This window comes from Ctenopharyngodon idella, chromosome 1 (assembly GCF_019924925.1).
Source record: "Ctenopharyngodon idella isolate HZGC_01 chromosome 1, HZGC01, whole genome shotgun sequence".
Lineage (NCBI taxonomy): Eukaryota > Metazoa > Chordata > Actinopteri > Cypriniformes > Xenocyprididae > Ctenopharyngodon > Ctenopharyngodon idella.
In genome coordinates, this window is record NC_067220.1 from 38,564,775 (window position 1) to 38,851,039 (window position 286,265).

General features: G+C 36.8%; 7 protein-coding genes across 23 annotated transcripts in view; 4 read left to right on the forward strand and 3 right to left on the reverse strand.

Annotated features, from left to right (window-relative positions):
- The window catches only part of cracdlb (cracd like b), an 18,719-nt gene extending 15,273 nt beyond the window's left edge, over positions 1–3,446 (forward strand). For all 5 annotated transcript variants that reach the window (XM_051906661.1, XM_051906654.1, XM_051906670.1 and 2 more), the window contains 3 exons: positions 471–793; positions 2,739–2,841; positions 2,956–3,446. In XM_051906661.1, the coding sequence (XP_051762621.1) occupies positions 471–793; positions 2,739–2,841; positions 2,956–3,095 (566 nt within the window). In that variant the 3' untranslated portion in view covers positions 3,096–3,446. The remainder of the gene's footprint in view (positions 1–470; positions 794–2,738; positions 2,842–2,955) is intronic.
- A 73,985-nt stretch (positions 3,447–77,431) lies between these two features.
- On the forward strand, positions 77,432–128,791 carry lef1 (lymphoid enhancer-binding factor 1). 4 transcript variants are annotated; one of them, XM_051901444.1, is made up of 11 exons: positions 77,436–78,177; positions 79,887–79,953; positions 80,778–80,905; positions 104,517–104,649; positions 107,081–107,174; positions 107,392–107,511; positions 109,732–109,894; positions 110,525–110,632; positions 113,167–113,215; positions 114,243–114,283; positions 127,474–127,599. In XM_051901444.1, the coding sequence occupies exons 1-10, from the start codon at positions 77,971–77,973 to the stop codon at positions 114,275–114,277; spliced, it is 1,104 nt and encodes a 367-aa protein (XP_051757404.1). In that variant the 5' UTR covers positions 77,436–77,970; the 3' UTR covers positions 114,278–114,283; positions 127,474–127,599. The 4 variants fall into 4 exon arrangements, with proteins under 4 accessions (XP_051757386.1, XP_051757395.1, XP_051757404.1 ...); XM_051901455.1 differs by having other exon boundaries at positions 77,438–78,177; positions 107,084–107,174; XM_051901426.1 differs by lacking the exon at positions 114,243–114,283 and having other exon boundaries at positions 77,432–78,177; positions 127,474–128,791.
- Positions 128,792–131,744: 2,953 nt separating this feature from the next.
- On the reverse strand, positions 131,745–138,594 carry hadh (hydroxyacyl-CoA dehydrogenase). The gene is made up of 8 exons (XM_051899518.1): positions 138,418–138,594; positions 135,398–135,526; positions 135,133–135,290; positions 134,013–134,139; positions 133,811–133,900; positions 132,440–132,512; positions 132,242–132,358; positions 131,745–132,163 (listed from the first exon to the last, which is right to left on the reverse strand). Exons 1-8 carry the CDS (start codon positions 138,532–138,534, stop codon positions 132,045–132,047), a joined length of 930 nt encoding a protein of 309 aa, XP_051755478.1. The 5' UTR covers positions 138,535–138,594; the 3' UTR covers positions 131,745–132,044.
- A 930-nt stretch (positions 138,595–139,524) lies between these two features.
- On the reverse strand, positions 139,525–146,528 carry LOC127515627 (cytochrome P450 2U1). Its single transcript, XM_051899507.1, has 5 exons — positions 145,937–146,528; positions 143,718–144,371; positions 143,453–143,614; positions 141,396–141,563; positions 139,525–140,469 (listed from the first exon to the last, which is right to left on the reverse strand). The coding sequence occupies exons 1-5, from the start codon at positions 146,373–146,375 to the stop codon at positions 140,291–140,293; spliced, it is 1,602 nt and encodes a 533-aa protein (XP_051755467.1). The 5' UTR covers positions 146,376–146,528; the 3' UTR covers positions 139,525–140,290.
- A 347-nt stretch (positions 146,529–146,875) lies between these two features.
- On the reverse strand, positions 146,876–156,271 carry sgms2a (sphingomyelin synthase 2a). Of its 3 annotated transcripts, XM_051898964.1 has the most exons (8): positions 155,739–156,271; positions 155,128–155,198; positions 153,610–153,651; positions 151,836–152,401; positions 150,701–150,818; positions 150,263–150,416; positions 149,890–150,056; positions 146,876–147,688 (listed from the first exon to the last, which is right to left on the reverse strand). In XM_051898964.1, the coding sequence occupies exons 4-8, from the start codon at positions 152,270–152,272 to the stop codon at positions 147,503–147,505; spliced, it is 1,062 nt and encodes a 353-aa protein (XP_051754924.1). In that variant the 5' UTR covers positions 152,273–152,401; positions 153,610–153,651; positions 155,128–155,198; positions 155,739–156,271; the 3' UTR covers positions 146,876–147,502. The 3 variants fall into 3 exon arrangements, with proteins under 3 accessions (XP_051754924.1, XP_051754914.1, XP_051754932.1); XM_051898954.1 differs by lacking the exon at positions 153,610–153,651; XM_051898972.1 differs by lacking the exons at positions 153,610–153,651; positions 155,128–155,198.
- Positions 155,273–217,198, forward strand: gstcd (glutathione S-transferase, C-terminal domain containing). Of its 3 annotated transcripts, none has more exons than XM_051898941.1 (12): positions 155,273–155,290; positions 156,885–157,345; positions 161,417–161,857; positions 169,109–169,366; positions 174,777–174,870; positions 197,271–197,386; positions 197,682–197,726; positions 198,146–198,274; positions 207,983–208,116; positions 209,001–209,031; positions 212,260–212,329; positions 216,334–217,198. In XM_051898941.1, exons 2-12 carry the CDS (start codon positions 156,929–156,931, stop codon positions 216,471–216,473), a joined length of 1,875 nt encoding a protein of 624 aa, XP_051754901.1. In that variant the 5' UTR covers positions 155,273–155,290; positions 156,885–156,928; the 3' UTR covers positions 216,474–217,198. The 3 variants fall into 3 exon arrangements, with proteins under 3 accessions (XP_051754901.1, XP_051754883.1, XP_051754891.1); XM_051898923.1 differs by lacking the exon at positions 155,273–155,290 and adding an exon at positions 156,422–156,546; XM_051898931.1 differs by lacking the exon at positions 155,273–155,290 and adding an exon at positions 156,499–156,550.
- Positions 217,199–224,206: 7,008 nt separating this feature from the next.
- npnta (nephronectin a) lies at positions 224,207–283,852 on the forward strand. 6 transcript variants are annotated; one of them, XM_051890417.1, is made up of 14 exons: positions 224,207–224,501; positions 237,997–238,097; positions 246,528–246,578; positions 253,582–253,674; positions 260,219–260,311; positions 266,158–266,277; positions 268,961–269,080; positions 271,651–271,785; positions 273,877–273,999; positions 276,382–276,834; positions 278,829–278,918; positions 280,412–280,510; positions 281,092–281,351; positions 281,436–283,852. In XM_051890417.1, exons 1-14 carry the CDS (start codon positions 224,434–224,436, stop codon positions 281,544–281,546), a joined length of 1,917 nt encoding a protein of 638 aa, XP_051746377.1. In that variant the 5' UTR covers positions 224,207–224,433; the 3' UTR covers positions 281,547–283,852. The 6 variants fall into 6 exon arrangements, with proteins under 6 accessions (XP_051746377.1, XP_051746415.1, XP_051746396.1 ...); XM_051890425.1 differs by having other exon boundaries at positions 224,211–224,501; positions 260,222–260,311; XM_051890455.1 differs by lacking the exon at positions 260,219–260,311 and having other exon boundaries at positions 224,209–224,501.
- Positions 283,853–286,265: the final 2,413 nt, after the last annotated feature.

A 286,265-nucleotide genomic window follows, 5' to 3' on the forward strand; every position in this document is an offset into this window, starting at 1 on the left:
TTCATGTAGTGTGTAGTACAGCTGTTTGTGAATGTAATATGTCTATAAAGTTTGAAAGATCAAAGTGCAAGCAAATAAAGTTAGTCTCCTAAAAACTGCTGAAACGAGAAACGAAACATCAGCAATTCCAGTCTCACTTCCTGTTACATACCTATGTAACAATGTAACAAATTCGGATCATTCGTGTGACTGAGTATCAAGTGCTGAGGAAGTCTCCGGAGCTAAAATTCAGATATGGTAATAGGCGTTTCATTTCCAACACGGGCTGTAAGCGATAGACTAAGCAACGTATATAATTCAATCGTCAATCAACGAAAACAGCTGTTATCAGAATTTGTCATCCAAAAGTAGTAATAAGTTACTGATTATTGCGTTATAACACAGAAAACAAAGTGAAATGTACAATTCTTTCTAGTTGACATGTGTCTTAATAAAAGTGTTTTTTTGTTTTGTTTTGTTTTTTTACACAGATGGAAAACCATCTATCCAAAATACAATAGGAGCAACTAAAGAGGCTGTGTCTGAGCCAGGCTGGATGAGTCTAGCCAGAGAGAAGACCAGGGCTTACCACCCATTATTGAGCAGATTGGCCACAAATCACTCACCAGTCCACCCTTCACCTTTAACAGCACCTCCTGCACAGCCTCCCAAACCAGCCTTACAGCCTAAAACACAGCCGCTGACCACTGCGCTTCATCCTCTGAAAACACAGCACACACTGAACACACCAATCCAGCCGGCCTCACAGAGACTTCCTACTAAACCAGCACCTAGTGGAACAAAAGACAAGCAGGTAACACGGCTGGATAGCACAGAACACACTTCATATTTAATATATATACACAAGAAAAAATCCATGGAAAAAAATCAGAAAAAAAAAAAAAAAAAAAAAAAAAAAAAAAAGGTACTGGTAATATTCTGCCAGGACATTTTCCGTTGAGTTTACGTACATTTCCTTCAAACCTAAAACACAACACAATGCAATGCGCAATTCAAAATATGTGGGAAAAAAAAAAAAAAAAAAAAAAAAAAATTATATATATATATATATATATACACACACACACACACACACTGAACAAAATTAAAAACAACACTTGTTTTTGCCCCCATTGTTTATGAGCTGAACTCAAAGATCTAAGACTTTTTCTATGTACACAAGGCCTATTTCTCTCAAATATTGTTCACAAATCTGTCTAAATCTGTGTTAGTGAGCACGTCTCCTTTGCTGAGATAATCCATCCACCTCACAGGTGTGGCATATCAAGATGCTGATTAGACAGCATGATTATTGCACAGGTGTGCCTTAGGCTAGCCACAATAAAAGGCCACTCTAAAATGTGTAGTTTTACTGTATTGGCGGGGTCCGGGAGGGTCCGAAAACCAGTCAGTATCTGCTGTGACCACCATTTGCCTCACGCAGTGCAACACATCTCCTTCGCATAGAGTTGATCAGGTTGTTGATTGTGGCCTGTGGAATGTTGGTCCACTCCTCTTCAATGGCTGTGCGAAGTTGCTGGATATTGGCAGGAACTTCAACACGCTGTCGTATACACCAATCCAAAGCATCCCAAATATGCTCAATGGGTGACATGTCCGGTGAGTATGCTGGCCATGCAAGAACTGGGATGTTTTCAGCTTCCAGGAATTGTGTACAGATCCTTGCAACATGGGGCCGTGCATTATCATGCTGCAACACGAGGTGATGGTCGTGGATGAATGGCACAACAATGGGCCTCAGGATCTCATCACGGTATCTCTGTGCATTCAAAATGCCATCAATAAAATGCACCTGTGTTCGTTGTCCATAACATACGCCTCCCCATACCATAACCCCACCGCCACCATGGGCCACTCGATCCACAACGTTGACATCAGAAAACCGCTCACCCACACGACGCCATACACGCCTGCTATCTGCCCTGTACAGTGAAAACCGGGATTCATCCGTGAAGAGAACACCTCTCCAAAGTGCCAGACGCCATCGAATGTGAGCATTTGCCCACTCAGGTCAGGTCGAGACAATATTTTGGTAACACTTACAATAACTCTGGTGGACATTCCTGCAGTCAGCATGCCAATTGCACGCTCCCTCAAAACTTGCAACATCTCTGGCATTGTGCTGTGTGATAAAACTGCACATTTTAGAGTGACCTTTTATTGTGGCCAGCCTAAGGCACACCTGTGCAATAATCATGCTGTCTAATCAGCATCTTGATATGCCACACCTGTGAGGTAGATGGATAGTGAGAAGTGCTCACGAACACAGATTTAGACAGATTTGTGAACAATATTTGAGAGAAATAGGCCTTTTGTGTACATAGAAAAAGTCTTAGATCTTTGAGTTCAGCTCATTAAAAATGGGGGCAAAAACAAAAGTGTTGCGTTTATAATTTTGTTCAGTGTATATTAATCAAAAGACTACATGGAATATTTAGTGTTCTATATTTTATTTTTCATATATATATATATATATATATATATATATATATATATATATATATATATACACTTAAGTTTCTTAGAGTGTAGATATATTTAACATTTAATATATATCTACACCTCTATATATATTATAAATGTTAACTGAAATAAAATGTATAATATTTAATTATATATATATATATATATATATATATATATATATATATATATATATTGTCATTAAGATGATGTAAAGTAAAGATCTAATATAATAGAAGACATTTTTTAAAAGATTATTCTTTTGTTCTTTGCAGGACAATGGTAGGAACTGTACAGCAGAAGATGACACAATAAAGAAAGCAGGAGCCTCCAACAAGATGGATGGAAATGCAAAATCCATCACACCTAACACAGAAAGTAAAGCACTGATTTGACTGTCATTTTTAAAATGTTTGCAATTTTTTACTGTTCATCAAAGCTTTGTCATTTGATATAGACATTGATGTGTACGTTTGTGTTCCTCTGCGATAGCACTTACCGCCACATCTGAGATTCCAGCAACATCACCGCCGGACGTCTCTCAGCAGCCACGGTCAGATGGAGCTCAGCCGTCCTGGATGGAGCTTGCCAAGAGGAAGTCTTTAGCTTGGAGTGACAAAACTTTAGAATGAAGATGAGACAATCAACCAGAGACATTCAGTGATGGACTGATGAAGTGGTGCAATATCTAATGTTACAAGGAATGAATGTAATACTGTGTGTGAGATTGAGTGAGTAATTGATAAATTGTTATATCTTGTATGCTAATATATTGTATAATTATAATTCATTCGCATCATTAGAAAGATGTTACTCTACAGATTTACACAAATGTTTATAATTGATCAAGCATTGTTATTTACATAATTATGAATGAAGAACATGTATATCTATAGTTTGTCAGCATCTTTATACTATGTTACTTCAAAACAGCTGATAATACAGTGATAATAAACTTAAACAGTGACTACTTATGCTTAGTAGATACAGTGGGTCAGTGTTATTGCATTATATACAATATATCAAAGTGGTATTTATAAAATGCAATCAATACAAACTTGCCTTACTCCATGAGAACATGATGGTTACACTGCCCTCTGGTGGACACATCATATCTTGACTACAAGAGTATCAAACACATAGGTCAAACATAATAAATCCATGTTTATATTCCATTCAAGTTGGGATGACACGTGGCAATTAGTTATAGTGATTATGGATAATCAGTGATTCTCAACATTTATTTTATGAATGTCTACATCTTACCAACTCTTACTCCGACCTTTTCTTAAAACATCCACCTTATTTTTCAGGTAAGAGCGCAGCGGTCAATTTGTAAATTAATGGTCTGACTTCCGGTGTCATTCGCTTCCAGTTATTTTATTTTTACCTGTACATAACAGCTGGTTATGCTGCTTGATATCGCAAACTGGTATTTCTTACCCTATTAATTTAATGTATTGTCTTAATTAGGCCTATAAACACGCTGGTTTGTAGCGCAAACAGTTTTACAGTTTACTGCTCTTTGATATAGAGGGTATGCTTAGACGTCACTTTCCCGCCAGAACGCGCTCCCTCAGCTGGACTGAGTGGCAAAAGAACCTGCTGCATACTGGATTTAATAGGGAAAACTGCGAAAACGCGAGTAAAACAAACAATTACACTAAAGGTTGGGCTCGAAAGTGTTCCTTATAACATGTCAAAGAAACCTAATCCATGGATATTGGCATGCAGCCTGACATTTCCTGACATTTATATGTGCCTGATTTCGACGCCGGGGAAATACATAATGCAAATCTGCCTGTGAACGCTTTATATAAATACAATATAGGTAGGTCTAAATCGGAGCGATCACTTCATATCGTCCAGCCCTAAAACTTGGATAGTTTTTGTCAGTGTTTATTTAAAAACACCCAATTATGCAGAATATAAGATGGTAAATATTTAATTGATGAGTTGTCAACACAATATATAACAATACAATATATAGGGTATGATTTTACCCCAAAATCCAACATTTTGACACAAAATGATAACTGCAAAACATGTTTCTTTGCCTGGAGTCCAGCTGTTTCTGTGAATTGCAGCGACCTATTTGCTTCTTTTTTCTGTAGCTTTCAGCAGTCTGTAAAAATATAACTCAGATTTTGTGTCAAAGCTATTTGTACAGTCAGTCGCAAAGCTCTTTCCTGTTGGATGTGTTTTGTGTGTTTTTCGCGGCATTCACGCTGAAAACCAATGCTGCCACAGTCGTTTGCCACTCAGTGGGCGCAACCGCAGTCGTAACGGTCGTACCCGATCATACCCTCTATTCTTCTCGTTCTTTCTCTATGGAGCGCACATTCACAGAAAACAGCTTCCGCGTTGAAAAATAAGGTAGATAGCTAGCGGCTAATAAATAGGAAGTCTCGCACATTCACAGAAAACGCCTTATTTTTCAGGTAAGAGCGGGCACGGCCATTTGTAAATTAATGTGTCTGGCTTCCGGTGTCGTTCGCTTCCATTTACTTTATTTTTTAGATAAAACAGCTCGTTATGCTGCTTGATATTGCACACTGGTATTTCTTACCCTTTTAATTTAATGTATTGTCTTAATTATGCCTATTATAGTGCAAAGTTTCACAGTTTATTGCACTTCTTCTCGTTATTTCCCTATAGCGGCTAATAAACCGGAAGTCTTGTACATTCGCAGAAAAGGAGAGGATTTTTGAATGGCAGTGAAGCCATGCAACTAACGCCGGGTCCTAATAGAGACCAATTTTGTCACCACACCGGATTACATTCATAGCCTATACACACACTCACACTATATAGAACATATATTTTTAGCAGTCGTGAAGTAATTACTTTTTCGAAATAAGTACTCTAGAAAGTAGGCTATGTGATTTCGGTGCAGTCCTAGAGTTAAAAGAGCCAATTGGTGTTCTCACAGAAGCCTCACATGTGCTCTCCAACGCGCATGCTCATAGGGCCTGTTTACACCTGGTCACTTCATGCATTTTCTCTGATCGGATAGATATCCGATCGTGAAAAGACCAGGTCTAAATGCCCTCCGAAACGCATTTGAGATGGATTTAAATCCGATCGCTCAAACCACTTCAGGAGGTGGTCTGGGATGCATTCCAGTCAAAACTGAACAGGTCTAAATGCATCTGGTTGTTGAAACCACATATGTAAATTTAACTCCTCCCAAAAATACTAAAAAATAAACGTGTGAGAGCATGTTATAGGCTAAATAACATGTTATAGCTAGATATGACAGCGCCACTGCAGCACGCATCGCTGCATTAGAGTAGCTGAGTATCTCTTCAGCAACACAACGTGCAAACTGCCGCAAATCAAACTGAAAGTAAGTCTCAGGTGCTCAAAACACAATAATCTTCATTAAAAGTAATGAGCTAAAAAGTAAAGCTGATTATCAATAAAATACAGCTCATATTTGTTGCTTTCGGTGACGTGAACTCCATGAAATCTGCATATAGTGCGGGAATTGAAGATCGGATCTATGTCCGTTTTGCGGAGACACATTTATGTGGCCAAGTGTAAATGCAATCGTTTTTATAAATCAGATAGCTATCCGATCAGAGAAAATGCATGAAGTGACCAGGTGTAAACAGGCCCATGGATATACCGATTTTAGCGTGATTTGGGCCAAATAAGTAGGCCTACAATTTATTATATATAATCCTACAAATGTCTAAAATAGTGCTAATGACCAAACACTAGGTGTGCCACATCTGTTATACCCATACACCTTTATAACAACACAAAACATGACGGCATAGATACTGTGTACATCCATTTATCGAGCGATCAATCTATTATCCATACTTTTATTCAAGTATGTTTCAAGCACTTCGACAGAAATGTATAATCAAACTAATGATGAACACTAAAGAAAGCTCTCGAACAGGGAGCCGACTTGAAAGAGAAAAAAAACCTAGGCGTAAAAACAGCGAAAATTAGGAATATACAAAAGGGACGCAAAAGAAGAAGGTAAGTTGAAAATGAGGAGTGGATACGTCAGGCTGTTTGAAGTTGGGCATTGTATTGAGGCGCTATTGTGTCTGACGCCGAGCAATATAATGAAGATGAAGAAAGTGAGAGATAGGGCTGATGTTAATAATGCGTCGACCCCCCGTTGCTCCGACTCACCCTCTTCATCGCCTAATTGACCGGGCAGGGTCCCCTGAGTCCTCTGTTATTATTTATTAACAATTCAAAGATAAATAATTCACAACTTGGAAAAGAAGCTAGCGGACAGAAGCTCTTAATTGAGCTTTGGAAAGGAATGGCGAACCCCCTGTCCTAAATTTACGCCTTCCTTTATCTTTATTTCTTTCTTATTGTCTTAACTTTGTATCACACTAAATGCAAATCAGGCAATATAGCCTACTTGTAGGGTGAATTCAGGTTGATTGGGACACTTTTTTTCCATCTCAATAGCAAAAAGTGTCCCAATCGCTATCTTGCTTAAGGTGCAGTCACATTTAATGCTGTTTGGCGACCAACAGAAAGTTGCTTGGTTTGGAAGTGACTTCCGTGTGAGCTGCTAAGATCTGTTTCACTGACATTCTTCCAAATATCTTTCTTTGTGTACAGTAGAACAAAGAAATTCATACAGGTTTGGAACTACTTGAGGGTGAGTAAATGATGACAGAATTTTCATTTTTGGGTGAACTATCCCTTTAAGCTTTTCTTTCAAAGCTTTGAGATCATGTTTCTTTCTGCAGTCATTACAAGTAAGATAATAAAATGCAGGATTGCACTTGCCACACTGTAAAAAAATAATAGTTGGTTTAACTTAAGTTACCTGGTTGCTTAAACATTTTGAGTTCATTGAAATTAAAAATTTGATTTAATACAATGAAGGTGATTGATTTAATCAACAGAAACTCAAAATATTATGTTATCTGAACCACATTATCTAAGTTGATTTGACAAAAGAAACATGTTGTGATAAATCATGAAAATAATTTTTACAGTGCACTAGGTGGTCCCAGCTTTATAGCATTGTGGCACCACTAACTTTGTTCCAGAAAATGTAGAAATCTATTTATGTTATCAACTTTTAAAACATTTTTGCACTTTACTTTGTTTTTTGTTGTTGTTCTTGATAAATTCAACATAGTCAATGTAGACACTGAAAACTGTAAATTGTTCATTTTAAGTTATTTATGGCGCAATGTCATTTACAGTAAACAGGGATCCAGAGGGATTAACCCTCCTCTTTTACTGACAGAACAAGAAAAGCTGAAAAATTCTGCCACAGGATTTTGAAATGATCTTATTTTTAAAAAAAAAAATGTCTCATGCTTATAGAGAGCATGCTAAGTTTGATCAACACAGTTCTTTAGGGCTTTAGATCATTAATAAACCAATCTTGATTCAAAGCAGCTAATGCTTAAAGTTTGCTTTTCACTGAAGTACAGTTTCTGCTGGGATATAATAAGTCAGAGAAATATCCCTCTGAAGGTCTTCTTTAGCTTGCTTCTCATCGGGGAATGGTTCATCAGAAGTTTTCAACAAGGTCCATACAAATCTCCAGTTGCCACAGTACTACATACGGAGCCTTTAATGATCGCTGCTTTGGGGGAGAGTGCAGATGGGAAGATAGTTTAACTTTGCTCCCTTTATATTTGTATTTTTGAAGACATCACTGTAGACTTCGCTTAATCTAAAAGTACATCAAAGCTTCTAATGCAGCTTGTGCTAAACATTTGTCTGGTCCTTATTACCAATGTGTGTTATGCCCGTGGGACACTGAAGAGTCTAAAAGGAAAAACAAACATGCGCCTTTAGCTCACAAATAACTGTTTATGCTGGTACAAATGAGCATTCTGGGTAAACAAATACTCTTGAATGCTAAAATTAAAATTTTTGGTGCCTTGTGACTTTGTGTAAATGATCAATAGCAATGGTTTATCCCAGATCAAAAGATTTTAGTCAGGTGTAACGATGAACTTTATATCAATAAATAAATGGCACCAGTTTCCAACTTATTAATGACACTCTGCTTTTATGAGCACAGAACTGCACTGCTTCGCAAGTGGGTCCCGGTCCAAGGTGGAAACACCTCTTCAGAGACACTGCATTTTGCTTGCTTGATCTATCCGAGTATATTCCGACCCATCTCTCGTATGCTGTAAAAGCAGATCTCCAAACCCGCTGAGAACCGGGTGAGTTCTGAAGCCCGGGCTGGTGAATAATAGAACAAAGAGAGAATGAGCCTTCTGAGGTTCCACTGCTCTTCAGTACCCCTCTGTTGCGCGCAGGGGGGAAGAGGGTGGAAAGAGATCTGCCTTTTCATAATAGAATGTGCTGATGGGTAGAAAACAAATGCAAAAAAGACATATTATTGTATTATGTTTGGGTTAGATAACAGATGCCCACACATACACTACGGGGGTTGATGGGTAAAACTTCATCTGAATGTTTTGCTGTTGATGGTGTGCTTTTTATTCAGGTTTCCAAAAGAGGTATTATTAGTTTTGGTGACTTAAGGCTACATTCGCACTGCAAGCCTTCATGCTCAAATCCGATTTAATGCTGAGATTAGATTTTTTTTTTTAATAGCTGTTCACATTGTTGTTTTAAATGTGGCCAATATCAGATTCCAGTGTGAACAGATCATGGTCCTGAACTGACCCGCAAAAGAACAATAAAAGAAGTCATGCAGCATGCTGTCATACAGAAGTAAACACAGAGGACATTAAACTAAGCGATTGTTGTGTGATCTGCTGCAGAACCCAGCGAATTTATGTGCAGGCAATTTTAAAAACAAAGACAAGGATGTGAAAAAAGAGCAAAGTTTTCAAACATTTATGATGTTTTGCTTTAGATCCGTCACTGTAATACAGTACTTATGAGTTCTGACACATCACTGTCCTTCACTGACTACCTTTTGCAACTGTCTTGGTCGGGTAGTGACTCCCGTGAGCACAGAATTGTGACGAATGGCGAACTATAGTGGTGTAAAAGTCAAATGAATTCCGATATGCCGGTTCAGACTGAGGTCACATTGCAAAGCATCAGACCTGTATCAGATTTAGGACCACATATAAAAGTGGCCCAAATCAGAATCGAAAAGCTCAGATTCCATGTGGTTTGTGCCGTTCACACTAGGGTTGTCAAAAGTACCGGTACTTCGGTACCAAAATAATATACTGAAATGTTATAAATTAATGTTTCCAACATTTCCCTTAGCATTTTGAGCGCTGTTGAGCGGATTCTGCAAACTTAAACACCTCTGATTGGCCACTGTGTTCACGCGCTCAACAGATATGTCTGTGATTGGCTACAATGATCAACGCTTCAAAAACATTGTAAATAGATATCTGTGATACTCTCTTTACAGAGCACTTACACAGATATACACCCGCTCCCGCTTTTAAAAGGCTTTCAAATGGCTTTCAAATGCTCCCGTGCATTGATCATTTTAGCCAATCACACATATCTGTTGAGCGCATGAACGGCCAATCAGAGGTGTTTAGTTTGTCAGAATCCGCTCAACAGCGCTCGAAATGCTGGTATCGTCACGTTTTTAAAATTACAGTACCCACTTGGTACCGAAGTACTGGTACTTTTGACAACCCTAGTTTACACTGTCTTGAAAAAAAAAAAACATTTATGAGTCACATGAGCAAACAAATCGGATTTGGGCCACCTGCAGTCTGAACATAGTGTTAGACATAAATGCTTTTGTAGCATCTCTAATTTCAACCTCAAAATTGTGTTAGGGTTGATAAGTTCAATTTGTTTCTGTAAATCTGTTCAAACCTTTTTACATTACAATGAATTGATTAAAAAATCAGTTTTGTTTCTTTTTTAATGTTACCATTCAAAAGATTGGATTTGGTTAGAAGTTGTTTTTCAATGTTTTTGAAAGAAGTCTCTTCTGCTTACCAAGGCTGCATTTATTTGATCAAAAATACAGCAAAAATAGTAATATTTTGAAATATTATTACAATTTAAAATAACTGGTTTCTGTATTAAGATATATTAAAATATAATGTATTCCTGTGATGCAAAGCTGAATTTTCAGCATCATTACTCCAGTCTTCAGTGTCACATGATCCTTCAGAAATCATTCTAATATGATGATTTTCTGCTCAGGAAACATTTCTGATTATTATCAATGTTGAAAAGGGTTCTGCTGCTTAATATTTTCGTGAAAATCACAACACATTGCGGTAAATATTGAAATTGATATACGTAAATGAAAATGATTAAATTTAATTCTTCCTTGTGTTCATTTAGTGTTTATTTTAACTAACTTTTAACTGTATTTTACTTCTTGCTTTAAACTTTTTGAATCCAATTGACGACAGTGGTTGTTTGGTTGAAACGATCATTCCTCTGATTGAAAAGAATCACAATTTTGGACAAATACATTAATATTGAGATATATTTTGTGACAAGGTTGGAAAAAAAAATCAAGATATAAGTTTTTTAAAAGCTATATCACTCAGTCCTACTGCCATCTGATCACAGGGTTTGCACCAAACGGCCGCATGAATAATGTTCCAAGATGGGACAGAGTCATGTGGTCCCGCGGGGCACCCACTTACTTTTGAGCAGAGGAGCGAACAGACTCTTTGGTCATCACGTAGAGCGATTGAAGTCTTGGCAGCTTTGACGCTTTTGCCCCGATGATTATACACTTCATTAGAGCTGTCAGTCATTTGGCTCCTGTGACGGAGCAGCACTACAGGGCCCCCTCAGGGCCTAATCAATGTAGCGTCCCAAGGAACATGCCACTGAACAGATAACAGGGAGAGACACACGCTGTACACCCTACCCAAATGTGCCCAGATGGCTGTCATTGATCACAACACTTCTCTATCTTTGTATATTTTATAGCAAGCTATTGCTTAGTTTGGTTTAATTCAAAAACAACAATTCAACTCCAGGGCCTTTAAAGGGACAATTTGTCCAAACATTAAAAATCTGTCATTTACTCACCCTCATGTCATTCCAAACCTGTTTGAGGTTCTAGCTACTGTGGGACGTTTTTTGTCTATACAATGAAAGTCAGTGGGGTCCAAAACAATATTGGACCCCATTGACTTTAATTTTATGGACAAAAAGAGTTGTTCAGAATGTCTACTTTTGTGTTTCACTTTCACAGAAGAAAAGTCCATAAAGGGTGAATAAATAATGACAGAATGTTCATTTTGGGGTGAACTGTCCCTTTAAGTAGCAAACCTTCATGTTAAGAAGTAACAAATGCTTTGTTTTATGTTATTATTCACCTAACCTATAACCTAATCTTCTCTTTTTTTGTCTCCGCATGTACAAATCACGAGAAGCATGAAAAATAAATGGACAGATGGCCGGCAATCTCCAACCTGAGTCCCTGGAACAATGAGATATCCTCCATATTGTGTTTCGCAATGCAAATACATCAGGAAAAAAAAGGCTAAATATAACAAAACAAAATAGACTTTGAAGAAAAGTTCTGCAGACAGAGTTCCTTTCAACAATATACAGAGCGAGTGTTTCTCAGTACTTTGTGTTATTCAGAGCATTCCTCTAAATATTTTGAGAGAGTGAGTCGAGATGAAAAGAGCAGAAAACAATGAGGCCGCACCGTTGTTGTGGCGTCGGTAAGCCCTGGCTCGTCTTGCCTTTGTGTCTGCTCCAGGGGTCCCGAAGACACCCGCACTGGATCCAGCACAGACCACAGACGTGTTCCCAAGTATTTCTCTGGGTGGGTCCTAGTCAAATGTTTTGACGCAACCTTAGGTGGCATTTTTCATATTAACAACGTACACTACCATTCAGAAGTTTGGGTCAGTAAGGTATTTTAATGTTTTTGAAGCAAAGTCACTTCTGCTCACCAAGGATCCATTTATTTGACATAAAACACAGTAATACTGTAAAATATGATTAGAATTTAAAATGAATGTATTCTTTAAAATGAATGTATTCTTTAAAATGAATGTATTCTTTAAAACTGCTGTAATCAAAGCTGAATTTTCAGCATCATTACTCCAGTTTTTAGTGTCACATGATTCTTCAGAAATCATTCTAATATGAAGATTTGTTGAAAACAATATTTTTATGGAAACCTTTTTTTTTATTATTCTTTAATTAATAGAAAGTTCAAAAGAACAGCATTTATTTAAAATAGAAATCTTTTGTAACATTATAAATGTCTTTACTGTCACTTCTGATAAGTTTATTCTGAATAAAAGTATTAAATTATTTCAAAAATAAAAAATAAAAACATTAATTAAAAACTGACCCCAAACTTTTGACAGTAGTGTATGTAGGTAAATATTGCTGCTTTTGAAATGAAAATCAGTAAACATCATTCTTCTTTGTGTTTATTTAGTGTTTGAAAACTTGCCTTGATTATTTTTATTTATTGCTCTTTAACTTTTTGCTCCAAACATTTTGAATGTTGAAATGGTGGTTATTCTGATTGGAACAAAAGACGTCATTTGAAGCTATTTTAAAAGCAAATACATAAATATAAGTTGTTTACAGATCACAACAGTGTTTCCTGTTTCTCCAAGTCAAACATTTTGACTAGGTTTTTATGACCCATCTTTCCTTTTGAATATTTTTTCACATAAGGCTTCTTAAAGGGTTAGTTCACCCAAAAATGAAATTTCTGTCATTAAATACCCTCATGTCTTTCCAAACCCGTAAGACCTTCGTTCATCCTCGAAAGACAAATTTAGATATTTTTGATGAAATCTGAGGGTTTCTGAACCACACATCCAGGAAGCAGCAACGTCACTGCACCTTTTGAGGTTCAGAAAGGTAGTAAAGACATAGTTAAAGTAGTCCATGTGACTCCAGTGGTTCAACAATAATGTTATGAAGTGACGAGAATACTTTTTGTGTGCAAAAACAAAACAAAAATAACGACTTCATTCAACAGTTTGAACTGTTGTCATACGCAATTGACGTGGTGAACGCAGTTCAGCGCTTGCGTGTTTACGTCCTTTCTGGACCTCAAAAAGTGCAATGACGTTGCTGCCCATGTGTGGTTCAGAAACCCTCGGATTTCATCAAAAATATCTTAATCTGTGTTCCGAAGATGAATGAAGGTCTTACAGGTTTGGGACAACATGAGGGTGTATAATTCATGACAGAAATTTCATTTTTGGGTGAACTAACCCTTTCTTATAATATTGTTCCAAAGCAGCTAAACAATGAATAGAACACACCAGTAAGCAAACTAGTGACCCTGGCTCAGGAAAAACTCCTTAAGATGTTTGAACCTTTGACCCGATATCTATACTCACAGATACAGGCTGAAAGTAATGCATCATCCCCTGGTTCCAGCTCAGTTATGTTTGAAGCTGATGCCACAGTAGCTTCAGAGAGGGAGGTGGGGATCTGATAAGAGTTCACGGCTCTACCTGTGGGATGATATTCCATTCATCTCTTATTCATAGATGATAGATCATAGGCATCATTGAGAGTGAAATAGTCAGCCATGGGAGGAAAGAAATATCACTTATGTGCCAAGTCGTTTGGCCAAATATTTTGATCATGCTGAAAACCATTCAGTGAATATCGTATCAAATATGACTTGTAATATTGATGACATGGACTTTTCTGTTGCATTTATAAGGATAGTTCACCCAATACTGAGTGAAAAATCCTGTCATCAGTTACAAACCCTCATGTATTTCCAAACCTTTATGACTTTCTTTCTTTTGTGGAACATAAAAGCAGATATTTTGAAGAATGTTGGTAACCAAACAGTTTTGGTTCCCATTGACTTCCTTGTAATTGAAGTCAATGGGAACCAAACATACCAACATGCTTTTGTGTTTCACAGAAGAACGAAAGAAAGAGATGCAGATTTGGAACGCCATGAGGGTGAGTAAATGATGACAGGATTTTCATTCTATCCCTTTAAAGCTATAAAACGCATTATTAAATATGTTGTGAGGTCAACAAGTCATTTTATTTCATTAATTTGACTAAAACCTCTCAGTCAGAGCTTGAATTTATTTTTATTTTTTTCAGGGAGATGCTTGTATGTGATGAATTCAAGCTTGGTGGAGACTGCAAGCATGATATATGTATGTTCATTTAAGTACAGTAGTTGTCATTTGCTCAGTTTATACAGGTAAACAGGGCATTCAAATGGCTCAGAAGACAGAAACAAGTGTGGTACAATAACAGTGCAGGAAAATTAAGCATATTACAGACTTTTTCAAAAAAGCAGATTCATTATAACATGATTAATTTGATCCGTTTTAGGTGCTACTCCACAGTTTTCCACTTGAGGGCGCTGGGCATTGAGATGGAACAGGGAACAAAGAACGGTGAGTCAGACGCCTCTTGGTTTTTATTGTATTTCAGGTTATATTTCCCTCAGACAATCATTTCTTATAAGCTCTATAGATTTATAAAAGATCTTATTTGACAAAAAATAAGTTACAGTGTCAAGTTTAGATGACAAAAAGCCTAAAACAACACAGAATATGACTTCCCAAACATCACATGCTCACATCTCCAGGCCTGGATTAGGAGGTAAAGACCTTAGTGAATGTTCACTGTGTGGCCGAGATTATACTCCCTCATAATGGAGTTAAATACTGCAGTCAGCAGATGACACCGCGTAGGGCTCAGTATGTTGTACACAGTGGCTTTGGAGCGGCAAGTGTGAATAGAGGGACAGATTTAATGCCCCAGCTCGGGGTGGATTAGCCCGTTAAACTGCAGCCTTCGTCCTGTAGTCTCAGCAAACTCTTGGGGGGTGATAACCGCGGACGGCGCAGACGGTGAAAAAGGGTCTTGCGTACATCCCATACGAAATAGGATTATCTCCCTTCTTCCACCACCAACCCTTCGCTCGGTCTCATTCTATATTCCACATGCCCCTTGCCTTTCTTTTGTCCTGTAGTTTGATGCAAGGGAGGACGCATCACTGTTTGCCTGTTAAAAAACTGCATACGTGTGCCGGATAGATGGAAATGTCGGCCTGGTTCATGGTCAGTGTTGGGGGCTTGATGTGGTGGAGGTAATCCAGGGTGATCTGGTCTAATCTGTCACAGATACACAACTGAAAGATGGTGACCACCGAGTTGGAGTCTGAAAAAGGCAGAGGAGCTGAAAACTGGATTATGGCGGTACATAGGCGTAAACCAGCCTGGCTTATCTCTTAAATGCTTCAAAAAGCCCAGTTTGGCTTCTGTGCAGGCAGGACCGTCTGTGTGTATGTGGAGGAAAAGGCACTGGGGAGCGAAATGGAAAGTTTCAGGCATCCAAGATAATCTTTGAGGCCAATGCAACAACATTTCACTTCAATTTGTGCTGTAAAAACTAATTATGGTATCATTCAGGAGGGATCATTCTCCATGGATAGTTTCCACTCGAGCAGTGACTGACTACTAGAGTGTGGCTAGTAATGCGCTTTCACCGCACTTGCTGCCTAAACCCAATTATGGTGATTTTATACATGATTAGTGAATAGTGAGCTAGACATGAAAATATGACTAATTGACGGTTATTTCGAGAATATGAATGTCTGTCTCTGGCTAATCTGAGCACAGTCATGAACGTGTAGCCACAGGCCTTCACATCTGCATGCCTGTACACACAATGAACTGCACGTGCACTGCAAAAATAATATTCTTTGTGAGTATTTTTGCCTAATTGTCCAGTTAAAATATCTAAAAATCCTTAAAATGAGTTACATTTATTTGAGAAGCAACACTGCAGAAGATATTAAGACTTGTGTTCAGAGAATGTCTTTAATATGGATGTCACTATACCATTCAAAAGTTTTGAGTAAGATTGCTTAATGGTTTTAAAAGAAGTTTCTAATGCTCACCAAGGCTGCATTTATTTGATCAAAAATACAGTAAAATTGTGAAATATTTTTACAATTTAAAATAACTGTTTTCTAATTTAATATCTTTTAAAATGTAATTTATTCCTGTGATCAAAGCTGAATTTTCAGCATCATTACTCCAGTCTTCAGTGTCACATGATCCTTCAGAAATCATTCTAATATGCTTTGCTGCTCAAGAAACATTTATTATTATTATCAATGTTTAAAACAGTTGTGCTGCTTATTTTATTTTTTATTTTATTTTATTTGTGGAAACCGTCATACATTATTTTTTTCCAGAATTCTTTGGTGAATAGAAAGTTCAAAAAAAAAAATTTGTAATGTTATAAAATGTTAAAAAAAAAAGTTAAAAAAATATTCTGCTGCTAAGGAACCATTTCTTATTAATATCGATGTTGAAAACAGTTGTGCTGCTTAATATTTTTGTGGAAACCTTTTTTCATGATTATTTGATAATTAGAAATTTAAAAAAAAAAAAGCATTTATTTGAAATCGAAATCTTTTGCAACACTGTAAATGTCTTTACTGTCACTTCTGGTCAGTTTATTGCATCAATTCTGAATAAAAGTATTAAATTCTTTCACAAATTAAAAAAAAGAAATAAAAAACTATTTAAAGTATTTGTTTCATTGAAGAAAAAAATTTACTGACGCCAAACTTTTGAATAGTATTGTATATTCAATATGCATTCTATGAAACAAGTCTTGAAATCTTAAGCAGTGTTGCTTGTCGTGTTGATTTCTTCTCTTTTTAAGGATTTTTGGATGTTTTTTGGAAAACAAGTTAAGAAAGATTGATTATAAACTTTTTTTTTTTGCAGTATAAGTTCACATTTAAAACCACGCATGGGCATATACACATACAAACCCATAGAAAAGAAGAGTCACCAACAAGATCTCATTAATGTCTCAATAGTTTCTCCCACACAACAGTTAGATTTATTGAAACCTCATGATTCTCCTGAGGAAAAAGTGCCCAATAACCTCATGTTCCCCTAGTGTTTCGAATCTCAATAATCACTTAAACTGTGCTCAAAATTGCCAAGATATCAAAGTCTGTGCTCAAAAGAGACTTCACTGTGAATTTAAAATTCATATTAAAATCGCAGTTGTCTCATTTGTGCCTATTTTTATTTTACCTAAATAATTTTAGATGTTGGTGCCAATAGCCTCGTGGGCAGCATGCGATATATAGCGCCATTGCGCTTTGGGCGACCCGAGTTCGAGTCCCGGCTCACGGATCTTTCTTCCTCTCTCTCTCCCACTTCGCTTCCTGTCTGCTTACTGTTCTATCATAGTAAAGGCAAAAACAACAAAATATATCTTAATTTTTTTATTTTTTTTTATTTTAGGCAACAAAATTCATACCTAAAGGGTAAAGCGTGTAACTTCTGCGCCATTAGCAGCACCAAATGGATTTGTTTGGCAGAGGCAGTGTTTGTTGGTGTGCCTAGATGGCCATGACAACATTGACTCAGCCAATAGTTTGAGTTTGTGGCATCGCTATCTGTTTAACTGACCAATGGCAGACGAGGGAGCACTCTAAAAAAAACATAAAAATAGGGACCCAGTGTACTATGTGTTAATATGAAGGAATTTTCCATGTTGTTTTTTACATATGTGTTACCCATATTTTGAATTGTGTATTGGATTATATTGTGTTTTAGAGTTAAAGGAATTCCATAACTTAATGGATAATAACTGTTAATGGTGTTGACAGTGGCAAATCAGAGGCATTTAAATTAGTCTGTAAGTCTATCAATAACGAGAATCATTCTTAAGAACTGAAGTTTAACCAGCCTAATCCTTTTCTGTTTTTCTACTGATTTATCTTCTTACAGTCTTTAGAAACAATCATTATTTTTGCCATTTTGTGCTGCCAATGGCATGTCATTTACTTGATTATTTCGCCTCATTCCAATTCTGAGCAGTGAAATGTTCTTCTGAGAACACAAACACAAAGAACCACATTTAAAAACATTCAGTGACAACAAGCGTTCTTGCACAGCCGTGCACTTTGTGTTCCACGACTCCCAAACTCCTGACAATTACTCGCGTCTCCTCCAATCTGGCCTCGAGACCTTGCGGATTTCGATCTGTGCACTTACAATGACTCTGGCAAGCATAAACAAACAGTCAGAGCTACTCACGCACACTTACAAGCACGGGCTCCCACATCCCTAACCACAATCCACAGGGTGGAGGACCCGAAACACACAGAGAAAGATTCACAGACTGTGTGGATGCTCTAATGTTTATGTTTTGCAGATTAGCAATGATGAAAGAATTCCTTTTCATGTCTGGACTCGAAGAACCCTTGTACACACACCCCGCCCGAGCGCCACACACACACACACACACTCACTCCCAACTGCCTTCGCCAAGCGAGACCTCCCCGATGAACGCGGATCTCCTCTCCTGCCATGATGGACTATCGGTTCTGGTGGTCATGGTCTTTGATATGTCACCCTCATCCTTTGTGACATCTTCCCATCAATGCTTATACTAGTTCATGTGAATGACTTCTATTGTTCCCCAGCAGCGTGACTGTGGTCTCTCTTGCTCTCTTTCTCTCTCTTTGAGCCATATGTTTGGCCTGATTTTCCCTTTCCCCATTTTTTTTTTCTTTGTGGTGACTGGGATTATGATGTGATTTATTCATGTTGGGGTTCCCATGCCAGGAGCCTCCTCTATCTCTCCTGATTCCCTTATAAAAAAACCAGCACCTGCATATGTTGTGTTTCGGATGCTGGTGTGCCCACCAAGCTTTTTAACTATAGCTTGACCAGCAAAACTTCCTCGGTCAACCAACTTCACCACAAACACCATGCTGGTCAACCATCCGAAAGTCTCTTTGATGAATAGCATGGCTATGACCAGCTAAGCCAGCACTAAGTATTAGATCTGCACAATTCATCTGAAAAATAATCGCTGCCGCAATGAAATTAATTGTTGATGGCGTTGACAGTGGCAAGTGTGAGGCATTTAAATTAGTCTATAATTCTATCAATAATGATAATCATTCTTAAGAACTGAGATTTAACAAGCCTAATCCACAGATGTGTGTTTTATGAGTCATGGTGAGAATTGAAAAGTTCACCTTAAAATGAAAAATCTGTCATTATTTACTCACCCTCATGTTGTTCCGGAGCATTTCTTTCTTCTGTGGAACACAAAGGAAGATATTTAAAAGAATGTTTTTGTCCATATAATGAAAGTGAGTGGGGTCCAAAAGAACATTATTATTATTTATATACTATTAGTATTTATTATTAAATAATAATTCGATTTTATTTTTAATTTTAATTTACATTTTAGTTTAAGTAATTTTATGACATGCAATTGTCATTTGTTTTTTATTTTTTTTAAATATTTCTATTTAGGTTTAATTTAATTTACTTCAACTTCAAATTATTTATTTCAGTACTTGTCAAGGCAACATTTCTAATTTTTGTTTAGGTTTTTTAAGTTTAAGATTTCATATAATTTTTATATTTCACTTTTATTTCAGTTGCTGAAAAGAGACTTTTTTTTTAACATCTGTAACACTACAATAAGGTCTCATTAACATTAGTTAATGCATTAACTAACATTAGGGTTGCCAGGTTTTCACAACAAAACCCACCCAATTGCTACTTAAAACTAGCCCAAAACTAGCCCAATCCAACGTGATCTCATGAGAATACGTGTGTATTTTTACATAAAGCGTGGTTTTCATACACACAAAAACGTACAATATTGAGTATTTATAGCAATAAAACATAAAAATACTTACGTATTTACAGCAATAAAATGTAAATCATTTACGTATCCAAGTGTGAATGTGTATGAATTCCCATGTATTCATATTAAAATCATGGCATTAATGTTTTAAATCTGTTGTATTCAATTATCATATCAATACATGTTTTTAGTCGAATTTATTGAATGCAGTTTACTCATCTACTTAATATGAAATAACATTTCTGTTTAAGGTGTTTTCTCCTATGCAGCGACTGACAATACAACCTTGAGATAATGTTACACCAAAACACAACATAAATTCACAAATCACATCAATTTTATTTTTTCGCTGTACTCCAAATCTTTAGAATCCATATGTTTGTAATGAACAGATCCAAATGTAGCCCTTTATCTGGATATCTTCAGTCAGTGACCGTCACAGTTCATATTTTCATGGATTAATAAGTTAAATTCTGCTCTGTACCCTATAAAAAACTATTACCACTAGAGAGGACTGCGACTGCAACTCATCATCATTTGAACTACTTTGGTACCACTTTTTACATTTTCGCAATAAATAAATTATTGTGATTACGCTTGTTTGCCTGTTATTCTTTTATTTATAACAGTATAGTTTTAAGAAATGGTTATGGGTAGGTTTAGGGGTAGGTGTAGGATTAGCGGCCGATACCGATAGCCGATTATTCAGAATGATATTGGCCAATACTTTCCCAAATAATGTTGCAAACCATACAGGGAACCCTCTCATTTGGTACACAACAATATTAGAGGTTACAATTAACAACAGGGGTATTATATTCAGCTGCTGTTTATTTTCAGATATAATAATTATACTCAAACAAAAACTGAAATGTTTGAATAAAACGTAGTATCACATAAGTTTTCATAAGCACTCGTTGTCTTCATAAATTTACACAAACATATAATTAACAGTAAGCTCCTCTCTAGTGTTTTTTATATATAGATAGCTAAGGAACTGTGAACATTGGAAAACATTCCTGAGGTAAATGTGACGTGATGTGACATATTGTTCACAAGCTGTTTTATTGACATCTTTCCGTGGTTGAAACACAAATAAAGTGATTACATGATACATTCTGGTAAGTTGTACTATATCTTTCAACATACCTTTGATGTTCATGCATGTTTTTTGAGATATAACTATTAAAGAGGAAGAAAAGACTCCTGAGTCCTGAGTGCCGCCTGAGCTGAGGCATTACAGCGATCTGACACGTCACATTTAAGAGCGTCAAAACGCCATTTATTGTTTGAATTTCATGATAAAATGGACAGAATTTGAAAACTGAAACTTTTATTCTTATCAGAAGTAACAAAGCACAAAGCCTTTTGCGATTATTGTATGGGAGGCGCTACAAATAATATTTGATGTAAGAAAAAAAACACAGACCTGGCAACCCTGGCTTGAACTACGAGTGATTCATAGGGTCGAAAAGAGCCTGCTTTAACGTCACTATTTTTAAACTTAATGCGTTAAAATTCAACACAAGTGTTTTTAGCAGTTTTTAAACAATCGGCCGATGTCTAAAATAGTGAAATAGTGCATCTCTAGTTTTAATGTTATATTTTTACTAAAATTGTCATTTTCCGACACATTTCTGTCTATTATGTTTTATTATTTTAACATTCTGTATAAAATGGGTATGTTCAGGTTCGAGATGGGGTTTAGGGACCTTACATTTATCCACAAAACGATATTAAATATTTTAAGTTTCTTCGCTGTAAAAACGTAAGTATTTTTATATTTTAGTGCTATAAATACATCAATATTGTATGTTTTAGCACCTTTCTAAACGTACAAAAATGTACGTTTTGTCTTTGAAAGTTACATATTAATACCTACGTACAGTGTTAACAATGAGACCAGGCTGCCCAATCGCATTTCAGGGGGGTCCCCCTGGTAAAATTTGCATTCGGGATAAATATCATGTTATTTGGGGTCACTTCAACCCAGTTCAAGTATTGTTCAACCTTAGTTTATGTTAACTTATGTTAACAAATAAAACCTTATTGTAAAGTGATACCATATCTTCTTTTGTGGTCCACAGAAGAAATAAAGTCATATGGGTTTGGAACGACATTAGGGTGAGTGAATAATGACAGATTTTTATTTAATATTTTTGGTTAAACTATCCCTTTAAGAAACCTCACCTGATATCTTTGGAACCAAAGCAAAAGGAACTGGCTGTAATTCAGAATTATGTTAGAATCGATAGATGTGGCGCCAATAATTTGCAATGCAGACCGCGAAACACCCATAAACACTGCAAAACTAGAACAAGGTGTTGACGCAGTGTAAATAAAAGATTTATTGTGCAGCGCAGACCGCGTTGTTTATTAAAATTGGATGGAAGTGTTTTAGTATTGTCGCATTGCTCGATTTCTGTGTGTAATTTATTAAAAAGTTGAATAACAGTTTTGTTTTTCATGCTGCCAAGAGGACTAATGTGAGCTTTGTCAGTGTCTTGATTTACTGCACAAAACAGTGATAAATAAATTCAGCAACAAAGTTCCCAGCTTGTTTAGGGTGTGTAGCCTATACATATGGCATGGAGTTTTCCCACACAAAATAAGAATTTTAGCTCCCATTTTCATAAATAAAAATGGAGAATATTAATTATTAATTGTTTTCTAAATATTATAATATTAATGGTAACACTTTACAATAAGGTTCATTAGTTAATATTAGTTAACTACATTAGTTAACATGAACTAATAATGAACTGCACTTATACAGCATTTATTAATCTTTGTTAATGTTAATTTCAACATTTAATACATTATTAAAATCTTTTTAACATTAGTTAAACAATGAACAACTGTATTTTCTTTAACTAACGTTAACGAAGATTAGTAAATACAGTAACAAATGTATTGCTCATGGGTAGTTCGTGTTAGTTATTACATTAACTAATGTTTAACTAATGAACCTTATTGTAAAGTGTTATCATATTAATAATAATGAATTAAATGTGCAATATCAAGGAAAATATTTGCTCTAATAGATTGAGATCTGGTGACTGTGGAGGCCATTTGAATATATTGAACCCATTGTAGAAACGCCATGTCACAAAGTTCAAATCATCTCAAGCTGGTTTCTTGAACATGACAGTGAGTTCACTATACTCAAATATCCTCTACAGTTAGCATATCTCAATCCAACAGAGCACTTTTGGGATGTGGTGGAACGGGAGATTCACATCACTGATGTACAGCCAACTAATCTGCAGCAACTGCATGATGTGATCATGTCAATATGGACCAAAATCTCTGAGGAATGTTTCCAGCACCCTGTTGAATCTATGCCACGAATAATTAAGGCAGTTCTGAAGGCAAAAAGGGGTCCAACTCGATGCTAGCAAAGTAGACCTAATAAACTGGCCAGTGAACTTTTCAATACCGAGTTGAGGTTCTGTATTGCTTAATGGAGACTGAAGTCAGCTCACCATGTGATTCAGTTTTTCCCTCCTTCTCTCCATGATGGTGGATTTGGATTAGGGAATCCCGTGGTTGAAGGAAGGACATGCTCAGGCAATTTGTTTCTCATTATTTTAATATAAGGGTGACTTCTTCCAAACAAAGCAGGATTGCTGGCAGCTCAGCAGGCCTCTGGTTGGTGCCTGCAAAGTGAAGATCTGAAGACTCCTCTCTCAAACTCTGAGTCATATTTAAATGGTAATATAAGTTGCGAAAGACACTGAACATTAATCATTAAAACGTTAGATCCTTAGGGCATCTATAAATCACTCAGCCCTTTCACCTTCCATTAGCATGTGGATCTAGCCAAGTCGTAAATTTCTATATTGATCAGTTGTTATCGTTTTCTTTAATGCAGTGTAATGAGGCAATAACAAAATGACACAAAGATGCATAAGTTTGTTCCTCTGGATATGTGTTATTGAATGAGCCATTTCTTTCTCTTTTTCTTATTGAGAAAGTGTTAATATTCTGAATTTTTAAGTAAGGTTTGTATTCTGAGCCAGAGCAACTTCCTGAAGACAGTTGGGCTGCATAACCAAACTGCCCAACTAAAACACTGATCACCATAATAGTGACCAGATATTTTCAATAAAATATTGACACCTAAACCTCTGTTAATTCTCAAAAAGAACTATAGACAAATGACAGAAATAAAGTCAGTCTGGTTTGTAATAAGAGAGATTTAATCTTAGTCTCTTCAGTTGATTTCCTCTAAGGCGGTGGCTGGAAGTCAGTTATAGTTCTTGTTTCTCTTTCCTTCAGTGATTCTGCTTGTTATCATCAGGTGTCTTCGATAACTAAACAATCATCATTCAATTGATCATGTAAGTATCTAATTAACTCTAACATTGCTTCATTGTTACTCTTAACACCCTGCTGTTGGTTCCCACGTAAACACTGAGTGGTGTTATTTAACGGCGGGGATTTTGCTGTGATTAATGTATATTTTTGAATAATCCATCGAATTAAATATTTAACAAATTAAAAGTACTCAATCTCGTTATTATTGTCTTTTTATTTAGAATTTTGATGCAAACCAATAGGCACATTCTGTTCATCAAAGAATCCTGAAAGAAATGTGATAGGATTACATGAAAATAAATATGAAGCAGTACAACTGTTTTCAACATTGCTAATAATAATAAATGTTTCTTGAGTATCAAATCAGCATATTAGAGTGATTTCTGAAGGATCATGTGACACTGAAGACTGGAGTAATGATGCGGAAAATTCAGCCTTGATCATATAAATTACAATACATTCAAATAGAAACCAGTTATTTTAAATTGTAATATTTAAAATTGTACTGTTTTTACTGTATTTTTGATGAAATAAAAGCAGTCGGTGAGCATAAGAGACTACTTTTTAACTTTTAAATCTTATTGACTTATATTTTTTATTAAATATGTATTATGACAACTAAACTTCTCCTTGTGCTACACCCCTGAATATCAAGTTTTTCCTCATGACTCATCATGAACAAAATCTCTATCGTCACATGGTATATGCGGTCATACTGCCCAGCCCAGGGGTCATATGTCGGAGACTGTTTCAGCCAGACTCCATGTCATTTTCTTGAGTATTATCTGTCTGGGTTCATCTTTGTAGTAGGCGCTTCGTGTCTTTGTCAGTAGGTGTATTGGGGCTTGTTTGCAGAGAAAATCATCTCACCATTTGCGCTTAGACTCTACCTGCCAGAAGCTTTCCAAGCAGGATGAGAAGCCCACCTCCCTCCGGCATGTATTGGGAGTTCTTATCTCTTGGATAGGCTGTGATTGAAGCCTTACTCCAGCCAACGTAGGAGGGATGATCTCCATACTCCAGGCCTAGAGGGTTGCGACCGTTCGGCTGCGGTCTGTGATATATGAGCTCTAACAGGTGCTGATACTTAGCCTGAAGCAGAAGTGTAGGGGTTATTTACATGTAGCGCAACTTTACCATGAGCGCAGTGATTCACACCCCTGGAATCTATCTATCTATCTATCTTAACCTCTTCATACCCAACTGTAAATAGAAGAAAGGCATCAGAAAGTCTATCTTTCTATCATAGGTTTCACAAATAATCTTAAATTAACGGCACAATATGTACGATTTTTGGACTAAAATATCCAAAGACCACTAGAACAATGTTATATATTTTGTTGACTTGTGCACTTACATTATCCCAATGCTTCCAAGAATGTTTAAATCCAGAGAAATAATCAATTTTAACCAGGACATGGACCGTGTCCATGCGTCTCCTATCAATGACATCATACCCGCGTTACCCTCGGTTTCCGGTTTTACACCTCCCGTGATTCCGTGAAATCAAGGCGTCAAAAAGATACGCCATTTTAAATAAACGCCCTCCATGATGAAAAACTACATATTGTGCCTTTAATACATTTTTTTGGTAAAATGTAAAAGTATTTAATTTAATAATTTACTTTAAAATTTCCTTAAAGCCTCTTTATGCCCAGTTGTGAATTCTTAGCATGAAAAACATTTATGACAAGATTTAGGTGATGGAACTATTTATTTCTATAAACTCCTAAAACGTTATACTGCAAATTTCTGCAAAGCCTTATAAGCTAAATTTCCTCAAGCATCATTTTTGATTCAATAAATTATTTATAATTAAACAGAATTTGTATCCATTTTTTAAAATAGAAAATGACAAAAAGTCAGCTTTGGGATCAGCAAAAAAAATTGTGTATCTTGTGTCATTTAGTCTAGAAAAGGTGTGATCTTTCTGCTCCCATCTGCAATTTCAGTTATTTGAATCATATGTATGCCATACACTCAACATATATTATGCACTTTGTCTTTCAGACAAAGCGGAAAAAATGAATTCCACACGACGGCAGCTGTGGCTTGGATCAGTAGAAAGAGACCCAGACTGCTCCAACATAGGCAAGCGAATCTGTTTTCCTTACAGTGTCGTCCCTGATGTCTTTCTGTGCATAAGAGCCCTCATGGTCCTGCCGTTGACCCCTCCGTGTGTTCCTGTCCAGGAGCTGAACCGTGGCCTGAGTGCCCTTATCTGGTCAAACTGGGCGGCGGGGGAGTCTTTGAAGCCACACTTATGTAGCGATGTAATCAGCTAGCTAGCTGTAGGGTCTCTGCCCCATCATCCACAGCAGCATCCTCTCCGAAGCCCTTTCTGACGGCCTCGCTGAACATGCTTTACTGCAGAAGAGGCCGGGGAATCGCACCGGACGATCGTGACAAGGTCACGTAGCGCTTTTCTACCTCTAGTTTTTCGAGAAATGTTTTGTTAATCTTTTCCTGATAACCTGGTCAACCAAACTCCAGGGATCCAATCATGAATTTTCTAGCTTGACCGAAAAATAAATAAATAGCATAATCTAACAAGCAATACGATATCAAAATAACTGCCTTGAGAATTTTTGGACTGGTTTTGCAGAAGTGAGAATAGAGTATGAGAATGATAATGTACAGTCAGACGGTCATTAAAATGAACTCCAACAGGTTGATGAAGGTCGATGCGAAGCGGAGGGGTCTTGTATCACACTGAAGGGTGTGATCAGCTCAATGTACATTATCCCGCCTATTATACGACTACAAAATAAATAAATGAACTAAATAAATACTTGAAAATGAAATATTGATTTGAGTTGCAATGAAAGAAAGACACAGCGTTGTGATAGGAGAGAGATGATACCAACAGTTAAACATTAGTGTGATTTTAAAAAAGTGTAATTTACCGGCTTGGAAAGTTTTGGAAATTAAAATATCATTGGAATTATTATAGTATTTCTATTGTCAAAATAAGTTTTTCTAGTTATGCTCCATTCTAGAGTGTTTTTTTAACTTACACTATCGTTCAAATTTTTGGGCTCAGTAAGATTTTTTTTTTTTTTTTTTTTGACAAATTAAATATTCTGTACGGAGCCCCGCACATGACATGCAAGAAAAAAAATTAAATTGTGCGCACGATTTACTATTTCGTTCCCTCGATTTACTAAAACGTGCACACGATTTACTATTTTGTTCCTTCGATTTACTAAATCATGCGCACGATTTACTGATTCGTTCCCTTGATTTACTAAAACGTGCACACGATTTACTATTTCGTTCCCTCGATTTACTAAAACGTGCGCACGATTTACTAATTCGTTCCCTCGATTTACTAAAACTTGCGCACGATTTACTATTTCGTTCCCTCGATTTATAAATCATGCGCACGATTTACTAATTCGTTCCCTCGATTTACTAAAATGTGCGCACGATTTACTATTTCGTTCCCTCGATTTACTAAATCGTGCGCATGATTTACTAATTCATTCCCTCGATTTACTAAAACGTGCGCATGATTTACTATTTTGTTCTGAATGAATGAAATAGTAAATCGTGCACACATTTTAGTAAATCGAGAGAACGAATTAGTAAATCGTGCACACGATTTAGCCTACTATTTTCTTCCTGCATGTCATGTCCGGGGCTCCGTAATTCTTCGATTTATTCAGCAAAGATGCATTTAATTGATCAACCCTGTCAGTAAAGACATTTATATTGTTATAAAGTTTTTCAAAGAATCAATTATCACAAAAATATGAAGCAGCACAACTGTTTTCAACATTGATAATGATAATAAAAGTTTCTTGAGCATTAAATCAGCATATTAGAATGATTTCTGAAGGATCATGTGACACTGAAGCTTGGAGTAATGATGCTGACAATTTTTGTCAGTTATTTTCACTTGTATAATTTTTCACAATATTACTGTTTTTACTGTATTTTCAATCAAATAAATGCAGCCTTGATGAACATAAGAGACGTCTTTAATACCACAAAATTTGCATATTAAACACTTTTGAACAGTAGTGTAAATGACTGTAAACAACATGGAAAAATATGAATTTTAGTTTAGAATGTTTGTGAAGTTTAGAACTCTGTGATTGAACATTCAGAATCAAGCATTCTAGAGACCTGTGTAATAAATTATTAAATATTTCTTATAAATAACCAATTTTAAACCTGCAAACAAGACTGTACATGACTGACAGTCCAAGAAATTCATGTTAAACCAGCCTTGATTAATGAATTTGATGACAGTATGTTTTGAATGTCTTTTGGATCATTTATAATTTATATAATTTTGATAATTATTAAATGTAGTAACAATAAAGAAAAGTCGATGCACTTTTGTGTTCCGAATTGGGCTTCACACCATCTCTTTGCAAAAATGAGTTTTTTTTCCTCAGTCGCAGTGCCTTCGTTCTTCATTTTCTCTGTCTGTGCTCTTTGAAGTGCCTGTTTTAATTTGGAATCTAATGGAATCTGTGGTAGGATGTCTATCAGCTGTGTGATCAGAGATCCCATGGTGCAGTGCGGCATGCCCCCGCACTCTAGTGAGTGGGAGCGCAGATAGCCGTGAAACAATAGCAGTGCCCACAGGGCCTTCTATACATTCATTTCCAATGCAGATTGCGCCAGCATCAGCGCCATCAGGTTGTTTTAATATTAGCCGTACAAAAGCAGTTAACCTTTTCATTCTCCTCCACAGCATTACAAGAGGAGCTGTTACCATTACAGAATCATTTGAAATGTCCACTGGGAGGTCAGTTATCCCTCTTATTCGACCGCAACATGCATTAGTGTCACAAGTAGCCTAACTCATTCTGGCTGAGTGTTGAGATGTTTGGAAAGATCAGACTTGATGGCCTGTTTCTGCTGTCAGTAAATCAAAGCAGGTGGTTTCCTTTCCTCTGAGACGTCTGCACCTAGAGGTGCGCTCGGGGCCGAACAGGTTATGAAGGAGTGATGATAAAAGTCAGGTTGTAAATCAATTCTCCATCTCTATCAAAGGCATATTTCATGCATGCGTCTAGCATTTAACAAGCAGTGAGGTCATAAAAAAGATTTCCATCTGTATGGAAACTACACAGGATATGCGGTGTGCGCTCTTAGCCATATATTAATACAGTATTCACAGACATAGGAAGTCATGTTCAGACAGAGAAGGGTGGAGGGGAAACCCCATCGCTTTAAGTGCCGGCCCTTTTCAAAAAGAGCTAACTAATTGTTTTTAGCAACTTATTTGCATTGAACAACTTTAGATATTGTTATATTTGCATATTTCATCACTAGAAAAAAAGAGTAAGATGCATTTACTTGAGAAGCTAAATGATTTAAGATATTAAGTCCTGTTTTATGATAATGTATCAAAATTAGTTTTGCTTAAAACAGGAAAAAATAGCTGCTAACAGGGTAAGAAAATAATCTTGCTTTTATGGAAGCTTTTTTCCACCACAGAATTAAAAAAAGTAATTTTGACTTTTTATCAAAGTAAACAATTTCTCTGGATTGTGAGATGTAAACTTGTAATTAAGAGAAAAAAGTCAGAATTGTAAGATATAGGGCCGCAGTTATTGTTTTCACGTCCTGCGCCACGTTGTTTAAATAGCAAATGCATTTGCGCCCATTTGTGTGCTGGTCTGAAAACAAGGTGTATTCAGGTGCATTGTTGGCGCATTGCTATTTTGAGGCAACTGAAATAGACTGCACCATTGACCAACTGAAACCAGCTCTAAAGTCAATGGCGCAGTATTTTATTTTATTTTTTGTTATTTAAGGAGCACGTTAGTAATATGCGCCTATAGGCGGGTGCACAACGCACGTACACTCTGCTTATTACGCACACAAACATGCCAAATATTAAAAATAAAAGGATTACAATGTAAAAGATTATTATTGTGTACATAAAGATCAAATGCTTTGGCGTAATCCGGCTTTTCCCGTAGATGGTCTGCTTGAGTGATTTAACTTCGCAGTCAAACAGATCCATTTCCTCACTCGAATTTGCCCTGGCACGACCACAACTGGCTTTTAAAGGAAATGGGAAATGAGACTCTGATTGGTTTATTGCACATTATGCCCAAAACACACCCATTACTCAATAAGAGAATAGGGACAACCCTTTTAGACCATGCACCAGGCGCGCTGACCATTTTTCCCATCGTTAAACTAGCAAAAGTGCACTTGCGCAGTGCGCTTTAGACCATGTGCTTAGATCATTAAAATAGGGAATGTAAACTTGCAATTAAAAAGGTAATTGTGGCTTTTTATCTCGCAATTCAGACTTTTTTCTTGCATTTGCGAATTTGTCACATATTTTTTCTTGTTTTAAGCATTCTTTTTAAATGTTTGTACTGGAAAACAAGACAAAAGTAAAATAATTTATTTTGCAGTGATGCAATGGTATTCAAATTGACTGGCAATAATTTGATTATATGTCAATCAGAAAAGTGTAAAATCTTTTTTTTTTTTTTTACACAAACAGCTAGTTATTAGGCTTAGTAATTATAGGGTTGGGAACAGAGAATCAGTTCATATTCAGTTCATAGAAAAGATACCGGAAGAAAAAATACCAGAAGTGTTCAGCTCTATCACAGCCATTTTTCCGAAGGTGTGCACGGAATAGTGTTTTCCCATCGTTAAACTAGCAAAAGTGGATTTGGACACGCCCTAAGTGCACTTGCGCAGTGCGCTTTAGACCATGTGCTTAGATCATTAAAATAGGGCCAATAAACTTGCAATTAAAAAGGTAATTGTGGCTTTTTATCTCGCAATTCAGACTTTTTTTCTTGCATTTGCAAATTTACATATCATAATTCTGACTTTTTTCTCAGAATTGTCAGCTATAAACTTGAAATTCAGACTTTATTTTCGCAATTGCAAGTTTAAAGCTCAAAATTCTGACTTAATCTCTCACATTTCTGATTTATAACTGACAAGTCTGAGAAAAGTCCGAATTGTGAGATTTAAACTTGCAACTGTGAGAAAAAAGTCAAAATTGTATAATAAAAAGTCACAATTACTTTTTCTATTTTTTATTCCTTGGCGGAAACAAGCTTCCATATGTTTTCCCTTTGAATTTAGCTTATTTTTCTTACCTCTGTCAGATATTTTTTCTTGTTTTAAGCATACTTTTTAAATGTTTGTACTGGAAAACAAGACAAAAGTAAAATCATTTATTTTGCAGTGATGCAATGGTATTCAAATTGACTGGCAATTCACAAGTTTGCCTGCCCATTCAGTCTGAATGGTTAATGGTAAAACAAACTTGGCTTGTTGTCCTCGAAGGAGGCTCGAACCCGAGGCTCGGCTCAAACTCCGAGTTAAACCCCCCTATAACAGTACTGCATAGAGGGAGAATAAGAGAAATAGAGGAGGAGAAGGGGAGGAGGAGGGATGCTGGAAGAATTGTCGCTGGGATGACGCAGTGATGACTGCTTATATACGCTCGTAATGATGATTGACAGGACTGAATGTTTAGGCTCCTCCCGAACCTACATTTGGAACTACATTCATTTTATTATACATCAATCAGAAAAGTGTACTTTTTTTTTTTTTTTTTTTTTACACAAATAGCTAGTTATTAGGCTTAGTAGTTATAGGGTTGGGAACAGAGAATCAGTTCATATTCAGTTCATAGAAAAGATACCGGAAGAAAAAATACCAGAAGCGTTCAGCTCTATCACAGCCATTTTTCCAAAGGTGTGCACGGAACAGTGTACTAAAATACTGACAGAGTATCCTACTCCTTGAGCAGCACCACAACACTGCTATTAAATCTACAGCACGAAATAGACAGCATGATCAGTGTAGTCCGATTGCAGAACAAATGACTCTTATGAATCGGTTCTTTTTAGTGAATCAGAAACACACTGCAAACAGGCTTGTTCAGTTCCCAAATGAATGATTCTTATGAGCCAGTGTTATTCCAAATTCTGTGACCTATGGAATTCTGTGACCATCAATGAAATTGCATTTATTTTTTTCCACGTTTATTCCTATTAAAAGAATCATCAATGAAACTGTTAAGGGTTTGTTAAGAGGAAACCATTCAATAGTAGAAAATCAGAACAATAAAAGTGTGAAATGAATGCAAAATTAAAATTAATTAAAAATTTAAATTAACACCAGGTGGAAAAACTGCTAATTATTAGATGTTATGTTTTGTGTTTTCACTCAAATACCACATCAAAATTTGACAGAGTTCAATCCCAGTCTAGAAAATTATTTTTAGAGCGATAAATCCATTGCAGGCAAAAACCAGGGCAGATTCAAAAGACATGCCCAGATTTGGCGGTAACGATTTTTTTTAAAGGCCGCTCCTCTGTGACTCAGAGGAGAAGGGTTAGAGCGAAGCTTAAAACCCATGAAGATAAATAACATGGAGTTAGACTGGGATCTTTAATAACGAAGAGTAGTTTACCGGCCTTATCCGACGGCAAGACCAGGCTTCACCGCCGCTTTGATGTGTGCACAAGCCTTTCTCTCCATCACAAACACAAGCGCATACACATAAGTGTGCGAACATTGATCTTGATAGGAATTGATATACCGAGATGTGCCTCGTATGTGCAGACGAATTGTTTTGAGCAAAGTAAACACGTGTGCAGCATTTTAATTGCATCACAGCAATTATGATCCGGTTTACAGTGAAAGTTTATTTGTCGAAGGAAATTTGCCCTCGCTCCCGTTGCCGTAAAAGTGTGGAGACGTGTTTGTTACTTTTCTCTTAATAGGCTTGCCTTTCAAGGTTGTCGACCTTGGCTCTGATGTAAGACCCAGACACCCTCACATCAAAGCACATAGACTTTCTTTAGATAGATTTCTATCTCCGAGGAGGCTAGTGACTAGGCAGCAATCAATGAAGCATTTCTCTTTGATCTTTCTGCAATGATGCCAAATTTCATTGAGGCCAGTTACTTGCTAGATTTCATTATGTACCATTACATTCATCTACTTTTATGATTGCAAAAATTTAGAGGCCATATGCAATAAAGCAATATGGTGTATCTGATAAGAGCTTTTTTTTCCTTTGAGGGCACTTGAGAAGTACACCTGTGTGGCCAGCCGAGCACTTTCAGACACACACACAATCTGCTTTAATATGAAGCCGAAGACACACGGACATGTTTGTGGTGGATGTACCTCATATAATGCAGGTGCACCCGGGGAGAATGGGGGTGTTTTTCCCCCAACCAAGACATCAACAACCCAGAGCAGTTTGTTTGCGCTATAGGGGCCACCTGTGGCCCTTGACTTGCCTATTTTACCCCAGACCACACATACCTGCGATGCTGATGGAAGCATGGTGGAGCTCGCAGGTGTAGATCCGTCTGATTGGATCTTTATGGTTTATGGTAAACCTGTGAAAAGCCCAGCCACCATGCCAAAAAAAAAAAAAGTTTAATATGCTTGCCACATCAACCCCAAATAAATGTCTGCATATTTAAGGTATGTTTACATGACAACGATGTACTAAAAACGGAACAGTTTTTCCTTTGCGTTTTTCTCGTACATACCACAACGTTGTGAAAACGATCCCTGTTCCGCTAAAACGACTAAAAATGCTGTATTCTGCTGTTAGGCCAGTAGTTGGCGATGTCACTTTGTAAACACCACACGGCTATCCGCTTGTTAAGTCGTGACGTAAGGAACGCCGTTTCTGGGTCCAAGCCTCGACTCGTTTCACTTGAGAATGGCCGTTCACATCTCCACGGCCGTTTATGAGCGCTATTTATTCATATTAAACATTTAACATTTTAAAGTTAAACATTTAAAATACTTACAGTCTACACAACAGTCTCCGTGCTCACAGCATCACAGACATTAATATTTTAACGATTTATCACTGTCTGGCCATCTGGGATTTTGGTATGGAGATAAAGGTTTTGATTATAATTTTTTGGAAGTATTACACCACATCGAGTGTGTATAATAGCACCATTTGTTGTTTTCTTGTGGTATGAGATAGAGCGCTTGGACCCGGAAGCACTGCAGCGTGACGTCAGACTTAACACCCGAATAGACTGAACATGTAATATGCATGCGCATGACGTCACCGTTTTTGTAGTTTACACAGAGACAATAATGGTATCATTTTCAAAAACATGCACTTTGAAACCCGTTTTCAAAAGTTTGCATTTTCAGCCTCCCAAATTTTTCCGTTTTTAGTTGAAAATGGTGTTGTGTAAACGCCTTCTTTTTGGTTTTCATGAAATTTAAAGGCACAATATGTAATTTTTCACCACTAGAGGTCGCCTATTCAAAACAAAGGTGTAGCTTGATGACGTGGAGATTGAGCGCGGAATCATGGGAAATGTCGTCTTCACCTCACAGCCGGTGGAAAAGAATCCAATGGGACTCAGGCAGAAATCATGTTCATGGATGAGATTATTAACGTTACTGTAGTATGAAGCAGGGTTGAGTGCTGTGTGAACAGAAACGAGGCCGCTGGAGCGATTGCTAATGAGAGACGAGCGTGACACGCCTCGAGAGCAGCAGAACTTTTATTATGCCGCAGTCGCCGCTTCCACTTCCTCCAGTCATGAGAGTATGTGAGGTAACGCAGCGCTGTTTATCATATTAGATACATTTGAGTGTGTTGAAAATGATGTTATAATGCTATTCTGTGCGTTCGCTCGGCAGCTGCTATGAGACACTTGTTGACACTGCAGTAAGCTAGATCGATATTAGAATATCATATTAATATAATCAAGAAACCAGATTAAAACAATAAGACTAAATGTGTTGAGCTATATAACAATGATTAGTTGTCTTTCTATAAATGTATCTAAACAGTTGTTCCCTTGTCTAATAAAACATAATATATTAAAGCGTCTTTGATGTTTCCATGGTGTCTACAAAATAAAAAAAAATCGAGGGTAACACAGGTATGATGTCACTGATAGGCGACGCACGGACATGGGTCCATGTCCTGGTTAAAATTGTTTATTTCTCTGGATTTAAACATTCTTGAAACATCTGGGATAATGTAAGTACACAAGTCAACAAAATATATAACATTGTTCTAGTGGTTTTTGGATATTTCAATAATTGTGATTTATCTCTTTTATGTGATCAGACATTAGAATTTCATCCACAAGATGATAAATGAGTTAAAAAATGACTGGAAATCTTATATATATATATATATATATATATATATATGTTCTTTTGAACTTTCTATTCATCAAAGAATCATGAAAAAAATGTATCATGGTTTCCACAAAAATATTAAGCAGCACAACTGCTTTTAACATTGATAGTAGTAGTAGTAGTAGTAATAATAATACATGTTTTTCCATTTTGGAATAAGGCTGTAATATAAAATGTGGAAAAAGTGAAGCACTGTGAATACTTTCTGGATACACTGTATGTATATGTATGTGTGTATATGTGTGTGTGTATATATATATATATATATATATATATATATATATATATACAGTGCCACTTGAAAGTTTGTGAACCCCTTGCAGAATTTTCACAGATTCTGCAAGGGGTTCACAAACTTTCAAGTGGCACTGTATATATATATATATATATATATATATATATATATACACCCAGGTGAAAAAAAAGTACACTTCTATAATGTACTTAAAGTGCTCTATTGTTGCGCACTAATTCTGAATTTAATATACTAAAAAATCTTCTTTAATACTTATCTTAAGAACATCTAAGTGTACTCAACTGTGCAATTTTGAGACACCATGAAAGATGAACTAAAATGTGCTTTTAACATACTATCTCTGTATTTAAAAAATATATTTAGTTACCACTTGTAGTACACTATGGGTTCAAATGTACTATAAGTAGTATCTAAATACATTTTTAAATACAGAGATAGTATATTAAAATATATATATTAGTTTTTTGACATTTGTAACTTTCATTTGTTTTAAAAAAAAAAATCACTCTCTCCTCCTCCTCCTCAAAAAAAAAAAAAAAATCAAACACACAAACAAAACATTCACAGCAACAGTAATTAAAGGCAGGTTGTTATTCCCCACTTTTCCACACGTTGTGTGAAAGAGCTCCTCTTAATCTTCTGTCCCCTGCAGGCTCCTGGCCTCACTCTGCCCCGCCGTTTCAGATGCTTCTGGAGCTGATGTACCAGACACACACACACACAAAGCACACAGGTGGCTGGCCCGCTTCCAGAGCACCGATATGGAAGCTACCTCTGAATGAGTCAGTCGTACACACACATATAAAGGGAGATAATTCCCCTCGCCCACATGAAAGAGGCAGGCTATGGGCCACTTGCCAGGTCTCGGCTACCTGGAGACAAAGAGCAGCACCTCCGGGTGGGTGTAGATGCTCATCTGGGAGCAAGCATGCTGACGGATGGTATCTACAACGTGTATGTGTGGCCATGCGTGCGTGCGTGAGTGTACAGACATTTGCATGTTACGGGGTGTGCTGGCGTTAAGCTGTGCGTGTGTGTGTATGTGTGTGTTCCCAGAGCACTGTTCAATCACAACCTGCAATTAATCTGGCCAATATTCAGCTTTCCCTGTGGGCAAGACCTCACTCCCCTCGGCCTGCTATTGATCCCTGCGGTAGGGGGGTGGAGAGGGTGGAGGTGTTCGGGGGAGGGTGGGTTTACCAGACTGTGCCATTCAAGTGAATTGAATGAACAGAGAGAAATTTCAACCCGCTTTCACTGAAATTTGTACGTATTTTATGAGGTGGCTAATTTGTACAATCTCACTTGTACGTTTTTTGCTAAATCGTACGTATATTGAAATAATGCATAATTGATTGCTTACTCTAAGGATAAGAAATACTGTTTTTTCAGTGCTATGCTTTATGAAGAATGGCCTTTTATTCATAAATACTACGCTTTAATTGGATGCTCCTTTGTTTTTTCTCGCAGGAAGTGACATCATACACAGCATTCTCTAATGATCCATCGTGATGTCAGGTGAAAGCTGTATTATTAGCAGAGCAGGTTGTATGTGATTAGTGCTCTGCAGTGTAAACCTACAGTGAGTTTCTAATGATGTGTGTTTAAGGAGAGATGGAGAGGAGGAGAATACGGGGAGGCTTATCTGTGCTTCAATGTTACATTCCTCTTAATTAAAAGCTCTATCAGTGGCTTTGAAGTTAATGAGTCAGTTTGGTTAGGGGGAGAAAAAGAAAAAAGAAAAACAGGGCCAGAGATATTTCAAATCGAGGATTGCCCATCTTTGATTTAACTCTTATCTCATGTCATGTTCTTCAAGACATGTGTTACATGTTGGTAACTTTCACGCTTGTTCTCTTTACTTTAGATCAGTTTAAAGATTTTTACATTTTAAATGTGTACAAACCAAATGCTTGCAAAATTCACTGCAGTTTCCATCTGAAATTACCACTAGTGGCAATAAAACACCAACAACTTTTAATTCCTTTTCACATAATTTATAATTACAGGGCCAGATTATCGATTAATAAAGAATTATTTTATGATGTTATGACCTCAAAACGCTCTTACTCGTGCGTGATTTGTAAACGAATACATTTTGACGTCTGCTTCACATAAGCGGCTTCATATGTATGACTTTTCTGATGTAGTAAACTTGCTCTGTATCTCACCTGGTACAGTATTGCACTTGCGATGTGGAGTGATCAGGTACGAATCTCATGAAACGCAAGTCATTGACTTGCAGAATCAAGCTAAAATGTCATGGTTGCTTTAGCAAATGCGTTTTAACTCACGTTTGCTTTTGTTAACACTATCGGTTCGGTGTAGGGTCAGGATTAGTGTAGGTTTTTTTCAAACCCGATAGACCATTTTTAGCACCACTCGCCATTCCTGAACTGCCACGATACGTACAACAACCTATGTAATAAAACATTGCCAGTTTCACGCTAATTTGTTTGTTGAACGTGCTTTTAGTTCCCCTCACTGGACATTTCACTTTGAAAGTGTCATAAAACTTAGATTAGTTAAAGGATTAGTTCACTTTCAAATGAAAATTAGCCCAAGCTTTACTCACCCTCAAGCCATCCTAGGTGTGACTTTCTTCTTTCTGATGAACACAATCTGAGATATATTAATAAATATTCTGACGCATCCGAGCTTTATAATGGCAGTGAACAGGGGTCACTAGTATGAAGCTGAAGAAAGTGCTTCCATCTACATCCATCCATCATAAACATGTGAAACATTACTCCACACAGCTCTGGGGGGTTAATAAAGGCCTTCTGAAGCGAAGCGATGCGTTTGTGTAAAGAAATATCCATATTTAATAAGTTATGAAGTAAAATATCTAGCTTCCGCAAGACCGCCTTCCGTATTAAAGTTACAAAGAAAGTGTAAACTGGCGTCTCATAAGTTACACTTTCTTCATAAGTAGAATACGAAAGGCGGTCTGGCGCAAGGTTTTGGTTTGGTCTGGTTTTGGTCGTTCATTTACACAACAGCAGCGTTTTGGCGGCCTGAAAATGCAAACTTTTGAAAACGGGTCTCAAAATTTTTGAAAGCGATACCGTTATTATTAGAGATGCACTGATATATTGGCCAATAATCAGTACTGGCCAATAAAAGCACATTTTCACACTAAAAACAGCCAATAGTCAGGGCCGATATATCCTGTCAATCAAAAGAGGGCAGGAAAATGCACTGAATTTGTGCTTTGTGTAAAGAAAAAAAAATGCTAAAAAAAAAAAGAAAACAGTTTGATGTTCAATATTAATAGTAATTATATGAATGAATACCATTCAGAAAGTTTAGAAATATTCATTTAATCTTCAGAATTTAGTTAATGTGTGTTAATATTAATTTGAGTAATGTGTTTGTTTATAACTGATTCCAGTTACTCTGAAACAAGTTGATGAAATAGAGAGAATAAAGTTTTTATTTGCATTTCTTTCAAAATAATGATTAATTATTAATTATAATGAAATTATTCATTTAAAAGAAGGTATAAAAGGCAGAACCCCAATCTATCGGTATCAGCAGATATCACTCTGAATAATATGTATCGGTGGAGAAATTTAGTATCGGTGCATCTCTAGTTATTATCTCTGTGTAAACTACAAAAACGTGAATTTGTGAAAACAGAGACGTATTACGTGTTCAGTCTATATGCGTGTAGTGTTTCTTTACAAAGTGACATCGCCAACTACTGGCCTGGCATGAATAATACAGAGTTTTTTTGTTGTTTTTGCAGATCTTTTCCATTTTTAGTACACTGCTGTCGTGTAAACGTACCCTGAGATTTATAGTGCCATTATTCATATGATTTTATACTACCTCAGGTTTAGCAGTTAATATGCCAAATAAAAACTTGAATAAATTAATATAACTGTAATTTCTACATTATAGATGTCGGGGGTTACAGAAATCAGGGGGTTTTGCTATACATCAAAAATCATTTAATGCAAGTCATTTAATTGGGATTAAAAGCGAATTTTTAATGCTGGTTAGACACACATATAATGATGTTCAGACAATTTGCACTCTTGCAAATTGGCTCTTTTAATTGTAAGGCTAAATTTCCTTTCGTAAAGCCGCCATATTGAGCAGTGCAATTTCTCTCTTTATTTTTCTCCCAGTGGTCTCCTCCTCCTTATATTGTCTCTGTATACATCTAACCTCAACTTTATAGGTTGACCATGGTTCAACCTGTGCTTGCTGCATGTTAAAGCAGTTAAGCAGTATTTTATTAATAAGCAAAAAAATGACCTTGAAATCACAAAATGAAATTGCGACTCAATTATTGTCCATATTTTTGTGTCTGTTCGCCGTGTGTGACGATCTATAACATTTCATTCTGATGCAAATAAATAGTCCCCTGTGCCCATATGCTGCCAGTCTTTTAAATGCTAATGAAAAAGTGTTTAGAGACCATGGTTTTATTCATTTCACACACAATATGAGAGCTCGTTTGAGAAGAGCTTTCAATAATCAGACGCACTCGGCGAGCGCCGTGCCACAAACACAATCAGATGTTTGGTTGCCACAACTGGCATCATAAAGCGAGGCCTTCTGCAGTCTCTAAATTTAACCGCACTGTCTTTCTATCTGCCTGTCTTTATAGACAGAATGAAAGCTTGCTTTTATTCCTTTGGTTTTCCGTTAACTTCCTTTTACTGTTTCCTGCTTTCAAAGCCCTCCACTTCACCTCTGAAACTGCAGACACCTCACCTAGATTTCCAAAAGCTGGATGGTGTTTTATTGTGCTGTGTTGATTTCTTTATTCCCTCAAGTTGAGTGAACTTCAAAAGGTGCACACAAAGGCGCAAGACACCTTGATGTCACCAGTGATCGGTAGCGCTTCTCTCTATGGGACTGTCTGCGTGGAGTGATGAAACTTTCATGATTTGGATGAAGAAAAAATGACATGAAATGAAATATGAAATGGTCCAACTAAAAGTTCTGGAACAGGAGTTGGTCTGTTGTCTTGTATTTTTGAAGACGGTGAATTTTTATGTGTTGTTCAAGGCCAAAACGAGTTGTTGTTGTTGTTGTGCACCTAAACAAACTGTGATATGCAGACAGCCGTCCTCGGAAATGCTCCCCTTTTCATTTGCAAAATGCCAAGCACTCAGCAAAAAAAGATTTGAAATGAGCACAAATGAAAATGAAGTCGGAATGACGGGCTTTTGAACACTCGCTATTGTGGGAACTCTTCAAAGACACTGGCCTTCGCCAGCATTCATGCCCAAGTCGCTCTCTCCGTCTTGGAGCACTCTATAACGTGGGGTTTCGTAAAATTGCTTCTTTGTGTCTAGAGGTGTAATTCTCCGCAGCATCTTGAGAGACATCCATATCTGAGGACGTGGAGGTTCTTCTCGCTCTCAAGGCTTTGTTCTGGATCCACTTCCCTCATCGCCCTCCCCGCCTCTACGACATCTCCCTACGGGTCCAACATCAGCGTAATTGAAGATCATTACACAGCCACAATGCATCTTGACAGAGCTTGGGCTTCATAATGGAGTTGAATAGTAGGGCGCACTTCAGCGCGTGCCGCTCGGGAAAATGAAGGGCAGCAGCTGAGGAATATTCCGACTCGAAATGAAGACGCGATTTCCCCGTGCATAACGCCATTGGTGGACCAAGGAGGCGAAATAGCTACTGATTATTGGCTTACGTACAGCCACTCTGGTTGCTTTATTTATTTATTTTTTGGGGGGCTTGTTTTGTTTTGTTTTGGCTGAAGTGGGGTTGGTGATGGGGGGTTGCCTCCACACTTCAAAAGAATTTGTAACAAACCTAATTCATCTGAAGCGTAGGATGAGCTGGTAAGGAAGATGAAAGATGAAAGTCTGTTGGCATGGAAACTGAAAGCACATCAGTGCCTTGTGGTGAACAAAAGGCTGCCTGTGTTGTGTTGCACTCGTGAGAGCATCCAGAAAGATTTTAAGTAGTAACATAGAATTGCTAAGAAAATTACCCACTTATGATTATTTTATCAAGTTCGGTTTGGACTTGTTTTGTACATTACAATCCGCCCTCTCGCAATGGGATTTAATTTTCCTCGCCGCACACATTGCTTATGCTGAATCATCTGTTCCGCACTTGAATGTAATTTGTGCCATATTAAAACTGATGCTTTTGCTTCTGAATTACAATTAATAGGTATGACATCAACAAATCAACAAATGTCAATCAATAAGTCAAAATAGATCTGCATTTTGACTTATTGTTTGACATTTTTCTTACTTTGATAAATACTATCTGTCTGTCTGTCAATCTATCCTGCTTAAAAAACATGGTAATCCAGCCTAAGATGGTTTGCTGGTCTTAGACTAGGTTTTCAAGGGGTTTGGAGAACTTTTAAGTGGTCAGACTGGGAGACTATCTTAAAACAACTAAGAACAATAAACCAGTTTAGGCTGGTTCAAGGTTTTTTCCTTTTTTCAAGTGGGTGACTATCCTAAACCAACTAAGATCATCAAACCAGCTTAGGCCATCTAAAAAGCATCTTATTCCAGCATAAGATGGTCTGTTGGACTATCTATCTATCTATCTACACTGTAAAACTGAACATTGAAATTAATTAAATGAAATGAGTTTGTTTCACTCAAATAATAATGAAAGTTCATTGTACTTAATAGAAAAAGTTGCGTGAACTCAAAATTTGATTGTAGTAAGCTGAACTTAATATGATTGAGTTACAGCAGATTTCTAATTCCCAGAATGCTTTGCGTCAGACTGTATAAGGAAAATAAATGTTTAAATTAAGTGTTATTTTCTGTGTTTTTTGCACAAGATTAACATAGGGGGACATGTTTAACATAGGGGGACATCTAGAACATCATTGTGGTGAAGAGGTTGAGGATGGGCTGGAAAACTTTTAAGACCACATATGTTGTTTAAGACCACATATGTGACCCTGGACCACAAAACCAGTCATAAGTCGCACGGGTATATAGCAATAGCCAACAATACATTGTTATATAATACTATAGATTTTTTTTTAATGCCAAAAATCATTAGGATATTAAGTAAAGATCATGTTCCATGAAGATATTTTGTAAATTTCCTACCGTAAATATATCAAAAAATTATTTTTGTGAGTGAATATTCATTGCGAAGGACTTCATTTGGACAACTTTAAAGGCGATTTTCTCAATATTTTGATTTTTTTGCACCCTCAGATTCCAGATTTTCATATAGTTTTATCTTGGCCAAATATTGTCCTATCCTAACAAACCGTACATCAATGGAAAGCTTATTCATTCAGCTTTCTGATGATGTATAAATCTCAATTTCAAAAACCCTTATGACTGGTTTTGTGGTCCAAGTTCACATATACTATATGTTGTAAAATTTTTACATTTTACACTTGTCAAAAAAATTAAGTTTTACTAACTTATAAAAATTAGTTTACTTAAATGTTTTGAGAATTGAGTCATTGCTTTGTACCACTGTTAGTTTTTGCTTAGTCATATGTAACCTTATTAGTTGATGAACTTAAACCATTTAAGGCAATCGGTTTCCTCAAACCATTTAAGCAGCTATATAGTTGTTAAGACTTAGTTAGATTTGTTACCAAAATTCAAACTGAATGAGTGAAATAAACTTAAAATCTTTAAGTTGAGTTTACTCTAATAATTGACTAAACCAACACTAAAGTATTAGTGAATATAACTTAATGTATATGAGTTTACAGTACAATGAGTCTAGTCCTCAAGGTTATGATTATCGACACAATGCCCGTCAGAAAGGCAAAGGGGGAGGTGTTGCTGTAATCTATAGTAATATTTACAGTATTAGTCAGAAGTCTTTCAAATATAATTCCTTCGAAACTATGGTACTTTACGTAACATTATGTAAGTTGACATTTGTGCTGGCTACTGTATACAGGCCACCAGGACACAATACAGACTTTATCAAAGAATTTGCTGACTTTCTATCATAGTTAGTACTAGCTGCAGATAAAGTCCTTGTTGTTGGTGATTTCAATATTCATGTAGATAATAAAAAAGACGCATTAGGATTGGCATTTGCAGATATTCTAAACTCTATTGGTGTTAGACAACATGTGTCAGGACCCACTCATTGTCGTAATCATACTTTAGATCTAATATTGTCACATGGAATCGATATTGATGCTGTTGAAATTCTGCAGCAGAGTGACGACATCTCAGATCATTATCTAGTCTCGTGTATACTACATTTAGTCAAGGCAGGCTAAACTGCCTCCATGCCATAAATATGGTAGAACCATCACTTCTACCACTAAAGATTGCTTTATAAATAATCTTCCTGATCATTTTCATCGCCTTAGCATACCAGACAGCTTAGAAGACCTCGATGTTGCAACAGAAACTATTGTCTCTGTCTTTTCCAGCACATTAGACTCAGTTGCTCCTTTGCGTTTAAAAAAGATTAAGGAAATTAATCCAATGCCATGGTACAATGAGCACACTCAGGCCCTAAAGTTAGCAGCCAGAAAAATGGAGCGCAGCTGGAAGAAATCAAAACTAGAAGTATTTCGTATTTCGTGGAGAGAGAGAATGATTGAGTACAGAAAGGCCTTAAAATCTGCTAGATCTGCCTATTTTTCAAAACTCTTAGAAGAAAATAAACACAACCCTAGGTATTTATTTGATACAGTGGCTAAATTAACAAGAAATAAAGCTTCAACTTCTGATGTTTCCAAAGAGCACAGCAGTAATGACTTTATGAACTTCTTTACTTGCAAGATTGATAATATTAGAGAAAAAATAATAACCATGCAACCGTCTACTACAGTATCGTGTCAGATAGTGCATTGTAGTGTCCCTGAGGAAGAATTCAATTCATTTACTGCTTTAGGAGAGAAAGAATTGTCTAAACTTGTTAAATCATCAAAATCAACAACATGTATGTTAGACCCTATACCGACTAAGCTATTGAAAGAAATGCTTCCAGAGGTCATAGACCCTCTTCTCAATATCGTCAATTCATCTTTATCATTAGGATACGTACCAAAAACTTTTAAGCTGGCTATTATTAAACCTCTTATTAAAAAACCACAACTTGATCCTAGAGAATTAGTCAATTACAGGCCGATCTCAAATCTCACTTTTCTGTCAAAAATACTAGAAAAGGCAGTATCATCACAGCTATGTTCCTTTTTTTAGAAAGAAATAGTATCTGTGAGGATTTCCAGTCAGGATTTAGACCGTACCATAGTACTGAGACTGCTCTCATTAGAGTTACTAATGATTTGCTCTTATCATCAGATCGTGGTTGTATCTCTCTATTAGTGTTACTGGATCTTAGTGCTGCATTTGACACTACTGATCACAATATTCTTTTAAATAGACTCGAAAATTATGTTGGCATTAGTGGAATTGCATTGTCATGGTCCAAATCATACTTATCTGACCGTTATCAGTTTGTAGTAGTAAACGAAGACGTCATATCGATCACAAGTTCAATATGGAGTACCACAAGGCTCAGTACTAGGACCGTTGCTGTTCACTCTGTACATGCTACCCTTGGGAGATATCATTAGGAAGCATGGCGTTAGTTTTCACTGTTACGCTGATGATACTCAGCTCTATATTTCTTCGCGCCCTGACGAAACTTACCAATTCACAAAATTAACGGAATGCATAGCTGATATAAAAAATTGGATGACCAGTAATTTCCTACTACTAAATTCAGAAAAAACAGAGATTCTAATTTTTGGACCAAAAACTTCTTCACGTAATAACCTAGAATATTGTCTAACACTTGATGGCTGCTCTGTTAAGTCTTCGTCGTCAGTTAGGAACCTGGGTGTGCTCTTTGATACCAATCTTTCATTTGAAGGCCATGTTACTAGCATCTGTAAAACCGCATTCTTCCATCTTTAAAATATATCTAAACTACGACATATGCTCTCAATGAAAAATGCAGAGCAGTTAGTTCATGCGTTCATGACCTCAAGGCTAGATTACTGTAACGCTCTACTGGGTGGTTGTTCTGCTCGCCTGATAAATAAACTACAGCTCGTACAAAACGCAGCACCTAGAGTTCTTACTAGAACCAGGAAGTATGACCATATTAGCCCAGTTCTGTCAACACTGCATTGGCTTCCTGTTAAACATCGTATAGATTTTAAAATCTTGCTAATTACTTACAAAGCACTAAATGGTTTAGCTCCCCAGTACCTGAGCGAGCTCCTAATTCATTATAGTCCTTCATGTCTATTGCGATCTCAGAATTCAGGCCAGCTGATAATACCTAGAATATCAAAATCAACTGCAGGTGGTAGATCCTTCTCCTATTTGGCACCTAAACTCTGGAACAATCTTCCTAGCATTGTTCGGGAATCAGACACACTCTGTCAGTTTAAATCTAGACTAAAAACGTATCTCTTTAACCTGGCATACACATAACACATTACCAATTTATATTTTCAAATCCGTTAAAGGATTATTAGGCTGCATAAATTAGATCAGCCGGAACCGGGAACACTTCCTATAACACGAGAATGGCATCTACGCTAATATTAGTCTTTCTGTTTATCCCGAGGTTCACCGTAGTCAACCGGATCCGGGCCGTATCCAGGTGAGACCAAGGACCTGCACCTTGACACGACCACAACGCAGCCCTGAAGTATCAGCAGAGATTGAGTCAACTAGATCATCCACTGTGAGGGCCTCATCGACACGACAGCCACGACACAGTTCCTCAACAACCGTCCATACCGCCGTGATGAATACGATCCTCAATTGGATGGAACTGAAATAAATACTTTTAATGTTGCGATCCTGTCGGACTTATGATAGCAACCTGAATTGTAACAAAGCACTGTTGGCCAGAGGAGAACTGGCACCCCGACTAAGCCTGGTTTCTCCCAAGGTTTTCTCCATTTTAACACCAATTTGCCACTTGTCTGCCACCTGATGTCACCTGATGGAGTTTGGGTTCCTTGCCGCTGTCGCCTCTGGCTTGCTTAGTTGGGGACACTTGACTTGACATTTGATATTCAACAGTGCTTTGATCTGCCTGCATTGACACTATTCTTTAAGAGCTGCTGTGCAGCCAAACAATGTACCAGTTATCAATGTAAAGCTGCTTTGACACAATCTACATTGTAAAAAGCGCTATATAAATAAACGTGACTTGACTTGACTTGACAGTACTCATACTTAATGGTTTTAAAACTTAAATAGTTTAAGGCAATCGGTTTCCTCAAATGTTTTGAGTTACCGTAACTTATCGGGTTTTACAGTCTGTCTATCTATCTGTCTGTCTGTCTGTCTATCTGTCTATCTATCTATCAATCATCTCAGTCTGATGTCACAGGTGTTGGCAGTAAGAGTTAATTGGAGAGTGAATGATCTGTAGAGGGGGATTTCCACACCTTAGGGCTCTTCTGCTGTTCTCTATGCACTGAACTTGTTCTGGAGCTATATCTCATTCACACACGCAATCTGTGATTTACAGAGCACACACACATATTCACATAAAACATCTTTGGTTATATCACCCACAGACTTGCACAGTTGTCCTTTAGTGAACTCACAAAACTAAGTTTTACATTTTGTCATTTGCTGTCCCTAATATTTCTAAGTCTTTTAATGACAAAAATGATTTTAGTTATAGCACTGAAAAAGATAAAGAGATTGTTGTGTGTGAGAGAAAGACTGTCCAATTTCTAGATTCTTTCTAAAAACAACCACAGATGAAACGGCTATTTTAAGAAGCTCCTAAATTACAACTGCTGCTTGAATATGTCACCCTTCACTTTTTTTTTTCTAACAATAAGCTGCCCAAACACATTTACTAGCCCTGCATTCATACCTTTTCATGTTTTCTAACCAGAGGAGGAGTTTGATCTCTCCACAGATCCTGCGATGTCACAAATATGCATGAGAAGACAGCAGCTTCAAAGACTATCACTGGGATTTTTTTTTTTTTTTAAAGAATAATGAAATATTCATTTTAAAAGTGGGATAAAAATACAAATGAAATCAGTACTGAAAGGGAAAAGAAGTCTGTGACATAGCTGTCAGATTTGCACCAAATGTAAAAAACCTTTAAGCACCTCATGTTGTTTGTTGATGTGTTTTTTTGTACTGCAATGAAGCTAAGCTGTGAATAGTCATTTTTTTCTATGTTCACTATACTGTTTTGTCATTATAGAGAGTGTGATTGTTGTAAGTTTTCGGCAATGCTTGACAAAGTCAAAAGGTACATAGGCATAGACATGCATATGTACAAGTATGCAACCAAATCTCTATCCTGCAGTTATTCAGATACGCACAAGCACATTTTTCCTCATCATTAAGCTTCTGCTTAACTTTGCAGTCACTTTGAATTGCCCAATTCACTCAAGATGATGGGGAAGATGCTTTCTTTTTCTCCAATTAAAACTTTCTCTGAATCCGTAGTTCGTTATTGCACAGCAATCTTTCAGTTAACTGGCAGCAATGTGCCTTCTTACTGTGAGTAATAAAAAACCTAAGAATCAGCCTCTAAAAATGATGATCAATTAAATGGCCCTTTTTGGTGGTGAAATACAGTCAGTCTTAACTGGTCGTAGCACCAGCTGCATTCTTGATTGCAACAAAATAAATTACTTGATGCATTTTCCTGCTTTCTTTAACACGATAATCTGCTGTCAAGTGCGGCTGATTCTCTTCGCCAAATTTGACAGCTAATTTTGAATGAATTTTCACAAGCTTGCGAGGGATAAAAGCCGCTGACAAAGGAAAAGGCAACCCTTCTTTTTCCCTGTCGTGTTTCCAACCAAACCTTTTAATCTGGCTCTTGTGCGAGGGCTCAGTAGCTAAGCTCAGCAGAGGGCTGGGATCTGTTGGGGATTCGACAGGCATCCTCAAACAACAACACCAGCAGTGGACGAGATGACACTGGTGCACCAACACTGCAAAAGAAAAAAAAAAAAGAGGTCTTCGTAGAACTAAAAAATGATTTGCATGGGCTGAATTCATGTACTTTATTTTAAATAGATGTTTTGACTTATTTGAACTTAAAATATCAGTTGCTGTGAACTGTAAAACATAATTGTAAGACAGTTTCCTGTTTAGATGTAGAAGTATTTCTATGAAAATTGTTCCCTTTGTTTTGAATAATTTGAGAGCACGTTTTAGGAGAAATTAACATGTAATTTAGAGCAGCTCATTGTCTTTAACTATTGACATCAGATGAAATATTAATGTGTAAACCCTGCATAAACCAGCATGAATTGCATGTTGGTCCAGACTGGTTTATGCTAGTTATAGCTGTTATAGTGCTGGTCTTGCTGGTGGTCCACCAGCACTCCCGATCCCCATGCTGTTGACCAGCAAACCAGCATCCCATGCTGGTCCCAGCATGCAAAACATATGCTCTTGCTAATGCCGACGACCAGAAATGCAGGATTTTTTAGCAGAGAATATATATATATATATATATATAGCCTAAAGACTTGACACATGAAACAAAACAAGGGTAGCAATTTACAAATAAAGAAGGAACATCTATTCTGACATCAGAAATGTGCCTAAATATAACAAAAATCATCATAACCAAAAAAAAAAAAAAAAAAACTATATACATATTGATTATAGGCTATATGCCCAAATCATGCTGGATAAACGGAATATGGTTCATAACCACAGCCAAATATTTTTTTTTTTCCACTCTGAACATGAAAAAACACACTAGTTTGCCATTTTTAAACACATATTTGTTGTACTGGTTAAACCTATCTTCACCTCCTGATGATAGCAATCAATAATAGAAGTGGTCTAAATATTAAAACGTACATACATCTTCTGTGGAAGTCTCAAGACCAAATATTTTTCATCCAATAATTGCTTTTGGTCCAATGCAATGATAAGATGTCCTACCTGCCTAGTGTCAACATATGTATTTCCATACCTCCGTGCCCCCTGCTGGTGAGTCACAGAGACATCCAGTGTTGCCAAGATTTGGGCTACTTTAACAGTGTTCCCGCAGGTTGTTTTTCATGTCCGCGGGTTGAAGCGACCTCAATAACGTGATATTTTTTACTGGGGGACCCCCCTGAATTGCAGTTAGGTTAGTTTTGAGTATCAGTTGGGCGGGTTTTGTTGTGAAAACCTGGCAACTCTGCACGTCATTAGCGTGTTCCGGGAAATGTTGTAGACAGATAATCACCGTTCGCCACAAACAAACACTGAGTTTCTCCTGAACTAAAACAACAAGCTTATGCTGAGTTCACGCCATAACTAGGCTTCAGTAATTAAGAGATGACAAACCGTGACATTCTACCCGGAGCTGTTCACGTCCTCCGACTCGGATGCGTTTCTCTGGCAACACTATCAATGCTGAAAGGAATCTGCAGCAGTCAGGTGGTACAAGTCCGAGCTATGTAAGTTATTTACGTTCATTATTATTGTAATGTTATGTGCTTTGAGACATGAGGTAATTTAACGCCGTCTCTCGTCACGCTTTGCAAACTCGCTGAGGCGAGTTTTTAGAGAGAGCTCTGAAGGGAGGATGGGATCTCTCAAAGCTAACTCGCTATTGCTAGCCTCTCTGCAATTGACTACCCAAGCTTTATTTCGATTTAGAAGCTGCTTCAAGATGCTGTGTCGGATAAATTTTTTATCTGTGTGCGAACAGAGCTCTGTCATTATTTTGAGTAAGTCGCAATAAGCCGTTTGTGGAGAAACATGATTATAAGCAAAAATAATAGGCTATGTTTTTTACGTTATTTTTTGAATAATCAAAGCCTCAGCTTTCCAATTATTTCAACTTTATGTCGAAATTCAAACAGTAAATACCTTGACTCTGTTTAATGCTGTGACAGAAATGGCAGAAGAATGGAGCTTGTGTGAACGCAAATTATGAATGAACATCAAAAGGTATGATGAAAGGTTTTTTTCTTTCTTTTTTAAAAGAAATAATTACTTTTATTTAACAAGGAAGGGCACATCAAATGTGACAGTTAAGACTTTTATAATGACTTTTTTACTTTCTATTCATCAGAAAATCATGAAAAAATGTATCAAAAATATTAAGCATCAAAAACATTGATTATAATAAGAAATGTTTCTTCAGCAGCAAATCACCATATTAGAATGATTTCTGAAAGATCATGTGACAATGAAGACTGAAGTAATGATGCTGAAAATCCAAATAACTTTGCATCACAGAAGTAAATTACATTTTAAAATATAAAACATTTATTTTAAATTATAATAATATTTCACAATATTAATGTTTTTCCTGCTATATTTGATACAGCCTTCTTTCAAAACATTTAAAAAATCTTAAAGATTCCAAACTTTTGAAAGGTAGTGTACATATATATATATATATATATATATATATATATACTGCTTTTACCGTTTATTTTATATATAAAATAAATGGTTGGATTTTAGCACTTCTCTTGCACAGAGGCTCCAAAGACTCCTTCCCAAACATAGATCATGCATTGGGGATTCAGGGTCTCAACAGAGTGCTTTGAAATATCAACGCCTGCCATTGGCATCCTTGTCCCGAAAAGTGGGATCTCCCATCATTTTTTTTCTTGGCAGTTTCCTTGGAAATTCCGACCGGGGTGTTTGTTGGAGATTGTACTTCGGGAGGGGTTTGAGCAAACACTCTTTTCGATTGTTTTGGTGGTATCGGCCCTTACATAGATAAGCTCTGCGCTGTCAGCACAGGCCAAAGCTAATCCATAACCCTTCAACGAAGCTGATCGCATTCTTGTGAAGCGAGACACACCTTGAGACCCCCCAGAAAACAAAAGGGAGTTTCCCACTTGCGATATATGCCTCATCTACCAGCGAGACTGTCTGGCGTACATTTAAGCATTTTTCTATGCTGTCAATATCATCTTTTCCCACATATTTTTCTCTCTCAGGACCAGCAGTTACACGTTGAAGACGCGACTCTCTTTAATGTTGCTCCAAGTGTTTGAGGCCTCACTGAGGGAATGACTGTGATGACCGACAGAGAAGCGGTCATACAACCTGTCCCATGATTCCCTGCTCTCTGACTCATGTCCATTGCTCTATTTTCTAAACGAATTACTCTGGTCTGTGTTCTGTTTGGAGGTGGTTCAGGCGCTGTCAATGTTTGAAAGGCTTACTGGGAAAAAAAAAAAAGCCTTACATGACACTCAAAGACTAAAGGCCCCCTTCATTCATTTCATTCTTATTTGCAGTCAATGTTTTTATTATTAATCAGCTGGAAAAAAATCATTCTGAAAGTGATTCCAATGATATCGTTCCTCTGTGTCATAATGATAGTTGTGGTGTGGACTTCCCTAGCTCATAAAATTTTAATGTGTTTTTAAAACTTTATAGTTATAGTCATCATTATAGTTACCTCCCTTGATGTGAACAGGCCTTAACACTGACAAAAAGTACCAGGGTGGATATGCACCATGGTATCTTTTCAATACCTTAAATAGCATAGTACATGAATGTAGTATTGATTTAGTTGCACTGTATATATCAAAGTACCGAGATTTTGTAGCTACTGTACCATGGTATTACCACAGTAAGGGTATACAATGTAAAAATAATCTGACGGAACGTTCATCCGTTCATTTGTTCGAAGGGATCAACAAACAATTAAACAAATAAACGAGAAAGAAAGAATGAATGATAAGTACTTTTGGGAGCTGGATTTCTTTGTTGTTATTTCAACCTTCAGTTTTAGTTTATTTGAAAATCATGAGATCTCCTTTGCAAAATATGAATTTCCTTTACTCCTGAAACCAGATTCCCACTGAGGGCTAAGACATTAGCATTTGGGGCTTTAGCTCTTCCTCTGTTGTCCCTCTAGCCTTTTAGACTCGACAAGCCCATAACACCTCTGAGTGAGCTGTAGGAACTGCGGCCCATGCTGAGTAGAATCGTGTTAAGCTTCACTGATAGTATGCCAAAGTGACGCTGATCAGTCTCTTAAAAAGACACTCACAGCGGGAATGCAAGCATACGTGTGGGTGTGCGTGTGTGTGTGCCCAGCAATTGCTCAACACTAATCCCTCCATCATTAAAGAGAAGACATAAGTTGACACTAAATGAGGCCCTGATGTCAAATTCAGGTGTGGAGATGGGTGAACAGGGGACCAGCGGAGAACAGGTTAGAAAGAAAATAGTGAGGCAGTGAAAAAATAGTGATCAGATGAGTGAATAAGTCTCCAACTGTGAGTGTTGAAGAGGTAAAATGAGTGGATGAATTCATTAAAAGGGATCCCAGAGGAAAATGTTTTTTTCTAAGAAGTTGCTCTTTTATAGCTCACAGTTGTGTAAGTAAAAGCTGTTTCTCCTAAAAGTCCTCAAGAGAAAAAATAACAAAGATTATAAAGCTATAAAAGTCTTTTTCTTCATTTATTTATTTCAAAATTAATGTGAATAGCAGTTCAGATCATTTGATCTTTGTGAAATATTTGATGGTAAATTAGTTTGAATTTAAAATTTGCCATAATTAATCCAAAGCTCTGGCCTTTCTTTCTTATTTTTGGCCAAAAATGGTTGGTTGATATAAATTCTTTATCCGAAGGTATGACGTGATACTACCAAAAAGAGGCATATTTATAACTTTATAGACTATAATCACTAGTTTCCGGTAACATCCATCTGCATGTTCACAAGAGAGTCGAGTTCTGGCGTATGATGTAGGAGTATTGTGAGCTTAGACGCCTCTCGCGGTTCAAACAAATAGGGCTGGGCAACAAACTCAAGCTCCTCTGACATTTCTCTGTAAAAATTCTCATTTTAGACTTCTAATTCATGACCGGAGTTCTGTTTTGTTCTATTCTCTGCGCTTCCGTGTTTGTCAATACGTCATACGTCAGGTCAGAGGTTACTCTTCCGCCAGAATCGACTCGTGTACGGAAGCCAGTGATTATAGTTTATATAGTTTTAATATGGATATTTTACTTAAAAAAAACCATCGCTTCACTTCAGAAAGCATTTATTAACCCCCTGGAGTCGTTTTATGATGGATGAATGTACTTTTTTGGGCTTAAATATCGGTTACTATTCACTCCCATTATAAAGCTGGGAAGAGCAGAATATTTTTTAATATAACTTTGATGTATTTGACTGAAAGAAGAAAGTCATATACACCTAGGATGGTTTGAGGGTGAGTGAATTATGGGCTAATTTTCATTTTTGGGTGAACTAACCATTTAAAATGGGATTTTTGCAAGGGTAAACATGCCAATTTTCAGTTCTGTTTACAACCTGCTTATTCATTGTGCTTTTATATAAAGATTATAGAGCTATAAAATCCAAAGTTTAATTAAATTTTTTAAATTTTATATTACCAATGTGTGAATAGCTTGTAACATAACTTAAATGAGACCTTCCCCAACTTTGTCTATGAAAGCATGTAGACTTATTTTTATGTGAAGCACTCGGTTTCCCCTAGAAAATCTAAAGGATGTGACTATACGCCCACTCCCTTTCGCTCTTCAGTTACAACGACACATGAAACAAATGCTTATACAATGTTCAGGGTAATGCTGAAAGAGCCGTTCTGTACTGTAATGTCAATAAGTCATGCAAGAAAAAGGGATTCATTCAAAATGTATTCTCACATAGCCAGATCTATATAGTCTATATAGTCTCAAATATACTTTATAATCAAGCTATCATGACATTGTCATTTTAATTACCTCATCTGTCAACATGATGCCGGTTAACTGCAGAGCTGGTTCAAAATTAAAGTGCATAGTATTAGATTATTTGATCATTGTGAAATATTTGATGGTAACTTAGTTTGTATTTAAAGTTTGACTGCAAACTTGTGCATGCTTGCAAATCTGAGCACAGATTGAGGCATATTTTCTTAAAAAAATGTGAGGAGAAACAACTGAGAAAGTTAAGCAAAAGTTTCTCTCCATTTAATGTCACTGCTATCTGGGAGACTGAGAAAGAAATCTCATTTGTGAATTTCCTTTCCTGAAGCATGCAGACCCTGCTAAGCAAGAGGTGGTTATACAAGGCAGATAAGCCGTCTTTAATAATCTTTAAGACATCCCACATTGATTTTATATAACAGTTTGGACACTTGAAAAATGCAGACGGCTTTCAGCACACTAGTACAACCCAATTTGACCACTTCTCATTCAAATAAACCATGACACCTTTTGCACTGGGTTTATCATGAGCAAGCAAATAATGAGAGATGGAAATCCTGTATCTCGCTCTGTCTGTCTCCCTCTCTCTGTCTCGCACCTCTCTCAGTCTCCAGGGATGCAAATCCGAGTTGGCACATCTCCCACCCTCACCGTAGCAGTTCACCTCCTCCCCTCTCCGCTGCTCCATGCCTTTGATCTGAGTCCAGTGCTCACACAACCCATGGGGGTCAACCGCACTCAACCCTTTCACAGGCTGGCACACTCCTCCCTGTTGGCACCGCCATGGCCTGGCTGCCAGAGTGCCTAGTGAGTTTCACAAGAAACGAAGATGATCAACGCAGCCATTGCATTGTGGGGTAATTAACCCAAAGCTGTGGGTTTCCTTCTTAATGGGGGCGATGTATGTTTGGCCTATGCTGTTTGATCAAAAACAATGTTGATATACGTTCTTCAAGCAAAGGGATGACGTGATACTATCACAAAGAGGGACGTGGCTTAAAATGTGGATATTTGCAAGGCTAAACATGCCATTTTCAGTTCTGTTTACGACCTGCGTATTCATTGTGCTGTCGCAGATGGGTTTCCTTTTCCAATGGCGTTCTGTTTTTCACCCAATAGTTTACACAAATTTTTTTGTCTTCATTTTTTCACCTTCATATCGTTCTAAACCCATATGTCACTGTTTTTTTGCCTATGGAACACATAATGACAATGTATGTTTCTAATCAAGGAGAGTTCATATTGAACATGTCTGTGAAACCCTAAAAAGTAACAGTGATTTCTTATCAATGAAGTTAAACCTTGCACAACATGTATAAAGGTTTCATTGAATCTTAATGCAATTGTAAATGGTATTTTAAGAGATTTAAGAGAACATGACGAGTAAATAGCGACCTAAATTTTTGTCTGTTCCTCACAAAGGACTTCAGAAGACTCTAAAGAGTGCTTTAGTGCCCGTCGACATTTTCAGGGGCACCTGTTCCAGAAGTTTTTTTTTTTTTTTTTCATTCATTTTTCCCATAGGGATTTTAAAATCGACTTTGTTAAATTGTTATAAGCCATGAACCAAGACAATCAGCTACGAGGTGAATCATAAACATTACAAACATTGATTTGAAGCAAAAAAGTTTTTGAAAATCTGGTTTTTGAAAAAAGTTTTGAAAAAAAGGAAAAGGTACAACATTGCATATTTAACGGCTTTAGTGAGGGAAAGAACTACAATCCCATGAAGCATTGTGAACAGCATAATCAAATTAAAAACAATGGAGAAATATAAAACTACTCATTAACAAATGTTGATTATATACTGTTTAAGTTTATTGCAAAATATGCACATATATATATATATATATACATACAAATATTTCAGTATTTTGAGAGCATAGCGAGATCGACTCGATTACGTCATTCGCAGTGCTTTATTGGAGTGGGTGGAGCTAAAGAGCTATTTTGGAGCGTGTAGCTTTTTTGACTCTGATTGGTGTAATTTTCTGTACAGCATCATGGGTAATGTAGTCTTTCACCAGGAATTCCACTGTGAAACACGATTATTTTAAAAATAAGCTGAAATAATGCAGGCTGACAGCTTCAGCAAAAGCAAATACCATCAATTAACAACCTTGTCGTAGCTCAAAGTAGGTATGTTTATAAGTTATCATTTAAAATCAGTTTCCTTATGGAGAAAATGAATGGAGTTTTTACTTCCGGAACCTGGCTGTTGCACTGTATCGAATATTGAAGAATATTTTCAGAAAAAAATAGTGCTCATATTGTTTTGTATGTTGTTGTTTTTTACAGCTTTACAGATTATTATGATCTCATTAATTAAAATGAATTCAAATTTAATCAAATTACTAGGTTTCATTTTTTGTTTTTAATGAGCAAAGTTTGTCAAGAGAAATCTTGAATGATAGCTTGAACTTTAATTTTTTTGGACCAGTGTGGCAAAACACTTAATTTCCCAGAATGCATTACCGGTGTTGAATTACTTTGAATAAATGTGCCCTTCAAGTGCAGTCAGAAATATCATTATTACAAGTTATGAGCACATGAATGACCGAGCAAATCATACTTACGAGTGGGAAACTAGGAATTCTAGATGATACACGAGTTGTGACGCTGTAAGAGATGTGTCGATTTGAAACATTGTGGAAACCCTGATCTATAATATAGATGATACCATATAATGTGTACAACAGATCAGTGAGAGAAAAGTAAGGGGCCATTTACACAACACTGTTTTAAACTAAAAACTGAAAACTTTTTTATATTTACACGACAACGGCATTTTGGGGACCTGAAAACGCAGACTTTTGAAAATGGGTTTTAAAGTGCAGGTTTTTGAAAACAATAACATTATCATCCCTACGTAAACTACAAAAACATGAATTTGTGAAAATGATGACATCATGCGCATACGTATTACTTGTTCAATCTGTAGGCACGTAGTGTTTCTTTACAAAGTAACATCGCCAACTACTGGCCTGGCATGAATAATACAGCATTTTTAATTGTTTTCGCAGATCTGTGTGAATGGGGATCGTTTTGACAACATTGTCCTTTACGCGAAAAACGTTTCAGTTTTTAGTACATTATTGTCGTGTAAATGTACCCTAAATCTGTAGTAAATTATAATAAATTATTTTGCAGGTTTTAATTTTACATGCTGTATTTCAATCATTTTAAAGCTGTAAGGTACTGAACAGCTCATAAACAACAAATTAATTGCTTGACTTTCACGGTTTGCTTTTTGTAACACAAACATTTAGTTTTGATAGCCTGCAATATATAAATAAGCAATAAATATAAATCATTTTCAAATTGTGGAATTCAGAAGTAGTTATTTGGGTTGTTTACAATTTTATTTTTTTGTTTTGTTTACTCTTACCATGTTGTTTCCGACTTGAATGTACGTCATAATAACGAATGTCCGACGGTAAGAGTTTCCCAGGTGCTCCTGAAGGCGGCATTAAATTTAATAAATTACTTTTTAAGTCATTAATTTTATTTCAATGTGGGGTCAATTAAATTCGAATTTCAACTCATGAATGCAAAGGGAACAATTCCTCAGCTCTGAATTTTCCCCAACCCTCTTCAGAATTTCTCCTTTTGTGTTCCACAGAAGCAGAATGCAGGAAATGACGTGAGAGTGAGTAAATAAAGACAGAATTTTCCTTTAATGAACACCGGTTGGAATGATGTATGAGCTCTGTTGTCTCACACACCTCCTCTTCAGCGCTATACATGTTCTTGTCTTCTCCGCTAGAGCCTTTTCTCTCTGATATTGCTCATCGGCAATTACTCCGAGCTTCTGCCGGCGTCTGTTCTTCAGCGACGGCGTATTCAAGCGAGCTCCATTCACATGCAGATGTTTCCAAATCCCTGTCTTGTTTTTGTTTCCCGTGACCCATCAATCAGCACTCCTCCCATCTGTTTGTTACTCGACGCTTACTGGCACCCTTTTAGCGTACAAACAAATGAAAACATCATAATATCCCTCTCTTTAGCTCTTATTCTCTCACTTTCACACCCTCAGGCTTTTTGTATCTATACGACTTTTAGGGGTTAAAAAGGATACTGATCCTACTATAAATCCAACACAACTACATTTTTTTTTTTCTGGACATACTGTAATTGATCACATCATAACGCTTTTTCCCCATGGTTAATGTAGGCCTGCTTTAAAAAAAAAAGGGAAAAAGTTGTGGTAACTTAGTGATCTCTAATTATGTCATGCCCCTCAGTTCTGCGGTACAGACAGAGTTGGTGGGAGATGAAAAAAGGGAACGCTGGATGATTGACAGCACCCCTTCCCTCAGGAACTCATTAGGCTACGGACTAAAAGCTAGTGGGCACACACAAGCTGGTCTCGCTTCCTCTAGTCCTCTTTTAGTCTTACACTCAATCAGATGGAAAAAAGAAATGCCTTATTTCAGTAAGCTGCAAGAAAAGGGAAAGGAAAGGGTGGGGGGAAACAGTCAAGCGCTTGTGCGCTTATTTCATCTGATCAGACGCTGCTTTAAAACCCAGAGTTTTTGGCCTTTTCTTTCAATTATAGTTTCTTAGAGATTCTTTTGCTCTTCCAGATCTTGCTTTTTTTCTTTCCTCTCTCTTTCTCCTTCTATTTTCTGTGTGCGCTCTCTAAGGCTGGTTTGGGTCTGTTACAAGGCTTCTGAGGAGAGTTTTGAAGTGCTCGGCCCTTGGAGAGAGACTCGCAGAGATGTTGTACAGTTCACATAGAATTCGAGAAGTTTTCCTCCCTTGGAAAAAAAAGTTTGGTTGCTACGTTTTATATAAGTTGTACTGCTAGGACTGTTTAAAAGGGAACATCAGCTGGAATATCGCAGATTTCTCCATGATCATGCTGGCCTTTGATTTGTCGAATCAGTACCATATTTTAAGACGCCATCCATAACCAATGGTCCAGACCGACTTGTGACAGTTGTACTTCAAAGAATACTGATGTAAATAAACTTTGAGAGCTCATTTTGAAATTTTTATGATCCCTTTTCATTTGCTCTCACTGTTGTTTATTAAACATTTTTTTTGGTTTATAGTCTGGGAAGTAATCAAAACTAAGTTGATGAATCAAAAAATAAACAGATTTTAAAAATGTACGTCTTAGAATTGAATTGTAATATAATAATAAATTTTACCTTCTGGAAATATGTTATGTCACCATAACTAGTTTGACTTGTTTTTGGCAGCCAGTAGTCAGCATAAGTGAACGTGACTAAAGTAAGAAAAAAGTAATTTGACAAATTTTTTTTTTTTTTTTTTTTTTTTTAGATATTTTTTAGATATTTACATATTCTATTTATTTATTTATTTTTATTTAAATAAAAAATATATTAAATTAAATGTAAAAATACATATACTTTAATTATTTTATGTCATTTTTATTTTAACTTTATGTATTTTTATATTATTCAAATAAATAAACATTTAAATTAAAAATACATATTTTCTCATTTTTTTATTACATTTATTATTTATATTACGTTTATTTTACTTTTAATTTTATCTTTTTAGTTTAGTTGCTCTCTGCCGTTTTAACATCAACAAAAAAAATAAATAAATAAATAAGATTGCTTGAAAAACTAAGCACTAAAATAGTTTTCTTTAAATATTAGTTTATTTCAGTAATCATTAATATTTAAATTGAAATATGTTGTGCCATAAAGCATGGAGTTTCATTTGGTGGGTCACAATAAAAAAAAATGTGTTAAAGGCACAATATGTAAGATTTTTATATTAAAATATCCAAAAACCACTTGCACAGTGTTATATATTTCATTCAGCTGTGTACTTACATTATCCTAAATGTTTCCAAGAATTTGTAAATTCAGAGAAATTCACAATTTTAAATAGTGCCCGTCCCTCCCTTGTCACTTGTCGCCTGTCAATGACGTAATATTTACGTTATCCCTGGTTTCTTCTTGTGCTGCATAGTAACCATGGCAACAGACGCGGACAGCTGTGTAATGTCTAGCAGCACGCTGTTGTTGTTTTGTTCAAACATTATGGACCATGGCAAACAAACTTTGGGACAAAAGGAGAAATAAAACGAGGATCAATATCGGCGTGGCGTTTCCGAGATGGCGAGAGCTTTGCAACAGACTTGACAGAAACGCTGCTCTTAATAGACAAGGTAAGCAAGCCGAATCAATGTTATATAGCTCAACACGATGAAATGTTAGAATATCATCAGTATGATATTCTAATGTTGATCTGGCTTACTGTTAGTCTCATACAGCCAACAAACTAATACACAGAATAACATTACAACTTTCAATACTCTTAGATGCAGTTTAGTATGATAGTGTAACGTTAGACCAAGTGAAACAGCGCTGCGTTACCTCACAATTTTAATTCCTCAAATAAACTGACCTGTATGAGTTGTATTTCAGCACTTGCGAGTAGTTCGGTAGAATGAAATGTCCTCATTCCTTTATATCCCCTGGGACTCACGTGTGCCACTGATATCTGTCTCTCATTAGCAGTCGCGCCCGCGATTCTCGGCCGCGCCCTGCTTTATACCACAGTCATGTTAAAAACATGAATGCATTCACTCATCCATAAACATTATTTCTCCATAAACATTATTAGATCCATCGACATGACAAGTTCCATGATTCCACGCTTATTCACTGCGTCATCAATCTACGCCTTAGTTATTGTTTTGAAGAGTTTAGCGACACCTAGCGGTGAAAAAAAAAATACATATTGTGCCCTTAAATGAAGCAGATGCCTAAATGGACAGGTTGCGTGAATTGGCCTCATCTTCAAAACCATGAAAAAAAACCAAAAAAAAAAAAAAAACACCAAAATGTATAAGACAATATGACAATATTACATTAAATACAGGTTCTTGCATGGTTTAAAGTGACCAATATGTTTTATGCTGTAAAACAAAGGTAGCTAATAATATTTGGGGGCATTTTTATAAAAGTATAAAAGTTAAATTCAGCTCCTGAAACAGACCAGTTGAGAATCGCTGCCATAAAGCCAATTATGATGTGTGCTGGTGACATCACAGTGGCCCCATCGCGTCTTTGACATCATCACGAGTCAATGTGCATTCAAACCAATTCAGTGAGAAGCTACGCCGGGTGCTTAAGAGCTCAGCCAGCGAAATCATGTGTGATGCTCAGATGGATATATTGTAATTCTTTCTATGTTTTAAGTCCGTTTCAGGTTGGGAAGATAAAAGGCTCAGTTTTCAAGGAGTCCAGCTATTAGCCGTCTCCAATTAGAGAGGGAGGGTGTAGTGTTCTTCCACAAGCCTAATCCCCTCTTAAATTAAGAGAGCCTGAGCCAGAGCCACTCAGGGCAAAGGATATGGTCCACTCACTAACTGCTTTTCATTATACATGTGCAAAACACACACATACGCACACAGAGAAGAATGAGTCTCATTTCAAAGCTACTGTTGCCCCTTCAGTGGGATTTGTACACTCAAGCAAGACATCTCTCAACCCTTATTTTCTTTCTCTCTGGCCAATTTATTCAACAGGCAATAGATTCATACCCCAAAACAGCTATTCATGACTCGGACGGTCTGTTGCGGCACACACAATATGCAGATTCTTTCTGATTTGGCGAGATTATGTTAAAACGCATGGATGTGTTGACGTTTTGTACACATTTTTGATGAAAAAGTGAGTATTAGCGTTCATTTTGAGCTTCTTTGTTTGTGTGTTTGATTCTAAATATATAATCGTTCCCATCTGCCATTTGAGCAAACGATTAGCTCGCTCGTGTAGCTAAATGTTTTGGAAAATTATGTTTGAATTGAAGGGATTCCGCGCGCATTCAATAGCATTCGGCACAGGAACTGGATTTACCGAGCTGGAATTAATGACTGTTTTGAAGGCTTTCGAAAAGTTTTTTGGTGCTAATCCAACAGTTTCGTCAAAAATTAAGAAGAAAGCTAAAAGATCAATGGAGTTTGTTTCGCATCAAATCCCTTTGCTTAATGTCTCATTTGAAGTTTGGAGTGAGGAGGCTCATTCACTGGAAATCAAAGAGCTTCCATCTACATTTTGGTTTCAGGGGATCATAATATGTTTTAGGAGTTTTAGGGGTTTCAGTTGCAGTCTAAATATGAACATCAAGATAGATTGCTTGCCATGCACAAACAATGGTGATCCCAAATATTCCTCAGATCTAATGGCGCCCAAAACCGCCAACAGAATGCGCAATTGCCGTTGCGTCACTGCCGAAGAGTCATCTTTGACATTTTCGAGCTGTAACTGCACAGACTGCTGGGAAGGAACCACATCACATGGCCAAGCCAAACACAATTGGAGGGAATCCATGTCAACTGAACTAAAAGAGAACAACTCTTATATAACTCTTGTAAAACACACTTGTATATCATTCTGAGGCCTGCAGCGTAAATAAATAAAGTGTGTTGGATGGTCTGAGTTACCGCAGGTTTACTAAAGAGCGCTTCTCTGAGCTAAGCCCACAAAGAGACACGCTCCAATCAAAGGGCTCTCTGGCACGCTTCGGGCCGGCCGCACTGACTATGCCACTGCCGTAACCCGACCAAAGACTTCGAGCGCCGCACCACTCGAAAACCAAACCTAAGATAAGCTAAATGTGGTCTGGCCTGAAGGCTTTTGTGTGGCTTTGAATACTTTCTGTCGCTCGCTCGCTCTGTGATTCCATCTGGCTGGTCTGAAGCGATGGGGCACACTCGTAGAGCCCCTCAGAGGGTACAAAGGGAGGATTATTCCAGCTGCCAGTCACACTAAGACCCTCAACCGCCCGCTCCCTTACCACGGGCAACGTCTTCAGCCCTCATCCCCGTCTCTCACAAAGGGACATCATTAACACGGGACAATGGAGCCTTCCAACAAATCACCACCATCAGCCAGACACTCATCCTCCCAGAATACACACTGTACCCTCGTTAAAAATGGGGGAAAGAAAGTCCTGGAATATTCAGATTAGAGGAAGATTCCCCGTAATGTGATTTCTGATTCTATCACTTACCGTGAAAAATGCTTTTCAGACTTAGCTTAGCTGTGTGCTGTTTTTGACAGGGTCGTGAGGTGTAAAGCACTTGGGTAGAGGTGAGCTGAGCACACTGAGTATGTTTACATGCACCGATTATACCATTTAATAACCATTTAGGGTCATGTAAACATCTTAAACTGTGTTTACTTATCTGGTAAAGATCATAAACTCTTTGAGCAAAACCAGATTGGCCGAAGTTTTTTTCCATTACTCCAGTTTTGCTTTGCATGTAAGCACCTTTACCTACCTTCTGGCGGCTTAAGCCGTGATCTACAGACACTGCAACGGTTTTAATGTGACGTCACATTTTGCGGCATCTTTTTTAAAAACATAACTCAACATTAACACCCACCAAATGCAGGTGGATTTCAGCAGTGGTGTGTAACGCAGTCACTCCTACTAGCCACTTTAGTAGGTTGAATTTTAAATATAATATACATATACATTTTCAGTTGTAGTCTTTTAAAACATAATCTGAAATAATAAACTAAGTTTAATGCAGTGTTGTCAGAAATATAGATTTTTCGATACATATTGATACTGAAAGATATGAAACGCTTCTGATAATCATTTAACGCAGAATAAATACACAATACCAGCTGCTCTTTCTCGCTCTCTCATCTCTCTGACAGCGAGTTGACACACAAACCCGCCTCCCCTCACTCACTTGTTTCATTTGCTCCGGGTGAATATTGTTGGTGTTACAGTGCTTGAATTTCATCATAGGATTGCACGTACTGCGCTTAATTTTACTAATTTACTCAGATTCTGTGCTCACACCCAAAGTGTGTGCACATAAAGCTGCCTCTCAGTACTAAATGGAGTTATTTTTTGCTGCTTACTGTGCTTAAGCAGTCAATTACATACAAAATAATGTCAAAATGCCGGTCTTGGCAAGTATTCATGTAAACACAGTTATGTTTAAAGTGAATGTAAACACTTGAGAAAGAAAACACATGTGTAACAGTATACTGGATCCGTGCGTCAGGTCTTAAAGTGACAGCAGCCTAATATACCTGCTGCCAAATAATGAGATTATATTAAAAATATCTATATGTCAGTTTTCCCCATGGTATCGATGTCAAAATTGTGGCCAGTGAAAATGCTGAGTGGCTAGTAACTTTGGAAAACCACTAGCCACAGTGGCTGGTGAGCAAAAAAGTTAATGTCAAGCCCTGATTCAACATATATTTAAAATGTTAAAATATGCAATCTAGTCATTCTTTTATAGGGTTAGATTACCCAAAAAATTTAATGAAAATGCACTTTGGAGATTAATATTTTAGAAAAAAAAGTGGTAAATTATGTTTTGTTTTGTTTTTTGCACAAACAAAATACTCGTGTTGCTTGATAGAACTGAGGTTAAACCACTGGATTACTTTAATAATGTTTTTACCACCTTTCTGGGGCTTGAAAGTGGTAGTGGAGTTACGGAAAGCTCTCAGATTTCATCAAAAATATCTTAATTTGTGTTCTGAAGATGAACAAAGGTCTTATGGGTGTGGAATGACATGAGGGGGAGTAAATAATGACAGAATTTTCATTTTTGGGTGAACTAACCCTTTAATTCATGTAAGAAGTCACTCCGTGATGTATCAATCTTCTATTGGTCACACGTCTTTACGTGATACAAATTCGCAGGAAAGAGTTCACCAACTTGAACTTTGGAACCCGGTGAAATTGACATGATCTTGCGTTTCCTGTCTCCCATGTTCGCATTCGTATGAATGGAAGTCAATGGAACGAAAAAAGTGTAGTGTGACTGACAGCTGGAGAAGGATGGGTTGACACTGACCACAAGGCTATGGCTATTATCAAGATACCTGTAAAGTATTAATTTACTAATCCACAAAGAATTTGCTTGCTTTTCAGCACTTCCAATGCCCACCTTATTTATTCTGTCCAGGCTTTTGCTTCTTTTTAATTAATTACAATCATCTCTTTATTACAGTAGTTTTTCTTTTGTTAGACACTCAGCTTTTTGAACTAATACCAAAGACATTGTATGTGATATAAAATTTATAGAAAAAAATTCTCTTTCAATCATAGATGATCTTCTGCTTCATAAGGAAAAGAAAGGGAGCTTTTGTCCATTTCAAAAACAGCACAGTGGAGCCGAATAGATAGCAAAATTGCACTGCGTGTGGATGGGGTTGGATTAGGGGTTCATTTTGGTCACCCCTGGGATCCAATCCACTAGCTCTCCACGATCCCCTCAGAGGCCCAGCATATCAGAGGCGATGATCCTGTGTCAGATGGCGATGGAGTCTGATGTGCACAGGGGTATAGAGTCTCCTCCGATGGGTCTATTGGTTTCGCCAGTGGTCTGTTAGCAATGGGGCCCCGAAGTCTTTTGTTAAGACTTTGAATTAGAATTCAGGTGAATTGACATCACATTTTAAACACCCAAATATAGCTAAATATTAGCTTTGATACTGACCTAAATTTCAACAGTCTGCAATTATTCATCTGAAACTTAAGATTAAAAATGTAAGTTATATTTAGAGCTATGTTGGTTATCATATATTGAAGACAATCATGCAGACAGATTTTAGACCACACTCTTTTCTTTATTTATATTTTTTATAAATGTATTCCGTTCATTTATTCATTAAACATTTATTATTATTATTATTATTATTATTATTAATATAATTTAACACAGAAAAGAAACGTGTGTTTCAGGTGTTTCTTTTGGCCACAACATATGATACTTTTCAATTTCGGATGAACATTGTCAACAAACACCAATACTAAATCAGTATCTTGGGATAAACTGAATGTTCGTGTTTGTTAAATATATATTTTTAACATAGTTTAAATGAGTAAACACATAGAAAAGAAATATCTGTGTATTTCAGGTGTTTCTTTTGGGCAAAACATATGATACTTCCATGTCGGATGAACATCGTCAACAAACACCAATGCTAAATCGGTATCTTGGGATAAACCGAATGTTTGCGTAAGGGTGCAAATATTTTCCAACCCAGCGCTGTCTGAGCTTGAATCAGTTCTCTCCAGACACGCTTTATCAAAGTCATGCCGTTTACTAAATGCTCAAAAGATGAAGAAATTGAAGGAGACCACTGGGGAGGAATGTTTATGGCAGTGAGGCGAGAAATCAAAGGAAGGACACGGCACATGGGAGATCCGAGAGGTAGTGAGATGGGATGGGAGGAAGGACGATGGGTCGATGAGGAGGAGATAGAGAAAGAGGAAGGCCGAACGATGAGATAGAACAGAGGCCCATGGGAAACAGGAAGGACATCGGAGTGCATGAACGGCAGCAGAAACACTGTAAACAAACTCATCGGGGCCACGGGGTCCTCCAGAAATGCTCACTGTTTACCCACGAATCCTCTTGTTGAAGGAACGATTCATCGTCAAATGAAAGGCAGCAAATATTTACAGAACCCCGCTCAGCCGATGCTGTGGTGTTGTGTGAAATCATGAAAGGACCCTTTGATTTCTGTATTCCCTTGGCCATTGATGATAGGGATTAAACAGACAGATGGTTAGGTAAGTAATGACTAGACAGGGAGTGTAAAGGGGAGGGGCCTAATCTAAGAGGTGGGGCTGGGCATTTGGAGGGTGGGGTCAAACACTAGCAAGCAGACTGTACATTTGCACAGAATTTCACCATGACAAACAAGATTATAATTTCACAGTTATGAAAAATGGTAATTTGGCACAGCATATAGGACATGCAGCTTTAAGAAACATTTGCACTTTCTGGTACATGCTGAGGTCCAGGGGTTTTGATCATTAGTCCAGTAACTGGCTTCTTTGCTTTTTAGAAATGTGGCATTGGGTTTTTAAAAATAACTAAAGTAAATATAAACTCCAACTATTCCAACTACATTTTAGTTGTACTACCATTCAAAGGATTGTGGTCTGTAAGATTTTTTTTTTTATGTTTTTTTTAAAAAGAAGTCTCTTATGCTCACCAAGACTGTATTTATTTGAAATAAAAACTACAGTAATATATGACCCTGGACCACAAACCCAGTCATAAGCCGCACGGGTATATTTGTAGCAATAGCCAACAATACATTGTATGGGTCAAAATTATCAATTTTTCTTTTATGCCAAAAATCATTAGGATATTAAGTAAAGATCATGTTCCATGAAGAAATTTTGTAAATTTCCTACCGTAAATATATCAAAAATTTATTTTTGTGAGTGGATATGCGTTGCTAAGGTCTTCATTTGGACAACTTTTTTCTCAAGCGATTTTCTCAATATTTTGAATTTTTGCACCCTCAGATTCCAGATTTTCAAATAGTTGTAATATTGTCCTATCCTAACAAACCATACATCAATGGAAAGCTTATTTATTCAGCTTTCAGATGATGTATAAATCTCAATTTCAAAAAATTGACCCTTATGACTGGTTTTGTGGTCCAGGGTCACATATTGTGAACTATCATTACATATAAATAAACAAATATAAAATAATTTTTCTATTTGAATATATTTTAAAATATAATGTATTCCTGTGATCAAAGCTGAATTTTCAGCATCATTACTCCAGTCTTCAGTGTCACATGATCCTTCAGAAATCATTCTAATATGATGATTTGATGCTCAAGAAACTGTTGAAAACAGTTGTGCTGCTTAATATTTTTTTGTGGAAACCATGATACATTTCTTCCAGGATTCTTTGATGAATAGAAAGTTTTAAAAGCTCAGCATTTATTTGAAATATAAAACTTCTGTTACATTATACACTTTTGATCACTTTAATGCATCCTTGCTGAATAAAAGTATTGATTTCTTAAATAAAATAGTTTTACTCACCCCAAATTTTTGAATGGTAGTGTAAATCAGGCCGATATGACCCATTCACTGGTGCTATTGTCAAAGGGTTTCCTTACCAAATCGGTTTAAAAAGGTTTTTATTTTGTAGCAATAATGATTATTTAATCAGCATTGAACTTTCAACAGCATTTGTCAGTAGAGAACAACAGTATAACAATATAGACAAAGCTGAGTAACCTCTTTCCCGACTGCAAACAATGAACAGCACATTTATATTATTATATCTCTCTGCTATGACTTCAGCGCTTTGGATTGAGGTGTTTTACGAGTGTCTTCTACACCAGACACTTGCTCACAGAGATTATCATGTTTTTAATTCCTGCAGTTGTTTGAACAGGCACTTTTAACCCAAAAAGCACTCAGTCAAGTTGCCTTCCTGAATCAGAACTGAACTGACTGAGTTTGTCTGGGAAATCCCTCTGAGACAAAGGTAGGGTTAGTCTCATGTAGGCAGACTTTTGACTATCGGCATAAGGCTTAAACCACTTAGAATATTTATATGAAACTGAAACTCTTTTTTCTTCACTAATCCAGTAAACGTAACTAAATCTAGCCATTAGCCCCTCAGAAGCTCTTATTGTAGCAACATGGTTCCTTATAAACACAAATTTGTTTCCAGGTTGATCTTCTTTGCACTTTTTCAGTTTCATGTTGCATGTGGAGGATGGTGTATGGAATGTTTTATTTTGCTTTACGCTATTGATAGAACATGTTGGCACTCTGGATTTTGTTTTAAATAACTTAAAGAAGAAGATATTTTGAAGAATGTTCAATTTTTTTGTCCATACAATGAAGTGACTTTTCATACAATGAAAGTCAGTGGGGTCCAGTACAACAATAGACCCCAAAGGATTTTAATTATGTTCTGTAGATAAAGGAAAGTCATGCAGGTTAGAACGACATGAGGTTGAGTATAAAATGAAAGAATTTTTATTTTTGGGTGAACACATTAATATTGATATTTGCTTATGTGAGCGTGTGATATAGTATTGCATGCTGTGTCTGTTTATGGTTTCCTGCTCCTTGTAAAAGTGAGGAGAAATTGAGTGATGGTTCTTGTTTAAATGGGAGTGGAGATGACCTGTCTGAGAGGTGTGTGTGTGTGTGTGTGTGTGTGTGTGTGTATTTGATTACAGACGGGACTTGGGCTCTGTGACTCCTCAGTAGGGAGGCCATGACCTTTGACACCTTCCCAGCAGGACTTGACGCAAACTCAATGTGTTCTTCAATAACGCGGCAGGATGAAAAGATAGATACAGCATTCTGGGCTGCCGGTGGACTTCCTGTCTGAAGCCAAACACAGGCTGTGGAAATTGCACAGGGGTTGCCTCTACGTGTCGGCTGCACAATAAGTCTTTTAAAATGTCATTTATTCCTGTGACGTTAAAGCTGAATTTTCAGCATCATTACTCCAGTCTTCAGTGTCACATGATCCTTCACAAATCATTCTAATATGATGATTTGATGCTCAAAAAACATTTCTGATTATTATCAATGTTGAAAACAGATGTGCTGCTTAGTGTTTTTGCGGAAACCATGATACATTTTTTACAGGATTATTTGATTGATAGAAAGTTCAAAAGAACAGCATTTATTTGAAATAGAAATCTTTTGTAACATATATGTTTTGTCCAACAGAAATTAAGTATAAGAATTAAATTAAATTATAAAATAAAAATTTAAATGTGACAACTTGCCCATTCCTGACATTTATGAAAAATACCATTATATAGGCTATAAACATTCACACAGCATGGGAGATATTCTGCATGTATCCCTGACAAGTCATACATGTATTGTTTTTAAGTCTTTTATTATGTTTTTTGACAGGCTTTAGTGTATTACGCTTGCCAAGAGTGAAATGGTGTAGGTGCAGAAGGCTCCAGACTCAATAACCCAGCATAACAAATTTCCCCTGTTGGGTCTTTTCCCCTCCCCAGCTCCATCCAGAATATGATTTTATTTTAATAACAGTATGTCTGCTTCTCGCCGTGTTATAAATCAGCAGATCACAGGACAGAAGTGGGGCTGAACGCTCAGCTCATCCCCTCCAGACACTTTCCCTTCCTCTGAACATCACCTGTGTTCCCACCAATAAAAGAGTAGCAAAAATCATCTCTCGCCTTAAACCTCACCCACCTCTAACTCATCTTCTTTTGACTGATAAATGGCTTTCTTTCCCCCCTCTCAACTTTAATTGTATGCTCTTTTCATCTTAATGTGATGTTTGTTTCCTGTCGTTTATTAGGCGGTGACTGGGAGCTTCACAGCTATAATTTTCGATTCAGGGGGGTTGTCAGAACTGAAGCAGGTGGAAGAACCGCTGGATCGTCTGCCAGCTTTATCATGGAGAGCACAGGGTGAGGTTTCACTCTGCTGTACTGTACTATACTGTAATTGTCTCTGTCATTCTTGAAATTGTGATTCCGTATCAAGGTAAATGCACTTGAAATTTGTCAACATGAAATCAAAATTTATCCTATTTACTTTTTGTACTACACATTCCTGATGTTATTGTGAATGATTCATCAGTGCGCGTCATTCCAAAGATAAAAATACTTGTCTGATCTTTCATTGGAATAACAACATCCACCTCTGATGGAAAAATGTCAATAATACCTGCGTGATGCCGCCCTTGAAGTGCACCACTTGCATTCTGCTTTCTTTCTTATGGGCGCTCAGATTCACTTTTATTTTCAGCCGTCTGAATCATAAATGACGTCATGACCAGGCAGATTGACTGATGACACACCAAAAATACATGCAGAATAACTGGCCCTTTACTATTGACTGTTCTGAGCTCAGCTGTGACGACAAAATCAGCAGAAAGAAAAAAAGTGCACTAGCAAAATACATGATTTAAAGAGGACCCATTATGCTTTTTAAATTTTCAACTTTCTGTAGTGTGTAATGTTGCTGTTTGAGCATGAAAAAGGTCTGCAAAGTTACAAAGTCACACCAAAGGAAATAATTCTCTATATCAGTGCTCACTGTTTCTGAACTCACTGAAACACCTCCATTGTAGTCTTGAGTTTTCTTCCGGGAATGAACACGTCACAATATTCCTCATTTAAATAATTCCCGCCCAAGGCATATGCAAAAAAAGGGGCAAGGCCTGGTTGAGTCACAATACAAACTCATGGTAAGGGGCGTGAAATTTCCCAAACACGCTTGAAGCAGTTGACCAATCACAACACACTGGTCCAGCCGACCAATCAGAGCACATTGTGCTTTTCAGAAGGAGGGGCTTCATAGAGACAGGAACTAAACAGAGCGTTACTGACAGACTGGGAAGAGAGGTGCTGCAACAATGTCAAATATGTGAAAAATAATGTGTTTTTGAACATTCAACCATGAAAACCTATTCTAGTAGATCACAAAATTAAAATCAAGATAAACTGGCCTCTTTACGATTTTAAAAAGGGACCTATAATGCCCATTTTACAAGATAAAATCTCTGGTGTCCCAAAATACTCCACAGATCATTTATTATAGCTTGTCAAATTTGCCCCTATTTGGATTTGAGCAAAACCACGCTGTTTTTGTGTGTGTCCCTTTAAATGCGAATGAGCTGCTGCTCCCGGCCCGCTTTCAAAAAGAGGGCGGAGCTTTAACAGCTCGTGCTTCGGTTGCTGAACAACAACAAAGCTGGAGAATCTCACACAGCCAAAATGACGATTGTCAGTAACGGTGTTCACCCTTACGTTGTTCAAACCGGAGTCGGACACTGATTGAGAGACTCAGGAAGAAGTTACAACTTTTAGAATGAAACTGGACGTTTCTGAAAGGTTAGTGGATAAATTTATGTAGTTGCTGTGGAGTTGATTCAACTCATCGTCTAGCATGTGCCGTCATGTTAGTTTTTTGTGCAAATCCAGTGTTGAATTGACCCTCGTTTGTGAAGCAGTCTGGTGTAAAATGACAGCATGGTAACAACACTCTACTACAACAACTCTTCTTCTTCTCTAAAGCAGCCCAACATGCCCTCGCCCCCTTTGTTGCGTGTTCTCGGGGACAGGGTTTATGTAAATTTTAGGGTTTGTTATGTCACCAGACCGGGAAGAAGCTCGTTGTAGTCCCTACCAGCCGTTTGTTGTAGTCCTTAAAAAGCGATTTCTGTAAAAGAAAATATCTCCCTTTGCATTAAACTTTGAGCATCGTAACTTTGCAGATGTTATTTATGCTCTAACAGCAACATTACACACTAACTAAAGTTAAAAAAGTGAAATCATAATCAACCACCCCTTTAAGATTACAGACTAAATAACATGATTAAATACATAGTAGCCTACTTTTTTTGAATGATCTACAGTCAATATCGTATTGAAACTATTTTAATCATTTAAAAGCCAAATCAGCAAATTTTCCTTCCACTATATCGGTCATTCCCACCTTCAGATTACAGTTAAACCAAATTATTAATCCACAGTTCCTGATCAATAGCAATACATGCATGAGCGTCACAGCAAGAGGGCAATCTTTTCTGAGTTTCTCTTCTGAACCCAACAGTCTAATTCCCATCTAGATTAGCTGCGCTCTGATAAATTATGCTGTGTTATGGATACATTCCTGGTCCTTCAAGGTTATATAACATTCAATATGCAGTAGAAGAGTGAGAGACAACTAAATTCAGGTCAGGACACAGCAGGACGCTTTCCTTTTCATGTTTGATCCAGAGGGGTCACTTCTGCAAACTCATTAAGACAGAAATGCAAATGATCTTCTCTTTCACGATATTTCTCTTTTTTGAAGAAAAAAGGCAATTATTGTGCCTACACTTACTGTAAAAGAAAAATACTAGGCAAAAGCTGTGCATTCATGTAGCTACCAGTGTAGGCTACATTTAGATGTTTATGTTAATTTATGTTTGCTGACAGTCGAAGGTCCAGCGATGATGCAATGTTCGGCTCTTAAATGATATATAAGCAGTGTACGTTTTCCTTTGAAGTCTCACTGAAATGTGGATAGTTGTATGTTGTTGTCCTCACGATGAGGTCAGCTATCCTCGTGTTGGGAAATAGGGTGAATTATTGAGCTGTATTATTCTAGACACACAGAGCTGGCTTCCCATACAGAGAATGATCTTTGACTGAACTGCATTAAAACTTTGTGCTTCATGAAACAGGAAAATGCATTCGCAAACTTCATTTCATTAATTAACATTTATTCATTTGCCAGATACTGTACTTTTATTAAAAGTAGGCTAACTAATGCATTCATTGTATACATTTCATTAGCATATGTGCCTCCTGGAAATAGGCTATCAGTTTTTCAGAGAATTTTTCTGGCCATTAATCTGTGATTTGATGACAGAATTACAGCATGTTGTTTCTATATGCCCGAATTTAATTAGACCTAGCCTGCATTTTACTAAAAATACACCAATAATTTCTATATTTGAAGTTAAAAATCATATTAATGTCTAGGCTTTTTGGTGACTATGCATCATGACGCTTTGCGCGAATTATGGGTGTAACTTCCGTTAACTGAAAACAATCAGTGAAAGGCTCACTCTGAACGCAATAATACGTTTTTTTTTTTTTTTTTTTTTTTTACTGGGTACAATGAGATTACATTATTCTACTCACCCTTCAACCATCGAAGGACATTTAAAAGTGTAAAAGTATCAACAAGGTAGGCTACTTTCAACAGAACACGAATAACCCTAAAAGCACGATTCTTTTTACAGCAATAACGGACGGGTTAAATATCACTCTAGTAATATAACATACGCTGCCTTAATCAAAATATTAACTTAAGCATTGCGTGATACTATTTCCAAGTGATTTCTGTCATTTTGACAGATAAAAAATTATATTTACCTGTGAAAACAAACCTGGAAAGAGATGTAAGGATTTGAGGTGAAAAACGAGAGTGCATTCCAGTGAATTATTAATGGGATATGTCGTAAATTAAAACGGGAGAACAGACCACAAATGCGCAGTATATGTTGTCCTTTTTCATACTATTATAGCAGAATGCAAAGAGGAAAAAAAAGTAAATAATCATGAGGAATATAATCAAAGACTTTAGATGGTGCACTTGTATTTTTTATGAATGGGAGAAAGTTCAACTGCAATATGGCTAAGTAAATCCCGCTTTCTAAATAACAGCCAATTGCTGATTGTTAAAGTCATCGCGTCACTGCAGCTGCCGTTAGAAGCTCCAACGCGCGCTTTTTATAGAGACGCGCACAAAGGACTGCGCATGCGCATTAGCTTGGTCCAGCCCTGAAAAATAACATCTTTTGCCATGATTCCAGCGTTTAGAAACAAAATTTATGAAACAGTTGTTGTCAGATTTCATTGGTGATTTCAAATATGAAATTTAATCGAAAGCTTGGCGAACAGCTTTGGAGAATTTGATGTTTCCCCATTCAAAGTGATAGGAGCTGCACTTGCATGCCCGAGAGGCGTTTCAAAGATGGCCGCCGAGTTAAATAACTTGTTTTAAAGGGACTTTGAATGCAGCGACTGAAAAGAGCTCTTGCCATAGATATTCTTATTATAATATGTCACGTTAAAATACCAAGCGTTACATTCTCATGATGTCTGAAAATAAAACTAGAAGGAAAATTGACAGTTCATTCAGTAAATCTGGCAGATAAGCTTTATTTGTATTGCAACCTTATGATTTGAAATGATTCGTTTCAGTCTTTTTAAAAGGAAGTTCTGGTGGTTAAGGTGGATAAGTGCAGTTCAAAAATGCCTGTTTTGATCTTTCTGGCAGTTTTAATGTATTTCATATGCAGCCTTACATTAAAACAACCATGCATTAAAATCAACACAGTTTACAATAAGGTTAGAATGTCATAACCAGCCTGTCAGGTTAATGTGTATTTGTGTGTATAATTGTGCTTTTGTTGTCTCTATCCATTCACATGTATTCATTTGGCTTTTTTTTATTTTTTTTTTTTTTTAAGCAACTTACTTTGCAGTCATATCAGTAGGCCTATATGTGCCTGAATAGAATCAATCTGTAGATTTGCTAATACTGAGGACAGAAAATGAATTAGCCCTATTATTTTTTAATACTAAAAACAACATTTGTTTGTTTGACTAAATTAAAAATCTTGTCAGTGCAGACACATTTAATAATTGTCAAGAATCTGTGATTTTAAAATAATAAATGTTTTGCTGGCTCAGGGCTATGGAATTACAGACTTACATTTAAATAACCATGCATTAAAATAAATCCACACAGTTTACAATAACAACACATCTGTCCTGCTATGCATATATTTCATTTAAAAACTGAAAGGTTCGATTGTTATCCCAGGAGCCAGTCTCAGTGAGTGAATGCGCGAGAGTGTGTGTGTGTTTAAGGCTCAGTTTTCCGCTACACTCTGGAATGCGGCCAGTCCCGTCTCTCTCTCTCCCTCTCCCTCCCTTCTCTCTCTCTCTTTCTCTCTCTCTCTCGATTCCACATTCGGGTTCCAAATCCAAAGCCTTTGATCTTTCTCGCTGTGTCTCCTTTACCCGGAAGAGAACCGTCGCTTTCCCTCTCAGCTGGGATGAAGGCGCGCGTGGAAATGTTGGCCCGTCTCCATCCTCACACCATATATGGTCATACAAAGGCTGGGGATGAAAGAGGCCGCCGCCGCCAGATCAAAGGCAGCCACGGCTCCGCCCACTGACCCCACCTCCGCCTGGTTTATAAAGATCTGCCTCCTACTCCAAACTTATTCTCACGCAAGCCGCAGAAACACTTCCCAATGTTTTTCTTCCCCTTTCTTGTTTTCTGCTACACTGAGGGAGGGCTCCTTGAATTTATCTGCTTTATATATTTAAATCTTGCTAGCAAATTGTGTAGCCGTTTGCATTTATGCTTTATTCATAGTAACAATTTCATAAAATCTGCTTAAAATGATAATTTGACTAAAATTGTTAAATTAATCTAACTTGTGTTTTCAATTAAAATCTGCTGATAATAAGATTTGTTTTTTGTTTTTTTTTTAAAAGAACTTTGCGGGAGATATTGTGTAATTTAGGCTATTATTAGGCTATGTCATTGTCATTGATTAATTAAATGTATTTCAAGCGTGAAATTTCAGAGCATGATACACAATATGCCTTTTTGGCAAAGGTTACTCGTATGGAATAGATATAATTCGTTATGTATGCTCAAAAGTGACCCCTAAGATCAGGTGAAATTACAAAAACGTGGCATATCAAACATTGGATGATTATACAGTGTATGTTTTATAAATTAAAAATTTAAATTTAGATTACCTTGAGAACAAAAGAAGCAGTCAGGTCAACTTCAAGTATTCATTAAATCAAGCAATATGCATGAGAAAATGGATTTAACAAGATGACTAAGAGAAAAAACAACTTCCTAGATCTTTTCAAACGCAATCTCATCCTCGATTATACAGTTGCATTAAAAAAAAAAAAGTAGGCTATTTACATTTTGTATCTTTGATTTCACCCTTTGCAAGCCAATGCAGATCAATGATTATAAGCTCATATTCCATAAGGTGTTTTAATGTTTTTTTTTTATTATTTTTTTTAGCATTTATGTTTTTTATTCAAGTTATAATTTATTATGATCATTTAAAAAATTGCAAAAACGTGTCTCAAATTTTGATATAATATTCTAATATTTCTCTATTATATAATTAGTTCATAAATCTAAAAGAAGCACAAATGTGCTGTTGATATTTACTTTTGGAAATACTAAACAATTTACATATTGAATGTATTGAGGTGATCAAATGTAGTAATAATTAATAATTATATATTAGCCTATGTTATCAGCCATTCCACACATTTAATCATTTCAATTCAAACATGGTACATAAAATGTGGAAACAAAAATAAAAAATAATACATAAAACATATTTAAAATCGGCTACAATGTTGTGCATCTTTGTTGGTCCAATATAAGTATGGAAAATGTTTCAAACATTATGGTGAAAAGCTCGTGTCGATATTATACTATCTCGAATTAAACCAAAGAACCTGCTGATTCACATGAAACCATTCTGTCATTTAACATTCATTAACATGTTCACAAATCACTTCAGATGTTTCCTGTAAATCCTAAATATTTTACGCCGCGTATGTATGATCCAGTAGCTCCTTTCTAATTGGTTAAACTGACGTTGTTACGACACTGTTTTCGTTTCCAACTGCTCCAAAATGAATCTGAAAAATGAACGTCCACATTTTTTCGCTCTCTGTCCATTTTTGTTGGATGAAACGTATAAAATCCCCCTTTACTTTCCTCAGGAGTGTCAAGTCAATGTATGTGCGTGTGCGCGCGCGCGTGTGTGAGGTGTCAATCAAAGCGGCGGCTTGCCTTTCATCTATATAGTCAGTCAGAGATCAGGGGGAGGAGTACAGCACTACACTCTCTCCAGCCCAACATTACTCTCAGTCTCTGCTGAGCTCATTTCTGAAGAGGGACACCTTTTTACCCAAGAAACCAAACGGGAATGACACACAGCATCTGAACTCCAGCACTTTTTTTTTTAGTCGTTTTTTTTTTAACAGTCAGAATTGTCCTGCGTTCATCTGAACTTTAACTTCTGACGCTTGCTTTTAAAAACACCCAAGGAACTGTACTTTAACTTTTTAAAACATTCAGCGCCGCTATATTTCATTTCCCCTCTGGATTCTCGAGTGTTTCACCGGTCGCGCGCTCTTGCTGCCGTTGACCAAACACTCTCGCGCGTGTTTGGAGTGTGCGAGCTGAAAGTATACGGGGGTTTCTGTCGCACGCGTTCGCTTTCCGGGCGTTTGTAGGGTGAGGAGGACTTTCAATCACCCGAGAAATGCCGCAGTTGTCAGGTGGAGGAGGCGGCGGAGACCCGGAGCTCTGCGCCACCGATGAAATGATCCCGTTCAAAGACGAGGGAGACCCGCAGAAGGAGCAGATCTTCGCGGAAATCAGCCACTCCGAGGAGGAGGGAGACTTAGCGGAGATCAAGTCATCTCTGGTCAACGAGACAGAAATCAGTCCCAACAGTAACAATCACGACGTGAGTACACCTCAAACGCACGTGAAGGTCCTGAACAATCTCAGTGAAACTTCATGTGTCTAGCTGTTGGGAAGTTGGGATTTGTTTTCAACATTAAGTGTCATGTTGATATTTTAATCTGTGTATGTGTGTATGTGTATGTGTGTGTGTGTGTGTGTGTGTGTGTGTGTGTGGATGGTTTAAATGGTAGAGCTACACGTGTTAAAGTCAACAAACTAATTTTGACCCACAGTTCTTATTTAAGCGAGACAAAAAACACTAAAAGGGCCTCGATGATCATAATTTTCTTTATTGATCATAAAAATGATAGCTTTTTATATATATTTTTTTATTTGTTTAATTTTTTTATGAGTATTCATTAAAACTATCATTAACCATATTTATTTTTTCAACCTACTGTCGTTATTTTATTTTCAAAGAAGGCATTTTTGATCAATATTTCCTTTTACTGATCACAAAAAATAGTAGCTATTCAACAGATTTATTTAAAATTTTAGTAAGAGATTTATTCAGTTTGTTCAACAATTCATGTTGAACCATTATTAAACATATTGTAAATATAATATTGCAATACTACTAGGCTACATCTACTATAACAATGATAAATGTTGTTGTTGTTGTTGTTATTGCAATTTTTGTGATTAATAATAATTATTCAGGAAATTCTGCCGGATAATAGTGTGCAATATGCACATATTTTAATATTTCTTAAACAGCCCATTATATCTCTGATTGTTTTTTTTGTGATATTCTTTTACAGCTAGCCACAAAACTGCAATATGCTTATTTTTTAAATAGATATTTGTTTTTAATGTTTGTTTTATTAATAATAATATTTTTAATAATATATTAAAAATCAGTGCACCCCATTTATAATGGCGACAAATGAATTTGCCTGTCCTTGTACAAATTACGTATTGCATTTTCACACAAAGGAAATGGTAAATAATTATCCAAATGAAACAAAATGGCTCTGTATATCCATCTGTATTTTGTGAAGCAGTTGTCAGATTAGTGTGCTGGTGTAATCTCGTTTCACTTAATTTTTGTTTCTCTCTCTCTCTCTCTCTCTCTCTCTCTCTCTCTCTCTCTCTCTCTCTCTCTCTCTCTCTTTTTTTTTTTTTTTTTTTTTTTTTTTTAAATTCCCATAACTTGGTCATGTGCATCAAGTAAAATGAACTGAAGAATAATAAGATGCTTGGCTTTATTAATGAAATGTATTTCCTCCTGGCATCAACAGCATGCAGGGTTACAGCATGACATGAGAAAGAACAAACTGACGGGCTGAATGTTAATTGGGAAAGCAGTGCAGATCCTCACTCCGCTGGAAGGCACCCAGAGGGAGCTGAACTCCAAATGGAGTTTATTTCCCGGCACTTCTGATTCATAATGCGGAGTGAACGAGAATAGTAGCGAAGCCTTTCTTTTTCCTTCCTCAAGATACCGACCGCATTTGTGGTCAGACTCCACAGCAGAGAGAAAATGACTGAGTTAATCAATGTACAAAAAACTCAAGTTATCTTTTCCTTATGGATGCCTTCTGCTAAAAATATGATCAAAGCATGCCTTATTTTGTCAGCTTTTGTTTTAGGGTTTAACAGTTTTTCTTTGGATAGCAGGAAAAAAAACATGTTTTGAATTCCACATCAGAAATACGTTGCACATCAGAAATTAAGCTGTTAATATCTTTCTCCTACATTTTTGAACAGGCAGCTAGACAGTCCCAAATAACACCAGACTCTTACCACGACAAGCACAGGGACCATCCGGACGATGGTAAGTCGTATGGCTTGGGGAAAAAATTGTGTATTATTAATAATTATTTGATTCAGTGATGCGCTTCTTTTTTTCTTAAAGCATGCTTTTACAAAATCATGGCATTTTCATTCTGTTACGTTAAAACACTTGCAAAGAAAGCTATATATATATATATATAGCTTTCTTTGCAAGTGTTTTTTATATATATATATATTTCTCTTTTTAAAAATTCTAATGAATACAAGATGTTATTTTTAATAAATATGCTGGTAATTATTTAGATGTGTTCATCGGTTTCACTGATCATGCTGGCTTTGTGAGGGGAATTTCACAGCCCACAGTGTGTTTGTTGTCGACACGTAATGACACGTGCCAGGGAAGTGCCCCATCTTCCTGTGACACGCTGGCCTCCAAACACACCGTCTGAGACTCTATTGTCAAGAGCAGCATGTTGCTGTGATGGCCCGGAGTTCATTTGATCTCTGTTTGCACCCGGGTCTTTTTTACGCCGGGCAGGGCGCTGGGGTCACAGTGAAGTGACTTGATTGTCTTTTGCCCTTTGTTCTCTGCTTGCTGTGAATTAGGATGCAAATTTTCAGCTAAACACTTCAGTGGCCTCAAAACGGCTGCCCCATTTTAAGATACTGTTAGGAACTTCTTGGTTTCCTGTTTAGCTTGAATTTCGTGCATTTTTACAAATTTGGTCATTTTGATTCATTGTTATTTGGCACTGAATGTTTTGTTTTTTGTTTTTTTTAGTGACTGGACCACATAAAATATTACTTAAAATAAATTTTAAATCTTGCCTTATTAATTCAAGCTGAATTTTATTCTCTTAACAGGCAAGCACCAAGACATGTACAGTAAAGGCCACCCGTACCCCAGTTACCCAGGATACATCATGATGACCAATATGAACAATGAACCCTACATGAACAACGGCTCTCTCTCGCCTCCCATTCCCAGAACGGTGAGTGTTTTCTTGTGCTGATCCCTCGCCGTCCAACCAGTGACATTTTTCACAACTTTATTTTATCTTCCCTCACGCAGCTCGGGGTTATGATGTTAGTTGCTGATTGGCGGCGTGTCTGTGACTAATGCTGTGACCCATATCCATATCTGCTTGTACTGTCTATACTTTTCAGCGTTGCAAATTAAAAAAAAACAGCAATATTTGCATTATTGTTTTGGGACTTGCACTCTTATAGATAAATGTATAGAACTGTACCCCCTCGATTATTCTATAAAACAACCGCTGATGGAAGGAGGGGGTTTATAAAAAAAAAAAGATGGTGGATACGCTAGCAGCTGTCCACCCTAATCCTGTTTGGTAGTTTTTGTGTGGTTAAGACTCCCTGTTTGGCAGTTGACTGGTGCCTGGAAGAGACGGCCGCTGCAGGCAGTCTGTGAGCCCGATGAGAGAGAGGGCTTTCTCCGCTGAGCTCATCTCATCCATTGTTTGCACAGCTCTGAATTCAGCTCCTTTATCAGTCTGCGGCTGTGCGATTATGGTTCGGTTTTGCTCGCCGCTGTGGTGACGGTCGCCAAATAGAAGATTGATCTGTAATTGATCAAAGCATTTGGGATAAATAGTTATGACTTGGTTAACATTTTTATCGTTTAGTTCTTCTTAAGCATTTTTATTACTTAAGCATATACATTGTTACACAACAAGATGTGGTTTAGCAGTTTATTGGCAAACACAAAAACGTCTTTGGGTCAGCAAGGTAGTCACTTTATGGTTTAAAGCCTTAGCTTGGGAGGTACAATAAAATCCACAAATAATAGCAGATTTTTTTCCACACATACTTGACAATGATTTTGCAGAGTTGTTGCAGAAACCTGCGACCATTTGCAACTTACCTGAATTTCCTTTTTTTACTCTGTGCAATAAAAACGCAATCATGCCAGATCCATTTGCTCAAGCTCCTCCGTCTGTTGTCTCTTTCTCTCCTTTGCGGTGGCTCAAATATTCGGACACAGTATCTCCAAGGTCTGGGATCGGTTTTCAGTAAGATCAAAGGCATCTTCTTTTTTTCCCCTCCTTCCTCCCCCCTTCATTCCCCTGAAGTTTGGATTGATTTCCATTGGCTATGACATTCCAGTGCCTGAACTCCCACCCAGTCATGAAGCAGACAATTTTCTGGTGGTCAGCATTTTTTTTTGTGTGTGTGTGTTGTTACTACCTGGTGAAACGCCAACCGTACGAGTACAATGTTCTCCAGCCCCCCAACAGTAGTGGATATTGGCATCATGGTGCTTAGTGATCCATGAAAGCTCTACATGTTGCTCTAATCTGATAGACGACATCTGGAAATGGCATCCAGGGTTCCTTTGAGATGACTAACTTGGGGTCAGCAGATAATGTTTCCAGGTAAACACTGGGGCTGCATTGTCTCTGGTGCCTGTAGCTTTGAAGTTATAATATTTTAACATTAGTTTGAAATAGTGTATTGGGAATTAGGACAACCTAGGCATTTCCTCCTTTTGAAATGATTTCCCTCACGCCGGGATGTTTCATGTAGTTCCGCTTATCTCGGGCCCTTTTAATCAGTTGGAGAGAAGAATGGGGTGATGGGGTCCTGGATTTCATTGAATTGTTTAATCTGTTCTCCATCCCCTCTCTTTCGTTTCTTCATCTTAAATTGGATTATTTAAAGTTCGAGCAAAAAGTTTCATCTCACTTTGAGATGTTACATGTTTGACCTGTGATCCATAAGTTCGTTAATGCCTTTGTCTAAATGAGTTCAACAAAAACCAAATTTCCCCATGTATAATAGGTGGCGCTGAATATCAGCCAAATTTACTCCAGGATAGTGGTTTGCATACTGCATTTTTATGTTTTAGCTGCGATTTCGGAATCAAAGCTTTTGTATATTTGGTTATGAAGTTAAACAAAAAACATATTTTCCCATGTATAATAGGTGGCGCTGAATATCAGCCAAATTTACTCCAGGATAGTGGTTTGCATACTGCATTTTTTTGTTTTAGCTGTGATTTCGGATTTAAAGCTTTTGTATATTTGGGTGTGAAGTTGCTATCAGCAGATTTGACTTAATCGTCAAAGAATACAAACTTTGTCATTGGGCATCGTTGCAAATAGCATATTAGTCATGTTTACGGCAAATTTTCACATTTGGTGTGTAAAAGTCTCAGAGAAGAGCAGTTGCGAATTTAGAAAAAAAATACAAATTAACATTTAGAAAATCTTAAAACGATTAAGTGCATGGAAAGTAGGTTAATTTATTATTTGCTGGTTGCAGTAAGACTTCTACCTTTCAGCTAGGCTGTGTTCTCATAAAGGCTGTTTTGATGGGTAGCTTGCTCACCATATGTATGTACGGCTACTGTAGTACATGTGCTGGAGCTGCTGGTGGAGCAACTTCTGTACTTGTGCTGTTTTCCTCCCCCATCCTGACTGGCCTCTGGCAGTGGAGCTCGGGGAGAACCGACCCAAGATATACACTCACACTCGGCCTGCTTTGATGTGGGATGTGACGGATCTCTCGGCGTGGACATGCCGTGGAATCACAAACCCCCCCAAACCCTGGCTTTGCCTAAAGAGATTTCACACAGCTGGATCATCTACTCTCACTCTGTTCTTTTCTGCACCATTCGAAGAAACTACAGTTCCCAGCAGCCCTTGTGTGTGGTTTTTATAACATTATTTATGTCTTGCACTTTCATAGTTTTCAGTATTTACATTATTATTTACGTCATAATCAACACTTTTGAACTTCTAAGCTCACCCATATGCCTTCCTAACACTCTTAGCACATACGTTAAACACATAACATGTCATCCTTTGATGAAGGCAAGTAAAGCGAACAGCCCCCACACATGGGTGATAAGGGGCAAACAAGTAGCCATATCATCTGCTGAGCAGGTCTGAACACCAGCGTGGCCTAGACCTTGCAGATTTCAGCAGCCCACGGCCCTTTGAAGTGCACTGGTACAGACCCAGGGTTTTGAAACAGAGGGCCATTGATACTCTGTTTACATCGGCCGGTTACCACAGCCATATTGAATCCATGTGTCGGATGTACAAAGCAAAAAAGGCTGGCAGTGTTATTAGGTGATTTTTCAAAGGTTTGCCCTCATGGGGCACTTCACCACCCCCTAAATATTAATGTCAAGTGACCCACTGAAATTCTTTATTTGTAATGTCTTAATGGTAGGAGACTCTACAAACTCTGAAACACCCAAATTAAATTGCTTTTGTGTGTATTCAAGCAATGCTGTCATATTGGCATTGGTTTTGTTCCTCTTTGTAAGTCGCTTTGGATTAAACCATCTGCTAAATGCATGAATGTAAAATTCATCAACAATTTTTGTAATATAGAATGCCAAGTTTATATCCTAAAATTATCATTTTTGAGCAGGCTTTGAACAGGCTTGAACACACGAGTGTTTTTTTTTCTTGACCTTTTTAATGCACTTTTTCTGCGATCCAGCGGTAGCACCTGTTGAGAGGATCCTGAGGGCATGTGCAAGTGAAGTGCAACGTTGTATTTTGTCTTCGCATCACAGTTGTCATCACTTTTCCTGCATGTTATGTCTCCAGGCCCGGCTGTGACCTCCAGCGGCCTCTTTAAACCCTGCTTTATTTTGACAATAGTAGCTGATGCTCGTGTCCCAATTTGGGTTGTTTTTCTTTTGCACTTCTTATTTAAGTTGTTTTTTTTACTCCTTTTCATTTAATGTTTGCTGCTTCATTTGGTAGTATTCTCATTCCCAGTGTCATTTGAAGCTCGTTTAGTCTCGAATTACTTAAAATCCCCATGTTTTTCTCATTTTACAATTGTTTGTTTGAGATGTGACATTCAATGCTTGTCAGTAACCCTCTTCTATCAAATCACGCTAGTTGTATAACCGTTAGAAATTGTGTAGTATTGCTAATTTTGCTGTGTTGAAACGCCAAAACAGTCAAGTTGAGCATCTCATCAAACCTTCGTCATCTCAAGAGAAATTCATTAGTGACAGTGATTGAAACCGCATTGTTTGTGTACATGCATCCCTGAACTTTATTTGCACTGCTTTTTACTGATCAATAGAGGCTCTGTGCCACTAGGTTCCACTTTTTTCATATTTTTCTGAAGCTCATTATTTTTTTTTTTGTCAGGCTGTTTGTGTATGTGGGGGCAAAAGAGCTTCACATGCTCCATGAATCAGACACCACTGAAATATTCATGCTCCCTGGTGTAGGAGTTTGGTAAAGGGCTTCTCTGAGTTACAGTACAAAGATGGCTCGCCACCAGGCTTTATTAGCAAGGCTGTTTAATGGATGTATGGATACAGCCTCCCCCCCCCCCCAGTTTCTTGCATGCACTCACTCCCTCTCTTTGTGTTGCACACCAAACCCTCCCTTTGCCTCCAATTTCTCCGACTCTTTCGGCATCTCATAGTCAGTTAGTCAACTCATGTTTGCAGCGGATGGGAGGGGAGGGCTTTGCTATCAGCTCTTTTTGTGTGGTCTCGGCCATAAAAAACACCCTGTTCTTTGAATGTGAAAAGAGCCTGTCTTTAATTTTTGGGAAACTCATAAAAGTTTGTCGCTCCTTTCATATCTGCCACAGAATTGAAAACAAATGCTTCCTTTTTTCATCCGCCTTTGAACTGGCCAATTATGGAGTTGTGAAAATAAAAATCACCCTGTCAATCTCTCTTGCTCCCTCTCCTCCTTTTTTACTCCTTTCTTTTCCAGCTTTTTCGTTTTAACTTCGCTCTCTTTGATTTCTCTTCTTCACTCCCTTGTTTTTGTCTTTTTCTGTCTTCCCTTCTCTCTCGTTTGTGTTGAAGGTGTGTGTGTGTGTGTGTGTTGGGGGGATCAGTGATGTCAAAGTCAAAACCGAGAGCATTAAGAAAACTGGCGAAATGCAATCCAGCTGCAATCCGACATGACGCTGGAAAAAGGGGGCTGTGGAGCAGAGAGCTGCGGCGTATTCCCAGGGCGCACAACTGCTCGCGGCCTTGGCTTTGATCTCTTCAAAGCCTTCTGCCTCCTACTAGATGAAGAGTCTTGGCTTCGTTTCGTGAGCGCTGGAGAGAGAGAGAGACAGAGAGAGAGAGAGGGAGGGTGAGCGAGGGATGGTGAGGGGAATTAGAGGGGGTTGTTGTGCATAGAAATGGATGAGGATTGGGGGGGAGAAAGGCGAACTAAAAAAAAAAGTGACAAAGATACACTGAAGGAGGGCGGCAGGAAGTTAAAGGTGTCCTTTTGCCCTATTCGGGCCAAAATCAGTCAGATTGTGGGAGTAATTACTTGTAATTCAGCACAAGTCTCAGGGGGTTTTGTTACCTGAGGGACTCTGACCCCAGAAATGGAGCCCAGGCTGGGGAAGGGAGGGCCAGCGGAGGGAGGGATGGGAGAGGTGTTGAAAAGCAGGCTGCCCTGTTGCCGTCCAGCAGAGCAGAAAATGGGAGCACAATGCAGTGATTACCCTTGCAGATGTCCCCATATTTATGTCGGCGATGTTTTGGTGTGGTGTAGGCGGTGGGATTGCTACGGAGCTAACAAGGCTCGGCTATTGTAGTGGAGCGTGTGCCCGGTTCTGCCCCCTCCGAAACCCCAACACACCCACCCCCAACCTCCAGGCTTTCCCACATTAGACTGAAACAGGGAAACTATCCCGCCCCTAGAGGTGTCCAATTTGTGCAAAATACACTTACTTAAGATGCTGATGGCAACATAAACACATTTTCAGTGGCCCATAGAGGAGGGTGGCCTGTAGCCCAACTGTGATGGCAATATATAGGCGACACTGAAGAAAATGGTGTATAAACTACTTTCACTCAGAAATTGCTAGTAAATTTTCACACAGTTGCAAAGAAATGGCAAGTGACGCATTGAATTACATGTGAAACTGATTTTGACAATTTAACAAAAAATTTTGACAAAAAATATTTCATGATTTGTCATCACAACATTTATTTTCTTTTTGTCAAATCAACTTCAATAAATAAAATTGAGTTTCTGTTGATTGAAACCAATCATCTTCATTGTATAAATTCTTAAATTCAATGAACTCAAAATTTTAAGGCAACCAGGTAACTTACTTTAACTTAAACCAACAATTTATTTTTTACAGTGTATACATTACATGATGAATTTAATAATAGCAAATAAGATATGCACAATTTCTGAAGTTTTTTTATATATGTATGTGTGTGTGTATATATACACACACACATATATACACATATATATATATATGCTTATTTTTATGTAAACAAGTTTTGTATAAAAGTTGAATAATTTACAAAAATCATTTTAAAAATTATTTTTTATATATTTGAAATTGATATAGTTTTTTTTCCCAAAGAAATGACTTTTATTCAGCAAGGATGCATTAAATTGATCAAAAGTGACAGTAAAGACATAAGATTTCTATTTAAAAAAAAAAAAATGCTGTTCTTTTGAAAAAAATTATCATGTTTTCCACAAAAATATGAAGCAGCACTGTTTTCATCATTGATAATAATCATAAGAAATGTTTCTTGAGCATCAAATCAGCATATTAGAATGATTTCTGGAGGATCATGTGGCACTGAAGACTGGTGCTGAAAATTCAGCTTTGATCACATGAATAAATTACATTTTAAAATATATTAATTAAAAAATATATTTTAAATTGTAATATTCATGTTTTTGCTATGTTTTTGATCAAATAAATGCAGCCTAACATAAGTGATTTCTTCCATAAACATAATATATATATATATAATATATATATATATAATATAATATAATATACTATTCCGTTCTTGTTTTGTTTTCTCCCATGTTTATGTACTCATGTTCATGCCTCGATCACGGTTTACACAAACTACATAAACCGTAACCATTACCAGTGCCCCTCATCTCAGCCTATTGTTAATAAGGTTCATCAGACAAATTGACTGCTCTGCTCCTTTGATCTGATCTTTCATCTCTGAATCTGGCCTTCTGCACTACTGTTACTGATCTCAACAGACCTGAATTGTGATGTTTTTTTCCCTATCGCTAATTGATTTGAGTCCATGTGGAGTGTTCATTTATTGCTGAAGGGCCCTTCACAAATATATAGAGCCCCTTATATGAGACTGCATGTTCAAATACACTCTAGAACAGGCATTTCTGTTTTTTTTTTTTTTTTTTCTTTTTTAGGACATCTGCTATTATTCACCTCCTATTTTGCTGTATGATATGCTCTCTGCCTCTCTCACACTCGTTCTGGTTGCGGATATGAGAACCTGAGACGAGTAGCACTTTGTTTACTTTCCTCAGTTGTTTGATGCTGGATGATGAAACCTATAAAAATACTCCGCAAGACTGCGTTTGTTCATTTGTGTGCCTCGTACCAACTTCTTGCAACCACTGCAGCGGTTATTAACAGCATCTGTGCCTCCCAAAGGATGTGCATAGGTAATACTAAAATTAGATTTACATCTTGGTTTGAGACTACACTTTACTGATGTTAGGCCTGCGAACACTACCAGTCAAAATACATGACAGACTTTGTGTTTCTCAAGATCTTAAAACCCTTTTGATCTGAAGCCTTATGCTTAAATGTTTGAAATGAGTTTTGTAGACACATGTCTAGTTGATGTAAAATACTTTTGGGAAGTTGACAACCCATGGTGTGTGACATGCTGTACTTTATCTAAACAATATTTTAAATTTAGAATCTTTTTGTAATTAAAATGCATGTGGCTTTTATGACGATTAATTGAGAGACCACATGGAACTCGCACCATTTAAAATGATGCAGTGAAGGCAAAAGGTATTTAAAAATAGTGAAACAGTGACCAGTTAAAGGGCTTAATATAGACTTTCATACATTTTAAAGGGTTAGTTGACCCAAAAATAAGACCTTCGTTCATCTTCGGAACACAAATTGAGATATTTTTAAATCTGAAAGCTCTCTGACACCTCCATAGACAGCAATTTAATTACCACTTTCAAGGCCCAGAAAGGTACTGGATCGGCGTTCTGACTTAGAACCCGGGAGCGCTGCACTGCGTTCACTACGTCAAAAAGCATAGGAGACTGACAGGGAAGAGAAGAGATTGTTGAATAATGTTGTTATTTTTGTTTTGTTTTTGCACACAAAACATTTTCTCGTCGCTTCATAACATTAAGGCTGAACTACTGTAGTCACATGGATTATTTTAATGATGTCTTTACTACCTTTCTGGACCTTGAAAGTGGTAATTGCATTGCTTTCTATGGTGGATCAGAAAGCTTTTGTATTTCATCAAAAATTTGTGTTTAATGACAGAATTTTCATTTTTGGGTGAACTAACCCTTTAAATGGAAATCTTAATAGTTACTTATATTAAACATTAAAAAAAAAAATTCAATGAAAAAAAATTGTCAGTACAGAAGTGTTATTTCATAGTTTTTATTACACTGTTATTTATACAATGTACACTTAGCAGCTGTGTTCGAAAGTTTGTAGTGTATGTCTTGGACTGGCTGTGTGTAGAATCATAACGATGGCTGGAAGCGATCAGTAAGTTACTGAGATTTGCAGATGGCCTGAAATATCAAAGTTTTGAAGTTTTATTTCAAATGGTCTAGCATGTAAGCATTTTATATAAACACATGCATTAAAATATCTCATTGATGTTGTCCGTTTCAGTCCTGTTGGGCTACACGCCATATTGTTGACGCAAACAACAGTTGTAAGACGTTTAATAAGTAAAAAATGAGAAAAAAAAAAGTTTTTACCACAAATTTCTAGTGGTCTAAAAAAGTTGCATATTTTGGTTGCATAATAGTCATGAGTTGCTACTTGCTAGTCTGTTGCATTACAGAAAGGTGGTATTCTTGAGAGCATTTCATTTGAGAGAAATTTGTCTACGCCCCTAAGTTTAAGATGAGTCATCAGTATTTTTCATCTGTTTTAACAGAAGAGAAACTTGACGTTAATTTTTACTTTTAGAAGTAAACTGGCTAACAGACATGGAATAAAAGCCTCAAATGTAAAATTCATCAAATATGTTCCGATTGGCTGTGATTTGTGTAGTACACTGTGAAGTTTTCAGTATTTTGTGTTTTGGAACAGTCCATCCATAATGGTATAATTCATATTCCAGCAGAATACTCTAGATAGGTTTGCCTGGCATACAATGATATTTATACCTGCATGGCCTTTGATCAATATTTATGTATCTCAGATGGCATACATCCATGGAAAATGGTGCGCATGCTGCTTATGCATTATAGATTTAGGTTGTAATTACTGGAGCTATTTTGAAGATAAACTGCATTAAAATTACTGACGGATGGTTTCTCAGCTCGTTCTGTTTCTACACGCCCATGACGTGATGTTATTATGAACTCATTTTGCGATTGAACATTAATTGAAAACTTCTTGGAAATATGACTGTTGTAGCACATGACGCCTTTATTTACACTTCTGTTTTTCAATCTGTCATTTAATGAACGATGCACAAGAATAAACCCCAACCATTTGCAGACACAGGGTTAGGCTAATTTTCTGAATCCTTATCAAAAGAAAAAAAAAAAGAAAAAAGCCTTTTAGTTAGACCAGATCTTGGACCTGTTCCCTCTCCCATCCCATTATCTCCTATTTAATGTCAAGAACACAAAGATCTCATGCACGTTTGCATACTCCACCACCGAGTCTCGCCTTGTTTGCACACAGCCGATGTTTTGTTTGCTTTAGTCTGGACAATAGTCACAAAAGTACTCCTTCAAAAGTATCGAACCGGGGGAGGTGCCTGTCCTGCATGTGAGCCGACTTTCAAGAGCTTGTTGAAGTGCTCCCTAGTCATGCGTGGGTTGAGAGAAGTCATTTGTTCTCCGAGGATTATAGCGCAAGTGTGTGTGTGTGTGCGCTCTCTCAGACTGAGGGTTTTCACTGGCTGATGCTAAATTGAAAAGAAGTTGTGTTGAGGTTAACTAGCTAATTCCTTAACAATGTGGGGAGGCCACATTTATATGAGAGGTTTGTGCGTAATGCGGTATTGTCCTACCTACAAGCAAAACAGTGCGACAAAGGCTTTACGTGATAAAAGAGTGAAGATGTAGGGTTGTTACAATTGATCCCTCTGTCTTATTGAGACATATTCAGTCTTAAATCTGACAGAACAGGTTTTGATTTCTTGCAGTCTTTAAGAAATATCACATTTTCTTTAAATTATCTCTGCGACGGAGAACTGCACAAGTAACAAAAGCAAAATAATAAGAAAATTGATTTGGGGAAAAGACTAGTTGTGTTTTCTTGTTTGTAAGAATACATCCAATCACATGCAGTAGCTTGTTGAGGACAGGCGTGCTATTATTTTTCTTAGTGATAAGACTTTGTTTTTGTCTGGGGAATGATAAAATATCTTACAATATAGGAGGGACCTCAGTTATATTTATTGACCAAAGTGATGATTTCATATGCCCTATGATTTCTGTGATGCCAAAAATGCAGATGGAATCGCAGAATCATAAAAATGGAATTTACTGTATGTGACAATTTTATTGTTACTTACTGTACTTTATGCAGAATGTTGTGGGATTTGGTGAAATCTGGATAAATTCAAAGATCGGCTGTACACTCCACTTTAACTTCATTTCCAGAGCTGCTCTGAGAGTTCACAAACATTTCACCATTTAATTTGATAAAACTATTGTCAGATACACACAGAAACTCAAAGGTCTTCACTACAACCTGCCAAAATAAAAGTTCAGTTTAACTTGAAATTATGACTGTAATATAATACTGTTGTACAGTAGAATGTACACTCTAAAAAATGCTAGGTTAAAAACAACCCAAGTTGGGTTGAAAATGGACAAACCAAGCATTTGGGTGGGTTGTTTTAACCCAGCAAATGGGTTAATGTTTGCCCAACCTGCTGGGAAGTTTTATTTAACTCCACTATTGTTTAAAAATTACTGTATTGCTTGCTTAAAATGAACCCAAAGTATGTTGGAAATTAACCTTTATTAATGTTTAATAAATGAACATTTATTAATGTTTAATGATTAATAATGAAATGATAAACATTTATTAAATTGCTTATTAATAAAGGTTCACCTTTTGATTATTATTGTTGCCTCTAGTAATTATGTGTCTGATTTTTAATTTCCAGCCTATTTTGGATTAATTTTAAGCCAGCCATATAGTAATTTTTAAACAAAAGTTGGGTTAAATAAAACTGCCCAGCAGGTTTGGCAAACATTTAACCCAACTGCAGGGTCAAAACAACCCAAACGCTGGGTTTGTCCATTTTCAACCCAACTTAGATTGTTTTTAACCCAGCATTTTTTAGAGTGTACTTAATTATAATAATAATAATAATAATAATAACAATAATGATAATACAGTTTTATTAAAACAAGTATTTAAGGAAAATCACACAATTTCACACAATTCCCTTTAGAGGTTGAATATGCATTTTCTGCAGAGCTAATGTCAGCAAAGGTATGAAAAATAATGTAAAAGGTTGGAAAAATAATTTATTTAAAAAAAAAAGAAGTTGTATTGATTGTTTTCTCGATTTCATTCATTGTTATTGATGCAGTTTCATAAAAATGTACTTCTATGCATTTGGCAGACACTTCTTACTGTACATTTCATCATGATTTTATCATTTCATGCATTCCCTGGGAATCAAACCCATGACATTGACGTTGCTAGCTGTGGAAATGCTAAAAGTTTATTTGGCACTTTAAGAAAATGGAAAACACTTTACCTTTTAAATATAACTGTATGCTTAGGATATAGTGGGTTTGTTTGTTTTCAGTTGGTTGTTTTTGGGGTACCCTAAATGGGCAGTTACACTGTGCATTTCGTTCCATTGACTTCCATTCATACGCATGCGACCTCTGGAAACGCAAGATCATGCAATTTACATCACGTGAAGATGTGTGTCCAGTAGAAGATCGATATGTGATGGTGTGACCTCTTAACAGAATAAACAGAACGCAATTTTTGAAGCTGCAGGTTTGCAGCGTTGCAGGAAAGTGGAGTAGATTGTATATTTTTACATTTTGGATTTATTATTATTGTAATATGTTGAATTCATGTTTTTAAAAAAGACGCCACAGAGCATGATGTCATATCACGACCGTTGCAGTGCCCAAAGAAAATTTGTGTGCTCTTTACAACTATTGAACCTTTATGATGTGTGCAGAGCAGAAATCCACATCTTCTGCTATGTTAATTTGCTTTCAACCGGTGTAGACTTCTGTCTCTTTCCCACCCTCCCCCTGCTCTGCTTCCTCTTTTCTTCTCATCTCAATCCCTAACTCTGGGCCGTAAAGCTCAGGCTTTGTTGCTGAGAGTGTGAAACTAGGTCACTACCCGGCATCTGAAGTAGCTCCATTCACTACAGCCCAGTACCTCTGATGTTGCAGGTACGGTTTGCGAGCTCACACGTGTACGCGCTCACACGGTAACAAACACACGTGCACCGCTTCACTCAAACATTAACCTGAGCCTCCAGCCCTGCAGCGAGGGAGAGCGAGGGAGCGGATTGTTCCAGCCCTCCATCACAAGCTCCCCCACAGGTCTCATTCTCCCCTCGCTGCAAGTTCCTCCCAAATCCAGAGTGGCAGCCATTTATGTGCCGTATACCTGTGTGAATGTGCTGGCATACACCGTCTGCACATGCCAGGCAAATCCCACTCTTTCAAACGCCTGCTCAGAAATGACTCTAGAACTTGACATATCTTCCACCGCTTCTTTCTTTATTTTTGTAGTAGAAGAAACTGATTTTTTTAAGTTCTGAGGGAAATGGATATTTGAGTGGCGCTTGCTTGTGCAAAACTCACAGGTTGTTTTTGGTGATTGCTATGCAGTTGCTAAGGTGTTCTGAGCTATTATCATGTGGTTAAACTATCACAGCAATTGAGGAGTTGAAATGGGTTAATTAAAAAAAAATATTTTGTAATGATTCTGCTCTTTACATTGTGGTGGTACCCAGGGTTGCCAAGTTTTCACAACAAAACCCGCCCAATTGCTACTCAAATCTAGCCCAATCGCTTTTGGGGGGTGGGGGTCCCATTGTAAAAATCACATTCCGGGGGGTAAAATCCATGCTTTTGGCGAGGTTCACCTTGTAAAATTTGCATTCCAGGGATAAATATCATGTTATTTGGGGTCGCTTCAACCTGCGGACATGAAAAACAACCCGCGGCAACAGTGTAAAAGTAGCCCAATTGCGCAGGAAAACCACGGACTTGGCAACACTGGTGGTACCAATTATTTCTGTAGAAAAGACTATTTATTTATTTATTTATTTATTTATTTATTTAAAAATACATTTATTTTAATGTCTTTTAGATTATTTTTATTTTATCTATTTATTTTAAAGTATTGATTAAAATAAATATTTAATTTTAAAAATATTTAAATAAAATAAATTAAATATTATTTATATATATATATAATCATAAAATAAAAATGTAAATGTATGTTTTTTTTTTATTTAAATTGTTATTGTATGTATTTAAATTATATTTAAATAAATAATTTAATTTAATTTATTTATTTTTGTCTCATTAGTTTAGTTGATTTCTGACATTTTATCTTTATGGACCATTTTCACAGATGGTGATGACGTGTTTCCACAGTTAATTTCAAATCTTGTAAAGTTTTTAAAATTTTCTTTTTTAAAAAACTGAATACACATTTATAGCTCTATACTTTGTGTTATATTACATTGGCAGTAAATGGCAAAAAAACTATTTAACACTTCTGCGAGGTTGTTTCTAATACAACGGCTGAGGAAGTGACGGCAAATTAGATGTCTTTCTCTCTTCTGACTGCTGTAATCAGTCTCTTGATATGCTTTTTCTCTGTTTAAAAGTCCTGGAAATTTGCGACAGCATTTTCTTTTGCTTTTAGAGCACATGTAAATACAAAAATATTTGCTGTCGTCCCCCATTCACCAATATAAAAGTTTACCCAACTATGATGACTTCAGCTTCTGAGAACACTGGAAATGTGAAAAGGGTCCATTAACAAAAAAATTGATCGCTTGGGGAAAAAAAATAGTGTGCCTCTACTCAAGTCGCATGATTTGATGGATAATTCATGTCTGTAGCACAAATGGTACAGGACAAGTTGTGCGCTAAAACTTCGGGTTGTAATGGTAATATCCTTAGAAAGTGCGCCTACTTTACATTTAGCAGTACTTTAATTTGTTCTTTGCTACTGAGCTGTTTCCTTTTCATTGTCTGTAAAGGTAACACTAGCGTGTTGCATAGCAGCGATTGGCCAGTGTGATTATGTTGGAGTATCGGCCTTCCATAAATAACTGAGTGAGAGCTGGCTCAGTATGAAAGGAAGGAATAAACAAGTGTTCATTCACATGCTTTCCGCACTTCCAACAACATTGTGAGGATCACGAATGCATGCATTTGGCATGTAGAAGTCGGGCTGGCTTTTAAAGTTTAATGTGTGTGTGGCTGTGGTGTCAGAATGCATGCTAATGGCACATGGTGTGTGTGTGTGTTTGGTCAGTGGATGCTGTGTTGCCCGCTGACCGGTCCACTCCAGTGGAATGTTTGACCTTTCGGTGGTGCTTTGAAGTGACCCGGTCCTGCTGTGAAAATGAGCCCTGCGTAAGCCGCAAGGTGAACGTGTAGCAGGATGTTGAGGACTCTGCCAATCCCTTATATAACCTCCACGCAATGCAAAACTGTGACGATGTCACCACACAACCAATCAGCAATGTCTATATAATACTATTGTAAATGCGTTATAAGCAGTCGTCAATTGTCAGCTCAACCCTTTTCACTTTCCACTTAAGCCTTTGTTGTTGGTTAGGCAGCATTATTGTCGCCTTATTGTCTTGATAAATGTTGTATTTTATTCACAGTGAGCTTTAAATCCCTTGTCCGTGCGTCGCCTCAGGTTGGCGCAGTTCCAGCGTTTATGTATCAGATTTGTGTTTGTTTTATGGTTCACATCTGTCAGAATGCAGCGCTGCATATGCCGGTGATGTGGTTTTCTGGGCCATTAATGGGTGAGATGTTTGATGTTCTGTTCCTCTGCTTGACTATTGCAGATGACAGCTGGTGCACTGCTGCCACTTCTGAAAGCCATGCTTTGAACCTAAACTAACTAAATACATTTTATTTATTATTATTTATGATTATTAATATTGTTATTAATTATTTTATGGTACTAATTATTTTTGTAGAGTACCTTATTTTAATTATTATTATTATTATTATTATTATTTTATAAAAAACCCCAAAAGAATATTAAATGTTTTATTATTTTTATTATATATTATTTATAATATTTTATAATATTTTTTAAATATTTTTTTTATTTATTTAATTTAAATATACTATTTTAATTTATTTATTTTTTTATTTTATTTAATTTTTAATTTTATTTATTTATTTTAATTTTTTTTTTTTTTTTTTTTTTTTTTTTTTTTTGTGGGTGTAACATCCAGGTTCCAAAACCAATATTCAAAATAGACTTGTCCCTGAGAATGATTAAAATAAAGTCTGTCCTTTGCTTATTCTCTTGCTCACTCTCTTTCTTTTAAAGCCTTTAGGGCAGGCTTTCCTCCATTCGTTCCCCTCTCCTCTACCTCTCTCGCTCTCCATCCACCCTTCGCTTCCTCCTCTTGTTTGTATCGCTACCTTGGGCATGTGGCATGTGCCATGAGAGCGCTTCATTAATTGGGTTTGGTTACATTAAGCCCCAGAGCCAACAGGCCATCCTGCCAATATCACATTCCATTTATAACCCACCGCTCTAGACTAGGGGCCTCTCTTTATTTTGGGTGTCTCAGTATAGGGGTTGCTCACTTACTGGGGCTTTAAAGGGGCCAATATTTCGAATTGAGTGGGCACTGTGTGTGTGTGTGTGTGTGTGTGTGTTTGTGTGTTTTATCTTTTGTTATTTAAAGGTCATGCATTCCTACCAATGGGATGTGAGTATGAACACCTGGGCTGTGTGTGTGTGTGTGTGTGTGTGTGTGTTTGTGGGTGAGAACTGTTTTGGCTGGTAGTACAGGGTGTGTTTCTATTCAGGACTGGACTGTGTTTTGTCAAATGTTTCAGTAGTCACAAACCTAAAGCAAGTCACTTTCTTCACAGCGATTTTTAGCTTTTTGTATGTTTATTTAGATTTTCTTATACAGTGCATTTAAGGAATTTTCAGGGTTAAATGTAAATGACCTTTGTGTCAGTGTCATTTTACCACAGAAGTATAGCCACAAGACTTATACATGCTGATAAAGACAAGACTAGTGTAATAGAATCGCTTACTGTTATATGCAATATATTTAAACTATTGCTTTAAAAAAAAAAAAGATGGATTAATTGAAATATATTTATGTGGTGATTGTCATTTTGCTGCAATGCTTAGTGCGTAGTATTGAACTTATGAACAACCTAATATATGTCTTGTTTGAACCTACCCATGCATGCATTCACTCTTCACTCTTTAATTTCCTTTTATTCATGTGTAGGCATCTTTCTCGTAGGTAAACACAGTATAGAGGGATTTCACCTAGATTTGTAGCTGTATGGCAATCTGTCGTTACCACTTATGTTGTCAAGTCCCGAATGTTTGCAAAACACCTTGCGCTCTTTCACACAGCAGCTTTATTGTAGCCGCGGGCATGAGGAGTCCTCATTGCATATAAATTACAGTAGAGGGAAGCGATTATTATAACCCACCCCCCTTCTCCCAACACCACGGAAATGAGATAATTGAGTGGAGGACAAAGGGCTGGTGGTGCGAAGAAAACGCTTGTTGGTAACACTGACAATGTTTTGGGCAACATAGGATGATTGGAAAAACGTGCCTCTAGTCTACCTACATTTTTGAAAAACTACAAAAACATACCTGCACATACTAAATATATATCTGCAGTTTCCAGCTGAAATGAATGAACACTAGTGGCAGTAAAACACCAACAATTTTATATTACTTTGAACATTATGGTTATTAGATACAGATTACTAATTAATAAAGACTTATTTTTGCATAGTTTCTTGCACAATACTTTAAGACATCAGAACACTTTTACCACAGTGCATGATTTATAAACTAATCTATTTAGACTAGGGCTGTCAAGCGATACATTTTTTAAAAATCGAATTAATTACACAATGTGGCACAATGTTTTTATGAATCAGCGTGTCGAATCATGATTCGGATCACATGTCAAACCACCAAACTGCTGAAATCACGTGATTTTGGCGCTCCAAACCGCTGATTCGACACGCTGATTCGACGCGCTGATTCATAATGCTCCGAAGCTTCATGAAGCAGTGTTTTGAAATCGGCCATCACTATATAAGTTGTTATTTTGTTTTTTTGGTGCACCAAAAATATTCTCGTCACTTTATAATATTAATATTGAACCACTGTACTCACATGAACTGATTTAAATATGTTTTTAGTACATTAATGGATCTTGAGAGAGGAAATGTCATTGCTGGTTATGCAGGCCACACTGAGCCATCGGATTTCAACAAAAATATCTTAATTTGCGTTCCGAAGATTAACAAAGGTCTTACGGGTGTGGAATGGCATGAGGATGAGCAATAAATGATGTTATTTTTATTTTTAGGTGAACTAACCCTTTAAGTCATTCATTCATTCGATTCATTCAAACGGCTGATTCGTTCAAACTGATACAGGGGCATTTTTGCCCCAATATCTCAAATTTTAGGATCATTCTAACTGCATTCTATAGGCTCCGTCACACAGTGAGCTGTTGCCCTGCTCAATATTCGTCATCAATCAACTGTACGAAAAGTCAGATGACATATGTAGGTCAGGGGTGGCGCAGGTGCGTTAATAATTTTAACGCATTATTTTTTACCGTAATTGATTTATCTAATGAACACGTTAAATCGACCGCTCTGTTTTAGACATTTGCATCACATAACCAGCTCCATATGTATGGCTTTTCTATTGTAGTAAACTTGCTCTGTAACTCACCTGGTACGGTATTGAACTTGCAATGCAAAGCGATATGGTATGAATCCCATGAACCAGGAGTCATGATAAATGAGCTCAAAGTCTTGTAGAAGCAGCTAAAATAGCATGCTTCAGCAAATTATTTATCTCACGTTTGCTTTTGGTTCAGTTTAGGGGCAGGATTAGTGTAGGTCAGTAGTCTCAAACTCAATTCTTGGAGGTCCACAGCTCTGCACAGTTTTGCTCCAACCCTAATCAAACACCCCTGAACCAGCTAATCAAGGTCTTCAGGATTACTAGAAACTTCCAAGCAGGTGAGTTGGAGCTGGTTGGAGCTAAACTGTGCAGAGCTGTGACCCTCCAGGAATTGAGTTTAAGACCACTGGTGTAGGTGGTGTATTATTTTAAAACATGATAGAGCATTAACCTTTTAGTGCAACTGATCAGATATTTCCTTTCTGAACTGCCGCGATACGTACAACAACCAACATAATAATAAAGCGTTGTCAGATTCAATTTAATCTGTTTTAGATAAAAGTTGACATGCTTTTAGCGCTATTCAATGGACATTTCACTTTGAAAGTGTTGCGAAACATGCAAGAAGCCCAGAAATGTCACCATAGGCACGTTTTTCCAATGAGCGTGGGTAGGTTTTGGGAAGGAGAGCAGAGGGTGCTTGGCTAAGAGAGCTGGTTTTGGGTTTGGAAAGCATATCTGGATGGTAAACCTCAACCTGCTGTGAAAGACAGAAAAGGGTTATCATCTAGACATTTTCATTAGCTTTCAGTGTTTAGTGCTGATTGGTTGAAGTAGCGGTGCTTTTTTGGAGAGGTTGTTGAACTGAACAGTGTCCATTTTGTCTCCCAACTCATTGCGCCCAATTTTGCCATTTCCCGCACTCTTGCTTTTCCCTCTTTCCTCTGGATTTTCTGCAGGCCCTCAGCCAGCTTGAGTTCTGCACAATGAAATTTCTTTTAAACCACATCTGAGGGGCTCTAGAGGCAGGCTTGGCCAGACCTGCTTATAAAATCCTAAATGGACATGCTTCTTTTCAATCGGCACCGCCTCTCTGCAAATATGAATAGAAAAACCTAAGCCTATTATTTTTCTTCATAATAAAAGAGAGAACGGGGGGAGGTGCGTCCGTGCTATATCCTGCTGCCCTGGCCTGTGAAAAATCTGGCCCCTGAGAGATCCTTGGGGATAAATCGCCATGGCACCATCCGACCCGGGTTCCTGTGGGCAGTCGGGGTGTCCGGCCACTTCCTGGTCGGGTTGGGCGAAAGTGTTTTTAGTTTAATACGGCATTGAGCCGGGATGGGAACTGGGTGGCGCAGCCTGTGATCTCAAACCACCTGGAAGGATTTGAATGGCCTTGAGTGGCGGTGAATCACCCTGCGTGACTTTTATTTAAGACTACAGGAATCCGAAAGAACCAAACCCTGCCTTCGTTTATTAAAGGCGACCACATTTTTGGTTTCATTTCTCTTTTTTTTTTTTTTTTTTTTTTCTCAGAGTGAACATTTTTCAAGGTTGTGCCTCAGGGCCCCTACGAATTGGCACTGCAGTCTTGAGGTTCCCTTCTGGAATTTTAGCTTCATGCAATGCTCTGAGATGGCAGTTTATTAAGAAGTTGAGAGAAATGGGCTCTGACAGCTGCGACTGAGAGGACATAAAAAGAGGCCTCGATCGAATAAGGTGGAACGCAAAGTGCCAACTCCCCCTTTTCATGGCTGCCATAAGTCGAGGACCCCGTATTGATGTACTGGAGAGTTGTGGTGCCTTTTGTATGATGCTTGCGTGGACTCCTTTCTTCAACTTGAACTGTTTTAAGTTCTTCCTCTGCTCCTTGGTATCTCTTTTTCTCCTTTACTTGGAGACAGAGACTAGGGGCTTAAATGAAAAATATGCCTGCCTCTTATCTCTCTCCCAGAGGAAAAGCCAATAAGAGCTGAGAGGCGTAAAATGAAGAGGGGGTAAGGATGCTATCGTGCAGTCTTCCAGTGAGGGCCTTTCACAGTAGCTACTGCCCCCCAGTCACATATTAGTAATGAGGACGAGTCAGGGATAAGGTTTCCTTAAGGTAGCAAAAGAGCCTTTTTAAAACTACTCTGCCAGATTAGCCGTCACCTCTGACCATCAGTTGAACCTGTATTTAAACCACATCATGGACTGAATTATTAACAGGCTAATTTATTTAAACTTTTATTTTTATTTTATCGTATTTGGTAACACTTTAAAATAAAGTCTCATTTGTTAACATTAGTAAGAAAAATATCCATATTTAAAACTTTTAAAATTTTATAAAGTAAAATAACTAGCTTCTGGCAGACAACCTATGCAAATCGATGTATGCCAAAAGAGTAACTTCTGACCTGACGTATGATGCAGGATGTAGGAGTATTGAAAGCTTAGACACCTCTCGTGGTTCAAACAAATAGGGCTGGGCAACAAACTCAAGCTCCTCTTCTCTTATATCGAAATCCTTCAATATTTCTCTTTAAAAATTCTCATTTTAGACTACTAATTCATGACCGGTGTTTTGTTTTTCTCTCTCCTCTGTGCTTCCGCATTCGTCATTGCGTCATGCGTCAGGTCAGAGGTAAGTCTTTTGGCGTAAATCGATTTGTGTAGGCTGTCTGCCGGAAGCTAGTTTTTTTTTTTTTTTTTTTTTTTAGTTAATAAATAAATAAATATTTAAATATGGATTTTTCTTACAAAAATCCATCGCTTCGCTTCAGAAGGCCTTTATTAACCCCCTGAAGCCATGTAGATATCTTTTATGATGGATGGATGCACTTTTTTAGGCTTCAAAATCAGGAGCACCATTCACTACCATTATAAGGCTTGGAAGAGCTAGGATGTTTTTTAATATAACTCAGATTGTGTTTGTCTGAAAGAAGATAGCCATATACACTTAGGATGGCTTGAGGGTGAGTAAATCATGGGATATTTTTCACTTTTGGGTAAACTATCCCTTTAATGTTAGTTAATAAAAATCCAGCAGTTCATTGTTTTGTTCATGTTAGTTCACGGTGCATTAATTAATGTTAACAAATACAACTTTTGATTTTAATAATGTATTGGTAAATGCTGAAATTAACATTAACTAAGATTAATAAATGCTGTAGAAGTATTGTTCATTCTTAGTTCATGTTAACTAATGTAGTTAAATGTTAACTGATGAACCTTATTGTAAAGTGTTACCTTTTATTTTATTATTGTGTAAAAAGACCAATGCAGATATTTTATTGTTTTTAATTTATTAAGAACATTATTAATACTTTTTATGTACAGCACCAGTGTATACAATTTGTTTGTTTATGTTAACTCACTTATATAGATTATAATATCAGCCAATATCAGCCATATATAAACAGGTTTCAACAAAAATAATCATCTGACAGAATCTGACCTTACATAAACCTTGTCAGCCTGGCTTATGAATATTAATTGGGCACATAACGTTCGCCCAGTACCAATTGCGAGTTTGTTTGATTGACTGCAGATGTGAATGGTTGGCAGAGGCTTATTCTTGGTCTCAGAACGACATTTCAGCTGGCTACAATTTGTTTCCTTTGCACTGAAGTATGCTGAAAGTTTATATACGTTTAAGTTATTATTACCCCAAAAGTGGGGTGGAATAACCTTCTAAAAGTGGTTAATTATAATATTTGCTATACCCCTACTTGATTTTGCCAAGTAGGACATGCTCCTGGATCAACATCCTTGTTGGTCTTGGAACAACATTCCCAGCATATTTTAGGGATACGCTTAGGGCTTAGGGCTTCAATAACATGATCAACCTAATATTTTGCTTTTGGTTTTACAAGGGTTTGGGTTAGGGACAGTTCTAGGACTATATTTGTTTTTCCAGGACCAACAAAGGATCCAGGAGCATGGCCTACATCTGGCATTTTCAAAAGCATTGAGTAATAAAGAAATGTACAGTTATGTATCATCAGCATATTCTATTCTCAAGACTCACAAAAAATGCCTTGGAAAATGTAGGCGTTTCTAACGTGTTTGGAACTCCTAGTGTTGGCTATCAAAGCTTAGATCTTTCCAGAAAATGCCATTCATATCATCATACTCCCTCTCAGACGCTCCCGTATCTGAGAGACTCCGAAATAACGCCCCCACCCAAATGCACACGGACACACTCTTCCCTCCCCATGGTTTTACAGCAGTACGTCTGCCGAGGAAATGGCACCCTACACCTGCCTCTCTGGCCAATTAGCTAGTCGGAAACGGCAACCTTTGCTCCCAAATTAGGACAAACCACTCATTCATGCCTGTGGGAGTTTTGCCTGTGGCACGGGTGGGCCACTTCTTACCCGTGTAAGACGGGTAAAGTTCTGCATTTGGTGATTCAATACAGCTGAACCTTTGAGTTTTAAGGAACCGAATGCAATCAATAACTGATTGTTTGCACTTTTCTTTTTAAGGGATTTCATGTTTGTTTTTGTATTCAGATTGATTTCATAGGACATTTTAATGTGTTTGTTGAAATTTGATTTAATTATAAGCTGCCTTCAAGTCTTCCTGGGAATTTCCCACTCACAATGAACAAATGTAATGTGCATTCAAGTGACTTTGGTCAGATTAAATCAGATTTATTAGGTAATTTCTTACTTCGTTTCTTTTTCCTTGCTAACAAATACAGGACATTTTTATAGTGCCAATGCAACTAAACGAAGGGGTGAAGGACGTGCATGTGTAATGATGCTTTATGTATTTCATCATTCGTGAAATAGATTTGTCTCCTAATAATAACGTCTTTCTCTAAGCTTTATTGCTATTTTTCATCAAAGCTACACCAGTTTTGTTTTAGTATCACTGAGACACTATTATAGTCTTTACTAATATTTTGAACTAGGTTTTTATTTTTATATTAGATCCAAATATTGAAAATGATTTTATTTTTATTTTAGTTAATTACAATATCCATGAGCTACACAAATGCGCATTAAACTAAATTATATAGTCAGAACTTCCACTATGATTCTTTAATTGACAAGCCCCCAACTTTGACTTTAGGCTCAAAGAAAATCCAGAGTTTGGCAGTTACGAAATTGTGCAAATATCTCATAAATAAACTACTTTGGACAGAAATAGATCATCTGTAGACCAGGTAATGGAGAAGCTCACCAATTATCTGAAAAATTGCTACATGTTCTTGCACACAGTGTACTTGATGTCCTTTTGTGGTGTGCTGAGCATTGCTTTGTGAGTCAGCTCAGAGCTCTGTGTGTGTGTGTGTGTGTGTGTGTGTGTGTGTGTGTGTGTTGAGTCCGCTGCTGACGTGATTAACCCTGCTTAGTTCCACCGCAGACGGCCGGGGCTCTGTAATGAACTCCCTTATTCACTGGCTAATGATTCCCTTTGATCTTCAGCCCCGAGACCTCTGGTCTGCCTCTGCCCTGTGGCGTTCCCTCCCTCCCTCCCTGTTTCTCATTCTCTCCTCCTCTAACCCACACTCTGTCTCTCCCAACCCCCTTCTTTATTCATTTGTTTCTGCCCCAAAATACTGCAGTAGACAGTCCACATATCATCATAGTTGGTGAGGTGGAAGTGTGAATGCTCAACTTTGTTGGATTGTTGCCCATTTGTCAGTCTGAAAGCCTCGGTCACGTTTGATGTTGTTACAATATCAGTTTTTTCCTCTGTGTTTTGCAGTCAAATAAGGTGCCGGTGGTTCAGCCGTCCCATGCCGTTCACCCCCTCACCCCTCTGATCACATACAGCGACGAGCACTTCGCCCCTGGCCCACACTCGGGACACCACCCACAGGACATCAACCCCAAGCAAGGTAAACGCATGTAAACCACACACTGTTGTTCATCGCAAACTATTAAAGTAATTTAAAATCACAATTTAGTAGCTATAACTATGACTTAAAGACATTATCCTCGTCTGCCATTGGTCTGCATGTTAAGTATTAAATGGTTTTAGTTTTATGAGCTACACAAATGCATATAAATCTAAATTATATAGTCAAAATTCACAATTGCAACCAGTACCAATTAGCTTCCACTATGAAGCACCCAACTTTGACTTTAGTTTGGCAGTTACCACAATGTACACATCTCATAAATAAACTATTTTGGACAGAAATAGATCATCTGTAGGCCAGGTAAAGGAGAAGCTCACCAGTTAAGTTGGGACAACAGTCATTTAACATGAAAAAAGACATCACCTTTAACTTTAACGCCTTTAATGCATTTTGACTAGTGTTGTCAAAATTATCGACTTTGGTACCAAGTGCGTACTGAAATTTTAAAAATGTGACAATACCAGCATTTCCCCCTAGCATTTTGAGTGCTGTTGAGCGGATTCTTAAACACCTCTGATTGGCCATTGTGTTCATGTGCTCAACAGATATGTCAACACTTCAAAAACGTTGAAAATAGGCATTTTTGACGCTCTTCACCGAACGCTTACACAGATACACATGGGAGCATTTGAAAGCAAGCGTCTATCCCTTCGGTGAAGAGCGTCAAAGATGTCTACTTACCTTTAACAACATTTTTGACATTTCTGTGTAAAATGGAATATTCACCTGAAAATTATTTAGGGGGGAACTTGATTTAATCCATTTTATTGAATTGAAATGTAGGCTTTGATTATTATTGATTAATATCAAACAAAGGAGAAACTGGAAACATTGTGGGTAAATTTTGTTTTTTAATAATATTTACCCAAAAATGAAAAATCTGTCATGTCGTCCAAAACGGTTTGACTTTATTCTGTGAAACATAATATAAGATTTTTTCATGTCTGTTTTTTTTTCCTTCAGTATAATGGAAATCATTGGTCATCAAAACTGTTTGGTTATCAACATTCTACAAAATATCTTCTTTTGTCTTCCACAGATAGAATAAATGCAGGTTTAGAATGACTTGAGGCTGAATAAATGATAACAGAATTTTCATTTTTGGGTGGACTGTCCCTTTAAGTCTGTTGCTATGTGTTGGAATGTTATTTCCTGGTGTTTTTAAGCACCTATTTCTCTAATATCACTGATCCGAAGAGACCTTAACTATACACTTACACTTTAATAAGCTAACAGTTCATTCTTAGTAGAATCCTATTTCCCCCCAACTCTGTCAAAGGAGGTGGGGTTAAAGTTTAAAAGGGGCGTTGAGATTTTTTTTGGCAAGCGTTGTTACACGCGAACCCAACTCCATATGTGCTCCTTCCGGCTAACACTCACCTCTGTGGCGAACCGGCGAGGGAGAGGGCAGACAGGATGTGATGAAGTGGAGGAGGTCTGGAGAGCTATAAATAGCCTGAACAAGGCTGCACGCCACAAGCAGATTGGCCAATGATCCAAAACTTGCTCTGTTTTCATACACAAACACAAACATGGAGTCACTTATTCATCAGACATAATACGCTGAGGGCGGAATGGATAATACACTTACACAAACAAAATGTGAGAGATTAGCCTTTTCAAGATCTTTTTTGAGTAAGAATTCAGGTAAATGTGCAGTGTTTAATGTTTTAGTCCTTAGCATAGAAAGCACAGATAGTCGACGTGAAATCAAAGTGGACCACGTTTGCCTTTTAAATATACATTTCTGATCCTACTGTGCATATTATTCCAAAGAAAAAATGTAATGTCTTTTCCTCTGATGTCACCTAGGCTGTGCATGAGGAAGACAGTGATGTTATCTAGTGTTTAACGCAACAATTTAATGCCCATTTTAGCCTTTTGCAATAACAGACCACACATTCTGAGCTCCATGTGAAACAATGGAGAGAAAAATGATCAGTTGGAGATGCAGGGGTTGTTTTTAAATGGAATGTTCTTGCTGTGTGTGTATATATATCCCTAGGGCTTTGTTGTCATCCACGGACACCCCTTTGACAGTTTAATTTAGCCCTAGGGCCTTACTTCACTTTTCCCTCCTTGATTTAAGTCTTTATACACAAACACAGTCTTGACCTTGGTGCAAATGTCTGTTTTTGTGAGTGTGCACGCGTGCGTTTGGGGTGAAGTTGAGAAGCTTAGTACCGCAGGCCAACTGACATCCATAAGCAGCGTGAATCATATCAGCGGGGCTTATTAGAACAGCGCAAAAGCATTCCTAATTATCCCATGATCCGCTTATGCACCGCACCGGACCTTAGGGCCCGACTGTGCAGCACACATTGATGTCACACTGCTGTTTTCCAGATGTGTCTGTCTCACACTAACACACGCCACTGTCGTTTTCTCATCTTCTTGAATCCTGAAGCAGGTATGCCCAGGCATCATCCTGGACCAGACATTCCCAATTTCTACCCCCTCTCCCCTGGGGGAGTTGGACAGATGACCCCTCCACTGGGATGGTGAGTGCACACATGGCCAAATGGTTACATTTAAGAGAAACGAATGGTTTTGACGTAAGCAGATCAGGTTGTATTAGAACCATTTGTGTGAAGTAGATGCATTGGCTACATAGACTTATTTTATTTTGAGAGCTTGAATCTTCAAAAGGTTAAGATTAGCTATGAATACAGATGGTGAATGACACATTAACCCACACACATTATTTTTCACATCCAGGTTCTCTCATCACATGGTACCAGGCCCTCCTGGACCCCATGCCACGGGAATCCCCCATCCCGCCATTGTCAACCCGCAGGTGAAACACGAACCGCAGCACGACACAGACCTGATGCACATGTGAGTGTCTCTTTCTACAGCGTGCTAAAAATACAATCAATGTCTTTGTTCCCTGATAGCACATTTATTTACATTGCATTGATTATTGACCAATATTAGAGATTTTTTTGTTTTAGTTTATTGGTATTGGTTAATATGGGATATATTGACTGATATAGTATATTTATTTGCGCATGCTTATTTCTGTTATCTAACACTCATAGTTAATCTTTAAAAACATTATTAATTTAATAACATTGTTAAATGTAATCTTTAGTAAATATCAAAATGAATATCCATTTTTCAATTCCCTTTTAGCATGAAATTCCACACTTTTGATTTTCTACATGCATATTACAGATCTTAATTGCAAACAATTCATCTGTGCAAACAAATTTTGACCTCATAATATTTAATCAAGTTGTTATGACTGGTCGTTCCAGTGAAAATGCCCGACTTCTCTCTGGTGATGTATGCAGGACTTCTTCAATCATTAAGACTGCGTCCAAAAACGTAGGCAGCTGACTAGTTACCTCGCTGCCTTATCAGGCAATGACTTTGTAGGTAGAATTTGTGCACAAAGTTTCACTAAACTGATTTCGGACAGACTTCTGAGGCAGCATTACTGTTTAATAATGATCTACAGCAAAATATTGTGTGCTTTGTTAATAACTAATTGAATATTTAATTACTACAATAGTAATTTCTCGCTAGAAAACGTTGGAAAGTGGAAAACGTTGGTCAAAAATGTACATTTACACACAAACTGACCACCAACCGCAACTTCCAGATGCCATCTTTATTTTTTAGCTCAGCTGTCATGGAATGGAATGCACAGGATTGTGGGATACACCAAAGGCAGCGAAGGATACATCTATGCTGCCTTTATGAATCGATCAGATGAAGGTATCTCAGGAGACAGGAAGTGAAGCTAACATTGGATTCGGATGTACCTTGATGCCTTCCTACCTTGGAATGTGTCCTCGGAAGACAACGTTTTTTAAATTTTGGACGCAGCCTTAACCTGCTTAAACCCTGCCCTTGCAAGCTCACGTTCATCTGCCTCCACTTTTGAGTGCAACACCCACATCTCACAATACAAAAAGATCTGTTGCTACTTTCGTTTCATTGTGGCTTAAAACACTAAACTAAAATCAATAGTTTTAATCTTTTAATTTATTCTGACAAAATATTACAGAACTTTAATATCGGCCATTTATCGGTCAGCTCAAATTTGATTTTTGGTGCATCGGATTTCAACGATTGGCAGTTGGCTTGAGGTATCAGGCCCTGTTTCCACCTGATATTAAGAATTTTGGTCGATCGGATCACAAGGGGACGACACTAAATACAGGTGTAAACAGGGTCTAAAACGTTTTGAGCTTCTCCATTTTTGACCACTTCCAGAGGTAGTAACACATGTAAACGCTCATGTGGTCGAATGTGTTCGAAAAGCCACTAAATACCGCCTACTCTCCGCCTACTGACCTAATGCACAAACATTATGGCGCGCTACCCAGACGGGATTTAAACTTTGTTGACTGAAGGCCAAGTTTGGTTTGAAGATGAAAAATGTACCAAGCACAATGTTCTCTCACCATTCCTGATTTCTAACACACACTCGCAGCGTTCGTCCGGTCTTGCTGCTGTCAGAGCAGGAATGAAAGCTGCTGCTCTCTGTTTTCCCGTAGTCTCTGGGCGCGTTCATACAGTATGTAAATTGCGAGAGCTTATTTTGTCCATTAAATCGAAAGATCTGAAAAAACCCATACATTTACCCACCCATAGATCCTCCCCTCGAAAAAATCAGGACAGAAGTGGTTGAAAGTGGACAAAAGTCCACTTGTGATCTGATCGACCAAAACGCATCTTAATACCAGGTGTAAACAGGGCCTAGGTCACCAATGGGAGTGAAATACTGGGACTCTGGTAGAGTAGAGAGAGGAAATATGAAGGTTTGGTTGCCATTACTGGTGAAGTAATCTCTTTGCATGAAAGCACCCAACTGGACATAATTAAAAGCCGCTGCTAGCTTTTTGGTACTGGTTCCCAGATTTGTTCTCTCATGCAGCTTTCTGATTGGTGGTTGGAATCAGACATTCGGCGCTCTCACACGCCATGGCGTCGCTGTGGCAGCCGCTTTCGCACCACCCTCTGAGTGTTTTTCCCCTTTGTATTTCCCTGTATCACTTAATAATTCTTCCCCCCTTTTTAACTCTTTTCCTCCTCCTGTTTCTCCAGGAAACCTCAGCATGAGCAGAGAAAGGAGCAGGAGCCCAAAAGACCTCACATCAAGAAACCTCTAAACGCTTTCATGCTGTATATGAAAGAGATGCGTGCCAATGTGGTGGCCGAATGCACGCTGAAGGAGAGTGCCGCAATCAATCAGATCCTCGGCCGGAGGGTACGTATCTGATTCGCTGTCACGCCTTGGGAGACCTCTTGCACCACGAGACTTCCTTCACGAAGGGGTCTATTGTAGTTAGCACTTCTGCCTAACTCAATTTAACAAGTACACCAACACACAAGCTGACGGTTCAGAAATTGGGGCCTTTGGGCAGGTAGCTGGTTTAACGGAGTATATTCCTCCTTTTTGGAATAAAAAAAAAAAAAGAGGAACCGTTAAACATATTTAATGCTTTACGGCGGTTTGAGGCGGCTAGCCACAGCAAAGGACCGTTTTGTGGCGGTGTGGGGTAATTGCACCCTGACATGGTTTGAAGTAAAGCGCCGCAAAATTGGAACCAGTGTTTTGATATGAAATCAAAGTTTCATGTTTTTTTTCTTCTCTTCTCTCATCGCTGCATATGTTAATCTCTTCATCATGTTCCATTCCACCCCCAGGCACACGCACACACACACGCACACATTTACACGTGCACACACATACACACACACACTCACGCAATGTTTGAGTTAACAAGGATTTTTAGCCAAACGCCAGCACGCGTCTCTTTGGAAGGAACTTAAAAGTGCATGTCAGTAATTGACTACTTTTTTCCCCCTCTCTCTAATCTCCCTCTGCACCGAACAGTGGCATGCTTTATCTCGGGAAGAGCAAGCTAAGTATTACGAATTAGCCCGCAAGGAACGGCAGCTCCATATGCAGCTTTACCCAGGATGGTCTGCCAGAGACAATTATGTAAGTGTCCACACTAACACACTGCCTGAGAGTGAGAGTTGTGTCGTGTGTTGATCGCATGAGAGTAAATATAATGCTCGCAGTGAATGTCTTCAAAAGTGAAAATATATGCATACTCACTACTGCAGAGGACACGATTCACAAGTCTATATTGCTTGATTTGTAGTCCGAATGTTAATCTTATGAAAAACGGTTGTAAAATAAGTAGGTTCTTTTGCTGGAAAAGTCTAAAATCCTGTTCAAATATAAATAATGCAAATATTGACAAGATAGATAACGATTTGTTACATTTAATTGAAGAAAAATGTCAACTTAGCCTTAACAAAATGGCTGATCATTGTTTTACAATGACTACTATTGATGATTATTCAGATTGTTTGTTTGAAGGAGTTACATTGGGCCTCATTCATGAAACGCGAGTAGAACAGATTTGTGTAAATTGTTCAAAAAAAGTCTTTTCTGTAAATTATTGCATTGAATGTATATGTACAAATTTATAAACAAAGGGTTTTATGGCTGATTTACACATTCATTCTGCTCGACTTTCATAAATGAGGCTCAGAAACACAAGCAGAATTGTTAATCGTTCGTAAAAAATGTATTGTGTAAATTGTTGCATTGATACTTCACATAAGAATGGATTTATGATTTATTTACATAAATTTGTTCTGCTCGGGTTTCATAAATGAAGCCGAATTTGTGTAAATTGTTCTTGAAAATGTTTTTGCACAAATTGTACCAATTTAAGTGATATTGGTTTCATGACTGATTCGTGAAACACAAGCCGAACAAATTTGTGTATATTGTTTGTAAAAAAGCGTAAATTGTAAAAAAAACAAAAAAAAAAACGCGAATTGTGTTGAATGTGACAGTTTTATAAGAATGTGTTTTTATGAACAGTTTACACAGTTCTGCTTGGTTTCATAAATGAGGCTCAGATACATGAACAGAACAAATTTTTATAGCAATAAATTATTCGTAAAAACAGTCTTGCATAAATTGTATTGAATTGTTCAATTAGAATGGGTTTTAGACAACAAATTTGTATAAATTGTTAAAACGCTTTTCTGTAAATTATTGCATTGAATGTATACGTACAAAGGGTTATTTACACCAGTTTCATAAATGAGGCTCAGAAACACAAGTGGAATTGTTAATCGTTCATAAATTTATTGTGGAAATTGTTGATTGATTTACAATAATTTGTTCTGCTTGAGTTTCAGAAAACTCAGAAGCTCAGAAATGAGCATATGAATTTGTGTAAATTGTTCTTGAAAACGTTCTTGTGCAAATTGTACCAATTTAAGTGATAATGGTTTTACGACTGATTCATGATACACAAGTTGAACAAATTTCTGTAAATTCTTTGTAAAAATGCTCTTTTGTAAATAATGTTGAATGTTTTATGAACAATTTACAAAATTATGCTTGGTTTCATAAATGAGACTCGGATACATGAACAGGACAAATTTTTATAGCAATAAATTGTTCGTAAAAACATTCTTGCGTAAATTGTTGTATTGAATTGTTGAATTAGAACGATTTACATTCATTCATTCAGCTTATGGTACATGAATGAGGTCAATTACATCTTGTTATTATAAAAGTTTTGTTATGCCAAAAATTTGGACGTGATGTGAATAGCCATTTTACTGAGTAACTGCCTTCAGAGTGTCGCTCTGTCACATACTGAACCTCAGTAAGAAAAGCTGGTGGTTTTGCATAAAGGACAAATTGCTAACATAATGCTAACCATTTACTCAATATTATTAACTTTATACAATTATTCCTTTAGTTTGTACAAATGTGGCAGATAAAGGCAGTTAGCTTGTAGAATTCACATCCAAATTGGATGGTGTGAAGTTTTAACCGGCATAAATCTCACTCGATATGAAGTGCCAGAATGTGATGCTAAAACTAAAACCTGGCTTTCACACTAATCACCAAATGGAAAAGCAACAGGACTAAAAAGAAACACTTCAAAGACAGATGAACTTTCATCTCCACTTATATATTAGTGGTGGGAGCACACTTGTATTTAATAGTGCTAAGGATTCTGAGCGTATCCCTGCACAGTCATTGACGCTTCTTCTGCTCTGGGCTTCTTGGTTCTGTCAGCCAGGGCTAGAATACACAGATTAGTGACTGAATAAGTGGATTATCAGACTTTACAGCAGGCAACCAAAGCGTGGCTCATATTGGACTGCAAAATGACAGTGCGGCACTATCTATACCTATAGTCATCCTGCCAGGGGATTTTGGGTAAGCTACAAATCCAGACTCCTCACTCAAGAGGAGTATTTGTCGTGTCAATTGGAGCAGGGGCAGATGTTTTATTCTTGTTTAACTTTCTGATTGGTGATTAGGCCGTGCAATCCAGAAGAATTAGGAAGTGGTATTGGACTATTTATTATTTTATTTTATTTTATTTTATTTTATTTTAGCTTAATGAGGAGTATTTGGTCAATTGACAAATTGCAGAAATTTCATGCTTTTGTGGCAGGCCTTTAAATATTCCTCTGGCTGTTTTATAGGGAAAGAAAAAGAAGCGGAAGAGGGAAAAGATCCAGGAACCTGCCTCAGGTAAGACTCAGAAACCTACTATCCCTGCTGTACTTTGTCCTATTTCATTAATGTACGCACTAACTTAGCTAATGTCACTTAGTTTGTGAAAATGGTGGCAAGTGGTTAATGATGGGATACCGCATGCTCAATATACGCTTTCACGCAGTGAATTCCAACCATAAAAGAACATTTCTAAAGTCAACATGAACATTTATGAATTTAAGACTTTGTTGGTTGCCTGAAAATTCACAATTCACAAATCCACAATTTGTAATTTTCACAACATGTGAACAGCACACCCAACCACCCCATCTTTCCATCCTCTCCTCACAATTAAGTCTTTAGGATTAGTCTGTTTTAAAGTCCATGTGCTTCCTGTATTGTTTTTATCTTTTCTGGCTATTTGCCGTTTTATAAATGCATTAGCAATGTGTGCTTGTACATTTAAAAGTTCATTGTATATCTGGCGCTAAGTCTAGATTATATAATTCAGAGTTATGTATAATGGAGTTAAATGAATAGTTCACCCAAAATTTAAAATGGCGTCTGGCATCATTTACACTGCCTCATGTTTTCCAAATGGATTTGACTTTTTCTTTTATGGAACACAAAAGGTGAATTTTTGAAGAATGAGTACTATCAAGCTACAAAATGACAAAAAATGCAATAAAGCTCTCTCTCTCTTTAAAGTGTCCATACGACTAATTTATGAATGGAACGTTCTTTTGAGTCAGATCTTTTCAATAAATCGTTTAATCCAATTCACAAGAATCATCCTGAATGACTTGTTCAGCACATTATTCAGATTTTCTCCCTTTGTGTTCATTGGAAGAAAGTAAGTCATAAAGGTTTGAAATGACATGAGTAAATGATGACAGGATATTTTCATTATTGGGTGAATTGTTCGTTTAATGAACAATGTTGATGTGTTAAATATGCCAGAAAATTATGTTTGTTGGCCCTACAATGACAATTAAGACCAGAGATGGACTTATGTGTTACTTGGAGGCACATCCTGGTAATTAAAAGCTACAATTTCCTGCAGGTACAGGCCAGAGAATGAAAACGGCGTACATCTGAACAATGGTAAGAGCCTCTTCCATACCTCTGGTCTGACTGAGTCATGATGTCGTAAACTCCCTATTTTCTAATGTGGTTCTTGGCGATCAGAAAAAACATGAGACTAATCCTAAAGGCAAACCTTGAGTTCACCAATCAACCATTCACTGTTGTATTACGAAAGCTGTTGTTTGCATTGTGTGTGTGTGCACTATTGTTAAAGGGTTTAGTCTTCCGAACATACTGATGAATTGTTGTGACAAGTCATTTTTCTTTCCTAACTCTGTTTAAGAAATTCATTACATTCCTTCTTCGTGTACACTGATGTGTGGCTTGTGGCATTGGGTGGTGCGTTAGTATTTTCAGAAGACCAATGCTTTTATCAAGAACAGTTTGCAAGCATACCACTTGTTTGAAAGATCACAGAACAGAATAATCTCGACAAAGTCGGCTCAGAACATCAAGTCCACACTATCAGGTTTCTTTCCTCATTCATTCCTTCCATCTTTAATATTTGGCATGCACCATCAACATACAATCCTGTGGCTCACAGCCATGTTGGACTGGTGTTTTTTTTTTTTTTGAGAACATTTGGAAACTGGGATGGTTTTGAAAGAGTCGACCCAGATGTAAGCTAACTCTTTTAGCATTCACCCATATGGCCCCCATGTGTTATCTAGCCAACCCTGTGAATGAATGAAGCCCTTGCCAGCAAATTTGGCTCGCGCTGTGCTTTTTAATTTTTTAGCGATTAAACTAGCAACTGGCCTAAAAGAATTTAGTTCTCTGAACAAAGAAGAGAATCCTCTCCGTCAGGTGAAAATTTTTCAGCATCAAGTGAACATCTATTTCCCTTCTTATTATTAAGTCACCCCACATCCTGTTATTCCGCTTCTTTTTGTCATGAAAGCTGCGCAGATGTGACAAATATGGTCCTTCCCAAAAACCTTCGAGACAAAGGTTTTATGGTTGATCAGTTCACTACCCTGTGGCACCCAAACACAAATTGGACCGTTTCACACTCTTTCTTCTTTTTTCTCTTTCTGTGGGCTGCTATAGCTTTGAAAACACAGCTAAAAGGCGCTCTATCTTCGATTCAGTAATTAGCAAGCTGGGTATGGATGCCCCAGCTGATTCATCATGGCAGCCTTAAACTAATATACATGAAACAGAGAATATTTCCACTGCTTGTCAATTTATGCAGATCTGACAGACTGAGAAACATCAAATTTGTCTATTTATCCGCCTTACAAATGACGATGTACACTTTAAAACATTTAAATAAAAAGATTTTTGACAATTGATGGGATCATAATAGCATATGCATAGTGCAAAAAATCCTATTCTTAAGTATTTTTATTTTGTTTATTTTCCAGTTAAAATATCCAGTTAAATGACCTGAACAAAATAAATTTACCTTAAGCAACACTACATAAGTTTTTAAATTTTAATTGTTTAATTTAAAAAAAAAAAAAAAAAAAAAATGCACATGTATTGAATATACACAACAGTTTAAAATTTTGGGGTCGGTAAGATTTTTTTAAAAATGTTTTTGAAAGATGTCTGTTCACCAAGGCTACATTTATGTGATCAAAAATACAGTAAAAACAGCAATATATTGTCAAATATTTTTACAATTTAAAATAACTGTTATCTGTTTTGAATAGATTTTCAAATGTAATTTATTCCTGTGATGTCAAAGCTAAATTTTCCAGTCTTCAGTGTCATATGATCCTTCAGAAATCATTCTAATATGCTGATTTGCTGCTCAAGAAACATTTCTTATTGTTATCAATGTTGAAGACATTGGTGCTGCTTCATATTTTTGTGGAAACCATAAATTATTATTATTATTTCAGGATTCTTTCAGCACTTATTTGAAACAGAAATCTTTTGGAACACTATAAATATTTTTATTGATCAATTTAATAAGTCCTTGCAGAATAAAATTATTTAAAAAAAAAAAAAAAAAAAATCTTACTGACCCTAAAGTTTTGAACGGTATTGCATACTTTAAAAACTATTAAAATCTTATTTTAATCATTTTTAGATAATTTCCTGGAAAACAAGTCAAAAATGACTAATTAAAAACTCCTTAAGACTCGCTTATTTTGCAGTGTATCTATTACTATATTTCACAGGAATTCAGCCTGTATGTGTAAGGCATTCAGGATGGAGAATAGGGGATTTCTCAGGCAGAAAACAAGTAATTTGAGGTATTTTCATGGGTGTCTTTACCATTTTATTGTTGGGATGAAGGACAGGTTTGGTCTTTTTTTAGATGCCTTATGACACATAATCCTTAACTCTGACTTGAAATAAAAATGTACATTCGAGTAATTTTAGGTTATAGAATTTTCTTCCTTACACATCCCACTTTTCCTGCTCGTACAACATTTCCACATCCTCTTCTTGTTCTCAACTGTGTCTGTTTCTCAGATTTAGCTGTGAGAGCTTTTGTCTGACTAACCCTTGTGATTTGCAGGCTTTGAGATTGTTATCTGAGCTGGGGCATACATGCCCTCAGGGCTGTTACTTTTTGCCACTGTGCTTTTTTTTTTTTTTCATTGGGAATGGGGAAAGCCGTGTAACAATGGTGGTCTTTTAATGGAATCTGGCTCTGAAGATGTAGTCTTAGTCATTCAAAGAAGCCAAGGTTGTGAGTCACCACAGTCTGGCACATTTCAACTTGCTGCTTTGTTGCCACCTGGACATTGACTCTGTGTTACGCTGACTGTTCTGCTGCGTTTCACTTTTGATTTTTATAGCGACTCCATTCTCATTCAAGTTTGATGTTATTGGCAAGCCCTATATGAGGCTTACCGTACTATTGGGAGTGGTCGGCTGAAGGTTTGAAAGCTTCCAGTGTTCCAGAGGTTGACAATAGTGGAGCAGTGTGGGAAGCCGTTGGAGGTACTGGCCACTTTGGAGTTCATAGCCTGTTCTGTGAAGCAAGTGCTGCTGGACAGCTGTGCCCGAATTGGGTCGTCTTTGCCCAGCTCTGTCTGTGATGAGTGAGGCCAGAAGTCAGATGTCAGCCTTTGATGAAAAGACATGAGAGGGAGAAACTAAAAGTCCCTTGTGTGCTGATGAGAGCGCCTTGTCTCTCTTCTTAATGTCCACTCTGCCTCAAGCCAATGAATGGCAGAATAACTGATACTCTTTGTGCCTAAAAATCCTTTCAATTTATAGTAAGCTGGAACTGAGTACCTTGAGTTGCTTTACCAGAAGTTTTTGGATTGGAAAGGTTTGGACCTCAACTGGACCTGGTAAAAACATGTACCTTGAGTTGGGCAGAATTCAAAGAATTGTTTCCCTTTCAGTCAATGAGTGTAAATTTGAATTTAATTGGCCACACCATGCACAGGAAGTTGAACTGAAATTTGAATTCAACTGACAAGTACAGGGATTTTTCTGAATTTACTCTGGGAAATGCGAAAGTGTTCCACCTTACTCCACAAATCGTAATTTATCAAGTATGATGAAATATATAAACAATACAAATTTTAGAGGTCATTTCCAACTCCTGTTTGTATGGCTTATAAACATTCAAATTTCAACAGTTCTTAAAGGCCCACTGAACTGCCTTAAAACGCGCAGTATTATTCAATGTGTTGACGTAATCTCCACTGAACCAGGAAGACAGGGTCATATCGAACAGCTCCTCCCCTTTTTTAAAATAGCCAATAGCGTTTCATTTAAATCTCAACTCAGCCTGAGCTGTTGCGCTTAGTAAAGCCGCTTCTCCTCCTAAACTTCTCCATATCGCTTTAAAATATAACATTCTGTGCAGAATTCAAATGGGTCCGATGTGTTTTTTGGTATGCACTGACTCACACATATGATCCGCTCTGTGCTGTTGTCTCTCTGGACCAGAGCAGACTGTGTGTGTGCTGTGGTTCGCGTGACACTAATGCTAAACCAGACTTTATTCGCCCCAGTGGAAAGCATATGTACAGTCTGAATCATTCCCGATCCCCTATATAGTGCACTATGTGCCAATTACCATGTAAAAAATAGTAAATGTGTGAACAAGTGACCGATTTTAGCCGCAGCTTTAGTGTCTATTTATAATGTAGGGGGCGGAACGCTTTAGATCCTAGAGAGCATTTGATTGGACAAAAAATCTGATGAGAAGCTGAAGTGCAGCATGATGTCATCAAAATCATTGATTCATATTGGACGGAAGTGAGAGACTGAGTTTTGAATGCTTATATCTTCTAAATGCGAATTTTGACATTGTTTTGGAACACACTAGCTTACAGATAACTAATATATTCATACTAAAAGCCAAAAAACTTCCATTCTGATTTCATGGGGACTTTAAACTCTCAAACAATTTCAATTAATTTATCTATCCATCTATCTTTTTTCAAAACTTTCAGACAAGACTTTGTGTTGACATACTTTGTTTCTAGTAAAAAAAAAAAAAAAAGAAAGAAGATTATTTCAGTTAATTTGTGTTCTTCCTCATTCAGACTGGATCTACAATACTGCATTCTGTTTCCTACCTGAATTGAATTTAAAATGAGTTCTCAATTCAATTCTGCATGACACTTAACCCTCGAGTATGACAGTATGAGTCACTTACGATAAACTGATTAATATTACTTAGGGCAGCGGAAACCCAGAGGTTTCCTTCCATGAATGGCTGCCAAGAAACACTGCAGCGCTATAAAAAGAGTCTTGGAGTTTTGCCTAAATGTAGGTGCAAGGAACAAACTTGTAGAAATTGTTGAATTCGATATGCAAAAAGCAAATCACCCCCATCAGATCTTTGGTTTAGATCTTTGGATGGTTTCACATGTGTCCAGATGTAGACCTACTGTAGCACGGCAAGCAGCAGAGGATTCAGTAAACTATGTGGCGTCTACTACGTTTCCTCTCCCCTCGTTCTTGCTTTTTCACGCCCCAGCCGTCGGCTGCTCTTTTCTGGAGTTCCTCTCCTAGGGAGTAAATCTGGCTCCTATTGTGAAAGCAGGCGGAACCCCCGCTCCTCTTCCCCCATCCCTCCCTCCCTCCCGCTGCTGACTGCGAGCGGTGGCGAGGCCTTTGAAGCGGCCGGGCGGTGGAGGGGAGCAGTCATTGTGCTGCTCTTTGATAGTGCCGCCCTGGCTTGCAGCTCAGGCTTTGCAGGAGCACGTAGTTCCCGGGCTCCCATCCCACCGCTCCTCAGATGTGGGCAGACCCCACTCAAGCCTTCGCCCTTCTCGTGTCCCCTACCTTCACCTGATGTTTTTTCTTGTTTTAAGGGTTTTATTGAGGTGAACATTCTTTGCTCTGCCTTTTCAGAGAGATCGCAGGAGAAAGGCCCCAGCCACGGTTGGTTTGCAGTTATACAGACGTAATTGTGTAGGAGTTTTTCCCCTCTTTAATGTTACTGTCTCAGGGCCAAAGGAAGTGCTGACTGAACGAAGTGGTTTGTTTAAATCAGATTTTTCATCCAGGTGCTGTTTTTATTACTCAGGCCGGGGTTTTTTGAACCCGTCCTCCTCCTAGCATATCATTGGTTATAGTGCCTGTTGAATTTTTATGGACTCCTTGAAGGACGCTGCCAAACCAGAAACGAAGCCAAGTGCTACAACACAAGGTCACTGGTCCAAAGTCAGTTTGGTGTGAAAATGGACCTTTTCAGCTGACTAGGCTTAACACAACCCAGATTTGAGCTCTTCGTCCATACTCTTTCCCTGCCAGTGTTTCGTTGTGAAGCTTTGAACCTTCTCCAATTCCTCATGTACAGCTAAAGGCCTGTTTACACCTGGTCACATGTGTTTTGACTGATTGGATAGCTATCTGATTTATTAAACCGGTTCGATTTAAACTTGGCTGCATAAATGTGTCTCTGCAAAACGATTATATATATATATATATATATATATATATAATATATACACACACAGGTGCTGGTCATATAATTAGAATATCATCAAAAAGTTGATTTATTTCACTAATTCCATTCAAAAAGTGAAACTTGTATATTATATTCATTCATTACACACAGACTGATATATTTCAAATGTTTATTTCTTTTAATTTTGATGATTAATACTGACAACTAAGGAAAATCCCAAATTCAGTATCTCAGAAAATTAGAATATTGTGAAAAGGTTCAATATTGAAGACACCTGGTGCCACACTCTAATCAGCTAATTAACTCAAAACACCTGCAAAGGCCTTTAAATGGTCTCTCGGTCTAGTTCTGTAGGCTACACAATCATGGGGAAGACTGCTGACTTGACAGTTGTCCAAAAGACGATCACTGACACCTTTCACAAGGAGGGCAAGACACAAAAGGTCATTGCAAAAGAGGCTGGCTGTTCACAGAGCTCTGTGTCCAAGCACATTAATAGAGAGGCGAAGGGAAGGAGAAGATGTGGTAGAAAAAAGTGTACAAGCAATAGGGATAACCGCACCATGGAGAGGATTGTGAAACAAAACCCATTCAAAAATGTGGGGGAGATTCACAAAGAGTGGACTGCAGCTGGAGTCAGTGCTTCAAGAACCACTACGCACAGATGTATGCAAGACATGGGTTTCAGCTGTCGCATTCCTTGTGTCAAGCCACTCTTGAACAACAGACAGCGTCAGAAGCGTCTCGCCTGGGCTAAAGACAAAAAGGACTGGACTGCTGCTGAGTGGTCCAAAGTTATGTTCTCTGACGAAAGTAAATTTAGCATTTCCTTTGGAAATCAGGGACCCAGAGTCTGGAGGAAGAGAGGAGAGGCACACAATCCACGTTGCTTGAGGTCCAGTGTAAAGTTTCCACAGTCAGTGATGGTTTGGGGTGCCATGTCATCTGCTGGTGTTGGTCCACTGTGTTTTCTGAGGTCCAAGGTCAATGCAGCCGTATACCAGGAAGTTTTAGAGCACTTCATGCTTCCTGCTGCTGACCAACTTTATGGAGATGCAGATTTCATTTTCCAACAGGACTTGGCACCTGCACACAGTGCCAAAGCTACCAGTACCTGGTTTAAGGACCATGGTATCCCTGTCCCAGCAAACTCGCCTGACCTTAACCCCATAGAAAATCTATGGGGTATTGTGAAGAGGAAGATGCGATATGCCAGACCCAACAATGCAGAAGAGCTGAAGGCCACTATCAGAGCAACCTGGGCTCTTATAACACCTGAGCAGTGCCACAGACTGATCGACTCCATGCCACGCCGCATTGCTGCAGTAATTCAGGCAAAAGGAGCCCCAACTAAGTATTGAGTGCTGTACATGCTCATACTTTTCATGTTCATACTTTTCAGTTGGACAAGATTTCTAAAAATCCTTTCTGTGTATTGGTCTTAAGTAGTAATCTAATTTTCTGAGATCCTGAATTTGGGATTTTCCTTAGTTGTCAGTTATAATCATCAAAATTTAAAAAAAATAAACATTTGAAATATATCAGTCTGTGTGTAATGAATGAATATAATATACAAGTTTCACTTTTTGAATGGAATTAGTGAAATAAATCAACTTTTTGATGATATTCTAATTATATGACCAGCACCTGTGTGTGTGTGTGTGTGTGTGTGTATGTATATATATATATATATATATATATATATATATATATATATATATAGCTGATCTTCAATTCCAGTGCTATATGCAAATTTAACAGAGTTCACGTCAATGAAACCAAAAGATATGCGCTGCATTTTATTTATCATCAGCTAATTTCAACACCAAAGACCATAATAGGAGAGAGAGCAGCATCAGCACTGGTAAGATAATATAGTCTCACTACTTATGCACAATATGTAAGATTTTTGGATTAAAATATCAGACAGGTGAGCAACTGTTTGGATACATTCATAGACAGAAAACTAATCATTGTTATATAGCTCAACACAGCAAGTCTTATTGTTTAAATATTGATTTACAGCGAGTACCATGTTTTACCATGCCTAATATCGATCTAGCTTACTACTCTCATAGTAGCCACTGAGGGAACGCACAGAGTAGCACTATAACAACTTTCAACACACAAATGTATCTAATATGATAAACAGCGCTGTGTTACCTCACATATGCATGACTGGAAGAAGCGGAAGCGGTCATGCTCTCGAGCCATGTGTCTTTCTTGTCTTGTCGGATTCTTTCACCGGCTGTAGACGTGAAGACAACACCTCCCATGATTCCGCAAAATCAAGGCGTCATCAAGCTACACCTTTGTTTTACATAAGTGACCTCTAGTGGCGAAAATTACATATTGTGCCTTTAATGAAGGTGATTGTATGTTGAGTATCTGCAACTTACTTTCAAATTAATTTGCGGCAGTTTGTGCTTTGGTTTGCTGAAGAGATACTCATCTGTGGAGATGCATGATGCAGTAGCGCTGTTATATCTGGCTATAACATGTTATTCAGCCTATAACACGCTCTTAACACATTTTTTTTGCCATATTAGGAGGAGTAAAATTTACCAGATGCATTTACACTTGTCCAGTTTCATCTGGAATTCGTCTCTAACCACCTCCTGAAGTGGTTTGAGTGATCGGATTAAAATTCGTCTCGAAAGCTTTTCCGAGGGCATTTACATCTGGTCTTTTCACGACTGGATAGTGACCAGGTAAATATGCCATAAGTGTCCGTAGAAACAGTTGCTGTACACCAGCATTGAGCTTTTTAGGTGCCCCATCAAAGCCTGGATGCATAGTTTATCTGGCTGCTGTTACTTGTAACACAGTTGAACGTTCTCTGTGACCCTGAGCCCACGTTCGTAGCAAGCACACTACATCTGCTTTGTAATACTCCACCTGACCTGTAGAGGGCAGCACGGTTTTGTGTCCTCTTTATACTGTCAAACTCAAGATGTACAAATCTTCGCACTTCCTTTGGCCCTGTCCCAAATGGCACATTTTATAATGCACTTTCGGTCTTACAATGGCTGCTGCGTACGCATGTTCGTTAGTCCGTAGGGTGTCCCATTTGTCATTTTAGGTTTCAGAAAGTACTCGCGAGCGCCCCCCTTTGCGGTCAATATGCCCCCTTGATGCGCACTTTTGCTGAGCCCGCACTGAAGCGAGCTCCGCAGCAGACTTCTTCCTGACAGTCAAAGCGACGTTACATCACAAAAGTGCGTAGGAAGACTGCGAGTGTTTAGGGTGCCGTTTGGGACAGGGCCTTTGTTGTCATTTTCACCCTTGACTTCCATTGTTTTTATAGGCACACTGAAAAAAATTAGTTCTTAATGAGTTTATTTTTTCTTTTTCTTTTTTGACTTTGAAACAATTTTGTCCCTGAAACAGGATATATTTACTTGAGATGACTATATTTACTTGACTTGAGATTATTTATTTTTATTTTTTTCTTCAGAGAATGTATTTTTAATAAATGCATTTTCTAGAAGCAAATTTTAAAAGGTCTTGTTTTTCCTCAATTTTATTTTACATAGATTTTGTTTTATTTTTCTCTATATTTAAAAGAAAATTAACAATTGTATTGTAGTGTATTTTATCTTACTACACAGTAAAAAAAAAAAAGCTTTCACTTGTTTTTTTTTTACTTAAAAAATGAAACATTTTTTACAGCGCAGTAAGATAAAACATTAATACATTCTCTGAACAACTCAAAGTCATAAAATATATATTTAAAGGATTTTTAGATATTTTTACTGGAAATTAGCCAAGAATACTCAAGATTTTTTTTTTTTTTTTTTTTTTTTTAAAGCAACTTTCCAACTGTTAGTGCTGCCTTCTAGTGAACTCACCAAACTTAAAACCGCAGCCCACTATCTCCAGTTTTTCAGAACAATATTTTTTTCCTGCTGTCCGACCACTTCAAGCCACCTTCTCTGGTTTTTAGGGAAAGGGAAGGGTTAGACCGGGGGAAGGAGGTGTGTTGGTCCCAGCTGCAGGCTTTTTTGATTTGCCCCAGGAGGTGAACGGACCAATTGAGTGACACAGGGCCATGCCTGTTATCTTAACCTCCCACACTTCAAAGAACAGCCTCACTACCGCAGAGCGAGCCGAAGAGAAGGACGGAGAGAGGCTGGCCCTCGAATACAGAGGAGCGTTTCATTTCCTGCGAGCAGGGCCTCGACATTCCACAGTGCAAATGGGAAGTAGCTCTTGAATCCTTGCGTTTGTATCGGAGAGGACTGTAAAGCATGGCCCGACGGCACCGTCCTAACCTCTCCAAACACCCTGAAGCGCCCCCTCCCCTTCCAACAGGAGGCTGGCGGGGAAAGGCAGGAAAGTATGCCAGCCTTTTTCATCTGCGGCTGGGAAGGAAAACGCTCTCCAGGAAGGGGGCACAGGGCACAGCGAAGCTTTGAGATCATGGGATGAAAAGGGTGGGCAGGGGAGGTAAATAAAAGTGTCCCCCCCCTCACTTTTATTCTGTGACTCTCTTTCTCTCTCCTCGTTCGGCACCAGGGTCAGATCTCCCTGGAAAAGTAGTTGCCTTTCATCCACATGTGGTAAAGCCGTCCACATGGGTGTACGAGTGTATTTATGTGTGAAAGTGGTCCAGGGTGGAGTTGTGGAGCCAAACTGACATCTCGCAGAAAAAGGTTGCGTTCGACCTCCGCTCCAGGGAGGAGCCCGCTACTAGTCTTGCATTTTATCCGTCTCTCTCTCTCTCTTTCGCTCTATCCATCAGAGGTTTGCTCCTGTATTCCTGCTTCTCACTTTGATCAGGAATTCCATTTGATGCACTTCTGAAATAGCCCCATACAGCTTGTCGACCAAAATAGTCGGTTACATTTAATATTTCACATCTCAAAAGGGATTCTGATTGGACAAACAGTTTGTGATGAAAAACTTTGGGTTTAGAATGAGATTCTTGGTTAATGCACCGAAAAAAATGAGAAATTGGTCTTAAATTGATCACAATGCATTTTGCTAAATTCTTGTATGTTGTCAAAGAGAATATTCGTGCACAAAATGTACTTGAGATTGTACAGTTACTATGAATTGTGACCAGTGTTAGGGAGTAACTAGTTACATGTATTGAAGTTATGTAATTTAATTACAAAATAAATGTAACTGTAATCAGTTACGGTTACTGAGAAAAAATGTGTAATTAATTAGTTACTTATGACAATGTTAACGATTACAAAGGGGGATTACATCTGAATATTTTCTGTAAAAAGCTAGGATATGTTGAATAATATTAATTTGTTTAATTGATTTCTTTCTTAAATTGCATTAACTGCTCTAAAATATGAGACACCAACGTTTCAGGAGTTTAGGGCACATGCTTATTCAATATTCAACTGTTGGTTACACTTTATTTTAAGGTGTCTTTGTTACACTGTAATTATACATTTAAGTACTGAGTAATATTAAGTAACTACATGTACTTACTATAGGTTTAGGATTAGGGTTTGGTTTAGGGTTAGTTGCGTGTAGTTATGCATAATTTATAGTTATTACTATAGTAACTACATGTAACATATGTAACAGTGACACTGTAAAATAAAGTGTTACCCAACTGTTTTATTTCCTATTTGGGTTTATGTATATGCTTTATTTTTTAAGATTAACTGTTTTTTAAGGCATTGTTAGATGCCAGTGTTTCCTGTCATCATTTGATTTCAAAAACAGTATCATGGCTATTAAAACTATTTCTTGTTATGATTTTAAATCTGTATTTAACCTCAGAACAATTTCAAAGTAAAATGAGGTGTTAAAGTCTGATTTTGTGTTGGCTGTGCTTTAAAATTGAATTATAATCTTAATTGAAGTGATGAAGGATTTTTGGAAGACAGTAAATACTGTTGAGTACTACTGTAAGGTTAACCCTGCCCGGTTTAAATGTTTGAAAATGATTAACAGTTGAAAACATTGGTTAGAAATTTAGAAAGTAATCAAATGTAATCAGTTACATTATTATATGAAGTAATCTAAATAGTTACACTATTTAAAGGGTTAGTTCACCCAAAAATGAAAATTCTGTCATTAATTACTCATCCTCATGTCGTTCTAAACCCGTAAAACCTTCGTTCATCTTCAGAACACAAATTAAAACATTTTTGATAAAATCTAATGGCTCAGTGAGGCCTGCATTGCCAGCAAGATAATTAACATTTTCAGATGCCCAGAAAGCTACTAAAGACGTATTTAAAACTGTTCATGTGACTACAGTGGTTCGACATTAATGTTATGAAGCGACGAGAATACTTTTTGTGCACCAAAAAAAAAAGAAAAAGAAAAAAAAAGCCTTTATTCAACAATATCCAGTGATGGGCAATTTCAGAACACTGCTTCATGAAGCTTCGAATCTTTACGAATCACTTGTTTGAATCAGTGGGTTGGAGCGTGAAAGTCACGTGATTTCAGTAAACAAGGCATTGTTACATCATAAGTGTTTAGAAATTTCAATGGTTCAAGTGACTTTGGCAGTTTGATTCACGCTCCGAACCACCGATTCGAAACAAAAGATTCGTAAAGCTTTGAAGCTTCATGAAGCAGTGTTTTGAAAGTGCCCATCACTAGATATTGTTGAATAAAGTCGTTATTTTGTTTTTTTTGGTTCACAAAAAGTATTCTCTTCGCTTCATAACATTAAGGTTGAACCACTGTAGTCACATTAACTGTTTTAAATACGTCTTTAGTAGCTTTCTGGGCATTGAGAGTGTAAATTAACTGTCAATGGAGGCCTCACTGAGCCATCGGATTTTATCAAAAATATCTTAATTTGTGTTCTAAAGATGAACGAAGGTCTTACAGGTGTGGACGACATGAGGGTGAGTAATTAATGACAGAATTTTAATTTTTGGGTGAACTAACCCTTTAAATTGGAAATGTAATAGGTTACAAGTTACCCTAAGTAACCTTCCCAACATGATTGTGACGTTTTGATTATGATATTGATTTATAAATAAAATAATAAAATGGTAACATGCCTAAATTGTTGCAGTTCTAACAGCAGATCTAAAATGTGTATATATGGTTACACTTTAGATTAGGGTCCAATTCTCATCATTAACTAACTATTAACTATGACTTTTGCCTCAGTAAACTCCTAATTACTGCTTATTAATAGTTAGTAATGTAGTTGTTAAGTTTGGGTATTGGGTTGGATTACGGGATGTAGAATAAGGTCATGCAGAATAAGGCATTAATATGTGCTTTATAAGTACTAATAAACAGCCAATATCCTAGTAATATGCATGCTAATAAGCAACTAGTTAATAGTGAGAATCGAAAACTAAAGTGTTAACATATATATAATTTTGTAATATCTAACCACGTTTTTCTCTCCATTTGTTTTCCACAGGAGGAAAACGGACTTCTTTTTCCTCTTGCAAAGCAAAGACAGCAGCTACAGGCCCCCTTTTAGAGATGGAAGCCTGCTAGACTCCTCAACCTTTCACCCCTTCGTCACCTCTTGACCCCTGCGGAATATCCAGAGGGTCCCGGTCCTTGAATCTGCTCCTCGGCTGCAGGCGCTGCTGTAGAGACGATGAACTGAGAACAGACAATCACCAACACAGGCCCTCACGCAGACCCGTGAATACTCGTTTGAACGTTCCTTTTTTTGTTTTTCTGTCCTGAATTCACTCCCGAAGCCGAAGGCGTTGCACTGATTATGTTCCTCGACCGTTTATAAAGCGTTCATACGGCCACATGTAAACAAACACACACGTTCCTACACCTGTTCCTAAGTTATTCTAAGTTATTTGGCACCTATGTCTCTTCTGTGCGTTCACCAAGTCACTCCCTCACTTCCTTTCGTGCCCCGTAAAATGTAGCATCGCGGGGGCCCGACACGCCTCACAACGTTCTAGCGCAACAGTTTAGGGATCACACGTTCCCTTGGAAACAGTCTCCGTAGGTTGCGTTTTGCATTTTGACACATTGGTGCAAAAAGGGTCGATGATTTGATTTCTCCTCAACATCTTGGGTTCAAGTTTATTTTGAATGCTTTGTTTTGTTATTCTTTATTTTCATTTCTCGGTGTATATTTTAAGTGATTTTTTTTTTTTTTTAATCATTTTATATATATATATAATGGTATATGAAAATAAGCTTGGAGACAGGAAAGCCATTTTTCTTGTTGAAGCGTCTTGCAGAAATAACATTTGAAAGTCTTCTTTTTGATAACTATTTGTAACGGATATTGACTTCTCAGTCTCTACTTGCGCAGATGTAAAATAATGCTCAATGTGTACTTTTTAAAAAGAGATGTCTGGATGTCACTTTTCTTGGTATTTTTGCAGGCAACATTAGGACAAAGGTGAAAGAGTAGGTACCCAGAGGCCTATATTTTATTGATCTAAATTGTCAAATGAAGCAGATATATATCTATATATATTTACCCCAGCACTTGGCAGTCTTTCTTTAATTGCAATGTACCTCTGTCTCTCTGGTAGGTAATAGAGTGGTCTTTTACCATGTTTATTCCATGCAAACATTTCCACATTTTATTCTTTTTAATTATTCTCTTTTAGCATTTTCAGATGATGTTTTTTTTACATTCATTGTCATATTTTGAATCGTTAACTTGGTGTAGCATTTTGCTTCCAAGTGCTCACATTCGAACTGTTTCAACATGTCTTTTTTTATGAAAATAAATAGGCATCTTTGACTGAAAATGATTGCAGTATGTTTATTTTATTATACACACTGAGATTTTCCTCTGTATATGTAGAGAGTGCATTTCTACGTCCTGCAAGAAGCATTATATCCTGTGGATCTCTGGGGAAACTTCAAAAGGCTTCTTAAAATCAACGAGAAATAAAATGCAGCTAGTGTTCATTTTAATATGCATTTGAATATTCATTCGGCCTTAAGTACATGATAATAAGGGATGATTTGCAATAAAGCTAAAGAAAATTAAATGGACATTCATTATACTCCTTACAATTGCTCAAATTGGGGGTGTAACATTATATAAAGCATGATTTTAATCGCAGAGTCTTTCAGTAGGCATGTTGAATGCAATGGCAGATTCACTATGACAGCATACTGTGTATGTAAGATGTTCTGCATAAATGTTTTTAGTATTAGTAAAGCTCACCAAGTTGCTGTCGACGTTTGTAATACTACAGTGCCACCTTATGCATGAAAAGCCGCCATCTGAGTTATGAACATTTGGTGTTTGTAGTAAGTTCCCAACCCAAACTTAAATATGATTACCAGCTACATTACAATGTAACCGTTATGGGTTTATAAATGAATTATATTTAAGTGTAGTTCTTAATAAAATGCTCATCATTTTAGCCTATATGATTCACAATTATGCTATTTTGTTCTGTCTTGATGCTTTCCTGTAGGTGTTGTGCTCATGTTTGGCAGTGTTTTTTGGTCTCATTGGGGATATATTTGTTACAGCGACTGAACTGGCTATAAAGAACAATGTATATGGTAGGGCGCCATCTACTGGACGAAGATGAAATAAAAACATGCCTGCCTCATTGCCCTACTACTCTCATGTAGTAGTCATATTAATCTGATAAATGAATCTAAATCTGATCTGATAAATACATTTATTCAAGGCAAAAAGCATTTTACAACGACTAAACGCTGGATGCGGCATTTTCGGTTTAAATATAAGTGTTAAAATAAAGTTAGTGTAATATGACATTAGAAATAACCTAAATACCACACAGGTCCAAAAAGAAAATGTCCATTATTTGATGTAGTACATTATAGAATATTGCTCTATAACATCAACAATAACAAAATAATATACATCTTAAAGTAACTATGTGGTTTTAACTTTCATTTTCAATTCATATACAATAAAAACTGTTTGTATTTATATATTATTAATATTTGTGTGAATAGTAGGCTATTTGGGTCTAATTAATGTTTGTTCTCAAACTAATTTTGTGAAAATATGAATAGCCTATTTAATTTAACATAAAAAATAGTGCTGTCAATCGATTTAAAAATGACTAATTAATCGCACATTTTGACAACACCTGACATTAAAATGTGTATAATTTAACAATGAAGCGCCAAATTAATGTAGAAACAACATAAAGACGGTTTATTTAAAATATTTGAACTGAAAAGAGTCCTATTATTCGCAGAAATTAACGCGTTATTTTGACAGCCCTCTAAAAATACAATAGGCTAATTAACTTTAACCAAAGTTTAAGAAGCTAAAAAGTTCTGCTCAACGGTGCTCTGAGCTTTGATATCTCTTAGTCCCGAACATAATATATAGATGTGCAGTTTATAACCGCTCATTCCTCTGTCGTGATGTCGGTGTGATGTCTTGTACTCACTCGAGCTGCTCGGTCTCCTCTTCCGTGGGCATCAGTGTAATGGCGGTCTGCCAGAACCTCAAACACAAGCTGACCAGCAGCCTCATCGGTCAGAACAATCTCACCACAACATGGAAGCCAGAGAAATGAGACAAAAACGGCTGTTTGAAATGGAAAACCCTGTAGTAGGAAACTCTCAACAGTTCCCATAAAGTATTCAGACGGCGGAACTCCCAGGAAGGCCTCAACGTCCGGGAAAAAAGTGAGTTGAAAAGCTAGGAAATCATTTCTTTGCAGCTGCACTAATATTTCATCAAATGCAGTTAGATTAAAAAAAAATATACATTTTAAAGTGTTTGTAGTCATTGTATGAAGATGTTTATCATAACATTGTAGTTATTCTGGACTCTAAAATTAGAGAGGTAGATTTACATAATAATAAAAGTAAATGTTTTGAATATTTTCATAGCTCCATTTGAAATTTCTGAATAATATTGATGATAAATGCTCACAACTTCCACAAAAAACCCTACTGCAGGCCTGCCTTCAGTGATTTTTTTTTTTTTTTTTTTTTTTAGTCCAAGGAAGTTTGCAACAACTGGAATGACATGTCTAATATAAATACACCTTTTTATGTATTGCAGAGTTAAGAACTGAAAATATATTAATGAATGCTTCAGAAGGCAAAGTTCTTACATGTCTTCGACAGCAGAATGTGATGTGAGTCCACAGAAAGAGCATCTGAGTTCACTTTAGTCCCTTATGTAACATAAGAAACTCAGAAGTCAGATTGTTTCATAAAAAGAAAATCAGCAAACCAACTTTCAGAAGTACCAAAAGTTAATATACAGCACAAATCATGTTAATAAACATGTTATTTTAATTATTTATAGCTTCAACTAAAATGCTTGATTTTTTTAATGCGAATTCTCTATTACTGTGAATCATGTGCATACAGTGGCTACAAACTGTATTTGGACATTAAAATCTACTCATTTTTGCCTGAATAGTGTGCTTGTGCTGTCTTTAAAATAAACGTCCTTTGGTTTAATATTTTATTTATATATTTTTTTTAATTTTGTGAATTCATTGATAATTGCTTTTTGGAAGGCTACATTTTCTGTTTAGCTGTTTAGTTCTGTTTTTTAGGTTTAGACGACCTCTAGTGGCTGAATGTTGTATTATGAGGAAGTTCCAGTGCTCAATAATGACTGACAATAATAAACAAAATAACTCCCCAGTCTCACTAAGACTATAAAGGCTTGTCTTCCTGCTAATATCAAATGATGTGTATATATTACAATGAATGCAGTAATTACAAAACGCATGGAAAGACATTTTCAAACCTTTTAATTTTCGACACTCATTCAAAGTTTATAAACACAAGTATTTTAGCAAGGCACAAGATGTAGTGGAAGACATTGCTGTCTTATAGACCTTTTATGTCCTGATAGATTTGCAGGTGGTCCAGAATTTAATACAGGACTTCCCTGGGAAAACTGGTGCATCTGATCACTCTAATTAGGTTTCATTCCTGACTATATACATTAACATTGGTGCAACTCAGTCTTTTGAGGACTAGTGGCTCAGTCCAGTGCATTTCGTAAGGTGAAAGGCTGGTAATCTTCACTTGTTACTTGTGTTTGTAGAATCCCTCGCCGGTTTTCTTACCCAGCTTGCCCTCTGACACCAGTTTGTTGAGCAGGGGACTGGGGGCAAACAGGGGGCTATCGGGGTCCATCGCATGCCAACCTACACAAACCCAGAGTTATAAAAATCAACACAATACTATTACATTAAAACTGGCTATACTCAATTAAAAATGCTCACCGTCAATTATAAACTTCGCAGTGTCCAAGCCAACATAGTCCAGAAGCTCAAACGGCCCCATGGGATAACCAGCTCCAAGCTTCATCGCCACATCAATGTCTTCCTTGGAACCGTGACCTGGGAAAAATATACAGCATTATGAAATAACAAAAAAGTTTTGGTATCTGTTCATCACCCTTGACTGCTTTACACACGTACCTCTCTCATGTAGTCGAATGGCCTCCACCATGTAAGGAACCAGCAGACGATTCACTATGAAACCTGGAGTGTCCTGAGAGGAGACAGCATCCGAAAGTTGAGGGACTTTTTCAAATCTTCAAATATCTAACCGCAACACGAACCTGAAGCTACAATTCGCACGGGCTCACCAAATTCAGAAAAATGTTGCCTGATCGAATGAGTCTCTATTTCTGCTGCGACATTCAGATGGTAGGGTCAGAATTTGGCGTAAACAATATGAAAACATTGTTCCATCCTGCCTTGTATCAAGGGTTCAGGCTGCTGGTGGTGTGCTGGATATTTTCTTGACACACTTTGGGCCCCTTAGTACCAATTGATCATCATTTAAACACCACAGCCGACCTGAGTATTGTTGCTGACCATGTCCATCCCTTTATGACTGGGTTCCCACTCTTTTTCAGAGATCATTTTCCGAGACATTTCAAATTTCATTATGACTGGATTAAAAGACTAGGCTCACAGATTCATGGCCTGAAGTAATATATTCCAGAAGTCTTTAAAAACTTATAGTTTATGTTTTAATTTACTATTATTGACAACATTCAGTCATTGTACTTCAGTCTTTTCTTTTTTGGAAAGCACATTTTCTATATTCATCTTAAATTATTTTCTAGTTTATTCATATTATATTTATAAACTATATAATAAAATGATCCAAACAATCATAAGTAATAATCTAATGAATTATTATAACATAAACAAACAAGATATCACAATTGCGTAAGTAATGCTATATTTATTTATTTTAAAATGATTACAATTTTGAATAGTAAAGAAGAACAGATTAATGAGTGAGTCATTGGAGTCATTCTTTCAAATGATTCATTCAAAATGCTTATTCATTTACGGACAAAGCAAATGACGGTCTGTATGAACAGGTCATTGAATCACTTTATCAGACGATTCATTCAAAAACACAGATTAATTCAGGAACAAAACCCCTCTGTGTGTTGCTAAGAAATATTCTGCTCCGGCTTTGTTTTTGTTTTCTAAAATGCAAGTAACTTCACCATACTCAAATGTCCTCCACAGTCACCAGATCCCAACCCAATAGAGCAGCTTTGGGATGTGGTGGAGTGGGAGATTCGCATCATGGACATGCAGCTGACTAATCTGCAGCAACTGTGTGATGCCATCATGTCAATATGGACCAAAATCTCTGAGGAATGTTTCCAGCACCTTGTTCAATCTGTGCCACGAAGAATTAAGGCAGTTGTAAAGGCAAAAGGGGGTCCAACAACCTGATACTAGCGTGGTAGACCTAAAGTGTCTTGTGAGTGTGTGTGTGTGTGTGTGTGTATTACAGATACAAGATTACAGAATACTTACTTTGCATGAGACAGGATGCTTCCCCAAAGCTTTGCTGAACTCAAGGAGAGCGTCAAAAGTCTGTTGGCTTGTTGCTGGAGCTTTAATCACCTGTCATACAGTTAACAAGATACAATGCAAGCTTCAATATCTTGAACAGAAATTGACATTTTTATTAATGTGGATGGTTATGCAGTGACTGAATTGTAAATTTAATCCAAACCTCCACCAGCTTCATCATTGGGACGGGGTTGAAAAAATGCAGACCGCCAAAGCGATCTAATCTGGCCGTGGAGCTGGCGATGTCTGCGATCGGCAGGGACGACGTGTTGCTTGCGAAGATGGTGCGTCTGAAGAGAGCACAAACATCTGATTGATACAACAACACTAAACCATGCAACAAGGAAGACCCTTACTTTTAGTGCACTGTGAAAGTATTCAAATTAAGATGCCACAATTTACACCAAAATTAATCACTGAACATAAGCTCTTATTTTCTCAGCTTTTCAGAATACTAGATTCGGATTGGCGGATCTCTGCATTCGGCATCAATTTTTTTTGTATAACGCTGATGACTGAAGTGACTGTTGTCAACATATTTCCTAAATAGCTGTGCTCTTTCTTCTGGCATAATATACGTTAATAAAATCAGTTAATAACTGTTCAAAACAATCACTTCAGCAGCATGTTTGTACCATATTCTGTTTATTCTGATAAATAAAATAATTTAATTTTACTTTTAAGCAATACATATATTGTCATTGCCATTTGTTAATTTTAAAACTACAGAAAAAAATTATGTAAAAATAAATTCTGAAAGCTTTTTTTAGTGCTCGAAGGACATCCTACAATTATATTTTATTATATGCTGATTATCATATTTTTAAATTTGATGGTTTCATTATAAATATGGTGAATTTAAATTGAATCCATTTGAATTTAACTGTCATGTCAACAAATGGAAGTTAACCAACTGTTTATCATCATGTTTTTACACCAAATAGCATACTTTCCATATTCTTCAGATATTGCAAAACTGTTTATTTAATTACCTTGAACAGAAATCATTAGCAAGACTTTTGTCTCAAAATATCTGTCTCAAAACATTTCTCATTTGCTACATAAATTCATAACATTTTAAAAAACATTAGAAATTTGATCAACTTAGCACTGAATCAGCCAAATTTCCATGTGCATAGTGAAAATAATGAAGTGAGTTTGTGCCATCTAGTGGTTTAGAGGAAAATGAAACCAAATGTGCAGATTTTTAACCCTGTTGTACCCTATTTTGTTTCCTATTAATACTTTAACTGAGAAATTGAAGAGAAGACGATGATTCTTACTCTGGGGCCACTTTGTCCAGAGCTCCAAACAGATGTTGTTTGACTTTGAGGTTTTCCACAATAGCCTCCACCACAAGATCGGTGTCCTGAACTACAGATGCAGCATCTGTGCTTATAGAGACATTCTTCAGGACTTTCTGAACAAATGCTTCTCCATCCTAGAGAGTGAGTCACAGTTATCTTTCAATGATTTAATGAACAGCACCATCAGTCATGAAATCAACAGCTTTGGGACTTTAGTTTATTTCGGTGCTGTCAAACTAACCTCAGGTTTTTCTGCAAACTTCTTCTTTGCCACTCTCTTCAGACTAGCCTCAATACCCTTTGTAGATTTCTTCAGTATGTCCTCAGATGTGTCCACCAACACCACTGAATGTCCTGTGGATGCAGCAACCTGAAACATTAAGAGCATGATGCAATTGTTGACATCACCACACAGAGTTCAGTTGTTGTGATGTAGACGGCGAAAATTCGAAATGCATTCAGGGTTCAGTTTAATAGGAAACACTGAAAATTAATGGAATAGTTCACCTAAAAACAAACAATCTGTCATTTACTCGCCCTCACGTCTATGGAAGCATGTTTCCAGGTAATTGTGCCTTTTTATCTCACAATTCACTTTTTTACAAAAAATTGGGAGTTTATAACTCGTAATATGCAAATCTGAGAAAAAAAGTCAGCTCACAATTACTAGTTTATATCTCGCAATTCACACTTTATAATGCGCAATTACGAATTTGTATCTCACAATTCTGAAGAAAAAAGTCAAAATTATGAGTTTATATCTCTCAGTTTGGACTTTATATCTTGTAATTGCGGGTTTATATCAAAATTCTGAGAAAAAGGTCAGAATTACAAGATTGACAGGCAACCTAACCAATCATAACGCCAAATCCGCCATTTTGTCTGACAAAGCAGTTGGTGGACTTGAACTTGAAAAATGATGTGTACTGGCGTCTTTCTGTGGTTAAATTGTGGTTCATTTATGTTTATTTGATGATATAAGTTAACTAGTAAGAAGAGATGATCGGTTCATGAGCCGCTTGATCTGAGGCGCTACAGATTAACACATTAAAATGGTATTAAATTTCTTTAAAAATGACAACATTTGAAATTTGAGACTTTGTTTCATCAAAAGTAACCTGCTCTGTCTTGTCTGTCGATACATTGTCAGTGTCCTCTTTGCTCCGCGATGTATTTTTCACTGTGAGAACTTGATGTGTGGCGTGAGAGCGGCATGGCTTGTCGGACATAGCAACAGTAACTAAAGGAGGCGGGCCTTTGCGAACAGTCAATTGCGAGAAAAAAAGTCAGAATTGTGAGCTAAAAAGTCACAGCTAGCTTTTATATTTTTTTATTCCGCGGCGAAAAGTAGCATTGTTAACCACCACGCAAATGTGTAGGGCCCCCTGCTGGCCAAAAGCAGTTACCTCAATTCGTGACTCCTTTTGATATAATTTATTTACGGGCGGACTGGATAAGTAGACAGAAACAACCATGAAGCACACATATCCAAGCGGAACTCAAAAAATAAAGGAAATTAAAGAGAAGAAATCCAATGCTGAAAGTTTGCCAAAGCTTACGATTTCTTTTTCGAAGAAAAAACAAAATGAAACATCTGATGAGGCGGAAGACCCAGAAAGGTCGCACACTGAACAAAGTATGCCCACATCGTCACTGACTGTACATTTGCCGGCAGCTATATGGTTGGGAATCGAATTCCAATTCTGGAATAGCATACTTAAGGTCAGGAATCGGATACTTGTTATAAAATTAACATTTCTATTCAACTTATCGATTCTTGTGTGCGCAATTAATGTGATATTCAACTATTTAAGCACAAAAAGATGCCACTTGCCTCTCATATAATGCGCAAATACTGAATTCAATTGAGTTATCTTGCGCTTGAACGGCCAAATGCACAGAAAATTGTCAAATATCCTTGTAAAGTCACTGATCTTGACTGAATAACTTCTGTAACTTTAATAAGGATTAATCTATATATTTTTTATAAAAAGAAAACTATATGCAGTGTTATCCTACATTTGATTTCTTGCACTTTGCTGTTGTATCAATTTGTGCTACTACAAAATGTTGTACAAAAAGACACAATATAAATATGTTTGATATATCTAAATGTTTGACTTTTCCATTTATTTATTTACCTTGTCGGAATCGAAACGGGGAATCGATAGGAAACTGAATTCGCCATAACGGCAGTGGTGATTATAACTTGTGTACGCAATGTGTAATGTATCTACCTTTATTGTAAGCTCTTTAAAAGTGGAAGCATATTTTCATGTAGTGGTGGATTTTACTTGTGGATCCAGTCACTTAAAAGAAACAGCTAATCACATTGCAGTTATGCAAACCTTTATGAACTAGAAGACAGACTGAAATGATTTGGAAAAAGAAGACTTTTGCTCAAGCTAAAACCAAGAGGGTTAATTGATCATAGCTAAAATGATCCTGTATAATTTTGAATATGAAAGACAATAGACAAAAACAAGACTTCTGATGAAAACACGAAGGTGTACTATATCTTATAGCTGAAAGGAGTAAGAGGCAAATTGTTGGCTGCTGTTATCCAGTTCAAAGTAAAATAAATCCATTTTTTAATGTCTCACTCAATTCTGTTCAAAATTACTGTTGTGTTGTGAAGGAGGCCTGATTTGCTTAGAGCCGCCAAAATGGTAATACCGCCCCTGGTGGCGGAAACAAGCTTCCATGCACGTCTTTCCAAAAACTGTATTATGACTTCGTTACTTTTGTGGAACATCCAGTAAAAGAAGACATAATGATGCCCGTACACAATCAAAGTCATTGGTTACAGAAATAGTTTGGTTATCAACATTCTTCAAAATGTCTTCTTTTGTGTTATGACTTATGGGTGAATAAATAATGACAATTATCATTTTTGAGTTAAATTATCCCTTTTTCAAGGAATTTCAATATGCAATATAGATATTATTCACATTCGATATATGTGCTTTATAAACAAAATCGATAGGAATGCAATAAGCATTAACCTTATATATATGCTGGAAAACTTAAGTGGGTGAAAGGTCACTCTGAAAGACAGTCGCAACACGGTGGGAGAAGTTTGCAACAAACTGGCCACGATTCATTGACACATTCTGATTACCGCAATGCAACTACATGCAGCATGAAACTATTAAAGAATAATCTTGTTTTATTAACTGTGTGATAGCACTTAGCTTGTAGCCTAAATGGCAATACGCAAGCTCGTTGCAAATTAATGCAGCCATATTAATTTCTCGTTACCTGTGCAATGCCAGCACCCATCAGTCCGCCTCCGATAATAGTGACATGTTTAATTGCAGCATGTAATGCTGCAGAAGTTGAGAGGGTCCTGATGGTCTGGCGCGTGACGAAAGCCATGGCGGATGTATCGCGAATGACAGACTGCGCGTGCACACAAGCTTCTCAGCGCCAGGGTTGCCAGGTCCCACATTTCTTCTACTTCTTCTTCTGTTTTTTTGGCGCGTTGCATCCTGTGTGCATATCGCCACCTACTTTTGCTGTTATGCAGTCATGGTTTATTTTTAATCAATTTCTTCCTTGTTTTTGCTCTTTTCTAATTGTTCACATATACTTACATATCTAAATAATTATTCATACTTACATAATTTTTTTTAATGCTCTATCCTATTCCTTCTTCCCAGGACCCACCTGTCGCTGCGTGTTCAGCTCCTCCAGACTAATTCCGTGGTCTCCTAAGATCCAGAATAGACTAGAGCATCCGCGTTCTATATTTAAATCCTTTCACTAGGTCCCACATTTCCAGCCCAAAGTCGTCTCTAAACCCACCCAAAAGGAATGAAAAGTAGCCCAGTTTCCTGCGGGATTCCCATAAAGGGACTTAAAATAAACGTTTTTAAAATTCTCTATTTCTATTTGACTTGCTCCTTCAGCGGTCTTTAGGTTGCCAGATATTCATTCCAAGGATCAACACACATTAGTAAAATAATGTATTTTCGTTTTTCTTTGTCTACAGTTAAACATTTGGCGGCCGCGGTACATTATATAAGTAGCCAAAAAAAAACCAAAAAAAAAAAAAAAAATCCGCGAACCTGGCAACACTGCTTAGCGCGTGCTCGAGAACTGAAGCAAGGTGAACTGATCACGTGGTTTCCCCATGCAATGACTTTTCACATATATTATGACCTGTTGATATGCTGTTATAATATACAACTCATTGACAATGTGTTTATTTTTTGAAAAGTTTTTAAAATAATAATTATTAGTTAATAAACCAAAAAAAAAAAAAAAAAAAGTCCTAATAAAGTTATCAAAAAATAGTATATTTTACCAAAGAGGCAAGTGTCAGTCAGTGTAAAGCTTGTGATGAAATACACAAAACATGACAAATCAAGGTGAATATTGCTTTTCAGCCTAATATTTTATTATGCATCATTTCCAATCAATCAGTATTTTTTTGTGAATTACAGTATATAAAACATATGAAAATACTGTTTATATAGGAGACATGAAATTATAGCTATGAAATTATCCTTAGCAAGACAAAGCCTGACATTTCATTCCAAAAATATTTCAATTATAATTTCCTCCACAAAATAACATCAAAGACGATACATAATGTTTAAGATAGAAATGACTCTATCCTGGAAATGTTCATGACTTTTAGAAAGAACAAAAGACAGAACTCTTCTGTGGTGCATGTATGTCCATTGTTAGTGGACAAATTAAATAAATTAGCAAGAGTTGTTTAAGAGTGTGTGTTTTTCTAAGGACCTATTTTCAGGCCTATAGTTGAACACCCATTAATGTTTTTCTAAAACATTGAACCATGAAATAGAATGTATGAAACAATTAAAATAAAGGAAAAAACAGTCTCTTAGTACAGTACAGTACCCCAGTAATAATTTTTGGGGAAAAAATAATAATTCCAGTTGAATTTTATTTAATTAAATAAATAAACAAATGTAATAATAAAACTGAAATATGCTGATATAATACTTAGGAATATTTAGCAAAAATAATTTCTGACCTTTTGTTTCATCATGCAACTAAAAAGCCCTTACCTTGTAGTGTGGTCAACATGGTCAACCTGTGCAATTTGCTTCCCAATAATGCCGCATTGCTTCAGCAATGACTTGTCTTTTTTAAAGCTTGTTCAGCGTGTTTTCACACAGACAGTAAATGGGCATGGAGCCAGAGTCAGGCCAAAGCGTCCATCCATAGACGGAGCAGATTTTCCCTCAGGAAGCCTGAAGGTGAAGGCCTGCATCAGGCTGGTGAACATCAGAAACAGCTCCATCTTAGCCAGCTGCTCTCCCATGCACACCCTGCGACCTGTGGCATACAGAAAAGACTTTATTTATTATTTGAACATAGGCCTCATTAAAAGAGTAGCTGGTAACTTAGGGTACGTTTACACGACAACGATGTGCTAAAAAATGAAAACGTTTTTCCTTTGCGTTTTTCGCGTACAGCGTTGTCAAAATAATCCCCGTTTACACGGATCCCTGAAAATGACTAAAAACGCGCTATTATGCTGCCAGGCCAGTAGTTGGCGATGTCACTTTGCAAAGAAACACTACGCACCTGTAGACTGAACACGTAATACGCATGCACATGATGTCACTGTTTTCGCAAATTCACATTTTTCGTAGTTTACACAAAGACAATAACAGTATCAAAAACAAAAATGTTCACAGTACTCATGAAAGAGTAGGCAAAAAGTACCCAGATGACCTACTACTTGCGGTGAGATTCTAAAGTGTGCATACGATGGATGCTTTACTGTCCCATGAGGCCACGGGCTGGTAGATCAGATGACAATGACATGGCGGATGTAGTACATCCAGATTACATTCATACTACACTCATTCATACTATTTAGAACATACTCTTTAGCAGTTGTGAAGTAATTACTTATTCAAAATAAGTACCTACTCAAGAGAGAATGCAATTTTGGATGCAGCCATGTTGTTCGTGGGCAGCCAATGAAGACCATAGTCTGCCATTATGCACATTTGTTACAAACCTGCGTAGGTTCATGCAGGAAGTAAGACTAGAATTACCGAGATTACTGACTCGTTGAAGGCAGTTCAGAATCAGTTCTTTATTTTGGGAGAATAACTATCTTGCGCTTTGATCTTTGAAACTTTTGCAGACCTTTTACATTCACAAACAGCTATATTACACACTGCATGAAAGGAGATATCTGAAAAACCATAATAGAGCCACTTTAAACACTAATTATTGCTAAAACATACCTATTCCAAATGGAATAAAACAATCTTTCCTGAGAAGTTTGCCCTGTTCATCCAGAAATCGGGCTGGATTGAAGTCATCAGGATTTTCCCACACAGTGGGATCCCTATGTACTGACCAGAGGTTTGGGATGATAACGGTTCCTTTAGGAATGGTGTACCCTCGGAACTCTGGGAAGAGACAAATATAGCTGAAAAAATCATTTAAACAATTAAAAAAATGTTTTTATGTGTCCTCTGAAAGTATCTGTACAGTGATAATATTTGTACAAACCTTGGGTGTGATATAAAAATACAGATTTTAAAGGTTAATGTGTGACTATTATCAACCTTGTGGAGCCAATAAGTGGATTATGGCAGAGTTCAAGTTGACCTGGTTCAGTTTTATTCATTAATAATTTACTTTAGACAAACATAAACATAAAAAAATAAAAGTCCAAATACTTTCAGCTGGGCACTGTATATAAAATATAATAAAACATTCAGTGCCGTTCAGTGCTCATCTACCTGCTGAGAACAGTTTCATCTCAGCCAGTGCTTCAGGGATTTGCCGCTGTGTCTTACAGTGGTTAAACATGAGATATAATTCATTTTGGGTACATAAAACAGGCAATCTTTGGTCTTATTAATCTATTACTTGTTCCAGAGCAAATCGAATTATGCTATGTTAAATTTCATAATTTAATATTAAGGCTATATTACTTTAAATATAATACTTTTAATTTAATATTAAGGCTTTATTACTGTTTATTCGTGCCTATGGCCGAATCACAGCCGTGCTGATATACAGCCATATCACACAGCTACGAGTGTGATATTGCTCATATACACTATATTGCCAAAAGTATTGGGACATCCCTCCAAATCATTGAATTCAGGTGTTTCAATCACTTCCATGGCCACAGGTGTATAAAATCAAGCACCTAGGCATGCAGACTGCTTCTACCAACATTTGTGAAAGAATGGGTCGCTCTCAGGAGCTCAGTGAATTCAGGCATGGTACCGGTTGCCACCTGTGCAGTAAGTTCATTTGTGAAATTTCCTTACTACTAAATATTCCACGGTCAACTGTTAGTGGTATCATAACAAAGTGGAAGCAATTGGGAACAACAGCAACTCAGCCACGAAGTGGTAGGCCACGTAAAATCACAGAGCGGGGTCAGCGCACGCTGAGGCGCACAGTGCGCAGAAGTCGCCAACTTTCTGCAGATTCAATAGCTTTTTAGCCTTCAGATTAGCTCAAGAACAGTGCGTAGAGAGCTTCATGGAATGGGTTTCCATGGCCAAGCAGCTGCATCCAAGCCTTACATCATCAAGTGCAATGCAAAGCATCAGATGCAGTGGTGTAAAGCACGCGCCACTGGACTCTAGAGCAGTGGAGATGTGTTCTCTGGAGTGACGAATCATGCTTCTCTGTCTGGCAATCCGATGGGCGAGTCTGGGTTTGGCATTTGCCAGGAGAACGGTCCTGCCTGACTGCATTGTGCCAAGTGTAAAGTTTGGTGGAGGGGGGATTATGGTGTGGGGTTGTTTTTCAGGGGTTGGGCTTGGCCCCTGCTTCAGCATATCAAGACATTTAGGACAATTTCATGCTCTCAACTTTGTGGGAACAGTTTGGGGATGGCCCCTTCCTGTTCCAACATGACAAGGTCCATAAAGACATTGATGAGCGAGTTTGGTGCGGAGGAACTTGACTGGCCTGCACAGTGTTCTCAACCCGACAGAACACCTTTGGAATGAATTAGAGCGGAGACTGTGAGCCAGGCCTTCTCGCCAACATCACTGCCTGACCTCACAATGCGCTTCTAGAATAATGGCCAAAAATTCCCATAAACACACCGCTAAACCTTGTGAAAAGCCTTCCCAGAAGATTTGAAGCTGTTATAGCTGCAAAGAGTTGGCCAACTCCATATTAAACCCTACAGATTAAGAATGGGATGTCATTAAAGTTCATGTGCACGTAAAGGCAGGTGTCCCAAAACTTTTGGCAATATAGTGTATAATCAAGGGAGTCAAATTTGCCCCATTTCTGTATTTTTCTGCCAGAGGCTAAAGCTCACCTGTGGTTTCAGAGGCCATGTGGGGTATTGACAGAGGAACCACTACAGTCATCCTCTGCACCTCCATAATGGTGGCTTCTGTGTACGGCAGACTGCCCTTATCTGTCAGAGACGGGACTCTCTCAGATCCCACCACGGCATCAATCTCCTGCTGAACTTTCTCTGAGGATCATTAAACAAAGATGTTGTATATTATCAGTACTGCTATGTTCAACCAAAGCTTTAGACGTTTGTAAATGACCTCATGCAGAGCTAGTGCACATACCTTGCACATCAGGATACAAGGACATATAGAGAATACTCCATAGGACGCTATTTGTGGTAGTATCAGTGCCCGCAATGAAGAGGTCCCCAATGATGTAGAAGAGATCGTCTTCTGAGAACAAATTCTCTTCTGAACTATTTCCCTTTTGCTTTGCGAGCATCTCCACCAGATACATATCTATGAAATCCCTGGGATTCTCCGGATCCAGAGTGGCCCTGTGCCTCGCTATGATTTTCTTCAGGAATGCTGTGATATCGATCTCCACACGCCGCAGCTGCTTGAAAACGCCGCAGGGCAGGTAGTACAGCCAGGGAAAGACGTTGACCAGCAAGATGGAGGTGTTGACGCTGATCTCCAGCCCATGAGACATGAGATCCAGCATGGTCCGGAACTCCTGGTCCTGGTGGTGGAAACGCTGACCCAGACTCAGGGAGGAGATGACGTTGGAGACTGCATTGCTGATGAGAGGTGTCAGATCGATACCAGAAGGCCCTGCTTTCTCAATGAGGCCCTGCAGCTCTGTTTTAATCATGGTCAGGCCTTCAAGGATGCACGGCTCCAGACTCAGCTTGCCAAAGCCGAAGCTGCGCAGAGTGCTGTGACAGAACTTACGGTTTGTCCGCCACAGCGGACCGTAGGGTGCAAACACGATCCCTGTGAACAACATTCACTTCAAACATACAATGCTTTGCTTTTTTTTGAAATGCCATTTTTAATATTGAAATACTATTGGTTTTTTTAGGAACTTTAAAAATTCTATTCTGTTTTGCAGGATTATAACATTATGTTCTATTCTGCTCCAGTCTATCCTACTGATTTATTCTATTCTACCATGTTTTATTCTGTTCTATTATTTTTAGTGTTCTGTTCTTTCTACTGTTCTATTCTGTTCAATTCTAAATTATTCTATTCTGCTCCAGACTATTATACTCTGTTCTATTCGATTCCATGCTGTCATGTCTTATTCTGTTCTATTCTGTCTATCTCTTCTACTGTTGTATTCTGTTCAGTTCTAAATTATTCTATTCTGCTGTAGTCTATTACTCAGTTCTATTCGTTTCCATGCTGTCATGTTTTATTCTGTTCTATTCTGTCTCAGTCTCTTCTACTGTTATATTCTGTTCAATTCTAAATAATTTTATCTTGCTGTAGCCTATCACACTCTGTTCTATTTGATTCCATTCTGCCCTGTTTTATTCTGTTTCAGTCTCTTCTACTGCTCTGTTCTGTTCAATTCTAAATTATTGTATTCTATTCTAGTCTATTATACTCATTTCTATTTGATTCCATGCTGTCATGTTTTATTCTGTTCTATTCTATTATTTGTCAGTCTCTTCTACTGCTCTATTCTGTTCAATTCTAAATTATTCTATTCTGCTCTAGTCTATTATACTCTGTTGTATTCAATTCCATTCTGCCCCATTTTATTCCGTTCTTTTTCTATTGTCTCAGTCTTTTCTACTGTTATATTCTGTTCAATTCTAAATAATTCTATTTTGCTGTAGCCTATCACACTCTGTTCTATTTGATTCCATTCTGCCCTGTTTTATTCTGTTCTATTCTATTATTTGTCAGTCTCTTCTACTGTTATATTCTGTTCAATTCTAAATTATTCTATTCTGCTGTAGTCTTTTACACTCTGTTCTATTCGATTCCGTGCTGTCATGTTTTATTCTGTCTCTTCTACTGTTATATTCTGTTCAGTTCTAAATTATTCTTTTCTGCTGTAGTCTATTATACTCAGTTCTATTCAATTCCATTCTGTCATGTTTTATTCTGTCTTAGTCTCTTCGACTGTTATATTCTGTTCAATTCTAAATAATTCTATTCTGCTGTAGTCTATCACTCTGTTCTATCTGATTCTGTTCTGCCCTGTTTTATTATGTTCTATTCTATTCTGTCTCAGTCACTTCTACTGTTATACTCTGTTCAATTCTAAATTATTCTATTCTGCTGTAGTCTATCACTCTGTTCTATTCAATTCCATCCTGTCCTGTTTTATTCTATGTCAGTCTCTTCTGCTGTTCTGTTCATTCTAAATGATTCTATTCTATTCTGCTCCAGTCTATTGTACTCTGTTCTATTCTGTCTCAATCTCTTCTACTGTTCTATTCTGTATTATTCTACTCTATTGTCTTCTGTGCAGCTGTGTTCTGCTCTAATCTACTGATCTATTATCATGACATGCAGCAATCATTAACTATGACTGGTTATCCTACCTTTCCTCTTGGTGATAATAGTTACGAGCGGTATATGCGGTCTGTCAGAGAACACCTCCGGATGGTTTAACATCGCATCCCGGACAGCGTCATATCCCGTAAGCACGACCATGAGCTGAGGCCCAACAAAAATGCTGAATATGTTTCCGTAGAGTTTGGACATCTCGACGAGTCCAGCCTGAGGTGACAGTGGATTTGAGACCATCTTTGCAAACTCTTTGCGATTATGTGCAAATCGTTTTAAAATAAATGAAGGCACTAGGAAGCCACCGAAGTTGCCCACGATGGGCCATGGCTTTGGACCTGGAGGGATGTTCGCGTATCTTTGACGATTCCTGTACTGTTGCTGCACATAGAAAACAAGCACAAACGCAATCAAACCCACAATGCTCGCAGGCGAGAACACATACTGCCACAGCAGACACAGGGAAGCGTCCATGACTTGCTCGCTAGCTCGCTCACAATCCACTGATCCCTAAAACAGACGCATAGTTCCTCCAGGATCAATACCTGTTATCTGCTGATCAAACACATTTTTTCTTCCTGTGTTGTGTTGTTGACACGGCATGGGTTGTGTGTTTTTGTATTTTTATTGGCTGAGAGGAGCAAGCTGAGAGTTGATTGGTGGATAACGAAAACGAATGGGTGGCGTCAACTGAGGACATGATCCAATAAAAGAAGCAAGACCGAGAAGTTTCACCAGAGATAGTCTTATTATGGGGTTTCACTTCTCTTGTCAATATATAATTGAAGAAAATGTAAGAGTTAGTTTAAAGGTAAATTATGTATTTTACAGAATTATATAATAATAATAATAATAATATAAAATCTCAAGTATCAAGAAAATGAAAAGATGTAATTATATTTAAAAGGTATTAGCATTCCATGTTGCTGGCTCAATACAAATTTGATAAAGAAATATTTGACGGTTTTATGCAACAAGAAGTGCACCAGGTGTTAATGTAAACCATTTATTTTCATAAAACATCTTAAGACAGAAAATAAGCATAAAATAAACTAAAATAACAGCTGGCGTGAATCATTAGAAAAAGAATGCATGCATTTATAATGTAAAATAGTGTATAAAATTAATGAAAGCCAGTTAAACAAATTGACAAACGTGTCTGTCAACATTATGACAAACAAAAGTTTTAAATGATAATTAAATAAACAGACAAGGGGAAAATATGACGGCTAAGAAGCATGCACAAACTGATAGGTTTGTTTTGATAGAAGAGAGAGATTTTCCAAAAATCCATCATTTTACAACCGTAACACTTCCAATTGGCCATTCAGATCCTTACAAAAGTGCTTATTTTAATGGCCTCATTGAATGAATATAAATTAATTAAAAAAAAAAAAAAAAGTCAACAATGACTTTTCAAATAGTATTGAGTTTTACAATATTTTGGTCATCATGAACTGTTTGGCTCTTTGTTATATGAGATGTATTAGCAACAATAGCCAAACAGTCTTTAGTCTTTGTTATGGTGTAAATATTAAGATAGCCACAAGCCAAACACAAAACATTTCCACATGTTGGTCTAATCATGGTGATGAATCACTTCACTCCTCCCGGCCGCTCTGCACCATGGAATAGTTCTTACAGGGGTTCTTCAGGCAGGCAGGGGGCCATGTGATCGGCCAGCAGAAAGAACAGGGCACTTGGGTCTGGACGTTCCTCTCGAAGAAGTTAAACACGGGGTTCCACCAGGTGTGAGTGAGGTAGTTGTTCGGAGAACACTTTAAAGTCTGGTGAAAACAAGAAAATATTCATTAATATCATACTACAGATATATACAAATAATACAAACAACAGAAAGAACATTTTTATGCATGTTCATGGTTTTCTAAAAACAGAAGTGGCAATGTCCAGGATAAAACAACTAATTTAATTTTCATGAAGAAAGCAGTTTGGGTAAATTTGGTTGGTTGCATTTTAATGGAAGCTTGTTTCCACCAGAAAATAAAAAAAGGTAATTTTTCAGAATTGAGTGTTTATATCTAGCAATTCGGACTATATGACTCGCAATTGCAAGTTTATATATCACAATTCAGAGAAAAAAATCAGAATGGCGAGATATAAACTCGCAAGTTTATATAAACTCACAAATTTACAAGAGTTTTAATTTCTTGAAATTCTGACTTTTTTCTTTGCAATTGCGAGTTTAGATATAAAGTCAGAATTGCGAGAAAAAAAAATCAGAATCACAAGTTATATAAACTCAGAATTGCAAGAAAAAATTCAGAATTGCAAGTTATAAACAGAATTGCGAGAAATAAAGTCAGGATTGCAAGAAAAAAAAATCAGAATTGCAAGTTATAAATAGAATTGCGAGAAAAGGTCAGAATTGCGAGTTATGAACTCAGAATTGTGATAAGTCAGAATTGTGAGATTATTAACAGAATTGTGAGCTATAAACAGAATTATGAGAAAAAATCAGAATTGCGAGCTATAAACAGAATTGCGAGAAAAAGTCAGAATTGTGAGTTATAAACTCAGTATTGTAATAAGTCAGAATTGTGAGTTATAAACTCAGAATTGTAATAAGTCAGAATTGTGAGTTATAAACTCATAATTGCTATAAAAAAGGGCAGAATTGTGTGATAAAACCTTTATTCTTCTTTATTTTTTAATTTTGTGGCAGAAAAAAAGCTTCCATACATTTTAGATCCAAAGCGATTTAGAATTCCATGAAAATCAACGTTATTATTGAGGACAGAAGCCCTGAAGCAACATCAGAACACAGACATTATTGTGGTTGAGATCTCTCCTGTCAGGGATCCAACATGTGACATTTGCATTAGCAGCCCAAAGCCTAAACCTTTAGTTGATGATTCTTCTGGCTATAACCACCATAAATATCCTTTCTGAGATATAACAGTTTTGATATCGTAGGCTACTTTTCCTATAACAGAATGAACAAGTGTGGTGTGTTTAGATAGTTTGAAAGGATTTTTTCCTGTGTAAAAGATCTAGATTGGCTTAAATCGAATGTGCTGCACTTTACCATCATCAGGGAGTCATTTCTCAAATGCTCTGCCTAATGGATTTTGATATTCTCAGTATACTCTGAGTCATGTAAACACTTTCAGTAAAAGGCTTAGTGCCATTTTGGTGCCATATGTTTAATGACACCCAGAATCTAAATTACTAATTGAGCTGAGAGCATCTCTTTGGTTTCAGATGTGTGTATTTGTAGTAGATGAGGCTGCAGGTCAAACCTAAGATCAAAGAAATCGATAGTATGCAAAACAAAACATATTAAGCTATATATGTGAACGACAACATATTTTAACTTAAAAAAAAAAAGACACATTTAGACCCCATGAAATCAAAATGGCTGTTTTCGTGACTTTTAGCTTATGTCTCAGCTGAGGTTGACCAAGCTATACACTACCATTCAAAAATGCGGTGTGGCATCAATAGGATGTGTCAATAAGATCAAAAGTGATGGTAAAAACATGCTTCAAATAAATGTTGTTATTTTGAACTTTCTATTAATCAAAAATCTTTAAAAAAAAAATCCACAAAAATATTAAGCAGCAAAACTGGTTTCAACATTGATAATAATAAGAAATGTTTCTTGAGCAGCAAATCATCATATTAGAATGATTTCTGAAGGATCATGTGACACTGAAGACTGGAGTAATGATGCTGAAAATTCAGCTTTGATCACAGGAATAAATTACATTTTAAAATATGAAAATTGAAATCAGTAATTCTAAATTGTGATATTTCACATATTACTGTTTTTACTGTATTCTTGATCAAATAAATGTAGCCTTGGTGAGCAGAACAGCAGTGTATACTCTAGCGCAAAATATTAACAAAAAATATATCATATGACCCACCTGAATTTCCTCTTTTAATAGTAAACACATAACAGTAAGACAACTGAAATCCTTATACAAATCCTTATCCTTATATTTCATATTACTGATATATCTACCTGCAGATTAGCCATAGTGTGATACCAGTAGAACAGTCGTGTGGTGATAAAATATGCCACAACCACATCCACACTGTAGTGTTCATGGGCCACCAGGATACACACAATGCCCACAGCAGCCGTTAACCAGCACAGAAGATGGTACCACCAGAAAGAACGAGGAGAATCTAGAAAGAAAGAAAGAAAGAAAGGATCAGTAATGAATCATAATGGGTTGCTGTGTGAACACTGAAGATGCAAAATGAATGGCCAGAAAGCGCCTCAAAATGACTGGCTAAAAACAGAATCTAAAAATTGGCCTTTAGGTCTGTAATTAGCGAACAGTCATTGTATTTATGTGTAAAAATAAGTGCTGTCTGAGAAAGTGACATACACTCCTTGAGGAAGAGGTATGTGAGCGTGAGAATGACAGTGTGGCCGCTGTACAGGAAGTCTCCACACAGCAGATGGGAACCGGTGATTGATAATCCTCCACCAGAGAGCAACTGCAGAACACGCTGCAGCTTCGCTTGTGAATCTCCGTAGAGCTGAATGAAAGGGTCGGGGAAATGCAGTAAAGGAAAATTATGAGTGAAGATATTGAATGTTGAGTGGTCTGTTGACATGAATCTTGAAATGAACAGTCATTCCAAAAACTGATACCATCTGAACCCTTTGTAAAGGCTGCAATATCTGTCTCGAGGAAGGCAGAGGATATTACAGATTTAAGAAGCCAAATGCCTTTTCTTATTTTATAATATCCAGGTACAAGTTCCTGAGGGGATCATGAGAAAGAGGAACAGCTGAGATACTGTTTTAAATTGGCGTTTACCTTTGGGGCACACACCATGTGCATGCCAGGCACGGGTAGGGTGGTGACGTACATGGTTATGCATCTATACATGTACAACGTACCCAGAAGGAAGAAATATCGTCTTCCTACAATAGACCTATATGGAACAGAAAAAAAATTGATTAAAAGATTTTATTTTAGTTTGAATGTTTTTTAAATGTAATATTTAGCTGTGTAATATTTCCATGCTACTCCATTAAGAAATGGAATAATCCATAAAACTGGCACCCAAGTATTTATATCAGATGGACCCTTTATGGCAGGATGGGTGTAAAAAAGTAAATAATTCCATTTTTCATTTTGAAAATTCCATTAAAATAAATAAATAAATAAATAAAACAGTGCTAGATAGTAACTGATTACATGTAATCTGGATTATGTAATCAGATTCCAAAAATTAAGTACTTGTAATTATATTACATTTTAAATTATTTAACATTATTTTATTTGTAATCAGACTACAGTTACTTTTTTATTGATTACATAATTACATATTATTCTGACAATGGCTGTAAATTATTCAGAATTTATTGATTATACTTCTTTGTTTCAGGGGAACCCCTGACGTAATGTAATATTTAATATGCACTTCATGTTGTTAATAACGAAGAATGGAATATATTTTCTTTCTCTTTGTATTTTTATATCAATATGGTACAAGATTATCCTATTTAAATCAATGTGATAAACGATTTAGGTAATCTAAAAAGTAATCAAAAAGTAGTCCAAATACATTACCTAAAATGAGTAATCTAGATTACATTACTAACTACAATGTTTGTCATGTAATTTGGGATCAGTAACTGACTACAATTTGTAAGTAATCTACCCAGCACTATATACAGTGTGTATATACAAGTCCTATTTTATATCCTTTTTTGTTTTTTGTCTTTTTTTGTGGAAAATGCTTGGTGATACCTATGAAATTGATTTTCTCAATGCAATATTAATTTTCATAACTGCCCCCATGACATGGTGTTCACTTTTAATTCTCCCTGCTCTATAACGTCTTCAACATAACCCTAACAAAGCATTAAATGTCAGAGTGATCTAATAAAGCAGATCAATAGGGTACAATGTCATCATCAGTATAATGTTGAGTGATGCCTCTTACCTGTATCTGTGAAAGAGCAATTGAATGGACCATATAGACACCAGAACCATTCCATTGACCTCAGTCACAGTAAACGCCCACTGCACGCGGTCTATATAGTCAAAGAACTTATCCGGCAGGGGTGGGCTGCTCTCCTTGGGTGGTACTCTCTCATGAACCACAGTGATCATAACCGTTGTCAAAACCAGGTTCAAAACGGCATAAAACAAAGCGATGAACGTCTTCCACCATTCCGATGGTAATCGGTTGCCCTTTCCTTCCGGCACAGAGATTTTGACGTAGTCTCGATGTCTGACCAGTCCTTTCCTCAAGCCGTTCCGCTTCGCTTCTTCAGCAGTGTGGCTGTGGACGGGACAAGATGTGCCAGGGGATGGAGCACCATCTGTTCGGGAGGTGTCTGCGGGGTCCTTGTTTCCTTGGTGGTCTGCTGATGCCATGAGTGCCCACAACTGACTGACTGACTTCCTGCCAAGACACTCTCCTGTAAGGCACTGTAGTTTCCTCTCCTCTGCGGTGATAATGAAAGGCCTCTGTTTTCAGCTCTCAAATGATGTGGCTGGAACAGTCTTTTGAAAGAAGAAACATAAGTACATTAAATGTACATGAAGAACATTAGACATATAGGACCATTAAAAGTGCTGCATCATCTAACATGTACATTAATAATAAACAGAGGCTATTTTTGACCATGAATATCACAGGCCAAAAACATACCTTAAAATTCTTCAAAAAATTTATCCACATAAATATTAAGCAGCACAACTGTTTTTAACAATAAGATAATAATAATAATAATAATAATAAATGTTTCTTGAGCAGCAAATCAGCATATTAGAATGATTTCTGCACTGTACATTTTTTTTTCATGATTTGTTATCACAACAAGTTTTCTTTTGTCAAATCAACTTCAATAATTAATGTGGTTCAGATAAAATAATATTTTGAGTTTCTGTTGATTAAACCAATCACCTTCATTGGATTAACTCAAATTTTTAATTTCAATGAACTCAAAATTTTAAGGCAACCAGTTAACTTACTTTTTTAAGTTAAACCAACAATTCTTTTTTACAGTGTGAAGGATCATGTGACACTGAAGACTGGAGTAACGATGCTAAAAATTCAGCTTTGATCACAGAAATAAATTACATTTTAAAATATTTTCAAATCCTATTTTAAATTGTAATAATATTTCATTATATTACTCTTTATACTGTATTTTTGATCAAATAAATGCAGCTATTTCAAAAACATTAAGAAATCTTACCTACCCCAAACTTTTGATCGGTATACATAGTACAAAATTTAAAAACTGAATGAACGCACACACACGCACACACACACACACACACACACACACACACACACACACACACAATAAAAAAGTCTGAAGTTTTGGCTAGAAATTTTTTATCTATATACTGTATGAAACATCCTCTGACCCTCTGTTATGCGTTCACTGTACTAAAATAAAGCAAAGCATATTATTTAAAAGCCGAAACATCTGACACATCTGCAAACTGCCGTCTAAAGAAAAGCCACAGAGAAAAAAAAAATCCTTGCTCATGTTTGAGTCCAGCAGTGACTTTTCAACCCAGAAATAAGACCATTTCAGGAATGGCCTCTTCTATTTATCCCAAAGCTTTCAGATCTGAGAACATCTCTTCTTCATCATACCCAAAGTGCATCTCAATAACCATCATTACCATGACATGCAATATTTACAAACAAACAGAGCTTCAGGAAAGACGCAGAAAGAATGATGGATTGTACATACCACTCGACACGAAGGCATCGATTTCCTCCAAATCAATTTAAGCTGAAATGTAATTGCATTGGAAATGAGTTCTTATTACAAATCTGCTCCAAATGGATGTTGGATTCTACACAACATTTGTTCAGTGTACTGCAACAAGAGAAAAACAACCATCATCATTTCTAATAACTTTTGTATTATGCCAAAAAAAACTAAATCACAGATCAAAACAGACTAAGAGTTTTTCCTGGCAATTTCTCTCATTTAAAATCACTTGCCTGTTGTTTCCCGCAGCTCTACATGCAGACCTGAGCGCTATCGGTCCTACACTCCTCCTCTGACAATCTTGCCTTCATCCCTCCACGTTCAGAGGGGCATGTTTTCCCAGTCTCCACCCTGCGCTAATGGTGATGCTTGTGGTGGAGACCTGGCAGGGGAAAATCTCTTCCACATGCTCCCAGAGACAGTAAATGGATGGCTTGGCTCCACGTGTCCCCTGCCCTGCCTCTATGCTATTTCCAGCCCTGACTCCTGCCTCCAGACCAAGGCTGTATTTTACTCCCAGGGAGCAGTGGTGCCCGGTCGCAAACAAATTGGTAATGATATGGTTCCGAGGCCTGTTGAGCGTCCCCCCTCCCAGCTCGTGTGGAGGTTAAATTCAGCATCAAAGGGAGGGACGGAAAAAACTGAAGAGACCCCGCCTCACACTTAAAGAGATGAGAGAGAAAGGCTTTTCTCCTCGTGTGCTGAGTTGATTATATTATCCCTTTCAGGCACACTCATGCACTTGTGTTTTTGAAACTGCATACTTTACTGAATTTGAATGGCTTGTGTTGAAGGATTCCACACTTGTGCGTGTGCAGTTTGCATAAAAGAGTATGCTAAATGAATAATGTAAATGCACATTTGAATACTACAATAACCTATATCCTAAATTCCTGGAATATGCTGTGGATGTGGATTCAAAACCAACATTTAGATATTACTGTTTTAATTTCTAGCCCATGTGTACAATGTAAAAAGTTGCAGTTTCTACCTCATGAGTTATTTACACTGTAAAAAAAAAAAAAAATTCTCGAAGTTGTGAAGATTATTGGAGTACTTTTTATATACTACTTCAAAGTTTCACATTTAATTCAGTGTGTTACTTGCCGTTTCTTTGTAATTATGTGTGAAATTTCTGAGTGAAAATTGTTTCTACATCAAATGTTTTTCAGTGTGCCTGTTCTGACCTTTACAGACTTACAAACCTTTATGTTAGATGTGATTAATCGTGATTAATCGATTTGACAGCAGTACTTCTCACTATTTGAAAGGTGTTTAAATTAGCCTAAAATATTTTTCAACTTTAAGTATGCTGATATCAACATGTTTGGTTAGGTCTAGGGTTGGTTTAACAGACATCATCACCTCTATGAGATGTCCTCACTGATATAGTAAAACCAACATGTTTGTGTGTGTGTGTGTGTGTGTGTGTGTGTGTGTATGTAACTAACCATACAATTATCTTCAGATGTAAATTATGAACTATATACACACCCTTTGAAGGTTTATGGGATGCCTCCTTGGCTGGGCCTAAACCACTGCGCCTCTCCCAAGTGAATTGATAGCTGAATAAGAGAGAGAGAGAGAGAGGATGGTTGCAATGTAAAGATCTGAGTATTACGTCTTACGAAGAGTGCATCTTTGTTATGTCCAGCAGGTTTGCAAATTTAGATTGTGTTCACTGAATTGGACTATTGACTGAACATTATGAAGAAAAAAAAGATTTCTGTCATCATTTACTCACCCTCAATTGTTCCAAACCTGTATCAATTTCTTTCTGCTGCTGAACACAAAAGAAGACATTCCCAGTCTATGGACATCAACTGTTTGGTTACCCATATCTTCAAAATATCTTCTTTTGTGTTCAGCAGAAGAAAGAAATTTATACAGGTTTGGAACAACTAGAGGGTGAGTAAATGACGAACTAACGTTAATCCTTTAAGTTTAAGAGGCGAAATTATACCAGAATTCCAGCTGTCCTTTTATACACTCTTTTTAATCTAAAATCCAGTCTCAAAGCAATGTCAGCTTCAAATTAGATGTGACAGATTAGATTAAACTGTCAGGTTTATAACTCATATAACGTATTATAGAAGAAACATTACCTTTTTCAGGTTTAGTGGGCATCGACCTCTACGTTTGTTTATCATCTCGTGCGCTCAACGTTCCTCCCTTCAGCACGATCTTTTTCATTATTTAAAGCGAGACTGATTTTAGGAGACCAATCTATGTGAAAATGCTGAATTAGGCTGCAAAAAAAAAAAAAAAAAAAAAAAAAAAAACGAAATTAATTTTGGTCCATTAAGATTCGTTTAATGAAAAATAGGTAACCATAGCAACGGTACTTTGCCTTGTTATGCCGAAATTATTTATTTTTATATCATACAAAAAATAAAGGCGCTTATTTCGCTTTACGAGACTTGCCGCTACTGAAACCATACAGGTAACAAAAATCACATATAAAAACAACAAACAAGTGTTCTGTAGTACTTTTCTTGCTTCTACAAATTGCGCCTTTCTTTAAAAATAATTTTAAAAATAAAAGTCTAACACAATTCATAGTGTATTCACACACTTCTCGACACACTGTACACCGATAATTAAAAAGTTTTGTGCAGCATGCTTTTAACTTTACATTGTAAAATCACTACAAAACGAACATAAGTCTCCTGACACATCACGTGATAAAACCTCATTATATACAACGATTGCAAAGTTGTTTTAAGTGTTACTTGTTAATTTTGTATGATTATAAACATAAGACAAGTGATGGAATGGAATTTAATTCCCCCATCTACTTCCTGAAGCGTTGGTGGAACTCAAACGCGATTGTCGGTTTATAGTCGGACTATTTTTAATGTGACACAAAGAGTTGCACATGTGTTAGTGGTTGTTTTGCTCAATTCAAACACTGTGAGTAGGTTAATTTCACATTCTTTCTTCATTTATGTTTAATTTCTTTACCTGATTGTACTTTGTGATGCCGTGGCGCTACGGAAAACAATAACACATAGTGACGAACATTTATTTATGTGCTAACTTATACATTAATGTGCAGTTATTTATTGAACAAAATATACAATTCATGCTGCAAAGGAGGTTTTTAGTTGAGCACATTATTTTGTTCATAACAGTGCATCTGTCTGTAAAGGTGTTCCAGACATTTACGCTCATAATTAAGTTTATCACTGCCATTATGCTGCTAAAACAATTTGAAACATTTTTAATGAGTCCCTTAATTTCTGTTACAGATTTCAAGCTCTTCATGTGGTCTTCCCTCCACTAGACTGTCAGAATGAAGCAAACCGAGCCACAGACAGACAGAGAGAGCCTCTATCTAGAGGTGTCCAGTGTGAATGGAGCTGTGTCTCTCCCCCTGCACTCCTCTATTGTCCTCTTCCTCCTCTCCTACACAGAGTGCTCATCTTTCCACGTCCACCTGGTCACAGATCAAGCAGACATCCTGCCGTCCCTGTCAGGGCTGGTGCCTGGGGGTCTCGCTGTTTCTGAGGTGAGGAGGGACGAGCTGCCAGGGCTGGTTAGGATGTGTCGTCTCCCGGCTGCACTGGAGCCTGACGTTTGCTTTTGCAGAGCTGGCCTAGCTGTCGTACTGAGACACATCATTCAGAGCACATGCCAGCTGATGCCAGGCCGCAGGGACGTGGCGTCACTCTTGGGCTTCAAGAACACCTGTCTCAAGGCTTGTGCCGAGGTGAGATTACAATTTAAAAACAACCAGAGGACAAGTGCTTTAAATCCCATTGCATAGTCATAAGTGTGAACTAACAGTGTAGCTGTGGGGTGACAAGCATGTTGACATGTTATGACAGGCACGATCACTTAAATTTTGGAGGTCAACATCACAGAATCACACATTCAAATATTGATATTTGAGCTCAGTGCTTTCAGATAGTAGCTATAAGGCATGACAGTGCCAAAACGAGCTTGGGTTGCTCCCCTGATTCTTTTTTTTGCTGTGTTTAGAGCCTTGGGCTGTCACCGGGACAGGTGTGATGTCTCAAGACACCCGTTTCAGTCATGTCTGTCAGATAGTAGTGGCATTTATGGTTTTAAAATGCCTTAAAGCAACTCTCATTTTGGGGAAGCTTTTGTTGTCAGTCAACCTACTATAATACCTCATGGGTCATATCGGATGTTTGGGGTGACAAAAAACTATTAAAATTTACTGCAGTGTTGTTATTCTTAACTAAAACTGTTAAATATTTGGTACTTGTAATAAAGTTGAAATACAATAAAATATTACATGGAAAAACATAAACGAAAAAATGAGAAATGTTGCCTTGCCTTCTCACTAAAACAATATAGGTTTAGGTTGAAGTACTAAAATTACAAAAAATAAATAAATAAAATAAAAACAAAACCCCTGAAATTAATAAAGCATATAATATATTTATATATATATATATATATATATATATATATATATATGTATGTACACACAACACACAGACACACACACACACACACACACACATATATATAATATATATATATAAGTTTGGAAACATTACTATTTTTAATGTTTTTGAACAAAGTCTCTTATGCTCATTAAGGCTGCATTTATTTCATAATAAATACAGAAAAAACAATAATATTGTGAAATATTATGGTTTTCTATTTTAATATACTTTAAAATATAATTTATTTCTGTGCAAAGCTGAATTGTCAGCATCATTACTCCAGTCTTCAGTGTCACATGATCCTTCAGAAATCATTCTAATATGCTGATTTATTATCAATGTTGGAAACAGTTGTGCTGCTTAATATTATTTTATAACCTGTGATACTTTTTCAGGATTCTTTGATGAATAAAAAGTTAAAAAATATCAGCATTTATTTAAAATAGAAATCTTTTGTAACAATATACGCTACCGTTCAAAAGTTTGGGGTCAGTAATTTTTTTCTTTTTTTTTTGAAAGAAATTAATACTTTTATTCAGCACAGATGTGTTAAATTGATAAAAAGTGATAGTAAAGATTTATATTGTTAGAAAAGATTTATATTTTGAATAAATGCTGTTCTTTTTAACCTTTTATTCATCAATGAATGCTGAAAAAAGTATCACAGGTTCCAAAAAAATATTAAGCAGCACAACTGTTTTCAACATTGATAATAACTGAGTATCAAATCATCATATTAGAATGATTTCTTTTTGAATTCAAGTTTTTATTGCTTTTGGAAGGTGAAAGGTTAACGAAAGTACAACATCGCAATAATAATAATAATACAGGGTTCCAGATTTCTACAGGCACAGTTGGAACATTAAAGAAAGTACAATACAAGACATTTCACCAAGTGTCAATCTATTCATTTTAAGTCGTTACTGTAATATATGTCCAGAACTCTTCCCAAGGAGACAACCCATCCTCTTTGACACCATTTACTCTATTGAGCATAGATTCGTAAGAAGCAATTTCTAACATTGCACTAGCCCAATCTTTCAGTTCTGGGGCTTTCACTGTCTTCCAGTGTCTCAGAATAATCCTGCTAGCCACTGTAATTCATACCATTATAACAGAAAGGATACACTTAGAAACATTTGGTAATTGAGACTTGTCACCCAGTAAACACAGTTGAGGTGTTAGAGATATTGTGGAGCCATACCAGCAACTTATGACATCTATAACTTGTTTCCAGAATGGTTTAACTAAGCTACGCTCCCAGATACAATGTAAAAAGGCACCTGTTTCCAACTGGCACTTCCAACACAAATTGTCCTTTATCAATTTCATCCTCTAAAGTCTTTCCGGAGTGTGGTAGTATCTATGAAGAATCTTATATTGAGTGAACTTCCCCCTTACTTCTTTTATATATTTACCACACCCCGCCAAAATGCTGGACCATTTTTCTGAGTCAATTTATTCACCAATATCTCTCTGCCAAATGGTCCTTAAATTTCTCAAGTCACTACTCCTAAAGGAGTTTACCATTTTATATAAATGTGAAGATTTATGAAATTCTTTTTTTTTTTTTTTTTTTTTTTTTTTTTTTTAATAACTTGAGATAGGATTGTCAACCATGGGGCCAACTTTAGACAATATACAATTACGTAACTGTAAAAACTTCCAGAAGTTTTCTTTTCCTACAAGATTATAACTCTTAATTAAATTTTCATAAGACCTTAACACCCCATTCTCATACAAGTCTTCAATTGTACTTATACCTTGCTGGTGCCAATACTTCCAATAAATCATCTTTTTACCAATACGGGTTGCTGGGCTATGCCATAATGAAGAGTATTTCTGTAAATGGTGAGATAATTTGAATATTTTATGAATTCTAACCCAAACATTTCTAGTATGAATAAGAACAGGATTTGTAGTATTAAAAGTAGACTGTGAGAATACTTCAATCGGAGTAAAGGATGCACAAATTTTATATTCAACATTCATCCTGTCAGTTTTATCCTTTTCCTGATTCCAATATTTAGCTATTTTTGTCAGAATAAAAAACAAATGATCGTCTGCAATCTGGAAAACCCAACCCCCCTTTTTCTTTAGGGGCAATCAGCTTATTTAGATTGATCCTTGCCCTTTTCCCATCCCAAAGAAAATGTTTAATTATGTTATCGAATTGCTTGAAAAATGAAGATGGTATTTTAATCGGAAGCATCATTAATATATAATTAAGCTGGGGGGCTATAACCATTTTAATATTAGAATGATTTCTGAAGGATCATGTGACACTGAAGACTGGAGTAATGATGCTGAAAATTCAGCTTTGCATCACAGGAATAAATTATATTTTAAAGTATATTAAAATAGAAAACCATAATTTTGAATTGTAATAATATTTCACAATATTATTGTTTTTTCTGTATTTATTATGAAATAAATGCAGCCTTAATGAGCATAAGAGACTGGTAGTTTATGTATGTGTGTATATATATATATATATAAGCACTAAAAATTAGAAAAGCTACACTTTTGGTCAAAAGTTTGGAATCCTTAAGAAGTCTCTAATGCTCACCAAGGCTGCATTTATTTAATCAAAAATACAGTAAAAACAGTGAAATATTTTTACAATTTAAAATCACTGTTTTCTCTTTGAATTTATTTTAAAATTTAATTTATTCTTATGATGCAAAGCTGAATTTCAGCATCTTTACTCCAGTCTTCAGTGTGATATGATCCTCCAGAAATCATTCAAATATCAAGAAACATTTGAAATCTGTTTTTGTTGCTTAATATTTTTTGGAAACTGTGATGAATTTTTTAAGGATTCTTTGATGAATAGAAAATCTTACTTTCACTACCGTTCAAACAGCAAAAACTGTTTTCAACATTGATAATAATAAGAAATGTTTCTTAATGAATCCAAACTTCTGTCCAGTTGTGTAAATGTGCAAATAAAAGCTAATTCAAAATGTAAATATATACTGTAATAGTATATTAATAATACTACAACAACACTGCTTTACTGAAAGTATACCTGCACCATATTGATTATCGGCCGATATAAGCACATTTTTCTTATTTTATTGAATCGACCATTATTGAATATTTAACCGTTTCTGCTTGTTTTAAGATCTATATCAATTATCCAGCACTAATTTTATCAGTTATTGACCATAACATGAAAATAATTATCAGCTTTTCAGTATTGGCCACAATTTCAGTATCAGTGCATTCCTAGTTTACTTAACTGTACGAAACTCTGGACATTAACAAAGGCATGTCACATCAACCATCCATATAATGCATGGATCGTACATCACATTTATCTGCTATTAAATGATTTCTAATTATTGTTTGCTCTTCAGGTGAGCCAGTGGACTAGACTGTGTGAGCTGGACATTCCCTCTGCAGTGGAGGAACACTTACGAAACCCTGAAGACCAGATGTGTCGACTTCCTGCTGCGATCCTGAACTTAGAGAAGAGGTTAGGGGAACCCGTCAAGGTTCACAATGATGACAAGATACGCCGACAGAAGCTACAACAGCAAAAGAAGAGTGATGCTCAACTAAAAGGCCCCAGCACAAAAAGAGCAGACCGCCTGAATGAATCCCATCCGGGAGTTGAGCTCAGTGCTGCTCTGGCGAAGCTCTCTGCGGATGCGGTTCCTTCTCCCTCCACCAGAGAGAGCTCTGACATCAGGAAAGTCAAGAGCACAGACCTGCCAGAGCTGGAGCATGTGTTTGCAGAAGGGCTGTATTTCACCCTCACTGATGTCGTCCTGCTGCCCTGCATCCATCAATACCTGGTAAAACAAACAATCGAAAGCAGTTTTTAACTCATTATGTGTAAATCACTATTCCTCACAAACAGAGCCATTCATTCATTTGGTTTGGCAGTAGAGTAGAGCATTGAGGCTCAAAGGTGCTTTCAAGTTATATCAAACACAGAAGTCTCTGGTGTCTCTTTGACTTCTCCTACTTCAAGGTGATTCTCTCAGTCCTGCATTAAATAAGGCCTGTAGTTTCTATTTCAATTGAAATGGATCAGTGTTGCGTGGGACTGTGAATTAGATTCATTGCAGTGTGATGTCCCTGAACTCTTTCACTCTCTGAGCTTGACACAGTCTGACGCCAGTATTTGTTAGGCTATTACTCATCAGTGGCATTTGGTTTATAAATGCCCGTTCACAACATGAATGATATACACTCTTAAAAGTAAAGGTTTTTTATTGGCATCGATGGTCCCACTAAGAACCTTTAACATCCATGGAGCTTTTATAGTGGAAGGTTTTTTCCGATTATTAAAATGTTCTTTACACTAATAAAAAGATTGTTATTTTAAGAACTGTTTACTGAAAGGTTCTTTAGGGAACCACATTTTTTTCTTCTATGGCAGTGGTGTCCAATCCTGGTCCTGGAGAGCCACTGTCCTGCAAAGTTTAGCTCCAATACTAATTAAACTCACCTGAATCCACTAATCAAGGTCTTACCTGACATACTACAAACCTCCAGACAGGTGTGTTGAGGCAAGTTGGAGCTAAACTCTGCTGGAGAGTGGCCCTCCAGGACGGAGTTTGGACACCCCTGTTATATGGCATTGCTGTATTAAATAAACAGAACATTAGCATCTGTTGGTGTGGACACTAATAAAATAAAGCATTATATGACATTACTGCAGTTATGTTGTAATGTGCATTAAAGGGTTAGTTCACCCAAAAATAAAAATTCTGTCATTAATTACTCACCCTCATGTCGTTCCACACCTGTAAGACCTTCGTTCATCTTCAAAACACAAATTTAGATATTTTTCATAAAATCCAATGGCTCAGTGAGGCCTCCATTGCCAGCAAGACAATTAACACTTTCAATGTTAATTTGAACGTACAAGAGACGTATTGCGACATATTTAAAACAGTTCATGTGACTACAGTGGTTCAACCTTAATGTTATGAAGCGACAAGAATACTTTTTGTGCACCAAAAAAACAAAATAACGACTTTATTCAACAATATCTAGTGATGGGCGATTTCAAAACACTGCTTCATGAAGCTTCAAAGCTTTACGAATCTTTTGTTTCGATTCAGTGGTTCGGAGCACGTATCAAACTGCGAAAGTCATGCCCACCAACTATTGAAATTTTGAAACATTTATCATGTAACAAAGCCTCGCTTACTGAAATCACATGATTTTGGTGCTCCGAATCCCTGGTTCGAAACAAAAGATTCATGAAGCAGTGTTTTGAAATCGCCCATCACTAGATTTTGTCATAAAATCGTTATTTTGTTTTTTTTGGTGCACAAAAAGTATTCTTGTCGCTTCATAACATTAAGGTTGAACCACTGTAGTCACATGAACTGTTTTAAATATGTCTTTAGTAGCTTTCTGGGCATTGAAAGTGTTAATTGTCTTGCTGGCAATGCAGGCCTCACTACGCCATTGGATTTTATCAAAAATATCTTAATTTGTGTTCTGAAGATGAATGAAGGTCTTACGGGTGTGGAACGACATGAGGGCGAGTAAGTGCTCAAGCGTTTTAAATGAAATTCTGTCATTAATTACTCACCCTCATGTCATTCCAAACCCGTAAGACTTTCATTCATCTTCGGAACACAAATGAAGATATTTTTAATAAAATCTTAGTGATTTCTGCCCATCTATTAACAGCTATGTAACTACCACTTTGACGCTTCAAAAAGTTCCTAAAGAGATCATAAGACTAATCCATATGAACTGAGCGGTTTAGCACAAATTTTTTGAAGAGACAAGATCGCTTCATATGATGAACAGATTTAAATGATGACAGTGAGTAAATGATGACAGAATTTTTATTTTTGGGTGAACTAACCCGTTAAGGTCCGTTCACACCTAGGACAGTAACTATGACTATAAAGTTTTTAGAAACTTTCTAATTCTAGGAGAATAGAAAGTCCACACCACAGCTATAACTATAATAATACAAACAAAGGAACAATATTGTTGGAATCCCTTTCAGAACGATTTTTTTCTAGCTCAAATAAAAACATTGACAGCCAATCATAATCCATCCCTGCTTATAATTAGACTCTTTTGGTTTGGTTGGAGGTGTTAAAGGAATTGAGTGCAACAGTTCCGGAGGTAAAAAATCCCCTTCATTTTCTCTTGATTTGATTTTAAATCTTTAAAGACAGACTTACTCTGAGCTACAAGATTGTTGATCGATGGTATATGCTTTTGTTGAAGTCGTCAGTCCAAATTAGTTCAACTTATTTTTTAAGTAATCATGTTTGACAGTGGAATTTCTGGTGAAAAATTACATTACCCACGATTCTGCGACGAAATCTCCACCAATCAGAGAATCGAAATGAGCAAATCGTGTCTCAAACTACTTAAATATTTGTAAATATCCATATTCTGCAGTAAGCTTAAGATGTTGTTTCTCTATATACAATCCGAGTTTAAAAAAAATTATATTTATCTGTTTTTAACTTGATTGTCATTCGCAATGCTTAATGTGATTGTAGTTTTTTCCCTCTTTAAATCCGTTAAGTACACAATACTTTTTTGCTTTAAATCAGAGTTTATAATGTTGTTAATAGCCTTCTATCTGACTTGGTTTATGGCTTATAACTCTTTCACAACAGCTTTTTTTTTAAATATCTGTGGAAGAAATTAATGGGAAAATACTTCCAGAACCAAGGCTGCTGAAAAAGTGTTTGATCACTGTTGTACACTATATTCTGGGTTCAGTAAAATTTAAGCTGAATCGACAGCATTAGTGGCATAATGCTGATTACCCTTCTTTAAAAAAGCAAAAAATCTGGATTACAGTGAGGCGCTTACAATGGGAGTGAATGAGGCCAATCCTTAAACATTAAAATACTCACTGTTTCAGTAGTATAGCCACAGGATGTTTATGTCCTGTGGCTATACTATTGAAACAGTGAGTATTTTAATGTTTAAGGATGTGTTATTGTGAATATAGTGTGAAAAATCACTAACTTTTTTTGTGTAAAGTTATATCCAATTTGACAATGTAATGCCATAAACCCTAAAATGACTGTTTTAACAGAAGAATTCGTGTGCCTTTATAAAATTATAAGCTTTGCATTTCTGCTCTTTAAATCCTCCAAAAATTGGCTCCATTCACTTCCATTGTAAGTGCCTTTCTGTAAGCTCCAGTTTCGCTTTTTTAAGAGAAAAGGAGGGATGAGCTAAAAAAATCTTCTTTTTTTTTTTTTTTTTTTTTTTTTTTTTTTTTTTGTGGTAATCAACTTCATGCCACAAATGGTGTTGATTCAGCTTAACTTGGAACTTGTAATATTCCTTTAATAAATAAAATCATGCTTTTTTAAAATTGTATTTACTATTTATCATTAGTTCAATTTTAATTAGTTATGCATTATGGACAAGAATGATACCTCAACCTCCACACAAAAGACATACTTTGCAGTGATCTCTAGGGAGCAGAATATCGTAGAGACTTTGTCCGTTCGGACACCCTGCTGTGTCTTTGAGGTGAAGTTTGTGTACGTCTGTCATTCCTTTCTCTTTCTCTCTTGCGCTTTTCTTTCTCCTCTGATCATTGTTCATTCTTCTCAACTCTGCTCCTGTCATTCTCTCGCTCTCGGCTCTCTGTGGTCAGCAGCGCATCGGTGCCTCCTAGTTTCACACTCCGTCTAGCATGTCTCCCTCCTTCTGTCCTCCTCATCCCTTTCTCCCCGTCTTTCCTCCGCAAACCGATGATAGGAGCGGCACAGCTCTGGAGCTGATCTCGGTTCAGTGGACACAACACTTTGATGGGTTACTTAACGCACAGCATCTCGTTGTCAGTGTGCATTTTTTAATATGCATTCATGCTGTTTTAGAAAATTCCACAGGAGCGCAACATACACATCTTGCCTATTTGCCATAATGATTCTACATTTGTTTTCTGAAATGTGACCTCAGTTTTTACTTCTAAACTTTGATAAATGCCTTTTGTTTTGTTTTTTTGTATGTCTTTGGACCCTGATGTCTAATAAAAATATATAATAATTGATAATAACAAAAATAACTTAAAAATATCTGCTCCTTTGTGCAAGGAGGAACAGGGTAAGCACTGCCAGAACCCTACAAAATGACCTCCAGCAGGCCACTGGTGTGAATGTCTCTGACCAAACAATCAGAAACAGACTTCATGAGGGTGGCCTGATGGCCCGACGTTCTCTAGTGGGCCCTGTGCTCACTGCCCGGCACCGTGGAGCTCGATTGGCATTTGCCATTGAACACCAGAATTGGCACCACCACTGGCGTCCTGTGCTTTTCACAGATGAGAGCAGGTTCATCCTGAGCACATGACTGAGGTGAAAGGGTTTGGAGAAGCCGTGGAGAACGTTATGCTGCCTGTAACATCGTTCAGCATGACCGGTTTGGTGGTGGGTCAGTGATGGTCTGGGGAGGCATATCCATGGAGTGACGCACAGATCTCTACAGGCTAGACAATGGCACCCTGACTGCCATTAGGTATCGGGATGAAATCCTTGGACCCATTGTCAGACCCTATGCTGGTGCAGTGGGTCCTGGGTTCCTCTTGGTGCACGACAGTGCTCGACCTCATGTGGCGAGAGTGTGCTCGCAGTTCCTGGAGGATGAAGGAATTGATACCATTGAATGGCCTCCACGCTCGCCTGACCTAAATCCAATAGAACACCTCTGGGACATTATGTTTCGGTCCATCCGATGATGCCAGGTTGCACCTCAGACTGTCCAGGAGCTCAGTGATGCCCTGGACCAGATCTGGGAGGAAATACCCCAGGACGCCATCCATCATCTCATTAGGAGCATGCCCTGACATTTACAAGCACGTGAGGGCCATACAAACTACTGAGTACCATTTTGAGTTGCTGCAATGAAATTTCAGCAAAATGGACTAGCCTGCTACATCATTTTTTCACTTTGATTTTCGAGGTGTCTTTGAATTCAGTCCTCTGTAGTTTGATCATTTTCATTTCCATCAAACGATGTTGCATCCTTTCGTTCTTAACACATTACCCAGTCCATATCAGCATAAATATCCAGCATGATATTTTTCCCCATTGAGATCTGATGTGTTTTCAATCAAAGTGTTCCTTTAATTTGTTTGAGCAGTGTGTGTGTGTGTGTGTGTGTGTGTGTATATAAATATATTATATATATATATATATATATATATATATATATATATATATATAATATAAAATATACAGTGCTCAGCGTAAGTGAGTACACCCCCTGTGAAAAGTAACATTTTAAACAATATCTCAATGAACACAAAAACAATTTCCAAAATGTTGACAAGACTAAGTTTTATATAACATCTGTTTAACTTATAACATGAAAGTAAGGTTAATAATATAACTTAGAGAACAAAATTTTCAGTTTTACTCAAGTTAGGGTGATGCAAAAATGAGTACACCCCACTGAAAGTCTCTGGAGCAAAGCTAAATTTTAGACTACAAATGTCTAATTTAACAAGAATTCAACAACAGGTGAGTCTAATTATTCATAACACAGGTGTCCAGCAGACAGTTGACTATAAAAGGGTGTTAAAACCCCTTCCAATTTCATGCTGTCAGCAATGGCACCACATGGAAGAGAAATGTCACAAGACCTGAGAAAGAAAATAATTTCTTTACACCAGAAGGGTTAAGGCTAGAGCAAAGCTTTACTTTTCAGTCAGAATACTGTAGCAAAAGTTGTACAAAAATTTAAAAAAGATGGAACTGCAACCATCTCACAGAGACATCCAGGTCGTCCACGGAAGTTAACACCTCGACAGGAGCGTCTGCTGATGAGAAGGGTTGAAGAAAATCGGCATACAAGTTCACTGAAGTTATCTAAAGCCGTAGAAAGCCAAACTAGGGTGACTATTTCCAGTGACACAGTACGGCGTACACTGCAGAGGAATGGCATGCATGGGTGCCGTCCACGAAAAGAAGCCTCTCCTAAAGCCCAAGCACAAAAAAGCCCATGCTGACAAAGATGAAGACTACTGGGACTCTATACTCTGGAGTGATGAGACCAAGACAAATGTTTTTGGAACTGATGGCTTCAAAACTGTATGGCGTCGCAAAGGTGAGGAATACAAAGAAAAATGCATGGTGCCTACTGTGAAACATGGTGGTTGCAGTGTCCTAATGTGGGGCTGCATGAGTGCTGCTGGTGTCGGGGAGCTGCATTTCATTGATGGCATCATGAATTCACAGATGTACTGCTCTATACTGAAAGAGAAGATGCTACCATCACTCCGTGCCCTTGGTCGTCGTGCACTGTTCCAACATGACAATGGTCCTAAACACACATCTAAGGCCACTGTTGGATTTATGAAGAAGAACAGGGTGAAAGTGATTCATTGGCTCCTGATCTGAACCCAATCAAACACCTATGGGGAATTCTGAAGAGACAAGTTGAGCATCACTCTCCATCCAGCATCCAGTCTCTAAAAGAGGTCATTCTTGAAGAATGGAAAAAGATATATGTTGCAAAATGTTGCCAACTTGTTAATTCCATGCCTAGAAGACTTGCTGTCATTAAAAATCATGGAGGCCATACAAAGTACTAGATGTAGTAGTTTTTGTTGTGGGGTGTACTCGTTTTTGCATCACCCTAATTTGAGTAAAACTGAAAAATGTGTAATCTAAGTTATATAATTATCCTTACTTTCATGTTATAAGTTAAACAGATGTTATATTAAACTTAGTCTTGTCAACATTTTGGAAATTTTGTGTTCGTTGAGGACTTATTTAAAATTTACTCATTTACGCTGAGCACTGTGTATATGTGTGTGTGTGTGTGTGTGTGTGTATGTATAAATGATGTATAAATATTTAGTAATTTATATAATATCATTTTTCTTTTGCATTGCAATAAAGGGAATATGTTGGGAAAATGTGCTCAAATGTTGCAATACAAAACATGTTTAGAAAGCTGTAACATTCCTAAATATGGCCATCATTTTATTAATGCAAAAAGTAATTTCATATATCAGTTTTATTCACAGGCATATGAGATATGAGGCTTTGAATATTACAAGTATCATGTCTTTGATTAAATCACTCCAGGTCTCCCTCCAAAAGCACACCCCCTCCACCCTATCCCATCTGCCCTTGCTGCTGAGATGGTACCAGCGTGTGCAGGAGCTCCCCAGCGTACTGAGGGCCGCAAAGGATTGTGGGATGGCCCTTTTTACTCTCAGCTCGGTTGACCCTTGCCCTCCCAAGCCAGAGGCCCCACGATCCAGTGGAGCAGAGCAGGAAGGCCCTGAACGCAAGCAAGAGCCCTTCATCGGGGGCCCGAGGCCAACTCTCACCAAACTGCAAGTAATTGAATTTCACTTGCTCTCTTTTTCTCCCGCTCTCTTGCTCTTTTATTTTATTCTCCTCAACTCTTCCCTCTCACGGAAGGAGATTACACATGCCGCGCACAGAAGCGCTTCTCTTTGCCACTTCACTAAACCTGTCAGTGGCAAACTCACATAATCCCTAAACAGCGATCTGCTCTCAATACGTTCAGTGCTGTGCTCTCGTCCCTTTACGGCAGCCCTGTGTGCCACTGCGGGCCTGAACCGTGATGATAAAGGATTTATGCACTCCAGCGAGGCAGAACAGCAGCCGTACTGACTCGCTCTTAACTGATGGGACTCCCTGCCACTTGATACTTTAAGGAGGCTGGTATTACGGGGCTGTCTGACTTCGACAAGCACTGCATGTTCTTTCAGCTGTGAGTCTGACATTCATTAGTTGTGGTAAAGAATATGCAGAGGGATATAACAGATAAACTTTAATATACAATGAAATGCTTGCATTTATCATGAAATGCCCTAATCCATAAATAAAAGAAACATTCATGAGCTTTATTTAAAAAGAAATGAATTGTGATCATAACCTAATTTCATGCTTTAAAGGGGACCTATTTTGCCTCTTTTTACAAGATGTAAAATTAGCCTCTGATGTGATGTGTATGTGAAGTTTTAGCTCAAAATACCCCATAGATAATTTTTTTTATAGCATGTTCAAAAATTGCCACTTTTTGGGGAGAGCAAAAACACTCCGTTTTTGTTTGTGTCCCTTTAATTGCAAATTCAAGAAGAGGGTGGAGCTTAAAGAGCTCATGCAACAAAACAGGACAGTCTCACGCACTGAAAATGTCAGAAACTGTCAGTAGCGGTGTTCAGTTTGAACCATAGTCGTACAATGATGCCTACAGAGCCAGAGAATATATGCTGCATGGAGATAAAACATGTATAGTTTAGTTTAATTAAGGTTATAACTTACGTTGTCATCTTGCTTTTATCGACTATTAGTACAAGCCTGTTGTAGCGGACCCCGTCCGAATGATGGCCAAAACTTTACTGATGAGTTTTATGCAGATCAAAAGAAACAGGGCACATTTTTGCTTATTTTCCTTCATAAAAATAAGGTATTAAATAAAATATAAAAATTTTGCAGTTCTTCTCACTTTTGCAGGTCATAAACTTAAATGGTACCATTGCTATGTTCACAATTTAAAAAAAAATTGTGAACATAGAGTGTGTTGCCACTCTTGCAAGTGGCAACTACAAATGCCAAAAATTGTGTTAAATTATATAGTTATTTTTTCCCACTAAATTTTCCACGGTAACCTATCTGTACAATGTATACACTACTGTTCAAAAGTTTTGGTGTCAGTACAATATATATATATATATATATTTTTTATTAATACTTTTATTTAGTAAGGATGCATTAAATTGATCAAAAGTGACAGTAAAGACTTTTACATTGTTCTGCAACTGTTTAACTGTTCAACTTTCAACACTGACAAAAAATGTTCTTGAGCATCAAATCGGCATATTAGAATGATTTCTGAAGGATCATGTGACACTGAAGACTGGAGTAATCATGCTGAAAATTCAGCTTTACCATTTCAGAAATAAATTACGTTTTAAAATGTGTTAAAACAGTTAAAATTATAATCATATTTTTCTATATAACTTATGAAATAAGTGTCTTGGTGAGCATAAAAAAAAAAAACTTTCAAAAATATTAAAAACCTTACTGACCCCAAACTTTTCATTAGTGGTGTAACCAGGTAAGTATTAGGCTTTGTTTTTATTCAAAAATTTTGAAAGAAGACATATATCACTAAAAATATATCAGGTGAAGTATATAGATTTATTTATTTTATTTGAAATAGAGAATAATTAAATGAGTTTGATATTTTAGTCCATTCATTTTATTATAAAAAAGAAGTACCGGTTTCATCCATTTTCATTGTCTTCAGGAATCCTATATACCAAGTTTTCATGTTATTGATGATGTATTATAACAAAACTGAAAGAAATGATTATTTTCTCACAGTTCACCTAATTCCATTTTTCTTCTTTTCACAAACAGAAAATCAGTTTTTCAAACATGTTTGTTCTGAAAAGTGGGCTAACGTTCAACCACAAGTGTAAGATGGAGTTTGTTCTTAAACAAAAGGAACCATAGTGACTCTATACCAAGCCAGTCAAGCATCTAGACATGTGTGAAACATTTAACTATATTAACCAGGGTTAGGGGCCTTTTTTTCTTTTTCAACAAGAAAAACTAGTAAAAAGTCAGTTTTTGGACATATATGATGGCAGTGTTGTTTTCTTTTATTGTGGTAAAAAATAAATCCCTAGACATATGTGGACATTTAAAAATGTCTAAGGACACTGTCAAATGTATATCAACATTTTTTGGTATTACCAATGTTTCTACACCGTCAGCATACATTTAAGGGCTGTTACTTATGTACCTCTGTACTATTTTGTGCTTTCCCCACCAATTTTAAAACTTTGTATTACAGCACTTGTAATATTACTGTTTCTTTATGATGAATCACTTGCAGACACTTTTGTTTCCTCACCTTTCCAGATAATAATGCACCATTAAGGCTGTATTACATGGAAAGCTCAGCTTGTGGCATCATCACTGTCCTGATGAGTGCTCTGTTTTTTCCCCCCCAGAGGAACCGCTGATTCAGTCCATAACCTCCTGTGCAGTCTTTTGCCTCCTTATTCAATTTTCCACCACTTCCATAGCAGTCCTGCTGATTTACCCAGCATCTAACCGGCCCACAAACTCCAACAACACTTCATCCCCAGTGCAGAAATCTGCCGATAATGAGTAAAGAGCCTGCAGTGTTCTCATACACTTCTGGCGTACGACTCCCACAGGAGAGGCAAACAGAGTAACAATGCTGGGTCTCTATCCTGTCTGCCCCGGACCACAATGCTAAAGTCGAGTCCCCAGCAGGTGATAAAAACGCACAGCTGCCGTCTAGTTTTCAGGCCTGCTGCTGAACTTCCAGCTTTTGTGTGTGTGTGTGTTTGGTGTTTGCCACCTCTGGCATTCAGCTACTATAAATCAGATATTTCCCGTCACGCTAGTGGATATCAATTTGGTGTGTGTGAATGAGTTGGAGCTCAGCAGGCTCTCTTAATGCATAGCAGTCCGCTGGGATTTTCCAGGCTGCGTGCTTTCTGCTTTAGGTCTGCTCTGCAGCTGTTGCTGGTGGCTCATTGCTTTGGAGCAAATGACATTTTCATTCACGGAGCCAAACCTTATGGCCAGCCTGGATTTGTAATGACAGAGCAGCAAACAGAGATGCACCATCACTACAACTACTGTTTACCAACCAGAACCAGACCTGTTCAAAATCAATGACCAAGAGCATCTCAGGAGCTTGATTTGGTGGTTTGAGAGATGTAATACTGTTTTACTCAATTAAGTCTTTGCTAAAGAGTGTGATTAGGCAGATTAACTATATTCACAGTCTGTTTTGATTATATATTGTGGATTTCTGCATGTCTAGAAGGCTGTGTTGACCAATCAGAAGCCAGGACTGGAACTATCCATTTCGTTATCTTGATTTTGGACTGGCTGGAGTGATTTTTAATCATTTGTGGGATTCTAAAGTGTTTGTTGCAAAATTCAAGTGAAAAATTGCAAGAAATGTAGATGCAAAGTTCTGTCATGAAACTCTAGATGGCGCAGGCTGATTAACTCAACCTGCTTGCAGTCACACCATAGGGCACAGCTGATTGGTTCCTGCTGTATCGGTAGCCATTGAGCTCAACATTCAAATACTTGGTTAGCATTTGCCTTAGCAGTGCAACGCGCTTTCAGAAACCCTCCACCTTCCCCAGCTCCACCTGCTATGGGTAATTCATGTATGCTATATTGTGCAGCAGCAGCATGTCTTATTTGCTCACAGCTGCGTGTCGTGTATGTATTGGCAGTAGCAAGTCCAAACATATCAACATTGTCATACGCATTACTATGCCAAACACTCTGAGAGTTCAGTATTCAGTATTGCAGTATTATAAGAAATAAAAAGCAGTCCATTAGTTCACTGGGTTTTAGTATGGTTATAGTAACATGTTTTTGTAGATTTCTTTTTCAATTGTGTTTTCACTTTACTGAATTCGTAATTCTTATGACCTTAGAGACATTTTTGGTCTAGAGACGTAATATTTAAATACTTAAGAATGTTGTAGATAAATCGTTTTTACACAATAATTTTTTTAAATTATTTTTGAGTGGCAGATAGTGAAGTAAAAGCACCTGTAAAAAAAAATTCTGTTATATTTATTTAAAAAAAACAAAACCAAAAAAAAAAACTATCTGCTCTGTTTGCCAGAAATTCACTGTAAAAATACTGCGACAGTTTCTCTGGTATTACACAATGGTGGATGTATATTTTATTTAACTTTTAAACATATATTTCATTAAGTTATATAATGTTAATATGCAGAGTTCAACTACAAATATCTGCTCTTTACCTTAAAATGTACTGATAACCACCATAATATTACAGGTATGCAATAGAAAGTCACACGATGAATCAGAGTTCATTGCAAGTGCACAGGGTGAAATACACCATCACGTAAAAATAAGTAGAAACAAAACTACTTAAAATAGAATCATGTGTGATGTGTCAAACAGGGACTTCTGGAAATGTCCTTTTACTGTTATTCACTGTAAGTGTTTTGTGTTAATGCAGTTTTTCACTGTAATATGGTAAAGTAACTTAAAGTCAACCTTTTTTTTTTTTTAATATACAGTGTTTCCTTTCAGATATAGTGAATGAGCCATAGTCTACGACTTTCTGATTCTATGGTTCTTTGCATCCTCTTTGAATCTTGAATACCTGAACTGTTCCTTTAATTTCTTATTGTTTGTACATTTTAAGCAAAAAGTCTTTCCTAAAGGTTTTAACACCAATCTCACTCTGTCTTCACCCAGTTCCACATGAGTTTGTTTGATCGTGCAGGTTCATTTCATTCTAAACAGGTGACTAACCTTATCTCACCAAACTGGTGAAGACTTGCTTGTACTAAAAAAGGATCCTATAAAACCCCCAACACAACACCATATATTTTTCCTGTGTTCTGTAGCATTGCACGTATTAGTTCTTGGTTTGCACCTTATTCTCAATGAGGAATAATTGTCATAGCACACTTTTTAACCTTGTAGGTCTTTTTGATGATTAGGTACCAACTAGAAAAATGTAAAATTAATTACAGGACTTCAACCTTTAAAGTAGTTTCTAAAGTGGGATGAACTGCTCTGTAATGGGTTCCTGATTTAATTAGCACTTTGTCTCAGGTGTTCTGAGGAAGTGTGAGAAGTAGTCAGCTGCAGTAAAATGCTGTTGCCTGGAAACTTCTGTCGGGAGTCTATGATTTAACCTGCGTTTATGTGTTCTTGTGTCCTGCAGGAAAATGGGATAGACGCTGTTTATACCGCTCACCCTTGCCCGTCATGGACTGTTGATTGGGAGAGCCTACCGATGGCCGTCAACCCCACTGAAGGTAACCTTGGGTGTATTTTCCAAAAGAGGAACACAACCCTATACTCCAATAGTGATAAGCATCTTTTTGATTCTTGTATTATTAAAATAATTTTTTTGTAGAACCATTTTGGTAATCATACAGCCAATGCATTTGTATTGCCCTTTTCTTTCCTCATCTCTCTATATTCTACATGTCAGTAAAACCTTGTTATATGTATAATTTCCATCAGCCAATCCTGTAAGGATGTTGAGAATTGTTTTCCCGCTCTCTAGTGTATCAATTTTAATCCACTATGCATGACAAGTAATACACTTGTCAAAGAAATAACACTATTCCTTGGTTTTCTTGATTTCATTTTCAACTGTTGCTGCTTCAGATAGTGACTATAAAGGAACTGGCTTTGGTATGATTTCAGCAATTGATGTACTGGCAGCTTTAATGTCTATGATTGATGGGCATCAACTTTAGCATATAATACGTCATTCAAAATCAGTTACGGACCATTTTATCTCCTACATCCAGGCATTGCTTTGTCTTTTTGGAAGAAAATTTATGCTATATCTGTAAAAATGCGTTTCTGAGCAGAGAGTGCTCATGCCTGTCCTGTGTCATGAGCACTCCGCTGCCGTGTTCTGGAGTCTTAACTAGCTCAAACAGCAGGCAGCTGTTTTTCACCAGGAATGAGCAAGATGCCAATCACCTCGCACAGACCGTGGAGTGAGCTCCGTGGAGAGACAGAAATCCAGTTCGTTTAAAGAGTCTGGAAATAATCCTCATCGACCTACGCCCCTGAGAGCATAATTTACTTGAGTCAAAACCTACATATAATTCCTGTTGGTAAGAAAGAAACAAAAAATAAATACAATTGATTTCAGAGTTTGTGCTCTAGAAATTTGGTACCTAATTTTATGCTTTAGTAGAATTGGATTGTAGTGCATGACATGTATGGATTGCATACATTGCATTGCATTGCTTAGAAGACAGCAGCATGAACATTCTTCAAATAGTCTTTTTCTTCTATGGATGAATGGAAATACAGGTTTGGAGTTACATAAGTGTAAAAAAAGTAGATCGTTTTGGGATAGGGATAGTTTTGGTTGAACTATGCCTTTTAGTCTGTCCCTTTTAACCATCCCATATAGCACATTCAGTGTACTGTTATACAATGTAACTGCTTTTTTGCTGCACAGGCCAAGGTCAATAGAGAGTGTCATGATTTTTCATCTCTCTCAAAATAACAACTGATTCATCTTCCATTTGCATTCTAAAATTGCTTATTATTTGAGGCTTTTAGGAGATTTTTTTTTTTTTCAGTTCAGTGCAGTCTGTAGTGAACTTCCATTGCTCTGTTCACATTTGCATCAAACTGTATTTTAAAGATGAACTCCCAAATGAGAATAAATGATTGTCTGCAACGTGCCGTGAAGACACAAATTCCCTGGACATTTTAGATGGTCCATGAGTCATGTTGCCTTTTTGCTGCTGATTTTCTAGTGTTTCAGTGCAGGGCCCTTCAGAGAAAACAGTTCTGAGAACAAGTCACACACTGAACATAGGCACGTAGGTGAACCCCCACATGCAAAAGTATGTTGCTTTTATTTGGTACCATCTTTTTATTTTACTATAGTGGCTCTGTCTGTCAGCATGCGCCCACACATGCCTCACTGTAATGTCTTTTCAAGTGCTGAATCCATGAGCAGTAACAGAGAGAAGGTGTAAAAACAGAGAGGCCTGTGTATGTCCTGCTGTTTGTTATGAATCCTCTAACGCTTCAGCGCTCCACTAATCGCTCCTGTCGTCTTTCAACATTCAGGTAACCCATGGAGAGAAGACAAGCTCCATTGTTATGGGATTGTCATAGTCGGCAACTGTTGGAGAAAGTGGATCAGCAGTCTGCCTGCACCACCCAAAGCTCTGACTCTAGAATGGTTGTATCCTAACTTTTAAACCAGATTACTCAAGCAGACATTTAGATGTGTAGTCAGCAGATCCTGCCTTCCCACACACAGGAAAACATTTTTCCTGAGTGTTAAGTGCTGTCCAGTAGATCTCCTGACTAGAAGATGGTGTAGGAGTGCCTCAAGGCACTGTGTTGGGCCTCTCCACATTGTTGGACTAAACGTTGTCTTTAAATGTTCCCACTATGTGTGTAGTGGTAACCCCTAGTTTTCATTAAGCATTCAGAGTCCCTTCTGGGACATTTTCTGTTTTTCTTGTAATATTTTTACCCGCATTTAGTTGTTTCAGGGTGTGTTAGCGTCAGTGTCTGCGTCATTGGATAAGATGTTGGTACGTGGGCACATCTATAGAGGAGCTGTCGTATGGACAAGATTACAGAGTCCTGTTTCATTCGGGAGATTGGCTTTGCCACTAGAGTCTTTAGAAATTTTACATGCTTTATTCCCAAAAAGGCAGTGATATGAATTTTACATTTGTTGGCCGTTTTCTTTGGGAGCCATTTTAGCTAAATATTTAGACGTTGGTAAGACTACCGCAACTACCACCCACATTTTGCAAGCCACCTCCAGAGTGCTGATAAATATTGTTTTAAATTGAGGGCAGTCTGTGGGAGGATTGCATCGCCAGGGTGTCTATTATGCAGTTTGTCGAGAGCGGGAGAGAGAACTAGTTGCTGTCACCACTACAGAGCAGAGAGAAGCCCCAGGGGCCACCTGGGAAACGTGGTTGGCAGTGGTGCCTTGAATGTGAATTCATTTTGACTGTCAACACCGGCCCTGTTGAGCTTTAAGAGACTCCAATGTGTTTAGGTGGGAAGGGGACGTTTACATGGGAGGCACATTCTGGACGCATCTGTCTGTTTTGGCAGCTACTTGTCTGAAATGCTTCATCTCTAGACAGTTTATGGCCATAGAGGAGGGAAGTTCAAATGAAAGCCTCCAGAGCCTTCAAAGATGCATTATTGCTCAGTCACATTTTTGAATGACTTAGAAATGTCTTCTAAACCTTCAAAGACACACGCTGCTTCATCTCAAGAAGCCAGACTTTGACAGTTGGCAAATATTCGGTCCATACTACATTTTAGACCGGAAGAGACCATCTTAGCTGACTTATAAAAGTGATCAGGTGCCTTTTTATGTGATGTAAGGGCGGATAAATCTGAAATCGATAATACCTCTGTAAGAGGCCGGCACACAACCCTGTAGCAACCTTGCAAACATGGCTTTGTTTCTTGATGACTCAGAATAACCTTTGCACCCTGGTTTTTGGAAACTGGAGAGCTTAGTCTGTTAGAATTCAACCTGTTCTTGGCATTGTAATGTGCGATTTGCTTCATTGCAGTCTGAGGCAGAGATTACATGCAGCTTCACCCATTAGTGCTCACTTCAGTGGCTTGGCTGTATTAACACGTTTAGAAGCATTGTGAAAAATGATTGTGGCTCGATTTATACCTGAATTAGTCAGTGTTGTTGCTCCCACTTCTCAAAGTACTATTCACCATTCAGAGTTGAATTGAAAATGCCTTGTATATTCCAGTTCAGCTCCTGAATTTGAATTTAGGCAGTTAAAATTCGAATTGAATACAAAGCTGTAGAATTAAAATAAATTGAAATATATGTATGTGTGTATATATATATATATAACTATTTTTAACTGAATGTTTACTTGACAAAGCCTTAATTGCAAGGTTTGAAAAAAAAGTTTTGAAATTTTTAAAATTTATAGGCCTTACGGACAGAAGAATGGATTGTTAAATTTATCTGAAATGCTGCCTATGGTATATACATTTGTACTTGGTTTATATATTTCATTATCTGTTTTTTTTTTTTTTTTTACAATTACAATTCAAAAGTTGATCCTTCCTGTCATTCAAATTCAACTTCCTGTGAATTGAAAGGGAGACAGTTATCTGATTCTGACAATTTTCTGGATTCACCAGATAATTTAAGACGAAGGTCCTACTTTTTTCGCATGTGCCAGCTACAAATGGCACTTACCCTTCCAGGAGCCGATATTTTATTCAGTTTGATTAATTGAGCCTCCATTTCTTCATTTAGATTGGTTCAGTTAATCAATACCAATTAAATGTTGCTGTCAAAGCTGGCTTGCAGTTTTGCCGGTCCCAACTGGAGATTCATCAGCACTTTCTCAACTTGGTAGCAGTTCTAATATAGCGCACTCCAGAGAGCTTTAAATGAGTTTTACTAATTGATGAAATGTTTGAGTCATGTATTTGAGGGCAATACAGCAGTCCTTTTTATTTGCAAAATGCCACTTAATAAATATTCATGCGTGGGTCCCACTTTATATTAGGTGGCCTTAACTACTATGTACTTACAAATGTACTTATTGTGTTCATATTGTATTTCAAAACACTATTGCTGCTATTGAGATGGGTTACTGGTAAGGTTAGTGACAGGTTTGGTGGTATGGGTCGGTTTTAAGGGTGGGTTAAGGTGTAAGGGATGGGTCAATAGTGTAATTATAACGTAATTACAGAAATTAATTACATGCGGGGTTTTTTAAAATATAAATACAATGTAAAATCATGTATGTACACAATAAGTGCGTTGTATCAAATGATTAATTTAAATGTAAGTACATAGTAGTTAAGGCCACCTAATATAAAGTGGGACCCATGCGTGTCACTTTCTTAACCTGGTAATGTTGTTTTTCTCATTATGTGAAGATTTTTTTTTGGTTTTGTCCCATATTTACACAAACATCTATTCTTATGCAGTGCTTGGGTGCCGATGGTTAATTTAATTTATGCCGGTGTTATAATTTGCAGCCTGGTTACAGTGTGAAACAAGCATCTCTTCCACTCTCTTCTCAGCCTTTAGATTGTTCTAGTTAATTTTCATGCTGTTATTCTATTGTCATTCTGAATAATACATTGGATCAGGTCACAAAGACCCCGTAAATTAAAGTGTTATTTGCATTTTTTTTTCTTTGTTTGTCCTTCTCATCTCACTTTCTCTTCTATAATTTTACTGTATCTTTTCTTCCCTTTCAGGTTCTCATTTCATACGCAACGTCTATAGTTAACCATCATCCTTCAAATGCTGACCTCCACCTGTAACTCCTGTCTAGCTGTCAAATTCATTTTCTACTTGGGTATACTGGATTCCTACTCTCAAATGAATGACTGTCAGGTTTTTTTATACACCATTTGTGATGAAGAGAAGACTCAATTAAAGACTTTACTTCTGAGTTCAGTTGAGTCTGTTTAGAAGAAGTCACATGTAAAATTCCTCTTGCTTTCTCACCTCTTTGTTCTGCTAAAGATGCTAGTGCTAAACTGCAAAAAAAGCACCTAATTATCACTTACCCCTTCTAAGGGGCTGTGAAGAGTTTTATTGAGACCCATTTGAGTTAGTGCTCTATGGTGCGGTCTTATTTGGTCTTAGCAATTTGGGAGCGATCTTTTTTTTTTCCCCTTTACTTTTAAGAGCTGAACAAAAAAAGCTGAGGAAATTGAAGCATCTTTTGCTTGTATACTGGGCTTTTTGGCCCCATTTGTGTCCTTTTTTCAGATGCTAAGCCTTCAACTGTTGACATTTCTTGAGTGGTGCAATATAGGCCTCATTATGTTTAAACGAACAGCGAAAAGCCAATGCCAGCTTCCTTGTTTACCAAACATAGTTGTTGAATTGACATGATGTCAGAATCTTCCACTTTTCCTTTTTTTCCTGACAAAAACCTTCTTTGCAACCCAAGTGATGACTGCCATAATCTTTTTGAGGGCCTTTTTTTAGTTATATCTATCACTGCTTGAATTTATCTTAAATATTTCCAGACGTATCACAGTTAGTGAGTTGCACACCATTTCTTTTTTGTCTGTCACAATGCAGGTGCAAAAAGATGGATATAGGTCTTTCCTGGAATGTGCTGAGTGTAGTTGTTGTCTTCAGGTGTGACAGCTATTTCCTGGAGTTCAAACATCAGTCAACGTCAGTTCAGAGAGCTAGTGCTTCACTTTAAGTTCTCCGTTGAATGATAACATGATGTTAAAGGCAAGATAGAGCCTCAGTTGCAGTTCTTCTGGGCTTTTTTCCTAAGTCACACTTTGAACAAAACTTTGCGCCAAGGTAAACAAGACTTTTTTTTTTTATGGTAGGGTTTATGGAACAAAGATGAAATGAAAGCAAAACCCATCTAGATTTACTTGCTGCACATTTCATATCATTGAAGGTGTCTCATCACCTTTGACAGGCATGTCTTCACAGGGCGGTCAACCCCCAACGTGTCTGTTTTCCCAACACCCGGCCTCCCTTGCAACTCAAGTGTGAATTCGAAACTCTTGGGTATGGTGAAGCTGTGTTAGACAAACAGAACAACTATTATACACATCGCCGTGGAACAATGTAATCTCTGACGTGTTGTTTGAAGGTGGTGTAAGGGTGGTGTTTGGTTTCACAGGCTGTATTTACATTTCTCCAGACTAGGCATGTGTATGTTTTGGCGGCGTCTTTGTCTGACATGAACCCACATACTGAAGGTACGCATGAGGACATCAGTGTTATCATAGCTGTGTTGGATTGGGTGTTAAAAACTGATTATTTCCTGGGGAAGTAGTGTAGTGTGCGTTGAAGTATAGGGGTGTATGGGTGTTCCCAACTAAATGGCTTTGTCATAACACTTATCTGAAACCTGCAGTAGCTTTTAAAGCAGTGTTATTTAAATTGGCCACTTATTTCATTTTAAATAGCAAACCTCCTCTAATTGCACCACTTAATAGTGGATAGTATTTAATAGTGGAATAGTGATCTTTTTATAGATGTTTTATAATGAAAAATCATTTTGCTTAGTCTTTCAAGGAAATTTTTCTAGGATGTTTCAAGTGTTCGAACTACTATGTAAATACTAGAGTCTACATTTTATAACTTCCATCCTACACTAAAAAGACCCTTTTTTGAAGTTAATCGTCTGTGCTTTTGTGAAATATACATTTTTCATTTCTTTTAACAATAGATGTAGTTATGCTCATATTAATCTTTCATCTGAAAATTCAGCATTTGAGAGATTCAATCTGCCTGAATAGTTTTGAGGTTAAATGATCTAATTTATTTGTCATTGGATAATAGTGATCTGTGAATTTATTGATTGTTGAATATTAAACATTTTATGTCTATTTGTAAATGGCAGATATGTGAATATAGTAATTATTCTGCAATAATTTCTTCAATTTTCGTCATTACAACTGAAAAGCCTCAGTCAAAAACTTGGTATAGAACAAATTTGGGGGGAATGTGAGATTTGAGCCACACCGCTTTCAGTAAAGAGTCCCATGTGACTTGGAAGCCGTAGGATGAGTGCCTAGGCTCCAGCGTCTATAAAAATTCTCTGTTTTCTTTCTCAGACAGAGATCATTTCACAGGCCTCTCTTAAATCCTGACTTAAAGCCGGGCTTCTCTGTACCCGTAGTTTCTTGCTCATCTTTCTGTGAGAGTAAAACATTTCTCGATCGGATAGTTCCTGTCAGAACTGGAGTCATTCTGGCTGAAAGGGCATAAATCCCTGCAGGCTTTTGATGATTCATGCTTCTGCATCTAGCAACCCAGGTGGGTCGCTCTTTTGGACGTTTTTGTCAAATTAGGATCCACTCCTTGTCTTGACAGTTCAGTTGCGTGCAGTGAAATAAAGGTGCAAAGTCCTCTGGAGAGAATGTCAGGTTGCACAAATCAGTTCGTATTTTCTTTCCGCACTCCCTAATGCCTGGTTTGCCTTGCTTTTTTGTTTCACTAATAAACCGAAGAGCTACTTGAATCTCTTTACTGTGTCTGTTCCCTGACAGCACATCTATCTGGAGATGGGTCTCCTTCTAGCTCGCCTTCACCTCACTCTTCTCTCTTCATCTTTGAAAGAATGAGATGCACACGTCCGTCAAACCCAATGAGGTCCATAATAGTTGGTGAAAGCTGCCGCAGGACCCTTAGAAGTATGCAGTGTGACCTTTGCCAAGCAACTATCCTGAGCGGAGATGTCAAAAGCTGTAGGCAAGGAAAAACATAAGTCCATTCCATACTTTTCAAAGCCTTCCAAAAACAAATCGGGCACTTGTAAACATCATTTCTATAATGAAATGTGTGATTTTTAAATATTTCTTGTTAAAATCTTATTTCATAAGAATATACGCTAAGTTTGACTGACCATCAATGGTGAAAGATGTGTCCATAATGGTCTACTTGCGACATCAAACAGCAAAAACCGGATTGTGCTTACCAGACCTCGATCTCTTCCAAGAGATTGTTTCCCTCTTTCACACCATGTTCTTGTAAGAGTGATATATGAATTGTGTTGGTGGAAAAAAACATTTTTCTACATCTTTTAAGCCCAAGAGCAATTTGAGGTTGAGGTTTTGCAGTAATTTTGGCTCTCTTCAGAAACACTGCAGTGATTTTGGTTGCCCTCAGAGCGGCGGTCAGGGAACATCATGTCAGGATGTGAAACACATTATTTTCAGAACCACTGCTATGAAGGATCAGAATGAAGAGGGACTATTGATTAGCGTCAACATTTTCTGGTCTTTGACTAGCATAATCTTCCTTACTGAAGGCCAAATTGTTATATAAGTGTAAGGTTTCTTTTCAGTTTACTAAGTGTTTTATATCTTCTCTTTGTTCAGGCTCAATTTTAACAGTGCCTCTAATTTTAGATGGTCAGCATAATCAGATGTGTTTATGAGTCTTCGTCTCCTGTATCCTCATTTGGAATTGACCATAGGAACTTTGTCTTTGTAAATGTCTAACAAACCTGAACATGTACATTTCTGAGAGAACTTAAAGCCAGCACTGGTGTCCATACCTCAACCATGTCAAATACCTATTACAATCAGGGTTTGAAATTAAAACCGCCAACCCAGCAAATGAGGGTGAAAATCCACTGTGGCGGGTAACCCATATCAACACACTAGCCAATTTGGCAAGTTATTATTCATAAATTATGTTCTAACACTTTGTATCAAATCATTATCAGAGCCTTAGGATTGCCTTAGGAGAGAATTAAGAGGCTACTTTTAACAACCCATTCTCATAAATGCCGCATGTCCAAGACTTTTGGGCAAAAAGCTCCCTAGAGTCTTTATTGCTATGTGCAGGGAAACTCATGGCAATTATAAGAAGTCACTGAGAATTTTGTTTTTATCTCCATTTCATTTTATTTGAATGGTATCCGTAAAAAGTGATTGTCGGAAAGCTGAAAGCAATTCAGTGATTCAGAATCAGATTTAATAATAAATATATTAAAATATTATGTGACTGATAATCTGGTTTATTTCTGATATTTTTGTTTTGGCTAGTTCTGAATGGCTGGTAACTTAATTTAGTGGCCAAATTGGCTGGTAAGTGGAAAAAGTTCATTTCAAACCCTGATTGCAATTCATTATTGACTGAAGGAAAAATGTTTGGCTTATAAGATGTAGACTTCTTAGCTTAGTAACACGACTAACTAGATTTAATAAATATCAATTATATATAATAATTTATTACATGACTCCATTGCAGTGGTTGTCAACCTTTTTGACTCAAAGGCACCCCATATTTCTTACATGTACTTTTTAAAAATTACAGAAGTTTCAAAAACTAAAATTTCTAGTTCAACATTTATAGGTTATTTATACAATTCACTCACTCACTCACTCACCCATTCAGTTATTCATTCGTGCATTCATTCACTCACTCATTCATTAAATTATTCATTCATTCACTCTCTCACTCACTCAATCATTCAATTATTCATTCACTCACTCACTCACTCACTCACTCACTCAATTATTCATTCATTCGCTCACTCACTCACTCACTCAATTATTCATTCATTCACTCTCACTCACTCAATTATTCATTCATTCACTCACTCACTCAATTATTCATTCACTCTCTCACTCATTCAATTATTCAATTATTCATTCACTCACTCACTCATTCGAATATTCATTCATTCACTCACTCACTCACTCAATTATTCATTCACTCATTCACTCACTCACTCACTCAATTATTCATTTATTCATTCATTCACTCTCTCACTCATTCAATTATTCATTCATTCACTCTCTCACTCACTCATTCAATTATTCACTTACTCTCTCACTCAATTATTCATTCATTCATTCATTCACTCTCACTCACTCAATTATTCATTCATTCATTCATTCACTCTCACTCATTCAATTATTCATTCATTCATTCACTCACTTATTTGAATATTCATTCATTCAATCACTCACTCATTCGAATATTCATTCACTCTCTCACTCATTCAATTATTCATTCACTCACTCTCACACACACACACACACACACACACACACACACACACACACACTTATTCATTCACTCACTCACTCATTCGAATATTAATTTATTCACTCACTCATTCATTCAATTATTCATTAATTCACTCACACACACACACACACACACACACAGTCATTGAATTATTCACTCATTCATTCATTCACTCACTCACTCACTTACTCACTCTCTCACTCACTTACTTACTCACTCACTCACTCACTCACTCAAAAATAGCAATTTCCACCTGTTAAAATATTTTAGAACTTGACATAACTGGAAAAAAGTGTTTTATTAATTTTACTGATTTTCCAAGGCTGTGAGAGCCCTGATTCTTAACTAAAAGTTTAAGGTAACAAATTAAAATAAGAAATATGTCAGTTTCCATCTTAATCTTTTACCTTATTTAGTAACTAATTTAAAGAGATCACTGTTAGTATAAAACATTGGTTGTTTTAGGGACAATTGGGTCCATTTTACTTTGAGAGCTTCAAGAATGTTCTGGAACTCAAGTTTCAACAAAGGCTCTTCACAGCATCAACCCTGTTTACATTGTGATCTCTGAGATATTGTCGTCCGAGACACAGAGCATTGCTGATGGATGACTGATAAGAGATCTTCAGCATATAGAGCGAGAAGAGAGTTTTGAATAGATTTGCTCAGCAGGACAAAACTTTGTTCACTTATCCTTTGGGCTTTTCATGCAGGTTACCCTCTGTCTGTTTTATTGCTCTGGTTTTTGTGCAAATTCTGTGCCCCTGTGAGGACAGACTGACCTGTGGCAGTTCCAGTGGAGGACGATCTGAAGTGTTTTGGATGGAAAACAAAAGCAGACACCTCGCCCAGTGCTGTACGTGTGCAGAATACATATTAATTATAATTGCTAGTTGTCACTGTGAGAATGAACAACAAGGCTCTGTATTCATTTATTACCCCTTTTTATTTAATTGCCCTTCCACAAAAACTCACAAGTCAATAACGGGTTGCACTAATCAAGCTGCCATCTTTACTAATGAGTTTCCCTATATTGGTTAACCTCAGAGTCACTTCATGGAAGCTTCCGTTGGCTGCTGTAAACTTCCCCCACAGCCTTCCCACACAATCCGCGTGGGCTCCCTGGGAACGTGAGCTCAGCCAGATGGGCCGCACTAGCGCCACCGCTCATCCTTTATTATGGACGCAATACAGCTGTTGTTTTTCTCTCTCAGCAAATGTGTCTGTCTCCAAACGAGAGCTCAGGGCTGGGGAGAGATTGCCGGCTGTGCCGCCTCGTCCCCACATCTCTTCCAGTTTCTTCTGAACAATGTAATCGTGGAGGCGCAGACCTTTAGTTTGTCAGAAAACAGCCTTCCTGTCATACTTTATGTGTACGTTCTCTTTGAAATCACAAAGAGGTCGTTAAAAGGCCGTTAGATGGTTCAGTTGAAAATGTCTTTGCATTTGGGGAAAATGACCCTCAGGCTGCATAAGCATTCAATAACTAATGCTCATTTTTGTATCATATTTTCCCTTTATTTTTGGGTTGACTTGTTGAATTGTTTTATAGCTGAAGTTACACACACTGTTTTGCTCTTTTTATTTGAATATTGTGGCAAAACCTTTGTTTTAGACGTGTACTGTGGGAGTACCATGGTATTCTTTGAAGTTGCTTGGAGTATCATATAAAAGCCATGATAGATTTAATAATCATCTATTAACACCAAAGCAACACAGACTTTTTGTAATTCATGAAAAAAAAAAAGTAGCAAAACATTACGAGGATAATAATACCATACGTTTTTTGGACTTATGTTCCAAAATGTCTCTTATGCTCAGCAAGGCTGCATTTATTTGATCAAAAACACAGTAATATTATGAAATATTATTACAATTTAAAGTAACTGATTTCTATTTTAACACATCCAAAGCTGAATTTTCAGCATCATTACTCCAGTCTTCAGTGTCACATGATCCTTCAAATAACATTCTAATATGCTGATTTGATGCTCAAGAAACATTTCTGATTATTATCAATGTTATGTTGAAAAATGTTGTGCTGCTAAATATTTTTGGTTACTCTATTTTAAGGTGTCTGTGTTACGGTATAATTATACATTTAAGTACTAAGTAAAACTACATGTACTTAATATGGTGTTAGGATTAGGTTTGGTTTAGGGTTAGTTGCTTGTAATTATGCATAATTTATAGTTATTACATTTACCATGTAACAAGGACACTGTAAAATAAAGTGTTACCATATTGTTTTTGGAAAATGTGATACATTTTTTTTTCAGGATTCTTTGATGAATATAAAGTTCAACATTTATTTGAAACTGAAATCTTGTGTGACATTATAAATGCCTTTACTGTCACTTTTAATCAATTTAATGCATTCTTACTGAATAAAATTATTAATTTCTTAAAAGAAAAAAACGTACTGACCCCAAACTGTGGAAATCACAATATAGCGTCTTTTTTTAGTACTCTTTAATTAATTTTTAATAATTTTAATCCGTCCTTGCCGAATGAAAGTATCATTTTCTTTAAAAAAAACAAAAAACATTTGAACAGTATAACAGTGAAACACAGTAACACCACAGTACTTTTTGTACAGGTTGCGGTGTTGTTTTTTAGGAATATATTCATTTTAAACAGACTTCTCTCTTATTTTCATCATCATGGTTTTGTTGTTTATATGCAGATGTTTGTGTGGTTTATATAACATTGAGCCTCGTCATGATGTCTGTCTGAAATGTCTCGCATACAAGCTGGATAATGCAAATACGGTTTCAAACGCTTGCTTGCCTACTTTGAGAATTAACCTTGTACAAGTTTGACCTGAATGTGTCAGTATTTGGGAAGTAGAAGTGGATTTTTTTAGCTATGAAGTTTAGCTGTCAAAAACCCAATTAATACAAATTTGACCTGTTTCTAACCTCTGCCTCTTTTTCCATCTTGCAGCATTCCATCTTGAGCTCATATTTCACTGTTTTGTACCACTACACAGTATCCAATACAAGAGCCAAACATGTATTTCTTAAATGAGGAAAATGAGCTTAAGTCTTTGAGGTTTGGCTCATTTCCTTGAGAGAATACAAATCTATGTATTGAAGCAAAGAAAGTGACACATTTGCTTTTATTGGATTTGTATAGACAGAGAAGCCAGAATGTGAGCGAAATGTGGCTTATTTTCAAATCCTTACAATTCTTTAATGCTTTTAGGTTGTTGTTGTTCCCTGAATTATACTCCCTCATTAGTGTTTGTTTCTCATTTGTATGTTACAGTATTTACAAACTCCATATTAAAGAGTGAAATTTTTTTTTTTTTAATTTTTCACTCTTCAAAAAAAAGTGCTACAGCAGCAAGTGATGTTTTAAGTCGTAATACAATGGTACTTTGAGATAAACACGTGACCTACCAATAAGGCACTTGCTTTTCAGTTTATGCAAGGTAAAAGGTAACTGTGGAAAATAATGGTGGGCAGCATGTTTACAGTACATGATCACAAATGTTTTTTTATCCCTTCCAAGTGATTTGAAGTCCCAGATTTTGGCCTTTTATCTGTACGCTCCCTAAGTATTTTGTTCTTGCTCCCGACTGCTCAATGAAGCTGTGACTGTGAATAGTTAGCAGAAAAACAACCTTGAGGATGTCCTCCTAAACAATTCTTGCTTAAATACCTTCATTCAGGCCTCTCCTCATCTCGCAAACACAGATGTAGCCACTTGAACATGCTACTCGAGAGGCCTGTTTTCTTCTGCTTTTGTGTCTACCGTAAAAGTTCTCCCTCCCCTGCTTACACTTTGCAGCAGAAAGGAAGGAAATTGAGGTCTGGATTGCTGGAAAATATTCTCTCTTTGGTTTACTGGTTGGAAGCCTATTGCTGGGATGCTATGAGCCTTTTGTAAGCCGAGTTATGATGAAAAGAGAGTCCCTGTTTTTCATTTTCTTGTCCTCCACTCTGTCCTAAAGCTAGTTCAGTGGGAACATTTCACATTCCAGTAATTTGCTGTTCTGAATCGCATATTGATACACTACTGTTCAAAAGTTTGGTGTCAGGAGGATTTTTTGAAATTAATATTTTTATACAGCAAAGATACATTAAATTGATAAAAAATGACAGTAAAGACTTTTGTATTGTTACAAAGGTTTATATTTCAAATAAATGCTGTTCTTTTGAACTTTCTATTAATCAAAAAATCCTTAAAATCCTTAAATTCCACAAAAAATATTAAGTAGCACAACTGTTTTCAACATTTAAAATAATCAGAAATGTTTCTTGAGCAGCAAATCATCATATTAGAGTGATTTCTGAAGGATCATGTGACACTGAAGATGCTGAAAATTCAGCTTTGATCACAGGAAAACATTTTAAAATATATTCAAATAGAAAATAGTTATTTTAAATTGCAATAATATTTCACAATTGTACTGTATTTTTGATTAAATAAATGCAGCATTGGTGAGAAAGAGACATTTCTTTCAAAAACATGAAAAAAATCTCACCAAAGTTTGGGTTTGTATATTTTAAAATCTGAGTGCATCAATGCACTCAGATTTTATTTATTTGTTCCTATTATATTATCTCTTACACTCTTAAAAATAAAGGCTCTTTATTGGCATCTAGCTTTTCCTGAAGTACATTTAATATCCATGAAATCTTTCCATTGCACAAGAGGTTCTTCATAGTGGAAAAAAGTTCTTCAGATTAATAAAATGTTCTTCACACTAAGGAAAAAAACGGTTCTTTTAAGAACTGATCACTGAAAGGTTCTTTGGGGACTCAAAAATGGTTCCTCTATATGGCATCACTGTGGAAAAAATGTTTTGGAACCTTTATTTTTTAAAGAGTGTATAGTTCAGTTAATGGAGAAGCAGGTCTCTTAAACCAGCATTGGATTGTAAGGTAGGATCTATAACCATCTCTATTCCAATAAATATAAAGTTCAGTACATCACTATGCGTGATGATATTGTTAGAATGGTATGTTTGTGATAGGATGGTTAGGATGGTATGTCACTGTGTCTCACAGATGACCATACGGAGAAATGTCAGTTTATTAAAGCAATCTGCTTCTTCATTAATTGAACTGTGGGAAATCATATGAAAGGGCATATAAACAAGGATCTAAACTGAAGTATTGTGAAAAAGCAATATCATGAGAAAAAGCATTGCAATATTGATATATGGTTGCATCAGTACAGCCCTGATCGGACCTCATGATCTTTTCTTATTTGTTTCATCTTTTCTCTTCCCAACAAATGCACAACTCGCGTCTCAGTCATCTGTGTCTCCGCTATCACCATCTCTGCTTGTCTCAAAGGACTGCATGGTGTTTTGGACCAAACCTGGCTATCTTAGATAAATATATCTCTGATCAATATATCTCATTATTCTATGAAAGTCTTTCTGCCTGGTTTTTCCATCAACACTCTCAGCACCAGAATCATCTGCAGAAAACACCTTTTGTATGAGCTTGACCATTCAGCATATTGAGAGTTGTTCCAATAGTATTACCAGTCACTTTTTGGTGACCTCTCCATGTGTCAGTCTATTATGTATGTATTTGTTTATGTTCAATTTAGTATTTGCGGGCTATCAGAGACGCAGCTTTCAGAGTGCGTGCTTCGGATGTTTTGAATGTTGAACTTCCCACATAGTACGTGAGTAACGAATTCCCTTTCGCGTGTTCTAGCGCTTGAATATTTAGCGCTTTCATGATGATGCAGCACTGACCGACAACTGTACAGAGCATCGTTCACGTTCATGCTCTCGCAACATTGCATTGTTAGAATTCATAAAAATGTTACCGGCCATCTGGCAACTGACACAGTTTCGTATACTCGCCAACACCGATTTTTACTCGCATTTAGTGCTTGGCGAGTGTTAATTTTAACTTTTAACTTTAAAGCGGTTCAAATGTTGACTTATATCTTAAGATTTTATATAGTTTATACTCTTTATGATGTACATAATTGCTCCAAGATGAACATTATTTAGAAAAGTTGTGAGCCCTGTTTTGTTTTCAGATATATTCAATATAATTTTCAAAAAAGTCCAGTATAAACGTAACTGCCGCTCGTCAACGGCCACTGTCACAGTTGCTAGACGACAAGAGCAATCCTCCATAGGGTAGACCGTCCCATTTGACAACACTCGGTTCAACCTTTGCGGCCTTCAAGGGATGAAGCCTCCGAATTGGAAAACATTTTTAGTGTAAATAGCATCTATAGCTATTTTCACTTAGTACAAAGAAAATACTTTTTGTTGCTATTTACTAGTGCTGTTAAAGGGTTAGTTGAAATGAAAATAATGTCATGAATTACTCACCCTCATATCGTTCCACACCTGTAAGACCTTCTTTCATCTTCAGAACACAAATTAAGATATTTTTGATGAAATCCGATGGTGCAGCGAGGCCTGCATTGACAGCAAAATTAACACTTTCAATGCCCAGAAAGTTACTAAAGACATATTTAAAACAGTTCATGTGACTACAGTGGTTCAACCTTAATAATATGAAGCGACGAGAATACTTTTTGTGGTCCAAAAAAAAAACCAAATAACGACTTTTATTCAACAATATAGTGATGGGCGATTTCAAAACACTGCTTCATGAAGCTTTACAAATCTTTTGTTTTGAATCAGTGGTTTGGAGCGTGTATTGAACTGCCAAAGTCACTCCCCCCAGTGGTGAACCATTGAAATTTCGAAAAACTTAAAGACGTAAAGAAGCCTCGTTTACTGAAATCACATGACTTTGGCAGTTTGATACATGCTCCGAACCACTGATTTGAAACCAAAGATTTGTAAAGCTTCGAAGCTTCATGAAGCAGTGTTTGAAATCGCCCATCACTGGATATTGTTGTATAAAGTCGTTATTTGTTTTTTTGGCGCACAAAAAGTATTCTCGTCGCTTCATAACATTAAGGTTGAACCACTGTAGTCACACGAACTGTTTTAATTACGTCTTTAGTAGCTTTCTGGGCATTTGAAAGTGTAAATTATCTTGCTGTCTATAGAGGCCTCACTGAGCCATCGGATTTTATCAAAAATATCTTAATTTGTGTTCTGAAGATGAACGAAGGTCTTACAGGTGTAGAACGACACACACACACCAACTTTTATGTTAGATGTGATTAATCACGGTTTTGACAGCACTACTACTTTCACTTAGTGTAACTAGTATCTATCACTTTTTAAGCCACTTTTTATCTATTCAATGCTTTCCTTGTATGCGACAATCATGTTAAAACCTCTTAATTAATTATCTTTTTTTTTTTGGACTTTTAGCTAATCAGCTAATTTGGATGTGCTTATAATGAATTACATAATCAGCATATCATAATAAATTTTAGAATTTTAGAATTTTAATCCGGTAAAAACCAAAACCTCATTTCATTGGAAGGATTGCAGGTTTTCAGAAGGATTTGATTCTCTTGATGTAGGAGAGATCCTTATTTGACAGCATGCCGACATTCCTCTGGATTTATGTCTCTGAGAGACTTGCTGCAAATGTGCTCTCGGTTAATGAGTTACATCTTCACTGCATTCCACGTATCTGCTCCACTCTGATAGCGCTCCTGCCATTTGAATCCTGTTAGAGAAAGACAACACATGCAAATTCCACAGGCGTTCTTTGCTAAAGAATCTGCATGTTTTTCTTTTCTTCCTCACCTGAGCCTGATTGATTCTTTAGTTGCCTGCCAGAATCATAGACATTAATTATCAGGTGTTGATAATACATGATAAACAAAACTGTACAAAGCTTTGTTGGGCTGTTTAGTGGTTTTGTTTCCTATTTAGCTCCAGGTAGTACTTCCGCTCTCATCAGAGAGTTGTGCATAAAATGAACGCAGCAGTGCACGACAGACGCGTCTGTGATTTATATTACATTGATGGTGTTTCTTCAACACAGCTTGAGCACTCCGCTCAAAACAGGAAGTCTGCTGCAAATTTATTCCCTGTGGCAGAGAGTGTGGCTATGTGAAAACAGCCTTCAACTCCAATTAAAGTTTGAAATGACTTGAGTGGCTAGGAAAAATAAAAGGTGTAAAAATGTATTTTTGAGAGCATTCCCGCTTTTAACATTTCTCACCCAGCCGTTGAAATAATTCCATCCGTATAATCACAGCTGAAAGTGGTGCTTGGCTGTCCTCTTTTCAATTTGTGAACTGTAAGAATGCTAAATGTACTGAATGCCATTTTTAGGTATTCATCAGCTTGTTTATATACTGATGTTCAGAGACGGATGTGAATTGTGCGGAGCCAAGCGAATGACAAACCAAACAGATCGCAAAGAATCCTTCTCATCATTAGACAACCACACATGATCTATTAAAAGTTATCATAACTTATGCCGTAGTAGTTATTATACCCTAACACTTTATATGCATGTCATGTGACTTCATGCATGTTACAACAGAATATCGCCCAAATTTATGGTATTAATAATAATTTATTTTAAAATCATTTATTTCTTGACCATGGCTTTGTTTTCAGTCATTTATGTGACTGTAATTATAAAGTAACGATTTCAATATTTGAATGTCCGTACTGTTGTGAAACGTTAGTGCTTATTATAATATAATATAATTAGTGCTGTCAAATCAATTAATCGCTATTATATTATATTATATTTAGTGCTGTCAAATTGATTATACGCTATTATATTATATTTAGTGCTATCAAACTGATTAATCGTGATTAATCTTATCTAACATAAAAGTTTGTCTTCTAACCAAAGTATATACATATACATATATTATATATTACAAATTTTAGATGTGATTAATCGATTTGACCACACTAAATATAATATAACATAATATAATATAATATAATATAATATAACATCAAAGAATATATAATATAATATAATATAATATAATATAATATAATATAATATAATATAATATAATATAATATAATGTAATATATCATCTTTGCTACACTGTAAAAAAATAAATCGTAAAAAAATGGTCAATGACTGTCAGCTACGGCTGCCAAACAAAAGCCTTAAAATTAAAGTAAAATATTCTAATTTAAATAAAGTGCAAAAAACTTTAACAGAAATTTTCATTAAACTTTTTTTTTTTTTTTTTTTTACAAAAAAAAAACCACTGTTATTTTACAGGTATTCCCTGAATTATTACAATAAAATACCTTCACTGGAAAAAAAATACGGTCAAATGACTTTCAGCAACGGCTGCCAATCAAAGTCTGTAATATATATGTAAAATATCCTAATTTAAATAAAGTGCAAAACACTCTTACAGAAAAAACACTGTTGTTTTATGGATAGATTCTGAATTACTACTAACAAAACACAGTGACTGTAAAATGTGAATCTCTTGTATTTAACCAGAAATAACACACACGAATGAACTAATGTAGCTATATGTCACTGCCTCTGAAATAAAGCAACATGCAGCATAACACCAATGTTTTCTGGCTCATCCTGGACTGAAGCACAGGCTCTACTCTTCAGCACAATGGTGACCCACAAAACAGAAGATACAGAAACCCTTTAAATCCCAACAGAACATGAAACACTAACAGATCTCTCAAGATCTCAGCATCCAGACTTTATTTCATATTAAAGTTCTTATTGAGAATTAACAGAGGTTTAAATGTTGATGTTTTGTTGAATAAAATAATAAAGTTTGAAGTCACCATTCTGGTGGTCAGTTCTTGCTTTAGTTGGGCTCTTGACCTTTGACTCTTTGACATTAATGTTTCTCTGGCTGCTTTATCTGTGTGTTTCTGATACATGTTTGGTCTCTGACTAAATTGTTTAGTATTAGTTGTAATTTCACATGCCAATACTACTGCAGTGCTGTGATACTATAAACAATTTTATTAAATCATTGTGCAGAAAATGTTTTGTCGAGGTCATGCAGACTCACACAGACATCAAGAATCAGCGTATGAATCTCAACAATGGTGACAATAAAAAAAAAATTCAGATCAACTCTGAACATCACAAAACAAGCTACTAGAGTCTCAAAAAAGCTTCACTGATTGTCACCATTGTTGAGATTCATATGCTGATTATTGTTGTCTCTGTGCTCAAAAAAGCAAGGCATTTTCTGCATAATAACTTAAAAATCAGAATACCAGGTTATCGTAATGATTCTACAATATCACAAGGTTACAGAAAATCATATGAAATTAACAGTTAATATACTCAGAAATTTGACACTATGTGATATCAGTGAATGATAACTATATCATCAAAAATTAACCAAAATCATCTGATCAGAGTTTCTCCTGCATTTTTTGCTATAGCAAACGTGCATCAGAAACACACAGTTAAAACAGTCACAGAAAAAAGTCAAGGGTCAAGAGCTCAACTAAAGCAAGCGCTTACCTCCATAACTTCAAACTTGTTTTTTCAATAAGACATCAACATCTAAACCTCTGTTAATTCTCAATAAGAAACTTTGTATAAAAGAAATAAAGTCTAGACTGTAATAAGTGAAGATGCTGAGATCTTGAGAGATCAGTTAGTGTTTCATGTTCTGTTGCTGTCAGTCATTTGAATCAAATCAGGAAATACCTGTAAAATAAAAGTATTTTTTAACATTTAAAGAAAATTTTATGTTGAAGTTTTTTTGCACTTTATTTAAATTAGGATATTTTACTTTAATTTTATGGTCTTCGTTTGGCAGCCACTGCTGCCAGTCATTGACCGTTTTTTTTTTATTTTTTTATTTTTTAAAGTGAAGGTATTTGATTGTAATAATTCAGGAATTACCTGTAAAATAACAGTGTTTTTCGGTTTATTTAAAATAGGATATTTGACTTTAATTTTACGGTTTTTGTTTGGCAGCCGCTATCATTCACTTTTTTTTTTTTTTTTTTTTTTTATAATACTTTTTAAAGTGAAGTTATTTGATTTTAATAATTCAGGAAATACCTGTAAAATAACAGTGTTTTTCGGTTTATTTAAAATAGGATATTTGACTTTAATTTTACGGTTTTTGTTTGGCAGCCGCTATCATTGACTGTTTTTTGTTTTTTTTGTTTTTTATAATACTTTTTAAAGTGAAGTTATTTGATTTTAATAATTCAGGAATTACCTGTAAAATAACAGTGTTTTTAGTTTATTTAAATGAGGATATTTTACTTTAATTCTACAGGGTTTTTTGGCTGCCATTCATTTGACCATTTTATCATTTAACTGTTTTGTTACTGTTTAATTACTGATTATTTTTGTAATTTTACATACATTTGTTTGTAAATTAAGAAAACAGAAAAAATACTGTATAAAAAAATACAGTAAATTTTCTGTAAAAAATGTGAATTACTGTAATTTTTCATTAATGTCATAATACTTAAAATAACAGCCGAGTTGTTAATTTACATATGTTGTTTATAATTTTACAGAGTTTTGAGTATAATTTAAAATAAAAGAAAATGACCGTAAAAAAATCAGTTTTTTTCCGTAAAATTAAGATTTTTTTTATAGTGTAGTCTCTAGAATCACTCCACCTCTTCCTTCTCTTAAATTAAACCTTTAATTTTTTTTATTTTATTTTATTTTAATTTTGTAATTTTATTGTAATTTAATTTAATTTATTTTTATTTTATGTAATTTTGTCATTTTATTTCATTTAATTTTATTTAATTTAAATGTATTTAATTTAATTTAATTTAATATTATTTTATTTAATTTTTACATTATTTAATTGAATTTTGTTATTTTTTTTAAATTTTATATTATTTAATTTAATATTATTTATGCTGCTGATTTCCTACATAGCTGTGCTGTTCTCTAATCAGTCCACCTTCTCTTTGCTCTACTATAATAAACTAAAGTAATTTGAACTTAAACCAATATTTGTTTGTTTTCATCTATCTGTTATTTATACAGCCCTATAATTATTATTATTATTATTATTATTATTATTATTATTATTTATTTATTTTACTTATTTAGTTTTGATCAAATTAATTAGTCATTTGCCAAATAAACCCATTCAAGCTGATGGACTGATTCTGATCTGGGTTTAGTTTGTGTTAATAACCTGCTTGACTGCTGTACATTTTCACTTTTCTACTGTATCATGTACTATGTGTCACTTGGACACTCATTTCTATTTTGGCTTTGTTTAAGAATCTTCTTGCGATGTGTTTCTGTTGGCTGTCTCAGTGTTAACATTCACTTTTCTCCAAAGGTAAGATGTCAGACGCCCGCGCTGTGCGCAAACAACAACAGCTCAACAACCTGGTTGCCATGGTGACGGAGCTGGCCCACCCAGGGCACACTGTGGTGGATTTCTGCAGCGGGGGGGTAGGTTACCTTCTGACATTTAAAAAATGTCTTGGACTTGTTACTGTTTTCTTACAGGACTCACTGTATGTGTGTCAGTAAGCATCTGTTCTCCTCCCTTGTCACCTCATGTAATCTTTGGGAGTGCTCTTGTTATTCTGTGCATACATATAAGCCCTGACGTTACAGCTCTTGGGCAACAGGTCAATATTCTGATGGGCGCCTGTGTTCTCGTGAGCAGACTTTGATCTGATGAGCTCTTTGAGGTCTGCTTCTCCAAGTTCTTTAGCAGCTTTTTCTTCGTTTGTTTTCTCAGGGGCACGTTGGGATTGTTTTGGCATACACACTTCCTAAATGTCAGGTAAGACTTTCCGATTTGTTCAAGTGTAGCAAGTTCAAGTTAACAGAATCAAAGAAAAGAAACTAAATCTGCCTTCCTCCCAGGTGAGCTCATTTGTAGACACTGGAAGAATAAACTGATTCCACACTGTTGTTGTTTTTTCTCTCTAAGCTCTTGTTGGGAAAATTGTACTTTAACCAGTGCGGATAGGAAGAACAACTCAGTACTAGAGTACTCTTTGAGTGCTAATACATATTTTATGGTTCTGTGGATTATTAGGTAGTCGTTAAAAGATGTACTTCATATTCTCTCCTTTTGATAAAATGGCTTTTCAAAGAGCAATTTGAGATGAATCAGTGAGAAATTTGGCAATGAACCAATGAGTTGTAAGAGATATAATATGCAGTATGGTGAAATATCCCCTTTTTGTAATCGATCAGGTTATTCTCATTGAAAATAAAGAGGAGTCTCTGGTCAGGGCCAGACACCGAAGTGCTCAGCTTGAATTGACAAACATTGGCTTCATCCAGACCAACCTCGACTACTTCACTGGAAACTTTAACATCGGGGTGAGAACCGTCTTATATTAAACACACATGCTATTTGTGAAGTGCAAGAGAGATTTCTCTTGAAAAGATGTATTTAGAGAGATTGTTGTTTGTGGTGCATATTAATATCCCTTAAAAGTCTTTGCTTCCTCTAGCTCACGTAATGATTTACAGTAGATGGCAATTCATGCATGTTTCATTCTAGGTTTCTGATACCCCAAACATAAATAATGTGTATGAAGCCTGTTATGAAGTTGAATTTTGGTTTATAATCAGTTACCATAAGATTAAAATAGCATTGGAGTCTCTGAGATGCCAAATAGTACATGAGGGTTGAATATTTCATTGTTTATCTTGGTTTTAAATTTTTCATCATTTTTCTTTAATTGTTTAATTCTAGTTTTACATTAGATAGATTTCAGTGTGGTCTCAGATATTTGGATCCCACTGCATCCTTTCATCGATAATTGCTTTTGTTAATGTTTGCTTTCAGCGCTTGTTCTTGCTATGAGCAGTTTCAGTAATTTCACACGAAGAACATGCATTTTTATCCAGAAGGTATAGATATCTCTTCATTTGCATTGCAAAGCCTGTTTAAAAGGATGGATTCTGGTACTCTGTAGTTGCAGCTTGTTTGATTCTCCCTGCCATCCATATTCATTATGCAGTTAACCCTCACGTTTGTCCTTTATTTCATTTCAAAAGCGAATGGGTTGCTCATTACCACATTTTGAGTGATGAAATTGGCTCCTCGACAACTTACCCAAACATTAAGATTACATTTAATTTCAAATGAGACTTATTGTGGAATGATGATATTGTTTCTAAATAGTAATTTGAACACATTTGTTTTGTGTTCTCTTATTTTTCATTTGGTAAAATATTGTAACCACAAACATAATTACAGATTAGACAGCAAATTTCTTTTATAGAATCTAGTTGAATTGTATCTTTGTTAAAAGCACTCCCTGACCATATTTGAGGGAGACAAAAATCTATTTATTTATATATATATAATATATATATATATATATATATATATATATATATATATATATATATATGTATATATGTATATATATAATTTTTTTTTTTTTTTTTACTGAATTATTTATTTTTCATACAGCACTGGCAAATTGTTTTGGCTTGTTTTGAGCAAAATCCTTGCCATTTTTTGTTACAGTTTGTGGTGAGGGAAAAAAAACTTAATTCAAATTCAAAAGCAAGTTTTATCTTACACAATTTTGCATTTTAAGAATGTTTAGGTATTTTTACTGGAAAACGAGATAAAAATGCTGATTAAATACTGAATAAAATGTTTTTTTTTTGCTGTGTAATCTTTGAGAGGCAGTGTTGTCTCTATGATAAATGAGGAAGTATGTACTTTTTGCAGTTCTTGTATTTGTTTCTGGCAGTAATGAGATGTTTGGTTCTGCTAGAGACCTACATCCTCTGGCCTCATATCCACAGAGAGCTGCAGCTGCAGTATTGAGCTTCACACACTGCCCCGGTGTGTGTGTGTGTGTGGGGGGGGGGGATTATTTGCTTCTGACACAAAGGGTCTTTATCAGACCTTCACTGGTTCCCAAAACTAATACCTGTATCTATGTAGAATTTTTTGAGCACCTAGCATGATCATTAAAAATAAGAATGCCAACAAGATTCATATCAAACAGTCAAATAAAAAAAAAAAAAAAAATGTAAAATGTAACATTCTAGGTTTATCTAGAAATATTTTTTCCTCCAGAGTTCCATGTGGGGATGGAATATTCCTCTGCTCACATTGCCACAACTCAGCAGTAAGTGATAAAAGCTTTCTCTTTCATGAAAATCTGACTTTTTTTTTAGCACCTGTGACAAGCAATAGGACATTTTGTTGATCACATTAAATATCATGTATATTGTTAAACATAAGATAATAACCTCCGATTTGTCACGTTATGCAGCAGTGGACAGAGATTCGTGTCCTGTCTTGTCCCAAAAACTTGAAAATATCAGGGACATTTTAAAATTGTGATTTACAGGCTTGGAAATTGAAGTGGTTATGAATCAGTCTAAATATAAATGATGCATCATTAATTTGAATGATTTTATTTAAAAACTTAGCAATTACAAGTGAAAGGAAGCATCATAGAAAAGTCTTTAGATGCTAAAGAGTATTAAAGGGTTAGTTCACCCAAAAATGAAAATTATCCCATGATTTATTCAACCTCAAGCCATCCTAGGTGTATATGACTATCTTCATTCAGACGAATACAATTGGAGATATATTTTAAAATTTCCTGGCTCTTCCAAGCTTTATAATAGTAGTGAAGGGGGTTCCAGATTTTGAAGCCCAAAAAAATTCACCCATCCATCATAAAAGTAATCCATACGGCTCCAGGGGGTTAATAAAGGCCTTCTGAAGCAAAGCGATGTGTTTTTGTAAGAAAAATATACATATTTAAAACTAATAACTAGCTTCCGGTGGACAACCGTATGCATACTGCGCAAGTCGCAAAATGAGTAACCCCTGAAGCGATGTGTGACGCAGGATGTATGAGTATTGTAAGCTTAGACGCCTCTCGCGGTTTAAACAAATAGGGCTGGGCAACAAACTCGAGCTCCTCTTCTCTTATATCGAAATACTCCGACATTTCTCTTTAAAAATGATTGTTTTAGACTTCTAATTCATGACCGGTGTTTTGGTTGCTTCCCAAATGATGCACTATGCACTTATACTCTATGTACTTATGCACTAGTGTGTGAATTTTATAACGTTATTTTGTCATTCAGCATCGGAGTCTGATCCACCCTAACCCTCCGCTTCATAATAAAAGCTGCGACAGTTGAGTGCATGAAGTGTCCAACATTCCACATTTTTCCGTTAATTTAGTGTATCATCCGGGTATTTAAAGTGCTCTTTTTCTTTTTGGAATTTGGAACACACTCCTCGCAATATTTATACTTAAAAATGTCATAGAGTAGTGCGTAAGTACGCAAATTGGGACACACCTTTTACTTTGCTCTATCCTCTGCGCTTCCGCGTTCGTCATTGCGTCATGCGTCTGGTCAGAGGTTACTATTCTGCCACAAATCGATGCGTATGGCTGTTAAAAATAGATGTTAAAAATAGATGCATTTTTTTTGGGCTTCAAAATGTGACCCCCCTTCACAACCGAGCCAGGATATTTCTTAATATAACTCTGATTGTGTTCATCTGAAAGAAGATAGTCATATGCACCTTGGATGGCTTGAGGGTAAATCATGGGATGATTTTCATTTTTGGGTGAACTATCCCTTTAACATGTTTGGGTTCCACCATTTAGGGACCGGTCAATGTGAAAGCCCTAGAAAGTGATTGTGTTCTCTGTGTTGGTAATTAAAGACCGATTTAGGTCTTTAAGGTACTGAATTTGAGTTTCTAAGCTATTGCGTTATCTTGCATAACTCTGTGCACATATCATTAGCATAAATGATTAAAAGTTTTGCCTGCTAAAGCAGCACAGTCGAAGCTATTGTTTCCCAGAGGGTTGGACACGTGAAAATAGCTGCTATTCCTTTTTTTAAGACAGTCTGTAATAAGGCTTGCAGCTACACCAGGAAAAAAATGACTAAACGTGGGTAATGATGTGAAGAGAGAAGTTATGGGCTGTTTGCTCAAACTTGATTTGTTGTACCTGTTGAATGATGGTGATACAAGCACACTGCTGTGTTCAGTGGTTGTGAATAATGAACTTGCATCGTAGTCGTGAAGTTGTGCCTTTCACACCTCAGGCAAACTACTTAATTATAAAGACAGAAAAAGTTTCTTACCCCCATTGAAGGGAAGAAAAAGAAACATCCTCAGCAAAAAATGAAGTCCTGCTACATAAGAAAAACTAATAAAGAAATAGCATGCTTTTTACAGCATGCTTTATTATTTTTCCATTGGTGGGTAATTTATATGAGAAAAACTAGCATTGAGGATGACGTTCAGCTCTTTGTCAATGTCCTATATTTTCAATGCTTTCAGAAAACGTCATTTGTTAGATCCTTCAGTACAAGAGACCACACAAAACCATTGCAGATTCCACTTAATTTGCTTGCTAAGGAAAAACAAACTTGAGCTTTGTAACACTGCTTCTTTCCCATGCTAAACAACATTCATCTGATCTCTTGGGAGACGGCCCACCAGCTTTGTCTCATTATGACTGTAAATTCGTTCTAGAGACTGAGCATCCGACATTCCGATGGAAGACTTGGAATGACTGTGATGTGTTTTTCAACCTCTTTGCATTTGTAGAGAATAGATTCTGGCTACCAAATAATGCCAAGAATGATTTCATCATGGGAAGCTCAGGTGTGATTGCTTTACAGTGTTGTTATCACACAAAGAGTAAATATTCAACCACAAATACTAACAAACAATACTTTGAAGTTAAACAGTTCATGTCTACTGTCTATTTTGCTAATAGAACAGTTCAGTGTGTGTGTGTGTTTGTGTGTGTGTGTGTGTGTGTGTGTGTGTGTGTGTGTGTGTGTGCATGTTTGTTCAACTGAGAAAATAAGATCTGAGCCTTTTGATCATACCAATACATACCTTAAGGTGGTACACTCTAAACAATGCTGGGTTAAAAACAACGCAGATTGGGTTGAAAATGGACAAACCCAACGATTGGGTTGTTTTTAACCCAGCCATTGGGTTAAATGTTTGCCCAACCTGTTGGGTAGTTTTATTTAACTCAACTGTTGTTTTAAAATTATTGTAATGCTTGCTTAAAATGAACCCAAAGTATGTTGGAAATTAACATGTATTAATATGTTTAATAAATGAACATTATTAATAAGTTTAATGAATAATAATTAAACAATAAAAAAATGATTGAATTGCTTATTTATAAATGTTCACCTTTTGATTATTATTGTTTCCTCTAGTAATTATGTGTCTGATTTTTAATTTCCAACCTATTTTGGGTTCATTTTAAGCCAGCCATATAGTAATTTTTAAACAATAGTTGGGTTAAATAAAATTGCCCAGCAGGTTGGGCGAACATTTACCTTTAGGGGTTGCATATTTGCATATTTTTTCTGAGAGTGAATAAAGCAGATAAAAAAGACCTGATGCAATAGTAATGATAAAACAAGAATGTGTTTTATATTTAAATTTTGCCAACCTAGTCATATTTAATTGTGAAAGCTCTATTTTACCATAAGTACGCTCTATTATTGTCATTATAGCTTATATTCTTTTATCATGCTATGACTATAGCTACATAAGTGTTTGTGTTAGAGTGAGTAATATTTTTTTTTCAGTTGTGCTGTATCTTGCATTAAAGCATCTGAACTACCAGAATGCTTTTTTGTTTTGCCTGTGGTGTGAATAGACTTGCCTGTGATTTGCTGTATTTTTCATTTCATTGGTGTTGTGAAAAAAGGCCTCTATTACCGTACTTTGTTCCTGAAGTCATACTATAGTTCTCATTGATTTACTCTTCCTTGTGAATTTCATCAGTAAATGGTCATTCAAAGTTGTACTTTCACAAAACATCTTTTGATACTTTTCCCAGCGTCCTTAAGAAACACTATCTGTAGAATTGTCATTATGTTGCATCATTTTCAACTTTTGAAATTCACCTGCTGACGTCCTCAAAGCTCCAGGTTTTCACGGTCGATTTAGCTTGTTGTGGTGATGCGGCGTTCTGTTGTTCGCTTCAGACACGTATGCATGGCTCCATTATGAGATGGTGGTCTACTTCAAAGAGCTGAAACCCTGCGTTAATGGATTCTGATTAGTGCATAAGGGTGGCCCTTGAATACTCAAACACCTGCCCAGGGTTTTTGAGAATGGCTTTATTCCAGATCCTGTTAAAAAGACATTATGAATCATTTCTGTCTAATTAGCGTCTCGAGAACTTAATTACAATCCACACTGGACGCTTTGCCAATATTGCTTTTTCCTAATTTATTTCGTCTCAGCTTAAGGCTGTGTGTTTTCCCACACAGAGTTCATGGACATACTTCCCCTTCTATGGCAACTCCAAGCAGCGTGTAAAGCGAATCCTCTGAGATTTGGCCACATTTCCCAGAAAACTTCTTATAGGGGATTTGAAGGGTGTTAATCCGTGGGTTTGGTCAACTGTGCGCTCACACTCACTGAGACAAGAGTTTGCATTATTTGTTCCAGTTTCTCACCCTAACGGTGATGGTTACAGGCACTGGCCCGGTAAAGACGTGAGCAAAGTCGAACGCTTGATCTTTCACAAGCTTCTGGAAGGACATCTAAAGCTTTTCTTTACCCTCCATCAAGCTGTTTGATCCACTTTTCCTGCTAATAGGCAGAGAGCTGTCTGCTGTCATGCAGTGTCACACCGGCGGGGTACGACTCTCTCTCTCTCTGTGTCTAAGTCACTAACAGATCAATGAAAACATGGCTAGATACAGAAAGGTAGGAAGAACTTTGAGATGTGTGGAAATGTGGCCAAGGACAGGCAAAAAGCAGCGTGAAGAGTTTAAACCAGTTTTTGTTGTCATGCATAGATTTACGCCACTCTGAGCACTGGGAAATAGTCTAATTCACACATTTACAATGATGTAACCAAAATTGTGTTATGCTTTAGATACAACAATCTATTGGTTCAAACGCCAGGTTCGTACTAGTCATTTTTTTAATCTTTTGTGTGGGTTCATTCGTTTTTGAAAAAACTCAAAACTTAATCTCTAAATTTATTTTGAATTTAATGACTTCAAAAATTCAAGTGACTTCAAGCAAGCAAATGTTTTCCATACACTTTTTTTTTCTCCTCCCAAGTATTTCATCCTTTTTAATGAGATTTTTTTTTCGTTGTGCCATTCTGATTATACCTTGATTTTTTTTTTTTTTTAACCTTTTCAGAAAAATCTGAAACTGAATTTTAATTAAGAAAATGAAATGTAAGACATTTTATCAATCATTGTCTGTATAAATTGCATTTTTGAGTAAATTAATTAAGTTGATTTTGTAACCAGAAAAATATTAAAAATGCATTACTGTTCAAAAAGTTTAAAGTCAGTAAAAATGTTTTTTTTTAAATGAATACTATCTGCAAAAATGCATTAAATTGATCAAAAGTGACAGTAAAGACATTTAAAATGTTATATAATGATATTGTAATGATTTATTTTAAGGTTTCTATTAATCCAAGAATCTTGAAAGAAATGTATCATGGTTTCCACAAAAATATTAAAGGGTTAGTTCACCCAAAAATGAAATTTCTGTCATTACTTACTCACCCTTATGTCGTTCCAAACCTGTAAGACCTTCGTTCATCTTCAGAACACAAATTAAGATATTTTTGATGAAATCCGAGAGCTTTCTGACCCCCCACCCCCATAGACTGCAACAAAATTACCACTTTCAAGGCCCAGAAAGTTATTCTATTAAAAGACATCCTTAAAATAGTCCATGTGAATACAGTGGTTCAATCTTAATGGTATGAAGCAACGAGAACACTTTTTGTGCGTTTTGTGGTTCTGTGCACAAAAAAGTATTCTAGTCGCTTCATAAAATGTGACCCGTGCTGGCAAAATGAGTCGCAATGAGCAAGTTTTCAAAAATGAGTTATTATTTTCACAGTCTCTATTAAAAAATCTTCAAAGTTATGTATGATTTGTTGGAATCTGACAAAACAATGACTGAGCTACACTTGTTTGAAGTCGATAGAGTCAGCAAAGTCAATTCTGAGAAGGTTCCAAAACAAAATCACCTAGCGATAACACCTAATTTGGCACATACCTCATCAAAACCAAATATCTATAGAAAAATATATATTCAACTTTTTTTCAATATTTTACTTCAATATTTTGAAGTACTGTAATTCTGTGTATATGTGTACATTGGGATCGAGTGCTGTCTGAGGCGTCTTTTTGTGCACGCTTTGGATCTGTCAGTCAGCGTGAATAAGATCGATTTGTTTACATCAGTATGAGTTTGAAAATCACCTTTCATTGGTTCAGACTCATGCCATCAAGAATTAGCTATGAATATTCACAAAGTTGGAATGCTGCGCTTTACAACGATACCTAACTTGGACTAATGAGGAAGTTGCTGAGTGGTGAAGCAAGCAGAGAAAAACTGCGTTTTTCATGGACAAAGGAAAGGTACTCCTCTCAGAAAACATACAAATAAAGATACTTTTAGATGTTTAATTGCTGTTTGAAGCATTTGGATCACTAGACGAGAGCTTAATGAATAATTTTTTGTGAAACCTCAAATTTGACCAAAATTAGCTCGTAAATTAGCCTGTGCGCATTCCGACTCATTTTACCAGCACGGGTCACAAATTAAAGGGATAGTTCACCCAAAAATGAAAATTTGATGTTTATCTGCTTACCCCCAGGGCATCCAAGATGTAGGTGACTTTGTTTCTTCAGTAGAACACGAATGATGATTTTTAACTCCAACTGTTGCGGTCTGTCAGTCATATAATGCTTGTCATTGGCAACTCCATCTATAAGAGTCAAAAAAACATGCACAGACAAATCCAGATTAAACCCTGCGGCTCGTGACGACACATTGATGTCCTAAGACACGAAACGATCGGTTTGTGTGAGAAACCGAACAGTATTTATATCATTTTTCACCTCTAAAACACCACTATGTCCTTGCGCATGCCTTGCCTTGCGCATCCAGTTGGTGAGGTCTGAACACGCTCTGACAACGGAAGTGATCTCTCGCACTCATTGAAGTATAGGCACGAGACATCACTTCCGTCATCAGAGCGCGTTCAGACCTCACCAACTGGATGCGCAAGGCAGTTGGACATAGTGGTGTTTTAGAGGTGAAAAATGATATAAATACTGTTCGGTTTCTCGCACAAATCGATCGTTTCGTGTCTTAGGACATCAATGTGTCATCATGAGCCGCAGGGGTTAATTTGGATTTGTTTGTGCATGTTTTTTTGACTCTTATAGATGGAGTTACCATTGTTGAGCATTATACGACTGACAGACCACAACAGTTGTAGTTAAAAATCATCATTTGTGTTCTACTGAAGAAACAAAGTCACCTACATCTTGGATGCCCTGGGGGTAAGCAGATAAACATCAAATTTTCATTTTTGGGTGAACTATCCCTTTAAGGTTGAACCACTGTAGTCACATGGACTATTTTAACGATGACTACCTTTCTGTGCCTTGACAGTGGTAATTACTTTGCAGTCATTTAGAGAGATCTTGGATTTCATCAAAAATATCTTAATTTGTGTTCTGAAGATGAATGAAAGTCTTACAGGTTTGGAACAACATGAGGGTGTGTATTTAATGAACTAACTAAGGGTGAACTAGCCCTTTAAGTAGCTGTTTTCAAAATTGATAATCAGAAGTGTTTCTTGAGCAGCAAATTGGCATATTAGAATGATTTCTGAAGGATCATGAATCATGACACTGAATCTGAAACTTCATCACAGGGATAAATTACATTTTAAATATATTAAAATAGAAAACAGTTATTTTAAATTAATAATATTTCAAAATATTACTGTTTGTATTGTTTTTTTGATCCAATGAATGCAGCCTTGAGTGTAAGTGTCTTCTTTCAAAACATTTGTCCCCAAACTTTTGAATGGTTGTGTATTTGTGAATGACATCAACCCTTTTTGCCCAAAGTGACTTATTACATTGGACAGTCTCCCACGCGTATCTTGCTCTAGAGCTCATGTAGTTTGGTTACCAACTCTTGGTTAGGAACCCAGGTCTCTAACCAGCATGACTGGTGTCTTGTGTGTGTTTCAGGTGGCTCTGCATGCGTGCGGAGTGGCAACAGACATGGTGTTGGATCGCTGCCTCCAGGCGCGGGCGGGATTTGTGATTAGTCCGTGCTGCTATGGGTTCATTCAAAACACACTCAAGTTCAACTTCCCCAAGAGGTGAAAACTGTTTCTCTCTGACTTTTCTTGCTTGCTATCTCTCTTTTCATTTGTTCCCCTAATTCCACAGTACATAACGACAGTGTAGATAGCATAATCCACAATATATTAGAAGCTAAGCTCTGAAAAGATACTGACAAGAATGAATGATTTATGAAGACGATTGAAAATAGCTAATCATAATAGATAGCCATAATAAACATTCATTATTGCGTGTATTTCTCTTCACGTGAACGTTCTCAGAATATAATGTCAATCAACAATCACACAGCTCAGCCTCATCAGTCCCATGTTAAATGTTGGCAAGAAAATGTAAAAATCAGAGAGTGTGTTTTAAAAATTCCTAACAGTGAGAATTGCTTTGGAACAGTCATCACTTTTCCCCGCAATCACAAGCTATCACTCTCCAAATCTGGCGTAAACTTTCATTTAATCTCAGGCAGGAATTTTGCCGCAGGCCATGAGCATCAGGGTGGCAAGAGCAGTGAGCGCAGGAAATTATTTTTCCGTGGTTGTGTTCACGGTGTTGCCATGACAGCGGCCCATCAAGTGATTTGTCAGTTGTTGCATTCAACAGTAGGGCAGGAAGGGCGACCTGATGACAGACAGTTAATGTACCAAGCATTACCTACCACACACATAATCTCCAAGAGAGACAGAGCACTTCAAGTGTTACATGAGACATCCTGTTGTATTTACACACGACTTATTTCAGCAACGATGTGTTTTTGTCCATAGAGAATGTTTCCAGCGTCTCCTTTGATCCGGATGGACTGTCCTCTCCTTAAACGTGTTTTTTCTTTAACATGTCATGTCATTTTTCATTCACGCCTCAGTGTGTGTGCGAGTTCATTAAGTCTGCCCCCCTCCGTCTCTCTCCACAGCACGAGGTTTGCGGAGACTTTGAGCTATAAGGTAAGTGTTTCAGCACTTGCTTTCACTCTTTTCATTATCGCCTACACGTGTGGGACGCCACACTGCCTGATACTTACTGCACAACCTCCACAGGAGTCCATATGCCTCATGTATGTGAAGCAAGGTGTTTGGTTTAGTCCTGTTCAGGTCATAACTTTTGATGCATGGTATATCGTGGCAATATCATATTTTAATAGCCCAATACTAGAAGCTGATATTCAGACTTTGTTTTTCCATCTCAAATGGAAATAAGCTACTCTTGAAATCTGGCATGCAAAACAAAGTATATGTTCATATATATAACATATATTCATTTTAAGGAATTTGACTCATGAATCAGTGTATAAGTCAGTCAGTCAGTCACAAGTCAGCTCAGTTCAAATGAATCATTAAAGGATTAGTTCACTTTCAAATGAAAATTAGCCCAAGCTTTACTCACCCTCAAGCCATTCTAGGTGTATATGACTTTCTTCTTTCTGATGAACACAATCGGAGATATATTAATAAATATCCTGACGCATCCGAGCTTTGTAATGGCAGTGAACAGGGTTCACGAGTATGAGCTGAAGAAAGTGCTTCCATCCACATTCATCCATCATAATGTGTACTTCACATGGCTCCGGGGGGTAAATAAAGGTCTTCTGAAGCAAAGCGGGGAACAATGTAAGGCACTTCCATTGAAACAAATATTTAGAGTTTACACTAAAGAAAAAAAAAAAAGCAAGGATGAGGACAAAGATGTAGCCGATGTAGACGTCAAAGAAGAAAAGAAACTAAAATAACAGATATTTTGACAAAGATAAACATAATGTTTCAGATTTTTTTATTATGTTTTCTGAAGCATTTGAAACTGAAACATTTTAACAAACTCACATAAAAATATGTTAAAGGAGGACTTACACTTTTTCCATTTACAAGTGTGGATATGATATTTACCCATCAATAAAACAAAATTAACAACATCAGTGAGAGATGAATTTAAATCATACTTAAAAAAAAAAAAAAAAAGACATCTTGTTGAGTTATAGGAGGAATTGTCTCCATTTTTACTGACAACCAGCTATGTATATCAAACCAAAATTTAGAAGTAGCATCACAGTAGAAGAAAAGGTGATCGAGTGTTTCAGGAAAAGAAGAACAAAAACCACAAGGATCCACCTCGAAATGAAATCGTTTTTTTTGTATGAAATCACTAACTGGGTAAATCCTGAACATAATTTTGTAATGAGTCTCCTTGACCTTTGGAGCAACAGGGTAAGCCATATAACAGGTAAAAGCTTTATCCCTTACTGAAGTTTCAACATCTCCCAGAAAATAACACTGATAATCACCAGTTTAAGTTTGTTATTACACTTACTGTCTAAAAGATCTACATTACATATTTTTAAAGAGGGAAGAGAAGCTACAGATCTAGATAAAGGATCAGAAAAACTGCTTTGGATTATTCTTAACAATCCAGTGGGTATAACACTGCATACCTTATTATAACCTTTTATTGTAATTCTAACCCTGTATTTATTAATAAAATCATTGTGAGATAAAAAAAAAAAAATTCATTGTCATCTAATAAATCATGAATAAAAATAATGCCTTTGTCATACCAATCACTTTTAAACAAAGATTTATCCTACGACAACCATCAAATCAAAAACCAATAGGAGTGCAGAACCTGATGACGCAACTAGTGAGACAGCACTTGCTCCACACACATCGTCTTCGTTTTTTTCCAGTTTCCTTTTCAAGAGAAGCCATGATCAAAATTAACAATAGAGATTGTTTTTGTTTTTTTTAGCCACCATTTCAATCCCGCATGTAAATGCAGCTCACAATCACCAAACATGTCACGAATTGATGATGTAAAACTCCGGACGAGTCTTGTTGCACGTGTCTTGACTTTCGTTAACTGCATATATTAATGACAACTGAGATCCCACAGTGTGACATGGCTAACAGCGGGGGATCATGTTCATACTGTCTGACAAGCAACAGTCGTAAAACACTATTATAAATCATACAGTGTGCACCCAGCTTTAGTTATGAGAGCTAATCTTTGTTTAAACTGGGTAAGCAGTATTGATTTGTAATGTTGACCATCAGTTATCACCATGAAAATAATTAGTTTCAGCCACACTTTCTGTACCAGATAGTGCATTCCTAGTTCACTATAGAGGATTTTTGCTCTCAGCACCAGCTTTGTAAAAATGGTACTGTTACACAACATGCCACTGAGTCTGAGTAGCATAAAACATCTGTCCATAAGCCGATGTTTTTCCTTCTCTTCTCTTGATTTTCTCAAGCTCCGATGAAATAGTGTATTCCTGGGAATAGTGTGCCCCTTGTAGTTGCACGTTGCATTTTTCCTGGTCTTGTCTCCAGGCACTGATCAGGAGGCAGAAGTGTGAGAAGCAGATGAGGTTAATCAGTCGTATCTCACTGTCATCAGTGTTTGCTTGACTCCTGCATCTGCCTCTCTCACACTGTGCTCACGGCCCCTGCTGAGATATCACCTACAAAGGGGCCTGCAAGAGACAGTCAGTGCACTGTGATTTAAAATGAACGCATTGAAATTCCCTACAGAAAAACCTATTTTATTTTAATTGTTTGGACTTGATTTGAGTTCAAAATGAAATTAAAAAAGACAGATTCTTTGTAGATTGTTCTTTCCAAGCAAGCGTGATCGATGCAAAAGTTCTCATTAGTACGAATAATAAACATGCTGAAGAAATGCTTTACTATGTTAAAGCATGTTTTGGAGACATTATCCTGAGTTATAGCATTGATCACGGCTATTAGCCTTGAGGATTCAACCTGATAGGAGGAATCAATCTGCCAGGGCTGTTACGTTCCTTTCCATCAGTACTTGTTTCACTCAGTTAATGCAGAGTAATGGTTGCTTGAAGCCATCGTTGGACAGGAACAGAAGGGGAAGTCATTCTGTGGCACTTCCTTGCAACAGTCCCCACACAAAATGCAATTAAAGCTCATTGATTAACATAAAATGAACTGGGTGCTGCTTTCTTCTGTTTCTGCTCTAATGGCTGGTTGCAACGGTTGATAAATGGTCTGTTCCCTCACCACAACCCGAATGATCTGATGCATTGTTATTTCTCTGCAGCTGAGCTGTTTTTCAGATTTTTTTTTTTTTTTGTGTGTGTGTGTTTGCGTTTATGTGCAAGTGTGTTTATTGATGTGTTTGGTACGTTAACATGTGTTATATGGTTTCCACAGGAGCATATGATCCTGTGCAGGTTTGCGGACCAGACAGCTGTCAGTTTACCTCTGGAACGGAGATTAATTGGTAAGATGTTTGGTTTTTTTTAACGGGTGGTCAGAGTTATTGCGCCAGTTTTGCTTTAGGTCTGGAAATTCCTAATAGAGTTTGTCCATATGGCTAAGATTTTTAGCCCAGAATAAGCTGCAGTGTTGAGCACACTTTATGGCATAGTCAAAAGTCTGGCTGTGTGAGACTAGTAAAACCTTAGAAACCTCTAAGAACTCCTTGGCAACTTCTTAGTAACATCATAGAAAAACCACTCAGAAAAGGGGTTATTATTGTTAACTGTGTGTTTATTAAGTGTTAACAATGATATTATGTGGTTTTTATAATCAATTAACACTGCTTTTGTGATTTTTTTTTTTTTTTTTTTTTTCTTTTACAAAATGAACAAAATTTGACACCAAATAAGTCAACCAAAATTTCGGTTTTACCGAATGACACATTTGGTTATACCAAATGATGATATTTTCAAACAGTGCTAACAGACTGATATCTAGATAGCAAAAGGACAATCAAACATTTTATATTTAGTACAAGTTTTTTAAATATTACAACATTCTCCATGTTTTATAGCGGTTGTACCGAATGACCTGATGTTTCAGGACACACGCAAGTGAAAACATGAATTTGTCAAATAGTTAAGAGAGAGTTAGTTACTTTGCTTCACGACCATGTGGTCCTTTTGCAGGTGTCTGAATGATGTCACATCCTGTCACATGATATTGACCGCATGACGATCCAAAATGGTCCCTTTATATTGGTTACTCCAAATGACATGAATGAAAATAATTTTTCCGGACATTCTTTCTCATAACAAAGCAATGACTTCTACATATAATTTTAATACCATATTGCACTATGTTGACATATGATGTTATAAAATCATGCCAGAATAAAAAATATATACATTTATTACATTTTAAGATATTTTAATCACAAATGAAATGGCTGTATTGGCCTTTGGACAGTTAAACCGAATGACTTTTGACATTTCAAAATCTTTAAAATACCTTTATATGTAGCAAAATATAATTAAAACCTTTTGGATTCAATAAAATAGATCTAGGTGTACTACCTTACATACTTTGGATGTCATATATCTTTGTTTTTTATTATTATTATTAAGGCCTTCGGACAAAAAAATGACCCGTCACGTCATTGACCCATATATATATATATATATATATATATATATGAACTTTATTTATTTCTGCTAATTGCAAAACTAAAATAACTTATACTAAAACTGAAATAAAAATGAACAAGAACTACATAGACATATTTATAAAAAAAAAGAAAAAAATAATAAAAATGGCAAAAACACACAACAAATTGACTAAACCTTAAACTAAAATGAAAATGGGAAATATAAAAATAAAAACTTATTAAAATTACACTGAAAAAACCCTGCTCAGAACACATTAGCACAGTGGTTCAGTGCAAGGGCATGTGTTTGATTTTGAAATTGGTGGGGACATCCACAGAAGCTGAGAATTCAGGAAATGAAATGAATAGTATAAAGCAGGGGTTCCCAAACACATTCCTGGAGCCTCCCCAACACTGCATGTTTTCCATGTCTCCTTAATCAAACCCACCTGATTCAGATCATCAGCTCATTAGTCGAGAAATGGGTGTGTCAGACAAAGAAGACATGCAAAATATGCAGTGTTGGGGACGCTCCAGGAATGTGTTTGGGAACCCCTGGTATAAAGTATTAAGGTTTTTAGTCTATACTGACCTTAACATTATGTAAATTAATGAATTCTGTAATGTTAGAGGTAACTAATAAAGACAAGGAGGCAGTTTAACAGACTTAAAGAGATAGTTCACCCAAAATTGAAAATTCTGTCATCATTTACTCCCCCTCAAGTAGTTCGAAACCTGTATGAATTTCTTTCTTCTGCTGAACACAAAGGAAGATATTTGGAAGAATGTCAGTAACCAAACTGATCTCGCCCCCCATTTACTACAATAGTAGGAAAAATAAATACTATAATAGTAAATGGTGTGCGAGATCTGTTTGGTTACAAACATTCTTCCAAATATCTTCCTTTGTGTTCAACAAAAGAAAGAAACTCATACAGGTTTGGAACAACTTGAGGGTGAGTAAATGATGACAGAATTTTCATGTTTGGGTGAACTATCCTTTTAACTTTACTCCGTTCATAGTGCAATGCAATAGTCAATGTGTCTACTCTCTTGTTCCTTGCTATTTGAAGAAGCCAAACATGTCTGCATCTGTCATTAACAGAAATGAACTGTTGGCATATTTGTTTCACATCAGTATTGTCCAGTTTGTCCTGGTGGGCATGGCTCACAGCACTACTGCTAAGTCTCACTTGTGCCATTGTTGTTCTAAGCCATGTTTTCAGTCTCTTAAGAGCAATGAAACTTCTTTCAGCCTCAGCTGATGAGACTGGGATGACTAAAAGCAACTTGACAAGGGTTTCAACTTCAAACAGGCCTCTCACTTCAACAAGATCAAACCTTCAACAGACCAAGCAGTGTTGTGTTTTCCTGTTTTATGGAGACTTTCCATAGACAATGATTTTTATACTGTACAAACTGTATATTTTATCCCCCTACACTAACCCTACCTTTTCCTTACGGGGACCAAAAAAAAAAAATGTCCCCACAAAGACAAGGTTTTTGGATATTGCCCCATAATGTAGGGTTTCACATGCGCACACAAACAGGTTTAGGTTTGCCACTTATCCTGCAATTGTCATATAGCCTATTTGAAAAAAACTGCACTGACCCTGAATCAATATGTGATGCGATTTGCCTCGTATTTTTGTGCACAGAAAATCATCCCTATACCCGGCACTATTTGAGGAAACAGCCATTTGTAGAGGTCTCCGAAACTAATATCGAGTGCACTCATTTAATCCCACAATGCACCGCAAAAACAAGTGTACAACAGATGTACACTCAATGGCTAGAGAATACCCATAATGCACTGTGAGGGTCGCACCGAATGAATTCCCGCATCTCGCCAGAAGATGGCACCCGCAACTGAATCATAATAAATCCATCCCACGTTTTCCAAACCGCTGGTCCAATGTGGCTACAGCGTAATATCATACAGGTATAAATTCCCTTTTAATTGATTATTAAATTGTTTAATTAAGGTTTATACATAGTTTCCATGACAGAGTTCAAGATAAATATTTCATCTTACTACTGGAGCTGCCAGTTTGCTAAGTTTCAAATGATTATTAAACAGCAAGCACAAATTATGCATAAGCGGCAGCCCTGCCGGTGCACTTAGTAATGTAGGGAATAGTGAATGAGGGAATAGGGGGCGATTTCGGACACAGCCAAGATCTCCCCGCTCTGTGACCTCTCTCCGTCAAACTTCTCGCTACACACTTGCAGCTCCGCAGTCTCATCGCATTCTCGTATAAATCTGACGCCGCTGTCATCTTTCCTTCCACTGCCCATCTTTTATAGCTGGCAAGATGACAGCCTCTCAGCCTCTTCATAAAACACATGCTAACCAGCGTTGTTGCCTGTGCCGTGCCAAAACCCAAGACTTTCCAAAGGCTTTCAAAGGCAGATATCTTTGAGTTTAGATGAGCTGTTAATTACAGTTTGATAAGATGATAAAGTTTGTTTAAAGTCTTTTTCAAAATGCTTTAAGTTTTACTGTTTTATCCGTCAGATTACAGAGAGCTTCTTTAAAGAAATGTCTGTTAATAAAGTCATTTGAAATTCCACTTTGGAAAAAGTTTCAAAATTAATTTAAAGATTGATGCTGTTCTTTTGAACTTTCTATTTATCAAATAATCTTGAAAAATGTGTCAGTTTCCACAAAAATATTAAGCAGCACAACTGTTTTCAACATTGATTATGATAAATGTTTCTTAAGCAGCAAATCAGCATATTAAAATAATTTCTGATAGATCATGTGACACTGAAGACTGGAGTAATGATGCTGAAAATTCATATAAAATATATAAAAAATATATTCAAATAGAAAACATTATTTTAACTTTAAGTTATTTTTATCCCTCAATCTCCAGGGAAGCGCTGTATGGGACTGGTGGACTTGGACCGCAGTTGGGCCGCCGAGACTCATGGGTATTCTGTGAGGGTGATGACCATGGTCCCTGAGGGCTGCTCGCCTAAGAACAATATGCTTGTGGGCTTTCCTACCAGATAACACTGACTCACTGAGGAAAAACCCACATCAAGACAACATTCAGGACTGCAAAAATATCTTTTTTCATTTATTCCATGAGATGTTTGATTTTGGGCAATTTATATTTCCAAACATTTCACTTAAAGAGAGAGTTCATTTTGACATAATTTAATCACCCTCAGGTCATTCCAACCTCATATTATCTTTTTTAATTCTTCTATAAAACAAAAAAGGCAATGTTAGGCATGTCTGAGTCGACCTTTTCCATACAACGAAAGTGAATGGTGTGAATAATACTGACAAAAAAGCAATAGCTTTATATGAGGAACAGAATCTAAATTAAGATGTGCTTTTATGGTGCTTTTTTATACTTTTTTTATACACAATCCCCATTTCTTTTATGTAGAAGCTTTGACATTCTGTCTGGCATCTCATTTCATGTTTCACAGAAGAAAGAAAATGATTGAATGACATTAAGATTTTTGCTTTCCTTTTAAATCCAAAAGCATGGAATGCTACTTATTTGCACATACACGCTTGAATCATGGTTTGATCTAATTGTGCAATCAGTATATTTGTTTGTTTTTTATTGCAGATTTTAAATGGCTTCATCTAAACAATTAGAGATTTTTATTTCAGTAATGTCTTTCAGATCAGTACTTTCCTACTTGATTTGCGTGCCTGAGGTTTGTGTGTAAAACGAGACAAAAACCATCACGCCCCTCAATAAATTAAACATGACTTCAGATGCCGTTTGCAAATCAGTCGCATTGAATTGTTTAAAACCACCTTGCACCCTCTCCTCAACCATTATCACATATTATGCACAAAACAAAAGAGTCTCAAAAGAGCCTGGAATTCCCAAGTTATTACCAATGTAAAATTATTCATTGTAATTTGCACTTCTCCCTCGCAAGAATGGCCAGACATCGCTCTTGAGCTTTTGTCTCAAAGTGTTTGATTCAAAGTATTGAAAGTAAACACAAGGAGGAATTTATCGTGATTCCCTTGTGTCATGGGTCAGGAGAATTGGAGGGGTTAATATTTATGAAATGGTGCATGCATGGATTAATCTGACCACGGTTATGAATACTTGATTAGGCCACGGCTCACACAAATGTCAAAGCACCGCATCGGTCTACAGCGTCTGCTGATATATGAACTATTCCCCCAGTTTTACTTTGCTGTGTTTGGACCCACACTGTCATCAAACACGCCTCCGGTTTGCTCGCTACAGAGGAGCCGTGGACTGTCACATATGTGATATAGATATGAGATCTGTTCCTCTGCCATGAGGAAGTGCACAACCTTAAAGCTTTGGGGAGCCGAGCTAGCAAAGCTCATCTGAATTCTGCTAGCGGAGCCAATCTTTCTGAGTGTGAAAGACTGGAGACGGGGGCACCTTCCAAAGAGCTGGAATCATTTCAATGGGAAACGCTGCTTCTTTCCCCAAGGATTGGCTGTGGTCCCAGACTAAATGTACATGAAAAATAAATACATATAGGATAGGATGAAAATACAATGAGACTACATATAACTGCATTACTGTAAAGATATTGAAAGATTGTTTCTTTTGTCTTTTTCGTTGTTTTTTTTTTTTCCCCCACAGAACTACAGATTTGCAGAATACAAAATATGATGCAATATGCCAAAATCTGACAGTGTCACATGCACAATGCAAAAAACAAAACATCCCGCGTAAAGTCAATACTGAAGGCAGGAGTGTAGGTGTCAGTAGAGTTTTGGTTTTGAGATGATTTTTTTTTCTGCTGAAATATGTTGAAAATGCTCTGTAAATGTTTTTATCGACACAATCTTTTGCAATATAGGCTTTTATGGAGGAACATAAGATAATAAATTGAACTACTCACTGTTTGAAAAAAGACATCAGTTGGTTATGATGCAAATTAGATCTGACTGAATCCAGTTAAAATGGGTTTTATGGCCTTTTCTGTGTGGATCAATTTACATTAGGATGTAAATATGGTCCTTCTCTGCATGCAAATTAGATTCTCAGTGGTTAACTCCCAATAACCATTTTATATTTTATGGTAGTTAATAAAATAAATATTTAGTAACACAGAAATGTGTGTATAGAGCCGAGTGTGAAAGCACAATGCACAGTTGTGCTGCTGCTTTGCTTAAGAACTACTTGTGCGATCAGTACGAAACGGTCCTTAAACTTCGGCACGCAACTCTTCCCACACCATTTGTGTAGTACTGAACTATAGAGTGCATTAGTTCCCCCATCCACTTTTTTATCGGCATTGGTTCCAATAATTTTTCCCATAGCAAGTCTTCATTTAAGCGTTAGAAGTCATGAACCAAGTCAGCCAGCTATGAGGTGAATCACAACATTTCAAAATCTGATTTGATGCAAAAAATTATTTGCAAATCGGATAAAAAGACAAAGGTACAAGCCTGTTTACATAACGACTTTAGTGAGGAAAAGAACTACAATCCCATGAAGCCTTGCGAACAACAATGGAGGAAAATGGAGGAAATGAACTTCACTTAAAGTTGTTGATTAAACAGCAACTGTAGAAACAATGTTTTAAGATTATTGCAAAATATATACAAAGTTCTGTCATGAAACTCTAGATGGCACAGGCTGATGGCCCTTAACTCAATCTGCTTGCAATCACATCATTCTCTATAGGGCACAGCTGATTGGTTCCTGCTGTATCAGTGGCCAATGAACTTGCTGCTCAACCTTCAAATACTTGGTAAGCATTTGCTGTATCAGTTTGCAGCACGCTTTCAGAAAGAAAGCCTTCCCCATCTTATTTTTAAAATAATCTTGTTTAAAGGGTTAGTTCACCCAAAAATGAAAATTATGTCATTTATTACTCACCCTCATGTCGTTTCAAACCCGTAAGACCTTCATTCATCTTAGAAACACAAATTAAGATATTTTTGATGGCTCAGTGAAGCCTGCATCGCCAGCAATAACACTCCTTTTTTCAATGCCCAGAAAGCTACTAAAAACTTATTTAAAACAGTTCATGTGACTACAGTGGTTCAACCTTAATATTATAAAGCGATGAGAATACTTTTTGTGTGCCAAAAATAACAAAATAGCAACTTTATTCAACAATATCTAGTGATAGGCGATTTCAAAACACTGCTTCATGAAGCTTCGAAACTTTACGAATCTTTTGTTTCAAATTAGTGGTTCAGAGCGCGTATCAAACTGCTAAAGTCACGTGAACTATTGAAGTTTCAAAACACTTATGACGTAACGAAGCCTCGTTTACTGAAATCATGGGATTTTGGCACTCTGAACTACTGATTCGAAACGAATGATTCTTTAACAGTTAAATTCTTGGTGGAAAAACTACATTACCCATGATGCAGTACAGAAAATTCCACCAATCAGACAAATCGCACCAAAAGAGTTGCAAAGAATGGCCACTGTCATGAAGCACCATGAATGACATAAACACGAATGATTTAAACGTAATTCGATATGTTGTCGAAATACTTTAGTATGTGTGTATATATATATATATATATATATATATATATATATATCACACACACACACACACACACACACACAAATATTTATACAAATATTTAAGTATTTTAACAATATATTGAATTTTCTGTACTGCATCATGGGTAAAGTAGTTTTTCACCCAAGAATTTAACTTAAACAGGATTATTTTAAAAACAAGTCAAAATAATGTGGACTGAGGGCTTCGGTAAATGCATATACCATCGATTAACAGGCTCTGAATTCACAGTAGGTCTGTCCTTAATAGTAAGTTGAACCTTTAAGTTAATTAAGTTATAAAAATTAATCTTCATTTGGAAAAAAGATCCAGATTCCAGATCCTGATTGTTGCACTCTATAGCTCAAATCACATGGCTTGTTGAGGATAGGTGTGTTACTTTTCCATAAGTGCTAACGAATTTCACATGGTGGACAATACAAGGGGTGGAAAAAAAGTCCTTTAGGCTTGAGTTGAAAAGGGGGCCCATCAGAATATCATAGAAATTTGGGGGTGGGCATTTGATTTGGGACAGTAAGCAAGCAACTACCTAGCAACCAAAACACCTTAGCAACCGTGTAGCAATGCACTGAAAACCCACTCAAGCAACCTTATAGCGATGTCCTGACAACCAACAATAACACCCTAGCAAGATTTGCTTTTTTTTTTTTTGACAGAAAATGTAAAAATGACTTTTTCACATGCATTGTACAATGCTAATTAAAGTCTGCTTGTGTAGCCAAAAACCCAAGAGGTAGAAAAGATGCATCAAGGGTGCTGAAAGCGCTTCTCAGATGACAAGTACAGACTGTGCTATTGCTTCCTTCACAGTATCTCCTGTTTCCTCCTTACCTCGCAGACAGGAAAGTCAGTTTCTTTGGAAATATCACAAGAGCAAGGTGCAATTTCACCTATGCTAGGCTGCAAAATTCATGAGCAAATCAAGCCGCAATCCGCCTTAAATTCATCTGTGACAAAACCTAATCAGAAAGCGCGGCAGGCTCTCCAGTTCTGAAGAGGTTGAAAATGAGTTTTTCTCCAGTGTCACCATTCATAGAGGCCGTGGACGTATCTCCATGAATTCAGAGTGACCGTGTCTCTTCTTAACGTATCTTTGAAATGTCACCATGTAGTTCATGCTCACCTGGACTGAAAATACACATGAAACACGTTTCTCTTTGACACTGATGACAAACTTTGTGAGGCACTACAGATTTAAAGCTCTGGTGTTTAATATCAGCCTATTTTATATGCCAGGTGGAATAGCTAGTCACACTGAATAATTTTACTTCTGAATAGAAAATGTGCACAAATCAAGGCAGAAAACTGAATTTGTTTAGAATTATTGAAGTCTTTTTGCTCTTACCTATTGGAATTTTCTTTGCTTCATTACATAATGAATTATTTCAAGAATTATTTAAGTGCGTTATATTTAAAGAATGTGAAATATATTTTCCTGTAATACGTGCATAGTATGTTTTCCATGTACTGAATCTTTCAACGTCCCTCTTCAGCATCCACATATTTCACTTTCTTAAAAGAAAAGAACTGACTTGAGTTACAGAATATTTGTTGTTTTACTTCTGGAACTGTTAGTTTTGATAAAGTTGCCAAAATTGAACATATTAAAAATTGACATGTTCAGCAACAATACTCTGGTAGGCTGTGGCATTTAAACAATATCCAAACATTTAATCATATCCCCCACACCATTACCACCACCACCAGCAGCCTGAACCGTTGATACAAGGCAGTTGTTTGTCATGTTGTTTAACATCGATGGCACATGGTGAGCATTGATGCTCCCTTGTTTTCACAGTGCATTGTGGGACTTTTTAGGGGACGAACGTTTCAGTGCACAAGTATGATTTTGTGATTGAGACAGCCCTTAAAATGGCCGACTCCCTGATCAGTGCCCTGACTACTGAACTAGGGAGCTGATTGAGACGCACCCTATGTATGTATACTTAACAAAGTAGTATTTAAGTAGAACATTGGAATGGGACACTTTGGCTTGCAGTACAAATGTGGCCTAACAAGCTGTGCACAGTTACACTTAGAGTGTGACTTTCCAATATCTCACTATACTCAGGGTGACCAGATTTCTCATGGTGGAATACAGGACGGGTGAGCAAGGGGTGGGCAATATGACCATGGTATGAGAAATTTTATTTTTTATTTTTATATAATTCTTGTTATATAAAAAAGAAATTAACAAATTACAAACAATATGAAAAATACGATAGAGATACAAATTAAATAAACTTGTTTTTCAGATACAGTAGGTTTATTTAACATGTATACGTTTATGTAACATCTTTTGTTGTTTGATTAACATTAAAGGGTTAGTCCACCCAAAAATGAAAATAATGTAATTAATTACTCACCCTCATGCCGTTCCACACTCATAAGCCCTTCGTTCATTTTCGGAACACAAATAAAGATATTTTTGTTGAAATCCGATGGCTCAGTGAGGCCTCCATAGCCAGCAATGACATTTCCTCTCTCAAAATCCATTAATGTACTAAAAACATATTTAAATCAGTTCATGTGAGTACAGTGGTTCAATATTAATATTATAAAGCGACAAGAATATTTTTGGTGCGCCAAAAAAAATAAAAAAAATAACGACTTATATAGTGATGGCCGATTTCAAAACACTGTGAATCAGCGGTTCGGAGTGCCAAAGTCACGTGATTTCAGCAGTTTGACACGCGATCCGAATCATGATTCGACACGATCAACGCTCCGAAGCTTCATGAAGCAGTGTTTTGAAATAAGTCGTTATTTTGTTTTTTTTTGCGCACCAAAAATATTCTCGTCGCTTTATAATATTAATATTAAACCACTGTACTCACATGAACTGATTTAAATATGTTTTTAGTACATTAATGGATCTTGAGAAAGGAAATGTCATTGCTGGCTATGCAGGCCTCACTGACCCATCGGATTTAAACAAAAATATCCTAATTTGTGTTCCGAAGATTAACGAAGGTCTTACGGGTGTGGAGCGGCATGAAGGTGAGTAATAAATGACATAATTTTCATTTTTGGGTGAACTAACCCTTTAATGACAGAAAAATATTTAATTAGGCTACTGTCCCTTCATGGATGCATATACTGACACATATCCGGTTTTTACCCACCTGTTTACGTCCACTTAAGCCATAACCAACTGTATTTACGTGAGATACTCCACACGATTGGCATTTTGACAACTATGTGTGCATTTGACCATTCAGGCGCAAGGCAAACTGTTCGCGCGCTGTGTGAGAGAACTGGAATGGCGCGCAAGGAAGAGAGCGCTTCTAGTGTGTGTCATTCAGCGCGATTCCGCCTATCCCACCTTCACTAACGGCAAGTTAATCAATAACGAATTGTGATTGGATGGTAATTTTGTTCTACAACTAATTGTTTGGACTGTTCTCGTGTGACAGAACACTATTACTACTCGTTCTATGATCACCTGGTCGTAATGAAATTTTAGGAAAGATGAAATACGGGACAAAACATGTTTTTTTTCTTTTCTTAATAAGTCGGGACACTAAAAATAGAGCTGAAATACGCGACTGTCACGGGAAAAAAACAGGACGTCTGGTCACCCTAACTATACTCCACTGCAATATGAGCTGTTTCCTTGCTTGCTTGTTTGTTTGTTTTTCTGGAATATAGCACCTTTGTTAAAGTGGAGTGAATATAACTGATTTGAGACAGGACCAGATATAGATGCCATCTGGCATATTTGCATTAAGTGTTTACTCAATGAAAATAGAGACGAAACATAGAGACCCTTATTTCATATGCCCTCTGACCAAAGCTATGGGGAAACTAAAAATGAGACGTAACCCTGCACACGACTCCTTGAGACCTGAAACTCAAGTGATGACTTAGAACCATAAATCTTCTTTCCAGCAGTTTTACATGACAAACTCAGGTGCCCTCCTGTCTGCAAAAAACCTTTAACAATGATTTCTTATCTCATACCAATATATATTATATAGCCTATATAGTAAGCATACTGTTTATATATGCAATGCATATATATATATATATATATATATATATATATATATATAATAGAAAATATTTACATACATACATATATATATATATATATATATATATATATATATAGCCTAATGTATGTGTATGTAATTATATTGGGTTTATTGGGGTATGTAGAATAAGCGCTCCCGTCTCTCCTTATTGGGCGCAGTGCTCGTTCAGAGTGTGTGGAGAGAGAGGGAGAAAGAGAGAGAGTGCTGAGCGCACAGACTCTGCGCTCCAGTCCACGGTTCTTCACCGGAGGAGCGGAGCGCAGACAGAGACGCTGCCAGTGTTTCGTGCATGAACAGCAGTCGGTGCCTTCTGCTCCACCCGCTTCGAAGCTTTGAAAATTGACGGATCTAAACATCACCATCATACCCATTTAAACATCGAGACCAGCGGCTACGTTTGGATATACGCACCGTACAAGCACGGAGATGTGGATCATAAAGTTCATGTTGATTTGGAGCTGCTGGATCGGAGTGAGCGCGGACTTCGATGGCAGGTGAGACGTCAATTAAACGTGTAGACAATTGTTTCAGTGTGATGTAAAGAGTTTTGCTAGAGAAGACCCAGTTTGTTTAAGAGTCATTTTATGATTCTGGCTTTTTTTAAAAGGTGACTTAAGTAAAGTGCTCTAAGATTTTAAACATTCTATGAGACAATGTCTTTTAAGTGTTAATTAATTGCATTGTATCACCTCAAGCTACTATTAATTAATCTATGCTGGGCTAGATATGCCTTTAAAAGTAACAGAGTTGACCGGTTTAAAGTTCATTTAGCCATTACTAGGTTTGTGGTCAAGGTCAAAAAACTACAAGGTGTTTAAGAAAGAGAATTTAATGCTGATAATTCTTCAGACGTCCAGTTTTGAATAAGCAGTTGTATAATGTACAAAACCATGATAACAGAGCTGTTAAGGATCATCCCCTGACAACAAGCCTCACAAAATAATGAGATAAAAATCAAGGAGACACTTATGCTTAAGAAGTCAGCATCCTGAAAGTATAACATTGCCATTATGACAGTATTTTATTTTTATTATCAGTATTTTAGAAATGTTTTAATAAGAGGAAGTTGCTGGTAACAGGGTTGACTGATAACAAACCCTAAAGTACCAGTAAAAAGTCATTCTTAAATTCATTGGTTACATATTAAAGATATGAGCAATAAATAATACTACGATGTGCTTTTGAAAGCATGACAGGTTTGCCTCAAGTTTAGTGATGTTGTGATCAGTTCACTTTGGACAGGCTTAAAGTTTGTGTTGTGTTACTATGTTGTCAATCAGCACGGTAAACTTGTGAACTTGCGTCAGGCTTCAGCTGCTCTTAAAGATCTTCACAAATGCAAAATACTAGCATTCATTCTTTAACTTATCAGTATGTGTTGAATACCGTATTAATGGCAGTTTGAAAGAAAAAGAAGAAGAAAAAAAAAAACGTGTGTTTAAGGATCATTTATTCTCCCTCATGGACAGTCAGCGCACATGCTCCCGGTTGTTTCGTGCCCCAACATGTAATGTGAAATATGTGGTGAACAGAAACGTGCCAAAGATTCAAATCTGCTTAAAGCTTCATTGAGATTAAAGGGTATTGAATGTCCATGCTTGAAATTAACTATGTGCTTTAGTAGAAGTAGCTTAGTATACCTTAGGGCAAGTGTTCTCAGTCTGTTCCTGCAGGCCTCCCTGCACTGCACATTTTAGGGGTCTCACTAATCTGACACACCCAGTGTAGTTCATGAATCCCTCTGCTAGTGAGATGATCATTGAATTAGATGAGAGATATCCAAAATGTGCAATCTGAGGGGCTTTCAAGAATGAATTGCTCTAGGGCCATTATTATAGGGGTTCATTGATCTCTCCTGTGACATGGAGAAACTTCTTTTAAAACAGTGCCAAGTGTCAGCGCATGACTCATCCTTATTAAGCATGTAATGCTGAATCACATCATTTATGTAATGCTTAATTACCTCATTCAAGTATGCATTGTTTAATTAGGCCTACTCATTAAATATGAAAGTCAAATACTTCATGTATTAAATAATGTATACATACTAAAGTATATAACGATTAGGTCCATATGCATCACTTTGAAGTCAACATGAAATCAAAACTGAGCCTATTTAATTTCCTAATGCACATCCTTGGTCCTAATATGTACAATTTTTAAGATAGTTTTTTTTTAACATCTTGCTCAGCACTGATTCCTGCCCTACAATTTTACTCCCTTAAAGGAATAGTTCAATTTTATCATCATGACGTTTCAAACCTGTATAAAATTGTTTCTTCCTTGGAACTCAAAAGAATATATTTTGAAACATTTTTTTTTACAATGGAAATCAATGGGGTCCATTGTTGTTTTGCACCCCATTCACTTTCACTTTTGTGGACTGTTTGACAGTATAAATGACAGAACTTTCATTCTTGTGTGAACTTTCCCTGATCATTTGGCAAATACTTCACATAACGGAAATAAAATTGGTGTCAAATTGCGTTTCAAAGTAATTTAACTTTGCGATGCTTTGTCAATGTTAAGTATGCATTACCTAATTGTCTTGTATTAAGTATGCATTGCCAATTTACGTCTTGTATTTGCATCAGCTAATTACGTCATGTATTAAGTATGCATCGCCTAATTTCGTGATGTATTAAGTATGCATTGCCTATTTACATCTTGTATTAAGTATGCATCACCTAATTACGTCATGTATTAAGTATGCATCGCCCAATTTCTTCATGTATTAAGTTTGCATCGCCTTTTTACATCTTGTATTAAGTATGCATCGTTATATATCAAGTATGCACCGCCTAATTAAGTCTTGTATTAAGCATGCATTGTCTAATTACATAATGTATTAAGTATGCATTGCCTAATTGCGTCATGTATTTAGTATGCATCGCCTAAGTACGTCATGTATTAAGTATGCATCGCCTAATTGCATCATGTACTAAGTATGCTTTGTCTAATTGCATCATGTATTAAGTATGCTTCACCTAATTAAGTCATGTATTAAGTATGCTACGCCTAATTAAGTCCTTTATTAAGTATGCACTGCCTAATTACGTCATGTATTAAGTATGCATTGCCTAATTGCGTCATGTATTTAGTATGCTTCGCCTAATTAAGTCATGTATTAAGTATGCTTCACCTAATTAAGTCATGTATTAAGTATGCTTCACCTAATTAAGTCATGTATTAAGTATGCATCGCCTAATTATGACATGTATTAAGTACGCATCACCTAACTACGTCACAAGTATGCACTGCCTAATTACGTCATGTATTAAGTATGCATTGTCTATTTATGTCATCTTTAGAGCATGCATCGCCTAATTGCGTCATAAATTAAGTATGCATCGCCTAATTGCGTCATGTATTAAGTATGCTTCGCCTAATTAAGTCCTGTATTAAGTATGCATTGCCTAATTACGTCATGTATTAAGTATGCATCGCCTAATTCTGTCATTGTTGTGAATGTATCACTTCCCATTCACTGTTACAGTCACTCGGTTCCCACAGGGTGTTCCGCTGAGACACTGGCCACCCAAGTGTGGACTTGTGAATACAACTCCTACAGCGATCTTTATGGCATCTTTTATCTTCTGCTCTGTTGGGAAGCATTTTGTCCTTTTGGCAAAATGAGCAATAGCTGTCCTTCGAAATGGACTGGAAATTTATTCACTGGCAGAAGTATTTTTTGTGTTAAAATTCAAGCTTGGTTCTTTTGCTTCTTCATTTTCCCCTTGTTTATCATTGCCAGTTGCCCAGAAGCAGAGCACAGCTATGATGCGGTTTCACGAACACATCCGTACTCAGTTAGGGAGACATTAATAACGGGCTTTTGGTACAACATTACCAGCACTCTTTTAGAGACATAATGAATAACTAATGCATATTTGTTTGTCATCTATATTTGTCCAAATGACCTTAGCACACTCATTTAGTCAAAACTCTGTTATTCATTGCTTTCTTTACATTCTAACTTCTCTGTGTCATCCCATACATCATGAGCTTAATGTTTGTGTAACTCACAGACACAATATTGATGCTTTTTCCTCAGGGCATGGCTTGTGCTGGCATTTCAGGAGCGGGAGCTGCCCACTGTAATGAACGCGTACATTAACCTGCTGGTGTACATTATTAATTTCAGTCGTGATGGAGTTCGCTTGTCACCAGGGCCATTATTTGCCAATTTGCCCTGCTTATAAACCTGCTTCACTGCCCCACTCTAAATTCATAGAGAGAATATAGTGCATGAGCGCACTGTGAGGGGCCCATTCATTATTTCCAGGCCCTTAGCAGGGGCCGTTAAGCTCCTGTCTAATGGCTTGTGCTACACCTGAGGGATGACTCGCTGCTAAACCGCCAACTTGTCATTTGCTGACATGATAACAAGAGTAATCAATTACAGACAGGCTCATTAAAGTGTCCAACTTTTTAAACTCTTCCAACATGGGCCGTTGCTTTTGGACCGTTGAACAGTGTTTCTATGACTCACTGGAGCAGAATGTATAATCCCTCATTGTTCTAATATATTTTGTCAGCTTTGTTGCTCCTTCATTCAGTCTTGGGGTGTCTGTCTGTCTATCTATCTATCCATCCATCCATCCATCTTTCTATTGTTCTTTTTATTAATCCATTCATCCATCCATCCATCCATCCATCCATCTTTCTATCGTTCTTTCCATCCATCCATATTTTTTTGTTCCATCCATCCATCCATCCACCCATCCATCCATCCATCCATCCATCTTGTCTGTCTTTATATATCTATATCTAATTGAGTGTGTGATATATATATATATATATATATATATATATTATATATACACACACATTAAATTAGCATTATATCATAAATATGTATACATAAGAAATGTATACATAAAGAAAAAAATACATTGTTAAAACAATTCCTATTGCTTTCTCTGCCTTTATCAAATTGAGTGTTTCAGATTTCAACAGAATAGTACTAAAATATTAGAAATAAATTGTATGAAAACAATTTTGATTTAGTTTTTCTGTGAAAAGGTCAGCAAAGTGTCACTTAATTTCTCAAACAGTGGAGCACATGTTGATTGTTTATTCACACGCACAGGCGGCAGAAAATATGACGCACCCAACTTGTCATGACAACGCATCTGATGCAGTCACACACGGCTTTGAGTGTGCAAAATTATATTGGACACCATGAATATACGGGTATGCTGTCACATTCTAGGGCTTTTGTTTTAAAGAAGAAATGAAAAATAACAAATAATGATAAGTTGAAAAATATTAAAAGGGACCTATTATGCCGTTTTTCTTGGCTTTCTGTTTGGGGTCTACTAGAACAGATTTTCATGCTTGAATGTTAAAAAAAACATTATTTTCACATATTTGACATTATTTCAGCACCTCTCTTCCCAGTCTATCAGTATCACTCAGGGGTGCGTTTCCCAAAAGCATCGTTAGCCAACTATGGTCGTAAGTCCCATTGGACTCTATTGGTAACGGCAGAACTTGCGACCATAGTTCGCTTTGGGAAACACACCCCTGTTTAGTTCCTGTCTCTATGAAGCCCCTCCTTCTGAAAACAGCAATGTGCTCTGATTGGTCGGTTGGACCAGGGTGTTGTGATTGCTCAACCACTTCGAGGGTGTTTGGGAAATGTCACGCCTCTTACCATAACCATGAGTTTCAACACACTACTAAGGCCCTGTCCCAAACTGCACACTTCTATGCACTTTTGGTCTTGTGGACTTACAATGGCTGCCGCGTGCACGTGTCCGTTAAGTCCACGAGACCGTAGGGTGTCCCATTTGTCAATTTTAGGCTTCAGAAGGGTGTTAAATTAATAAATCGTGCGCACGATTTAGCCTACTATTTTTTTCCTGCATGTCATGTCCAGGGCTCTGTACGTATTTGTTCTCGGAAGAAAACGCAGGAGTACAATCAAGCCCTTTCAAGGAGTAAAATGTATTGTTTACACCACTTTCTCGAAACACTGTAAGCCATGCAGCTTTCAAATTTGCATTCTTTTTACTGAGCCAAATGATTAATCTGTGACATTTGGATTCTTTATTGGTCAATCATCTTCTCTCTTTGCAAATTCACAGGTCAGAGATGAAACTTTGGTCTGCATTTCCTCTCGCCCACATTTGCATGCATATGAATGGAACAAAGTCTAATGTGACTGCACTTATGATGCTAAAATGCTCTTTTTTGTTTGCCACTCTTTTCATGATTTTTAGTATTTTTCTGAATCTAGTTTTACATTTCCAACCCTATCAGCCAGACTGCTGTCTAGATAACTGCGCTGACCACTGGAAAACTCATATCCGTTGAACACTATTGTTTTCAAATTCTCATAAACACCTCAGAAACTGTGGGAGATTCATAAATCTTGTCCCTTCCACCACATGGGACATTAATTTCAGACTTGTACCTGCTGCGTCTGATTGCTGCTTAGCGCTGGATGAGATGGACTTTGCTTGACCGGCGTGTCATTCTGCAGAGGCACATATTCTATATGGAGGCTGGCGAATGAAGACAGCTCAACTCTCAAGCGCATGTTTCAAAGGCGCGTGTCTAATTGTCTGGCAGTCTGTGGAGGTGGCGGAGGAATGTGAAGGGCTGTAATTAAACCCCCCTGCACTTGCACCCCAGCCCCGCTGCATGTCATCATTCATATACATGTGCAGACTCACTACTGAACCACATGAATAGTGTCAGACAGCTCGAGACAAATAGAAATGTGAATTGCATGAATTTTTCATGACTCAAATGTACCAGTGCGCAGAAATAAAGGCATGTACGTCTAATTTTCGTGACCCGGTTGCCTCCTTTGAGCAGCCGGGACAGAATTGCATTATGTAGATATTTGTCATTTGTGTAATCCGCTAATGCCAGATTGAGCTGGAAATTGAAACTGTGTAATAGCTGCATCTTTAACAAGGTGAGGAAAGACACTTTCTCAGGTGGACGAGGGATTTGTTGTGACAGCCTTGTTACCTCAGTGAGCGTGGCGCCGGTTTCTCGCTGGGCGACGCTCTCTCACTCTTTCTCTCTCTCAGTTTGGCATCTCTTTGGATCGGGCCCAGAGTTTGCAGATTGCTGACTGGCACGCATTCGCTTGTCTCTGGTGGGGCAAACACTGCACACGCAGAGATTAGTCTTTCACTCATTGTCCCCCTCTGTTACAGCTTTTGTTTGTTTCTTTCTTGCTTTCTTTTCTGTTAAAGAGGCGCTATTTTGCTCTTTTACATTTTCAACTTACTTTACGTAATTTGCTGTTTGAGCATGAAAAGGGTCTGCAAAGTTACAAAGCACAAAGTCACTCCAAAGGGAGTTATTCTCTATATCACTGTTTCTGAACTCCCTGAAAGGCCTCCATTGTAGTCTTGAGTTTTCTTCCGGGAACGAACATGTCGCAATATTCTTCATTTCCCGAGGCCTGGTTGAGTTGAGTTAGTAGTGTGTTGAAACTCACGGTTATGGTAAGGGGTGAGACATTTCCTAAACGCGCTCAAAGTGGTTGACCAATCACAACACACTGATCCAGCCAACCAATCAGAGCACATTGTGCTTTCCAGAAGGAGGAGCTTCAGAGGAGGTGCTGAAACAATGTCAAATATGTGAAAAATAATGTGTTTTTTGAACATTTACGCATGAAAACCTTTTCTAGTGGACTCCAAAAACAAATCATGATTTTGTAAAAGGGTGTCATAGATCCTCTTATTATTGTAACATGGTGTCCTAAAAAGCTTTTCATCAGGCATTTTTTCTGTCCTCCCTGAAAGTCAAATATTTTGTGAAAAGACAAACTCACAGCCAATTGTAACATTTTTGGTGTTCCACCTATCTGGAGAGCAACCATGAGGGTGTTTAATGAATGTTAGTATGCATTATGAACCCTCTCTTTCATTTTTAAGACAGTCATAATATTAGTGGTTCTCAACTAATTTCTGTTCTGACAGGGTTATGGTCATTGTGCTTTGTTGGAATAGTTCAATAAACAGGCTTTGAAACTTTTAGTTGAAAGTAAGTGCTATATTTTAATAATGTCAAAGGTTTTGGTTACAATCAAACTCAATATCATTCTAATATGCTGATTTGGTGTTTAAAGAGTTAGTTCACCCCAAAATGAAAATTTTGTCATTAATTACTCACCCTCACATGTCGTTCCACACCCGTTCATCTTCAGAACACAAATTAAGATATTTTTGATGACAGAATGCTGTCAGATTTCCTTCCATAGACAGCTATGCAACTGAAACTTTGACGCTTCAAAAAGTTCATAAAGAGACAGTAAAAATAATCCATATGAATTGAGTGGTTTAGTCCAAATTTTCTGACGAGAATTTTCTGCACGTTTGAGCTTCCGGAAGAGGTTTGAGCATTCTGTCATCAAAAAGATCTTCTTTTGTGTTCTGAAGATGAACGAAAGTCTTATAGATTTGGAATGACATGAGGGTGAGTAATTATGACAGAATTTTTATTTTGGGGTGAACTAACCCTTTAAAGGATTAGTTCACTTTCAAATAAAAATTACCCCAAGCTTTACTCACCCTCAAGCCATCTTAGGTGTATATGACTTTCATCTTTCTGATGAACACAATCTGAGATATATTAATGAATATCCTGACGCATCCGAGCTTTGTAATGGCAGTGAGTGGGATCAATGAGTATGAGCTGAAGAAAGTGATTCCATCCACATCCATCCATCATAAACATACACCACACGGCTCCGGGAGGTTAATAAAGTCTTTCTGAAGCGAAGTGATGCGTTTGTGTAGGAAAAATATACATATTTAACAAGTTATAAAGTAAAATATCTAGCTTCCGCCAAATCGCCTTCCGTGATGAACTTACGAAAAAAAAACGGAACTGGCGTTGCGTCAGTTAAGCTTTTTCCATAAGTTGAATACGGAAGGCTGTGGGGTACTTTTTATTTGAAAGTGAACTAATCCTTCAAGAACCATTTCTTTTTATTATCAATGTTAAGAACAGTTGTGCTGCTTCATATTTTTGTGTAAACTGTGATACATTTTTTTCAGGATTTTTTGCTGAGTAGAAAGTTACTTAATTTGAACTAAAAAAAAAATAAAAAATTTTTTTGTCACTTTTGATTAATTTAACCAGAGGTGTAAAGAGTACCTGAAAACCATACTTGAGTAAAAGTACTGATACCTTACATCGAAAATGACACCACTACAAGTTACAAGTAACCAATTCCAATACGACTTGAGTAAAAGTCTTAAAGTATCTGATTTTAACAGTACTTAAGTATTTTACTCATGCTGAATGTAGGCACAGAGATGCACTAGTCCTGAGAGACATACCAGTGAAAATAAGAAACAATTGATTTGTAAGATGAGAAATCAAGTTTATTTTCTAAAATCAAAATAAAACCGAACACCTCAATATTGCAATAAATTAAGGTCGACACAACAACCTTTTAAACGTCTACAAACACTCAAGTCTCAGTTGAGCTCAAGTGCACAAAAAGGCCATAAGTAAACCAATATCCTTCAAAACGGTCTTGTCAATATAGCAGATAAATAAAACAATGTTAAGTAAAATTAAAAAGTCAAAGTCTACTGTAAGTGCTGGTTTGAGCCTCAACACCAGCTGCAGTCATTTCCTCATCTAATAAATCAAACATCTGCCATCAGCAACAACCTGCTAATGCACTCACATTCACGTAAAGTATCCTTGTTGACAAGTTTTGGGGGAGTGAAGTCAAAATGCACAAGATATAGTACCTTCAATGCCCTTAGATGGCGATATCGCTTCTTTATATCAGAAACAAACTGCTGCAGAAAAAGTTAGTTGCCATGAAAAATGTAATTTGTAATTGCATCACTCATCACAAATGCAGTGGAGTAAAAAGTACATTTACTTGCTCAAAAATGTAGTCAAGTAGAGAGTAAAAGTTGCCAATATCTTTGATACTCAGTACAACTACAAAGTAGCCGAAAAGATACTTAAGTACAGTAACTAATTACATTTACTCAAGTACTTTACACCTCTGAATTTAACACATCCTTGCTGAATAAAAGTATTAAAAATAAAAATGAATAATAATTTTTTTTTTACTAACAGATGTTTGAATGGTAGTGTATCCTATGCTATTAGTGGGATTTTAAGGTCTTAAAAGTAACAGGTTTTGATACAATATTGGGTTACCACTTAAAATCTCGAGCAAAGAAATCTTGCTTTATATCAGTGTTTCCCACCTTTTGTACCTTTTTCTTACTCTTATGTACCCCATAGCCTCATCAGTAAGATTCAAAAACCCTTTCATAAACACCAAACCAGAAATGAGTTCTTCATAAATATGTATGAAATAATATTCCTCATAAATGTGTTTGCAACTCATATTATACTGTACTTGCTATCCTTCAGTATTCTAATTATGATTAAAATGGTCATTAATACAAAGCACCACATTTAAAAACAATGCAATGCTGTGGGTGAAAACAGACTCTCCAATTAGCATCTACTCAGACCGAAGCAGTTTGAGAAAAACAGACTTTTGTTTTCTTACTGCATTTAGTTTGATATTTTCATCTAAAAGATAATAGCAAAGAGCTTTGTATTGTCGTGGAATGACTAAAGACAAGTATAGGAGTCGTTATGTACATTGCTTTTGACAACAACCTATACATTTTATTTGGTTTTCTTACTTTTTAAAAACTGAACACAAAAGATAATAGAAATGTATGTGCACCGCTGGGAGCCATTATGATGTATGGCATATTCTGCACCCAGCATCTTTGCAGTGAGTTAGAAGTGATGTTTTTATGCACACAGAGGTGATTGTATTGAAACACGGTGAGTCCGGCCAGTCTCTCTCTCTGTGTGTGTGATTAAATGTGTGTTTCAGGTGAGATATAGCGGAGTGACAGGCAGGAGCCCGGACTCAATCCTCTTAGCATGCGCGCTGTGTCTTTAGAGCCGTCTCCTCTCCCTCGCCGCGCTGCACACGCAAACATTTTCCCTTCAGCCTGTCACTCTCATTTAGTGCCACCATCACACTTTCTTACTGGAGTGACTGGCAGCCGTAGTAGCCACATTAGCATTTTCAATGCCTTACGATCCTGAGTAACTGAAGGGGACAGTGCAGCGTGTGGCTAAAATTCCCAATCATCTCCTGCCCTCACTTATAATATAACATATTTGAAGGAAATTAACCGTTTTATTCAGCAAGGACGCATTAAATTGAGCTAAAGGGACAGTAAAGACATTTATAATGCTACAGATTTATTTTTTAAATACATTCTGTTCTTTTTAACTCTTTATTCATCAAAGATTCCTGAAGAAAAGTATCACGTTGTAAATATAAGTTTTCAACAAAATATAGAATGTTTACGTATATTATATTTGATATATGATCAGCTCAGTTCATTTTCTTTCCTGTTTTCTCTTCTCAATTTAGATACAGCCAGCCATATTAAGTAGAAGTTTAATTTTAGATTGTGCGCTGTGCTTTCCCTGTATCTATTACCCATGATGATCCATTTACATTACGTCATTTGACCGGTGTTCATTCCCTTTTGCTTATTTTCACAGACCTTAAATGGTTTTACTGCTTCACAAGAACATTTGGAGCTCTGCTTGTGGAAAAAAAAGAAATCAGTAATCCTGGTGTGCACTGCCAAGAAACTCTCTGATTCAAAAGCACTTCAGCTGTAGGCATCCTTTATTTTCCATTTTATGGAAAATCGGTTTTAAACGGCCTTCGCTGTTGTTTCCAAGAATTATGTTTTCCAAAAATCTGTCTTGTTCGCTCACATTGTTGGGTCATGTAACATATCATCTTCTAAGAACATCCTTATTTTCCATAACTTCCCTCTAGCTATAGACAGCAGAAGCACGGGCAGACTTCATCTTATCTCTGCGCTGTGTGTGCATCCAGCATCAACATACGAGAACATCTGCCTCTGGTGGTACAGCAGAATGATAACTCACAGTGGTCTTATCAGCAGCACCTGTGTCACTGAGTACAACGGAAGCTTTGTGAATATAGATAAAACGTCACAGGCTGACTGATGCAATGGATAAGACAACAGTGAAAACAGGAACAATAGAAGTTACCTCATGACTTGCAAATGTGCTAGAATCTTGAGTCTCCAAATTAATGGGTTATTATTTTGCAGAATTACGGGAATGCAGGGTGGTTATGTTTTAAAATAATCTAAAAATAACTTATACAGAACGCTCCCTAAATCTTATTTATTTTTATAACCATGTAAACTATCTTTCCAAATAAAACGTTGCAGACATTTACTAAGAAATAGAAATTTGATAAATCAAAACGTGTTTTAATTTATAATATTAAGCCAGGGTAAGCATAGAATGTAAAAATTTGACATTCCTAACCGAGGAGAACATGATGTTTATCGAGAAGTTTTTGTTTATGGACCAAAAGAAGAATGTCCTGCTGTAAAAACTGTACACTTCAGTGGTAAGAAATTAATGTCAAATACTTGTTTATTAAATTTTTTTAATGTCTGTGAATAAATTTCATGTTTTAAAAACCATAGATTGTGTTGAAGTTTAATTGTTATTTGTTGCTGAAGAAATGTAAAATCTGGGTACCCAGCAATCGTACATATTAATGGACAAATTTAAACTTGTTTAATCTTACATATCAAAGTTGATGTGCTCAGATCATTTTTATCAATTAAACAGTAGATAAAAACAAGATATGGCTTTGATAATACTGATCATAGGTGTCCATATAGATCCATTTTCCATGACGCTTATACGATACTGGTTTGTGGGTGTGCTGGATGATTACTGATGTACAACGGGGTAATGAATGATATTGGAGTAAAAAGGTTAGGGGAGTGTTATAGTAGCGTTATGGGAACGTTAAAATAATGTTAGAATAACGTTATACAAACCAAAAACGAACATTCTATTTCCGTTAAGAAAACTTTCCTGGGTAACCAAAAACAAACCGTGACAAAATAATCTTCTGGGAACCAAAAATTAACATTCTGGAAACTTTATAATAGCATTATGAGAATGTTAGATTAACATTAGAATAACGTTATACAAACCAAAAACTAACGTTCTGGGAACATTACATTAACGTTATAATAATGTTCTTTGAACATTATAATAATGTTATGAGAACATTAGATTAATGTTAGAATAACGTCATACAAACCAAAAACTAACATTCTGGGAATGTTACATTAACGTTAGTATAACATTCTGGGAACATTATAATAATGTTATGAGAATGTTAGATTAATGTTAGAATAACGTTATACAAACCAAAAACTAACGTTCTGGGAATGTTACATTAACGTTAGTATAATGTTCTGGGAACCAAAAACTAACTTTCTATTTCCATTAAGAAAACATTCCTGGGTAACCAAAAACAAACCTTAACAAAATAACCTTCTGGGAACCAAAAACTAACATTCTGGAAACATTATAGTAACATTATGAGAACGTTAGATTAACGTTAGAATAATGTTATACAAACCAAAAACTAACGTTTTGGGAATGTTACGTTAATGTTAGAATAACATTCTGGGAACCAAAAACTAAACTGAAATAGAATGTAAGAAAATTTTCCTGGCCATTCAAAAACAAACCTTAACAAAATAACATTCTGAACCAAAAACTAATGTCCTGGAAACGTTATACAAACTTTCCTGGTTAACCAATAACAAACCATAAAAAATAACGTTCTGGGAACCAAAAATTGTTAGCTAGGTAGACAGGCAGACAGATAGATCGATAGATAGATCAATAGACAGATAGATAGATAGATAGATAGATAGACAGACTGATAGACAGACCGATCAACCAAGAGATAGACAGATCGACAGACAGATCGACAGACAGACCGATAGATAGACAGATAGATAGACAGATAGATAGATAGATAGATAGATAGATAATATAGCTATGCACAAAGTTATTCATCACTCGTTTAACTGTCTTCTGTGCAGTGATTGGCCAAGATCTGATCAAACTGTCTCCTAACAGGTGGCCCAGACAGATGGCCTCATCCAATGGGCTGTGTCGATACGGCGCTCGCGTCGACTGCTGCTGGGGTTGGACACGTGTCTCCTGGGGCCAGTGCCAGCGTGAGTAACTGCTGCTATAGGGGGTGAACAGTGCTATGGGGGGCAGCTTAGGGGGCTTCTAGACTTCCATGTTGCTTTAACCTTCTTTGGCCACTTAGCAACAGCACAGCAAGTCACCAGTTAATTGGAGTATCTTTAAAAAAAACATTTGAATACCTTAACAAAATTAAATCTCTGTGGTCAATACTCTTTTAAATCTCTTTTAGAGGGTTAGTTCACCCAAAAATTAAAATAATGCCATTAATTACGCACCCTCATATCGTTCCACACCCGTAAGACCTTCATTCATCTTCGGAATACAAATTAAGATATTGTTGATGAAAATAGTGAGGCTTGCATAGCCAGCAATGACATTTCCTCTCTCTTAAGATCCATAAAGGTACTAAAAACATATTTAAAACAGTTCATGTGAGTACAGTGGTTCAATCTTAATATCACAAAGTGACGAGAATACTTTTTGTGCGGCAAAAAAAAAAAAAAAAAAAAACACTTTTCAACGAAATTTAGTGATGGCCGATTTCAAAACACTGCTTTGAATCTTTTGTTTCGAATCAGTAATTCGGAGTGCCAAAGGGATTTCAGCAGTTTGGCATTTTGACACGCGATCCGAATCACTGATTCTAAACAAAAGATTCAAAGCAGTGTTTTGAAATCGGCCATCACTTGTTGAAAAGTCGTTATTTAGTTTTTTTTGGTGCACAAAAAGTTTTCTCGTCACTTTATAATATTAAGATTGAACCACTGTACTCACATGAACTGTTTTAAATACGTCTTTAGTAGCTTTCTGGATCTTGAGAAGTTCAGTGGGATTACTGTCTATGGAGGCCTCACTGAGCCATCGGATTCATCAAAAATATCTTAATTTGTGTTCTGAAGATTAACGAAGGTCTTACAGGTGTGGATCAACACGAGGGTGAGTAATTAATGACAGAATTTTCATTTTTGGGTGAACTAACCCTTTAAGTCTGGCATAATGTTTTAGATGCGGATTTGTTTGCAGGATCCATTTGATTCCATATTTGATTCCAGCATTTGATATACAAATACTGTATAATGAACTGGTGACTTGTAATGCTCTCACAGAAGTGGTACAGTAGCTGCAAGGTCAGGTCACATGGCTGAAAATAAGCAAGACTACATCCTGGCACATAATGCTTCTGAATTTCATGCTAACAAACTGGGTTAGTCGCAAGAAAATGCCCGCCGTTTGTCTGCTTTGTCTTTGAGATATTCTGCATGACACCTAATATTATGTGGTTCAGTCATTTGGAATAATTAAAAGGTACAACGAGTAGTTGCTGCTACAGCACCACATTCCTGCAGGATTAGTTTGAGGGCTAAAAAAGACATAGAAGTCCAATCATTCATTTAGAAAGCACATATAAAAACAACTGAAATCGAAAAGCTTAGAAACTAAAAATAAAGAATACTAAATAAATTGCTAATAATTGATAAAAAAAAAAGATAAAAATGATGACAGCAATATTATTATTATTATTATTATTATTTATAACCCAAATGTAGACAAAAATGAGCTGCAACATTAATAATAACAAGAACAACAATAATAATAATAATTACAAACTGTTATTATTGTTGTTTTTGTTGTTATTAATAATATCCAAAATGTAAATAAACATGACAGCTGCAGTAATAGTTAATTAAATATTACTACTAATTACTAATTATTTTTATTTAAATTTTGTAATTACTACCACTATAAATAATAATAATAATAATAATAATAATAACAATTTATAATATATTTATATATTAACAATTATATTATTATTATAATATCAAGTTTAATTTTGTCATTTCCAGCTGTTGTATTACCCATAATACCTTTAGTTGGAGCTAGCATGGGTTATGCCAGATCTGTAATGTGGGATCCATATAAAGCACATTCATCTCACACTAGAAGTGATGATGCCTCTCAAATCTTACACAGCATTAATCACGTAATGATGTTCAAGTGCGGATTAGCTCATTTTATTGCGTTATCATGGAATCAGAGGATGTGCTCCCCCTGCTCATATTAATAGCATCTTATGCTTCATTTATCAGCTGCCATATGTTCGCTACAAATCTAAAAATGATATGCCATGCTTCTGAACAAATGTTTGACCGTATCACAGAATGGATCGAGCCTAGTAGCGCTGATTCATGGGCTACTTTGTGATGCATGAAAGTATTAGCGGGACAATGTATCGGGCAGCCTGACAAATGCAAGATTCTCTGCATGGCTTGTGCACATGATAGCCCAGCTGTTGCCTTTGCCGCAGAATTGCAGTTTATGGGGGTCACATGCTGAGGGGCTCCAAAAGCTAATGCTTATGCTTCTATACTAGTAGATACTAGTCTTTATTTCGTCTTTTTACCATATTGTGTAACAAAGCAATGTTTTCTTTGTGTGACTGTGTGTGTATGTGTGCAAACGTCTCTCACACTTCACGTGGCCAAGGTACGCCTTTGAAAATTTTGTATTTTGTCCAGCAAAGGCTGTATTATATGAGTGTGCTCGACTCAGACAGCTGAGAGCAGTGATTGGAAGTAAATAAACATGCACAATGGGCGATGAACTGACCGATTCTGTCCTCAATCACGGACAGCAAGACTGCCAGCGGTTGAACTCGCAATTTTGGCAGAGAATAGAAAGTGTGCGGGGGGACGTTAAGGGCTCCATCATGACTGATTATGGGATCGCAGCATCTCATATCTTTGATGAAATTGCTGCGGTTTGTTTTGGCCGGTTGGTGATCATACGGGGTGAAGATGCACATTGAGAATGAAGGCCGTAATAAATGCATCCCCGAACACAGAGTCCTCAGGGATAGTGAAGTGCTCGGCTCCAAAATGCTTTTCAAATATTCATCCAGTCAAAGGTTTTGTTAGGCGCCGCAGTCATATCTGGCTCTATTCACACCTCAATAACAGGAACATGAAGCTGCAATATTTGACTTTCTCAAAACAGCTGGTTTAGGGGGCAGCCCTGGGATTCGTGGGCTGAATTCGTGATTAAGATTATACCTCACACAGTCGAAATTAGATTCCCCACTCATAACACCCTAATCATCTAGAGTTAACAAGATCTCAAGCTGAGGATGAATTTTGATGAAGTTCCTTCCTGAGAAAGTGCAACGGCTCAGTGCGAGAGTGACATCCTGCGTGGTGAAATATCTCAAGGGGAAAGGCGTCAGGACATCTCGGACTGTAATCTCTCTCTCGTTCTCTCTCTAAAAGCTGGATTTTAAAGGAATGTTACGGGTTCAATACAAGTTAAGCTCTATCAACAGCTTTCGTGGCGTAATGTGGATTACCACAGAAGATCATTTCGACTCATCCCTCAGGTTGAAAAAGAGCAAAAAATAAGGCACGTACACTGGAAGTACTCAAGGACAGGCAGTCAACATAAAAAATACCTGCATTACTGTTCAAACGTTTGGAGTCAGTAAGATTTATTAAAATTAAATGAATACTTTTATTCAGCAAGAATGCATTAAATTGATCAAAAATCACAGAAAAGGCATTTATAATGTTACAAAAGATTTCTATTTCAAATAAATTCTGTTCTTTTGAATTCAGTTTCCACAAAAATATCAAGCAACAAATTAAGCTCTTTTCAAAATTGATAATAAATAATGCCTTGTAAATACATCACTGTAACTGAGATTTTTGTATGTGAACAGAAGAATGCATCTAATGTGAACACCCTTTAAGAAACTACTCCAATCAGGGTCAGGTGTAGAGATAGACCGATTGATTGGTCTTTTCTGATTAATTGATAGCAGCTGTGTCCTAATTCAGAGGCTGTATCCTTCGAAGAACGCATTCAAAGGCTGATTGCGTCACTGCGGCGCGACAAAGGCTGTTCCAATTCAAAGGCTTCGAAGCATCCTTTGTTCCCCGTGAAATGAAGGATACAACAGATGGATCCTTCACAGCCTTGCCTACTCCAGAATTCATTGCGCGCCAGTGATTTTTTTTTAGAGAAATTGCTGAATTACACTGTAAAACGTAAGTATTGGGATTCATCTTACTCAAATATAGCCTAATGTAAAGCCTATGTAAAAATAAATGATACAAATGTATAAAAAAAAACTTTAAAGTGGTTCAAATATTGACATATTGTCAGGGTTACATCTGTTTTGGACTCTCTGTTTGTTTTGTCATTTGTCACATGTCCTCCTTTGTTCAGTTTTTCCTGCCATTATTTAGTTCCCTTGGTTGCAGATTGAGTTCAGGTGTTTCTTATTAATTATCTTGTTAAGTTCCCTTTGTTTGCTGTGCATATATACCCTGTGTTCTCCTTCTGTCTCGGTCGGTTCTCGTTTGTATGTAGAGTGGTTTTTCCTGAGTTTTTCCTGTTATTTGGAAGTAAAAGTCTACCTTTCTGTATTCTGCCTCGTCTTGAGAGTTCCTTACCACCGTTACGTGACAGAAGAACCGACCGGACCAAAAGCATGATCCTGGCTGAGGACGATCTTTGGGGCTTACGGCAGAATGGTAGGCCTTTGGAGAGGTATGTGGAGGAGTTTCTCGAGGTCTCCCATCGGGTAAGCTGGCCTGACGCTTCTCTCAATGTGTGTTTTCGTATGGGACTGGATAGGGATACCATTCGGTATAGCGAACCTGCTTGTTATTTCTCCCTAGTTGAGTCTATTAATCTTATTCTCTATTTAAATGGTTCTAATTTTGAAGTTGAGGAAGTTAAAGAAGGGTATATTCCTCATCCAGCCCCATCGAAGACACACATAGCGTCGGCAGCTCACCCCACGCCGGTACCTCCCCAATGGATCCATCCATTTCTGCCCTCCAACACTTCCCCAAGTCCTTAGTCCAGAGATAAAGATAGCCGCCATCCCAGAGCCTCGTCGCAAGATGGCCGCCATCCCAGAGCCCCGTCCTTTGATGGCCTCCGCCACGCCTGAGCTGTCGTTCAAGATGACCGCCGCCACGCCTGAGCCCTCGGTCAAGATGGTCGCCGCCACTCCTGAGTCCTCTCCAGAGCTAATGGAGGACTTCTGGCTGATCGACTTCTGGTCAGAGCCAAGAACCATCCCTGACCAGAGTCCAGTGTCTTCTCCAGTCCCTGAGTTCGCTCCAGTATCTTCTCCAGCCCCTGAATTCGCTCCAGTGTCTTCTCCAGCACGTGACCAGAGTCCAATAATGGCTTCAACCCGTGACCAGTGTCCCATGATGGCCCCAGAGGTGACTCCCTTCCTCGTCCCGAGTCCAGAGGCGACTCCCTTCCTCGTCCCGAGTCCAGAGGCGACTCCCTTCCTCGTCCCGAGTCCAGAGGCGACTCCCTTCCTCGTCCCGAGTCCAGAGGCAACTTCCTGCCTTGCGGAGAGCCCAGAGATGGCTCCAATCCCTGAGTCAGCTCTAGACTCCGCCCCCGTCCCCGAGTCAGCTCCAGACTCCACTCCAGTCCACGAGCCCGCTCCAGAGTCCGCTCCAGCCCAGAAACCCGTGGATCCTCCCAAGGAAATTTTTTGGGGGGCCATATACCCGTGGCCATAGTGGCCGAGCCTGTGCTCCAGGCTGAGACCACGGAGGCCACACCGCCATGGCGCTCCGAACTGCCCGACCCGCCATGGCGCCCCAAACTGCCGGTACCACCCTGGAGGCATCCTACCAGTCCTCACCTGCCCTTGACCTCCAGGGTTCCCACCCCCCCTCCCTGGTTGGACTCTTTCTGCGTCTTCCGGGATGGGGGAGTAATGTCAGGGTTACATCTGTTTTGGACTCTGTCTGTTTGGACTGTTTGTTTTGTCATTTGTCACATGTCTTCCTTTGTTCAGTTTTTCCCGCCATTATTTAGTTCCCTTAATTACAGATTGAGTTCAGGTATTTCTTATTAATTATCTTGTTAAGTTCCTTTTGTTTGCTGTGCATATATACCCTGTGTTTACACCGTTATACACCGTTACGTGACACATATCATACTAAGATGCGATCATATATCCCTGTTTTGTTTTCACACAGTTTAATATAACTTTCAAAAAAGTCTAGTACAAACATTACTGTCAACATTGCTAGACCGTCACATTTAACAACGCTCAGTCTGACCCTCGCGGCCTTCGAAGGCGTGGCCTTTGAAGTCTGAGTCCTTCGAAGGATGCAGTCTTTGAATTGGGACACAGCCCATACCGATTTACCGTGTTGCGTCCATTGCTGGAGTGGCTGATAATGTCACTGTTAGCTGTCATTATACAGTCCTAGAGTGGCCTCTAGAGGCGAAATCACTGACGTCTCGTGGAGTTTGTTTTGTCACGTGAGATTGCGCGCTGAACAGAGCGGGAAACTTCAGATACGGATTTAAAACATAGACAACAAAACGGTATGTATACAGTACATGTTTTCATATCATTATAAAGTAATTAATTTGTTAACTAGATGCTACATTACTGGAGAACAGCATTATGTTGTTTGCTGTCAAAACTGAGAGGACATCCTCTTAGGCGGTCCTTGGCCAATGAAAGCTGCCATCAGTCTGAAGGTCTGGCTATACGAGTCTAGGAAAAGATTATAGAATAACACAAGACGCGTCACTCGTATTGTTTTGAATGTGAGAAAGTGCAACGTGCAAAATGGTGGAATTGGCCTTCTAAATAAGAGCCAATCACAGATTGGTACAGTCATCACGTCACTGCAGCGGCCGTTAGAAGCTCCGGTTCCTATAGAAACAGTCAGACGCATGCCTCTGAAATGAGACACAAGAGACGCGCATTTAGGACTGCGCATGCGCATTAGCTTGATCCAGCCTGAAAAATACAGTTTTTTGTTATAATTCCAGCGTTTAGAAACAAAATTTATGAGACAGTTGTCAGATTTCATTGGTGATTTCAAATATGAAATTTAATCGCTTGGCAAACAGCTTTGGAGAATTTGATGTTTCCCCATACAAAGAGATAGGAGCTGCACTTGCATGCCCGAGAGGCGTTTCAAAGATGGCCGCCGAGTGAAATGACTTGTCTTAAAGGGACTTTGGTCTAGGTTGGGTGAATCTGAAACCAGTATATTAACACTTATACTTCCAATTAAAATCAGTTTGTCAACTGAATAAATATGGTAATCATTCAGTAACATGGTGTACATAATATATCAAAGTACCATGGTATCTTTTCAAGGGTAATGTTAGCTTTGACAGTGGCCGTCACTTTTATAGTTTAAAGCAACAGTTAACTTGAAGTAATTGGCCCTCATGAGGACCAGTGAGGTCAGGCAGGACAAGGTGGATTTAATAGTTGAACATCTGCAACACCAACTATCCTGTTCCTAAGCTGCTCCTAAAATACCAGCTCAGCACAATGTTACTCAAATGTTTGAGCAGCAGTAGTCCACAGGGGAGTGTGTGAGAAGCTGTGTGACTGAAGGACTGCAAAGAAACCTTTGTTATGGAGGCTGCCCTGCCTGGGCAAGAAAACATAGGAGCTAGATGAGTGGAACTCTGTTTTGTGGACCGATTAATCCAAATATTTTTTTTTTTTTTTTGATACGTTGAAAACAGTTTAAGCTTTGTTGAACAGTGCTTTGATATAGTGTTTTACACTTTGTAATGCATTTTACGAATTATATGAGATATGTATATACGTCCATACACTCAAAAGTTTGGGGTCTGTATTTTTTTTTAATGTTTTTAAAATTATTTTCTTATGTTTACCATGTCTGCATTTAGCTATTTGATCAAAAATATAGTAAGAACAGTAATATTGGGAAATATTATTACATTATTACACATTTTGAATATAATTTCAAATGTAATTTATTCCTGTCATCAAAGCTGTATTTTCAGCATCATTACTCCAGTCTTCAGTGTCACATGATCCTTCAGAAATCATTCTAATATGATGATTTGATGCTCAAGAAACATTTCTTATTATCATAAGAAAATAATTTTAAAAACATTGAAAACAGTTCGCCACATGAAATGTGAGAGACATTAATCTTTAATCTGTGTGTGTATTGTATGGCAGAACCTGATTTCAGCAAGTGTAACATGTTCCTGGATCAACATCTTTGTTGATCCTGGACGACATTCCAATCATCCAATCAGATTTGTTTAAAGTTTACAGTTTATTTCAAGTTTAGGCTCACAACCAGGTTTAGGTTCTTCTACAGCAGTGTTACTCAACTATCATTCCCCTCTGATTTTAGGGGCAAATTATGGGTAGGGTTAGGTTTAGCGGTAGGGACAGGACTAAAATTTCAGACCGGAATGTTGTTCCAGGATCAACAAAATATGTTGACCCAGGAACATGTCTAACTCAGCAAAATCAGGACGTGTGTTTGTATGTGTTGCGGTTATAATGCTTGTCCATCATCAGCATGGCTCCCATGTAATGTTTTCATCTCACATTTATAGACGAAGCTTCTTTCTTTTCTTTCTTTCTTTTTTTTTTTTTTGTCTGGCCGTTTGTTTTGCAGCCCTCTACGTCTTAACCCACAGAGTAATCGGGATAAGGTGCCAACCCCAAGGTTAGCACCACATCATATTTCCTTTGCAATCATCTTGCCTGAGCGTCATTCAAAGCATGCATCCGCAGAATACCGAGTTCCCATTTATTTATAGTCCCCCACACGCACTCCTCCTTTGAGAATATCCTGATATCCTGTGAACACTTCACACCTGCTCCAGCTACCATTTGAATATCTGGACCCTCCAGGATATTTGGATATCACTGTTTATATTCATATTTGTTTGTTCCCCTACGTCAACCTCAAAGGATCTCGCATCAAGGGTGTTTTTGGTCGTTTTAACACAGCAGTATAGAGAGAGGACAGGAAGTGATGGAGGATGGAATCAGGCATCACCCATATGAGCAGTACAGCTAAATATCATGCATCTATTTATTATTATTATTTTTTAACTTTCATTTTTTTAAACTATTTAGCTGACTAGTTGTTCTGTAGAGACATTTATGATGGACTTTGTAGTGGTATAATTTTTTAGTGTGTTTAGTCTAAACGTAAATATAAATATAAAAGTAAAAAATATAAATATCAAAGTTAATGTTTAATATATATTTTTAAATAGATAAATTGTATGAAATTTATATATATTCATTTATTTATTTTTAGATGGGATATTGTAATGTAATTTTTATTGAGAGACTTAAAAAAAAAAAAAATTATAAATAAAAAAGTTTTATATATATATATATAAATAACTTTGTGGATATTGTAGTGGTATGTATTTTTTAATGTGTTTAGTCTAAATGTAAATATAAATATAAAAGTGAAAAATATAAATATCAAAGTTAACGTTTAATATATATTTTTAATTAAATAAATTGTATGTAACTTTTATATATATATATATATACAGGTGCTGGTCATATAATTAGAATATCGTAAAAAAGTTCATTTTTTTATTGTAAATTATTTTTAAAAAATGAAACTTTCATATATTCTAGATTCCCTACATGTAAAGTAAAACATTTCAAAAGGTTTTTTTTTTAAATTTGTTGATTAGAGCGTACAGCTAATGAAAGTCCAAAATCCAGTATCTCAAAATATTAGAATATTTACATTTGAGTTTCATTAAATGACCATCCCTACAGTATAAATTCCGGGTATCTTTTGTTCTTTGAAACCACACTAATGGGGAAGACTGCTGACTTGGCAATGGTCCAGGAGACAATCATTGACACCCTCCACAAAGAGAGTAAGTCACAGAAGGTCATTACTGAATGGGGTGGCTGTTTACAGAGTGATGTATCAAAGCATATTAAATGCAAAGTTGACTGGAAGGAAGAAATTGGGTAGGCAAAGGTGCACAAGCAACAGGGATGACCGCAAGCTTGAGAATACTGTCAAGTAAAGCCGATTCAAACACTTGGGAGAGCTTCACAATGAGTAGAATGAAGCCGGAGTCAGCGCATCAAGAGTCACCACACTCAGACATCTTCAGGAAAAGGACTACCAAGCCACTTCTGAACCAGAGACAACGTCAGAAGCATCTTACCTGGGCTAAGGAGAAAAAGAACTGGACAGTGAACAGTGGTCGAAAGTCCTCTTTTCAGATAAAAGTAAATTTTGCATTTCATGTTGAAATCATGGTCCCAGAGTCTGAAGGAAGACTGGAGAGGCACAGAATCCAAGCTGCTTGAAGTCTAGTGTGAAGTTTCTGAAGTCAATAATGATTTGGGGGGGCCGTGACGTCTGCTGGTGTTGGTCCATTGTGTTTTATCAAGTGCAAAGTCAATGTAGCCATCTTCCAGGAGATTTTGGAGCACTTTATGCTTCCATCTGCTGACAAGCTTTATGGAGATGCTGATTTCCTTTTCCAGCAGGACTTTAGCACCTGCCCACAGTGCAAAAACCACTTCCAAGTGGTTTGCTGACCATGATATTACTGTGCTTTATTGGCCAGCCAATATGCCTGACCTGAATCTATGGGATATTTTCAAGAGAAAGATGAGAAACAGTCGATCCAACAATATACAGATGATCTGAAGGCTCAATAGTGCCTCAGCAGTGCCACAGGCTGATCACTTCTATGCCACACTTCACTGATGCAGTAATTTGTGCTAGGAGCAAGTCATTTGCTGTAATATGTCCTGCCGATCAAGTATTGAGTGCACAAAAGAACATACTTTAAAGAACTTGAACTTTTCTGTTTTGCAAATCCATTTTTTGATTGATCTTAGGAAATATTCTAATATTTTGAAATACTGGATTTTGGACTTTCATGAGCTGTACGCTCTAATCATCAAAATTAAAAAAAAAAACTTTTGAAATGTTTTACTTTACATGTAGGGAATATAGAATATATGAAAGTTTCATTTTTAAAAATAATTTATAATAAAAAAATGAACTTTTTGATGATATTCTAATTATATGACCAGCACCTGTATATTCATTTATTTATTCATTTATGTTTTATTCATTTATTCATATATAATGTGTTATATATGTATTTATTTATTTTTAGATGGGATATTGTAATGTAGTTTTTATTGAGAAACTTAAATAAAAAAAAATAAAAAATTATAAATAAAAAGGTTTTTTATATATAACTGTGGATATTGTAGTGGTATGTATTTTTTAATGTTTAGTCAAACTTAAATATAAAAGTAAAAAATATTATATTAATTATATTAAATATTAAAGTTAATGTTTAATATATTTTTAATTAGATTTATGTCATATATATATATATATATATATATATATGTGTGTATATATATATATATATATATATATATATATATATATATTGTATATATATATATATATATATATATATATATATATATATATATGTATATATATATATATATATATATATATATATATATATGTGTGTATATATATATATATATAGTTAAACTTAAATATAAATATAAAAGTAAAAAATATTATAAATATTAAAGTTAATGTTTAATATATTTTGTTTATTTGTTTGTTTATCTGTTTTATTTATTTATTCATACATAATATGTTATATGTGTGTTTACTTTTAGATTGGATATTGTAGTTTTTTAGTGTAAAACTTAAATAAAAAAATAATAAATAAATAAAATAATTAAAAAATATTATAAATATTATAATCTTATATATATATATTTCCATAAACAACAAAAATCTAAGGGGGCACAATTTGAATGTCCATTACAGGTCTGGCACAAACCACTAGGATATAGTGCGGATGTGCTTTGCAAAATGTATTGATTTTTCCTCCTTGTAAAAATCATTATTAGCTTTTCAAATTCGTAGTGAAACTTATTCTGAATTTTATTTTTCATAGAATTCACCAATTACACTTTCTGACATATTGCTTTGAAGCTGCCATCCGGTCATGCGTCATCAGAGCGCATGGATTGATAGGTATGCTATGCCGAGAATGAAAGTCTCCAGGGGTAGAGGAGCGCTTGTGGTGAGAGAGGAGCGAGGCGTTTTGAAGCCAGCGGGACCGTTTGATGTGGTTTGTCAATAACGGGTACTTCCCTTGGCCCGTTTCGCCTGTGGTTTGTGTTCCAAGTGTCGGCATTTCTCTGAACCGGACCGCAGCAGATAGGTTTCCATTTAAAGCCCCGTCCTTAAGCTCTTCATTCGTCAGCACTTAAAAATATAACCATTGCCTGTGATCACACAGCGTCCCACCGGGATTAATCCATGATTTCATCACATTTGATAACTGTCTGGCCAGCGAGATAAGGCAGCCGCCAGGATAAACTCTCAATGTCAGAGAGTTTTCTTGTTTGTCTCTGCCAGCTTGGAGTTTACCACCAAATTAGGGCCCATGTTTGTCATTTTGTGTTTTAACCTCAGGGTTTGATCTTACTGTCTAACCTCTATATTGAATAACACAGGTTAAAAGCGAGGTGAACATGTACCTTTGATTAGCTTACTCAATCTAATAAGGTGGAATGAGACGGGCTGATTCTTATCTCACCATTTTGCCAGATTGGGCTAATGCTTTTCCGCCTTCATGCAGTTTGAACAGGCTGAAAGTAGATATCTGTGTGTCTTTACAAACCAGCAGGATCTAGTCTGCTTTCACCATCTGGGGTCATGGGGTTTTTAAAAAAATACGTTTAATTATATTTAATTATTTAATTAATATACTTAAATGTTAATATATATATGTATATATTGTCGTTTCCCAATCATGTCTCCTGTGCTTTGTTTTTGTGTATATTTGTGGTGTATTCTTAGCTCCTCATTCATTCTGGGAATGGCACCAGTGAGGAAAATTAACAGCTCTGATAGACCTCTATAATTGGAGACTCAATGAAGCTTTCAATGGAAATTAGTCTCAGCCGACTGCAGACGCGGGTATAAACCACCACTGAGTGCTCTGCTGTAAGCCTGGCCTAGTCTAGTCCAGCCTAATGTTACAGGCAGGGTTATTATATTAAAACTAAACCTTAATAATTGTTACTTGAGATAAAATAAATATATATAGATCACGATTTGCATGGTGATGCTCCAGAACGGAAAATCTTCTTAGAAATATAACAATAAATGCATCTCTACCACAGTGAAGCATGGAGGAAGAGTGTCATTGTGTGTGGAGCCTTTTTTGCTGCTGGTATAGAGGGTATGCAATGACATCACTTTCCCGCCGGAACACGCTCCCTCAACCGGACTGAGTGGCAAAAGAGCCTGCTGCATGACTGGATTTGATAGGGAAAACAGGGTAAACGCGAGTAAAACAAACGATTACACTAAAGGTTGGGCTCGAAAGTGTTCCTTATAACATGTCAAAGAAACCTAATCCATGGATATTGACATATAGCCAGGAATCGTGTTTCCTGACATTTATATGTGCCTGATTTTTACACCGGGGAAATACATAAAGCAAATCTACCTGTGAACGCTTTATATAAATACAATATAGGTAGGTCTAAATCCGAGTGATCACTTAGCCTTTATCAGTGTTATATATGTCATCATATTGTCCAGCCTTAAAACTTGTACAGTTTTTGTCAGTGTTTATTTAAAAACACCCAATTATGCAGAATATAAGGTGGAAAATATTTAATTGATGAGTTGTCAATACAATATATAACAATACAATATATAGGGCATGGTTTTACCCCCAAATCCAACATTTTTACACAAAATAATAACTGCAAATCCATGTTTATCTGCCTGGAGTCCAGCTGTTTCTGTGAATTGCAGCGATCCATTTCGCAAAGTGAAAAGCGTTTTGTGTGTTTTTCGCGGCATTCACGCTGAAAACCAATGCAGCCACTCAGTCTTTTTGCCACTCAGTGGCCGTAACCACAGTCATAACAGCCGATGGTGACGTCACGTGCATACCTTCTTTTAATTTAATGATTTGTAGTACAGGAGAATATTGCAGAATGGCTTGCTTCCCACAAATGAAAAGTTATCTAAAGAGGAATCATCAGATTTATTTTTCAAAAAGACAATGCTCCTGTTCAAATTGCAAAGACAACCAAGAAGTGGCTTGAGAATTTCATCAGGCTCATGTTTTTGGTCTGGTCAGAGTCCAGGTTTGAACCCAATAGTGAATATTTGGTCTCACATTAAACACAAATGAACTTGGAGACGTTTAACTACTCATGAACTGTTTCAAGCCATCAACATTGAGTGGAACAACACTGACACTTCTTCCTGTAAAAAGCTATCTGTGTATATATATATATATATATATAAAACTACAATAGTATCTCAGTGATACTAAAATAACATTAACACCAGTAACAGGTATCATGGTTGGTTGTATTGAAGCGCATGACAAAGTAGTAGCGAAACAAAAAAGAGTCTTTAATATTAAATACACAAGGAATACACAGGAGATCTTAGGAGAAATAAACTGAAACAACCACACTAACATCGACGAGACCGAATAAAGAACTAAGGAAAACTCAGGGCTTAAATACATGGGGAGTAATTAGCGTGAAACAGAACAGGTGTGACAGAACTAATTAACAGCCAAGGAGACTAACTAGCGAACTAAGGAAAACGTGAACAGAGCAAACAGAGTGAAAATGAAACTAAAACAGAACATAGAGGGAGGGACGGCATGGTGTACAGATTAAAGTTCGCATGCTCAGTCCTTTAGAGTGAGACTTCCAGTTCATGTGCTTCAAAATAAATATGGAAAGTATATGCTGCACTGCGGGTGATCAAGTAAAATATTTTATTCTTCATTCATTTTTTTTCACAAACACAAAAACAAAATAAACATATAATAAAAAATATAATAATGACAATTATTATACATTATATAATGATATACCATTTAATATCAAAATTAAACCAAATAATATGCCAGTATTATTCATACTAAACTAGAGACCCATTGTGGCATATTTATATAACTGTAAAAAATGTACTTGGAAGCAAACACAAATTCACTAAAGAATATACCATTTGGACATCTTTGCCATACTACTTTAAACATAATTTGATTTGCGCCGCTCTAATCCTAATCTGGCATGCTGTAAAAGACAGATCCGTTTCCTGTGCTGTTATTCAGCAGCATGGCTGCAAACACAGAATCCTTTTGACAACATTGGGAGGAGTAGTATGTGATGGTATTTAGCTTTTGTTTTCTGAAATCTGCCTGTTTTCGTCTCTATTTTGAAGATGGCAGAGACAGAATTTACCCCATATCAACTCTGAGGATGTTTTCCCCCAGTCTAGGATCTTAAAGGTTTCTGATGTTGCACAGCTCTGGGCTGCTTCCCAATCCAAATGTGAGATGTAATGAGTCATAAAGCAGAAGTGAGGTGGACCGTACACTCGGTTCATTAAAATGACCAAGGCAAACAATGAATTATTGATGTAGGGGGCCAGCGTTCCAAAACAATGTTTTTGTGGATCTCTCGCCACAATGTCCTCAAGGTCTAATTGTATGGACACTTATTTCCCACAGAATGGGTTTTTTTTTTTTCTTAGCACAAAAACTTAAGGCTGTTTTTTGGTACATGTTTCCATGCCTACTGCATAGACTCTGACATTTGGTGTGAAATGATACTGATGATCTTTTTGCCTACAGCGGTATGTCAGCACGGATGCAAACACGGAGAATGCGTGGGACCCAACAAATGCAAGTGCCATCCAGGTTATACAGGAAAAACATGCAACCAAGGTAAGTGATAAAGTGTGCATACAGTGTTTAAATCAACCTCTCTATTCCAAAGCACCGATTTGTCACTGCGTTTATTTAAAGGCCTCTGGATGTAGATGTCACCCTGTAGGTCTACACAGAACAATGTATCGGCAATAATGGGCTGTTGTATTGAGTGATATAGTGATTCAGGATGTGAGGTTTCCCTTAAGCAGATAATATCTCAATTACTGCCTTAAGAACGCTGTACCGAAAATAAAACGGAGCCAGGGGACTAAATTCTGTCTGAAGTTGTCTCATCAGAAGAACGTTGGCGTCGGAGATAACCCCTGATTTAAAACAGCACATTTCCATTTGAGAGGAGAGGGCCGGGAGATTTAAACAGAGGATTCTGTGCCCTTGGAAGGCAAAGGGAGAAGGTGTAATTAAAAGACGGGAAGGAAAGGGAAAACAATCCCCTCTGGAATGTGGAATAGAATCTTTTCGATTTTCCCTTGCGTCATGGTTTCATGTCAAGCCGATAAGATTTCTTTAGCATTGCTGGACCGGGTGGAAATTATTTATTTTATTTTATTTTTTCACAACAGATGATGTTTCTATCAGCTTCACTAGGCTTTCATGGCAAGAGCGATTAAAAGAATCAGGTGGTTTTGAGAGGTAGTGACAGATGATTGTCATGCTGAGGGCTTGTTTGTCTTGCGTGTTTAAAACTTTGACAGGTGCTGGTTAGCGCGGACACCTGGGTGGCATATTAAAATGATCAGTGGAAATAATCAAGCCTTTAATTTTCACTGTGACTGACTGAAGTGTTTTTCAAGCCGTTAAGTGTTTTTGTTTATTGAAATTATCTACTGCAAAACAATCAGCATGCCAATTAATTTATACCACACAAGACGGCCAATCACTAATATTATTCATGATTTATTCTGAATCTTTTGTAAAATCGTAGTGGATACTTTGCAATGCAAACTTTGATTACTGATATCTCTGAGTATCAGCTCAGCCATTTTTTTTTTTTTTTTTTGTGCTAATGCCATCAATTTGCAATTTTTTTTATACATGAACCCTTTTATAAACCAGGGCCTCAATGTTAAAAGGATCCGCCACAAGTGATTAGTGCAGAGAAACCACGGGCAGAGCTGAACAGAAACAATGATAAAGAGCTTAGTACTAAATCCATCGCAATGAGGTGGGATAACACCCACAAAGTTGAATAACCAAATTGGGATTTAAAGGTGATGCGTGTCATTTTTCGATCTTAAAATACTTTCACCTATCCCAGTTTAATATGCAAACATGTGACAAGTATGTGATTGGGCATTGGGCTCTGTAGTGCTATTAAAATATATAATATATTTTGATCATAAATATAAAATGATGAACCTGACACAGAAGTGTTGGCTCAAACAATGGTGTGCTTTTGGGGCGTCTGCTTATCTAAATCACGTTCTCATGGTTCATGGTTTGGCTGGTTACACACATTTAGAAATGCACGTTGAAGGCATTTTTTCTTTTAGTTGAAATTGGTTGACATTTGTCGTCTTGTTCTTTACAGAGACACAGATCTCCCTGGTGACATGTAGTACAGCAGTTCATGTAACTCAAAGTTCAGCCTGCAAAATACCACGAAGAGCATCTGTAATAAAGCAATGAGTCACAAGAGGCTGTGCATCACAGAGATTTTACCATAGTTTTTTAAAATTGATAGTTCTGACCAGTGTCGGGGGTAATGCATTACAAGTAACGCAAGTTAAGTAATCAGATTACTTTTTTCAAGTAACATGTAAAGTTTACAACAAAATTTTACAACAAAATATCTGAGTTGCTTTTTCAAAATAAGTAATGCAGCTTACTTTGTTTTCCTATTTATTGACTGACACCTCTCCTGTCCCTATGTTGAAAGAAATGGGGAGTAAGTGCAGAGACGTTGTGTGCTCTGTAGGGGTGTAACGGTACACAAAACTGACGGTTCTGTACGTACCTCGGTTTTGAAGTCACGGTTTGTTACGAATTCGGTATAGCAGGGGGAAGAAAACTAAACACAAAATAGATTTTTTTTTATTTTTTTTTTTTTTATTAAACATTGGTCTGCTAATGCTTTAAACTATATAGGGAACCCTTACTTGAACATTACTATAATATTAAAGGTTCAGAGCCCAAACTATTAGACTAAATTCAATTGCTATTTATTTTTAGATATAATAATCATGTGCTGCACATTAGGCAGTTTTTGCATTAACTTCTAAATCTAATTATAAAATTGTTTTTACTCTAATTCGTTGTTGAAAAATATTTATACACAGTGGCTGTCATTTTCATAGCAGATTTATTTAAACACATCACTAACAGGTTCAGTAAAATATAATGAATATATAGGCGAATATAGTGCAAATATTTAGTGAAAGAGTTAATCTCTCTTGGTAACAAGCTGTGGACACTGAATGGCTTTTCTGAGGTAAATGCTACATGACATATTGTTTGTCACGCTGTTTTATTGACGCTTTTCCACAGTTTAAACACTGATTGAGCGATTACACTAGATATTATACGTTTCAGTAAGTTGTACTGTATCTTTCAACATACCTTTGAATGTTCATTCATGTTTATTCTGTAACTAGTATTAACGAGGAAGAGATGATCACGTTCACTCGCGCTCCGCGCTGCAGCTTGAATGCCGCTTGTGGCGCCTATACAGAGATCTGTCACGTCACATTAAACAGCGTCAAAATGGCATTTTCTGTTTGAATTTCGTGATAAAATGGATTGAATTTGAAAGATGACACTTACTTTCTTATTGAAAGTAGCAAAACGCAGGGCTTATTTTAAACTGAAGTGTTCCCAAACAGGAGACCTTAATGTTGCAATGTAATGCATTCGGTACACATGTGCACCGTATCGGAAGTCCTGTACCGAAACGGTTCGGTACAAATACATGTGCCATTACACCCCTAGTGCTCTGTGTAAACATGATGATTATTGTAGTTCTACATATGAGCATGGTTTATTCAATTCACTTTTGATGTAAAAAGGCCTTTATATTTGCCAAAAACAGAACTTTTTGTTATTAAAAAACAAATACGCAAGCCCAGCCCAGGTGAGTAAAAGTAACTTTCCGTAAAAAGGAACTATAACGCAATTAGTTACTTTTTTAGGGAGTAACGCAATAGTGTAATGCATTACTTTTAAAAGTACTTTTAAACTTTCCCCAACGCTGGTTCTGACTGTAAATTCCGATTGGATGAACCATATTTAAAGCTGTTACAAGCTTCATTAGCATAACAAAAATATGTTTACAGTTGCCACATTAATACTTCACTGATGTGTGGAATCTGAACTATCGATTTTATAACAGGAAATAGTCATAATCATAGTTTTCTGCAATTAAAGCACAATTAGCATTCGCCTACTTTGATCTACTCCATTTTGACAGCAAATGCCTGCAGTTGCTTTTCACTGTAACATCACTGTCATGGAGATGATCTGAGGCAGATGGGCATCTTTGCCCAGAACAAATAAACTCATTAAAGCGCTAATCCATTTAGGAGTCAAGTGACACTGAGCTGCGTTCAGCTCTCCGTGGATCAAATCAGTTTAATAAGATGCTAATTTTCAGCGGAGGTCTCTGTAAATGAGAATCTGCTTACCTGCTGTTCTCAGAGTCTGTCAGGAATCCATTATGGGGCATCAAATATTGTTAAATTCTTTCAGATATGAAGATAGATCTGCTTTTTGGTGAATGCACGTCTAACAATGTGTTATCCAGGGTGCACTTCCTCAGTCTCATCCTCTCTGTAGCCCATTTCAAATGCTTATTTTATTAAAGGGAGCATATTATGACTAGTAAAGAAATTGTTTTTAATATCATGCATAAATTGTCCTTGGCACATGATCGATATATAACACCGGAATAGATTTTCCAGTCTCATGCTAAACTCTAAGCCATTTGGCAAAATAGTAAGCTATCATATAGGTTGGCTCATAGAAAATGTACACCTTTTAAGGTGATGATACACAGGGCAACTTTTTGAGCAATGTTGCTGGGCAACGGGCAACCTGGTGAGAGACAGGGCAACTAATTAGGGCAACAGACAGTTGGCAGCAACCAATCAGAGAGGAGCAAATCTATTGCCAACCCAATAAATACTTTATTATTAAACACTTGTAAGGCACTTTATTTCAACTTTTCAAATATTTTATTTTTATATTTAAATAATTTTTTTTAATTAAATATAAATATTTAAATAAATATTTATATTTAATAAAAAAAAAGGTTTTTATTAAATATAAATGCCTTTCTGATCTGATTTGTGATGAGAAAAGGGAGAAGAGTGAGTTTGGCAAAAGGCAGATTCGAACCCAGGTCAAGCGCGTCAAAAGCTACTTTCACATGCCATACTCTCTATGGCCTACACCACTGCAGACATTAAACAGAATGCGTCTTTTTAGTATTTAACTGAAAACATTACAGCCAACGTACATTAAATTGGACACTTGTTGGTATTTTAAGCATTAAATTAGGTAAATTCCCTGTTTTGGATTAACACATGACAACTTACGTAAAAAGATATAAGTTCACGCTCCTTTTCTTCGCTCCACTGCTGCTGAGAGCCCGCCATCTTGTTTGAATTTTTTCTGAAATCTCCAAACCAGTCACGTGATCAGCTGCTAGCATTCTGATTGGAGGATCTCAAAAAATGCCCACAACCTATCTAAAGTATCCAGATAGAAATTTGTTGCTCATTCTCAATGGGAAAGTGCCCAAGCAACATTGTCCAAAAAGTTGCCCCGTGTATAATCACATTTAGTCTGATTGAACTCAATGTTGGACAGTTTTGGACCTTTTTCAGTTGGTTCATATTGATGCTTGCATGATGCAGATTCAGAACACCGGCTTATTCTGATTACAGTATTTAGAAAATAAATATAGAACTCTTAAAGGTTCTGTAGGAAAAAAAAAAACAGCTAATGGTAAGGCTCAGATAAAGGATGAAAAGTCATGTAATGCTAAACTACAACGGTTTTTGACTAACATCATACATTCAGGGCAAAGATATAAAAATACTGTAAAATATGGTTTCTTTAATGTTTTCCTAAGGTTTCAAAACCTTAAAACTCACATATGGATCCACACATTTCAAAAGCTGCAAAGTCTACATTGTACATTGTTTGATTTACATTGTTTGATTTTCAGCACGCCAGGGGCATAATAACGGTTAATGTGTTTTGTTTTTTGAAAAACACTGTTCATTTCCGTGTGTTATTTAGGAGTTGGAAAGCCAAGCACAGCTGAGGGGATTATATGGGATTCTTTACATGTCATCATATAATTAAGCTGTAAGTGCTGACATTGTTCTGTAACACTGACATTCCCTCCTCTCATCTTTTTCCAGTGTCAATCACAGACAGTTCTTGGTACTGTACTGGGTATTTTTGAAAGCTAAAGGGTTGCATTGGACTGTAAACACTTTAAATACCAAACCCTTCAGTCAGTCATTCTCCACTATTTTTAGGTTTTGCCTTTTTGTTCATCACCTATAATAATGTCATCTGCTCCAGAAGAAAAGGGGTCAGGATTTTTCCAGTCATGATGGTTGGTGCTCACCATGTAATTATGCAGCTGGGACTAAACCTGCCTACTTTTATTTTTATCTAAAAAAGCTGTCCATTTTCTGTCGACCAGGAATGTAATGGTACCTTTTCCTGCTAAGAAATCATGAAATCAAAATTGAGTTGTGCTTTCAACAAGAAATGGCATTGGCAGCCCATTTCTGTTTTATTTCTGTATTTGACAAGAAATAACGTAGGACAAGACTTTCAATTTTTTATTTTATCCATCAGTAATCGAATGATTTGTGAAAAGCGTTCTTTATGTGAATGGTGGTTGGAAGGACCAAAAAAGAAAGTCATTTCTTGGGTGGTAATACATTTTGATGTCACCTCTGAAATGTTGCAAAAATAAAAAATGTACAGACTTTCATGTGCGTACAAGAAGCTTTTCATTTGGAAAATCAGCTCATTCCACGGCGCAGTTTCTTGGCCTTCACAGCGGATGCGTTAAAGCGGACATAAGGCTGTGATATTAGAGATATACTGACCTAATGAAAGCCACATTTTGAGGAAATAGATGTTTATAAATTCATGTGCATCCATACTCTCATTTTCTTCATAGTAAAATGGCAGTGACACACAAAGAAAATAGGTTATAGTATAGGCTACATAAACAGGGAATTGTAATGCACAAGCACGCAAAAAATTCCCGTACGCACGTGAAAAATTTTCTCGTACGCACGCAAAAGTCTTGTACTTTTTATTTTTGCAGTCAATATGGGTGGGGAAAATATGAATGAATGTTAACATTGCTTACTTTTTACAATCAAACCCATTGTTTAGCTCTGAATGCTGAAGCTAAAAGCATTTCCAGTGCCGTTTCATTGTATCTACTAATTTGCATATAATCTTTACTGAATAATGTTATTATTCTCCTCTACAGGAATACTTTTATAAATGTTTTTTGTCCACGTTATATATGTGTGCTGTTATCTGTCTGTTTTCCTCACTCCTAAAGAAGAGCAGGGCTATGTTATCCCCCCATTATGGCACAGTCACCCTCCTGTTTTTGTTCCCATGGACCACCAGCCGATTGCAGTGCCTTCAGAGGGTGAGCTAATCCCCTGTGTGTGATTTTCATGTAAGACCGCTTACGAGATGACGCCTGCGTCCGCCCCAAGTGCCACCCCTCTGGCCCACGTGCATGGTGCAGTCTGCTTAGCCGAGCAAGAGTCAATACTTTCCTTTTAGCAGATCCCCAAAGCCTCCACAGGCATGGCCAGAATGACATGGAGAAAGCCATGCATGCCTTGGCAGAAACACACACACACATAAAGCCTTTAAGAGGCTGTTATGTTTCACCCTGCTCTCTTTCTCCTACACACACATCCTGTCTGTGTCTGTCAGTTTCTCTGAACTTCTAAAGCAGGGCATCTTTCATCTGCGAGCACTCAAGTGGCTGTCCGGCTGCTCTCCTCCGCTCTCTTCCTCTTTTACTTTCTGCCTGTCTCCTCTATCTCAGACCCATCTCCAGTTCCCAAACAAATATCCTGTCATTCAAAAAGCTATCTGTCATGTTGTTGTTGTTGTTGTTGTTGTTGTTGTCTGCTCCTGAGGTGATTCTGGTCAAAATTTTTCAATCAGACCTGCAGTATGGGTTGTAAGTTTCAAGTGAACTGCCCTCACAAAAAAAATCAATCAAGCAATCGATTAATCAGTCGATTAATCGATTAATCAATCTATCTATCTATCTATCTATCTATCTATCTATCTATCTATCTATCCAACCCACCATCCATCCATCCATCCAGGGACTTAAAATGCAATTAAAAATAAATCTTAAAAAATGTCTACCAGTGCAAAACACTCTATAATCGACTTTTGCATGAATAAACAATAATAATAAGTTTTATTTATATAGCGCCTTTACAGGGCTTAAGGATGCATTTATCTGTCTGTCTGTCTATCCGTCCATCCATCCATTAATCCATCCAACCCACCATCCATCCATCCATCCAACCAACCCACCCTCCATCCATCCATCCATCCATCCATCCATCCATCCAACCAACCCACCATCCATCCATCCATCCATCCATCCATCCATCCATCCAACAACCCACCATCCATCCATCCATCCATGAATCCATCCGTCCATCCAACCAACCCACCATCCATCCATCCATCCATCCATCCATCCATCCAACAACCCACCATCCATCCATCCATCCATCCATCCATCCATCCATCCATCCAACCAACCCACCATCCATCCATCCATCCATCCATCCATCCATCCATCCATCCATCCAACCAACCCACCATCCATCCATCCATCCATCCATCCATCCATCCAACAACCCACCATCCAACAACCCACCATCCATCCATCCATCCATCCATCCATCCATCCATCCATCCAGGGACTCAAAATGCAATTAAAAATATATCTTAAAAAAATGTCTACCAGTGCAAAACGCTCTATAATTGACTTTTGCATGAATAAATATGTTTACTTTAGAAAATTAAAAAAAAAAAAAATCTATTTTTGATTTTACTAAATTAACAATAACTATAAACTAAGGCATTTTGATGGAAATATTGGTTACCATGGTAAATGTTTTAAGGGCGGTATGATGGCTGGTAAATAATCTTGTTAATCTGTTTTTTTTTTCTCTCTGTGTTTCATGTTTCTTCACTGCTCATAAGTGCAGCACTCAGAAATAGTCTGCGGTCACACTTTCTGTACGGTGTAAACTTGTTTAGTCTACCTGCTCTCTGTTCTTGGTTTTCAACACCTTCACACCTCCTACCCTCTGTTTTCTCTCTTCCAAACTGGACAGTTTAGGTTTTTTATTATTATTATTTCTTATCATTAGTTTGCCATGTGTTGCAGCTCAGAGCTCCTGTCTCCTGTCAAGTATGGCTATTCTGGGAATGTGACATTTCATTTCTGCTGTTTTCAGCTTTATTTTAGTTAGCAAAGGGCCAATGAGTTTCCTGTGATGGGTCAGTCTCCTCTTCACCTCCCTTGACAGAAACAGGAGTTGCTTCGTTTTCCTAAACATCTTTCTGAGATGAAATTGTCTACTCGCTGCTCAGAGAGTTGAGTTACTGCCTGAACCACTTAGACTTCAGAAAACTGACATATAGATAAGGAAATGCGAGGTAGACGTGTACAATAGAGGTTCTGCCATTTTACAGATGATTTAAAATTGTATAGCGAGTAAGGTCTGATTAAATATTTAGTTTTTTGGAACTGCATACCACATTATTTTTTCTTAAAGCTCATAGTTCACCCAAAAATTTAAATTCTGTCATTATTCACTCTCCCTCATTGCAATCCATATGGCTTTCTTTCTTCCATGAAACATAAAAGCAGACAGAATGTTCTGCCTGCCCATACATGCAATGAATGTGATTTCAAGCTCAATTAATGACACACACACCATAAATTTAATTCATTTACATTTTATTTTGTATTTTTTTTACTAAATGATGTATGATATCTTGATATATGATAGTAGTAATAGTAATAATAATAATAATTGTCCATACAAAGAATGTGAATTCTAGCTCAATTAATGACAAAACACCATATAAATACCAAAAAATGATCCACGCAACAAGTGTGCATATTTTCAAATATGCATTTTAAGACTCATCATGCCAGGTTTGATGTTACTGCAGAGGGGAAAATTCTCAGTTTGTTTGTTTGTTTGTTTGTTTGTTTATTTGTTTGTTTTTAAGAGAAGCTACTCTACAAAAAGAATGGCAGCATTTTTGTCTTGTGTTTCATATAAACAAGAAATTACAGGCTTAGAAATCATGAGGGTGTAAAAAGTGATGACAGAATTTTTCTTTAATATTCTATTTATATATTTTGATATTAATATTATATTTTTATGATTAATTATAATAATGCATATTTGAGTACTTTAAGATTCTTTTATTATTTGATTCTCTTCCTAGAGAAGACTTTTTTTCTTGTACCACTCCATAATAGTATCTAATGTTTCTATTAACAAAGTGTTGCAAATGCCCAGATGAAATCCACCAGAAAAGAACATGTCAAGGAAAGGGTCAACGTTAGTCAATTATGTCCCCAATCATCATGAAATTGCTGCCTAATTGGGAATTTAAATTCTGAGTCTGAGTGCGTAATCATGGCTTCAGCAGCTCACAGCTACAATCTGTGGTTACAGAGGAATGTTGTACTGTTTGAAAAGGTGTTAAAGATTTAGACTTGATTTAGATTAAACTTTGAAAGCGAGAGATTTATTTGGTCCTGTCGACTCATGGGATGATTTTGGGCAGTGATTGTAGCTGTCCTCGCACACCCCTGCTAATCATCCCAGTCGAGTGACCTCCCACCCCTGCCAATTACCATTAATACACTGTGCCATTCATCTATTTAAATCTGTGCCACCTGTCAAATATAGCCAGCATGCGCTTCCCTAGAATGCATTCCATGCATAACCGGCCGCTAAAGATGGCGCCATTCTCTCAGAACTGGGCCATGCCAAAGACACTCATGTACGCCAGCCAGGAGGATCTATTTTCAGTCTGGTGCATGAGACTGCAGGCATCACGCTACGTGTCTGGCCTATAAACTTGGCTGTGTAGCTTACAATATTGAGATGTAAGTGATATAAAGCCCAGCTGATGACCCATGTGGCTATATGGTTGAGCATGAATTAAGCTATATCCAACCCATGTGGTCTTTATTTCAAATAAAAATGAAGCATTTCTTTGCCTTGGTGAAAGAAAACCTCTTGAATGAGGTCTCAACAAATGAGGGTTACTTTTGTGCTAGTCAATAATCATTTGAGGAAAGGATAATTAAACAGTCACTTAATGTTGTGGATAAATAGATAAAAGAATAATTTATCAAGTAATCCAAATTAATAAATTAAAGGGTTAGTTCACCCAAAAATGAAAATTTTGTCATTAATTACTCACCCTCATGTCGTTCCACACCTGTAAGACCTTCGTTCATCTTCAGAGCACAAATTAAGATATTTTTTAATAAAATCCGATGGCTCAGTGAGGCCTTGACAGCAAGATAATTTACACTTTCAGATGCCCAGAAAGCTACTAAAGACATATTTAAAACAGTTCATGTGACTACAGTGGTTCAACCTTAATGTTATGAAGCGACGAGAATACTTTTTGTGCGCCAAAAAAACAAAATAATGAATTTTCAACAAAATAACGATTTTATTCAACAATATCTAGTGGGCGATTTTAAAACACTGCTTCACGAAGCTTCGAAGCTTTACGAGTCTTTTGTTTCGAATCGGTTTGGAGCGCGTATTAAACTGTCAAAGTCACGTGATTTCAGTAAATGAGGCTTTGTTATGTCATAAGTGTTTTGAAATTTCAATGGTTCACCACTGGGGGACGTGACTTTGGCAGTTTGATACACGCTCCGAACCACTGATTCTAAACAAAAGATTCGTAAAGCTTCGAAGCTTCATGAAGCAGTGTTTTGAAATCGCCCATCACTAGATATTGTTGAAAAAAGTCGTTATTTTGTTTTTTTGGTGCACAAAAAGTATTCTTGTCACTTCATAACATTAAGGTTGAACCACTGTAGTCACACAAACTGTTTTAATTACATCTTTAGTAGCTTTCTGGGAGTTTGAAAGTGTAAATTATCTTGCTGTCTACAAAGGCCTCACTGAGCCATCGGATTTTATCAAAAATATCTTAATTTGTGTTCCGAAGATGAACAAAGGTCTTACGGGGTGAATGAGGGTGAATAAATGACATGATTTTCATTTTTGGGTGAACTAACCCTTTAATAAGCTAATTGAAAATACAATATTTGTTTCACTAAGTATAATATTGAAATATTGTTTCCACTATTGATAAAATTGAAATCATTAATTTTAATTAATTATTAATTTAATTAATTTGCTCAGCTGTCATTAAAGTTTTCACACTGAAAAGCAGAAACTTTGTTTTAATTAATTAATATATTAATTAATTATCATTGATAAATTAATTGACAATATAGTTTTCAGTTCAGCAATTCAGTATTATTTTAGAATTATTAGCATACTATTATAGTCTTTATTAATATTTAAAATTTTTATTTTTCATATTTTGTTTTCATTTTAATTTTAGTTTTAGTTAGTTTTTTAATGTTTCTCTTTAGCTTTAATTTATTTTTATTTGATTTTGAGCTTTAGTCATTGTAGTACCTCAACTTACATTTGTTTTATTTGTTTTTTTAGGTTTTTCATCTAATTCTAATTTTCTTTATTTCAATTATTGAAAATGATTTTTAATAATTTTAGTTTAAGTTTTAGTTAGCAATAACAACACTGTTAAGCAATTGAGAACAAAGAAATCATGAAAAAATTGGTGTCATAATGTCATTACGAAGTGATTGATAATTGCATTTTTAAATTTTATATGAATTTTTCTATTATGCGTAGCTCTGTTATTGGTTTACCTCCTTGGTCTGGCACCCAATCTGCTGTCCTGAAGTTACAGTTTTAAGGTAGTTATGGTTAAAATTGCCACTATATGGCAGTAAGGTTAGTGTTCAAAGTCTAGAAATAGGTCAACAGCTTCAAAGTTTAGAATATTTTTAAATATTTAAAGTCTGGTAATGAGAACATAGTTGACCTTTGCAGAGTTATCAAAAGAAAGAAGTTACTTTTTGTGTCTCAGTATCAAAACCAGTCATCAGTCGTATAGTCTTGAAAGCTGAAGTGCAGGTTTGTTAAAGTGCAGCATCCTGTGGAGTGAGGCACTCAGAGGTGGGCCTGTCCAGACACGGTGGCCTGCGGCTTCACCTTCTTCCCGCAGACGCCGCCTCACAGGTTTGAAAGGATTGACCTTTCAAATTTGACCTCTGGTTTAAGTCTAATTCCTGCCCCTCTCGGCCTTCCCCTCTCACATGAGGATGTTCTAACCTCCCCCTCTCTGTTCTTCTGTCTGCAGACTTGAACGAGTGTGGCCTCAAGCCCCGGCCCTGTAAACACAGGTGCATGAACACATATGGGAGCTACAAATGCTACTGCCTAAACGGCTACATGCTGTTACCTGATGGGAGCTGTGGAAGTGAGTCACGTCTTGTTGTTTTGCACGTGGTGTCCAACTGTGTCAATCGCTGCCTCGTTTAATAGCTTTTCAGTGCTCTGCTTGAAACAGATGATACTGCTAAAGCAATGTGTATATATGGTTTCTACAAGCTGGATTTCTATAGGCTTTTCAGTATATTGTACCAAAACAGCTTTACAAAGGAAAATCAGATAATACAAAAATACATACAGCATAAAATGATGCTTGTTAAAAAATGTTTTAATTTTGTAGCTTAATTTAAAAAAGAGAACAAAGAGCAGTATTGTTCTTTAAATATGCATATAAAAGGTTTTAATTTTTCCACATTGAAAAAAAAAGAAAATGACGATTTTCCTTCTGCATTTTATTTATTAATCATAAATGAAAAAATGCATTAGAAATATTTGATTTTTATAGTTTAATTTAAAGAAGAGAACAAAGAGCAGTATTTTCTTCCTGTATTTTATTTTATTTTATTTTATTTTATTTTATTTTATTTTATTTTATTTTATTTTAAAATATGTATTTACAAGGTTTTATTTGTTCCACATGAAAAAAAAGAAAGAAAATCACAATTTTCCTGGGTTTTGTTTTGTTTTGTTTGTTTGTTTTTTGTTAGTTTTTTTATTATTTAATTTTGTTTTTTTGTTTTGTGCATTTAAAAGGTTTTAATATTTTAAACATTGAAAAAAATGTTTTTTGTTTTTGTTTTTTGTTTTGTTTTTTAATATTTTGTGTTGTTTTTCTTTTTGTTTTGTGCATTTTTAAAGGTTTTATTTTTTCAAAATTGAAAAAAATTGCAATTTTTTCTGTCTTTTGTTTTTTATTATTTTGTTTTGATTTGTTTTGTGCATTTAAAAGGTTTTTTCCACATTGAAAAAAAAAAAAAGAAAATGGCAATTTTTCCACATGAATTTTTTTTTTTTTTTTTTTTTTTTTTTGCCATTTTCCCTTCTGGGTTTTGTTTTGTTTTGTTTGTTTGTTTGTTTTTGTACATTTAAAAGGTTTTATTTTTTCAACATTGTAATTTTTTTTTCTTCTGTTTTTGTTGTTGTTGTTGTTTGTTTTCCCTTGTAGGTTTTGTTTTGTTTTGTTTGTTTGTTTTTTTATTATTGTTATTATTATTATTATTGTGCATTCAAAAAAAAAAAAAAAAGAAGAAAAAAAGAAAATGGCAGTTTCTGTCTGTATTTAATTTAATTTCATTTCATTTCATTTTTTTATACATTTTAAAAATATATATATTTTTATTCATTTTTTATGCATTTTATTTCTCCCTGTAGGAAGAAAAGAAACTCACAATTTTCCTTCCTGGATTTTATTTTATTTTGTATTTTATATGTGTGTTTTTATACTCTCTTCTCCCATACACAAATCATCCTAAGAGCTCAGGGCGTCCCTCAACCCCGCAGAAGGCTTTCAAATGACTCACCAAAATATGAGAAAGCTGTGAACTTCAACCCTGCCAGTAAAGGCTAAGTCTTATTGCTGGCCTTAAGCTATCCTCCCTACGCCAAGTGGACTGTGCCTGTGCTTGCCTGGTGCTAAGTGTGCTTCCAGAGGCTTCAAGATTCCGCTCTCTGATAAATATTTTCTCACCTCCCCACAGCTCACACTTCAGCAAACACCACTGAATCACAGAGTTAATCAAAGTATGGAGCGGCCCCTGTGATGTGGGTGGTACAATGATTGTCAATGCTTGGATCGCAGATTACTGCATAGTTTGGAGAGGCTGGGTGTTGATCTGAGAAGAGTCTGCACCGACTCAAATTATTCATAACTTCATGTCATTAGATGGAAGAAAATGCTTCAACACTGTATGTCATATACTGTACGAGTCAAATATGCCATCTTGAAAATTCAACTTGTTGATGTAATGCCTATGTTCTACACAGTTTTTTTAATTAAAATAATAATGAATGATAATAAAAATGAAACACATTCCACCTGCAATGAAAAATAACTAATAAAAATAAATTGAATCATTCAAGAAATACACACAATTGCTAAAAATGAAATGCCAAAACACTTATTTTAAACAACATGTACTCAAAACTCACTTCAGACTGCCATAAATGGCTAAACAAGCAAAATTTTATTTTAATGTTATTTGATTTAATTGTGATATTTTAGCCTGGCCCAGAACTGATCTATTGCTAAAGATTTCGTAACACATCTCCTTCTTATTTTATTTCCTTCAAGACTTCAGGGAGTAATTGAGTTTGTTTTTCCACCCTGCATTAGCAGGAACAATGTGGCATCTCCTTTTCTCTGGAGTGTTTTTTACCTCGCTGTCTTGTGGAAAATGGGCTGTCCTCTGACGACCCCCTCGACACTAGTTGAGAATGTGGAGTGGTGTTTCTCCGCAGGGCTAATAGATCACTGCACAATCTAATAACGCAAGGTTATCTGCTTCACTGCCCATTTCCTTCAAGGCCACAATGCTAAATATGGAATAGCGTGTTCCCTTTTCCGACCTGTGGCCTTGCACTCTATTTAATGGCTGTTCATCTTTTGTCTGTGTTTATTTGCTTGGCTTATATATGGAACATCTATAGGTTCATTTTGTTTTCCATGTACAGTATGTCTTGTATACTTAAGTGGTTCTCTGTTGTAATGTAAGTGGAGGAAATATGTGATTGTATCATAAGTGCTAAACCTGGTATCTGTATCTTTCTGTCAGATGCCCGGACATGCAGCATGGCTAACTGCCAGTACGGCTGTGAAGTAATGAAAGGAGAGGTTCGCTGCCAGTGCCCTTCCCCAGGTCTGCAGCTGGCTCCAGATGGCAGGACCTGTGTGGGTATGTGCGCATGGCTCATGCATTACTTTAAAGGGAATCAAATTTTCCTTGATCTTTAGAAATAAAGCTCATTATGAAAACATACTGTACATTTCCGAACAAAAACTTTCTCCCAAAGTAACCATCTATTTAAATCTGCCATTAAAAGTGTCAATAAATATTAAAAATTATATAAATATATTTATAATCAAGTGTATAGATTTTATATATACAGTATATATATATATATATATATATGTGTGTGTCAATGATGTGATGGGTAATTTTTCTGTCCAAAGGCCTTAATAATAATAAAAAAACAAAGATATGACATCCAAAGTATGTAAGGTAGTACAACTAGATCTCTTTTATTGAATCCAAAAGGTTTTAATTATATTTTGCTACATATAAAGGTATTTTAAAGATTTTGAAGTGTCAAAAGGTCATTTGGTTTAACCGTCCAAAGGCCAATACAGCCACTTCATTTGTGATTAAAATATCTTAAAATGTAATAAATGTATATATTTTGTATTCTGGCATGATTTTATAACATCATATGTCAACATAGTGCAAAATGGTATTAAAATTATGTGTAGAAGTCGTTGCTTTGCTATGAGAAAGAATGTCCGGAAAAATGAATTTCATTGATGTAATTCGGAGTAACCAATTTAAAGGGACCATTTTGGATCAAGTCATGGGGTCAGTATCATGTGACAGGATGTGACATCATTCATACACCTGCAAAGGACCACATGGTCATGAAGCAAAGTAACTAACTCTCTCTTAACTATTTGAAAAATTCATGTTTTCACTTGCTCATACTCATGTCCCAAAACGTCAGGTCATTCGGTACAACCGCTATAAAACATGGAAAATGTTGTAATATTTTAAAAGCCTGTACTAAATATAAAATGTTTGATTGTCCTTTTGCTAGCTAGATATCAGTCTGTTAGCATTGTTTGAAAATATCATCATTCGGTATAACCAAAAGTGTCATTCGGTAAAACCAAAATTTTGGTTAAACAGAATGACTTTTTTGGTGACAAATTTTGTCCATATTGTAAAAAATGACAAAAGCAGTGTTAATTGATTATAAAAACCACAGAATATCATTGTTAACACTTAATAAAACTTCAAAATTAATTATATCTCCATTATGTTTGTTTACACTTTTAAAAACCTTATTCATCAATGACACACACACACACATAAAAAAAAAATTATTAAAAAATTATTTAAGCAACATTTACTCAAAACTAATTTCAGACTGCCATAATTAGCTAAACAAGCACAATTTTATATATTAAGATTAAAATTAATCAATAATTATTATATATATTATATATGTATTAAATCTGCCAGGTTTCAATAATTATTATTTATTATTCTCAGTCCTCCATACTTTAGCTCAACTGGTAACATGATGCTAACAATGCATTCCTAATAATAATAATAATAATAATAATAATAATAATAATATGACGCTAGCAATGCCATTTTCAGGGAACTTGAATGCACTGTAAATTGCTTTGGATGAAAGCATCTGCTGATTTGCATAAATGTAAATAAATGTAGACTTCAGGCAGAAGAAACATTAAAAAAAAATGATATGACCCCTTTAAGTCAAAAGAAAACAGAGCACAATCTCTGTCTAGTCATCTTTTGAAGATGTGACATGTTTTTTTTTTTTTTTTTTTGTGTGGCTGTCAGAAAAGATGACAAGCCTTTGCTATTACGAATGTGTCACGAAACACAGTCTCTTTCATTCACGGTTGTGTTCCTGCTACAAAACCTTAAGGATCGCACCAGTCCTTGACAACAGAGCTGTGCTTCTTTCTTTTGATACAGTAATTATGCTTCAAGTGCTTGGAAATTTCATTGTGCCATTCGTTAATGACTGTCTTAATGGCATGCCATAGTCACAGAGACTGCAGGACATTTTGAAGAAGCACATATTCACATCTTAACCACACAGATCACTAAATCACAAATGGAATGCGACAAATTGAGTCAGTTAACCTAGTGCACTTCTACTCACATTTGTCTTGCTTGACTCTTTGAATTTTTTCCCACCTTTCTGCCTTTTTTCTGGAGGCTATGAAGAGGGGAGTGCAGAGTTTTTTAAAAGGGCACCATAAATCAGAGACTGACCATCTCAATGTTTCATGGCACAGGTGTTCAGCTCTTTAGGTATTTCAGCAGAGGACTTTTATTGCTCCGAGGAGGGCAGCTTCTGTTAGATGGATGTCTGTACATGCACACCTAAGTGTTGAGTTTGAATGGCGCTCCTGCAGAGCGTTCACACACTGCTTGATGCATGTCTCAATTTAGTTAAACCTTAAATGCAGCATATGCCTGCACAAAATTTCACAGTAATTAAGGGAGTGTGTACAAAATATCTCAAAAATGAAACCTGACAGCATTACACAACATATAAATTCAGGGATCATGAATTATAGAAGTATAATTTTGACTAAAAAACCTCCAAACCAGGGTGATGCTGACCTTAATTCACTGAGACCTTTTTACTTTGATCCCGACTGGAGCTTGAAAAAGTGGAGAAATTATGGATTTGTGTGTTTGTTGTGCAGATGTGGATGAATGTGCCACAGGCCATGCGGTTTGTCCCCGTTTCCGTAAGTGCATCAACACATTTGGGAGTTACATCTGCAAGTGCCATGATGGCTTTGACCTGCAGTACATCAATGGGAAATATCAGTGTACAGGTAAGCAGGTGGAGGATATAGTGTATATTGATATTACATTCAGCCAAAAACCTTTCAAACAATGTGAATTGATGGAATAGTGTAGCATTATTTGATTTGATGATTCTCAAACACAGAAAAACTTTGGGATTGCTTTTGTTTGTCTGGAAGATTTGTTGATGAAAATCTTCACTTAACTCTCATTCCTGCCAACAGTTGACATTTTGTGCCAAGTTCTGGTTTTAAATAATATAGTGCAATTTTTTTAAACAACATTCTTTTTCAGTTTTTAAAAATAGATAACAACAGCGCTCTGTTCCAAAGCTCACTGAGCTGGTCTGTAAGAATCATTTTTAAGGTTTGCTACTGATGGCAGTATAATTTCCTCGCATTAGCTAATTGTAAGAAGTTATTGCATGTGTCCTTTACATAACGCATTGAGAAAATGTATCCAATGGTGGATGAAGCAAGTAGAGCAGTTGTCGTGCAAGATCCTAAGCCTCAATGCCTGTTCAAAAATGGCATGTTGTTGTGATATCTTGTTTTAGCTAATCAAAAGAACTTTTCTTATCCAGTTTGTACTATGCATGATGCATCAAAATTTTGACAACCTAAAATATTCGTCCAAAAAAAACAAAACAAAACAACAATAACAAAAAATAATTTTCGGGTTTCGACTGAAATAGTTTTGCAGGGACAAAATCATTAACTAAAATAGTGATTTTTAATTAGTGCTTCTCCAATAGTGCATTTTGACTGTGTTCTGCACACAACGTGGATGAGTTAAACATGTCATCTGTGTAGATGCTAGGGTTGTGAAATATCAATTTCTCGATTTCAATCTATCTTCATTTTGATGCACCAATATCGATTCTTAAGATCAATCTTTCAGTCTATGCTGTTTTCATTTGATGCATGAACAAAACTTCACTAAATGTTATTTGTACTGCGCCAGCCATCCAGTAACTTCCATAAGCTTTTTGCGTTGTTACTTGTGATGTGAAACAAAGTCTAGCTTTTTTAAATTCTGTCAGTTTTATCATGGTATTCAAACAATAAATTCCAATTTGCCACTTTAATTGTAATAATATTTCACAGTATTATCACAATTTTTACTGTATTTTGATCAAATAAATGCAGCCTTGGTCAGCATAAAAGACTTCTTTAGAAAACAATACAGAAGCCATATTATGCCTTTTTACAAAGTCTTGGTTTTGTTTTTGGGGTCTACTAGAATAAATTTTCATGCTTGAATGTTCAAAAAACACTTTTTTTTAAAAAAACATATTTGACATTGTTGCAGCACCTCTCTTCCCAGTCTGTCAGTTACGCTCTTTTTCTAAGTGTACGTTTACACAACAACAATATGGTTAAAACAGAGAAGTTTTTCCTTTGAGTTTTGCGCATACAGACGACACCATTGTCAAATGATCCCCATTCATACGAATCCATGAAAATGACTAAAAACAAGTAATGCGCATGTGCGTTTTTGTTGAACTTGCACTTTGAAACCCGTTTCCAAAAGTTTGCGTTTTCAGGCCACCAAAATGCCGATGTCGTGTGTATGAATGGCCGTTTTTGGTTGAAAACAGTGTTGTGTAAACGGCCCTTTATTCTCTATGAAGCCTCTCCTTCTGGAAAACAGAATTGCTCTGATTGGTCGGCTGGATCAGTGTGTTGTGATTGGTCAACCGCTTCCAGCATGTGCTGGAAATGTCACACCCTTGAGTTTCAACACACTATTAACACAACTCAACAAGGCCTCACCACTTTATTTTTTTGTGTATGCATTGTGCGGGAATTATTTAAATGATGAATATGTTTCACAGAAGAATACTTAAGACTACAAGCATTTCAAGGAGTTCAGAAATAGTGTGCACTGATATAGAGAATAACTCTCTTTGGAGTGACTTTGTGCTTTGTAACTTTGCAATTTTGCAGTCCTTTTTCATGCTTAAACAGCAACGTTACACACTAAAGAAAGTAAAATAAACAAACAAAAAAAAAAAAACAGGTAGTGTAGTTCACTAGGTTTTGGAACAGAGCTGATGACTATTTCAAAATCTACCTGATCTCACAGAAGTGATCTTTTCTGCTTGAATGATTCTTTAGATGTGAACGAATGCTCTTCGAGTCAACACCAGTGTGGTCCCTATGCCACCTGCTATAACACACCTGGTTCATACAAGTGCAAGTGTAAAGATGACTACAGAGGCGTGGGCTACGACTGCAAACGTAAGTATGCAAACCAAAGAATTACTGCGATTGCATCGTAACTAACAACCTTCAATGCTACAGTGGATACTGAAATCCACTTCATTCAAAGGTTTACTTTTTGTTACTGTTATAATTTGTTTTAAACTGAGAATAAAATCAATATCACAATAATAAAAATATCTGATTTGCATAAATTAACACACTCCATGCATAAACTAATCACATTATAGCTCAGGCAACAATTTAATTGGTCCCCATCTGTTCTCAGTTGCAGTGATTTTGATTAATTTAGATTAAAAGCAGCTGTATAATGTAAAAAAAGGTGGAACGGTGCTTTCAAAAGCACTTCAGGATAAAGGTTTGGAAAGGCTTAAGTCAGGAGTCATTAGTATAAAGGCTTTAAGCACAAAAGCTGAGGCAAGGTTATCATTAAGAGGTGGACGGCGCACGGCGTCCCTCGAAAGTAGATAACAAAGCAAAGACGCTGATCACAGATGCTGCCAGGAGATTGATGGACTTTAATGGAGCTACTGGCTTTTTGATCTGGCTTGTGTGGGAGAATGGTGAAAAAATAGTAGCAACATTATTGAAAAGTATATGGCCAAGTGACAACACGCTGCCTCGTAAAGGATTAGTTCACTCCAGAATTAAAATTTCCTAATAATTTGACGTAGGCAGAAGTACCGCGGTAGGGCGAGAATCCCATTTTCTCCTCCAACTTCAAAAATTGTCCGACATTGTTGTTTTACCTTCTTTTGTAAAGGGTGTTTGACTTCGTCTTTGCACGTTCGCTTTGTAGACACTGGATCGGTACTTCTGCCTACGTCACGCGTGACCTTTCCAACGTGATTACGTAATGCGTGGCACATCGCAGAGCAGTGCAAGATGAGCATTTGTGGTTTAAAAGTATATACATTTTTATTTTTTTTTAGAAAATGACCAATCGTTTCGCTAGATAAGACTCTTATTCCTGTTGTTTGAACCTTCAACCCATTGTGCCCTGGTGAAGTCCACTATATGGAGAACAATCCTGGAATGTTTTCCTCATAAACCTTAATTTCTTTTCGACTGAAGAAAGAAAGACATGAACATCTTGGATGACATGGGGTTGAGTAAATTATCATGAAATTTTAATTCTGATTTGAACTAATCCTTTAACTGAGGTAAACCATTACTGCAGTTTGCACTGGTGAATGCAGGTTCTTTGTAGATTTTCTTCCCCTTGGTTTGGGATTGGTGCACTTGTCAGGAAAGAAAAGAAGATGGATGATGAAAAATCTTGATGAAAAGCCGCAGCCTCAGCCAGGAAGTTGAACATAGGTAGATTGTTCACCTTTCAACGTGACTGCATCCCATAGCACAATGCCAGTGGAGCGTATAGTGGCTGAATGACAGGAAGGAGAATGTCCATGAGTGGAGGCGTCAGAGTCCTGACTAAAATCCTCAAAAAAATCTCTGGAATGAATTGAGTTAGACAGTCCCTCAAAGGTTACAATGCATATTTGTAGATAACGATAAATGATACAAAATGCAAAAATGTATATGAAAAAAATACTGTTCAAAAGATTTTTTTAAATATTTTCAAAAGAAATCAATAAATAAAATGAAATAGTTTAATAGTATGTGGAGGAAGGAATTCGTTTTAGTTGCTGGAACACTAGATCTGATGAATATCTTCCGTATCACCTCCCTTTCTGGAATTCTTTTGTCTGCTGTGCCTTTAGTTAGGAGTGACTTGAGGTTGATAGCTGCCATGGTTTTAAACTTCATGAACAAAGAGAGGTTCACTGTGAGCATCAGGTGACATCACAACTGCACGCTCTTCACATGTACTCTCTACTGCTTTTGCAAACCACTGACAGTGGCTTATGTAGCATTATGCATGCATCAATGCAACCTGCTCAGTCTTGTTATTATTTGTTAAGTGGACAAAAATACAGCTGTCTGACACCTCATTTAATCATTGTTAAACCAATGAGGCAACCAATCCCTCTTCAGCATCTGTTCTGGAAACTTTCAGCCAGGTGTGACTCAGAAGTGCTGAAAGGGTTGAATTACTGCCTTTTTGGGAATCACATATCAAAGCTCCTGTGAAACCTGAGATCACATTGTCACATTCATTCCTTTAGTGTTCCCTCTTTAAGGATGACACAAGCTTAAGGGGAATTGATTTCGAATGTGATGGATGACTTTCGTGCATTCATTGTACATATGAGCTAAAAGCAACCTTTTTAGTTACATCTAAAAAAATGAAAAGTGATGTTTCTACTGTAGCCTAACTTAGCTGCATACTTCCCAATTCCCAAAAAGGCTTAAACCAGATAATACCTATTCAACATGAGAACAAAAATAGGTTGAGACTTCGAATTAAACTGAGAATCCTGTTTGTTCTCCTTTTAGCTATCCCAAAGGTGGTAATTGTCCCTCCACGACCTGGAAAGACCACACCGAGCAACAATAACAACAAAGGGGGCAACAAAATTCCAGACTCAGACCAAAATAGGACCACCACAACAATCAGACCACCAGTGACAGCTAAACGGATCTCACCTACAATAACAACCACCACCACCACCACCACCAAATCTCCTCCAACCAAAAAAGTCACCCCTCCAGCGAGAGTCCCAGCACCCACCACCCGTAGGCCTCTCATACCGACACGTAAACCCCCTGTTGTGGTGACAACCAAACCTAAGGTGCCGTCCCGTCCCACCACCACAGCTACCACCAAAGCCCCGGTGGTTACAACGATGGCTCCCTTTATCCCAACACGCAGACCTTCAATCCCGTTTATGACGCCAATTGATAACAGCATCAAAGACATTACTCAGAAACAAAGAGGTGATGTTCACAGTAAGTACATATACTTTTTTTTTTTATATATATTATTCAGATTTTCTCAATTTCAACAGCATTTTGTGGGCACAAATGGTCCATTGTCTAATGTCAGTAGTGTAGCAATATATAAGCACAGATTACACAGAAGTCACTTTCGCACCTAGCAGCTTCCTATTGGCCAACATGGTAAATTGGCATGACCAACTTGAACCCGTTGCAAAATATGCATGGGAAAAATATTTTGCCCTTACACAAAATTCCCAATTGCGTCTATTCCTATTGAAATGACTGGATTTCACTCTCAGTAATTGGTACATGTACATTACTTTTCACTGGTGTACTGTCTTGGTCCTTGAGGGGCAAGGTCCTCGTCAGTTTTGCTCCAACCTGTCCCAATCCACTTACCTGTATGTTTCTAGTGATCCTGAAGACTTGGATTAGCTGGTTCTGATGTGTTTAATTAGGATTGTAGCTAAACCAGGGGTGTCCAATCCTGGTCCTGGAGGGCCAATGTCCTGCAGAGTTTAGCTCCAACTTGTCCTGCCTAGAAGATTCTAGTAATCCTAAAGACCTTGATTAGCTGGTCCAGGTGTGTTTAATTGGGGTTGGAGCTAAATTATGCAGGATACTGGCCTTCCAAGAGCAGGATTTGGCACTCTAAAGCTAAACGCTGTGGGATAGTAGACACCCCTGCATAAGTTGGACCAACCTAAAAGAGTTTTTTGACGCAGAACCATGCCAATCTTGTCAGAAATTATAGGTAATTTGCCACATTATTGAAACAAAGACTTAACAAACAATTGATTTCAGATGATTTTAGGACTCTTTCCACTTTCAAGTAGATTGGAGCTAGAAAATAGCTTCCAAGACTTGCTTTAAAGGCCCTTTCAGGGAGACTTATAATGTGGCCTTATGGCCTTTACTTATGTTTCTCTGTGAAGTCTGAGACTGTAGGGTGTCCCATATCATTTTAAGAATCTGAAGCATGCTCACAAGTGCTCCCTTTGCTACTATACAGCCTCAATACACTCTTTGCTGACCTCGCACTAGTCTACGCAATGGTCCATGTTGTCTTTTGTAACCAATGTGTGAATTCAGAGGAGGACTGCTGAGTGCACCCTTTGGGACAGGGTCGTGAAGGCCTTTGGATCTATCCAAGAAACCATTTCCTGGCCCAAAGGACTGTGTTGCTTCCTTCATGTTCATAAGCTCTTTTTTGGGTATCTCTTGGGCTTCCCACAAGGTGAAACCAGATTTTTCAGGAAAGCAAATTGCATCCCAAAGCCTCCTATCCAGATGACAGCACCTAATGAAAACAGAAGACTCAAGAGAGATTACATTACCAGTCAGCCCTGCCTCAGGACATAAATCAGTTACCCCACACTGCCTCCAAGGGCTCACAATAGGCCTAATAAATAATGATGGCTCTGAAACAGTGGGGAAATAAGGCAAATAGACATCTAGGAATTGAATATAATTATATCTCCTTAATCAATTAGGTACCATAACGATCATGTCAAAGTTGTATAGCCCCAACACGAACACCTGCAGTGTGTGGAAATGACCTTAGGGTGAAGTTGGTTTACTACATGTTCCTATTAGCTGTGAGGACTTTGTGTCTATTGGAGGGCTGTACATAGTGCTTGTCACAAGCAAAGGCTTGAGGGATAATTGAAATCAATGAACTAATCACAGACTTGACGTCCTTCCAGCTGTTATCCTGACATATATTTGGTGTACACACACTCTCTTGTCTCCAATCCTCTATTATGCCAATATCTCGGTTATGAGTAAAAAAAGAAAAGAAAAAAAAAATTGAGGGGATAACTTGCCTTGTTCTCAACATTTATTTGTTTCAGTTTAGCAATGAGGTACGAGAGTCCCTATACATTCTCAATATAAGGAAATATAAATAATAATTGATTTTATAAAATGGTAAAGATGATTTGTGTACTCTTCATTAAGAATAACTGTAGTCTAACTATTTGTTTTCTTATTTTCCCTTCTAGTACCACGAAATCATGGGCAAAACAATGTGCTTGATATCGATTTAGACATTGAACTTGGCAACACAGAAGAGGAGCTGAAGGATGACCCAGGTAAGAGAAGGCTGATTTTATTTTTGCTGAAATTGCGGATGGATTTTCAGTGTTTGATGATTGGTGCAGACTAGTCTGTAGATACATAGACATACAGTAAATGGGAACACGGTGATACTGTATTTGCAATGTTTTCTGTTATTTGCCTCGCAGGCATTTTGGAGGTATTAATCTTGAATTATGACGTCAGTCCAGATGAGTTGGATCAGTGGTGTGAGGCAAACAGCTTTCTTTGGCCTTCATGAAAATACCCACACTTCACTGATTCCTGTGGGAAATTCAGGAATTGCACAATTCTGAGTTACTTTTCATTTAGCAGTTTCACTTATGCTGCTTGCAAGGGCAGTTTCCCTGGAGCGATCTGTTCAGTGTGTCACTCAAGGGCATGATGATAATAGAGGATCTCAGTTAATGGCCATCGTGAATTGAACCTGCAATGCTGGGAATACCAGCCCAGAGCCTTAACCAATATTTTGATTGTTTGCAAACAGGGTGTGAAATTAACACCCGTCCCCAGCCAAATGCTTCATTTTGTTATCTACCAGTGTGGAGGGCGACCTATAAGCCTCGGCTTGATATCTGTCAAGAAAGCCCTTTACGCTGAGGATGCTGAGTTGTTGCTATGTCACGTCACTCATTTTGACTTTATTCCCTGTATATATGTGAATTACTTTTTTTTTAATAGACGTATTTATCTAAACTAACACATTTACAAAATGCATGCTATATTGTTTACTGTGGAAACTTGTTTCTACCACTGAATAAAAAATAACAAAGGTAATTGCGAGTTTATATCTCACAATTCTGACTTTTCTCGCAATTGCGAGTTTACATCTCGCAATTCTGAATTTTTTTTAGTCAGAATTGTGAGATGTAAATTCGCTATTGTGAGAAAAAAAGTCAGAATTGCGAGAATTAAACTCGCAATTGCGAGAAATAAAGTCAGAATTGCGGGATAAAAAGATGCAATTACCTTTTAAATGTTTTATTCTGTGGTGGAAAAAAGCTTCCATAGTTTTCAGATAAACAAACAAACAAATAAAGAAATAAATTTATGGTAAGTTATATTATTTTTTATCCCACAAAAGGAAAGTCAATTAAATTTAATGAAAATTAAAAATTAAATGAACATTAATTTTAATTATTAATATCATCTAATGTTTTTGGAAATACCATAATACCACGTTTATGAGTAATTCATACAGAAAAATTAAATGCTTTATTGACTATTATACTTATAGTATTTTTATGGAATTCTTTGAATTTGATTTAATTTTTCCCTCAAATTACAATTCTCGGTTAACTTCAGAATGGTTCACAATCCTCGTGGCTGCTGGACAAAAAGTTATTTTCCCACACTGGTTGTGCGAATGTACATATATGTTACAAAACGATAAATATTTTTTGTTCCCGGTTTCATGATAACATTTTTTTTTCAAAGTAATGTCTAAAATTGCATTTCGTTTTTTGATCAATTGTGTCATATTCCACAGAGACGGGTCATCTGAGCTGCTCTTTTACCCACGGTCTCTGTGGATGGATCCAGCACAGAGAGGGAGACCTTCACTGGGAGACAACTGCAGATCCTTCAGGTATTATAGTATTTTTCAATAAAATGTTATTGGTTCAATGACAAATAAGAATGTCTCAGATGAAGCAAAGAAAAATTAATTAAAAAGTGCCACAGGTGCCATGTTTATAGAAATGCAGTCTTTGTGTTCATGTTTCATACTGTATGCTTTTAAAAAACACATTTATTTGATGTCTTCAAAAAGGTCAAGTGCTGTAACCATTAAATATAAAGTACAAAAATATTCCCACATTTTAATCTTTAAAATGATGATGAAAAAGAAAGTTTTAAAACATATTCAAGGTAAATTTTTTCCCCCCCTTATTTTTCCAAATGTATTGTGCATTTTTGAAACGTGATTGTGGAGAAATCAACCTGAACTAATCTTACCATTCCATTAAAAAAGTTATTATCTCTTACAAATTATATATATATAATTTGACTTCTTGATAGACTTATAATAGACTTCTTGAGGGTCTTGAATGTGATGTCATTTCCTGTTTTATTAATAAAACGATTACCCCAATTTTTTAATTTTTTTTTTTTTTAATCAAGAAATTCAATCTTTTAATTAGTTTGTCTCCGTCATGATCTCTTTGGCAGGTGGGCGGTACCTAACGATCTCTGAGGGCGGAGAGAAGCGAGGTGGGCGTGGCGCTCAGCTGATCCTCCCCCTGACGACGCCCTGGAACGAGGGGAACCTGTGCCTGGCCTTCAGACACAACATGGCGGGCCACCACGTGGGCATGCTGCAGGTGTTCGTACAGAAGGGACGGCAGCACAGCCCCGCTGTCTGGGGTCGAACTGGAGGAAACGGCTGGAGGTCGACCCAGATCACCATTTGGGGCAATGGGCTAGAGAGTGTAAGTATAAACTCACATCTGTGAAAATCTTGAAAGGTTTCACTATTTGAGAGCGTTGGTGTTATTTGACTTGTGTCACTACAGGTGATCGTGAAGGGCGAGCGACGGAGAGGCCGTAAGGGCGAAATAGCTCTGGACGACATGAGTCTCAAACGCGGTTCTTGTCAGGAAGAGCACAATCTGAGGAGACTTTAACACCGACGACACCACGAACAGAGACTTTTAACGCCAGCTTTACTCACGGGACTCTAGGAAGATGGACACCTTACGGAAAGGGACGTGGCTTCTTGTCAGTCCCAGTACGATTATGGGTGCACTTCCTCTGGCCTTCCTCAATGGCTACAAGTGCATGTGCTCAGTTGAGTGCTGTAGGGACGACGTATTTTTGTAGGCCAAAACCTGGATATAATTTAGCATTTTAGCACTTCCAGTTCTATTGTTCCAATGCCAGTGGGTTTTCTGAATGGTTTTTGATTAAATGTGGTTAACAAAACCCTATGTTTTATTCTACAACATAGAGTACATCAGTAAATACATCCTTGTGATATTTTAAAAGCTTTTACTTGTCTTGAAAAAGGCGGTTGCTAACAAATGGCTAAATGGGACTACAGAAATTTTTGGGGACATTGAACATCATCATGTGTGTTTCCCATGGTCGCAAGTTCCGTCGTTACCAATAGAGTTCAATGGGACTTACGACCATAGTTGACTAACGATACTTTCGGGAAACGCGCCCCAGGTAAACTCATCTATACACTACCCAGTGAACAGGGAACGTCCTCAGAACTTTGGCTCAGGTTTAATGAACTCTTTCATCGCCATTGAAGGAATTTTCCAGCTTACCGTGTTTTCACTGTTATACGGTAGGGGGCGCTATTACACATCTTAGAGAATCTCCAGATCAAAACAGGCAAAAAAGGAGCAGAAACAAGCGATAAAAGCATTGCGGATGCACGTTGTAGTTATGAAAAAAAACATGGTTTTCTACGCTTTTTGTTGGAAATGTTTGTTTTTTTTTTTTTTTTGATATATAGCATGTTCGGATAATCATGCAACTAAATATTCTGGGGGTCATGAAAGTTTTGTGAAAATTATTAAAAATTGTGAAAATTATTAAAAATGCTGGCAACTTTTTTAAAAGAAATTCTGGCGGGGAAAGAGTTAAAGTTATGAACAAACATTCTTCTACTAACATTAATAGAGCATTCGTTATCTGGTCTTTAATAATGTTCTCAAGATGTTTGCCCAAAACATTATTTATACATCGTTCAGTGAACAATTTTTTTTTTCTTAATTGTTTTATTTGGATGTTCATCTAACATTTTTTTTCAATGTTGCAACTTGTTTCAGAACGTACAGAGAACATTCAAAAGTAACGTTCATATAACGTTTGCAAAATTATAAAATGGAATGTTCCCTTAATGTTCGTATAACCAAGAAACCTTTTTTTAAAATCATTTAAAATACTGGACGTTTTGAACATCCAGGGAACATTCAGAAATAACGTTTTCATAAATTAACAGGAACATTAGCAAAATATTCTTATCTTAGAATATATTTTTGTTAGCTGGGAGGGTAGTCTGCTTTCACAGCCTCACAAACTCTTCTAACTCAAATTTTCAGGGAAAATGTTTTTTAAATAAAGACTGAAAGAGTTGTCGGAAGCTTAGTGACGGTGATGTTGAAGTCATGTGACCGCGGTAGTCGTAGTCCATCGCCTACGTTGAGCGTTTTACTTCTGTCAATTATATTTAGGCTTCAAAATTCATAAAAGTTGCATTCATTTGTGAAGATTATCATGATGAACAAAACATGCAAGAATCATAAACTTTCATTGGTCACAGAGCTTATTTTCTGCAATAATCCAAAAGCCAATGGAGGGAACCAGAGTGATGGCCTACAAAAATACATCATCGCTGCAGCACTGTTGAATGAGATGTCAAAGTCTGAAAATATTTTGTACATTTTAATTTTGTAGATGTAAAATTTGTCTCCCACTTCAAATGTTTTTGTCGAACTGTTGAGCAGACGCCATCATGCCATTGTAAATGTAAATTGCCCATTTCAGTTGTTTGTCACCTGAATGATGATGTCCTTTTAAAATCCCCTTTTCAATTTGACCGACGTGCTTTGTTAGCCCAGTTTGCAGCTAATCTGAGTGATTAACTATTTTTGGTGTATTATTGTAAATGTATTCATATATGTGTATATATATATAAATATATTTCAAATATGCTTTGTAGGTGCATATATATGTGAATTCTTCATTGTATAAGTGATGCAGGACAATGTTTACATCACACGACCCAGTATTTTATTAACGTATATTAAGTACAAACCAGTAAACTGTTCTGAATTTACTTATTAATGGCTGTATCAGCCATTCTTTATGATCATCACAACCATGGTTACCCTTTAAGACTGTGTTGACTATGACAGATCTTGATTTAATATACAGATGAAGCAACGACCTCCAGACATTAAAAGGTGTGAACATAAAATGTCTTGTATGTATTTTTTACTCTTGTTGGGGGTAATAACTTCAGTTCAGAGCAGCTTTTTCAGACAAAATGCTACATTGTTTATGTCATGTTGTTCTGCACACACAGCTTTAAGGAATAACCATCTCTCCTGAACTATCTTCTCTTTCATTTGAAGAACTGGGAAGTCAAATTCAATAAGTGAATCAGATCGGATGCTGCAAATAAATGAACCAAACAATTCGCCTGTTAATTTGATTCCCTGGGACGATGCTTGCGCAGCATTGTCTTTTTTGTAGCATATATAATTTATTAATTATGGTGTTTTCTAGTCATATTGGTGGTAGTGTAAATCGATCTGTTCAGATATTGCTGTCACCCTCATTCAGACCCTCTTTGTTTTTGTGCTGGAGAAATATTGTTCTGACTAACAGTGTCTGAAAAACATCGGGCCTCATTCATGCAATGTGCAGAACAATTGTGTTAATGGTTCAAAAAAGCTTTCTTGCGTAAAGTGATTTCATTCAATTCAATAATGATTTGCACAGAAATTTGCTCTTGCTTGCATTTTCCTTTCATGAACAAGAAGGCCTCTTTATTGCTTCTCTTTACCATCTAATGGCCTTGATATGAACCAATGAAACTCCTTATAGAAGCAATTCAATAGAGGTCCCATTGTAAATAATAATAATTGAAAAAAAAAAGAAAAAATATGTTGCATTTTAAATGGGCAGTTTTGAGCTGTTCTGAGAGACTTCAGCTATAACCTTGGTGAAGTCAACTGTAATTTTCATAAATGCATTTTTCAGCGGTTCCAAATAGTCAAGGAAAATCATGCCTCTTCCGACCTGTTTTGATCTGGCTGCTTACACACACACACACACACACACAGACACACACATATATATATATAATGTATGATGAGACACTTCTGATCTAATCCATTATTGTGGTAGTTGTTTTAAATAATATTAATGAAAATTAAAAAAAAAAAAAAAATATATATATATATATATATAAACTACATACAGTACATATACACGCACTTATTCTTAAATTCATGTTGTAGAATCTAGATCACCTGTAATTTTTTTTTTTTTTATATATATATTTTTCCTTTATAGTTTTAAAAATGTAAGCAAAAATCTCTTTGCAGAAGATTAGTCTTGTGGAGTTGTGTTCCTCTGAAGGCACATTACAACCAGTACGAGTGAATGATGAGTGTATTTTTATATTTCCTTTATGCTTTGGGCCGGGTAGCAATGAGGTTCAAAATCCAGCAGTTATCTAAAATATCAATTTTATTGATCCCCAAGGGGAAATTGGAAAATAAAATAAGCACATTTGGCTCAGATCTTACTGTTCAAACGGCAGCAGTCACCTCTAGAGACATGGCTTTGCGTTCTGTGGAAATGAAGAATGTACGTTCAGCGGCGTCTTTATTTGCTGCACTTACTGTAGACTTTATTAACTCCATCTTTTGCCTCCAGCAAAGCCTGAATTCTTGCAGAATCGAAACATTCCTGCAGGACCTTCTGGTCCGTACTGATTTGTTAGCACTGAACATGTTTTTCCATTTCATCCTCACAACAGTGTATTGGACAGAAAACTCAGGTCTCACTACAACCGTGGCAGTGGGTAAAGGTGCTTTGTAACATGACACATAATGTAAAAGTCTGGGCTTGTGCCCCTTAAGGGATGCAAGTAGTCATGAGCAACGCATATGCAAATAATTGTAATAAAGGACCAAAAATCAAAAATACATCACTTTCACTCTTTTCATTCCAAACCCGTGTGATTTTTCTTTCATCCATTGAACACAAAAGATGCTATGCAGAATGTCCTGCTGCTTTTATCCGTTCAAGAAAAGATGCAACTTGAGGCAATATATTTGAATATAAATGAGATGCAAATACAGGGAAGATTTCCAGCTAATAATGATTCAAATTTCAGTTTTTTTCTTACACAAACAGCTTCAGTCCCCACCACTTGCATTGTGTGCCAAAAGAAATGTTTGGCAAATTCTGCAAAACATCATATTTTGTTTTGTACAAATGAAAAAGTCAGGTTTGGATCAACATGGGGTGAATAAATGATGACAGTTTTATTTTTCTGGGTAAACTATTTCTTTCGAGGCCCTAAATGTCTGCCAAAAAACATCCCATCATAATTTGACCACCATTTAGCTTGTACTTTTGACTCAAAGCAAAAGAATGCATGGAATAAAGCTATGCATACATGTATGCTACACATTTTTAATTATTATGCCCTTTTTCAAAGTATTGGTTTTGTTTTTAGAGGTCTACTAGAATAGGTTTTCATGCTTGAATGTTCAAAAACATTATTTTTCACATATTTGACATTAGCTGCATTTCCATTACCCTTCAAATTGAACAAATTGAAGTTGCAAATTGAAAATATGACCAATGGAAAT

Excerpts from the sequence above, each read along its gene's own strand:
- LOC127515627 (XM_051899507.1), bottom strand. The coding sequence starts at position 146,375 with ATGGACGCTTCCCTGTGTCTGCTGTGGCAGTATGTGTTCTCGCCTGCG. Across the intron at positions 144,372-145,936 it reads TATTATCACCAAGAGGAAAG|GGATCGTGTTTGCACCCTAC; the intron begins GTAGGATAACCA and ends TGTTGTTCACAG. Across the intron at positions 140,470-141,395 it reads TTTTATTCCATTTGGAATAG|GTCGCAGGGTGTGCATGGGA; the intron begins GTATGTTTTAGC and ends TGTATGCCACAG.
- sgms2a (XM_051898972.1), bottom strand. The coding sequence starts at position 152,272 with ATGGCATCAGCAGACCACCAAGGAAACAAGGACCCCGCAGACACCTCC. Across the intron at positions 150,417-150,700 it reads ACATGGTGTGTGCCCCAAAG|CTCTACGGAGATTCACAAGC; the intron begins GTAAACGCCAAT and ends CCTTTCATTCAG. Across the intron at positions 147,689-149,889 it reads ACACTATGGCTAATCTGCAG|ACTTTAAAGTGTTCTCCGAA; the intron begins GTAGATATATCA and ends TGTTTTCACCAG.
- gstcd (XM_051898941.1), top strand. The coding sequence starts at position 156,929 with ATGAAGCAAACCGAGCCACAGACAGACAGAGAGAGCCTCTATCTAGAG. Across the intron at positions 174,871-197,270 it reads GGCCGTCAACCCCACTGAAG|GTAAGATGTCAGACGCCCGC; the intron begins GTAACCTTGGGT and ends TTTTCTCCAAAG. Across the intron at positions 197,727-198,145 it reads ACACACTTCCTAAATGTCAG|GTTATTCTCATTGAAAATAA; the intron begins GTAAGACTTTCC and ends GTAATCGATCAG.
- lef1 (XM_051901426.1), top strand. The coding sequence starts at position 77,971 with ATGCCGCAGTTGTCAGGTGGAGGAGGCGGCGGAGACCCGGAGCTCTGC. Across the intron at positions 107,512-109,731 it reads GACACAGACCTGATGCACAT|GAAACCTCAGCATGAGCAGA; the intron begins GTGAGTGTCTCT and ends CTGTTTCTCCAG. Across the intron at positions 109,895-110,524 it reads ATCAGATCCTCGGCCGGAGG|TGGCATGCTTTATCTCGGGA; the intron begins GTACGTATCTGA and ends TGCACCGAACAG.
- hadh (XM_051899518.1), bottom strand. The coding sequence starts at position 138,534 with ATGGCTTTCGTCACGCGCCAGACCATCAGGACCCTCTCAACTTCTGCA. Across the intron at positions 134,140-135,132 it reads CTGGACAAAGTGGCCCCAGA|ACGCACCATCTTCGCAAGCA; the intron begins GTAAGAATCATC and ends TGCTCTCTTCAG. Across the intron at positions 132,164-132,241 it reads TGCGAAGTTTATAATTGACG|GTTGGCATGCGATGGACCCC; the intron begins GTGAGCATTTTT and ends GGGTTTGTGTAG.
- npnta (XM_051890417.1), top strand. The coding sequence starts at position 224,434 with ATGTGGATCATAAAGTTCATGTTGATTTGGAGCTGCTGGATCGGAGTG. Across the intron at positions 253,675-260,218 it reads AGGAAAAACATGCAACCAAG|AAGAGCAGGGCTATGTTATC; the intron begins GTAAGTGATAAA and ends TCACTCCTAAAG. Across the intron at positions 278,919-280,411 it reads GGAGCTGAAGGATGACCCAG|AGACGGGTCATCTGAGCTGC; the intron begins GTAAGAGAAGGC and ends CATATTCCACAG.